General features: G+C 36.4%; 1 protein-coding gene across 1 annotated transcript; it reads right to left on the bottom strand.

Moving 5' to 3' along the window:
* Positions 1–67,755: 67,755 nt before the first annotated feature.
* KCNH8 (potassium voltage-gated channel subfamily H member 8) lies at positions 67,756–244,389 on the bottom strand. The gene is made up of 16 exons (XM_066318197.1): positions 243,864–244,389; positions 186,792–187,025; positions 171,994–172,125; positions 156,484–156,611; positions 153,886–154,126; positions 139,500–139,657; positions 134,115–134,322; positions 112,712–112,909; positions 107,884–108,083; positions 105,894–106,143; positions 101,376–101,590; positions 87,151–87,189; positions 85,058–85,413; positions 81,311–81,417; positions 80,184–80,260; positions 67,756–69,449 (listed from the first exon to the last, which is right to left on the bottom strand). Exons 1-16 carry the CDS (start codon positions 244,387–244,389, stop codon positions 68,739–68,741), a joined length of 3,780 nt encoding a protein of 1,259 aa, XP_066174294.1. The 3' UTR covers positions 67,756–68,738.
* Positions 244,390–250,622: the final 6,233 nt, after the last annotated feature.

Here is a 250,622-nt window from a genome sequence, read left to right as displayed (position 1 = left end):
GCCTTTCTTGAAATAGAGCAAGGGGTTTGAGAGAAAAACATATTGTAGCTATCTGTAGAGTGATGTTGTTCTACAGCATTAAAAGATATTTTGAAACATTGAGAGGAATATCATGTATTGGATTGTATAACAGCAGTGTGCCAGTACAGTGTGTGCCTGATTCTTTATTTTGAATGACTGTATAAATATAATAATAAATCACCATTCTTCCCTAAGTTGTTAGTCATGCAATAGAAGTACAGTATTTTATTATTCTCTCTAATTTCTCTGGAAACTGTAGGAATATTGATAATTATCACTTTATTGAGTGACTGCTGTTGGGGTGATGTAGCAAATATACTTGCCTAAATATTTTGTAGTGTTTCATACAAGTGGGAGGATATGTTGTATTGCTTCAAATCCATTTTCCTGTCAGAATTGAGAGCTGCAACCACTGCATTTCTGACAAGCAACCCGTTTGTTTGAATTTCTAGATGTCATTCATGTCTTTAATTCCAGGATTCCAAGTTAGTAATGATATTCTGTAACAGTGAGTCATACAATATGGTTTTACCCAGCATTTAAGAATATATTTAATTTTAAACATAAATATTATGGTAATTGAGATAGGTATTTGTGAGATAGGATCACTGGTAATCTTAAGCATGAGATCCCTCTGTCTTTCTCCTTAACTGCAGACAATCTATTGAAGCACCAACTTTCCTAAAGGTTCCCTCACATTAAACAGAAAGAAAGATGTGCAGTTACATGGCAGTTGATTTTCTCAAATATTTTTCTCACTATTCCGGGACTAAGAGGAAATTTAAAATCTCTCTAAATCAAGCATATGAGCTTGGTGGGTGTTTGGGGCTGTTCAGTGTGGAGAAGAGAAGGCTCCAGTGAGACCTTAGAGCAGCCTCCTAGTATTTAAAGGGAGCCTGCAAGGGCTGGAGAGGGGCTTTTTACAAGCGCAGGGAATGAAAGGACAAGGGGTGATGGCTACAAACTGAAAGACGGCAGGTTTGGATCGGATATTGGGAGGAAATTCTTTACTGTGAGGGTGTTGAGGCACTGGAACAGATTGCCCAGTGAAGCTGTGGATTCCCCATCCCTGGGAGTGTCTGAGGCTTGGCTGGATGAGATTTTGAACAACCTGGTCAAAATCTCAGTGGAAACTGTCCCTGCCCATGGCAGCGGGGCTTGGAACTGGGTAGTCTTTAAGATCTCTTCCAATCCAGACTATGTTTCTTTGATGCCTCTGGACTCAGCACTTGATTTACTCTGTCTCTAGGCTTCATTTGTGCCTTCCATTTCCATGTACATTATATCAGGTGCAAGAAAGTATTTTTCCTTAAAAGCATTTGTGAGTTTGATCAACGACAATATTTAAAACAAAAAAATAAACCCGAAAAAACTTGTCTTTTAGCACGATGCTGCCTCAGCATGTACTCTTAGTGTTTCATGCTGTTTAAATCCATTTACGTGTTCCTGGATGGCAGTGACAAGAGCGAGGGGAGATGCCCGTCCTTGCGGGACGCCGGTTCGCAGTTTAAACCCGGCCGCGGCTGTGGCGGCCGTGCCAGCGGCAGGCGGCGCTCCAGGATTTCCGGAGCCGCGGCCGGGGAGCGCCGCTCCCGCGGGGATCTGCGGCTGCTGAGCGGCGCAAGGAATCGCCTAACGCTGTGTGTTCCAAAGCCAACACCGTCAGACGGTGTTCCCCTCTTCTGTCGTAGCCCAGAGTAAATGTCGTCCCTTCCTCTGCATTGAATTCTAGGGGAGGGACAGTAATTTGGGGATGTTTAATGTTGCGCGTTCGTCCTGGTTTGTGTAACCTTCCCTGGGAGAAATGCAATTCAATTATACTGGAGAATTGTGATGTGTAAATGAATACCTCGTCGTACTTCCTCCCCTGCTATACATCTGCATAAGTTATCATGGTGTTTTTGGTAATATATATATGACTGGGTTTTAACATACACTTTTAAGCAGGTAGAGGATTTTCAGTCAAGTCCAGTAAGTATTAAACTAACATACAAATGTACAAAATATTTTTGTCTGTTAGAGTTAGCATCCCTAGTCTCTGTAGCAGACTCTGTTCACAGCTCAGAGATCTTCAGGAAATATCACATTTTGTCACTGATGCAAGCAACAATGCAAGTTATATAAAAATCTGTAGATACATACTTTACTATCTGTGAAATATATGTTATGTGAAAAGTTATTATTCCTTTAATGGTAAGATTTTGATTTGACATATATATCAGCCACAGTGAATGGCAATTAAAATGAGAAAAAGGAATACTCCAGAAAAGATTCCTCAAAAGCACCTGCAAGGTTTTATGGTAGTATTGCAGTAAAAATTTACAATAACCTAATAAATATGGAAAATATTCATCAGTGAGTGCATATATTACGGAAATACTTATGTCTTCAGTGTCAGTATAAAGGGTTTGTTCAATAAAAAGACAGAAAATTTGTGGTCTCTTCTTTTTTTGGGGGAGGAGAGTTTGTTGGGCTTTTTTTGTTTTGTTGTTATTTGTTAAGCATGGATAATGTAAAATACTCTTGGACTATAATGATGAAAAAAGTGCTTTAAAAGTATTGCTATTTTTATTTTATTAGTGATGTGACTGGTAGTAAACATTTTCAATTAAGCATTTGGCTGTGTAGTGCTAAACATGGTGTTTTCAGTAGTGAATCGTTCACTCTGTTGCTTGAACACACATTGGTAATGTGTTATCTTTTTGATTCTCATATTTTCTCAATATTAAGCTTACTTCATGTTAAAGTATACCCCAATTCACATAGTAATAGGTTCACTCTAAACACCTGGCCCCAGGAACTGTTGCAGAGCATGGGATGAGAACTGGGGAATGTCATATCTCTGGCTTTGAAATTGAACTATATTAAAACCTATCAGTCTTTCTCTGTAGAAAGCAAAATGAAACCAAAACAAATTGAGCTGGAAATCAATGAAATTTTTCCCATATTAAACAAATCTTGAGAGTGTACATTTTTTTTTTTCTCTTAAGTCCTCACCTCACATTCCTTTTTCCAACAAACACTCGGAATCTAAGCCAAAATAGATGTTTCTGCAAGATTGTAGAGAGATGGGGGAAGAAAGTCCATGTGAGGTGGGTTTTTTTGGTTGATTTTTTTGGTTGTTTGTTTGTTTGTTTGTTTTGTTTTCCCCTGGGTCCAATTGAAATACTTTTAAGAGGTCTAGTATTTGAAATAATAGGCTACCAGGGTTTTCTAAAACTAAAGGCCATTAAAATTCCACACAGAGTAACAAGAGATGTGGTAATTCATAGGCAGGAGACATTACAAGCAAAGCAATATGTGTTAATAGTACTTCATCCATAATCTTCCAGTGATTCATACTCTAATTTTGTTAAAGGGATCCTGAATTTAACTTCTGCTTTTAAAGAAGTGAATAGAAAACAATAACAAAATTGATTATGACACTTTTGTCTAATGACAGAGGAATTGAACCAACATCTTAATTATCTAGTTCTGTATTACATTTCCTGATTAATGTAGGGAAAAAAATCAAGTCCTAGTCCTGATGTTGTCAGGTTGCCTGATATTTTAATTTTTTTTCTTAAAGGTTGGTGAAAATTCTAAAATTTCAACTGAAAGGGCAAACACAGCTGTAAGTGTATTTGAACTGAGTTTGAATCTACCCTTAGGGTTGAACGGGAATCATGCTTTGCTTGCAAAAGCATATCCTCTCCAGTGGTGTCCAACAAAGCAAAACATTGCCAGCAAAACATTGTGGCCCTTGCAGAGAAGTCTCTGTGTTAGCAGGAGCTCTTGCCGCCGGCAGTGCTGCAGAAAGTGATGATGGTGACACACAAGCTGCTGACAGGCTGACACTGTGTATTAGTCTGTGGACAAATGGTCCATGGTCAGACCTCTGTACAGGCCACTCGAGCCACGTTTCATCCTTTGTTCAAAGTGTGGGCTTGTACATGGAAGTGAAATTATTAATTAAGGGTTATTTACCTGCCCTATTATTTATCTGTTTTCTTCGGGTTGTTGAAAATTCAGATGCCTTCCTAAGTATAACTGATTAGGTTAAATGGAAACTATTCTCTTGGGACCAGCAAAAGGATGCCTTTCACTAATTTTTGCTGTTACTTATTTGCTTCCGAGGCTGTAATCTTTGACCATAATCTTAGACTCCCAAACTAATGCTAAATTTTAGTTCTTCCCTTTTTCTGTAAACAATTCTAAAACAATTCAGGCTGAAAAACAGCCTGACATCTATCCCAAAGCTCCTGCTAAGGTCCCAGGATGAACACTTGTCTTTACAATTCTTCCCTCTCAAGCTACTCTTATACTTTCACTTTGCTTTCTCTCCTGGAAGCCCAAATGTACCAAGGACTAATGTACCAAATGTACTAAGGACTTTTCTTATTCCTTCCTTGAGCCTGTCTTGCATCAGAGTCCTTTATATGTTCCTCAGAAAGTATTCTAAAGCCTCTTCTCCCTACTTACTGTAACTTTTGGACAGAGCAGGATGGAAGATGAATAAAATATTTTACAATTTTGTGCTTGAACTGGTTACCTATAATGAAGTAATTAATAGTTGAGCTCATGTTTTTGTAGAGATTGCTGGAGTGACCAATGCTTCTCTGTCTTGAGGCTGAACTGTAAGACATATGAGAGCCTCACTGATCTTCCTTTGTGAAAAATGTGTCTGTTTTGTCTAATACTTAAATGTATATTTTGCATGTGTTTTGACAGACAATAGAAAGTGAATAAGTCAGGAATCTGTGCCCAAGAAAATGAGGGAGAAAATTATTATTTTTCAAAATAATTTGTGGTTAGTTTCCCTAAAGAAAAAAATCCAAAAACATAAAGAAACCTCAGAAACTCAGTGAAAGCTGCTGGATTTTTTCCTTTGTTTGTTTCATCTCCATTGAAATGCTTTTAAGCAACGTTTGCTGTTAAGATCTCTGCATGTCACTTCCTTTAGGTTTTAACTACCCAGGCACATCGAGCAGCATCAAGAGATGCAGTGGACTAAGATTAATATTAATTCGCAGGTGTAAATATTGTAAATGTTGAGACTAATAAGATATTTAAATTTTAATTTTTTTAATACTTGTTGTGTTTTACATGTGGCTGCTACAATGCCTTTTTTGTTCTTTTCCAATCAACTCTTTCTAATTTTCTTTTAGAAATCCATAGTAAATAAATGTATGGTCTAGGTGCAATACTTAAAGCTGGTCCAGCCACCTCTTTTTTTTTTTTTTTTTTTTTTTTTGTACTCACCTTATTTACTTTCACTGTTCTTCAGAACAAGATGCTTTAATTCAAATACATCATGTTTTTGTACTTGAATTACTCATTGACTCCCTAGATAAGTTGAAATTGTCAGAAAGTCTGTGTTAGTATGATTTCTGTATTCTTAAAAAAAAAGACAAATGTCATCCTTATATATCTTGGTAATTTTAAATGAGAAACAAAGCTATCTTTCCTGTACTTACGTCATTGCTTTAAAGACTGCAGAAAAATAGGTTTATTGATCTGCATGTCTAGCCCTGATGTGTGTCTGAGATGAAAAAAATCTTTAAAGTAAATAGAGAAGTTTTACTACTTCAAATATACAAAGGTATTGTGGGTTCACATTCTAATTACTCAAATTTCATAAATATGGAATTTTAGAACAAAAATTAACAACATAGAGAAATCAGTAATTTTCAGCCTGGTCAATAGAAATTATAGCACACTTCTTCTTGAGTCTTCACTAAGCCCTCATATTCCCCTGCAATCTGTTTTATTCTTTGTGCCAGGTATGTGGGCTTTAATTGCACTGGGATGGTGTTTTAGTTTGAATAGCCTGCCCTCAGCCTGAAAGGGAATAAGGTAGTGTCTTTCATATGGGAAGAGTCACAGCTGCTTGTATTAAATGTAAATAACAGTGAGGTGAGAAGATGAAAACAAGAAAAAGAAGGTTTTCTCTCCCCACAACCCCATGTTCTCCTTAAGTAGGTGGCTGGGAGCTTATTTGGCTGGTCTTGCTTTTATCTCCTGGTCTTGTTCATGGAGGGAAAAGGGTGGAAAATTGCCCCTCTCTGTGGTATGGTAGAACTAGGCTTCTGTTTTCCTTTGACCTGATGATTGTGCCTTTTTGTGGTAGAACCCCTACTAATGTTTTAATAAAAAACCTTTCAAATTCTTAGAGCCTTAAAGAAAAAATTGGAAGTGTTACTACAATGCTATGTGGATACTGTATTGTAGAGCTATTTTCCTAAGCCTGATTAATGCTGTTTTTATAAAAGTATGCTGTGAAATGTTTCAAATTCACGCACAGGATCACAGAATATTCTGAGTTGGAAGGGTCTCAAAATCAGGCAAAGAACCCTTGAAACTGGGATGCAGAACTGAGGAAAAGGCCTGGAACTTCAGGTTCAAGTATACATGTTTCCTTGTTTCTGCTTTCCCAGTGGGACCCAATAAGTTGCCTTAAAAAATGTCAAAACAGACTACATCAAAATGTATTGCTGTTTATTCTCCTAAGCAGTTTTGTTTGTTTACTGTCAATGCTTCTGAAACTCTCAGCTGCCTGTTCTCTGCAACCTCACACCATAAGTGACACTACAAAATAGAGGGCCCTTATTACTGCTGAGTTCCAAATCCTCTACATTTCAGTGCTGTCCAGGTCCAGAATTTGGTTCTGCCTCCAGCAGTGCTGGTTATAAACAGGTGGTAGAATATGTTAAACTAAACAATTTAAGGAAGTTGTTAAAAATATGAGAGAAGGACTAATCCTTAAATCTAGCTAAAAGCAAGATAAGAGTGGTGCAAATGCTGATTATGTCTTGATTGGTGCAAAACCAGACAGTGCTGCTGTCCTCAGTGGTGTCCTGGATGAGGAGTTCAACTGTACAGAATGATGCGAGTTTATGGTTTTCCGTATGATCCTGGGAGATTGAGCATGCATGACAACTCAGTACCTCTGAGCTCAGTGTCTGGTCCGCATATGTTTTGGAGATTTGAGCACTGGTTATTAATTTAAGAAAAGGGATTATAAGTCTTTAACTGAATGGCTGCCCTGGCATTTTATAAACTGCTGAAAACACTCATATCGGGAAAACAGCGAATCTGTTATGAATAAATGTAAAACGAACAGAAGGTGCTCAGACTTTTTTAGCAAGTAATGATGAGAAATCAGTAAACACATGAATAAGGTGATTGCAGAGCATCCTGTCGATGAGATTGCAGAAATCCAGCTGACATGTTCCTGAAATGTTCCTTAATTATTTTAATTTTGTCCTGTAACACCAGATCTTTCTCATCAAGGGTAAATGCTTGTTCATGTCACTAATGGCCTAAGGTTTTAAATCCACAGTTATGTAATATTTTTTCCTCTTTCTATCTACAAGGAAAAAAAAAAAAAGTATGAGTATTGGTCTTCTCTAGATAAGAAAAGTACAGAGGCGTTATTTTTTTGCCTCCTTCCCCTAAAGGAGGTGGGTAGAAAGAATGAAATTGATTCCAAATACTCTGTCTGGAATGCTGCACCTGTTCGTACAACAAGCTTCCTAAAATGAACTATTGTAGCTATATCTTTTATATATAGTTTTTCTCTCTCAGAAGAAAAAGGAATCCTTTTTAAAAGTTTTGTTTAATTCTGTTCTCAAGGTTTTTTCTATTACTATGTGTTTTTTCCTACTTCAGAGGGAAAATGATGTCACGCTGCTGTGATAGAACGTGTGATTTGACAGTTCTTCTTCTGTGCCCCGTGAGGCAGAAGAGAACAGAATGAAAGTGCTTATTCCCGTTTCATTGCACATAGGTGCACAGCAAAGGCAGGCAGCCATTGCCTCATGCAAAGCAATCTACTGCACCTTGCCCATCAAGGAATAATCTCAGTGTCCTCCTTGCAGGTTCTACAGATCTTACTTATGCACAATGGCTCCTACACCTCTTGACTGTCTTTTTCAATGCCTAGGGGCTGACCCTTATCTCTCAAAAATATTTCCTGCATGAATGATGATGTGAAGAGAACACTCTGGCTACTTTATTTTTTCCCTAGTACTTACATATACTTAAGTCTCTTAGAAAATTAATCCTGAGAAAAATAACCAAAATTTTCTCAATATAAAGATAATAAAAGGCTCTAAAATAGAGGAGAGTGTATGGATGGGAAGCAGTGTTGATTAATTCACTGCTTAAATAGGATTGCAAGTTGTGCTCCATTTTTTACTTTTTTTCCACTACATAGGTTTTGGATATTTCTGAACTGATATTTACTGAACTTTTAGCATTGCTTGAGCATTTAACCTGCCTTTATAACATGGAGTCAGAGGTGCAAGTGTCTGTTGTCTACATTTTTCTAGACCTTTATTCCCTTAGTGACTTGTGCAAGCTCTCGTTAATAATGGGTGATAATTTGGAGAGTTCATTCTCAGATCTCCTGAACTATAGCTCAGAGTCCAACTTGCTGAACTATTCATCCTTCTGTAGTAAAAGAGGAATACTGACAATACAAACTATTGAAACAGTCCTAAAAATAAAGGTCAATGTTTTAAAATTCCTACTCAAAAAAGAAAATCTACCTGATATTTCAAAGGTGGAAATGGTTGGTGTATTGGGTTTGCATGGCTAAGCTCTTGTAGCTGGAGGAGCTACAGGGATGGCTTCTGTGAACAGCTGCCAGAAGCTTCCTTCATGGAAGAATCCTGCAGACAGAGGTCAGTGGAGCAGAAGGGGAAGAAGGTGCTCCAGACACTGGAGCTGAGATTCCTCTGCAGGCTGTGGTGCAGCTGTGCCCCTGCAGCCCATGAAGGTCAGTGGGAGTGCAGAGATCCACCTGCAGCCCATGGAGGAGCTCATGCTAGAGCAGGTGGATGACTGAGAGGAAGCTGTGATCCCAGGGGAAGGAAGCCCGTGCTGGAGCAGGGTCCTGGAAGGGATCTGCAGACCTGTGGAGGGAGCAGCCCACACTGGAGCATGTTTCCTGGAAGGACTTGTGACCCCTTGGGGGCCCCATGCTGGAGCAGGCTGTGCCTAAAGGACTGCACCCCATGGAAAAGTGATCCATGTTGGAGCATTTTGTGGAGAACTGTTGCTGATGAGATGGACTCACATTGGAGAAGTTAATTGAGAACTGCCTCCTGTCGAGGGCACCTCATGCGGAAGCAGGGGAAAGACTGTTCTTCCTGAGCAATGGGAAAAACAACATGGAATGGATTGACCATAACCCCCATTCCACCTCCTTGCACTGCTGGAGGGGAGGAGGTAGAACTGGGAAGGGGTGGAGGAAGAGGTGTTTTTAAGGGTGTATTTTACTTCTCATTACCCTGCTCTGATGTTGTCAGTAACAAGTTCAGTTAATATCCCAAATCAGAGTCTGTTTTGCCCATGATGGTATTTGGTGGGTGGTCTTTCCTGGTCCTTAAGTCATGAATCTTTTGTTTTATTTTGTCTCTCATCCTGCTATGGAGGAGAGTGATAGAGTAGGTCTGGCCCTTTGGTGGGTCTGGCATCCAGCCAGGGTCAGCCCACTACTGGAAAAGACCTTTAAGATCATCAAATCCAACTGAAAGACTGACTGCTTATCCAAGAGACTACAGGTACTAAAATCACAAAGTATTTGTATGAGACTGGGATTGTCTGTCTCTTGTTTATAATTTTTCTCTTTCTTTCATGTATTGTTATCTATCGCTGAGAAATAACTTGTACAAACAGAAACAAATGTAATTTTTTGCCAGGGTTTTCAGCAGCCTGCCACAAATTTTCTACAGAAGAAAAAAAAAAAGCAGCTGTAACTAAAGCATGTGCAAGCAATTTGCATTTGCTTAGGAATGCTCTTTTTTAAGGGAGAGGACAGGAGTTTGGGTTTTTGAATACACAATCCACCTCTAGTATTAATGAAATTATTTAGATTCCTTTAAGAGTTTGGCATTTTAACTTGCCTGTTTTAATTCCTCAGGCCAATATTGAATATAGAAAAAAAATCAAAATTCTCAGACTCTTTTGTAATAATACTTCAATGCTCTATTAAAGTCAAAACACAGACTTTAAATTTTGTAATAGGAAAAAAAGTGTTTTACTGACAACATTTGCAATAAGACAAACTTAACAAAATATCCAAACCTAAACAGCTAACAACTTATAAAGCAACTTCCAGAGAGCAAAAGGGGACCAAAAAGCAATTTGGCCACATGTAGCAGCTAGTGGTTTCAAAACACGATTTCTCTATTAGGTCTCTTGCAAATCAAAGGTCTCACAAAGTAGCCATCTGTAGTAGTTGTATTCCTCCAGCAATTCCCATGCCCTCTCCAGTGTAAGTGGAGAAACTTGTGTAGTTGTGACTCGACTGTTGCACTTCAGTGTAAATGGATATTGACTGCAGACAATATGGTGTGAACTGTGACAGCTGGGAGCTGGATGTTGCTTCTGGTTTTTTTTGAGTTTTTGAAACTCCTGCTATGAAGACTGCAACTGAAAGGAGTAAAATACAGAATGAAGAGGTAGAGATAGTAACAAAACAACTACTACAATCATGTTTACCAGTTTGTTGTATATGTAATATTCATATTTAAGCTATTCGGGGGTAAGGGTAGATGCCTGTCAATGTATATCAAACTAACATCTTCACAGTGCTGTGAGGACTTTTAATTTACTATTATTAAAAGTTTTCTGAATGTTCACAGAGAAATTCTACGAAGAACTGGTACAAAAATTAATATTGGTTGCGATTTTCTTTTATATACAAGTCTTGCAAGCCTGGAGAAGTTCCAGGAAATGGGAAGATCTCATCAGCACTTAAACAAAATAGACAAAATAACCTCAGTAACTGGGCTGGTTGCCTGGACACCACCACTAGACAAGATGATTGAGACTGATTTGGGATGCAATCAGACAGCAGTGTTAGCACATCTAATGCCAGTCAGCATGGTGCTATGGAAAGCAGGTTGCCTGTTGTATTTTCTGTTGAGTTAGATTGGAAGTGCTAAGTGAGACAGCCTTTGCTTACATTCACATGTGACATGGAGCTTGTATGCAATGTGAATTGATTGAAGCAACATATGTGCTGACAGCAGATATGAAACAAATTAGAATTATGTGGATGTATATAAAAGTAAGATGTGGAAGCATCCAGTAACTATTCTCAAATTAGGGAATTCAAGTAGGACTTGTTCCTTTTTGGAACAAGTATTGGTATTTTGTTGTGGAAGCATAAAGTCATTGCTGGCTTAAAGGGGGCAGGGAGAAAATGAAAAATGCTGGCCCTGTGTGCTTCTGAAATGGATAGTGAAATGGGCTTGAAAGCAGTGAGGTTTTGGGATGCAATGTATTAGCAATAATAATTACTTAAGAGAGTATTTTTGGAGACTAAATACATGTGCTACACTGAAATAGAAGTCTCCAGGTACACCTATAAATGCATTTATAAAAGCACCAGTGGCAAATATCTGATCAAAGTTTCTCCTTATAAAAACATTAATATGTTATTACTGTATGCATTGTGAATTTCTTTTTCCCACTGGTATGGTCATGCAAGTCACAGAACACTAACATTATTAAGAATGCCTTTGTTCATTAGACAATAATTAGTAGGTAACTGTTAACTCACTCACACCTTTTCTGTATTGTGGGCTAACCCAAGCTGGATGCCCAGAGTCTGCCAGATTCCAGAGACCTTGTTTCCAGCAGGCACATAAATATTCCTGTGGCTTTATCTCCACCTGGTCTGGTTTGCACAGCTCCTTTCTGATGCTGGTGTGTGCTAGTGGCCTTGTACAGGTTGAGCTGAGCCTGGTGGCTGATTTCTTCAGTCCTTGGGGATTCAATGGGACCACCAGTCTCTGGAACCTATAATTCTTTGGGAGATACACACTACTTTCCTGCAGAAGCCATGGAAACATGAGTTATTTGTTTTTCAGAGCCTTCAGCTGCACCATGTGTTTTATCTCTTTCTGAAAAAATAAAGCTACTTTTCAAAACAACTTTTATTGTGTTTAGAAAGACTAGAAAACAAACACCTCTGCTGCCCAAAGCTTAACTGATGCTTTCGGTAGTAAACCCCCCAATTTTCTTGTGATTTTTGCCAAACACCAACAAAAATTCATGTATGTTGTTGACAAACTGGAGATCTAATTTATATAGTTACATTTGTGCAAGGAGATGCAAAAGCTTTCAGATATATTGAAGCTGTACAGACAACATTTTCCATTTCAGAGAATGAGCAAAAATAACTTGGAGAAAGAAAAGCTATGTGCTTACTGAAACTATTGACTCATTCTTTAAGGGAAAGCATCTCAGTTATAAGTTACCTGTCAGTCTTTCTACTCTGTGGTTTGTTGGTCTGGGGTTTTTTTAACGTTTAAATTTTGTTTCAGATTCTCAGTCTCATCTCAGAACTGGGTTTTGAGCGGTTACTAGTTGTAGACTGCCAAATCACGATAATCCATCAAAAGCCACGTGGAAAAGGTTGGTAATATCGTAAGTGGGACTGCCTGAAACAAACCTCTTCAAGTTTTACAGCAGCTGTTTCAAGTAGAAGCAGCTTCCTCAGTTCTCTGTGAACTGCGTAAAACTTCCCCAAAGGTGGTTTCATGACTGTTCATGAAGAGGTTAAATCCTTTTTTGGCAGTTTGAGTTACTTTGTTCTATATATATTGTAAAACCTAGGGCATTGAAACCTCGATCAGAAAGAGACATGTAAGGATTTTTTATTATTATTATTACTTTTAAAATAGAGTGGATGTAGGAAATTATTGCATAAATATCTTTTGGAGAGTGCTGTGAGGGAGGTAGGAATTATTTTCTAAAAACAGTAGAAATAAACTTCTGTGCTTCTACTACTGTGCTACTTAAATAGATCAGATATGCCTGAGCTTTTTCAAAAATTGTGGAGAAAGAGTGAACGAGACTGTGTAACATGTCATAATATTTTCATTATGTATCATCCATAAATATCTTCAACTGATGTTGCATTGATGTTTTAAGCTTTCATAGGGATCAGTGAAGTTTGTTTATATACATCAGAGATATGGAGCCATGCTATAAAAGTGAACCACAAGAGTCATCCTAGTATATAGACAGCTTGCAAAAAAACAGTGAACACCACAGGGCATGATTTAACCTAGCTTGAAAATCCTTGCTTTGTTATAGCTTTAAGTAGATGGCAAACTTTAAAGGTTAAAAACTGGATTTAACAGAAAACAATCTTTTCCCAGAAAAGCTGATGTGGAAAATGCTGGTATTAGTTGTTGTTGTCTTGATGCATCTTTGATTATTTATGATTACTGTTATTATTAGCATTGTAGTCTCCAGAAATATTTGCACATGATACGGTTCATAACAATAAATTGTGGACACCAGTCCTTCAGAGCAGTGTGAAACCACTTGAACTCTTGTAAAAGTTACTACAGCCTGGAGAAGTTGTGCCTGAAGAAAATGATCCAAGGGCCTTTCACTGCCTTGAGAAAGGCTGTTCTTTGTTTGCTGAGTCTGTCGCCTATAAAGGAACTGTGGCATGCAGATGGTAGCAAGAGCAGCTGCAGCATCAGATACTGCTTGTCTTTCCATACCCCTTCTGTCCTCATTCTGCAGTAAGAGAGAGCACAACCCAGCCCTGTGCCAGCTACTGCTATCGCAAAATGACAGGTAATGGTCACAACTAGTGGGACAAATGGGAGCTGATACTTGTGAGCAGTGGTTCTGTGAGGCAGGGGAGAAAATTGGCAGGCACGGTGCACTAGAAGACAGGGCTACCCTAATATGAAGCTTCCTAGAGGATGGACTTATGTCACTTTTCCAAAGTCAATCTCTAAAACAAAAAAAAACCCAAAACAAACCAAACAACAAACCCTAACTTAAAGGCAAATTTCTGACTTTTTCAACTGTTATAACAAGATTAATTATATTTTCTTCTACTATTCCTTGTAGAAAGTGCCCGACTTCAAGCTTTTGTTCTCCTTTTTCCTGAACTTAACTCTAAAAATACATGATGCTTTATCACAGAAATGTGGTCCTAATCTGAATAGGATCTTTCATAGAAATTGGTGAACAGGACCATGTATCTTCCTGTAGACAACCAAGTATTGGATGTTTAATGGAGAAAAATCCCCAGAACATCAACTGCATTTCCAAAAGTCTAAAACCCCTCAAGATTTACTATGAAGGTTTTGTTTCCTTTTGTGGTTTTATTCTGCTTTCTTTTTTTAAAACAAAACTTTTAAAAGATGGCATAAAGAGTGGGAGATTTTGAGGAAATAATTCATATGTACATGGCACTGAGGCAGATTAAATAACTACAGGAGTTCTTGCAGCTCAGGTTTTACACAAATAGCAGAGGCCAATCTTGTTAGAAGGATAAATGTGAGAGCTCCACGGCAATCACTTGGTTATCACATAGTTATCACTTCTAGTGTCCAGGATGGATTTAACTGTTAAGTGTATGAAGCTAAGGCTCTGTTAGCCCTGTTATGCCTCACTGGGGGACATTAGATTCTGGGAAAAGTGTTTTTTTTATTTTTGATTAAATGAGACAAATGAGTGGACAGCTGTGGTTTGACGGCGGCACGGAAACATGCGTGCACAGCATCAAGCAGGACCAATGAGTAGGGGTGAGGGAAAGGGCCAGATCTATATTCCTCAGTAAATCCATGTCTGCATAAAAGAAATTCTCTGAAATCCTGTAGACTGGAACTGCTGCCAACAGGCAAGAGCTGGTGATTAAAGAAAATAATCCTTGCCTTTTGATGGCTTGTTCAGAATTTGTGCAGAGGATGAAGCAGAGCATCAAGTGCACCTAAAAGGCAAAATAGATATTTTTTGTTGGCTGACATTTATTCTTATTTTCTTTCATTAGAATGGCTTTAAACATCCATTTGCTCAGGATTTTGTGTGACATTATGTGTGTGCTTCACATGTCTGTAAAAAGAGAGGTAACCTTTACATCCATCACTTTTGCACAATATTAAGTCAGTAATGCCCTCACAGGGGTAAAGGTTCTGGAACTTATAAATGAAAGGATTGTTGTTGAAACTCCATATGCTCAACCTTAATTCCTTCTGCACTGGAATTACATATATTCCTAGCTTAAACCATGCTTTTCCAGTGGCTTAGAATGGTCTAGCTGATTTTGATAACTCGTTGAAGTGGGATGTGGATGAATTGCTATAAAATTAGCAGTATAATTGACTTTTCCATTTTTTCTTTCCTTTGAAAATGTGGCTGTTTTCTACCATACTAGATGTTGCTTCTGAGACATTCTGTTTAAAAAATGGTAGTTAGGTATTGCAAGAATCATTAATAATTTGTAATTACTCTTATGATACTTATAACCAGGGTGATTTTTATCTGCCTTTTGCTCTCTGTAATTTGAAGGTAGTAGTGTGGGATGGGAGAGGTTGAGGTTCTCAGGATGCTGCTTCCTATAGATGTTAAGAAATCACTACTGCGGATACTCAATTCTACTAAAGAACACTGCTTCTCTTGCATTTTGCTGTAGTTCAGATCACTGAACCTCTCCTGAGATCCAGGCCAGGCAGAAAACCTGTAGTTTCCATGATATTATGCTAGAAGGTTTGGAGGGACATGAGAGCGATCTTCATTAGCTGTCACACTGGCTTGGTAGGGAATCCACTTAAATTAGCAGATTGATTTTATGCAGAGGGAGATGGAAAGAAACCTGGCTCTCTGTTCAGACATCCTATACCACTCAGGTGGGCTGAATTTGCCCTACTGCATGTTTGGTGGTTTTTTTTCTGTTGTTTTTTAGCATTTCCAGACAACAGTTTTGAATAGGATTTGGCTGTCCCAGCCTACACTGCATGAGGACAGTGTGAAGGACACCCTACTTGCCATTTGAAAGATTTTTACTCTGTTCAGACAATTTTGAAAGCTAAAATGTTGCTTTGCAATGACGATGAGTGAAACTGAAGAAAGAGGTGGGCACAAACTGTACAGGACTGTTCCTGCATCTTGTTACTGGTCTGAATCTGAATCCTGCTGCATATCTCAGTACAAACTGCATTTCAGTCTGTTTTGAGGCACTGCAACATAAGCCTCAGCTGTCTAAGTAGGAGCTGAGCCCTGAAAAGACTCTGCATCCGAAGGTCAGGGTCCTGGGGAGCCTATTTGTAGTGAAAGGCTTGCTGTAACTAAGGGAGCTGATCTTTGCAAACGTGCACTAGGATTTCTCTCCCCCTCCCTTCCTTTTGAGAATGATGGTTCCCTAGGATTAAAGATGTTGCTTTCTGGTGTGCTTCAGAGAGCCAATGTTGATTGGTTTGGTTTGGTGTTAGTGGTTTTTGGTTTGTTTGTTTGTTTCTTTTTAATTCCACCTTCCCCACCCCCAGCTGTTTCCTCAGTTTGGAAAATAAAGGAGTGGATGAATCATCATTTCAGCTTTCTCATCCTTATTTTACCTGCAATTTTTACAGCTCCTAATAAGCTGTAGGACTAAACTGTTGAGATCCCTAATAGGGAGACAAGACAGTTCTATGACAAAGCGAATCAGTGATGCTGTCTCTCATGGGGTAAGTTTCACTGACTCTAACTCCCAGAATAAGCATCAGTAATTTTATTGATACTGGGCATCAATAACTTAATTGGATTTGACTGCATACTAGTTAAATCCATTGCTATGTGCTTGCTGTTTTTCACAGTATCTCTTGTTCAAGATGGCATCGTTAGCTGTACAAATTTAAATTTATGTTAAATGACATTTCAGCCTTGTGGATAGCTGCCTACAGGAAATATCTGAGCAATTCCTTCCTCCTTTCTCTGAGAATAGAGTGGTGGTGTGGGTGGTAATGAATATTTAGAGTGTTTTTATTAAAAAAAAAAAAGAACAAAAGAAAGAGCACCCACAACCAAACACACTTTCTAACAGCATTCATTAGAATTTAGTTTAAAATTCATCAAGATGAACGTGGTTAAGCATTACATTGCACTAAAGGCAAGGGGGAGCTTCCAGTGGAGTGTGGAACTACACCAAGAATGGATTTGGCATGTTTTCTACATATTTACTTGAGGCTGTTTGAGGTGAGGATACTCAAGAGTTAAAGGCGTGAGTTTAGATAGCATAATGGGGAGAAAAGTACATCTGTGGTCCTTGTGGTACTTTACAGAATTCTTTGGTTCCATTTTACATTTGTTTTCTGAATACACATGTAAATAAGTGAGGTTTTTTTCTGGAAGAATTTTATAGGCAAGGAAAACTTTACCGCAGCTGTGAAGGGACTGCACATAACCCTGGAGCAGTTATTCTGTACCAAGAAGTGCACTGTAGAGGAAGTGGTCTCCTAAGACTGTGAATCCGTGGCAAAACTCCTTTGTGCTTAACTTTTGAAACAACTAATGGCTCCCTACATAGCAATAGTATGCTCAGCAAAATTTTGATTTACATTCACAACTTTTGTTCTAATCTGTAAAGCCCTGGGAGCCTTGTGAGGGATGCAAGTGACCTAATGAAAGGCTGGAACTGTTTAAACAAAGCAGATCCTGTTCTTGTCAAGCAGTATGGTTTCAAAGTAGGGCACTTGGCTGCAATGCAGAGAAGTTTGGTTTCTTGCCATACAGCCATTTTGTGATGTTTGGGAAACCTCTCCTTCCTGTATGCTTTGTTTATATTTCTGAAAATTTATAATGATCTCTCTTGTATCACCAGGAGCTTCACAGCTTAAAATCTAGTTAAAACAGGCTATAATCTTCAGAAAACCTGCTTACAGGATATCATGGAACAAGGGACTTTATGTATGGCAGCCTGTTGCTTTGGAGACAGATGTGTTCTGTATTCTGCTCAGTTTCTTTATTTAGAAGAGTCAAATATTCTGATGGTTAAGATACAATATTTTACATGTTGGAGCAAAACATTCTGATCTGCAGGCTGAATGGTTTGTCTAAAAATTTATTTTGAATTTCTTTAGACAGTTTTTTTCCTTTCACTTTTCTGGAACTCTTCTTCCAAGAAATGCATTTTCTGACATCTCAAATTTGATTCCCGATAAGAAATTAATCTTTTCTTTCAGAGCATCACGAATCCTAATGCTTAGCAAGGCCACCTTCCCTCCTGTCTGCCTAACCTTTAAAAGCCCTTGTTCTGCAAGTCCTTTTAAGGTTGCCTTTTAACATCCACTTATTTGAGGAGGTCCCAGGAACATCTTTTGTTCCCCTTCTCCAGCTTAGCCACCTGCTATTACCTTTTGAGGCTATCTTTTCTTACCTCATTATCTAGAGCCTTCCTGAGCAAATGTTTATCTAATGAGGCTCTGGCACAGCACAACAAAAAGAGGATACTTAAGTCCTTTAAAACAAATGTTCAGATTTTAGTAATCCACAGAACAGCTAGTTTTCAGTGAAAGCAAACTCATACTTTGAGGAGGAGAGAATTAAAATTTGACACTAAAACAAGTAAAAGTCCTTTATCTCATTGCTGATGGATTGCAGCATCAGAATCCTAGAAAAATCTACTGCATGATTATTGATAACTTATTTTTGTGCCTGATGCTACATGGGCCAGTAAACTATAAGCTTTTCAATCACATAAAAATTGCCTGAATTGAATCTGGAAGAAAGGTAGCAGGAGGTTGATTCTCAGAGCTTACTGTATTTCCTTAAACGTAACAACTCATATAGAAAAACTCTTGCAAAATTCAGATTGTTCTCAGCTACCCTTTAACAGAATAGTCTCTGAGTCATGATTGTTCTTGGGATTGCACTCAGCAGCTGTGTACATACGTAATAAGTTGAGGAATTCCTCCTTCTTGAAAAGTCAAATGGTTCAATTTTCTCATGAAACAAAATTAATTCTGTGAGTTTTAAATAAAATGCAAGGAATACACTCGTACTGCAGTGGCAGGAGTGGTATTGTACCCTCCCTTGTAGCCAGCATTGAAGGACACTCAGACTAAGAACAGATCAGCTTGGTTCACACATTTTTGTTGTATAAGTCAGAACACAGACCAAAATGATAATTTACTCAGAGAAATGGAGATTAAAACCCCATGTTCTCTTCCTGGATTTGACAAATATTTGATTAGAAATGAACTAGAGGGGCTCAGCACAGGAATGCCACGTGTTTTATGGCAGGAATACATGCCAGGGAAGAGAGGGCAGAGTCAGTTTCTCAGTTTAATTCTGTGAGTTTTGTAAATGTTACATGAAAGGATATCTCCACAGCACTGCATTTCTATTCAACCAAACTATTCCTGAACTGGATTTGACAGTTATTCTTGCAAAAACTCTGAATCAGCTGTTTGTAGTTTTTGATGGATAAACTATTTCAAAAAATAGGATTCCTAGGCATTCTAATTTACAGTCTAAACAGTTCTGTGCTAAATACTAGTGATTGTATAATGTTTTTTCACAGTTGAACATGATTTTTTGTACTGAGACCACCATGACATTGTGATTGGTCAAGTTGGTGATATTATAATTTTTTGAATTTTGTGCTCTTTTTTCAAACTGATCAACTTTTATCTCTTTTTTTTGAGCTGTCAAAAAGACTTGCAGGCACAATTGGATCCCTTTTATGATATTAGTTTTGTATTGCAGAAAACTGCTTCTCTTTAATAAGGTCTAAGATTTTCTGAAATAAAAACCTACTGTAGTAACAGACAGAGTCAGATATTAATACTTCCTTGTTACATATTACTTCCAAAAATATGCCACTGGGGAAAAGAGAATGTCCTACTCTCCGAAAATGAACAACTTTGTGTTAGTTAACACAGGCCAGAAATTAAATTCCAAATAAGCCACTTCTCTTTACCCTGCTCCTTCTGGTAAGAGAGGGACAAAGGTAGAGACTAGGGGTTGAGATAACAATTTGCTGAAAGAAAAAACAGCAATTGAGAAAGAAACATATACTCTGCCCCCTCTCTGCAACCACAACAAGCTTGTAATACAGTTTCAGTCTTAGATAGTGGCACAAAATCCCTTGAGCATAAGCCAACATCCCTTTATGTGGTCAGAGACAACTAAGCAAGGTTACTGTTATCTCTGTTTTATATATTCTCTTGTCTCCCCTGGTTTAATCATGATTAAAACTGTATCTTATAAAGCTCTTCACACATCATGTTATACGTGGATAGACTCCTGTGAGGCAAAGCTGCTTGGCACATAAGATTAAAAAAAAAAAAAAAAAAGAGAGAGAAGAAAAAATAGGAAATACCAAGTCCAGGCTCTGGGAAATGCACGTTCAGTAGTGATATCAAGATAACTGTAAAGGGAGACTACCAGAATAAAGTCTATTTATAGAAAGTATGTGTCAGGAGCACAATGCACTGAATAGAAGAAATCTTTGAGCTAGCAATGTGCACAGTGGCAGATATATATATAGCAGTCTTCTGTGCTCTGCAGAGGTTTTGTGGCTTTTTTAAAGTGAATTTATTTTTTGAGAAAGTTGGTATAATTATACCATTAGAAATAAAAATCCCTTGGCTGCCTGCAAACAGGGGAAGTATGAAGAAATGTCATGTTCAGACTTTCTCTCTTAGTACTTCTTAACTCTTTTTTAAAAGTACTATGAGACAGATGAAACCTTGTGAGTTTTACACAATCATTTTACAATTTTAGCATTTCAGGGTGCTCATGGAGAATATCTTTGTCCAATACCCTTCTATGTTCTTGGCTAATGCCCATGGCTTTGAAGAAGGAACATCTTAGAGAATTTATACTGGTGACTGAAGAGAGCTTTAAATTGGAAGCTTGTAATGATGGCAGGGCTGTGAAGCAAGGATCTAAACAAGCAAAAAGGTTTCAGAGCAATTGTGATGTCTCTGGTTTACCAGGTGTATTCTTGCTTTTGGAGGTATAGGAAGGCTTAAAAAAAGCTAAATTTTTAAGTGTCTCTCTTCTTCCTTCAAAGACCCTAATAAAGGAAAAAGACAGAAGGGCAAAGTCACTATGACCTGTCTCTAAAATAACTTGGAGCTATCCCATCATGAAATGTTGTTGCAAAAGACTAGGTCTCAACATATTTTGTTCCCTTGAAAGAATGACTAGGAGTGATCAAATTGAGCACTTGGGGTAATGTATGGCCTGAACATTTCTGCTAGTTTGCCATACTACTTCAGTCCTAACCTGATGATTGTCACTTACTAGGAACTGGATTATTTCTGAGACATTGTATTATGAGAAGAATTCAGTTTGGCTTCAATGAAAAAAACCAAAACTTTTGCATTTAAAAGAAGCTGCTGAGCATTTTTCTTTCACAGTTCTCTCCTCTTTCGCAGAGTACACCTTTGCATATTGGTTTGGTTACAAAATACAATCCATATTTTTTCCTCTCTCTCTTTCAGCCAGGTTAATGCTCATGTTTATCTTCTTGTTGCATTTACTTTTCATTACTGTAGTTGCACAAATTAATCTTAACATTTTATTTTTATTATGCCTATTGTGATAAACTAGTACAGAGCACTGTAGGTCAGTGTTCTGCACTGCAATTAATTCTGCAGTGACTGGGTCTTAGCATCAGTAGTATATCTGTGCTCTAGAAGATGGTAGAGTTGTTTTACAACCATAATTGCCAATGAAATATGAGAATTGCCTGTGAAGACATCAGATAACACCTGGATCCAGATGTTCCTTTTCTACTTTATACATCCTTCCCTTCAAAGATGACGTTTCAGTATCTGTAGTGCATGAACTGATACACTATGGGGGAAGTTCCTGATCCAAAGAGCCACCTTTGTTCAAATTACTAATGAAACTGGTCTTGACCCTATGAGTGTGCCAAAGTAGGGGATCTTTTCTCTGTCTCTTAATTAGTTCAAATGTAGTATTAACCCAATATGCTCATTTGGAATTTGGAATGTTTACATTTCCATTGAGGAAAGTTGTTCCTGCACAAGCATTTTCAGATGATCAAGATTAGTAAGTAGTAGCATTAAGACAGCGGTTGAACAAAGTACAGCCTCTAAAAGCCAGAGGAATAATTAAGAGTAGCTGAGCAAAGCACAGTTTCAAGTATATTTGTGCCCAAGACCTTTGAGTAACCATTTGAAAGGAAGAAAATGTAGCTGAAAAGCTTTAAGTCAAGAGCTCGGGGCTGTTAAGAGTCTAGGTGGCTTGGGGTGCTGGCAGTGGAGCCCAGAATGAGCCACCTAAACCGACTTTCCACAAATGCAAGGAAGGCTTTGTCTCCTTGGTTCCTTTTCTATAAACCACAAATATCTAGAATTTGAGAGGATGGTAGAGACGGGTACCTTAAAGTTGGATAATGTACTATGTATATTCTATGAATGTTGTAGTTACAAAATATGTAACATAAATGAGGAATCTGGTAGAAATGGAGATATAAGTCTGGCCTGGGTCTGACGTTGAATATATGAAGTAAAGAAAATCTAGGGCTTCACATTAACCAAACAAAAAGAGAACAAAATATTGCAATGAACATATGTCCATCTGTTACACAGAATAATGTGTGAAGACTGTAGGGAGAAAAGAGAACAATGTGTTTTTGCTAAACACTGGAACTCAGGATTTCTTTCATTCTGGTGTTTCACCAGTTCCCTTTCAGCTTCAGACTGCTTCTGAACATAAGCGATTCAATTATTTTTCTTGAATTGACATTAAGTCTTCCTTCTGCTTCCAGAGGGAAGTCATTAAATGAGAATAAAGGCTACAGTTCAGTTGTCATAAGGAATACATAAGTTCTCAGGATTTCTTGGTTTTGCACAGTTGAGTGAATTGTGCAGGTGTTGTGGAAACACATTATGAAGGGAATTTGCAGCTCATCATCACTTGAGTCAACCAGGTAGTAAAACCTGATAAATGGAGCCTGAACAGGAAAAGAAGTAATTTTCTAAGAATGAGACTAAAACCCAAACTGCCTGGAAATAGGAGAGAAATGACCATCTAAAGGAGTTCTTGAGAAGCTGATAAAGAGGAACCAAAGAAGAGAAGTATAGGAGAAGCAAGCTTTCGTTTAAGTTTATTAGATAGCCAGGGAGTACAGGTAAAAGGATGACTACTAAGTAAGTAAGCACAAACCTTGTCTGACATGATCAGAGATAACACAAAAGCAACTCAGAAAAAGGTATGAAGGACAAAATAGGTCAATTTCATCAAGTACTTTTTTACCACTGACCAAATGGCAGAGAGATATCACAGCAGAATCCTTCAAAAAGACAAAATATGGTATACCTTACAGCAATACAAATTTATATTATTTGAGTACCATTGGTCATATTTGAATGGTGAAGTCAAAAACTGTAAAAATTGTTAAGCATCAGTACTGCTATAGTGTTTATGTAGTCCCCTGCCCTGTGCAGTTTTGTGTTCTACTCTGAGCCGTGTGTACCCAGGGCAGTGCACTTCTGCAATACAGAAATCAACTGCTCTGGCCATAGGTGGAAGAAGAGGGAAGAGAGTTGGAGGTGAACTGTGTTCACTTTCTTCTTGCTCTTTTTTTCCTACTCTATCTTCTCCCTGCTCTGTGTCCAGCCAGAATCCCTCTCCCTGCCACCCCAGCAAGGTGACAAAGCAGAGAAATACTCAGCTCAAGGAGAACAAATTCCATCCTCTTTCCTCTCTTGTCCTTCCATCCACAATGTCAGGTCACACATGAAGCAGGGCATTTAAAGTCACAAAAGGAAAAGCTTACATTTTCACCTTCTTTCAACCCTCAGTTGTCCTAGAAGTTAAATCATATTACAAAAGGGTTATTCTGATATCCACATGGCAGAAGATTTAAACATTGGGCTTGGGCAAGTCTCTCAATGAACTGAGACTCTTGGAATAAATCATCTCTTGCTCATGTTAAGTTTCCTTGTGTATCATTTGTATGAGCAATGCATCTACCTCATAAGCTGGCCGCTTTCTGACTGGTGAATTTAGAAGAAATTTGGGATTGGCAGAATAGGGGGCAAGTGAGACAGAGTGGTGGGTAGGAGCCTTGTGCCCTGCTGGTAACAAATGATTTCTGCTGTGTATTTTTGGCTGTTGTCTGTCCTAGCCTTTGTTCTTCCTTTCAGGCCAATGAAGCAGAAGCAGAAGTGAGAGAAAGAAATACATGTGCAGCTCAGAAAGCTACATTAAAAATAAAGAGGTTGAAATGAAATAATGTTGAAGTTATTCCCTTTTTTATTTGCTGAACTAATAACTTTTCTTGAGCAAACTTACTTGAATAACCAATATAAAAGATAGACATGAACACTAAATCTAACCTCCCATAAAAACCTGAAGGGTTTAGTGACTGAAAAATATCTTTTGATTTACCTAGGGTATTTTACTTCTATAAAATTCCTTGCCTTCTCTAGTTTCCATGGGTGCAGAATTGTTTCTGTCTTTTGTTTTTGTAGCAAACCTGAATTTTAAACTTCCAAAAGAGGAAATCGAAATTAATTCAGGCTTCCAGGCCTGATACTGTCCACTTGTTCTCATACAAGCAGTATAATTCATACATATAAAAGCAGTTCAGCTCATAGGTGAAAAAAATCAGATTACAGTTGCAGAGTGTTTTATCACAATATGGAGAACTCATTTTATTGCCATCCCTTTTGGGTTTTTTCTTAACATTTTTTAAATTTAACTTCTAGTACTCTTTATTTTCTTTTTCTTGAAGAGAATGTAATAATTATTTGTCAACTTTTGATGCTGGCATTAGAAAAGCACAGACAATTGTATGTCCATCTCAGACCTTCATCTTCATCTGAATAAGACATATTGATTACACTAAAATATTTATCTGCCTCATGTAAAGCATGATAAACTCCCTGGGAATCTGAACTGTAGGATATGGTATGAGACATGAGGAGCTATCAGCTCCTTTGCTCTTAAACAGCTTTTCTCTTCAAGTACATTGCTCCTTCCATATGAGAAATCTGCTTCAGGCATTGGATGATGAAATCTCAGGTGCTCAGGTCAATGTGGATTCATTTGTTTGGCCAGTTCACAAGGAAACATGGACATATACATATAGATGAGTCAAATTAGTCTCCCAAACAACGATTGATGTAAGATGTGTACAATCAAACCAGTGTGCATTTGCTGATCCAGGTTAATGGGTTTCACATTTCTTTTTAATTTATAACGACTTTGAAATGAGCAGGCAGACAGAAAACATGATCATTTTAACTGGCAAAATCAGATGGGATTTTTCCTAACTGTGAGTTAGAAAAATTTCTAGTTGCGAATTTCAGTAGATTTTCTGTTTGGATGATATTAAGTAGCATGTAGTGATAGCAAGGTAAAAGAATGTCTTAAATGGTTTGTTAATTTGGGGATTAATGTTGATTATTTAAAAGTCTGCTTCAGTCACCCTATTCCCTTTCCTGGTACCTAGAAACACCTACTGTGGGCTTCAAACTCTGATGTGGACAGTGACAAAAAACAGATGAAGTTTGTTGGTATTTTTTTGGTTTTATGTTTTTTGTTTTTTTAAAAAATGACCAGCTAAAAGGTACTGAATTCTGAATAAAGTTGAGATCACAGCTTTGCCTGTGGTGAGCCACACATATATTGTCTTTAAGGGATGGTTGCTGTCAGACAGAGATGGGATGTTTCCAGAGCAAGGGCTGGATTCCAGCAGAGAATTGTAGAGGTTCCTCTGGAGGAAAGCATAGAGACAGTGATGGTGACCTGTGGGTGTTAAACCAGCCCACCAGACAGCCAGCACCACATCTCCCTTTCTGTGACTCTTACAGACACTGCAGTGAGTGGGAAAAATGAGATGGATGGGATAGGCACAGGCAGGAAATCTGTCTCCAGTGTTATCACACAGCATGCCTGCGTCTGTTGCTGACACACCAGACCTTTGATCTCCAGAGTAAGGCTGCTTTGCTTTTTCTTCATATTAGAGCCATACTTGAGCCTGAATATGGCTCAAATGCTTCTAATCTTGGACAGAAAGGGATTAAATGGCATCCAGGCAAATGGTTTGGTTTTAGAGCCACATGTCTGTGTACTTCAGTATTTAAGTAGGTATTAGCTAAGTATTCTCCAAAGCCCTGAGATGGTGATGTACAATTTCCAAAATGTGTGCAGTTTTGAATGTCACAATGTTCCATGTGGTCTGTTCAACTCTATATGTGCTATATGGGAATGGTACAGATGGAGCTAGAAAAACGTCTTGCCTTCTATTTTATGGGCTGATCCATCTGAAACACACAAATTAATTTTTTTTCATCCTGTTTGTGTGATTATTAAACTACTCTTGGAAAAGTTTTTTGATTTTTGACTTATGACATGATTGATGTCTGTGTGAGTGTGTATGAGTATTTTTGTTTCTTTTGTCCTTTCCTGAAATAAAAACCTGCTTTCAGAATTTTATATTCAGAAAAGTAATTTTATATTTCTGAATAACATAAACCTTTAGCCTCTTGTTTTGTGAATTGTTATGCTGAATGGATCAAATGCTTTTAGGGGTAAATAATGTATTTCAATGAGTATGTCAGACTTCAACACAGAGTAAATAATCTGTTTTGATCTGTACTTTATGAGGCTTTTGCCACTAAAAATCCAGTTTTGTATATTTTTTGGAGAGAGATAATATATTTGTGTTTTGTGAAAAAGTACAATGTCTTTAAAGTCTTTGCAGTTTTGTTGCTAAAGTTTTTGCATACAACAAATGCAAATGACTCAGCAGGATTTATATTTTGAAGCTCCTTCTAAGAGTAGATATTGTATCCTTATTATTAATATTTCAGCCTTGATTTTGAAAAGTTTTCTTTGCATTTTTTCCCTAAGAAGCATAAAATATTATTCTCATACTCTTAAAATATAAAAACCAAACAAACAAAAAAACCAACCAAAAAACCCACAAAAAACCCACTGCAAACCCTTTCAATCTTCAGGGGGTTTATTTTATTTTTAATGTATTTTTTTAAATGCTTCAGAGGATAAAGAATTAAGAATAGAAGTTTTCATTGCAAGGATTGTGAAGCTATCCAGCATTTTAACAAAGCTATTGTTAGTGCTTTGGAAAAGCTTTTCTCTAATCAGATATTTAATACTGCAGCAATCAGAACAGGATAATGATGATTCTTAGCAGCTTGGAAAATAGGGACAATGGCTATTGTAGTGTGTACCAGTGGTCCTTAACTGTCTCTCTAACACAGCTAAACACCTATTGAGAGCAAAGGAAGATGTGCTTTTCCCCCATTTTGAAGAGTTTCCATCATCCTCTATTACTTTTTTATGTAATACATGACAAGAATTTACTTGTTATTGCAATGATGATTATCTTATCTTGCTGTGATGGCTGAAAATCTTTCCTATTTAATGGGGTAAAACCTAAAAGAGTTGTGAAGATCACCAAATCCTTTTCTGACTGGGACCATATGCCCTTTTTCTTTTAAAAACTACATATTAAATGTCGTCTTCAAACTGCTTAGCTTTTTGAATTATGGCTTTCAGTCTGACCCTGGAATTTTGTCAGAGAAAATTTTATTAAAGTGATTTCTACATTCTCAGATTTATGCAATATCTTCTTTATTTGTAACTTAAAAAATAACAGAGTACCACCAAACTTTTTTTTGCCTTCAGCAAGCATATTAGAGAAGATCTTCACTGAAATCATATACTTTAAACAAAAATTCTAACTTTCTATGGTTCTATGAATAGCCACAGAAATAAGATGCCTATGGCCAAGAGGGACATAGTGAATACATGTCTCTAAGTATTTAATAATTGCATAAAAGAGAACTAATTCAAAACATGTTGTTGAAGGAGATATACCGCAGAATATCTTACAGCCAAATCAGGACAAAGAATTTCTTCTGAGAGCAGAAAATAAATTTTCAAATGCTTACTCGAAATAAAACACGAACTTTGGGGACCTAATTTAGATTTTTAACTAGTAGTAATTAATGGAAATGTTACATCTAATGGAAAGACTACATTTAGTTGATTTTTGTTTTCAAATTTCCTTCAGCTATTTTAATTGTCTCATTTAAAAATACTGCAAGTAAAAGTGGTGTTAGATTCACTTTTCATTTAGGCTAGAAAAAATAGCTGATGAAAAATCACAAATCTTTTTGGAACTGAAAGTGAATGGAGGAACACATTGCTTACAGACAAGACATTCCACTCCCTGCTACTGGGTTAATCATCAACATAGACAAATCTTCCAGCAGTGAAAGTCACTTATGGATCTCCTGCAGAAATTCCAAATTACATGGCACTAGCTTGTTAAATGAAAAAAAAAATCTAACTAATGCAGTTGAATGGCAAAAGAGAATTAAGTTTAATCTTTGCTACACTTTAAAGACCTGGTCATGATCTATGCGTATTGTAACATGTCTCCCTTTTCAACATTGGAACAAGGAAAAATAATGGAGGAGTTCTGGCCAGTAAATAAGGAGTGATTTTTTTGGTAAGTTTTTGATTTTCTTTATAACTTTTTTAGCACTAGGATAAGTAAAAAAAGTCAGGTGCTTTTTAAATGGGAGACAAATATTATCCCAACCGTGATCCTCCCCTATGGGAAAAATTGAGCTTCCTCTGTATGAGGCTGTCAGTGTTCATGTGGGATATCGGTCAGTCAGATCAACAGTCTGGTAAAACTAACTGGATCCTGTCGGAAAAAAAGAGGCAAAGATTACAACAGCAGAATTTTCATATGCTGAATTGATGAGTTGCTCTGGCTCAGAGTGGAAACTTGATTCAGTATTTAAAAAGAGATCCATGCTTTAAGTCAAATAGGCCTGGTTGATGATAAACTGTTTCAGTTTTGGATAAAAGTTCTCCTTTTTCAAGCAGAACATCGTCTTTTCCTCAAATGAGAAATTTGAGAAATATTTGTGTGTTCAATAGAGGATTTAGGCAGGTAGGGAAGTATCTACCAAATCACTAATAATGTTATAGATAAAGTCAAACCAAATGATTTACATGTTGAACATAAAAGAAGGCATCGAGGTAGTAGGAAATCTGTCTATTAATGCTGTCCGTATGAACTTTTCAGTAATAGAAACAGTAACTTTATCCTCAAACTGTTCTGTCAGAGTGAACAGCTCCCTGGCCATAGAGTATGCACTAGATTAGTTGGCTCTGTTAAAAAGAGGCATGGAAAATGTCTTTATTATCTCTGGGATGGATTAGTGACAGTTATACGCGAGAACAAATATTTATATGCAGGGTGCATATTATTAGTACATATGTGCTGTAAACCACACAGACAATGGTGCAAAGGATCCTGTGAGGCAACAAAATGACTGTCTAAAGTGAACTTATAAGGTGCCCCTTCCCTCAGGAAAGTAATGAGATACATTCACACCCAGAACATACTGTCAAATCTCTGTAACTCCCTTTCCTGAACCAGTTGCATGGTGTCTTGAGCAAGTTTATATGATGCTACTCAAAGCACTGCTATCCTAAATGTGCACAGGAGGATATTTAGACTAATGTTTTTTAAGGAATGTCAAGTAAAGAAAATAGTTGCTTCAGCCTGGATAGGCTAAAGAAGAGATTACTGCTCTTTAATGTAAGATCTCTGAAAGTCAGGCTAGCAAACACATCGTAAGATAACACCAGGACAGCTGGACAGCTGGGATAAAGCATGAATAAAATAGACTTAACCTCTAGTTTAAGAGAGTTTGTGCTTAGCTGAATCTAAAGAAAGCCTAAAAAAGAAAAAAAGTCTTGCATTACTGTGCACATCAATTCTGTCCCTTTGTGCAGGTTTTGATGGGCTGTAATTGTGTTCCTGGCATTCACAGTGAATCACATTAATTTTGCTTTTAACTCTTTTGAAATTCAATAGTAAAATATGCAAATTGTTCAGAAGGAAGTATGTGGTTCAAAAGAGGTGTTATATGCTGGTTTTCTTTTTTTCCTAACTGAAAGAACAGAAGCTTCATTGTCTTTTCAGGACTACTTTATTCATCTTGATAAATCAGGAGTCTGTTTCCTCCACAAAATTTGAAATTAATTTTTCCAGCCCCTGGTTCTATTCTAGTGTATTCTAGTGTGTGTGGAAGGAACAAGGGGTTCTTGTTGCTGTTATTATGTAATTGCATACATTCCTCTATGACAAAACGGGTTGTTCTCTTATGGTTTTTCTTAAAAATGAAACCATCACAGTGATACTAACTAATTTAGTCGGCATTGTAGAGATGAGATTAATTCTGCTTTTAGAGTCTCTTTGTGAATAAACTTGCTACTGTAACTTTGAGATGTCAGGGGTCCAGTGTGTGATCAAGTGCATCTTATGAAAGTAGGGTTTATGAAGAGTTACAGGCATAACAGAAAGTGTATAACCCCTGAGCATGGCTTAACAACTCTCCCATAACTAACACTTGTGCCATCAGATAATTTCTGACAAATTCTCTCACATTTCGTCTCCAGCAGTCCAGTACCCCCTGTTCAAATATTGATTTCAAACCCAAATGTGGACTTTCCCCCACCTTTTGAGCAGAATGGAATATGGAAGAGATAAGGAACAGAAAACTCCCCTGCCAAACAAACCAACTCACAAAACCTTGCCCTGTGCGTGAATATTATCTTTGGAGAGGAGATATATACAGCTATTCAAACTCTTGTGTTTAGCTTGATGGCAATGCAAATATATACTGAAATCTATTGCTTGCTGTTGACCTGCTGGGAACAGGAGATCAGGCCATACAGAAAGGCATTGGCCTCTCATCCTGTGTGAAGTTTTGGAAGTTACTCAGTGCTATATGGACACATTTGCTTTGATTTTCTATCTTAATTCCAACAGCTGCCTTTGCCAGAATATTTTGTGAGCTGGAAAGAGAGAACAGTCTTACTGCTCCCCACTTCCTGCCAGAGAGGTTCCCTCTGGAACACTTGTGTGTTTTTCTCTTATGAAATGAAGCAAGGAAGGATGGTAAAGACACAGAAGCACTGTAAATGGCTTTTGATAGTCATTTTAATATCTCTCAGCTTTGACCTAGGAGCAAGCTATTACCCATCAGCTGTACTGCACTGAGGACAAAATAGAAACAAGAAGTTACTGTGCAGAAAACACCTTGTGCCAACTCTCCATCCTGTGGGAACTTCTGTTCCTAAAGCTTTGAGAAGAATGAAGCAATTAATGTCTGAGAGGCTAAAGTGGATATTGCTCATTAAGGTGTACTTCGTGTGTATTTCTCCTGTTGTATTTGTGACTAACATTGGCCCCTGGGGGCTCTCTGAGGGATAAGGGGCTGCTGCTTTGAGCAGGCTGCAGGGTAATGGCTGCTGTGGATGCCACAGGAAGCTGGTAATGAGGGGGAAGGTGGGCACTGAGTGGGGGGAAGGTGGGCACTGAGTGGGGGGAAAAGGGAGGAGCTTTGGGACAAATTGGCGGTGTGCCTGCAAAACAGGGAGGGAAGTAATAGACATTTCTTGCTCAGCAAGTGTGTCTGGTGTACCAAATCCCCCAGACTGCATCACCTAGAACCTTTTGTTTTAGCCCCATTCCCACATTTTGAGTTGCTTTTACTTACGAGAAAGGTGTGTCTGGTGTATTTGGGCACTCGGGGATAGGTGTGCGTTTCCGAGAAAGCCTGCAAGTGAGGTGTGTGTGGGAAATACTGAAAAATTACTGATGCTTCTAAAAGGTTTTTAGTCTTAATGTTCTTGCGGCCTTTTTCTGCTCACACCTGAGGTTCTGAAAATGGTGGGTTTGGTTGTAGAAAAGGTCTAGGTGTTGTCTTTCTCACCCTTTCTCTGAAGCTACACAAAAATAACAGGATGGGTGCAGGGGAGAATATGTAAACAGAACTGACTCAAAATTAGAAGCTATTTAAAGGTATTATTTTCATGCTGTGAAGGGAAGAGTGGCAATATATTACTCCACTGACAAAACTGTTCCTCTTTTATTTGGGGAGTGGACAGTGAGCAGCAATACAAGGTTGACATCTCTCCAAGTTAGCATTCAAACATTCCTGGAACCATAGCTAACATTTGTTCTTAATTTGTGTGAGAAGTCTTTGCTGTTTGTGCTGGAATTTTTAATTAATAGTGTATCACTACCTTCAGCCTTTTATGCTAACTAAAAATATGTTCCTTTAAGCTTACTGTTGTGTCTCCATCTGTTTGTATAAATACTTAGAAAAAAATAGATTCATTGGCTTGCATCATATGGTGGCCTGTTGGTTCCTGCCTGTTGCAACTATGCACAGGTGTATTTTCCAGAACATTAGTCTGAAAACTCAGATCCTTCAATTTTTCCATAGCTAAGATTGAAATTTAATATTTGATACTTCAAGGGATTTTGGTGGGTTTTTTTACTTCATGTTTTAAAAAACACTGATAAAACCCAGGTGTATATAATAGCCAGAGTGCATAACACTCTTTGTAAGGTGCAGTTCTGTTGGTATTTTAAGATGGAAAGGTTTCTGAGAATACATTTCCAAGCATGAACAAGAAGGACAACAGCTTCAACTTTGTTGTTGTAATTCAATGCATGTAAGAGTGCCAGGACAGCAAAGCCAAATCTCTGGCATCCTCGTGGTCATTTTCACATACATTTTTCTATCAGAACTATTAAAATGGAACAGTAACACTTAGGTTGAATAAAAGTCGCAAAATTTTATTAAATATATCAATATGTCAATTGACTTCTGCATTTGGCAACCTGGCTTGTTGCTGTCTGTGGAAGAGGAAGGTTTTTACACACCTGAACGCTTTGAGAGGCTGTACCACGATTTACCTTTTTATGTAAGCAGTAAATGCAGAATAAGGTCACAGTTATTGTTTTCATGAAAGCAAGGAAACCTTGAAGCAGAGAAAAATGGTAGCTTTTACAGGGAAGTGAGGAGATGGGAAAGGATAGGAAAACTTCACAAACTGGGCTATTGTTTTCCAGAAAAGCAAACACACTTGTGAAAGAGATTTAAAAGCAGGGAGTTCACACCTGATTTAAGTGAAAAAGCAGAGCCTCAAACATTTGGCTTCATCCTTTTTTTGATGCACCCTTTTTCCACTGGCTTTCCCTCTTATTCTCATATATTCCTGTTTTCACTAGCCCATCTCGGGAAGGGATTTCCTTTGGCATTCTCCTTTAATAAAAGAAAAACCTAAGTTTCTGAGTTTACATAAACTTATTGTCAGCCTCCAGGCTTATCTTGTTTCACCTGTAGTTCAAAATATTTTGCCATACACAAGTAGCAGATTGCATTTGATTATTTCTCTTATTATCTGCTGCAAGATAATCTGATAAAGAAACTTTATCTTTTCCATGCATAGTCATGGAAGTAAAAGAGGATTTATTCTTTTGCCTGACATGGAGGAAAGTCAGAGAGAGAAGAATGAAAGTGGAAAAACTGCTTTGGCTCCCTGCAGAAACTGAAATTTTATGTCATTCATAATTACATTCAGCCCCCTGGAAAAGATGCAATTGCTGAAGCTTTGGCATTCTGCAATATAGCATCCACAGCATCCAATGCAGATTTCTCTTCACTTTTGCTTCTTCCAAGTGTATCACTCATATTTAGTCTCCCCTTTGTAAGCAGTGTGAGTCAAGGCCACGGTCTATCTGTTAGAATTCTTGGAGTTTTACTGAAAATCTCTTTACCTGATGGTGCCTTCCCTGGGAGGAGCGTGAGCTAGAAATAGCAAGAAAAAAATATTCTATACCTAAAACAATAAATAGGATTTATGTCTTGAAACAGAAACACAAAAATGCAAATTCCTCACAAGAACTAGAAGAAAAAAACCTCTCTGTGGTGTCAGTCTTGTTTTTGCTCTACTTCATTTGTGGTTGCTGTGTTGGTGTTGGTTACCAGGAGGACTTGTAAAGGTCCTTTTCATTTTTCCTTCAAAGATTCAAACTTCCAAGTCTTTACATATACAAAATCGACAGGTTGGTATAATTTAGGCATAATTTTGCCACCTCCCTAGTTTTATTTGTGTGACAGGGAAAGGTCTCTGGCCATCCATAAAATGTACCTACCAATACCAGAAGATACCTGTGCCCTTGTTGTCTAGGTAATTCAGAGAAACCTATTTGCCAGTAATCTCCAGGTGAATTTCCCAGTTAACTGTTACAGGAGGTTGCTTTTTCCAAATTATAGGATTGTTTATCAAACAAATTGGACATTTCACTGTTATTGATTTTGCTATTTCAGTCATTCATGCACTAAGTACAGAATTTTGGAGACCAGAGATCATGAACTTAATTCCCCAATGGGTTTTGTTGTGTTCTTTTTCTATTATTTTCCTCATTATATTACTGGAGGTGGAATTGTAACCTGTTGGCTGTCCACCATCCCTATTGATTCTTAGTGAGTTTTAATATATTCCGAGTGAAATTCTCCTCTGCAGGTGTTGAATACTGAATAGGTTGTTTCTGTATAAATTAATATGAAATTTACCTTTTCATTCCCCACCAGTAATGTAACCAGGGGATCAGCTGAGGAATATTCCCCATGACCCCTTCAGGGTGGTTTTTCATCTTCATTTAAGGTCATGGGTTTTTCATTGTTTGAGGAGCCCGGTTTAGGTTCCCTGTCTGATTTTCCCCCAGCCTGGGGACACTCCCTTTTCCAATGTTTTCTTTGTTTGGCTGGATGCACAAAGGACATCTCTGAAATATCATGCCTGCTAAGTACAGAAAAAGCTCCTGTTTGTATACTATATTTTACATGCATATTCATAGGTTTTTCCAAACGCATTAACATATGTTCCCCTGTCCTCTGTGCATGCTTCTGTCCTGGGGGTCTCTTTGGTGGTCCCTGGTGGTTGGTGACCCCAAAGTCTTCCCTGATTGCCTGGTGAAGTGATAAAAGCTGGCATAACTGGGCTGGTTGCTTTCCAGTTCTTACAGAATGAGGACTGTGGCTCCATAAGCCAGTGGTCTATTAAGAATAAGCATTGTATTAACCCACCAGGTGCAAATAATTTTTCAGCTGGAAATGAAGTAGTTGGGAAGTGGAAAAAATATGCTCATAGAGGGAAACTTAAAAAGATGGGTTGGATGTCCCTTATGTATTTACAGTCTGAAAGCAGATTGTTCCCCCTCAACCCTGTAATATCACAAGTGTGTTTCCTAAACCAGTCTAGTGAATTTGGGTGAATTAATCTCAGTTCTTGAGCAGTTGGATTTATAATGTGATCTTGTAGAGGAATAAATGGTCTAGTTTAATAATACAGAGCTGTCTAAATAGATTGCATGGTTTTTACACAATTCTGCTTTTCAGTGCAAGTAAAAGAGAGTCAGATATATTCAGGAGCACAGCATTGGTATAACAGATCTGTGCACCTACACAGATCTACTCCACAGGTGTGACAGCCTTCTCCTAAAATGGCCGTAAGTAATTTTATTGTTCATCCAGCTCTAAATGCTCTTTTGTCTCTGAAGAGGAAAGAGAGTTGTTTGTACTGTGAGATTTGATGTCTCTAACTGAGCCTTGGCTTTTGATTTGCACACCTACATAATCCCTGCAGAGAAGGAGGTGCTCTGAATTGCTCTCCTTGGATGCTTATATTCCTCTATTGACTGAGAGATGAGATCTGGAGGAAAAGGCAATCTTCCTTTGTATTTAGTTGCAAAGACATGGATATATCCCCTTCTCTCCCACTACCCGTGCTGATGAATGTTTTATTCAAGCAAACTAATTTCCAGACCTGGAAAAACTATATGAGAAATCATGTCGTGATTTAAAAACAAAGAAAAAGCTGTCATGGAGAGCAGGCAAAATGCCATATGTGTTGGTTGCAGCATTAAAGCCCATGGAGAGAGCAGTAGGGGCTAGAATTAAACAGCTTTGAAAGCCATTTCACTACTGGTGTATAAGCTGCAAGGTGGAGTGAAAGCCAATTCTCTTATCTCAACAGCATGAGCCTTACAATCAAAGCTGTCTGGGTTTTTGGTTGTCACATGGACTGTCAGGCAGTTCAGTGTTCTCACACAGAAAAGTGTTTGGATTTACCTCTATGGTTGCATCTGGAGATGAAGGTACTTATGCACAGTAGGCATGTATGTGCATGATGGCAGGCTCCTCTGCAATGCTAGGGATATGATTCCAGAGGGATCATCAGGAATGCTTTGCACCCAAGAAATTTTTGTTTAGATCTTGTTTGAATTTTTATTGCTTAATTTTTGTTTGGATCCCCACCTCTTGCTTTTTAGCCTCTACTGAGGCCACTGCTGATCTTTGAAACAAGAGGGATTTATTAGCAGGACATTTTGCTGGTATGGTTGGAAAAAAGTCTATTTGGGTCTGGAAATGGTTATCCAGGCCCTGTAAATTTTCCTGAAAATTTAAATATTTAAGTTACATTAGAAGAATTAAGTACTTAATTGCTTTATTTTAATTGCTTTAGGAGAGCCCATAGTATTTACCTCAACCTGCCCAGTGTGACTCTGGAACTCTGTGAAAAACAAAGAAAGAACAGAATATCTCAGAAAAATTATAATTACCTTATCTCACTCTTTAATATTCATATCAGTTAACAATGGCTTCATTAACAACTTCTGAAACAGTTAATATAAAAAATCAATGCTAAGTAATCCAGAGGACAATCAAATCCATTATAAAACCAAGTTACAAATCCCCTTAAGACCACTGATATCAATGGAACCCATTGTTAGTTTAAAATTTGGATAAGTTTAATGACTTTGAGTAGAGGAGGTGATGTTTCTCAGAATGAAAGCTGGGGTTCACTTTGGTGAAGTGGTAGCATTGAGATTTCAATGAAAAAATCATTTCATTTTGGTAGCTTGAGAGGAACATGTCCTTTTTCCCTTTGCCCTAGAAAGAATTGCATGCCCATAAATCTGAACATTTTTGTTAAGATCATAGTTGTTTATGGGTACTCTTTAAAATTTTAAAAATACTTGATCTTAGTTCTATTAATCTCTGTCTTCCTACAGACTTTTTTCTTTCATGTGGTTGTTTGGGAGACCATTTGAAGAACTACTTAAAATGCAATGTGAGTAAGGTTCTACCTCTATAATACCAAGGAAATGTCTTTAATTACCTTTCAGATAAAAGCTAAAGGTCTTGATGTCATTTTTTCACAGGGATCTTATTAGCCAGTATGACCTGTGTGGGAACTTCTGGCTTGTAACAGTCAATTTGTATTTGTTGAAAACAGTCATGTCAAACCAATCTAATTTCTTCCAGTGATGAAGTAACTGGCTTTTGCATGAAAAAAAAAGAAATATATGTGGGATATCTTTATTAAAGCTTTCTTGCTGATATACACTGTATTTCCACAAGCAAACTAGATTAATACATCTAATTGTAACTAGTAAAAAAAATAATTCAGTAGTCATTAGACAAAAAGATGGACTGGATGAGTAAACAAAGTAGGATGCTTCAGGGATCCATCCTGTCTGAAATATGATTAAATGTTTTTATCAGTTCTTATGATGACAAAATTGGGGATTCTTCCTCTATTTTAATTGCTCAGGTAGCAATTCACTAAAAAATCTAGGAGGAGATGTGAATCAGAACCTGAACAGAAGCTGACAGTGTAACACAAAGAAGGAAAAAGGTAAATGAAATGGAAGAGTTGGAAAAAATGTGACATTCTGAACATTAGTAAAAACATAGTTGGAATGTGGTGGTAAGTTTTGGTTTAGAACACAATCACATGCCCAGCATGTGGCAATCACGTGGCACTCGTGCTTGGTTTATCATGATAACAAGAACTACTACACTGAGTTTCACTCAGCACAATGTAATATAGGGATAGTCCAGAGCAGGAGTCCTAGGAATGCACTGATTTCTTATCCTTGTTTTTACAAAACTGAGTTCACTGGTGGCTAGAACTGCCATTTTCCACTCACTTTTCACAGCTGTAAAGTAAGAAAATTACTTGAAATCACAGTAGCCTACAAAATAATGTGGTTAGCCTAAATAACACAGTGATTCAAAATAAATAGAACAATAATTCAAAATAGTACGAACAATCAAGAGTGTTTACTATCTAATACCCACTTAGGCTTCAGCAGCTCGAGAATTCTGGATTCTGCTCTTTTGCTGAACTGAATGTTTAGGATAGAGGGTGTAAGTGACCCCACAACATTTGTCTCTGCTCACTACAGGCAGGTTTTAGAGTATCCTAATGATTTTAACACCAGTACCTGTTAAGTAATAGGCACTGAAAGGCTTAGTTTCCCATTTACCTGCTGTTCCTCCTTCCCTTAGGGCTATTGCTTGCCATGAAAACACCTACATTTTTAACTGTGTCACCAAAAAAAGAGTGACTTGCCTTAAAAACTCTGACTTTAAACATCAGTCATTTAGCATGCAGGGGAACTTGGGAAATGGCAAAATAACCCAAACAAGTGAAAAATAATAAAGGTTATTTATGGCAACAGCCACTGGGGAATTCACTGTTTGGATCATCAGAAGCCCAGCAGATGGATCTGTCTGTGTCATGAAGAAGGAAGTAAACGAAGTTAAACTTCTCAGTGCTCTGTGCTTATGCCTCATCATTCCAATAGCCTGGCTAACACTCAGAGCCACTTCTGATGTGGAATTGGAGATTGGACAGTCTACCAGCTGGATCAAGAAACTACTTTCACCAGGAACTATGACTTTCATTTGTTGCCAAAGTTCCTCTTTCTTAATGAGTGCCAGCAGCACTTGAACCTGCAACAGGTAGCAAGTCCACAGGAGAGGATGTGCCAGGATTTTGCTGCTGCTCAGAAAGATGTGAATGATTAATTTTTTTTTTTTTTTTTTATTTCAGTGAGCAGCTTGCTTTCTTTTTAATAAACACCAAGCTAGCCAGGCTGTGCAGTACCACAGTTTACAGTTAAATTGCAGAGAAAACACTGTGGGTGTGCTGTACCTGCACTAAGGGAAAGCAGCAACTAGCAAAGAAGAACAGTTGAGGCAGAGAAAAAAAATTGCTGGCAAAACAAAATAATGAAAAAAGAGAGTAAGGGACTGGATGAAATTAAAGGAATAAGCAAGATGTACTCAGTGCTTTTCACCAGAGATTCTCTGCCCAAGCTTTTGGCTCTTATATCAAGTCTTGGTAGCACTGCATGAGATTCTTGCTTGATGTAGATAAATTAAAGCTGCTTTGCAATTTGGAATATGTGAAATCTCTCAGCACCTTTTGATACTTCTGACAGTGGAGATGATGAAAAGTGAAGAATGGTCTTGAGTTCTCATCCCACCCCCTGAGGAAGGGAGCTCGGGCAGCCTTGCTCATGCTGATCTTACCGGAATGCCCATCAATGCTCTCAGCTGCTAGACATACAGAGCAGCATAACCTGTCTCCCTCCCTGCCAGTGATCCAGTAAGCTGCACTCAGCTGTCCAGGCACCAGGCACAGGCAATCTTATGGTGACAGCGCCATATGAGCTAAAATCTTTCTTTCCTTTGAGGCAGCAGCAACAACTGGAGAGAGACACCTGTTTCCATACCACCTGAAAACACATTGTGAGGATGACTTTGCAAGTTCTCTCAGCTCTCATTGCCGGAAGGGCATTATGAAGGAGGAGCATTATCTCATTCAGGTTAATGCCATCCATGCTCTCATTGCATTTGCATTCTGTCAGGGCTCGAAGTCCGAATTGTAAGCTGGGTTTTTCAAGGTGTTGGATGTATCTGCATCAAAAATTAGTGCCTTGCCTCTGTGTCTTCCTCTTCCTTAGCAAATTAAGAGAGAAAGTAAACAGGTAAAGACAAAATATTTTACTTGTAGAAACTTTATGAAGTATGAATATGAGTGGTTATGGTTACTGGGCACAACTTCACGTGTTTCCACCACACATTCTCCTCCTTCATTTGAGTCTTTGAAGAATTGTGTGTCCATATGTTTAAACCAGTTTTCAGTACCTGGGATCCCATTTGGTTAAATTATGTGCTGTGTTGCTGTTAAAGCTGTCACAGTGTTTTGTGGATCCAGTATAAATTCAGTCTGTAACTTTTGCAGTGATGTCTGCCTTCTAGGATTTGTGAATTATAATAATACTTGTTAAATTTTTCCTTTTCTCTTGGTGACGAGGAAAGTTTTAGGAAGACAATTATTCTTCCATCTGTGGTTATATCATTCAACTTTATTTTCTGTGTCCTGTGTTATTCCACCTACTACACTCAGCATCCCTGCCCCTGCTGGTACAAGCTGTCGTCCCAGTCTGCTCCAAACTTTTAATCCATGAATCTTGGTGTTTGTTCTAAGTCCTCCTTTGCTGCAATGTCCTTGTGAGTGAGCTGCTATTGGCCTTCCTGTCCTGTCGATCTTCCAAATTAATTCCTTTCACTTCCAAATTTCTATCTTGCCACTGCTGCAAAGTAGATTTTGTTCCTGATACTATGATTCTTGTGAATAACTTTATGCTGTTTATCAGTGAACCCCAGCGTGGTTCCTGCTGCTTGACTGGATGCCTGTGCTGACCTAGCATGCAGCAGCAATTTCTTTCTCCCTCCTGCAATGCTATTTTTGTTTATTTGCCCTCTTGATCATTACTAAGTTTTGGGGGTGGTTTTGAATCAGCTCATTCATATAATTTTCTTTACCTCATCCCTGTCCAATAAACCTGACACCTTTGGTTTGCTCTGCCATTTATTTAACTCCTTTGGCTTTGAGTGTACATATACATCTGTTTTATGTGGACTTGTTTTCACGTTTTTCAAATGGCTTTTGCAAATATGGTCCAATTCAGCCATACTTTAGAGAAAAAAAGCTATCCAGGAAAATTAAGCTTCTACCCTTTCTGTGAAAACTAGAGCACTGGAATGGGCTCACCAGGGAAGTGGTCACAGCACCAGCCTGACAGAGTTGACAAAGCATTTGAACAACACTCTCTGGCACATGGCGTGATTCTTGGGAATGGTCCTGTGCAGGGGGAGGAGTTGGATTCAGTGATCCTCATCGGTCCCTTCCAACTTAGCAACTTCTGTGATTCTTTGTGATTCTATGATTCTATTACTGTATCAGAAGGCATATTTTAAAGATGTTTTGTTAATGTATGTCTTTCTCAGTTGCCAGTATATATGGAATTTGTGTACAGTTGCTGTGAAAAATGAGTCAAGTTTAGTTATACATAGCTGTTTAAAAAAAATTGTATTTTACATTCTTTACCATAGTAAACAAATTACTTTTTTTCCCTCCGAAGGCGTGCTTAATTGATAGACTGGTGTTTCCATCTTTTTTTGCATGTACCTGAAAGCTGCTTTTGACACTCTTCTTGCTTTTTCCTTTATGGGCTTCACAGGCTGCTCTTGAACAATTTTCTGCTATCCTGCTCTAAATAAATCACTCCCACACTTAAGTATTCTGTATGACCTTTTTTTCTTTCTTCTAACAGCATTTATCATATGAGTTTATTTTTAGCCCTTTAATTTTTTTCTCTGTAAAAAATTGCTGGTTGAACAGAATCTTTCTTCTTTGGCTCTATCATGCTAGAGATTATTCTACTGAGACTTTCAATGGAAATGCATGAAATGGAGAAGTATGGAACAGCAAAGAGTAGCTCTAATCCTTTAGTGTCATTCTAGAAGCAATGAGGTCATTCAGGGGAAAAATAAGATCATAGTTCAGGCTATTGTTATATTAGGTCTCATCCCTGGGATACATTAAAAAATTACTTCTGTTTCAGTACAGATTTCCTGGCATGGAGAACAGTGTTGGCATGGGTGACAGCATCTGTTTGGATGACTGTATTTCCTATTTCCAGAGCTCCTCAGAAAAGCTCTGTTACTCTTGAGAATTTCTGCTACAGCAATTCTTATTTTGCTTTCCCCATCCAAAGTAATTTTCTTTATCATCCATTAATTTCAGTAGTGATTTTATACAAAGTAATGGTAAGATCTGAAGTGGGGTTGTTTTAATTGAATGTAGTTGAATGAAATAAAACAAGAGGCATCAGGGTCAGGCTGTGCAAGGAAAGGACTGCACAATACAGGGCTCTTGCACATGGAGGTGAGGATGGTTGGCACAGGCTGTAATTCTTATGAAGGGTAAACATTATCTTTACTGCTAGATTTTTCCATTTTCAAATGTTCTGTCACATACATCTTGCTTCTCCTTGTCTGGGCTAACCTCAAATGTAGATAGCTTTCACCCAAAATTTCTCACCTGATGTTTCAGGCAAGAGTGAACAGTTCCAAATATTACCTGTGGGGACATGTTTAATTGTCATTCCCTGCCTAAGTTCTGTCAGGTGCTTTCCTCAGCACTGCCTTTTTGGTGAAGGATTATCTTTCATTGCTGAAGATGGGACTGTGCCAGATATCATGAAACAGCAGTTAGGTATTTCCTCTTTTCTCTATTGTTGTTAGAATCATGAGGACTCTTTTCATCTGACGTTAGGATGCTTTCTGAATCCGGAGATTCAGTAAATATGTTGTTCAAAATTATCATGCTCAAGAGAAAGATATAAATTTCACTGAGTGACACTTGTATGATTTATCTTTGCTATCTTTTGCCAGTGAGGGAGCTACTCATCCCCCTGCCCAGGCTTGAACCCAAATATAACTAAAGCTCTCTTTAGAAGAATGAGTAAATAAAATAATGGAAATTTATGGTGTCTGGAAGTGTGACTTCAGAATCTTTGAGAAGGATGTTCAAACACTTCCTTGCATGATAATAATAATTTCTATAACAGTTGACTACTATGTTTCTTAAAATCCTTCTAAATAAATCTACAGCAGTGCAAAACTATGCACATTTTTGCAGAGCATTTCGTACACAATCCAAAGGAGAACGGGGGAAAAGATCTAGGTCTGGGTTATCTAAGGAAGGAGGAGGAAGATTTGTTAGTGCAATACCCAAGAAAAGCAGAATAAAATTTGGTGTGAGAAAATTTTAAAGATTTACATTGAACTCAGCTGCAATTTTAAGATCCTGTTTTAGCCAGATGAGCAAAGTCATATTGGCAGAGTGCTATAGAGAGAAAGGATGTGGAAAAAAAGGACTTAGTAGCATGGGTGAGGCTCATGCTTATGACAGCTTCTGAAAGCTCTGTTCCTGTACTCAGTCAAAATGAAATTCCCATACTAAGTTGCCAGAGATACATTCACGTACAATATAAATTTGAGATGAAGAGTGCCATAAATATGGTACAGGTTTGGCTTCTGTAGGAGAGAAGTTCTTTAATCTGTAATGCAAATCTGAAAAGCTGTATAATGAACATAAAGAGCAATATAAGAAAATCATGTAACTTAAAATTGCTGTGGAGGACATTATTTTTAGAATGATGCAAGTAGAAACAATTTAAAATTACTGCATAGTGGAAAAGGTTCTTTTCCATAAGAGAGGAAATTGTGGAATGCTTACATCTCACTTTCTGAGAGAAGACTAGAAAGAAAATCCATGTAGTGAATCTCTGGAACAGGGATCTTGCCTTTCAGCAACCCTCTTGACCTCCATGGCAGAGGTCGGAAGGAACTGATTATTTCAGGGATGGCCTACAACACCTAACTCAGTCTCAAACAACTAACAAGAAACACACAATTTTTAATTAACAGAGTGTAGAATTAATCAGTCTGTTTCATAGCCTGCCCTCTTGTAGTTAGTCTGTGAAAGCTTTCCTAAGATAGTACAAGTAAAAGTAACTTATTTTTACAGTGATCAGCTATAGTGTGCTTTGTTTTCCGTGCAAAATACAAAATTTTATTTACAGCAGCATATATGATGATGATGATGATGATTATTATTATTATTATTATTAATAATAATAATTCTTCAGTAGTCCACATTCCTTCACCTAGTTATAGGAATAGGAAATTTAGGAATTTTACCCTAAAATCATCATCTAGATGCATCTAAGTTTTTGCTTTACAACAGGGCTTCCAGTGCTGATGCATTGTCATCCCCAGCAGCTGATTTGGACATGAAGCTCCACTGGCAGAAGTGCTGGGAAGGGCAGGATCTCTGAGCCAGGCCAGCACCACAGTGTTCCACCAGAGCTTCTGCCTAGCTGTACCATAAGGATGAGCTCTTTGATGTTGGGAATCACAGAGGGAAGAGTGCTTGGAGTATTAAGCAGCAATAAAGACAGGAGGAACTACTGTAGGAGACCAACTGTGTGCCACAACTACCCTGAACAAATGCCTGGTTCTGAGGGAATGATTTTTGTCCTATGCTGTAATAAGTAAGCTTTTGGTTTAGGCCCTGATGAAAGTTATGCTGAGAGTAAAATCAGCAGCATTGACCCAGCTGCAGATAGATTTTTTTCTGGCTCTGTGGAAGAAAGCCAGGGTGCTGAGGAGGATGTTGAGATATGGCAAATTTTTCCGTGCCCTCCCATCGAGTGAACCAGAAGCGCTGTGAAGTGCTCAGGTGTTGCCACTAGGTGTTGCTCTCTCAGAAAGGAGCAGACTGACTATGCCTTTGGGAAAAACAGAAGAACATGTGGGAACCTCAGTCGACAAATTATTGCTGGAAACTTCCAGATTTTTAAAAAATTTATATTTTTAGCTTAATATGTATAATTTGAAAATGAGTAATTTTCAGGATTTTTCCCTCCACTGTGATTTGGGAGACATCCAGACTGATAATTGAGGGATAGATGTTATATAGTTGGGAGGATGAAGATAGGAAGTAGATTTGACTGAAGTGAGACAGCTCATGGGGAATGGAAGAACCCCTGCAGAATGCAGCTCTCAACCCTTTTGACCTATGATGGACATTTTTTGTGGCTGATGCAAAAGGAAATTAAATTATCTACAGGAGTTTTTAAGTGGTAAATAAAACTCAAGTGAAATCTAAAGACTGTGATACCTTAACAAAATATGTATTGATAGTTAGTCCCCCCAAAAAATATGCATGTGAGACAACTCTTTTGGAAAATGCTAGATTGTCTAAAGTCACTTTTTTTCTCATTGTTCTGATGAATAAGTGGGGAAGAACAGGATCCTGTATAATTGCTTTGATGTGGCTGATATTCTGCAGCTAATTTTATTGTAGTGTCTAAGCCCTATTAGTCTAGTTCTAATATTTCTCTTACATGTATGACCTAAAAGAATTTAAAGCAAGTGTGTTAAATTATTTTAGGGGGGTTATATTAGTAGTTTGTAATGTCTTTTGAACAGTTTTAGTTTAGGCAAATTAATATTTTGTAACACTTTGCCTTCATCTGTACCCAGAATAAAAAGAACCCAGACCTAAAATATTTTGTCAAAAAGATCATGAGCAGACCAACCTGATGCCGTTTGTGTTCGGGAACAGATATGTACAAACAAACATCGATTCCATGTCACTGATCTGTTTGAAAGCTGGCTCAACATCTGTTACTATTTGGCAGAGGGACACAGAATGTACAGATTTTTAAAGCCTTGTAAAATGTTCTCATATTTATTTAATGATTGATATTTCATTGCAATTAATAACCCGATAAACTTCTTCACCAGAGGAGGGAGGATGAGAGAAGTTAACAGACAAGCACATCTGCTAGTCTTCTGGAGATCCAACAAACTTTTAAATGAGATTCAGGCTTGGAACTCCTTTCGAGTTTATTTTCATCCTGAAATCCGGAGAGGATAGTAATGGGCTGAAAGGAAGCACACTGTATTGCCGTGAAATGTGTCCCAGAGGAGCCTTTACAACTGGTCTATCACCAGTTTCATTAGTCAAATGTTTTCACTGGAGAAATAATGAGAGGCTAGCTGTTTTCCTAGCAAATGAATACCACCATCTATGACACTTCTATTCTTTAAAATATTCCATCTCACAAATGATAGTAATCATGTAGTCAGAATCAGAGCGGAGAAAAACTTCTGAAAATACTGTTTAGAAATTCTGTGAGCAAGAAAGACATTTTAGAAAACATATATAATTCATTAAATGGCAGAAAAGTGAAATTTTGAAATGAAGAAAAAAAATAGTTGCCATCCTAAATGTTCAAGTGTTCTATTTAAGACATTTTTGTTTACATTTGAGGTACATTGCCTTTAAATCAGATATTCAAACTTTAATGCAATTAGATGTTATTCTGAATAAGTTTCATAGTGTTAAAATGTTCTGTAAGACAATAAGTAGACATGCCCAAGCTGATGCTAAGAGAACTGGAACCAGAGTGGTGCAGTCACTCCACTAGTCTCATCCAGTTTGTTGCTTAGCCTGGCAGCAGCTGCTGCAGCTGAGATTGGAACTGGAATCATTAGCAGCATTTTGCAGTGTTCCATGGATGCCTGCTTTGCCTGGGGGCAGGCTGAGATCCCCTGCAAGAAACACAAAGTCCAGAGCTCCTACACCTCCCTGTGGAGCCTGCAGCAAAATTGCTTTGCCTTTTCCAAGGCTGACTGGCTAAACACGGATGTTGGCTAAACATTAGCTTCATATCTTTGAATGGGGCACTTCACTGGGGCACACAGCTGTGTTTTCAGGAAACTGAATTTGCAAAACTAAGGATTTAAACTTAGTTCCTCATATAACTTAGCTAGAACAGCAGCTAGTGCTGCCAAAAAAAAAAAAAAAAAAAAGATGAAAGGATAGACAGCTGGCAAATCCTGAAAAGTACATGTATAGGTAAAAAAGAAGCTGTTTTTATGATCAAATTTTAGAAAAAAACCCCTTAACTTCATAATAATATAATGGTGTGCAATTTAAGTGGATAAATTAAGCAGAGAAAATTGGCAAAGGCCAAGATTTTGGTTGCATGTGTGCTCTCATGAGTATGAATCATGGCACAATATTTGCTTTCTGTAAGTTCTCTCAGTCTCTATTACTCCCAATGTGTTCTGCAGAGGTTTTGAGCTTGTGTCATTGAGAAAGCAACAGAGAGCAAGTTCTTCTGGGTTTAATTTCTTTCACAGAACAAGTGCAGGGGAAACTGTAGAAGTCTGCACTAGAACAAGTCCAGTATAAAGAGAACTTACTGAGAACACAAACACAGAACAGCCTCTGTTGATCATATGGGAAATTATTTTTCTGGAATATTTATAGTTGTGCACGCTTGAATCTGTTTCAGTATCATGTGCGTTGCCTCTGCTTTATATAATAAAAGTTTTATTCAGTTATGACACAAAGCTTTGCAATCTGAGAAAGCCATAGGAGCATGGCTTCCCAATCTTGTTCTGGAAAAGGGCAGAGCTTGTCTCATGGTATTATCTTAAGCTAACAAATACATTTTGTTTGAAACACAAACAAGGCTTTGACAATTTTGGCATCACTGACAAATTTTTATGAGATCAGTGAAGGAAAGTGGGGCTGGATGCTATTGCCAAATGATTGAATGGAACTTTTTAGTAATGATATTCCCACTATTTCAACCCTAGAGTAAATGTCCTACTAGAAAAGCTATTTAATCTGTCATTCCCTTCCACAATAAAATTCTTTAATAGAAGAAAAATGAATGTTTACTAGATACTTGCAGTCTATAATGAAAGAAAAAAAAATTTAATTGGAATATTTTGATTTCAAAAGCACAAACAGTTGATGCTAAAAAGTAAAAATCATCTTCCCCAAACATGGCACACATCAATTTAAGTTTAATTAAAAGTAACAGCATCAATGCCATCTTGATGCTTGTCAGAATATTGAAGAGTTGTTGGCAGATGCTGGCAATAGAGCAGTAAATATGAATCTTTCCCTGTTGTATCACTTAATTTTTTAATGAAATCACACTGCTTATAGAGTATTCAGGTATGTTCAGGCCCACAGGGTATTGTGTACATACAGCACAGCATAAGCCAACCTGTTTTCTTAGGTGAAATCTATGCAAGTCTAAAAATAACTCTATGAACATATGTGCTACAGTATTTTGAGGTAACCTTTGTTTTCTCACAACTTAATGTAATAAATCAAAAGTGTAGAGGCAAGCACATGCTGTTTCAGCTCTTCTTGCACAGCCATACATCACTTCTCAGTGCAAGAAGGGGACTTCTGATTCGTGTATAATATAAAATCTGTAAAAAGTACTTATGGTAGGGTTTTAAAAAAAACCAATAGCATTTGTGAAAAAGATACCTCTTTAAAAAACCCCACATTTTGCTAACTAAAGGGATGACTGATAGGAGAGTAACTTTTTATTGAACTTTTTTACCACTTTCAAGGCTTTATACTTATAGATCACCTGCTAGGTGGTTACTGGCTGTTCATTGTCTCAGGGTTTGTGTTAGATGAGACCAAGGTCTGTTCACCACAAGTCTGTCTCAGAGCAACTTGAATAATACGTGAGCCTTTCACATTCTTGTGAGTTTTCTTCATGGTCCAGTACTTAGCAACTGGAGCTGGTTTCATCATCTGAGGAGTAAAGCAAATTAGTATTGAAGTTGAAGAAACACTGCTCTATTTTGGCAAGTCTAACATATGTACTCTCTTCAGTGGGGAGATGTTTGTCAGGTTATCACTCACCATTATTAAAGTGGCTCAAGCGTTTAAAATGTGAAAGCAAATTGCTTGTGGAAAACAAACTAGGCTTGTGACTCTGATAAAACAAACAGCTGTTGTGTTGACAATGAGGGGCTGTGGATGCCAAAGAGAAGCTGCTGCTGTTCAGCCTGACGGAAGGACAGAAGGGAAGGAGGAAGACACAAGGAAGCTGATACTAATGTCAGCGGTGAAGGGAAACATTAAGGAGTCCAAAGGAAGGATTGCGTAGGGAAACATAACACATGTCCAAAGTTGATAAAGGCACCACCCATGCCTTCAAAGACCTGCATCTACCTAATTAATGAGTATTAATAGCTCTTAGAACAATAGCAACTAATACTGCATAAAGGGTGCTATCAATTTTCTGGTTTATATGTGTTGGATCTTGACATGGTCGACCTGAGCAGCAAGGTGGAGTTCAGGTGTTTGGTTGTTTCAGCAGGGCTTTGCCTTTTTGTTTGGAACTGCTGTAGGCTCATGCAATGTCCTTTCTTATGACACCATGCCTTTGTCAACTAAAAAATATAAATATGCAATCTAATATTTGTCTGCAGGTGAGTGAAAGAGCACTCATGTAATTTAGAGTTATACCTTTTAGCTGCTTTTCCTCAAACCTGAAAGCTGAATGAGATACTACAAATCCTCTTAAATTTCTTGAAGACAGTTCTCAGTGTATTTTTTTAAAGATATTATTATTATTATATATTACTGTTACAAATATGAACTGGTGTTAGAAGTATGGTTTATACAGATAAAATAAGTATAGCTAAAAATGTATCAAGTTAAATTTTGGATGAAAATAACTGCTAATAGTCTATAATAAATTTAAATAAAGGCATGACTTACATTCTTTGTTAAATGATCTGCTTGTAAATTAAAAGCTTGGATCATGCTGCATAGATCAAAACAATGATATGGAGTCATTGGTAGAAGACTGATTCAGCAGTTCATTGTGTGGGATTGATATTGTGCAGGTATTTTTGGCTTGTCATCTAATTAAGTTCTTAATTCTTTTCAGTTTTTCTCCACATTTGGCCTTCAAATATTCCTAGTGTCTGTGGAATGTGGTCTTTCATATGGTAGCAGCCTCACACAGCCCCTGTGTGTTGGTTTTCTCTTCCTTAGGGTGGATTTTGAGTTTAATGTGTTCTCTGCAGTTGGAGTTCACTGCCAGTCTGAGTGATGAGGACAGGGCCATGAGGCCAGGCCAGAACAAAACATACCCGTTTAATTCTGGTTTAATGGGTGCACATAAAGAAGAAATAATATTGTGTGAGGCTGGCTTTTCATGTGTCTTTAACAGCAACTGAAGAGTGTCAGGAGATCAATCTTTTGCCTCATCAAGAACTCTGACTGAAGGCTTCAGCTTCTTCAACCAAAGTAAAACACTCTATCTGGTCCTGGGATATTTTTTTAGTAAGTTCTGGTCAGTGAGTACATCTTGAAGTTCATGGTATAATAAGGAAGAGGGGAATAGGGAGGTTCTTAGCTTTACTGCTCACCTGTTGGAAAAGAAGAGTTACTTGAAGGGAGACGAGAGCAAGGAACCCTTGTGCAGCCTCTTGGACAGCACTGGTGCAGGTCGCAGATGAGGAAGACAGGCCATCACCATAGGGAGTTCCAAATTTGGCAGTTTTTTTGTCTCCTATCAGAAGGTCACAACGTAGTGGGGTGATGTATTACATGCAAAGGCCATATGGCACCTCTTGACAATAATGCTGTAGTTAAAAATAACACCTGAACACCATAAGACTATTGTGGATTTTAAGAATGTGGTAGTTTTTTCATTCTATCCTATTAGCAAATTTTCCATTGCATTTAATCTGATTACATTCATTGAAAGGAGACCAGCTATGCTTTTTAAAACATATTTTCTACAGTAAGTCACTAGAAATACTTGAATACAGAAGGTAAATAAACAAACACGTCTGTTTTAAGGCAGTAATCACTTTATTGTAAATGATGTCAAGCGTAGAAAGAGACAAGGTATTCCACTCAGAGTATTTAATCCCTTTCAAGATAACTTTCTTAGGTTAAGCTTAAATGCAGTGTGAAAAATGTTAATTCAAGTAATTCTGCTTTTGTTGCCCTTGAATTATTCAGATCTGAGTATCTGCTATGTGTAATCTGCAAGTTCATAGAAGAATCTTACCCAACTACTCTGACAGTCAGTCGTCAGAAATTTAAGAAAGTATAATGTGCTCAATAAATGTGTAGCAAATGCACAATAATGTGCAGCTATAAAACAACTCATCAATAAACAGCCCTTTAACAATTATATAAAAAATATCTAGAAGCAGCATAAATTGATTAAAAAAGTGTAATGATCCAAGACTTGACTTGGCACACAAAGAAATAGTTGAGTGGAAACAGCACTGAGGTGGTAGGGACTGAACCTCTACTACTCTCAATGCTTTTCACCTTTCCTGTCTTGTCCTTTTGTCTGCTTGCCATTTTCGTCATGATAGTGATGACCTACAGCTGCATGCATGCTGTGGTATATAACATTGCACACTGGGGCATGGGACAGGGGAGGTGGTAAATCATGTCCCTGCAATATGAAAGTATAGAATATGACAGAGGTAATAAGGGTGCTAGGAGGAGATGGGCGTCATTGCGGTTTTCTGGCTTTTTTTCTCTTATCTCTTGCAACAGTCATTTGTGTAATGCGATGGCAGAAATAATTTGGCATGTGGAGTGTGCATGGGTGGATGGGTTTCTTGGAGAAAGATGTAAAGGGGGAAGAAAACATATGGAGGAAAAAGTAGGAATTTATAAAAAAGAGAATGAGTACAAAGTCTGTATTTCCCATGGAAGGAAAAATGACCCTGAAGTTTTTAAGGATGTTGACTTCAAAACTTTTTCATACTCTTTTTTAGTACTCTTTATTAAAGATGGGAGAGTTTCCAGGGAAAGCAAGTTTAGCACAGAATTCAAAAGGCAACAAATGTTTGATTCACTTCCATTACTAGCATCCTAAACTTTATTTTGATTGTAGCATTGTACATGGCTCATTTATGAATGAGTATGGTCATAATGCCTTTTCTCAGAATGGGGAAGAAGATTTTTTGGCATTTTCCAGACATTTAGAAGTCTTATGTTCAAGGTGGCCCAGAAGCCTGGTGTGGTGTTCCTTTGATCCCACTCTGCATTCCAGCCTGCCACAGTAAGCTCCACTAGAGCTGAGTGAAGGCCAAATTACTTTTCAGAACAAATGAAAGCCTCAGTCTTTTCAGAAAGTATCAAACTATGCAAACAGCTCCATGGCTTGCAACCAAGCCTGCTCCTGGTTCTTGGAAGCATTTTCTTGTTTGCTATATCTAAATACTGGGTTCAGCCAACTGATTTCTATGTCTCGGGTGTTACTACAAAAAAATCTCCTTATGCATGCAGGCCCAGGTTGTTTACCTGGTTCTGGTTTCTCTGTATCTGCATTTCTCTGAATAATTTCATAAAGAGGCAAAAGGGTAAGAAGACATCACAACTCAATTTCTAGGCTTTTTTTTTTTTTTTTTTAATCCACATGCTAGCCTGGATATATTTTATGGATTCCTTCTTATCACAGAATCAACTAGGTTGGAAAAGACCTTTGAGATCATTAAGTCCAAATGACCAAACACCACCCTGTCAACTAAAACATGGCACTAAGTGCTACATCCAGTCTTTTCCTAAACACTTCCAAGCACAGTGACTCCACCGCCTCTCTGGGCAGCCCATTCCAAAGCCCAGTTGCTCTTTCTGTGAAGAAAAAACCTTGGTACTCCTTCTACTGTTCCTTTATGGTTCATGCAGTGAGTTTATGTGGTGTTTCTCTTGATAATTGGAATAGATTTTTGCGAGCCGATTAAAGATAAGTAAAATTGTCAGAGGCAATATGCAGTAATTGCTTTGTTCTTCAGAGAGCTTAAGAGAAGTGCCTGACACTCAAATGAGAATTTTCTTATCCAGGATTTTCTATGAAAGTGAGAGATGATAAATAGATGTGTTCCTTTTGAAAACCACTCAAAAATGCCTCAGTACACAGTATTATTACAAACCACTATTGCAAATCATTTGCTAGTGATGCATGAGTGAGTTAAAAGTGACTTTGGACATGAATTATTCCTCTTGGAAACATTTACTATTCTAATAAATATTAGACAGTATTTTGGCTTAAAAATGTGAGGGATGAAAAAAGGAAACATGAAAGAAATATAGCAATAGAACTATATAATAAAATTGTAGTAAGGGTGTGACAAGAGAGAGGGTACTAAGGAGAGGAAAAGTCATAGAGAAGATGGTTATTATTTTTGTTCATTTGTTGATGTTTATGTGCCTCTCAAGGGACATGACAGAAAGGTGCAACTTCTTTGAACCTCAGCATTATCTCTCTAGTACAAAAGAACCAAGGGTTTCTTGTCAAAATGAAAGTTCATTTATATGAATAAAATCCATGTGGATGTGGTTCAGATGGCAAATGACTCCAGTAATGCAGTGCATGATGGCCTTCAGGAACTGGAAGTCTGGAGGCTGTGAAGAGGGCACAGTGCTCACAACATCAGCCAGGAGAGAAGCACAGGCTGCAAACTTGTTAGGAAGAAAATTAACTCTTATCCTAGGCTATAATATGCGTACAGGTTGACTTCTACAGTGTTAAAGAGAGGCTATAAAGTGCTACCTGAATTTAACACTGCATTCATGTCAGGCTGAAAAACAATTGTCAGTGATGGTTTTGCAACTTTAATTAACTTGGTCCTCATTTACAAACCCCCAAAGAATTTGAAGTTACCCTACAAATGTGCTATCACCTGCGCTGCATGTACTCATGCAAGTTAATGCATATACTTTTGATCTATGTGTACCAAACCATATACCTTGTGAAACAGGGTGCTGTCCTGTTATGAATTATGTGATATTAAAAAAATTCGAATATCTCTATATATTTGACCCTCTTAAATATCCTTATTTTATTTCAGGTTTTCTTATCACTCTGTAGGTTTCTAACATTTCTTCCTGTTGTCCATATATTGACAGAGACACTCAGAAGATTTTTGTCCTTCTAGGCACAAACTTTTGTACTTTGACTCGTTTTGCCTTTTTTACTTTTACCTGCTGCTTTCTGTGTGGCAGGAATTGGGTGTTACTGACATTCCAAATTACATTCAGGAAATGTGCAAATTGCCTGGAGAGCAGTAGAAACATGCTGCATCCATTTCTTACTGTAACTGAATAAGATAACCAGGACACAGTTTTCACCTTGAGTGTCACCAGGAACCCAGGAATGGGGCTGGTACAATTTTCGTATGGATCATGTAATTCTTGAACATTTGAATGGCTTGTGCAAGCTGTCAGGAGACTGGGCTGTTGCTCTTGGTGGCCAGCCTGTTGCTAAACAAATGCAGGATGTGCACTGGTACCCAGGTGGGTTGAGTGTAAGGTGGCATGTGAAGTGCTTAGGAATGTCTGAGAGATGGTATGGGCTGTTCGGAGGGGATCTCCCCTGTGAATCCAGAGAGCTCATGCTTACTTCTGCTTTCCTTGCCAGACTGCTGGGTATCTCTCACTGGCAGGTTGCTTTTCCTGTCTGTGCTGTTGCTGCTTTGGCAGTTTATGTATCTTCTTTATTAAAAAGGAAGCTTTTTGTGGTGTGGATTGTCACAGACTATGCATTGTCACAGAGTATGCACTATGTATTTGTGCCTTGCTGTCACAAGGCACTGCTGCGAGCTGTCAAAAATTCCAGGGAATTTTCAGCTGTCAAAACCTTTTGTAATTTCCTCAGCAGAATATTTTGCTGTGGCCATTATGTCCATTTCTGTTTGGGTTTTTTCGCCTGCTTCTTGCCATTCCCTGCAATTACCAAGTCCACTGCCATTATTTTTTAACACACACATACAGATACACACACCCCCACACTCACACCCTCCTCCCAATTTTTTACCTAGTGCTTCTCGTTGTGGTTTTCTTTGTTCCTCTGCTCTTTGCAGTAGAAGTGCCTCCCTCTCTGGAGGTTTATTGCTAATGTTTCTTACCTACTGCTGTGACTGTTGCTTTGAAGGATTATCACAATTCACTAAATATCTTTTGGGTAGGAAGCAAATTAAAATGGCAGCCAGAGAATGCTCACGTCCTTTACAGCCTGGACAGTCCTTGGACACTGGAGTACTCAGATCTCAATGACAAGACTTGTTTTGTGGGCATAGGAGCCATTGAGTCTGAGTTAACTTGATAGAGGCTGATCCAGTTGTTAATGGGCTTCCTTAAGGAAGCTTAATTTGGGGGCTGTTTGTTTCCTTCTTGTGAAATGGCGTGTGAAGTGAAATGAAGCTGAAGGAAGGCAGGTAGGAAGAATAAGAAAGTAGGAAGAAATTTCAGCTCCAGATGGGCTGCCTGTTTTGATTTTGCTTTGAATTTTGTTCTTGTTTTTTCTAGGTTGGCTTGACTTTCCAGATAAAGATTTCAGAGATTTTAGTCTAATCTTGAATTATTCGTAATTTAGTATTTTAGTTATAATTTGCTGCAGAAGTACATAGAAAATAAAACCAAACCAAACCAAAACCAAACCAACCAACCAACCAAATAAAACCCCCCCAAAAATCCCAGCCACATGCTTTTAATTCACTGATAATGGAAACACTGGGTTGGGGACTATCTCACTTTCAACAAGAACAAATTAGTTTTGAAATTTTTGCTGAACTGGAAGTTTGAAAATAGTTGGCTTTTAAGTAGACGTGCAATGTTCTGCTTTCAGGCTTTCTACACTTGGTTTTAAAATGAGTGGAAAGAAACAATTGAAAGAGTAAGAAACTTACCTTAACAGCACAGCTATATCTTTGATATTGCACTGGAGTATTAGAAGTCCTGTTTCTCTTGCTGGAAACTAACTCAGTGATTTTACCTGACATGGACTGTACCTCAGAAAATTTTAGTTTTCAGTTGTAATGACATTTATTAGCTATTGAAATTTTCTCCATGTGATGCTTAGTGCTTCCTTACAGAGTTCAGTGACAGAGGTGAGAGAGGTGAAGTTTTTTTTATTGTAGTTGTATGGGTCTGGCCAGGGTGGGATCTGATTCTTTTCTTAGCTGATCAAATATTCTGCTGTGACAGTTCAGGCCTCTCAGGGAATTGCAGCTGATGACAAAAGTATTGTATAAACAAACAGAAAACTACCTGCAGGTTAGAAATTTATGTTCCCATCCCTACAGCAAAACACTTTAAAAGTGAAAGGCAAGGAATTATCAAATGAAAGGAAATTGTTAATAACACATAAAGTATTAGAAATTGATCTAAAAAGAGAAAATTGTGTGAAAAAGCATTTTCTGGCAGCATGCTGACTGTATATATAGAGGAGAGAGAGAGGGATTATGTATTATAAAGCCTTAATTGGCAGCCACCCGAGTAAAGCATTCTCTTTGGATCTAAGGGCTATAAAATTGTCCCTCCCTAGGCAATGGGTTAATGTAACCTTTCAGGTGTCTTCAAAAAGTTGTTGCTTAGAGAGTGAGCTGCTTCTGACTCCTTTAATAGATGAGAAATGCATACTCCTGCTTGGACCAGAAGATAATAGGAAAGTGATATTTGTGGTTTGCAGACTGGCTCTGCTTGCAGAGAGAACGTATCTGTCCTTGACCTTCACACACCCAGCCAGCTGAAAGCACTGGCAGGAAGAAAATGGTCTCTTCACAATAGATCAAGCAAGGGTGGTAGGGGCTTTTTGCTATTCTATAGTAGTTACTAATGGAAAAATAACAGCTCAAAATAGTTCTCTGAAATGTTCGGGTAGAATGAGCATAACAAAGAAGGATACATATTTATTGAGGCAGTGTCAATAAAATACACCTTAGCAAGATACCTGAGATGTGGTGGTCCAAAGCTGGAATTACTACTCGGTGAGAAATATCAGCAGCTGGTGTTTCAGCTGTATCTCAAGCAAACAGGAGATTTTTTTTTTAAAGCTTTTAAAAATCTTTTCTTATGTAGTTATTTGAAACTGAATTATTTACTAGTGTACATATAGCATAGTTTCTGAAACTTCAAAGCTGAATTCTCAAAGTCCTTGAGATTAGAAATTAGGGTTTAGGGTTCCTTGGTATACATGATCTAGATTTCCAGTGCATCCACAGCTTGGTATCATACAGGTGAAAACCTCTGGTGTTGTGTATAGCAGAGGCTACCCTGGAAAAGCAGACTTAGAAAGCCCAAAGACTATCACGGTAATTGTCTGGTACCTGTCTTGGTTTTGTTAAACATCAATGGCCACTTAGATATTTTTAGAAAGCATTTCAGGCTTCATGATTCTAAATTTTACAGTTAAATTTGTTTCACCTGAAAATCCCCAGTATAGCAAATGTGTTTGACAGATATTTGTCCTTTATGGGTACGTAAAATACATTGCTGTATGTGTATTTAAATTACTAGTCTACAGCTTTTGGATCACTAGTTTGAGTGGACATCTAATTCTGGTGGTTTTGAGAGTTGCATATGATTGCTGTTGAGTCACATCAATGCCAGTGCTAGATCAGCCTCACACCCTAAAGGGTAACAAGTAGAAAGTGGAATGAAGATACCAATTTTTCTCATTATCTGAAGCACAGACTATGTTAGCTTTGATATGGAAGCCATAAAGCCTGCTGATGGATAGGGATGTTCCATCTTTGATTAGCTGGAGAATATACAATCAAAAAATTTTTCTTTCTTATGGGCAACAACCAGCATGTAAGGGAAATATGCCCTGAAGGTGCAAAAACAGAATAACCAAGCATACAGAGAAAAAAATAGAAAACCCACAGAAATGCTTTTATGAAAACATAAGCTAACAAACTGGAATGTAAATTAAGAATCTGTGTGGAAAAATAAAACTAGGACCCAAGATTAAGAAAACAGTGTCTAGTGGGAAAAAGTCTTTCTGAGTAGTTGCAGTCTGATGCACCCTAAACAATCAGACAACTTAAGGCATGTCCTGGGTTTCTGTTTTTGCCTTCCTGTGGGTCATTAGCTGAAAACAAAGGCATCAGAATTTTTGTCTGATTGTTGTTATTGATGCTAACAAGAGAAGACTTCAGCACTAAAAATTTAATTACTGAGGTTCTTCATTTATTTCAGACGGCTCCTGTATCCATCCCAGCTTTAAGGTAATGCCACAGATTGCTGGGGAACCTCACATTTAGAGGCTTTTGCAATCCCCTTCATTGTGTTGGTGATTCTTTCCCCTCCCTTGCAGTTAGTCTGCTCTTGGTTGTTGTTTTACCGGTTTTCCTTGTTAAATGTTTTCCAGCTGACAGTGAATCATTATGTGCTACTTTATCTGTTTTCCACTGTTCTGAGGGTTTCTCTCTTTATTAATAAGAACAATAGCAAACTGAAATACATGTCCTTTTCATAGTCATTATTTGCAAAATACGTTGTTGCAGACCACCTTGCACCTCTGTCATAATTAAAGCCTGTAACAGCCACTTAACATACATACAATGAATATTAAAACCAGCATTCATTTGGCACTGATTTAAAAATAATAGATTTACACTCTGTGTCGATCAGCATTTTTAATATTTGGCTGAATCTGAATAAGACAATGAATTCCTTTTATCTTGCAATTAAGCCATTTATTTTATACAATGTTGCTCACATGACAGAGTTTACACAAGTTAAGACAAAACAAGCTCAGGACCACTCCCTGTGGAGAGGGAAAAGGTTATTTCTAAGTCACCACATTCTGGTTTAAACCAAACAGTGGGAAAGTAAAAAGTGAGAATGGATTCACATCAATATTAAGAATTAAGAGTTCACTCAGGAAAGCTCAGGCTCTATGAAAGTCATAGCCTGGCTGAAGAAATACAATAAAGCTGTAGTTAAGGAAAAAAAACCCAACTTCTGCTACTAGCATTTATAACTGAAAAAAAACCTCTTAAATGTTCTTCCACCCTGCAGAACTGAGCTTAGAGCTGACAAGGGACCCTAGAAATATTAGGAACTTGTCATAAACTCTCTAGGCTAGAGTTGGATGTGTCTGGAAAGTTCAGTGCTGTTATTTGTGAGAGAGAAAGAGAACTGGGAACTGTTTCACTGTTGGAAACTTTCACTTCTCAAATATAGTTTGGAGAACAAATGCCACTAACAGTGGTAGGCAAAAAACATGTTGGAGAGACGACAGCTTGCAGATTTAATCACCAAATGGTCACTGAAAAAAAACTAGAGGAAGGTCCTGTACTTAGATCTATTTTGGACCTCTAACCGGGACATTGCAGAAGGTAACCTTGGACTGACTGACCACATGTAGAGAGTTTAAATTAAATGGAAAGTAAAAGTCTGAATTGATATGCATATGACAATCTGAAGTTAGTTGAACCTAATTGCTGAAGAATGTGAATGGTGAGGAGGCTTTACTTTTCTTCAAAGATACAACAAAATATCTAAACTTTCTATTCCTAGAAAAAGAACAGTGTTTTTATATGCAGGTTCCAGTTTTAACATCTTCATTCACAAAAGAATTTGTGTTTACATCAGCCTATTCAACATCACCTGGCAAATTAGTTAAACATTGAATTCTCCAACTCTGTTAACAATATGGAATTCGTTCAAATTTTAAACTTGAAGTTTGGCTGTAAATAACTCTAAAGGACCTAATTGTTGCTGATGTGGGGAGAGCCTGTTCCCATTCCCAAAGCTGCCAGCTTTTTCCTTACCTTGTTGAGTGTCTCAGTGGATATTAAGTCATACAAAGGCTATGCTGAGAGACAACATCAAACATAATTTTTCCTTTTCCTCCCCCAGTTTGTTTAATTTTTATCACAGTGTTTCCCAAGTTATAGTTTATTTCTGGTATCAGGTAGGGCCTATGGTTGGAAAAATGCTTGCACAATGATTGGGGGAAAAGGTGTTGGAGAAGGGAAAGCATAGGATGTAAGATGCCTCTCAAGGACTTGACTGCCTGTGGTTGCAAGGTTGACTGTAGCAGCAGTGTGCCTTGCACAGCTGTGCATGCAGAGTCTGCAGATGTGCTGCATATTGCTGGAACACACTGTCTGCCTTCTTGCCCCTGAAAATACTTGACTGAGGCAAACTTCATCCTCATGGGTAGGTATTTTTCAGATGTGATTTTTATGTCTGATGGCAGGCTAAGGAAAAGGGCTGCTGTGCTGCTCTTGCTAACCTGGTGTTGCAGGTGCGAGATAAACCTTATGCAAGGCCTTCAGAGACCTTCCTTTTATTCTACTTTGCGCACACAAAGAGACTAATTAATTATCAAACCTGCTGGCATAATTCAAGCACCTGTTTTCAGAGACTTAATAAGTTCAGTTACAGAAACTGCTGTGCTATACATCCCTCACCACTGAAAACTCTCCCATATATCTTGTTTGCAGGTACTCTATTTCTTACAGAACATAGTCCTGGGAATCCTTTAGCATTTATGCTTGGAAATATTCTTCTCTCCTAGGGCTCTGTTTCTTGGTGCAGTTTGCACTGCTCTTCCACTGCTGGGCAGTGGGGCAGGCAGAGAGTTCACCCCTGCCTGCTGCCTCCAGGCTGAGCAGAGGCACCCATGCTCAGGCAGCTGTTCTGCTCCTGCCTTCCTGCAAGCCATTGTGGGATCTTGGATAAATTTTTCATGCTCCTTTTTCCTTTTGTGCAACTCCTTTTTTTTTGTTAGGTTGAAAGCTCTCTGAACTTTGTATTATCTCCATATGCTGTGGTGTATACAACAGACCCCTGAACTCTTTTAGGTGCTCCAGTTTCTACTGCAATGTGAATAATTGCTCCATATGGTGCCATTTATTTTCAAATACAATTTTCTTATTGAAGCAAAGGGCGACCAATACTTCAAAAAGCTGTGCTGTACTATGGCTCTGGTAAGGATATTGTCAAATGTCCCTGAGGGTTTTTATGATTTTTCTATTTCATTTTTCTGCTAGTAAGTAGATCTATAGACACCAGCTTTTAACAGCTGCTTGCTCAAAAACTCTGTTCCTACCAACATTTGAAAGAGTACTACATTTACATGTTGGTTGCATCAGGAATAGGCAGCTTTTCACCTTGGATGCCCTATACTTGCTACTGCTGAGAATTTGGTCCTCGAGGAGAGTATTAAGGATTGCTTTGGATCTGGCTGAGGCAAAATTAATTTTGCTGCTCTCAATTGCCATCCTTTTCTCAAAACCCTTATGTTCCTGGGCTTCAGCCCCAAAAGGTCTAGTGGGGTGACCCTCTATGCCAAACATCCTCCAAAGCTTCTCTATCTCTCCCTTCTGCATCTGGAGAGGGGAGAGAAAATATGAAGGGCTCATGGACTGAGATAAGGTCTGAGATCACTCAGCAAATACTGACACAGGCAAAAGAGACTCAGTTTTGGGATATTACATGAATTTCTTGCTATCAAAATCAGAGTAAGATAATGAGAAGTAAAAAAAGACCTTAAAACATCTTCCTGACTTCCCTCCCTCCTTCCCAGCTCTACCTCCTCCCCCTTAGCAGTGCAGGGAAGCAGGGTTATGGTCAGTTCACTGCCTGTTGCTCCTGCTGCTGCTCCAGCATGCTTTCCCTATGGGAGACAGTTCTCCATGAGCTTCTCCAATGTGAGTCCATCTCACAAACAACAATTCTCCATGAACTGCTATAATGTGGGTCATTTTTCCACAGAGTGCAGTCCCTCAGGCACAGCTGGGTTGAGCCTGGTGCCCCACAGGGTCACAAGTCCTACCAGGAAACCTGATCCCGTGTGGGCTCCTCTGGCCTTGGGTCTGCAGGTCCCTACCAGCAGCCTATTCCAGCGTGGGTCTCCCCCAGAGCTGCAAGTGGATCTTTGCATCCCTGTTGACCTTCATGGGCAGCAGAAGTACAGCTGCATCACCATGGCCTTCACTACAGGCTTCAGGGGAGCTTCAGCTACAGTGCCTGGAGCACCTCCACTGACCTTGGTGCCTGCAGAGTTGTTCCTCTCACATATCCTTACCCTGCTTTTCTTTTGCCACAATTACATTTCTGAAACTTTTTTTTTAGTCCTTCTTTTTAAATAGTTTGTAACAGAGGTATTCCCACCATTTCTGGTTGGCCCAGCCTTGGCCATTGGCAGGTCCATCCTGGAGCTGGCTGGCATAGGCTCAGTTGGACATGGAGGAAGCTTTTGGCAGCTTCTCACAAAAGCACCCCTGTAGCCCTTGTTACCAAAACCTGGCCATGCAAACCCAATACAAATATAACGTTTTACAAAAGACCAAGAAGCAATTTTCTTCTTTTAAAAAAGCTTTTCATGTTTTTGGAGAATTGGGGAATAGGGAATTTTTGCTTTCTCTGTGACTGTGGTACAAGTGGCAGTAACTATTTTTGCACTCTATATATATTTATCAGAGATTCTATGGCACAATCTGTAACACAAATAGGCAATTCTGTATGGGAAAAAATAAGCAGGTGATTGCATATTTTCGAACACATTTAAGGTGCTTGACAATCTTGACTCAGTAAGACAAATCATGACTCATGATCATAAATTGGTTACATTTAAAAATGATGTTATGAGCTAGTGTGGCACTCAAAGAACGTGTGTGTCAGTGGCGTTGTTCCTGTCCGTCCTGTGTCATCTCCTTGCCTCCACAATTTCACTGCAAGCAAAGGCACAGAAGAGACTTTTGCTATTTACTTTTGGAAAATAATTTCAGACTACGGCGAGTGAGATGAAAAATATTTCCTTTTATGAGGTGATCCTTTTCCTTTCCTATAAACAAGTATAATGCAAGAAACCTTGCATGCTACAGGCTTTGAAATTCTGCTTACAAGCTATTTGCATGGTTACTGAAATAGTGTTGGCATTTTTCTAGTAAGAATATGAGCTGTATTTCTGTGGATCAGTGCTGTGTAGGGGTGGGGAAAATGAAATCCCTAGCAGCACTAGATATATGTGTTAAGTTAAAAAATCATGTAAGGAAACTCAGGAAGCAAATGATTGACAATGTTGGCCTTTAAAAAGGCATAATTAGTCTGTAACGTTACTGCCTATTGAGGCTTGTGCTTCCAATTTGTCTCAGGATGATGCTGTTTTTGTCCTGTGTCTGACTGCAGAGTCAAAAAGGAGCTGGCGTGTGGGATTTGATTGTTTGCACATAGGAAGGTTAATACTGAGTGGGTTTTTAAAAATCTCTTCTTGAAAGAAGCTTTGATTTTTTGAACAGGAAGCAAAATCTTTAAAGTGCCTCATGAAGGTAAAACCCTTCCAAATATGTGGATTTTTAGTCACTACTACATTAGTTATTTTGTATTGTATAAGGTGAGCAGAAGAAGAACACAATCTATTTAATTCCACAAAGAAGTCAGAGGTAGACTATGCTAAAAATAAAGAATCAGAATAGTTACAATGTAGGCCAGGACAGGGTGAATACATACATATAACATGATCCACTACATATGAAATATGAATTTTAAGTGCAGATAAACAGCTCTTAGACACCTGAGAATTTGCATTGACTGTCCTAAAAATCCTGATACGTGGATGTTAGATGTGAAGGCCTATGAGCTTTTAATTTAAAAAAGAAATCTTCCTTATATTTGAACATTTGCCCTGAGAAATCTTCTATTGCTCTTTGATTTACTTAAAACTTTCACCATTGTTTTCTAAGACCCTAAGATTCTTCTTCTTAGAATTCTCTGTGACCCGAGGCATCACAAGAGTTACAAAAAAAAATGTTTTTCAACAGGCAAAACTGCAAGTCTATGCAGCTGTTCCTACAGCTGTCATTTATGACAGTGTTAACACTTCCACCACCTTATATTTTGAGAGAAATCAATGTAATAGAACAAAGGCACTTAAAAAAGAGAATGAATTATAATAGTTGCCTAAAATTGTAGCTTTTTTAAGGCCCCTATCAAAGAACTTTGAGTATGTGAAGTTGATAAATTAACATCTAGGATAATAAAATTAGAAAACTGAGGAAATATTTCTTAGAAGCATGTTGGTGGAGGCATTTATTGTATGTCATATTAATTCTGTTGATATTTTATTCTATGGTTAAATACATACTAGACATTTACAATTGTAATGCATAATTTGTAAAATACAGTGTAATTGAAGATAAAGATCGTCACTATTTTTTTTTCCTATCTTTCCATTTCTTGGTCATGTATAAGACCTTTGGATTTACCATAGTAAAAAAATTAGTGGGTTCCAGATCTGTGAAGAGAGAATAAATTCAAATGTTAATCTCTTGGAAATAAATGCATAGACTTAAAGCATACCATCAAGGCACAAATGTAAGGATCCATACTAAATCCTAAAATTTAAAATAATTTGAAAGAGGAAGGTACTGCTTTTCCTCTTGCACAACTTTTGTGGTTCCAGGTTCTGATTGACATGAGTGTTTCAACTCTTAAACATAATTAACTTGCTTCTTTGAGAGATTTCCAAAGACTGGGCCATTCCAGTATCAAGGTACATAGATAAAATTTTCTTTTCATCAACCAATTTCTCTAAATGAAAGAATCAAATCTGTGGCATTTCTTTGTGATCTTGAAGACAGAAATTACTGTTTCTTGTTATTGTTGTTGCCACTGACAATGCATGATAGGAGAAATGAAATGACCCTGGGAAAAGAATTTTATGAAGTACACAGGAGATCAGTGATTGGTCTGGGAATGATGATGTGAATTTTATGCTCATCTTGGAAGGACTAAAACTGATTTTGCATGTGGCATTGTCTAACAAATTTGTAGCTATGAATTATTTTTTATTAGTATCTATTTTGACAATTTGTAGATAATGAATGAGATGATCTTCAATTTCTTGTGATAAGCTACTTGGTTTTCTGAGTGAAGCAAAGATTCAGTACCATGTAATCTGCTGGAATTGATGACAGCTGGGCAAGTTCCTGTTACTGAGATAGGGGAGTGATCCAGAAAATCAAGCACCAGCCCCTTTCTTATTTCTTACTCCACTGCTGTCTAAATTACCAGCTACAGCCTCATTTTTTAAGGCTGAGGTAAATTGTTAGAAGTGTTTTTATAGAACATGGGAATGTGACTATGCACTTTTTGTGGTAGTCCCAGCAGCAGAAAATTTCTGAAGTGCATCCCACTGAGAGGCATGTCAGGACTGTGTGCTTTTACGTTAAGGAAAGAAGATGCAGAAAATGTTGAGAACAGTTTGTTTCATCCCAAGACTTCATTTTGAAACACAGGATTTTTTACAAGCTACCAGGTAGGTTGTTGACACTGTGTTACAAAATTGCCTCACAGAGGGAAATGTATTGAAGTTAGCAGATGGACCAATTAGAGTAAGGTATTTGTGGTAGATAACTAGCCAATGGTCAAAGCAAAGTTATCACAACATCAGGATATGATTTGTGAAAAAATGATAAGTATCTGCAGAACTTGTGATAAGCTGTGTTTCTTAAATTGAATCTAGTAGGTACCATGGGCACAAGACAAATATCTTTGATGATGTATCTAAAGCAGATGACAAATTTCCTACTTTTGGTATTTTTGTTGGTTTGTTTTCAGTGTATCTTTTTCATATTTTCCATTCTTTTTCCCATCTTCAGTGCAAGCAACTGCAGCGTTGTGAGAATATAACAGTGCAGGAGATTTTGGTTAGAGTCCAGTGGTTTACTGCCTGAGTCTTGACAGAGACAAAATATGGTGTCCTATTGCATGACTGAGTTCAGTAACCATTTAGTTTGTTAGCAGCAGACTTAGGATGATTCTTAATAGGAAAAGTATCAGGAAATGAAAGACATGGTTGAATTTTATGAAGTTAGAGAGAGGATATAAATCTGAATAAGTGAGAAAAAAAGATGGGGAAATAAATAGAGAGGAAAAAACTAAAATTAATGTACAGAAGAAGAAAGCAACAGTGATGGAAAATGCGAGAAAGGAAGAAAATGTATCTAATTTAGGAAGTAAACTGATACAGAATTAGATGAGAGGAACAATCCTTATTAAAAAAAAAAAAAAGATTATTTAGATTTGTAAAGCTTAGTGTAAAAAAAGAATAAATTCATTTGTCTGAACCTGGTGGTTGGATGTTAGGGTGTGGGGTGTTTGTATTCATTTTCATACTGAGAGTCTTTTGAAGGTAACATGTAAATATTACATGGTTGTTGCTTTAATCTCAGGTATCCTCAATGACCAGTCTGTGTGTAGAATTATTATGTCAGTGGTAATCCTACTTGGATACTGTTCCATTCCAAAAGTATGTGCCTTCACATTTGTCCCTGTGAATTGTCATTTCACCTTCAAAACTGAAATTTTTTGCACTGGTTGCGGATATTTTCCAATAAAAGCTGCTTAGGGAATGCTTTTCCTGGGACTTTCATGCTATGATGGTGTCAGGGAGTTTAAGATAGTACAACCCTTCAAGACTGTTCTCTTTCCTTGCTTGATTTTGGTCAGGTGTGCTGGTCTTGGCTGGGATTTTTAATTTGCTTCACACAGCTCTTCATACCAGCTCTTCACAGCAGCTGGTATGGGGCTATGGTTTGAATTTCTGCTGAAGCAGGGTGGTGAAAGAGTTTTTATTACTGCTGAGCAGGGCTTACAGAGCCAGGGCCTTTTCTATTCCTCCCCCTACCCACCAGCAAGGGTAAGAAGTTGGAGGGGACACAGCCAGGACAGCTGACCCCAACTTACCCAAGGGACATTCCAAACCATATGGTGCCATCCTGAGCATATTAAAGCTGGAGGAAGGAGAATACAGGGAGGGACATTTGGAGTGATGGCGTTTGTCTTCCCAAGTCACAGTTATGCATGACTGAGTCCTGCTCTCCTGGAGGTGGCTGAACACCTGCTGCCCACGGGAAGCAGTGATTTCATCCCTTGCTTTGCTTGCATATACAGCTTTTGCTTTCCCTCTTAAACTGCCTTTATCCCAACCCACGAGTTTTCTGGCTTTGACTTTTCCAGTTTTGTTGCTTATTCTGACAGGAAGGAAATGAGTGAATGGCTGCAGGGGGCTGGGTGCTGGCTGGGGTTAAACCACAATGCCTGGAATGAACTCTTGCCTTCTCTGAAGTTCCTTGAGCTTTTCCCTGGAAGGCAGTACACTCACCTGTGTCAGGCCCATCTTACAGAATCTCTGCAATTCGGGTGTGTTCCTTAAAACTATGGCCAACACAAATGGTATAGTGTTTGCCAACTTTGTTTGGGATGTGTTTGACAATTGCAGAAACATAGAACCACTTAGGACAGATATCCTGGTGCTATTTCTTCATAATTACTGCACATGCGGGTTTTTTTTTTTTTTGAGAATTAAATGTACAACAGTAAAGTTAAGGTTGTATATGCAAAGAGATATTTTTTGTTTCCACTGACCTTTTTAAACTTCCATACAAAACTGACACAAAAACTCCAGGACAAAACACCTGGTTTTAATCTCATGACACCACTGTTCATACTGGAAAATAAAAAAATAATAATAAAAAAAACAAGCCAAAATCTTAAGGTATCCACATAATAGTTTATTTGTCATAAAATGAGAAAGCAAATGCTTCTCTCAATTTGTATATGTAATGGAAATTGCTAAATGATGTTGGGAACCAGGCATATGGTGTGTTGGTGCATTCCCAGTCAATAGCTGGAATACAGTAGGCTGAAGAATCAGGATTTGTGGGCAGCTGTGCCCTGTGGTGAGGACAGGAGAGGACTGTGGCTGTAGGGTGCTGAGGTGAAGTGGGGCTCCTGCCCTGGGAGTGGGGAGCAGGCAACCTCCCCTCAGCCTCCTGCCCAGTGTTGAAGAGGTCGACAGCAATGGCTGAAGGTGAACCAGGATTGTTTGCAGAAATACCATAGACCTGTACTTGCTACTGTATTTGCTACTATCATTATTTTTTTTTTTAATTTCTGGGATTATTCTTTATTTAATCAGCACTTCTCTATTTAACCTTAAACTAAGGAAAAACTGGAATAGAGGGTAAGAAAGAAACCCTGTATATAAACACACTGAGGTGTAGACATACTGGCAAAATTCAGGCAGCCCAAAATGAGAGATGACATTTTATCCTTAATTTGTACCAGTAGGAAAATGTCTGGAAAGGATGCAAGTTGGGCACAGAGTATCAGCTGGGGGTAGTGTCCCACACAGAGCCAAATGTTAAAATATATTCCGTCTTTGAAGTTTTCATTAAAAAATCACAAAAATAACCTCTTAAGGAAGTTAAATCTAAATATGTGCTCTGTAAAAATTTAATTCGATAACTACCAGTTTGCATTAATTATTAAATGTAGCTTAGTTTACTTATCCATTTTAGGACATTTATTTTGGCTTGTAAGCTTTTTTAGTAAAGCTTGCTAAAGGATCTGTAAATATGATGCATACTGTGCATCCTTATATATAAAAAGCAAAATGCTAATGCAAACCTGAAGCTTTGGTGTTTCACTGTAGGAATATGTTTCTGGTACATTATATACCAGGAAATAAAAAAGAGGGAGGGCGTTAAGTCAGATTCCAAATTAAATAATTTGCCAAACCTATAGTATCTCTTTTTAAAAATTTCTGACTAAAAATCAAAGCTAGCTTTTAGAGATGAAAAAAAAAATCAATTAATAAAAAATATTTTAATCTTATTTCTTTGCTTCGGACTTACTAAAATTGTAATTTTCTCATTTAATATTCCTCAGTTTGCTCATTGGTTTTCATACCTTTTAATTTTCTTAACCAGATATAAAGCCCCTAAACAGGAATGTATTTTAAAATGTTGACCTGGTCTTACAAATGACAGTGCAATATTAAGACACAAACCAAGAGTACTTCATGTTATCAGTATAGCAACTCACTTTTTAAGTAGTGATGCCTTGTTATAGGATACAACATTCCAGCTCTTTTATTTTTTTAATTAAAATAATACCTTAATTTATTTGTATTCCACCAGAATGAGTACATTCATTGCAAATTGCATGCATGTAAAAGGGAAGCCATTTGTAGACTACATGAGATCTTAACAATAAATAGTATTTGATCTAATACATGATGGTAGTGCATTTCTTGTTAAAATGGCAAGCTTTTACCAAAATGAAACCAAACTCTTATTCTCTTATAAATATTTCAAATAATTTTTAGGTACATGTTTCATACCAAGTATATAAAAATAGTATTTTTAGATAAATTAAGAGGTTTCATTTACATGACAAATAACGTGCAACAACTAAGCACTCTCTAGCAGCTCTATTTGGTTGATTGTCTAGATGACATGCAGCGAATATTGTCCTTTTGCCTTCACAGAACTGACAAAAAGACCAGCAGGACCCACGATCACCTGAAGCAAACAGTGCCATAGATATTGTTGGAGAACAACAGTAAGACACTCAGGGAAAACCTTTGCTTCGATGAACAAAAGCCACCCATGACAGTTCTTTGTGCTAGACTTCCAGCTGCTCTGACCCTCAGGGTCTTTGGACTATCACAAAAGTCTGCCAAACAGACAAGTTATATCTGTATTCAAAATGTTTTTGCAACATGCTTCTAGAATCTAGAAATTTATTGTTTTTCCTATAGTATGAACCAACATAACCTTTTCTACTTTCTATAAGTCTGAATTTTCATGTTTGTAGTAAGTCTCCATGATCGCCAAAACAGAGATCAAATGAAGCAGTCATGCAGTAGTCCCTAAATTTAAAACTGGCAGCTGTGGAACATGCTTTGAGTACCACTTCGCTGTTTCTCATACATCTATGGCTTGGCAATCTTTATCTTTAACATCCCTTGTGCTTGTCACAATATCTATTGGGAAATCTGGAGTCTGTGCAGAAGTTACTCCGGCTGTTCCTTCCAGGTCCCATGATCCCGGCAGGTTCTCAAGGCTTAGTGAGCTGATTGCTCCTTGGCTAAAGCTCCCTTCCTCTGACCTGCTGGGCAGCACTAGGTGTAGTGATGTCTCTGATGAAGAACATACTGAAGGAGAAAGGGTTGCTGAAATAGACTGAAGAGGAGTCAGGGTAGTGTCTGAACGGGGAGAGGTGCATCTTAAGAATTGCAGATTGTCTTTCTGAATTACCTGATACTGGGAGGGGGAATTTTGAAGGCCTGTTGTATAATAAAGTTCACCATCCATAGAATTTTGCAGGTTGGGTTCAGTCCTTTGGGGACTGCTGCCTACAGAAGACAGATCTGTATTCCAAATGTCACATAATGTGTTTCCACGACAAACTTGTGCTTTGGTGCAAGTGAAATTCCCAGCTTGCATGTGCGAGCAAGGCTGATGTGTAGTCCAAGCCACCCGAGACTGCAGACTATCCAGTGTGGGACTTCGAGATATGCTGTGCACAGCACAGAATCCTGGAGGCTTCTGGGACGTGAGCAGGTTTTCCAGAAGGTGCACCACACTTTTCATATCCTTACGTAATTGTGAGACTTCTTGACTTAAAGTTGTCATCTGTTACGAAAGGGCACAAATATTCCCAGTATTAATTCATGCATCATGCCAAAAAATATGCACATACATCCCTCTTTTCTTTCTAGCAATAGCAACTTTGATCTTTGTCATAAAGTCTCTACACTAAAAAAACACTCTCTGCTACTGTATGTGTGGGAAATAGTCCTTCCAGCAACTTTAATCCATCTGATTTCAAATGATTCTCTGTATATAAAAAATGGTCATAGAGTCAGAACTGTGATGATTTCCAGATGCACTATGACATCAATATTTTCTTGATCAATCATTAAATATTTTAAACCGTAAAACTTTCTTGTTAAACAATTTTATACTGCTGAATTACATAAAAATGAGGTCTTGTGAAATCTTGTTTAGAAATATGTGTGAAGTATACTGCTGTCTTCATAGTAAAATAAAAGAAATCCATACTCTAAGTTGTTGGATGCAAATAGTAGTCATATGATAATCTTGTGGACTACAACTAAAACCCAAAAAAATAAAAGGGGAAAAACTTGAAAACTCTAAACCCCACTTTCAACCTTTAGTTATTTAAAAAATATAGAAGATTGTGAAACAGTTTGTTTCCATGCACTTTTGTGTTATGCTTGAAAGGTGCTACATATAACAGACAGTAATCCATTTCATAGATTTCTCTGGTGTGTGTGCAGAAGGAAGAATCAAATTTTTTATTAGACCATTTCTCTTAAATGCTGAAATTACTGGTAGCATTCATTTGGTTTCATAAAGTACATGAAGTCTTTCCTCCACATTGCTGTTTTGGGTGGAGATCAGATTGGCAAGTTCTGAATTTGTGTTTTAAAGTTGACTGACATCTGAACATTAATGGGGATATTTTTTAGGCCTGTATAAGGATGATCTGGGTAATGAAAAGTCTAGTAACCCACTCATCATTTCAAATGGTAGAAATTAAATTTGTCTCCATGATATCTATCAATCTATTTTAGGTCAAAGCACTATCATTATCATTATAAATAGAGTTTCTCATACTGATGCTACTCTGTTGAAAAAAAGATATTACTGCACATTCATCTTCAAGCCACATGTCAAAAAGTCAGAAAAGCGAATTCATGGAGCATTTCTTTGACCTCACATAAAGACACCACTGATTAGATGACCTACACAGACTAATTTTCATTGTTCTGGCAGGATAGTTCTGAAGACCTCTGCTGGAAATACATTTCAGGCTGAGTTTGATTCAGGCACAATAATTATAAAGTATTTCGGAGAAGAAAGTGGGAAGCTCCAATACAGCTCCTATAGATCTATTTATTTTTCTCTGAGCTTAGAGGTCAAACCCAAAGTATTGTTTAATGGTTTTGCAATGATCACACTGCCTCGGGAGAGAAAATCCTTAAAGGGAGGAGACTCTTGAGTGGCAAGTGACAGGATCTCTGTGTCTCTGCGCTTCTCTTTCTTTTTGCCTTGTTGTCTCCTTGAGTCACGAGAGATAGAAAATGCCATGAGATCCCCTTCTGCTGGCAGAGATTAAGTTTTAAATGAGTGGCAACTTCAGTTAACGTGAGAAATGAAAATATTTTGCCAAAGTGTTTTGTGAACAGGCTTCCTGTGGGGTCAGAGCAGCCAATGAAGGTTCTTGGTACCATCAGACTGCAAGAAATCAGTGAGATTTCTGGACCAGTCAACTTCACAAGAACTCCTATGTTCTGTTGGACCCTAGGAGATGATATTGCAAAACCTCCAAAAGCTTTTTTGGGAAGAAGGGGGGAAGACAGACAATCAAACTCATAGCTGTCTGGATTCAGTGGTCATCAGTTCTTTTCAGGATCATCAATGGCCCCTACACCTCGTGGGTTCAGCAATGATTTTCTGTGTATAATTTCCAACTTGCATAATTTTTTCAGGGCTTCTGCAGGTGTGCAAATAGAAGTATCCACACTACCTTATAAATATGTACTCATCTAAACTACGAATGCTGTGTGAAAATATCGGCAATTTTAAAATGTCTTTTTTGGTTTGATCCATGTTTTTGTTTTCCATTTCTCATCACTTATGAGCTTTTTAGAAGTTTAATCATCATTTAGCATGTTTCTTTTGCCAATTCATCGAGAAAACACAGCAAAAAATCAATCCCAACACCAGCACTTGTTACAGCCCTGAATTACTGTTAATTACAGCTTGCTCTAGTGCCCAGATACTCTATTTTTGATATCTAAGCTAGCTTATAGAGTGCTGTCTTCTCATAAACTTGCTCTTGCACCAACACAGGAATTTACCTGATAAGCTCCTATAAAGTAGTCTTTAACAGTTTCCAGTAGTGTGATAGCCAGAGTAGTTATCCCAAACTTAATTCACCACTTCCTGTTAGTATGATCTGTTTGGATCTGTTCTGGATGTCACATACACAAAAAAGTATATAGCTTTCAGGATTTTACAATTACAAGATTACGAGATCAAAGCTCCAGTGTCTATATCATTATTAATTATCATCTGTCTCTTTATTATTATAGCTCTATACATGCATAGCATCATACTATTAGTGTTCCTACCAATCTTACACAATTTTTGCTATTATTTTTATACTCTGCAGAGATCACTGAGCAGATGCAAATAAAAAGGTGCAATGGGGGGGAAAATTTTGTCAGTACTATTAAGAATTTCTCAGTGTTTGAGAAAGTGCAAAAGAACTGGGATTAAAAATTGAAGGAATTTTAAGTCTATGAATTAAGTTTAGAAATTGAAAGAAGTACAGCTTCCTCCTGAGGAAAAAGGACTGATTCCTGGCATGCTAGTAAGGCTGCACTCTTTTCAGGAGCACACTGATTATTGCTAGGCAAAACAGCTACTGGTACAAATGGTTTGTGCTGCGCTAGGCAAACAGCTTTAAAATTATCTCTGAGATCCCAAATATACTTGAAAGTCCGCCTTAACACTTCCTAGGACTTGAAAAAGATATTGCAATGTTTCTGGAAGTAGAAACTGGGTTTTATACAGATATAGCTTCAAGTAGCAAGAGATGCTTCTCAAACTGGTTGAAAGCAATGTGCTGGTGCCTTTTGGGAAGACTATGTTAACAGGAAAGAATAAATTCAAAATAGAGGATAAAATAAAATTTTTAGTTGATGTATTTTGTATTTTCAGATTACTTTGACAGTTTCAGAAGGAAGACTATTTTTCTTTACTACTATTATTAAACTACTGAGCAGTTCTATTTTGTTCCGTGTAGTTAGGTAGAAATGGTGTGATGCAAGATGATGATGATGCTTATTGCTTTGTTTAAATGGCTAAACAGATTTCTTTGTTTTTCCATTATACCTTCCAATATATCCTTTTTTTTAGGACAAATTTTCAGCTGGAATGCCTAGCTTTCATTACTGTTCCTGGATAAATCTGGAATAAGACTTTTTTTCTGATTAGAAGCTGATTCTGATTTGTACACATTTTTCTATAGGTTTATTCCCTTTTGAAATTTGAACTTCAGACCCAGATATTTTCCTGCTATGACTCTGAACACCCAAAGAAATGAAGATGAATATTGGCTTCTTGAGAAATGGAAGCTGCATTTTGGCATAGTGGAGGAGCTTCCTGGCTTGCACTGTATATGGCAGCTTCTTTATTCCGTTGCTTGGTCTTTCATTGCTTCTTATATTCTGGTTTTTCATTAAGTCAGGGAGATTTTCAGCCAGAATGAGTTGCCTTTCAAGGCTTACATTGACTAACTGCTGGTATTTGGTTTCTTATTGACTGTGTTGTTGAATGAATGAAATGAGAATTGAGCAGAGAGACTTTTCACTGATCATCTATCAGCAACTCTGTGGCCATTGGTATTATGGTGACAGACGGTTCTGATTTAATGGCTTTAGAAACAAAGCTAGTTGCAGAAGGGAAAAAAAAAGTCCACTGCAGCTAATCTGAGTTCAGATTAAATCTATAGGATTTGTGCAATGATATGATGATTCAGTTTCAGTGAAATAAATCCAGGAATCTGAAAGGTTGTGTAATTGGCTTTACTGTGTAGGAGTAGGAAATTTGGTAATTTGTGTGCTGACTCTCTAGCCAGCTCTTTGGTAGTTCCAGTGACCAATTTGTCTGGGTAAATTAGGAACCAAGATTATTGCTATTAAACAGATCAGGCTAGATAAGAAGAGTATAAAGGACTAGATTAGTTAAACACATTCAAGTTAATAGGGATCCCATGAAATTCAGTCTAGAAAAGGGGTTCCCAAAATGCAGTTTTATAAATAAATTGTGGCTCTTCATTGAGAGTGAGTCTTCCCCGAGAGAGAAGGAGAGGGGAGGCAGAGGGGTAGGAGAGGAAAGTTGACTAGAAGTATGGAGCACCTATCCTGCAAGGAAAGGCTAAAGGAACTGGGAATTTCCAGCTTGGAAAAAAGAAGGCTTTGAAATAACCTAACTGAAGCCTTCCAGTACCTGAAGGGGGGCTACAAGAAAGATGGAGAGGGATCATTAACAAGAGCATGTAATGACAGGACAAGAGGTAATGGCTTCAAACTGAAAGACAGTAGGTTTGGTTTAAATATTAGAAAGAAATTCTTTAGACTGAGTGTGGTGAGGCACTGGAACAGTTTCATAGGGAAGCTGTGGGTGCCCCATCCCTCGAGGCCAGGTTAGATGGGGCTCTGAGCAACCTGGTCTAGTGGCAGGTGTCCCTGCCCATGGCAGGGGGCGTGGAACTAGATGATCTTTAAGGACTCTTCCAAGACAAGCTGTTTCATGATTTTATGATTGTTGGACGTGGATTCCGCCTTCAGGTTGGCAAAGGATCAGGATGGTGTCAGCATAATGGTGGCAATAAGAAAATCAGGTTTGGAAATTACTGCTTCAAGGAATTTGAAAACTACCAGGGACAAACTGACTGATTGAGAGAAAATGGAGGATTGTGGAAATCCCAGGTGGCTGGGAGAGGAGAACTGCCAATATGTACTCATGAAAGAAAGCCTGAGGTAGAATATATGATATAGGGAAAAAACATTGAACAGAAAATTTCTATCAGCATTTAAAGGAACAGTTAAAAGAGAAGACTCAACATTACATTTCTTAAGAATAAACCATGGCAAAACTGTAATATTATTCTTTAAAGGAAAAGCTGTTTTAAATTATAAGAAGAAACTTTAGATGTAATATACATCTTGTCAGAAGACTTCTCAGATGTTGCTGTCTGCCTGATGTTCTTCTAGAACTACTAGAAAGTGCGAAGTAGACATAATCACCATAAACTGGATTCTTACATGACTGGAATCATTTATGAACAATAGTTTGCTGTCATTCATGGACATTTTAAGATATTCTTTTTAGCACCTTATCCTGATCTGTTTTTATTTAATGTTTACTTTTAATGTCTAAATGGAATCTATGTTCACTTTTAAATATCAGTGATATGAAGTTCAAGAAAGATAAATGTTAAGCATTACATCTGAAAAGAAAATGTCAGAGGCATGAATATAATATTCTGCCTATGCAGAGTATTATAGAAAAATGTCTATGGAGTTCTACTGAATGACACTTTGTATATCCTGGGAGTATAATCAGTGCCCACAAAGAGTGTGTTTTCTTTAATTGAACTCTAGAAGGGGGTTCTCCTCACAAGGAACTACTAAGGCTGCTTGAGATTGTGTACTTTGTCAGTGACTTCAAATATGTCACCAAAGACAATTCAAAAGAAAATTATGCCAATGAAGAGCTTCTTAGCAAATGTAATGGGCAAAGAAACTCAAACGGAATTTGCTTTGCTGAGATCTGCTGGAATAGCATGTTTCCAGAATAAATTGACTTTAGAAGGAGAACACAAATCAACTTTTTCTTATGATCTTCTAGGCAAAAAAGAAAAAGCAGTGAACTTATGAACTTGCATACCCACAGGCATTGAATTTAGATGTTGGAAAAATAGATCTTATGAGTACAGGATCATTTTGAAATGCCTGTTAGAGATTAATGGGATAATCTTCATCATCTGTCATGGTAATGATGCTTTTTATTCCAATTTGGGGTCAGGTTTTGGTGTCCAGTTGATTTGTATACTACATGGCTGCTTCTTGGTTGATTCCTTTGTCTCAGGTGCCTTTCCACCAAGGATATATGCAAGGGAGACATCACAGCATATAGGACTTACGCCATATATGTGTAACATGTTCTGCTTAAAAATAATATAATCTAAGCTTTAGAGCATCAACTATTTTTGTTACCTTCATCAGCCAATACCGATTAAACTAACATTAAAAGAGGACAAAAGTCATCTGTAAAGGCTTCTCTACAACTACCAAAGTGTTAGAGAGACAAAAAACAAGGCAGAAGTTCTTTAGAAATATGAATATCAGTGCTAAAGGAGAAGATATATTTTTAAAAACCTCAGTAGGCAAACTATGTTTACTCTGCATGCATTGTTTAGAAAGCTTTTATTTTTTCATACAAATGATACTTGGTATTATGTCTTGGTTCTAATGTGAAATTTACATGGCTAAAATCCAAAATGGATAGATTTGTTTAATTGTTTGTATCATCTATAAATGTCATTTAGTTCACTTTTTGCCACATTTTTCTTGATTGAAAGAAGTTTTACAAACCAAATCACTGGGAAAGCCTTGCTGCAAAAGTAATTTCTCTCGTGTGATACTATAGTTACGAACTTGTTAAGAAGAACATGTATTTAATTACTCTAAGTCAAGTGAGTTCATTATATGAACTCTCAAGTCGCAAATTGAACTTTAACAGTATATCCCCTATGTAAAACTGAAAGCCTGATTAGCTTCACCAGATTTTCTTTAGTGGCCTTGATTATCATTTGCATATATTTTTAATATTAAAACTGCTTTTTTTTTCTGTACTGAGAGGCGAATGTGACTGGTTTTTGACAACTGGATTTGAAATACATTTTAAAATAATGTATGTATAAAATTTATGATTTGGAAAATAAACATATTTGTTTAGGATTGTTCCTTTTGTTAGATGAAAGTTAAATATCCCTGTGAATATATTTTCTCTGTTCTGCATAAGTGCCAGATGCTTAGAGTATTTTATGTACTTGCATTTAAAAAATCTAAAACTAAAAATAGCTGAATTTCCACTAAGTGTTCCAATGTGGAGCTAAATAGAAGGCAATTATCTAGCTCAAAACCTGACCATATTCATATTTCCTCATGTTTGTTTGTTTTTCGGTTGAATGGGAGAAATGTGAGTACTCTGTTCATTATACTGTTTTAGTACTGGAATTGTGGAATCTACTAATGCGGAAAAGCTCCCAGATTTCTGAAGCTGAGGGAAGCTGCACTGAAGCTGGGTTGCATAGGAGGAAACCAGAGGGCATGACAAAGCAATCTGAGTTTGTCTTTGTGCACTGCATGAAATGGCCTTTTGATCTGAACTCAAAATCATGTACCCGTGTTTTTGAATGGAGAATGTGTGCATGTAATTGGGGGGGGAAAATATGACTAAATATTGGGTATTTTTTAAATAACTGGGTCTGTTTTAAATAATTCAAGTTTGGGTTTTTCAAACCAAATCAACGTAAAAGTGTTTCTCTGCTCTTTTCACACAGAGGCATTCAAATGATAGAGAGTTCAAGGCCTAATTAACATACAGACAATTGACAGTGATAGGCAGGTCCTTTAATCTAAATGTCTTGGCCATCTGTATACCTCAGAAAATCTACTTCGTGGTTTAATAGTTTTACTTTGTGAGCTCCTACGTAGTTATCTATGGTTGCATCAGGTGAATGATGTCTCTGAAAATATGCTCAGCGTTCAGACACACTCATTTGATCAGCCTTTGCAGACAAATGCATTGGAAAGACCAGGTCAGGTGTACAGATCTCTGGAAAGTAAGGACACAGACTTGTAAGGCAGAATATTCTTCCTGAATTCTTGCACTGCCTAGTTTGGAGCAGGACTTTGAATCAAACTTTCCCCAGTTCAGCAAATGGACAATGCTGATAGGTATCCAGTAACCTAATCTTGAAACTATTGCTTAAATAACTGTGTTTTTACCAGAACCTGAACCTTAGCTCTCACCGCCATACTGAAGTTCAGCCATATGAAGTTGCTGAACTACAAAGAATGTCATGCCTGCTTTATTCAGTAATTATTTTTTCTAAGTGGAAGAGACAAACTTGGTAGGAGATAAAGTACTCCTATTCCACTCTACCTTGCAATAGTGACCTGAAACAAAATTCCTATATCAGCTTGAATCTTATGCAGGCTCAATGAGCAATGAAGTTAGGTGAGGAAGTGAAAATGTGGTTAACTGGCTGAGCTGCCAAACCATGGAGCTGTACAGCAGCTATGAGGGCTGTGTTCAAGATTGTCTCATATCGACTGTGCTGACTCTGGAGACTCACCTTAGAGGTGTTACTACTAAAGTTAACAAATCTGAGAAGTGAGACCAAGGCACTGAGTTCTGTTACTCTCTTAGGTAAATGAAATGACATTTGGATTATGTAGTGAATGCCATATACATAAAATACTGCCAAGAACTCAGCTCTATTTCTAAACTAGATATAGCTAATTTTGTAGATTTTTCTCTGGGGTAACTTTTTGCTTTGCTAACAAGAGACTGTATTGAAAGTCTGAATGGAAAGACACGTCTTTTTCCCCCCTACAAACAGATGAAATGTTTCTAAGCTAACTAGTGAACTGTTGTAATGCAATTGCCTTTAATGAAAGCAGTTATTTTTGCATTCGTTGATTGATTTCTGATCTCCACTGGAAAATGTATTAATGACAGTGTTTACTGCTGCTGGCTACTTGTGACCTGTTTTCTCGTATTTGCTTTACCAGGAGGAGACTGCGCGTCTTTAAAAGACGACTGTTTCTGACTCTGCTGGTATTTTAACCACTGCTAGTAGTCTGCTGCAGCATCAGTGATAAGTTCCTATTACTGGTCATCATCAAATGATGGAATGACGAAAGCACTGGGTCTACAAATATTCTGTGCTTAATACAACAACAGAAAACTCCAAGCAGCAGCTCCCGTGGATCAGCAAGGCTACCCAGAGGCTCATTTGGGTAAGCACCAACTCAGTACTATCACTTCAGAAACTCCAGCTGGGCCATGTTTGACTACATGCAGAATATGCAATTAAGGTGCCTTTCAGTCATGCGGTTTTCCAGTGTAAATTTTGATCCATGGGAGGACTTGGAGGATACCCATCCGTCTCAGGGATGTGAGCCCAGAATATTACCTATGAAATCTAAATCTAGTCCTACTGTCGGTGTTATGTTAATGTGAACAAACAAGTGGCACAACATTTTGTTCAAATAGCATTATTAGAGGAAAATTAAAATTGTATTTGGATAGAAATGACCCCGAATATGTGGAGGTTATTTTCTTTTTTGATTTACATTTTACCCTGCTCCAAGATTTATTTATTTATTTATCTATCACTTTTCATCAGAAAAGCCTGAGAGTCCCAGAACTGTTCCAGTTGAAATGTTTATTTAATCCACAAGATGCCTGCCTTGGAACATCTGTCACCATGATATATTTTCCAATTGCCTCTTGCAGATAGCCACATAATACTTCTTCCTATTTTTAAAAATTACTGTCCTCAAAAGGGATGAATCAATATGACTTGTGTGTTTCAAAGTCATTACTTTGAAGTGTAAGTAAGAAACATAATTTTCTATCATGATGGTGGTGTCAGTGAACATCTTGAAGTTTTTCTTGAGTTCTTTGACCAAGTCCTATAAAAACCCATAGTTTTTCATGACCGATAGTCAATGGGCCATGAGATTTTTGTGTGAACTCTACAGTTTGACATACAAATGAAATGATGCAGTTGTAGTAACTAACTAACCATGCATGCAGTCTTAGCTTAGGATATTTAAGTTATCTAAGCAAGTGAAGTGAAGGATGAAAGAGGTTTACAAACTTTACAATACTTTGTAGGTGGGAAATAATAACTAGATTAAATGTACACAATAAAGAAGGAAAAATAAAATTTGACATTTCTGGTAACCAAAGGTCTCAGGGAAGAAGTGAAACTGTGTAGTGGGACTTTTAAAAATGTTTCCTCATGTGTAAGTGTAAGGAATTGTATTTAATGTTTCCACACTGAAAAACAGAGTAGGGTGGGAACAGATTTTAGTCTTGCATTATAACTGTGAAGTTAGTCTGATTCCTTTATCTTGTTAGCTAAAATAATGCCAGGACTGCGTAAATGAAACAGTTTAGCCACTGAACATCTTCTTAGTGTTGGATTGATAGTCGATTACAGGTTTGAAGTTATTAAAAGGGAGGAATAGAAAGCACCACTGAACACTATTGGCCCTGCATTTCTCAGGTCATACTGCGTGAGCAGAAAGGGGTGAAGTTCTCTTTCATCCTAAGCAGAACACAGGTGAAGTGATTTGAATCATTTTATGTAAATTTGGCCATGAACGGATTTGCATTTCTTTCAAGGAAATACTCTAAAAGCACAACATGCATCAAGACAAGAAAATCTGGGAGAAGGAACTTGGGGAAATAAATGGAAGGAATGAGACAAATACAGGCATACCCAGAAGAGACTAAATCCTAAACCCTCACTTTGATTTTAGCCCTAGCATGTGACACAAAATTTTATGTAGTTTTTGTGTAGAAAATTAATCTGAAAATGAGTAAAAAGCCCCAAGCTGCCCTGCATGTAGAAACCTCAGCCAGTTTTGTAAACTCATTTGTAACACAACTGTCATATTCCTGAGTTTTCTCCAGCATTCCTTGAACCATTGTTAATATCCTTCAACCCCCCAAAAATCTTGTTACCTCGTTATTAAGCCTGCTGATCTGCTGTTTGGTCTCTTCTGCTTTGATAACGAGCACAGCAGCACCAATTTCAGCCTCTGAAAATAATTCAAATCCATGTAAATGAGTTTAATCACTTGGAAACGATAACACTATTCTTGCACCTAACCAATGCTTTAAATTTAAACCTCTTTTGAAGTTGGCTAGAATGAAAATTAAATCGTGTTTAGTGTTCATTGTATAATGTTTGAGAGAAGTCCAATTAATAAGTCCATACTGCTCTCCTCACTCTGGACCTGAAAAGAATGAAAATGACAACCCTGGTGCTATCCACATGACAGCACAATACTTTTTAATAGTCATAAATATGACTAAACTTTAATTATTATTTTCTTGCTTGGCTTTAAGAGGAGCAATATATGTCCTAGTTGCCCCCAAGATAAAGGTACTTAGCTACATGGGGACTGTTCACTTCTAAATGAGGGGATGTTGGAAACAGTCCCTCTGTCTCTTTAATCTTTTTTTTTACCTCTCTCTTGACAAGTCCCATTGCTTCATCATGATTTTCAGGTTGTAGACTATTTAAATCTTCTTAAACACCCTTGTTATTCAAGGTTTTAACTCTTTTTAAAAAATCTTCATACTCCTATACCCCTTCATTTCTTTAAAAATTTTGAGAACCAGATTTACATATGGCTCTTAATAAATTGTTTGTTGTTTTTTTGGAGAGGAAGGTTTGTTTGCTTGTTTGTTTGTTTGTTTTTCTTTTTATGGCTTGTATTTTTTTCAGTTTGGTATTTGGAATGTTTTTATGTTCAGTTTTGTCCTTTTGTTTAGTGTCTTCCATGACCAAGGGTTTGGGAGCATGAGGCAGATTCTACAATTCTTCTGGTAAAACATAATTAATGAAAAATCAATTCCCTCCACAAACTGTTTTATCATGACTGTCTGTTAACAGGAAAACAACAAATGATCTTTGGGACCTTGTTGCATTTTTTTTACCATTGTGGCACTGAAATGGTACTGAGAGTCCAAATTTATGTTTAATCTATTTATGCCACTAGTGACAATAAAAGAAATAAAGGGGAACAAAAAGCAGGTATGAAAACTATTTCCTTTACAAAGTGATTTTCCCAGGCAACACTCACCTCCAGTTGTAGGAGATAACCTGGATTCCTGCCTGAGCTGATCAGAGTTAAAGTCAAAGGTTTGGCTTTCTTCATTATGGTTTCCATCCTCAATTCCATCAACAATTCTGTTGAGAAAAATTGGAGTAATGAAGCACTTTCATAAACATCATGTTAATAATTATGTTGCAAAAAATTACTACTAAATGGAACATTTCTAAACAATGGTAAATTTTTCAAAACATTAAGTTTAAAGAAAAGCAGAACCTATTATATTGGCATAACTTCTTGTGTGTCACTAAAAACTAAAATTACTGATAATGGAAGGAATGTGAGGCCAAATATAATTAACTGAAGTTTCAAAGTTTTCATGACTTTTGCAGCATATTCTGAGTTCAATCCAAAACTACATGGACTATAATTTGCTTTTCATATCTACAGTTATCTGTTGCTATTCTTTCTTCTGCACAACCTAGAGAGGCTTCACTATGCTCTTGTGAAGCTAAAATCTCCCTGCACATGATCAGGCTCTTATATTAGGTTTACTCAGGCACAGCCTAAGCCCGAACATAATATATTTATGAAAATATCTCTGTAAACTTCAGTCAAAAGTGTCATTTCCATGCAAATAGTTATTCTAATTTTTTTTAAAATGAACTAGCTCAGGCAGGGAAATCTTGTTTGCAAATTTCATATAGGAAGATGTGCAGACCAGATCTGCAGTATCACAGTTACATTAATAACAGAACTGGATTTGACTACTAGAAAAGGTATTTTTTCCAGTTATTTCTAACCACGTATAGTAGTTAACTCTAATTTGCAGTGTCAAGAAAGCCAAAGGAAAAAAAAATAAAAGGAAGTAGTATTTTATATAATAATCAAGTTCTGCATGCAAAGAACAGAAAACCAATACTGGAGGGATCAATACACAGCATTAAAATATATAAAATTACAAATATTTTCTGTTCTTAGTTAAAATAAATTGTGCTACAGAAAGAACTTTTTTGGAGTCAATGAAAGAAAATATGAAACAGCCAGTTGACTGATATGAAATATCAATTTCTTGTTTTGTCCAGGAATAAGCTTCATATTGTCTTACAGTAGACAGATGAGTTAAATACTAATCTGAAAGGGCTCTCTGTCATTGCAGATAAATTTGTGATCATGGAAATTAGACTTTTCATCTAATAATGATATTTTTGGGAAAACTTCTTGACTGGAAATGCCTGGAGAAAGAAAGAACAGACAACACAGATGTATTTGGCTTGAAAGACCTGTGTAACTCAGACCTTGGCCATTTGGCCTCACTGCTTCAAAAGACAAATTTTAAACACCAATATCACTTTTGCAGAGGTTTCTAATTATATAAAATGCTAGCATTTTAACTGCCTTTAAAGCAGATAGGAGAAAGCTTTCTCAGATGTGACTTGGAATTTATAGATGCTACATTCTTTAGAGTGCTTAAAGATTCAGACTAAAATGAAATTATATTAGCAAAAAATACCTTGTTGTGGAGTGTCAGGCTTCTATGTGGGAATATGTAATGTGCAATATGCTTATTCATATACAAGGAACTGGCTGGGGAACTACATAACCTAGTAAATTGAAAATGTGAGGGGACAAAGGCAATTGGCAAGCCTCATCCCTCTCTGAATCAGCTATTGTACAGCCCTGAATTTTCTCCTGAAAATGGAAAACTCCACTCCTAGAAGCCAAAAAGTCAGAAAAAATTAAAACATGATGTCTTTCATCTAGTTGCTTAGCACTAGAGTGTACTCCTTCATGTGGGTATGAGGAAATTCAATTAAATAAATGCCTCCTCCTAGGGCTGCCTTTATTATCACTTACATTTCCTTCCTTTTAGTGTTCTTCCACTTCATAGGCAGTACCCAAAAAAGCAATTAGGAAGACCGGGTCTCTATTCTAGAAATTACAATTCTAGCTTCTTGTTCCTTGCACCAAGAGCTCTTTAAAATTTTGACCCAGTCTCTGAGCTTTCTTGCTTTCACTGTGAGGCACAAAGAAAGAACCTAAAGTACCTGTAAAAAATTCTAGTTAGTTTCCTCTAGAAAACATCCACAGCAGAATTTTCTTAAGAGACTGTGGTTATACACCTCAGAACAGCACTGACTGGATATTTCAGCCAGCCTTGGCTTTTCCTTACCTTCCTTTGCCAACACCAAATATAAAGGAGGATTTTAATTAAGGTCTTATTTTCTCCTTAATGCTTACAATGAAATACTTAAGGCTATTTTTTAAAGTGGTATTAACTTGTCAGTTTAAATATTCTAGTAATACAAGCCCATTCTAGGGGATAATATGAAAATGTTTTGTCTGGGGAAAAAAAAGGCTGAAAAACACACATCTTAGGCCAATTTTCCAGCCTATTAACAGGATTAGTCTGCAGTTATAAAATTATGAATGGAAACAGTAAATAATATATTTTAACATACTTTTTTCATACTTCCTTTTGCAGCCTTGGGTGGCAAAATCTGGCTGCATAAGTTCACAGCAATAATGAGCAAGACTACATTTCAGCAGAAAATATAAAAAGTAGTTTTTCCCTGAATTACCACTTATTATATGAACGATAATAACCTTTACTCATAGCTGACTGAACCAAATTCATATGAGATCTAGGAAACAAATGAGAAAATATCAGTGCTATGGTTGGCATAGTGATGTTTCGTCAAAGGCTGGACTCGATCTTGGAGGCATTTTCCAACCTAAATGATTCTGTGAATTCTATGATTTTGTGACAAGACTAAAACCGTTTTGTATCCTGCTACTATGTGAAATTTGTCTGTACCAATAAAATATGTTATGAGGGGGAAAGAGTTCTAGATAATCTTCCATGTCCTTTTTATGATTGTATCTCAGGGACTGGTGCTTTGACAGAGTTAAACAAATATTGCTCAAGCTGTGGCTATTTCACATTTACAAGGGCAAGTTCCTGAAACTTCCACTCTGTCTCTAATGAATAAAACAAGTGCTTGGACATGTAAACCACTTCAATTTATAGGAGACAAAACTTGAACTGGAAGATGAACTACTGCATCTCCTTGTATTTATGTATGTGGTTTCTCTATAGAGCTGGTCCTAAAAACAGCACTGCACTACAGCAATCTAGAAACAAGTTACATAAATCATTTGTAAGTAGTGTACAAATAAAAATTGAAGTATATTAAATTGCACACTAGTAATACCTCAATAATTTTTATATGATTTTTTATGCCAAAAGACATAGCAAAATGGATTTGCTAAGCTCTGTATAATTTTCAATATCAGATTTCCTGTCTCTAATGAAAAAAAACCCTTTAAATATCTCCCACAATTTTCCAGCAATTGTTTTCCATTAAAGTTCTTTATTCCAGTGGTTTTTTTGTATGTTTATGACTATGCTATAATTTCATCTACTTGCTTCCTAAATTTTTCTATCTCTGATGGACTCAGAATGTTTCATAGTGCTATTGTGAGAATTAATATTATAGACAAAATTATTCCATAAGGCCAGACTATTTAAATAGACATTTTTGCAGTTGCTCTTTTTTTTTTTTTTCTTACTGCCCTTTTTATGGGTGAAAATACTTTAGTTTGCAATAAAGTTCTGAAGTCATAACATTCTGCATAGTGTGCAATGGTTCCTACAATAATGTGGGATGAAAAGAAGTATAAACTATTAAAGAATAACCCTCATAGTTTGAAAATCATAATATTTTTAATAAGAAATACATGATAGAGAAGAAAATTACCATTCATAACTATTACCTTGGGCTCAGATCTGGTGGGCCACTGGTGGTTAGTGCTGACAGGTACAATTTAAGGTTTTTCTCCTTCCTTCTGGAGTAGTAATGGAGTTCTGTTTCATGTTTGGCTCTTGAGGGGTTTGAGCTGCAAGCACGGATGGGGGAATGAAAGGGCACAGTTCCTGAGGCCAACTGCTTCAAGTTTCTCCCTAGGTGGCTTTTACTGCTTGTAGTCTTCTTCTGCTGAGAGCTATTTGTGCTTCGTGTGTCAATTGTTGAAAGGGTGCTGCTTTCTTCTTCTCCCTCCTCTTCCTCATCTTCATCCTCCACAATTGAAGAGAGTCTCTTCTTTATATTTCCATTTCCCTTGAGCTCTGTCTAAAATTACAAATAATACATACTAGTGTAAAATTCAGAGCCTGATGTTGCAGGAACACATTTTTTCTGGTGTTCATTCTGGAACAAATCCAGACTTAACACAGCTTTCATTTCTTGTTAGAGAGAGCTCTTTTGGAGCTCATCCATAGTCTCAGCTATGGCTATATGCAGACACAAGAAAAAATACAAACAAATTGCAGAAGGTCACTTGTGACACGGTCAGCAAACTCACTGCAATGTGTTTTGTTACCAAGAAAGACAACATGGCTAGTTCTTAACAAGCCATTTGCCATATGTACACTTGAGAAGGTGGGTTTAGTCTTGAGAAAGTTAATTTTGTTAAGCTGAGGCATTATTTCTTGAATGTTATGCTATGAGAATCTTGGTGGTCCACAGAAAAGATCTGCTGCTGATAAAGTGGTATTATTTGAATTATCATATGGAATTTTTATAATGTATAGATGGCATTTACACCAGTGCAGCTCAAACCCAATGGTCTCCATGTCCTTAAGTTTTGTAACTGAAGTAATTGCTGGGATGGTAGACAGACTTTTCAGTTCACTCAAAGTCCCATTAATGCACCAATAGTGTGACAGTTCCAGCTTCAGAACTGAATAATCAGAAAGTAGAGATACATCTGGTTTTGAAAAAAATGCAATTTAGAAGCTTGATGTTGGAACAATGAAAATTTAGAGGCAACATAGATCTGGGTTCTGTAGTTTATGTACTAATCAAAGCACAATGTAGGAGATCAATGTTTTTTTTTTTCCTGGAAACAAAATATCCTGATCATGAGTGCCGACACATGCCAATATAGACAGGATCAGACCTTAATTCAGAAATAGTTCCATTTATTCCCATGGTACAACTTACTATTTTGGTAGTAGATGAATGGCCTAAGGCAGACTCAGGTTCCAGGTCAAATTAACAAATCAAATGCAACTTCATATTTTCAAAGAGAGGGTTTTTTTTTGTTTTGTTTTGGTTTTTTTTTTTTTTTTTACAGGCTACTCCTCTTAAACTTGATTAAGGCATTGTTAGCTTTAGATAGAGAACCTCAGATAACCCTACATAGTCAGATTTCCCACATTCAGGCCAAGTCAGATTGGCTGGGTGAAAATACAGATTTGGGGAATTTATCCAAATATTCTAAGCCCCTATTAGCCTCTGTCTAAATCTTTTGCAGCATAGGTTTAATTTTGCTCTGTGTTACAGCATACTTGAATGTATGCTTTTCTCTTGGTATATGTTGACAGATTTAGTGAACTGGGAACTTTTCCTCTGAGGTATATATGAAGAGGTAAGAATTTTAAATTGTGTTAGAAGGCATGTCTTCATAAAATAGAAAAGCCTTGTTGTCAACTGTAGCAGTCATTCAAAGGCTGTCATGATGATCAAATTGTACAGGACCTGGCACTGATACTGCTTATACTCTATAGAGAATGAGTGTTACCCATACTCAAAAATTGGCTTGGGTAGCCATGTATTTATGTAGCCAAAAATGTAGTTGCTATAAGAGGATATTCGAATTTAACACCTGGGAAAAAAAGATCAGAAGCTGTTACTCATAAAATGGCAGTGGCAGAACTATCTGCAGGATGCTATTCAAATTCTCATTCTGAAAGAACTGAAATTGTTTTTAAGAAGGAAAGGAAGGAGTTTTCAAGCTTTGTTCTGATTATAATTATGTGAATGTTCAAAGTGAAGCTTTGCATAGTTAAAATGTGATCAACATACCTGGGATAGTGTAGGCTTGTTGGATAATTTTGATATTACCTGAAAAAACAAACCAAAAAGGTAGGAAATATATACATCTGCACGGTTTGGCTTCCAACAGGATACTAATATCTTAACCAAAACATTTATGTCAATACAAGAAAAGACACTCATGATAAAACGGCTGTATTGAATTAAATGGTGACATAACACTGAACTAAGGATAATCCTTGCAAATAGGTTTGCAAGGATTTTCGTTTCTTGAATTACACAGAAAGTATAACAAAAGAAAAAGAAGAAGAAAACATTATGCCCCTTTCAAGTGTAACTAATTCTAATAAAATCCACTGGAATTGCTGAGTAATACCTGTTGGGAAAATTCTGCTGTTTATTTGAATGTCCACATCTGGACCATGGGCAGGTCTCTGACAGCCTATATACTGGTTTTATACAAATATTTCAGTCTGCCAGGTAAATTTTTGAGAAATTATTTTCAGCTCTCCTAAACCCAAATATCAAGGCAAAAGGTGCTTAACCCATCAGTCGATTTATTTTTCTCCAAATGTAGGTACAAGTTAGGCATTTTTGAAAGTAATTTGAATTTCTCAGTTTGTTTAACAAAAGTCTCCAGAACTCCCAGATATTCAAATTTTAGGCACAGATTTGAAAAAAATAATTGTGCGTAGTTTTTAAAATTCTCTTTTTTTTTCTTCCAAGTCTTTCAGGTTAACCTGAAAATTGTTTTGTAGTGAGGGTACTGGTAGTGGTATAATATACAAATACAGAATATTTAAGTTTTCATAAGCAAAAATCCTACTGCACAACAGCCAAGCCAGTAGCAGGTGTATCGTTAAATGTAGCAATAACACTCTCGTAACTGCCAAACAGAGCAACTGCAATAATTAGACTATGTAAACAAAATAACTGCTGTGTTCTTACTGAGTTAGCTAAAGTACTAGATGATATTAGCAGAGGATGAGGTGTCAGATACTGAAATCTCACAAGTTGCATTGTAATCTATGTCAGCTGAAGAATCAGTATCTTCTTCAAGATTCAGGATGAGGAAACTAGAAATGTGCTAAAATATTAAAGTCAGAATTAGGAACTACTACTGGGCTGCTTCGCACAGATTTTTAAAATATTAGTTTAAAATTGTGCCCAGAATTTTGAGGCATCAGTTTGCTTGGCTTCTAGGCACAGGCACAGTAAGAATCTTAAATAGCAGACTTAATTAAAATTGCAGGCAAATCCCAAATATCACCAGCTTCACAAAGAACATCTCAGAAAGGATGTGTTTTCCTGCTGAAGGCTTTAGCAGTGACTTATTTGTAATTCCTAACATGGGTGAAGATTTCCCTCACTTTTTGTTTTGTTGTTGGCTTTTTTCTCTCTTGAATACATGTTAATTCTGACTGTGCATCTTGAAAACATAGACTAAGAGATTGTTAAATCACTTTTTAGCTGCATGACCCGTTGCTAACACTGTGCTCTTGTTTCTGGACTTCCCTGCTGGTCCTCAGCTCAGGAGCCACAGCCACTCATGGATCCCTCTCTGCCCTGTGTTACCCTGGCTTGGTCACTGCAGCAGGGGGAAACTGGCTGAGCAGCAAATGGGGTCAGTGGCGGCCCTTTGCTGCCTTGTGACCTTCCTAAGAGAAGGGTAATGGAATTTTTGAAGGCAGGCTGCTTTTTTGCAAGGAGGGGAGGGGGTGTTCTCAGGAGGCTGTGTAACAGAGAAGAAGGGTAAGTAAGAACACAGAGCACATGATGTGAGAAGCTGCTTATCAGCTTCTGTTTCCCCAGACTAGCTTCTTTAACCCACTGGGGACATTTTCAGTCTAAAAATATTGATATTTTAAAATATGGACCTATTTTTAGCTATGGACCTATAAACTGTGATTTCCATAGCACAAAATCCAGAGTGAAGAGTGCTGTAATTGCTTTGGTATAAATGTGCTGCAAACATACTTATACTGCTTGTAACTTTGCACAGCCTGTGCTGCACATAGAACAGGGGCCTGGGCTTTATGGCTTAGTAGCTGAAAGTTGGCAAAACAAACTAATCTGTGCCCAGTGAGAATTCTCAAGGATTTTGCTTCTAAACTTGTTCCAGCACCTCCTTTCTTTCTTTTCCCCCTAGTCTCAAAGAGAAAAGAGGAACAAGAACTTGGACAAAGCAAAGTGCAGAAAATTAAAAGTCCTCATTACTCAGATAGCTTTATCTTTGTAAAAATGTAGTAGCAGAGTAAATAATTAGGAGGTGTTGTCCTAGTTTCTAGGACACTAAAACCTTTTATTTAGGGCAACAAGCTAATGTAGTCTTCTATAAAATGCTCTGTTTTTTCCTCATGCAAAGAGTGTGCTGAATACCTCATATGCCTGCCTTTTAAAAGTAGTACAGCTCTTAAAGAATAAGGACTGCTGAAAGAAAAAGCACAGATATTTAACTTACTATGCATTGAGAAAAAAACCAGAAAGACTGATGTTAGCATGAGTTATGTGAAATACTGTCAAAGAATCTAAATAAATTTTTGATTTCAGCCCTGGTGTCTCTTTATGTCTTGTGAAACCAGCTATTAAATTCAATTTTACACAAGAAAACAATAATAGATCGTGTACGAAAAGCAGACTCTTATAAAATTCTTCCATGTATAGAATCACAAATCTATAATCTTCCAAATTTTTAATATCTTAATGCACAGTTTTTTAATTTTTAATAATCCTTAACATTGTTTATTAGAAGAAAGACTGTTTTTCTCCATCTGAAAACACTAGTGGTTTGCTGTTGAAAGCCAGTGATCTGAAATTTTTTTCAGTATCAAGAGGCAGTAGTCATTTATAAAGAATCTCTGCCAAGAGCTGTGACCAACCCAGGTAATCAGCTGTACAAAAATTCAAGATGAATTCCAATGATAAAACACTGAAAAGAAAAAAATAGAGACACAGCTAAATTGGAGGGTAATACATTATATGTCCAATCAGTAAGTTTGCATGCTGGGGCTAAATAGAATATTACCTGGTCTGGTTACCTAAATAGAATGTTTGCTGGTCTGATTCTTGTTACCTTTACAAAAAATAGGAACAAAAAATAGAAACAAAATTTCACTTATTTTCTTGTAATCTTTAAAACTAAAATAAATGAATAATTCTTTATGTCGAGGAGTCAAAAGGATAAAATTTATTTGCAGGAAAGGATTTGAAATCAAACTGAAGTATTAACGTTCTTAGTCAGCATTTGGAAATGAGAAAAACCCTAATGGAGCACTGGCAATGTGTGAAAAAAACCCAAGAATGCACTCCAGATGTCCTATTCTTTGCCATTTTACTGTATGGTAATGGAAAAGATACAAGTACATAACGAGAGATTATTGTACTGCTGCAAAACTTAATGTCTCCCATGCTCAGGCCTCTGTTTTCTGTAATCAGGAAATTTTTAATGAAATATCACAAGTCCTCTAAATCACAAAAGACTCAATCACTCACAAAGAGCTTGTTAGATATAATTGTTTTATGCTGAGCAATTTGCCATCCACACACCCTTTGTTTTTTTCTTGTTTAGTTTTTCCTTTTAAGACTTTCTATTGTTCATTGGCTTGTTCCTCTCTTTTCTCAGGGTTATTCTTATCTCTTGTCCTTGCTAATCGGCAGATAAAGAGTATTTTGTGGAAGCAGTTGTTTTCAGCATTCTCTGATCCTTCTTACAATATAGAGTGCATTGAGTTAGCAGCAAAAGTTGAACAGCAGATTTGTCACTGGTATTTTGTCCTAGGGACACAGTAATTGTGAATTGCCATGAGCTCTGCAATCTCCTGTTAAGTTGCTGTCCTGAATGTTTTGTTTCTTTGTAATTAACTTGTGAAATTGGTACAAATGTTCTGTAACTGGCTGCTTGAGGTTAGGTTTGGATAGTTAATTTTTTTTGCAAAGGACTACTTTCTTGGATGCAAAATTTTCACATGAGCTTTTATATTTGGTGTTAAAAGTTTACTTTGCATATATTCCTTTAAAACCTTAATGTTAACATCACTGTATGCATTAATGCTTAAAAAAACGCTTTAATTGGTTCATTAGCAATACAGGATGTACTGCATTTCTTATTAAAAAGATACTACAGAAACAAAAAACTAACATCTCTGTCACTTGTGCCACGTTAAGAAAAAATAAATGGGAAATGTGAATGGTATAATTAGTAGTTTTTACTTTGAATATGCTTACATACCTCTACCCTACCCCAAAACAGGAGAAGAAATTAGGGTCTCAACTGCTCTGGAAATGCATCTTTCATAGTAAGTCTGTACCTACCAGTAAGAATTAAAAAAACCCCAAAAACTAAAATTTAAAGAATAGTGTATCAATAAGGTGAAAAGAAGACAAAAATAGGAATTGTTAAATAGACAATAGACCTGGCATTGACTGTACTGTCTGGCAGGTTGTATTTCTGGAAAAACTTTCAGATTACTGCAGAAAAAAGATACAGTGGAAAAAGCTTTTTAATAATCCTGCAGTTTGATTACAATCAAATAAAGACTTATATAATAGTAACTACAATAGAGGCTAACACCTTTGAAACCAATAAAACTTATATGCTTAACTTCAAGCAGCTCTAAGGTTTTGAACAGGCTGATAAATATTTGCAAGATTGGCCCTGGATCAATATTCAGTTGGACTCCACAGCTGGAAGCTGTAGATACTCTGAAGGGTTGTGTTTAGGTTGTTAGCTTTATCTTTAAATGAAACTCCATACTAGTACTTATGTAAATATGTATCTAACTTCAGAGAAGCTCTTGAAAAGAAAAGAGGGGGACAATGAAGTGAATATTGAAGAATGACTTTAATTAATTAATTTTTTAAAAATTAATTAAATTAATTTTATTACTGCCAATTGCCTATTTCTACATATTGCCAATGTTGGCCAGGTGTCTTGTTAGCACTCACAGGACAAATGAGTGGGATAAGTCCCAGTAAGTGTCTCCCTGAGACACAATATATTCGTGGAGAATTTTTAAGAAAATTGCTTGAATTGTTTGAAGTAGCATGACATAAACCAAACACAGTCATAGAAATCCAATATCCATTTTGGACAATGATGGAATGAGAGCTGACCATTGTGTGATTAGCAGTGGAATCTGTCTCTGAACACTTCCTATCTATGTAGTACTGCACTGTATATACAGTATATATGTATAAAATGTATGTGTATATTTATTATTACAATCATGGTATTATTTACCACACCATTGAAAATTTTCACTGGAGTGTAAATAATACCATGATTATAATCATATAATGTAATATATGTCTTGGGTATCAAATCTATTTTCAGCATAACTATGTGTTTGCACTTATGTAGCCAAGTTCTGTAGCTCTGGTTTTGCTGGGTGAAAGCATAGATGATTAAAAAGAAAAATATGCAGACATATTATTTTTGATATCAATAAAAACTTTAACTGCATTTGTACAGAAATATTTTTTGTTTTTACATGCTTTCATATCTTTGAGCAGAGTCATAGGTGTAGATGACATTCAGAGGTCCTTTCCAAGCTCTGCTATTCTACTGCTCTATGATGTTTAAAGAAAGGTTGCACTAAAAACATTACCACACCAATAAAACTGAGAACACACACTTGTATCAGTGTAAAATGCCAGTTTGATGCACAGCTTGTACAGATTATAGACAGTTTTCTCAAAGACTAGACTACATTTAGTTTCACACATTTCAGCGTGTGTCCTGAGGTTACAATGACTCTGCAAGTCGTGTAGAAACTTCACCACATAAGTCACTCTGACATTAACATTATATATCAAGGTAGTCTATACCCTCAGAACTAATGTTTTTATAGATTGTGGTACTATCATTTCCTTCATTAATTAGTCCTATATTACCAAGAATAACAAAAGGACAAGCAATTGTAAAAGCGCTTCTAAATTTAAGGTCCCCAATGGATCAGTGCTATATCAACACAAAATAAAAGAAATAATGAAAAAAAATCAATCCACTCTCCAAATTGATATAATTTTGAAGTTTAGCTATATTAGGATTAATTATATTTTCCATTTTTACAGTGCAGAGACAAAGATAGTATTAATATTGTAAAAGTTATATTATCATATTTCCTAAGGCACATTGAGGCATATTGGAAAAAAGTTATCCTCTAGCATGCCTGTCTAATTAAAATAGAGATATGGTTAGATTCTAAGACAATACTCTGAAATCCAGGAGCTTTTGCTGTCTAAAATTCTGTTTGACACAGGGTTTTATACCCTCCTCATACAACAGTCTAAAAACATCAATAAGCTGCTTTGCTAGCCTGGATTTTTTTCAATGTGTTGCCCTAGGGTTAAGCTTTATAATCTGATGCAGAATGTAATAATCTCAGGAAGTGAAATGAATGGGAATGGAGACCGTATAAAAAGACTCAAAAGCTAAAATTAGAAGTAAAATTTTATCACTTATTCAAACATGTTAATTCCAGTTACCATGATCTTTTTTTATATTTGTCAAGAAAGCGCTAAGGTCTACATGTGAAAATCTTTTAATAAGTAATGTAAAGCTTTTAATAAATAATGTAAAGCTCATAATTCCTGTCTATTAATCCATTCACAAAAGTAAGAGTTGGAATTTGGGGATGGATCACATGCATAGTCCCAGACTGATGTAAATAGATTAATTTTCTCCCCTCCTCTTTGTCCTTTTCCATCTTTTGTGATTCGCCCTTACACTGAATTGTCCACTTGTTTTAGCTGTAAGATGGGAAAGATTTATACAAATACAAAAACAAATAAAAAAAACCACCCCAGAAAATATTACATAATAAGTTGTGGTGGGATGAATCTTCTAACTGGAAAATGACCACAAATCAGAAGAATAAATTAGAGACAAAACCAGACAGTGTAGGTGTCTGTGTTATTATTTTCAAAAATATTAGAATAACTGAAGGCTACAGAAATGAAACAGGAGATTCTTAGTGAAAAAAGATTCTTTAGGCAAAGGTACTAGGAAAGAAAATAAAAAGGGCAACCAGTCTATCTTTTTTTAATTACATTATTTGCTTGTTGCATTATTTCTCAGCAGCCTACCATATTGGAGAACATATTAGAAACACAACTGTGAGGTGATTATCTTGAGTGGTGCTGGGGGGAAGAGATGGATCAGAGGCACCACACACCAGCCTCACCAGTACTGCTAGTAAATATGATTTGTGAGCTACCAGACTACAAAAAAAGGCATCAGACCTGGCCTACACTATAGCTCCAGGTGAGCCTTGCTCCTGTATTAAGTGAAGCAGTTAATTGTCAGCTGAGGGTCTGCAGAAAGGACTGGCTGTAACATTGCACAGGGAGGAGGCTATTGCAGCAGATTTCCTTGTTTGAAACTAACATCCAACTTAATAGCCAAAGATCCACCAAAACGTGCTTACTGTCACAAGTACGGGTGGGAGACCTGTGAAATATCTGGCAGAGAGCTGTTGGAGACAGAGCTCATTCCCAAATCTCTATTACTTAAAAGTAATATCAAAAATAAAGTGTAAAACAAATGAATTAACTGCTCTGATTTTGTTTTGCCAGTGCATGAACTTGTTCCATAGAATAAAGTTGATCTGTGTAAATGACATTGTGCCAGTGTGTCTTGTTCAGCAATAGAGTAACTTTTTTTTTTTAAAGAGGAAGAGAGAGAGTGAAGAAGGGAGAAATATTCCAGATCGCCCCAGAAGTATAAATGAAAACTCTGAGTAGCTTGTAAAATGTGAGAGCCCTGAGTTATATTTGACAGCAACCCTAATTGGAGAGTAGTCGATGCACAGAGGCTGGTAAGAGACCTACTTCAATGAAGATATCAAGAATCAAAGTTAATTATATGTTAGCAGTTTTAAAATTAGTTCAGTTTTTGACAATATGTGGAGCACCTTCATTCCTGCACTATAATCACTGAGAAGTTTATAGACTCCACTTAATATCAAGAAGTAAAAGGGAAAAATTAATATATGGTGTCTTTGGGGCAGAAGTAGTGGCTGTTCAGCCATCAGTCACTTAGGGCTTCTACCAGAAGTAGAGCAAACCATGTGTATGAGGAGTAAAAAGAAAGACCATAAACAGACCATTCACAGTTTAAAAATTATTTGGGTTTTGGTGGTTGTTTTTTTTTTTGTTTTTTTTTTTTTTTTGTTTTTAAATAATCATAGAGATAAAGTGCTGGACTTCCATTGCTTTAGGTGATTTACTCAATTCTATATTCTACCTGTTGTAATAAATTTTGTATAGAAACACAAAAACCTCCTTTGATTGTTCTCTTATTCTGCAAGCTTTATAATTACAGACAATAAACCCCAGTGAGTTACACCTGCAATACTAATACATTATCCTCTGCCAGACTGACAAAGATGGGTGCTTAATATGCTCTAAGAATTTAAATTTACAAGTTATCCTCAAAGTTATCCAGCTCTATGTTAAAGTAGGACTGGTTGACTTTTTTAAGGTAAACCACTCCATTTTACACAGCTGCTGGGTGGTGTGACAAAACCATCTCCTCTATTAAAAAGTTGGTTGCAATTATTTGAGAAATGTTCAATGAAATTTACTTATTTTTAAAAACATTTTGCAACCTGTGATTGTCCTACAGTGTGCAGGATGAACTTTGATCTAGGCTGGAGTAGAGGAACAGCAATTAAGTATGGCAGTGCAGTAGGAGCTGATTTGGAAATTCATATTTTCATTGCATGACTTTTATTATAAACACATAGGTAATACCCGAGGTAAGTTTGGTGTGGGTTTTTTTTTTTTTTTGTTTGTTTGTTTTTTTTTCCCTGTGGGTTTTGTTGTTTTGTTTTCCCCCTTTGGAAGTTAAACTCCTCAATAAGTAATTATGTAACTGAAGTTTCTATCAAGTTTTCTTCAACTTGCCAAGATTAAAAGCAGCTTGAAAACAAAAATCCATGCTGATTTTTTTCCTTAATATTTATAAAGTAGCAAATAGGATAAGTTATTTGTTTCTTTAAAGTGAAACACTATTTACCATGCAGACAACCAATGCATTAAAAATCAGAAATTTCACTCTATTTTCATTGCTGATTCATAATAGTTAATCAAGTATGTAAAAAAAAGTGTTATTGCTATATTGCAAAGCGACATTCATAAATTCAGATGGCCTATAGCAGAAATCTAGATCTAGAGAAAGCATGGCTAAAGAGGTAAGAATGAATGCATGTCAAATATGTAACCTACCAGCTGAAAACCTAACAGTGGCAAGACAGGATTTAATCTGAATTTTGAGCTTGCATTCAAAATATTTTTTTGCTATTCATTTTTTGACTACAAGGGCAATGCCAACAGTTAGAACAAATAGAGATAAAAGTCATCAAATAAGCAGTTAAAATGGCATGAAGAGGTATTACTGAGATGCTTTTAAAATACTTACTTCAGGCTTAGCTAGAACAAACCTGAAAGCTAAGTATATTTTAGATTAGAATTTGTAGACTTTTTTAATTCCCAAGCTGTGCCCTCTATTGTACACTCCAGAGCTTAGAGCTACTTTCACCTTTACAAAAAATTGATTTGGTCTGTTGTTAGATTTTCCAATAGAAAATGAGGAGCATCCCTTGTAATTTCTTAGATATTGCTAATAACAGCCTGAGTTTTGTTATATTAAAAATTTCTCACAACTCAGTCATTAAAATTTAATCAAGCCTAAACATCAGCCTCTCCAAAGGACAAGAATTAATCCCTATTTTGTCAGACAATATTTTTCAGAGGGAAGATGAGGGGAGATCCTTTGGTTTTATTGCTTCTTAGTTGCTAAATTGCCTTTTAAAGTGTACTTGTCTATTTATTTATTTTATTAGCAAAGACCATGCCTAAGGTGCAGTAAGATTCTGTGTTCCCCACTGGAGAAGGAATCTACCACATTTTCATGAAACCTTGGCATTTTGTTTTGTTTTGTTTACACTGTGATGCACTGATGGAATCAATCCTTCCTTGTGTCTCACAAACTGAGCGATTTCATTTTAGAGAATATCTTCTTTTGGGAGAGGGGAAGGCAAGCTTTTTTAGGAGCCAGAACACTACTTTTAAGCCCACAAAAGGAGAAGTAGATTCTTTTTAATTGCAAGGCCTATGTACAAACAAAGATTTTTGACTCTTCAGGAGTATAACCTCTTCTTTTTGAAAATGACTTACATCAATAGAGCTTTAGTGGACAGAGATTGTGCCTGCATGTGCCTTGTCTTCCTTTGGGACTTAATTATAACTTGACAGTATAGGTGTCAAGGAGGCTTCTTGTTCTTTTTAGCAGTGTGATTTTAACCAGCCTGCAGTTTGATTTTTGGATGGTTTTTGTGGTCCTTTGTTGTTGTTGTTGTTTGTGGTGGGTGGTTCTTTTGTGTGTGGTTTTTTGTTTTGTTTTTTTTTCTTTGTTTGTTTTTTTAAATCTAAATATCATCATCTACACTGTAAATTTTTCTGTGTGGACATAAGAAATAATCAGAAGCAATAAAAATCTCACAAAGCCTACAAAGATATTGTCCAAACATTTACTTGTTCTGAGTTCTTCATAGGATAATTCAGAGTTAGGAACAGCTGCTAGTGCATTTACTCTCTGAATGCGCCAAGTAACACATTTTCCAGGGATGATGGATAACAGAATAATTTCCAGTTCCTTTCATATTAATATATGTATATAGTAGTATCCACATATATTTTAAGAACCTTCTTCAGACTGCTTAGTTTTATCAGATCAGACATGGAACACTCTCACTGCCTAATACATATGCAATCTCTAATTTATAGTGAAAAATTATACAGATAGGGTGAGGCAAATGTCAAAAATCTGTGTCACTCAGCAAACTATTTCCTTACTATGACTACATAGTCAGAGACCTAGAAATATTGGTTGAAATGGCTGAATTGTTTTAATGTCACAACTCCAGGTACCAGAAAAAAATAGTATTTTCTAACTTTCCTCAAATATTTCAATACATTTGCAAATTGGTTCATTGATCAAAAAGGAACAAAGAAAGAGGCAGACTATGCAAAATCAACAAAGTCTTCTCCTAATTCATATCTTGCTGTGATGAAAATGTACAAAAATATGGCCAAGTAGCACTGCCAGTGTGGCTGAACACACATTAATGGTTTTAATAATAAATCACTTAGCAATCCCTGGCTTAGAGTTATCATGAGGAACCATTCAAATGCTATCTCTCTGATTTTGCGTTTCTCTTCCTTTTACTCATTAGATCCTGAAACAGTTGTCTGCTTCTATGCTTAAAATCTGGCCTTTTCTTCCAGTATTGTTTAACAATGCTTTCAATCAGTCTGTAACCAGACAGCTACAGTATCTACTTGCTACTGAGAAACCTGGTTACATCTCATCCTTTTACTGAAAAGAGACACAACCATGTAAGTCCTTGAGCCTTTCTCGCAGTTATCCCTTACTTGGAGTATAGTGCAGATGAAGCACATCATTATATATCCTTGCAAATGAACCAAGAAAACAAATTTTAAATGTTTTCTTTTTGTGTGTGTAGGTAGGGAAGAAATGTGATCTAGTGCCAAGTATCCTATTTTGACACTTCAGGAGGACACTACAAATGACTTCTGATCCCTTTTTTGTCCACATGCTTCTAATTCAGTTCAAATCTCTGATTCAGTTTTAATCAGCACAACGAAGGTGGAAACGGGATAATGAACCACCAGGACTAAATTTTTATTCATTCTCAGGTTTTCATGCTGGTTTAAAGTTTTAATAAACCTTCAGCCTACAGTAGATTTTATGGACTTTGACTGAAAATGCAGTAACATTTTAGATCAAGACTGAAAAACAGTTCACAAGTCATAGTGGGGAAACTCATGTTATTTCACCCTGCAGTTCATCTGACCCTAAATGCTGCTGGTGATTAATTGTAAGTAGTATTAAATTCACATTCAGCTACAGATTTACAGTCATTTAAGACATCCAAGACAAAGAGAGTGAGAAAGAGACTTATCAAATGAATAGGCCTACTGTTTAACTATGAAGTTCTCCAAATCCAAAAAGCAGCGGAAGTCACAGATACACTTGAAAGTAAAATCTCCCTATATAAGGGAGAGGGAATCCAGATAGAGTGGCCTAGGTGACAAATTCTCCCATAACACCACTCCCAAGGGCTGTATTAAAAAAAACCAAACCAAACAAAACAAAACAAAAACAAAAAAACAAACAAACAAAAAAACCCAAAAAAAAAAAAAAACAAAAAAAAAAAACCCAAAAACAAAAAAACACCCAAACAAAAAAACAAACACAAACAACAACAACAAAAAACAAACAAAAAAACTACAAAAGAAGGAAGAAGTCATATTAACATATTCATAAACTGTATATCTGAAAGCTTTCTTCTTATGTTTCTCTGAGAGTAACCAGAGATAACTCCAGTTATTTCTGTTTGAAAGTGTTTTCTAGCTGAAGCAAAGATGATGTTTTTCTGCTGAAGTGAGTGGTTGACCAGGCACACTTGCTACTGACATAGATATCTGTCCTCATTTGTTGAACTCTGTTTTTGTGGTGGTAAAATTTTGGCTGCCTTATTTGTGCTGTTTATCCTTATTGATAAGTAAAATGGTTTGAAAAGAAATGAGATGCTCTACTGCAAGAGAAATAGTCCTGGAGGGCATAGTTGGGCAGAGGATGTAGACAAACCCACTCATAATCTGTCTTGTATTCTGTTTATTCTATGTGATACTGGATGCTACTCCATGTCAGGATATTTTTTTCTTTAATTTTAAGGTAAGAGAATATATATTTAAAAAATGCACTAAATATATTCTACTTTAAAGCAGAAACGTCACTTGGATGTGTCTCAAATTACTTTAAACCCCATCCTCCTCAGAGAGCCTGAGAAACACTTACCTTCAAGGTTGCTGTAGGCTTGCTCTCAGCAGAGAGTCTGTACATCACTCAGCTGACTTTAATTGGGAAGAGTTGTCCCTGAATTTATAAAAACTGAATGCAGCTGAGAGGGTAATCCTCAGATTTGTCACCATTCAGAAAACCATGAAGCAACGCATTGTGGGGACCCATCAAGTTCCATGAGAGAACTGTAGTGGGGAATGCAATCATCTTCAAACCGTATCTTTACGTGGAGTTTTCCTCCTTTTCAGATCAAACATTCTTCCCCAAGGGAAATGTGTTACACAAACTAATCACCAGGCTCACAGAACAGCTGTGTACTCTCAGCTGCTGTTTTCAGCAGCAGGAAGTTTGGAGACATTTCAAGAGACAAACAAATGAGATATCCTGGTTATTTTCCTCTCCTGAAGCACACGCTTATATATGGACTCCTTTCTGCTGCAATGGTTTAATAGAGTGTTGCTGTGGAAACACTGGCACCAAAGTGCACCTAACAGGAAGCTATGTAGAAAAATCAGCCCATATATCAAACTCATTCGAGTTTTGCACTGAAAAGGATTTTGGTGCACTCTTCCTTGGCAATATATTTGTCCCCTGTCTTGAGAGTATCCTAGTGAAAATTCATGTTTTTCCAATGTTACTTCTCTCTGTGTTAGGGGAAGCACAAAACATAGACAAACACCTGAACTGTAATAAACCACCTTGAAAGTTTGGCAATGAAATCCAAATATACATATTTTCCATATAATATCAGTGAAAAAGTACTGTGTGAGTCTGTCTTGAAGCCTTTCAGGAGTGCTTTATCTGGAATTTCTTCTTCTTTTCTTTTGTTTGGAGTTTTTGTTTTGCCTTTTTTTTTTTTTCTCCAAAATAAAGTACGCATTTAAGTGGAAAAACACATCTTAATTGCTGTGTATGAGAAACAACTGTTTTTCATTTTCAGTGTGTGTGATGACATTCTTAACTAAAAGAGATAACCAATGATGTATGAAATTAATGCTCATTAGGCTGGCACATGAGCTTCTAGAAAAGGTATGGCTAAACCCCTTTATTTGGACACATAGTTTATATAATGATGAATTATTTTTAGACAAACAAAAATATTTAAAAAATAAAGAATTTTCTCTCATGGATGATGTTTGTTATGGAAAATGAGAAGCAGAGAGGCTGTTCAATGTTTATGAACTGATCAACTGATAAAAAACATTTATGTAGGTAATATCTGAATTATCAAACACATGGAACCAGCAGTTCCTTTAACATAACTTGTGAATTAGTCCTTTATTGTTAAAAAATGATAAGAAATAACTAAGGTATGAGAAATACCTGAAAGATCACTATGACTTCAGAGACCTTTAAAGATACTTACATCACTTTCATGGCCTTCTCTTAGATTGTAAGTGAGATCATGCTGGATGTCTTCAACAAATTTGTGAGCATACTCTGGGTAAAGGTCGAGCACTTCAAAGAGACCTTTGAGTATAATACATTGGAGGTCACAGTATGTTAGAGCTTTAACATCTGCATTTGTTTTAATAACTTGATCCCTTATTGATAGGTTTGCTCCAATTAAATCTCCTTTACCTAAAAGAAAACACAAAAAAAATTATCTTCAAAGTGTAAATTATTTACTTTTTTTTTTAATCATAAAGCTGTTTAATATAATTGCTACCCCCGAACCTGAAATTCCATTGTTACAAATGCCTTGGTTAATTAATAATATGCTAAAGGATCATAGACTAATTTTTTTTTTCCTTTTTTTTGCAAGTACAAACTTATACACAATTAATTGGAGATACAAAACCTATTTTCCAGACAGGTTAAAGGGATCAATTAAGCAAATATGTATAAAATGAATATTTACACTTGGAACTAATAGCAGGTGCAATTATTTTTCATAAAGCTGTTGTCAGGTGTTTTTGTGGGTGTCTTAAAACATGCGGGTGTTAAGGCAGCATTTTAGCATTCTGTTGAGAAGAAAAATGTGTTAAGAAGGAATTATTTTGCTGAGGGTTTTTTTTTTTTTTCATTTATGGGCAAGACTTAGAATGTTGGTTGTATTAAAAACTTCAATTGACCATATCTTGAGGACCACAAAAATTTTACAATTAAAAGCTTCCATAAACGTCTGATCCGAGGTATAAAGTCCAAAGTGGAGTCATTGAACCAGAGGTTTTCCCCAAAAGTAACAAATCAGATGTTTTTCGTTAAAGACGCGGACGGTGTGATGGTGTACATTCTCTCCACCAATGAAAGATAAAATGGCTGTCAGGAATATCATGAAGTGTAACAAAATCAAATGCCAAAACCTACTTGGGATGAAAAGCCTCCTTTCAGCAGTATGGACTGGGAACTGACCAGCTGGACAGCAGCTCTGTAGGAAAGGCCCTGGGGGTCCTTGTGGACAAGCAGAACATGAGCCAGCAATGTGTCCTTGCAGCACAGAAGTTCAAGGACCTCCTGTGCAGCATTAACAAGAGTGGAGCCAGCAAGTCTCAGGAAATGGCTCTTTCCCTCTATATTTGTCATACCTCATGTGGAACACTGTGTCCAGTTTGAGCTTCTCAGTACAAGACAGAACACTGACATATTAGAGTGGGTCCAAAAAATGCTTCCAAGAATCAGTGACTAAAGAATATAATTTATGAGAAAAGGCTGAAAAAAACGGGGTATTGCTCCACCTTATGAAGAGAAGGCAATGTAAGGATATTTTTACTGTCTTTCAACAGCCCAGCAGAAAAACTGTAGAGAAAACAGAGTTAAACCTCTCTTCAGAGTGCACAGGGCAACATGATGTACTGGGCACAGGGTGTAACGAATAAAATTCTCATTATAAATCAGGAAATGAAAGTCCTTGGAGATGTTCAGAACATGTCTGGACACAGCCCTGAGGAATCCGAGAAAAAACTGCCCTGTTTTAAGCAGGTTTAAGTTAGGTAGCTTCTGAAGGTCTGAAGGTCCCTTCAATCTCACATTATTATCTGATTACTAAATAAGTTAAGACTGTCACACTGGAAAATCTGCCCAGCATGTGATTCCAACAGTATATTACACAAGAAATGGTCAGCTTTTAGAGTAAGTTAAACAAATCATTTAACCATCCCTGGACTTTCTTAAATTGAATAGTTTTATCCTTTAAAATATCATCTTTAGTACCTTAAAATATTTTTTCCTTATTTATGTGAGGCTTAAACAACTTTCTTAAAAGTACTTATAAACTCAGGGTAGGGAGAAATTTTCTCTTATGCTAGGAGTATACATATATCAATGCTTATTTGAGGTCTTAAAAATCTCAGTATAAATCAGAACTGTTGTGAGCTTAGGTCAATCTGGGAAAGAGGAATTTGATAGGTAACAATAACATGTCATCACTCATCACAACATGCCTTGCTACATAATAAAATATAGCATAAAGCTAAGTACATTTTACTATAAATATCAACATTTTACATTTTACTATAAATATCAACGATTCATTAGATTTCTTCCATTGTATTAAGCAAAGGGCTGGAAGTGCTAATTTATTGCTGGCAATAACGTGGACAAGGGACAGAGTATTTAAAATATACCAAAACTGATCCTTGAACAACTTAATTAGAAACTTTTAGATATATGAACAGTATTAGTATCAATACTGCATAAACATTTTGAAAAAAAATATTTATTTGAGTGTAGTTAAAATTTTGAAGTAATTTCAGGCTTAAAGATACTACAATTGATCTGGTAGTGTTAATATACATTTCTTTTTTAATTGAAAATCATGCAGCAAAGGCTGTTGGTAGTAACCTGAAGTTTCATATAGAATTCATGAAGTGGTTAAATGATTCTACCTTGAATGTCAACATTCATTACATAACAGAATCATTTAAGCTATTCTTAGTAGCTCTTTTCTTTTCTCTTTAATTGGATAACAAGCTTATATATATATATATATATATATATATATGTTTCTCGCAGACACATCTGTTTTTCAATAAATCAGGGACATGCAGTCAAAGTTATAAATATTCTCCTTATGGATATTTTTAAAATAACTTACAGCTAATATTTTTAATAAAGCAAAGATATATGCTCAAACAGTACATAACTCATATTAAAGCATATTTTCCCATAAAATATATCCTAACTGTCATTATTAGAGGTAAAGTAATAGTCTCTAGAGGAAGCAAAGATGTATTTAATGAGAGCATTTCACTGAGTTGTTGCTGCACTGCTTGTTAGTGAGAATGGTTCAGTAAACAAAAACTAATCCACTAGAATTAGAATCAGGACAGAATTATAAAATATTCTGGGAACTGCAAGTAACTCAGCACTGTCAGGGAAAAAACTGCTGTATTGGATTTACATGACATCAGCAACACAATTCAGTAACACAATTTCTCATAGGGACCTACATGTTTGATGCATTCACATTCTGCTGGTATTAATTATGTTTAACTGATGAAGCCCCCATTCATGTAACAAAACATTATTTCACTGTGTTATGTTTATGTTTTTTGCATTATGACTTAATTAACTTCTTTCAGAAATACAGTAATCTTTCTTATTGTTTTGATTGTCAACATTACACAATGATGTTTAATTAACATTTTCAGAAGTGCCCAAAGATGGAATCATTAATGAAATCATAGTTCCAATGGAAGTACATCTCGAACTTTTGCTGGCTTTAGCTTATGCTTTATTATGTCATATTTTATATCTTTGATCTATGTGATCGAATGAAATCAAGAGCTTCTTAAACTTCCTAGAAACAGACAAGTGATGGAGCGATGTGGACTGTCAATCTAATAGAATTAAAGAGTTCTGAAACAAATAGGACCTGTATCACATTTATAGTCTAAAAAAAGGCCAATCAAATGCATTCTAGAAAAAGAAAGGAAATTCAATTACAGACGATCAGAAGCTTCCATTATCAACAGTCCAGTGCAATCCCACAAAACAGGAAGCAAAGCAAAAAAGGAAATATTCTTCTTAACTGTTTTATAAGAATAATAAAAGTTATTAGAAAGAAAAATACATTTAAGTCTAAAGAGATATTAAAATCGTAATAAAATAACTCTCTACTTTTAGAGTAAAATTTTATATTTTATTTGGCAAAAAAACTTTATAAACTTTAGCTGAGACAGGTCTAATGATCCTTTAGCTGAAGATAAAGAGAATTTCTTTCATAGGCCAATTTCTTTAGATTGAGTCAAATCACAGAAATTTATAGGTCATGACACTTAAACCTCAATGAGTAAAACAACCAACTTGCAAACAAACTCTAAAAATTTATTAGAACAGAATTTCTGACCTTTCTCAGTTCCAATATACTCAGATGACTGCAGGCAGCACTAGTTAGCATGGAGTAGCTTGGGGGAGGAGAGCCAGCAATTTTTGCTCTTCACCTCATGGCTTTTCTGCACTTGTAGGCAAGTGCCAAAGAATGAAAGTAGACTCATACTGGGTTTTTTTTCACTTGAGAGCGTTAGTGGGAGCATTGCTTGGCCACTAATTTTCATGGAAGATTTAGGAACTGATGATCAATGTTCTTTGAGCTGTCAATACCATCACCAAATATAGCAGAAAGTAGCAATTTGTGTCAAAAGCTTGCAAATACCTCTTTACATGAAAAGAAGCGGGAATAAATATAACGAAACCAGAAATGAAATATTGCGCAGCTAAAAATCTGGCAATTGAAAGTTTCTTAGGTCAAAATATAAGGAAGTTTAAACATAAAAAAGAAAAGAAAAGAAAATAGGAGTGTACATAGAATAGGTATTGCAGATTGAAATTAAACAAATCCTTTCTCCTCAAACAACTAGGGCACACTAAGCCACCTTAGTAGTGAAGGTTGAAGGTTCTCCTACAGTGGGGGACCATTCTGAGTCTGTGACTGTGAACATACCAAGGATTGCCAGCACAGTGCTGTCCTTCAGGACTTCCATGGAACCTGAGCACACAAAGTAGATCGCTTGCAGGGCATCTCCCTGCCGGAGGAGGTATTCCCCAGGAGCACAGAAGGAGGTTTTGATGTGCAGAGACAGAGACCTGAGGCAACCACGACTGGCACACTCAAAAAGGGAGAGCTGCAAAATCTCCTTGTTCAAGTGCATGGTGATGTCTGAACGCAGCTCATCTGGGAAGTCTTTTAAAAGCTGTCCAAAAGAAGGAAAAAAAGGATGAAAAAGAGAAAAATTGTAAAATTATATGCTTTCACTTTTGCAAAGTGGAAGTGCCTGATTTAGTGGTGCTGCACATATCATACTGCTGCAAATACTTCCCTTTGATTTTCCTTGTCCACTTGATGAGACATGCTGGTTTAAGAAATTTTAACACCTATAAATTCCAGGAAAAAGGTGAATAAATATATGCCTTTTGACCATTAAAAAAACCAAAAAATCCTATAAAGCCTCACCAAAAAAAACCCAACCCAAAACAAACAAAAAACAAAAAGACCCCCAAAACACCTACAACAAAAAACCCTAAAAAACCCAGGAAAAAAGGTCAACAACTCTGTACAAATGCCTTGTAATGCACAATTTAAGTTTTTCCAAGTTCTTCTTTGTGATAGAACGCAGTAGGCTGCTCAGGTTTACCACTGTATACAGTGACATATAAAATGAAAGCAGAGAATTCTATATAATTCATCAATATGCAATGTTACTTTTTCTACAGTTAAACTACCGAAAGAGGAATAACTAAAAAACTCCAGCCTTGAATGTGTTTTCATTCTTGCTGTTTTCATTTTTTAATCATGTAACTGGATGCTGAAGGAAGGCTAGGAAAGAAACAAGGTGCATGTTTATGGAAACTAAAAACCATGAGGTCTCACTTTTTCCTTTCAAGCTGCAAGCCCACAAATATAATTTTATTTGTAGTTTGAGGGGATGTGGCATCTGAACAATGCAATCAGCCAATGCTTGACCAGGTGGGCTCAGACAAGGTATTTTATCCATAGGAGAGAAATAATGAAAGACTGATGGTCTCTCCAGGAGCTACAGTTGTAGTAGAGCCGTCACTCACTTGCAGTGTGACTAAAGGTACAGAAGGTACAAAAGCTGAAGGTGAGCATTAATCACATCTAGGAAAGTTTTGACATCTAAGTAATTTTTGTTCCTTTGTAAATCTTACTAAGCTTCTTCTGTTGCTAAGATGCTGTTGAAAATCCCATTCTTTGTGCTCTGCTCAACACAAAAAGAATTTATCAGGAAAAGAATGTTCCAAACCCCAGATCTTTCTGCTTATTTCCCCATTATCTTTAGAGACCACTGAATTTTATAACACAGATAACAAGAAACCTGAAGGGAGTGTTCCATTCAAATAACACTCCAGCAGAGAGAAGCCATTATTTCTTCTGCAGTACAGTAACACATAACCTGGATAAGTAATTTAAAACAAGCAAGCACAGACAGCACCAGAAATCTGTCTTTTGATTTCACTCTCAAGTTACACTCTGCAATATTTAAAAATGTAGTGATATAAATAACATAAAAATTCAGGCAAAATCACTTGTATACACTACTGCAATAAATAAGATGAAGGAGAAAGGAAAGAGCATCATAGTCCCTCCTTTAAAAAGGACCTAAAATCCCCATGTAGATATTTTGTTTAGTGAAAGACAGAACTACTCATTATAAAATTTCTGCTGGCATCATCTAAAAGGTTTCTGATGAATGCATCTTCAGCATTTGAGAATCACAGAGGACTGAACTCTACTCTTTCAACTGTGTACCCTGTTCTTGGGATAATCCAGGTTTAATTTTAGGCATGGTTTTCTTTGGTGTGTAACTTCACACAAAACACAGCATCACAAAAGAAAAATTACCCCCCTCCTTGACTCACAGTCATAGCTCATAGTCAAAACAATCAAACATAGCTCACTGTCATTTAGTTACCTCATTGGAATCAATTCCATTATTGACAGACCACGTGGTTTGGAAATATTCAAGCATCCTTTGCTTTAGCTGCTGTGGCAGGTGATGGACCCGTATAAAGTCCTTCAAATCCTTGGTTCTTGTGTGATAAAGGGACCATCTGGAGTACATCCTCTGAATTATGGCAGTCACATTGCCAAACACCAAGGCATGCATCAGAGCTAGGAAGTATAGAAATTACATGCAATGTGGAGTGATTTATTGATCAATAAATCTGAACACAGAAAACGAAAAGCATCTTCAAAGAGCAAAAATTTCCTGATTGAGAGATATAAGAAAGCTTTTAAATATAAGACTCCTTCAGTAATGTTATATTAATACTGTGGTATTAATATGATCATTCATTTCTGGTGTTTGAGATGAGTCACTGTCGTGAGAAGGGTAGAACAACAACTTAATCTATCTACTCAGGGTACCTAAGGAAAGAATTACGTCAAATTAAGTCCATAGTCTAAGAGAAAAGGAAAACAAAACATAAAATCATTGAATGATTTGGGTTGGAAGGAACCTTAAAGATCATCTAGTTGCAACCGCCCTGCCATGGGCAGAGTCACCTTTCACTAGACCAGGTTCCTCAAAGCCTCAACCAGCCTGGCCTTGAACACTTCCAGGGATGTGACATCTACAATTTCCCTGAACAACATCTTCCTGTGCCTCACCACCCTCATAGTAAAGAATTTCTCCCAATATCTAATCTAAACCTACTCTCTTTCAGTTTGAACCATTCCCACTTGTCCTGTCACTAGAGACCTTTGTAAAAAGTACAGGAAGGAACACACATAGGCAAGTATGCTCAGAAAATAATGAGGTACTACTAATCAGTATGAAAACTAGGCTCTAATGGTTAGTTGGAAACTACACAGAATGTAATAGATTTCAGAGAACTCACATAAATAAAAACAATTACTAACAGGACCATGTGTGGCAGAATAAGGTTGTAAATAACATTTTAAAATGTATCATATTCTAAGGGAGATATTTTTAAAAAGTCAGAAAAAAAGGCCCCATTGTAAAGCAAGAATTCAGGTTAAAAGAAACATTGAAAGAGACAATCTGATTTCTTATGTTGCTTGACAGGGTCAAATATGGTTATAACTGTTCTGACATCCTGGAGTTTGTCTGCAATTAGATATTGGTTTGGGAATAAAAAGACCAGAAGCAAAACTGGAGAAATATTTACAGATATAGGTCATCTGGGTTTGTCTGTGCAGAAATGTGTTTGCTTAGTTGAACTGGAAAAATCACAGCTAAATTGTCTGTCATGTGATATTGATCTGATGCATAGAATATACACATCTATGTATTGTTTATTTTAAAAAAATACTAAAATCTTTATTATTTCTCTAAAGGGACATCTGTCTTTATATTGCTTGAAAGAAAGCAGATGGATTTCTCAGGATGAAAAAGGAATTGGTTTATAAACAAGACAAACAAGTTGTTGGCCTTGTATGTCACTTTATAGAAGTCAAATGTGAGTGAGAAGAGACAAGGAGGAATAAGAGGAGGAAAGGATGCACTTTTAAATGGTAGAAAGAGAGAGAAAATTCTGTAGTTTGGAGAGAGAAAACTTTTACAGGCTGAGAAAAATCCAAAGGAGCTAGTAACAATATCTATGTCCTTATTGTGAAGGGAGTGCAGAAAAACAGATAAAAAACTCCAGTGTAGAAATAGCAGAAAGAAAAGGATTATGGAGTAGTAAGAATGGTAAGCCTAGCTGGAAATTTACTTTGAAAAATAATCAGTTATTCCAATTAGGTGTTGTTCATGATGGTGCAGTGAATTTCTAAGTCATTCATGTCAGAAGCTAGAGCAATAAAGTGTGAGGAACTGGTGTAATACTAGATACAGGATATTATATTAGAAATATGACAGCTAGGTCTGAAACAATTCACCCAGATACAGGTAAATAGGTTAAAGAAACAGTGTGACCTCTTTAAGGATGCAATAATCAGTTTAAACGGGGGCAGGGATAAAGCATTAGGTGGTCTATGAATGCAAATGTAAGACTCCCACGTGATGTAAGTCCCCCATCAGACTCCAAGGTTAGGAGCTGGACAGTGTAGAGGCCTCGGTGATGTTATTATAGGCACAAATATCATCTAGAATTTTATTATTATGATAGAATCTGTCATTGCCTATATGCATTGGAAGGCAACTGCTTCTCATAATGACAAGCTATTCTTGGCTGTGTCAGGCGTTAGAATTCTTTATAAAATAATCATACACTTACCCTACTTTCTGCAGGAACCCTATTACGCCTCTGTCTAAACTCAAGTAGGACAAGCTCAAAACTTCTAGGAACTGTATTTCATAAAGTGGCCTTTATTTTAATAGATATTTTAAATCACATTTTAGTTGCTTAGGGAACAGAGGAACACCTCTGATCCCAAATAGGACTGGAGCTACTAGAGTGGGCCTCCAGTCTCTCAAATACAAAAAATACACATTTTTTGCTGAAAGAATATGGAGAGTACAAGACAGAGCATGATATGATCACCTGCTGGAGGGCAGATCTGATTAATATTTTACAGATGCTAGGTATCATAGGTATTCTGGTTACATTTTAATAAGCAAATTTTCTTTCCAACTTTAAGAGGACATCTTTTATCTTCAGAACATGACCTGTTAAAAATTTAAATTTTAAATTTATGTAAAATAAAAATTAATGCTAAGAGGCCACTAAATATTAAAAATGTATTCTATATGCTATTTATTTGTTACATTAACACTTTTTTTTTTTCTGTCTTCAACTTTTTCAAGGTTTAGGTAAATTAATTCATTTTTTTCAGTTTGTAGTGTCATACATTAAAGAGATACAGAAAAACTGCTGATAAACTAGCTCACCCTATCCATTACACCTGAAATTTCATTAACAAATGGCTTGGTCAAAAGTCTAAAGAACTTACACAAATTTTTCTCAGAACATCACTTTCCATTGGGGAATCTTAAAATTAAATATCAACCAAGAAGATACACTAAAACAGTTTTTAAGAAATGAATCGATATAATGTCCCTAAGTACACAGATTAGCACTTAATTCCTAAGAGAGTTTTCTAAGGCATGCTCACCAATCTTTGCAGTATCATTCTAACTCCTTCAAGTTTCCTCACTAATATGTAAAATATAATTCTTCAAGAAAATACCTGAAAATCAGCCTGCTCTGCTTTTTTTACCTGCACATATCTTGTTTACAGGACCATTGTAGATATAAATCCATTCTCCTATCTGCTTGTCTATAAGCACCTTCACCTTTCATTTGTCAGTTCCCTCTTACTCCACTCAGCTGACTAGTCCTTCACAATTTATCCAATGCACAAGCATATTACAAGAAATAAAAGTGAAATTGTAATAGCTGAACTAAATAAATGTATAGGATACTTCTATATCTACTCTATTATATTTATGAAAGCTCTGCCATATTAAAGTGAATTAAATATTCATCACTGCCTTACAGAGGACATGTCTTGATTTCTTGATAGAAATGAAAACTCCTTTCTTTATTCCAACAGATTTTATGAAGTGAAAGCCCCAAAGAATGGACATCACCGTAATTTTATGCAACCACTGAAAGTAATTAATGAACTGCTTGTGGTTTTGTAACATTGTCCAAAAAAATTATATCATTCTTGGATTATTCATTATATAATTGCCTTTCATTTTCAGGACTGAGGAAAATTAAAATTATTCACTGAACAAATCTTTTACCACTTAATGCTGCAAATATATAGTTTACAGGTAATTCATCATGTTCCCTGGCTTTCAAGTGTCAAATTTCCAATTTATTGTTGCCCAGGAGAGTTTATCTAGCAAAGCTGACACCCAGGGCTCTACTGACTAGCCCTGGAGAAGTACCCACTTGTATTTCCAGAACAACTAAGCCAGCAGAAAGAAAAAGGGAGGACAGAGTACTCTAGAAGTGACTTGCTTTTATTTTTTGTGGCCAGAGTGACATCTTTGAGATGTACTATGCACATATGAAAAAGAGCAGCTGATTTTTTGTGTGAGGAAGATGAACGTAAATACAGAGCTTCCAGTACTTTCTCTAAAGGTCTTGGCTTACAAATCTCTGCTTGTTGTACTCAAGTGCCTCAGCAGAAGGAAGGGGACCACAAATGAGCACGTGACTTACTCTGACAGTAAAACTAGGTAATCAGCATAAATGTTACTAAGAGCTCCAAATATGACCAAAAAAATTGCATTGTGATTCAAATCTGAATCGAATTTTTATCAGTGATAATTGAAGTGCTTTTTTTTTTTTTTTTTTTCCCCTATGCTAAGGCTCACCAAATAGTCTCCTGGTTCTGTCCTGTCTCTTTCTCTCTGGTCTGGTCCTTCAAACAAGGATACACACCAGCTCACAGATACTTTGTCCTGTGGGCTGCCCGACTCCCCTCATCACCATTCCCAGGGCTGCTGTGGGGATGGAACTGCAACTGATGTGCACATCATACCTGGCTGTCTGGAAAAGTGTCTGCCACAAGTGACTGAAATCCCCAACACATGGCTGGGCCACTTCCACTGTTAATAATGTGAACTTGCATTTCAGTGGACGACACTGTCTTTCATCACTATTAGTGAACAAAGGTTAGAAATAAGTCTGTCTAAAAGAGTTCATTGAATGTAAGCCAGACAAAGTTGCTTCCTTCTTTTGCCATTTTAAATTAAATTTATTAAGCTCTCCGCTGTGTTTGCTTGGGGTTCCTTTTAAGGAACTTAGCAAAATTTCAGCTTTTATCTGACTTTTCCCTACTCTTTGAAAATGTTTTAAATGACACTTGATTGTACCTACCCCCAATCAGCATTGTGCAAATGGAGAAGATCTTTTCAGCATCGGTATTGGCTGAAACATTTCCAAAGCCAACACTGGTGAGGCTGCTGAGAGTGAAATACAGGGCAGCTATATAGGCACTTCTGATTGATGGGCCTCCTAGTGTATTATTCTCATAATAAGGAGATTCAATTCGTTTTCCTAGCTCATGAAGCCAACCTGCAAAACAAAGCATCAAATGAGTTACTTTTAAGTAATACCATGCAAACTATACATTACACTAAAAAAACAGTTCTAGAAAGCCCCATAAATCTACTTAAGAGACATTATATTCTTCACACAATTCCAAGAATAAAAAGAGCATTAAACTGTGGGAATTTATGCAGCACACTAAGTATTGTGTCTCTGGGATATTTATTTTTATGTACGATTTTTTGTTATAAAAATTGCATTTCTGCATTGAAATCAAGTGGTTCTGAATTGCGTATTACAGGTCTAATTAGATAATTTATAAAATCCATTAAGTCACTAAAAAGAAAAAATCTTCACCTAATAGCACTGCAGCAACAATGCAACATCATTTGATTCTTTCAATTAATTAATGCTTGGAAAGCTTTTTGACATTTTAAGACTAAATCATTATAATAGTAATTACATATTCAGAGCTTTTCACATGTTTCTTTTTACAGTAGAAAAGATTCAAAGAACTAAACATAACTTACAAACTAGAATTAATTTTTGAAACATGCTTCAGTAAGTATTTTCTAAATTGCTCATTTAATCTTTTCTTTCATTTTGATAAATGAGTCTATGTGTGCCAGAGAAAGCAGAATTAGCTACTGCCTCAGATATTTGAAAAAAACCAACAAAAACGCCCCAAACCAACAATGCAGAAAAAAATACACACAGCTGGAAAACACAACCTGAATGAATTACATAAACACAATGTTTCACAAGAATCAAGATTGGGAAAAAAAAAAGTATAAAAATCTATTTGTGTTCCCAGTTTTGCCTGTTAAACAGCCTGCTTGGGAGATTGGGAATCTTTCTTGGGTATACAGGGAGAGCTGCCAAAAGAAAATAATCCTGACAGACAGAGGAGATTTTTTTGAAAAATTGTTTGGGGGTCCCTCCTTTTGTAAGGTGGGACCTGAGAGACTGAATCACCTCCTGAAGATTATTCTCTCCCCACTTCAGTCAACATCCATTTAGATTAATCAAAAAATGAACTGGGAGAAATCTTATTGCAGAGAATGTCTGCAAAAGCAGGGGGTAGATTTAAAGTATCTATCCCAGCACTTCCAATTAAGTTGGGAAAAAAACTCTGTAGGAATTTATCACCTGCTCCCATGCTCAGGTCCATGCTTTCTGGCATGCTGTCCTGCAGAGAAAGCTCAGCCAGAAGGGCTGGGTAACGGCAGGGCAAGGTCTGGCCATGACCCTGATGATCCACTCTATGCAGAACAGGGAATTTTATCAAAAGCATAAATGAAAGCAATCTGCATTGTCAAATGATGGCAGTACTGAGTAGGATGTTTCATCTTGCCAACTGACAAGAAAGCATATCAAAATAGGTTTGATTTTCCCTGAATAGTAATCAGGTGGGGCTATTTTATATTTATGGCTCCCAATTATTTAAAAAGAAAGTAAAACAAAATGGGGAAAAAAAAAAAAAAAAAAAAAAGCCTAGCTGAGCCAATGTCCTCTGTGCATTTCTGTTTTTCTGAGATTACATTACATTTTCCCAACAGTAGCATGGTTGTTTGTATACCATTCCATAGTAGGGAATGTAATCATTAAAGAATGTAGAATACATTAAAAGAACATAGAATAAAAACCCAAGAAAATCTCTGGCATACAGGAGACAAAGTTAAAAGAAGGTCTATATAAACCTAATGTAAAGTGATACAATCATAAAGTTCAAGATCTACTCAAGATTGCTTCAGTCGCAAAACTGAAACAAGTAAGTTATTTTAAAGAACTGTAATTGATATGCCTTTTAGGAGAACTTCTCCTGCCTCAGAGTATTCTAAAAGCCACTGATTCTTAGCCTGTGTATTTCCATTTTTCTCACTATTCATACATTTCCAGTGCTATCCAGGAAAGGTGGATGACTGCATTCTTTAAATGAGAGATATATGTGAATTGGTTTCTCCTTTACAACTTTACGTTCAAGGTTTTCATCCAGCCCTTCCGAACCATCATTGTTCCTAGAAGATTCACACAGCTAGTAAAAGTAAACTACAAAAATAAGAGTCTACATTGTGTCGATCAGTAGAAGTCTGTATAATATTTCTACAAAACTTTGACTACCAAAATACCAATATAATAATTTTACAATTTCTAGCAAACGATTCTGGCCAAGATACCAGTATTTGACATGAATTCAATATTCAGTGTCTAGTTCTGTGGTATAACTGAAGGTCAAACAAATCATCCCCTCAGTAGGATCTATGGCTTATCACTGAGCTAAAACAGTAGCAGTCAGCAATGATTAGCAATCCTTAATGATTGCTAAAATAACGCCCACAATAAAGAAAAGCTATGAAGTAAATTTGTTTAGAGATTTAGACTCAGAAGAGAAAATGTTTGTCTGAAAGGGAAAACCCCAAAAATAAATTCCTCTGACTTGTAGATAAGACCATGTTTGCAGCTTCTTATTTCTATTTTGGCTGGCAGAGATTATCCTAATCAGGAACTTTTTAAAAAATTATATAAAGCGGTGTTTCAGCCAGAGTATATAAAATGATGCAGTATCTTCCAGATCAACTGTACTTCTCATATTTGTTGATAGCACTACATTTTTTTTTTTTTTCCAGTTTCAGGGTAGAGGCAAGATACAATGGGGTGTAAACACTCATCAGACAACGGAAACAGTCATGAGGTAGCATCACTGACTAATGCCTTTTCCTTTTCAGTTTCTGCAGGTAACAGCTCTCAGCAGATTCTCTGGCAAGCTTGAGTAATTAATTTCTGCCCTCAGGGAAGAAGAGAAAAATAAATATACCTTGCAGTCAGAAGGAGCTTCCTAGAATTTAGCATTATGAATCTTGTCCAGTTCAGAATTAGCATTGTCTTGGTACAACTCTCTGACTTTGAAAACATTTGTAGTGCCAATTAGCATAATTAAGAGGAAGGCCTTTCAAAGGGAAAAAGAGCACTTAAGTAATCAAGTCCCATTGGAAAAGTCAATAGGAATTGGATATCTAGCTCCATTAGCTACTTTGAAAATTGCTGTAAGAATCTGTATTGAGTTTCATTTACTTATGTCTGGGAAGTGCTCAAGTATCAGCAGAAGCCTAAAAAAGCATTTGAACCTCCATAAATGACATACTTTTTAACTGGATGTAAACCACATTATTTCATTTACTAGACATCCAGAAAATCAGTCCTTCCCCTGCACTGAGTATATACAATATTCCCTATACATTACAGCTTCATTCTATACTACTGCTTAGATTTTCCTATTATGCCAGACACTTAACATGCCAAAACCCTGCCTGGTACCTCAAAAACTTAGAAATTAGTTGCATTTTCTAATGAATTAATTAACTATAGCACTTATTTTAAAACTAAGAGAAACATTTTCTTTTCCAGTTAAAAAAAAAAAGTCTCTGGTTTATTCTGCACTACAGTGTCAGGAAGAATAAAGAGGTGTGGAGAAGGAGTACCTCTTAGAGCACCCCTGAATGTCTGATAGCAATAGCAGTGATGATGCTAAAAGAGAAAAGCATGAGACAAAGGCCGAGCTTCTCTCAGCTATGAATCCACATCAAATTTAGGGACTTCAAGTATTCCTAGGGGAAATGTGAAGGTAGAAAAGGCTATCTTCTATCACATACTCACTTTTTTTTAACTGTTTAAACAGTATTTAAGCCTCATTCAGGGCCAGACCATACTTGGCCCTTTCATGCTAGTGAGGAGAGAGAGCAAGCAAGTAGATAGTAGTAGTATCTACTATGCTAATAGTAGAGAAATAGAGTATGTAGTGAGAAATGTTGGAGTCAACTAAAGGACACTGTGGATTGTCTTTAGTGAGGGTTATTGTTGAGGAGTATGTCTGAGGCTGAGTGTTGCTTTTCTGACTCCACTGAAGAGAAATAATAATAGAAAAATGTCCTGAACTGGAGCTTATGCAGCCTTCTGCTATAAATAGATTAGAAGTTTCAGCACAGAAGTCACTATCTTATGACTACTAATGTGTGTTGCAGTTTAGGGTCATTAAGGAGAAGATAAAAACTATCTAAGAGAAATTAGATCCTTCATCACTGGAATGCATTTTTAGATTAAAATCACCATGTAGCCTGAGAGCTGTGTTGGTTCCCACTTCAGTAGTCTCTGATCACTGCTGATAGGTCTTAATTTCAGATCTAGAGCCAGGCAGCCAGGAGGTTTGCACAGCAAAGCAACACCACCCTTTCATCACATAGCAGCACACTCTGATCTGCAAATAAACATCTCATATTTCCATTTTAAATGGGGGAAAAATGTTCCAAGTTTCTATTGATCTTAATGAACCAAGATTTTCAGTTTTATCCATGCTTATGTTTCCTTGTATTAACCTCCACAAAATAAACCTTAAGCAGAACAGTTGCTAAGAGAGAGAAAGTAGGTGAATTTCCTTCTTTTTAGGTAAAAACACCTGTGATTACAGTTTCTGTGATTTTAGATGTCCAAATAATTTCCCTCAACTGTCTGTGTGGCTTCTTCAGAATGTATCATATTTAAAGTTCATTTGAGGAGGGAAGGTCAGAGCCAGTATTGTATTTGAGATTTTTTTATAACAGCATAATGAATATATTTTACTCTATCAAACCCTAATTGCCATTCATTAGACATTAAAGCATTAGCTTTGCTTATAAGATTGCTTCCAAATAATTTTGCATAGTTACTCTCTAGATGTTGCTGACTGATATAATACATTCAGAAGAATCTAAAGGTGTATAAGAAGATGAAATAATTTTACTTCTTCTTGTATATGTGACTGCATTATTGAATAATCATTGCCTCTGTTCTCATGGGGATTACTCAGGTTCCTCACAAGAATTTCAAAGCCTCTTTTAGGCCTAGCCAAAATGTTTTTGGCATGTGCAATTTTTCCCTGCTAAAACATTTGTAGTTTTTCCCCAGACTTTTAATGGACCAAATGGCACCATTCCTACTATTTCACCCTGTGGAATATTGCTGTTCCTCTTTCATTGTCACAAAACCTGATCATTCCTTTACAGGTTTGATTTATGGTGGAGCTTTGCCTGCCATGTTAGGGGAGGCTCCCAGGTACCAGAGCAGATAGTTTTAGGATTAAAGTACCCCAGAGATGAGAGGAGCAATCATACCTTTAACCACTGCTTCTGGAGGACAATAATTGGACCAGACCTTATTGCACTGGGTCAATAAGTAAGACAGGAATCAGGTTTTCTTTCACACAAATTAGGAAAAACACCAAAACTTACTGACCCATCCCCTAAAAATCCTCCCCAAAACCCCAACCAAACAAAAAGAAAACTACCAAAAAAACCCCGACAAAACCCAACCCAACCCAACCAAACCAAACAAAACCAAAACCAAACAAAACAAAAAACACAAACAAACACAAACAAAAACAAACAAACAAACAAAAATCAACAAAAACACAAACCCAACAAGACAGAGTGCTGAACATGTGACACAGTTGCAGGTTCTGAGAGTGTGAAAACACAGCTCTAGAACATGTGCTCAAATGGAAGAATTGCAGACTAGCAAAATACAGGACATGAATTTATACTTTTTTCAGAATGAAGACAATAAATAAGTGTTATCTGAGTATGATGAAATCAGAGATGTGACTATATGATATGTCAAGAAGTACAGGGGACAAAGGAACAGCTCTGGCCAAGAAACTTATATTTGATGAAAAATAGCTGGTACTCAAGATAAGTAAAAGTTAATTAGCATGAAGTTTAAACTTGAATGATTTCAAGATTAGTACAACAGACATAACTATAATGGCTGCAGTACAATCAGGAATAATTAGCATTAATCTAGTTCCCTTGATCTTTGTTCTGCTAACACACTTTCCTGCAAAGAGTGGACACCTAAAATGAGATAGCAAGCAAATATGGTAAAAACAACAACATATTTCTCAAGTACTGAGACTGCTTAAAAATGTTAAAATAAGTATCAAAGTACCTCTTATTTTTGTCTTTGTAAAATATGGTCCTTATCAGAGTATATTCTTTATTATGATTATTCTAATGGGTTTTTTTTTTCCCCTAAACTAGAAAAATATAATATGGGTATGAATGAGACTGGTAGTGTTACAGAAGTAAAGGAACACCTACTGCAGTGTTCAAATTTTGTGGAGGGAAATTTTGAAAATAGGCGTAACTTGGACTATATGAAACATGGCTTTATCTCAAGTGCCTGTGAATGAAGTCCTTGTGGTAGAGGGCTCAAGGCTGCCCTGTGTGACCCTGGAGCAGGGCCCAGACACAGCTGTGCTGACTTGGAACTGCCATGTGTGCAGCAAGGATGGGGATTACTGCTTCGGTTCAGTGCAAGGCTCCACAGATCATAGCATTGCCTTTCTCTTATCCTTGAAACCCATTATCTCTACACTTTTAAATCTAATTTAAAGTCCATTTTAGTATTTCTCCTTATTTTTCTATGTTAAGATCATAATCCCTAGTAACTTTCTAGTGCATTGGTTGCATCAACTAACCCAGCTAATGAAGGTAAATTTGACTTTACCTATGTCAAATTTGTATAAGCAGATTATACTTAAGCTCTGGTTGAGTAGATTTTCAAGCACCAAAATGTGAGACACGTGGATATTACTTTGATGGAAACTACACAAGATTTTCTACAGACATATATAAATGCTTACATACATCTTCTGTATCTTGTGTTTACATACATGATGAATGTGCACATTATAGACAATAAGAACAAAAAGCAAACACCTCAAAACCCCCTTTATTTTACATAATTTCTTGATTCAGAGCAGTTTTTAGATACAAGCTTAATCTCTGTAAGGTCTACCAAAAGTTAATTTGATTTGAAGGGTGAATTCTTTTTAAGGCTGACTAATACTCTTTGTAAATGAATTGACTGTTTTATTTCTAATTGAATGTAAACTCAGAAGGTAGCATAAAAAATTTACATTTTGCAGAGCTTTAACTCATCTAACTTGACAAACTCATAACAAGATATTGACCCATTGTTCTCAGTGAAAATGAAGATTTCATGGTGAAATACTCAATAAACTAAGTAGTTTCAGAAGGAAGAGAAGCTCAATCAAGGAATTAAAAAAGGAAAAAGATCTAACTGCAAGGTTGCTTATAACAAGAAAATCCCAGCTGAGCCCCACGGAAGTGCTGAAAACTTGAAAATTTGTCCTTAATTATCTGATAAAACTCAACTCTAAATTGCAAGTATCACTACTTACAATTAAAAAAATAGTATTTTTCTTTTCTCATGGTAAAATTGATACAACCTTAGAGATATGGAGCAAACTTCCTTGTAGGAAGTTGTTTCTTGTCATCACCAAACTATGGTCTGTTAAATAATTTACGTTTTCATTTTGGGAATCCATAAGTGCAAGGAGAGATACTTTATATGGGAAGCTTGGAATCCACCCCATTGAAGGCACATAAGAACTATAATACAATTTCCAAAGCCTCTGGTTGATCACTCCTGGGCATCTTCATGGCTTAATAATAGTAGAGAAAAAGGCCTGATATTAAATATTTACAGTGATAGCATTTTATTAGAAAAAAAATGTTGGAAAGCTATATTTTAAAATATTTAATTAGCAACAAGTTAGAAGAGTTGGGCATATCTTCCACCTAATAGAAAATGCTACATAAACACTCTACAAAATACAGTGTACATGAATTACCAACATCTTCACACATTTCAAACCCTGCACATTTCTAGCCAGAATCTAACTATCATTAGTAGATGGATTAAATCTTAAAATTTATAGATGATATCCTATCTTCTTTTGTCTGCAAAATAAATTTTTGCACTTTTAGTTTTTCTCCTACTGTGAGAAATCTGTGTAGAATAGCCCAGATAAAGTTTCACAGTCAGAGCCCTAGATGCCTCTTAAAGTTGGTAGATAATTTATGTGAATTAGCTATTTACGTTTCTTCTCCATCATTTGGCAAAATATCGTTTTTCCAGAGAAGCTACTTCGTGCCTACAAGTAGAGTTTATTCTGGTGAAAGAAGAAATAAAGTAGTGGTACTGGGGGAAAATATCTCTTTGGGCAGAGCTCCAAGACAGTCTCCAAAAAAACCAGCTAATGCTCTGCAGGACCACAGAGGTTATCACCTCCATAAGGCTCTGGGTGAGTTGTCCCTCTCACCCTCAGTCTGCCTTGCTCCTCTGCTGCCTCATAAGGCTGCAGGTTGCATCTCTGGGACATGCAACTGGTATTCTGTGGATGGCTAAACAAATCAGAAAGATCTGTCCCTCATATTTATGAGGAAGACTCCAATATACCCCTGTACCAGTCTCACAGTATAATGTAATAAAGATTCCCTTACAGTAGAGATACATTAATTCCAAGGTAGAGACCTGTCTATATTACATATAAGAACTATGTATAAGGATTTTAAGAGCTGACTCAGCAGACCCGCAAGGAAATCATTCCTCTTGGTATTTTATGATAATTCTCTAAATATTTAGACTTACTGCTGCAAAGAAGCTCCAGTGCACATGGTCAGTGCACCTGCATTCCTGCAAAACTAGGTCATAACTTCTTCCAGCCTCATTTATCAAAGAGTCAGTAAATTTAGAAAAGGAATGTTCTTGAAACTCTTCTATGTGATAAGCCAGTACCACTCGTCCCAACAGTAATTTGTCAGATGGCTGTATTTGAATTTGTGAAAGATTTACATCCCTCTTACTTTTGTATGTCAGCAGTTTATTGTCTCTTCCCCACACCACTGAATCACAGCAGCACAGAATCAACTAGATTGGAAAAGACCTTGGAGATCATCAGGTCCAAAGAAAAGACAAGGAGGGAAAATTTTCAATATCAACTTTCTGCGACAGTAGCTGACAGTACATGCAAAGCACTTAATACAGTGTATTACTACTTTTATTAAAATTTTTATTTTTACTAGGAATAGTTTGCAAACAGCTCTAATGCCATTAACACATTTGGAGTGAAGAAAAACACCTTCCCATTTCTAAAAAAATTATCTTGCTTTTTTCTCCACAATATATTTTCCTAGCATTCTTAAACTAAAAAAAAAATTAGTAGTGTAAGTTAATTAACAATTTTTTTGGTAATAAAGTATAAAGTTAATTTAATTTTAGATTACAAGTAAAACACACAAATCTAAATGTATAGGTAATTTGAGAAAAACAATTGTAAGGCCATAATCAGAAGTATAAAAATCACATGAATATCATCTTCTTTAAGGAAATGCTCACAGTGTCACTGCAGGGTTTCAGTATTTAACATTACTGCTCCTTAGGCAAACTGGCTGTTACTGTCTTTTCCAGGCTGTGAAAAGCCTTGCAGCTAAGTTTGGAATTCAACACATTTGTGCTGGTGGTCCATTCAGTGCAAAGAGCATGTCCATCTATGCCCTCTTTGCTTCCCTGAGCTCCATCAGTCTGTACACATCTGTTAGAGCTTTTCTTATCTTATATTTAGACTGCAATATCCTCTTGGGCAAGAGCAGTCTTTTTATTCTGTGTTAATTCAGCAATGGAGACAAGAGAGCCTTGACCTATAAGTACCATGCCAGGTGTTCCTGCAGTAAAATTTATGGTAATGAGTGGGGTTTTTTTATGGTGTCAGCTAAAGAGTTAGAAACCTGTTTTGCAGCTTTATGTGTTTGGAGGCCAAGCTATGCCAAAAAGGTTTTGAGCTACTACAGACCGGCTATTCATGTCTTTTTAAAGAAATAAGCACTCTCTTCCATAAGCAATAGAGATGACTTTAAAAAGAAACTATTATTATCAAAATAGGCCAAAATCTCCCACAAAATAAAGCCTTGCAGAATGCAAGTTTTAAAGTTGCTCTCAAAACTTTATGTCTAAATGTGCTCAGCATGGCATAGTTGGTAAATTAATCTCACCTCTACCCTGCTGCTCTCACCTGCTCAGGTTTCACCATCAGAGAAATACAGAATAAACTCTTTCAGTTCTTATGACAAGAATCTCAGTCCTAAGAACTAATATATTAAAGTTCTGACTCAGAATCTGCAAATAAATTCTCATGGAGACAATGACAGTGGTAATCAATATCTTAAAAACTTTGTAAAAAAAAGATGTTTATTTTCAAGAGCAAGATATCAAGAGGACTATATTTTTTAGAAAAGCAGTGCAATATGCTACACGTATTTTATATTTTCATTCTGTCTAACAGCCAGCAGTCTGCAAGAGTAGAGCTGTTTACTCCCAGACTCTGCTTTTTAAATGTGAGTAATGCAAGAAGTGGTCCCTGGCAGGTGGTACCTTCCCCTCTCCTGCCATCTTCCCCACTCCAGAAACTGAGCCAACTTTCAGCGCCTACTACCTGTTCAAATGCAGTCCCCCAACTCAGCCAAAGAGGGGCAGAAGCTTCAGCACAGAAACTGTTTCCTTTTGTTGGCCTAACTGCAAACAAAAGTTTAATTGCAGAATTGCAATAAAACCATGCTAATTTCCATCTGGCTGGCCTGCATAATTTCACAGGAGATGGTAAGGACAGTAAGGAGTCCTTAAGGAGTCAGTTTGGGCAGTATACCTAGGCTGCAGCCTATATGACGTCCATTTCTTCTTGTTTTCTGTAATAATAACATCCATGCTGGTTAGATAACAGCTGAGTGTGTTAACCCTTCCACAATCTTCTCCTTGCTTCCTCCATCGATTATACAGCATTGTCTAAATATTCTGCTCTGTGTTCTTGTCTAAGGAGCCACTGTGTTGTACAAGGACCTGCCTCTGACAGGCAGCTGGATGATAAATGGCATTAACACTTTATTTGCTCTTGCTTTGTCTTAGTTTTTTTTATTCCATGATTCTACAAAATAAGTTAATTTTTTAAAATTCTTTTTTTAATTATGTGCCACTTGAATCAAGGAAGTTTAGATCCAAACATATTTGGCTTTTATGAGGGGGAGATCAACAACAGGGGGTATTTTACTCTAGATTATATCTAAAGATAATATAAAAAATCCAAGAATTTGCAGTGTAATAAGAGCTTGATTGATAAAAAGTAAAAACGTAAAGAAGAAAGGTGGTGTCTTAATGGAAAAGCACACTACATTTTTAAATTTGATGAAGTTCTGAAACAATACATCTATGCCTGCAGACATGACAGGTCTTTTTGAAGTGTGTGACATAAGGGAATCCTAAGCATTAGCATTTTTATCTCCAGCTCTCTTAAACCTGACAATGAAAAACAATTTAAAACAATTAGGCATAATCACTTTTACAGAATGTGGCTTGTGTAAAACTTTACATGCTGCAGAATTCATTGACACACTCTCACAGCTTCACATTGGCTTCTCTGGTTGAAGGTACTTAGTAGGTAACTTTAAGCACTGTCACCCGAAGGTATAAAAGTAACAGAAATATTTTCCAGGGTATAGGAAAATCAAAGAGAGACTGGAAAGAAAAGGCTCTTGAATAATTTCTTCATTTCTGTACAGAAAGGATTTTTTATTCTGCCTGCAGAAAACCCTTCTTTTATCAAGCACCTGCTCTGGTAAAGGGCAGAAGAAAAAGGATAAATAAATAGAAAATAGCAAAGAACATCTCTAGATTAAAAAATTAGGGCATGCTTGTGCTACAAAAGAAAAGAAAAGCTATTTTAGTTGTTATGGGTTGTCTTTAGAAGGCAACATGACATTCTAGCATCCTAAGATCTCTACCTATGTGATGGGGCTGAGAGGTAGTCCAATCACCTATTGAAGCAACTGCTGGAAAGATTTCAAAATACATAGCAAAGACTTCATGGGTTTAAACTGGATTGAAAATTTATAGTTTTTTAAAGCCATGAGCTTTAAAACAGAAGTAGAAACTTATAAGGAGTCCTAATAGAACTTCCCATTGCACCAATGTGTATAGAAGACACTAATGTTTTAACCAACTGTACAAAGCTCTCAGAGGAGAGTAACATAACCCTAGAACAAGCTACCCAACCAAGGTATTCAGGACCTGGATGGAGCAAAACCGTGTTTTAGCCAGTTTGCTGCATGTTATAGTCCTGGTTTAAACTATCTGACTGGTTTAAATAAACTCCAGAGGCTCTCTGCAGCTGAGAGTCCTACAGTTCCAAGTACAGCAGTTAAGGGTTAAAGACCCTCATGTAACTTGGACAGAGCTTCTATGCATAATATTTTCAACTCGCAATAAATTATACTCTCTGCTGGTCCCATTACAGAAGCCATATGGAAAGATCCTGGCATTCTTTTACCTCTTGGGACTATCCTTTCTTCTGGGGTGTTTGCTAGGCAGATTTCCCCCCTATGTGCAGCACTGAGAATTTCTATTATGGTTGCAAAAATTGGTTCAGATACAGCTTTTCCACTGAGATAAAAACTGCTTTGTGGAATTAATAAATGACACCTAGGTAATCTGTGGTTCAGCTCAGCAGGACACTTTGCCACATCTCAGGAGCTTCGTCCTTGAGCCAGATTTTTACCTTTGACTTAAAAAAACTGTCCAAATCTTTTTACTACCTGCAAACTCTTGGAAATTTACTAATAAGGGTGTAAAAATGTCACACTCCATTTAATAAGCTACTTTCATTCCTTTTTTTTTTTTTTTTTTTTTTCCTGAGCTTCAAGTCCAATAGGGTATCTCGGTCCTGGGGTATTTGGTGATTGCTTAGAACAGTTCAATCAGAAAGCAAAGTATAAACTGTATTTTGCTTTACACATTAATCAAGGAACTGAACCTGTAGGAAAGAACAGCAGGGAAGACTTACTAAGGTCCAGAGCAGCTAAAATACAAATTGATGTTAATCTAAATGCAAAGGAATGCTTCAGTTCAGCTCAATAAATGATATTTTAGTTTCACACACCTGCACCTCAAGAGCACTGGTTTGGGTTTACAAATAGGAAATTGAATAATTTCCAAAAACTTAATTTTTATGAATATTTTAAATATAAATTTATAATCCTGACAAGGTCTAGTATACACTGTTCAGAAATGAGGAATTTTAATAATGAAAACCTGTTGTAGAAAGTATATTGATACATGGTTAGTATTTATGTATATAATATGTATTGAACATATAAAACAGGCAACACAGCAGGGCCAGGGTTTCAGATAAGCCTTTCCAAGACCTTAGTTTGTAAGTGTAGGTCTTTTCCATGTGCAAACAGGTTTCCATATATACTTCCCACATGTGTTCTGGTGATTATAGTTTTGCACATAAAACTCCCTTGCAGCAGTTAAATTTCTCTGTATCAAGTTTAACAGACTGACAGACACAGAAAATACTATGTGTCTTTGCTTTTATTGTACTAAAACAAATTAATAGCTATGTTTATCTGCAAATAGGATTTCTTCAAAACCAGATGAACTTACTCTCATTTCTACCTTATTCAAAAGTCTAACCCAACTAGAATAAAAAAAAAGTTTTCTTTCATTAATATTTCACATTGCAAGCTTCTCCAAGTTTTGCCTCATATATAGTATTTTATGTCAGAATTATTTTCACCACTCAGGTAAGATAACCAACAGACTTTATTTAAAGATTTTTTTGGTTGCTTTGAAATACGTAGCACATTCATTCTAATTACTTCATTATTTTAATGATTTTATATATTCACTTGTTCTAACAAGGCTAGATATTGTGAACTTCAAACCATTCATGGAAAATTTACACATTGTGTGTACAATAAAAGCATTACTTTCACAGAGGAGTAAAACTTTTAAGGATCAAAAAAGGCAGTAAAATTATTTAAAAGCATTCCAATGTTAGATATTCTCCTGAGTTTAAAATTTTCTGTTTGAACTGCTTTAGAGTGTTTCATCACTCTGTAATGCTGCAGAATTTTGGTATATCCTTGTCTTTTTCAAAGTACGTGCAATGTATTTAGTACTTTTTGTAGTAATTCATAAGTTGAGTACTTTGAAAAGTTTCAAAGCTTCAAAGTGATCATCTTGTTTTGGTTGTCTAGTTTATTCCTATTTATTATTTCTGTATGACACTCCAGGGGCTAATTATTTTGTATAGTGCTGCAAGAAATCACTCAAACTAGTTGGCTGAATCTTTCAGATATTGAGACCCTAAAATACTTCACAAGACTGGTAACCATTAACCATTTCCTTCAAGTATTAATTAGAAGTGAATTTTCAGCTGAATGGTAACCATCAACTGTTTCCTTCAAATATTAATCAGAAGTGAATTTTCAGCCCTGCTCTCCACAAAAAAACCCAAAACTAGACAGGTGAGTATACTGATGTTTCTTTTCCCAACAGCAATGGACCTTCAATGCTGGTACCCCAGGTCAACAATTTGTTTTACTAAATTGAAGATACCAGCACTCATGCATGACATATTATGTCAAGTATATTTTTTAAATCCTTTTTCTTAAAGATGCTTCTTCAAAACCAGAAAGGACCACAGTTCCAGAGGAACTGGTCCTGTTATTAATAATAACAAAAATTGAGGAAAATCAATAATTGAGAACATCATGAAGCAGACTGGAAGAGAAATTAAAAGCAAACATTCAGGTATTGAGGTGACAGACTGAAGTGAACAACTGATCACTGCTAGGGAATGATGTGTTGTGCAGTGTAGTCAGCATGATGTTCTTTCTTGTTCTGCACAAGGATTCATAAATCTACACGTGTCAGTTCTAACCTGATGGATGTGTGTTTGGAGTAGTGAAACCAGACCAATATTTTACAGCAGAACACAATTCGCTTGGCTGAGATCCTTGGAAATTTACCAATACCCCTTCTGCCAGTGAGGGGTATCCACTCAGCTCTTACAGCGCCACAAAACAAACTGAACTGCTGTTCCCACTAAAGCAGAGCGGGGCGTGCGGGGCACCTGTGCCGAACCTCGCCATCTGCCAGGCAGCACGAGAGCAGGTGCCAGCTGCAGCCTTTCCCAAGACTCCAGTTGTAGTTCATTAGTACTAGCTCTTCATAAGCTGAACATTTGTTGAAATTACTGGAAGCTGTTTTGATGTAGGTCCAGGCTCATACTCCAGAAGGCAGGCCTTGAATACAGAAGTAGGCACACGTACCTGGATGCACTAGCATTTCCATCATCTGGGTCCAAAACCTGATCATTCCTTAGCACTACAGTTTTACCATGTGTCTTCTGTTAGCTGGTTTTCCTGACAGCCCCACTACCTGGAGATTTGTGATCACACAAAATCTCAGTTTTCATATAAGTTTTTGAAACTAAGTTCCTGGTTGTCAATGTTGCTAAGAATATGTTGCGAGCATGAGTCTCAGAGGGTTCAAAAGCAGACTGATAATCACACATTTTAAAAATAAATTTATTAATCACATTTTTAAAATGTATTTTGTATGCTTAGATTAAGTAAAAAGTGCTCATGTCACATTCAAACCCAAGTTTTTAATTCGTTAGCAGAAGGAGATTTTGTACAGGGACAAAACTAGAATGATCTAACATCATTAGTAATGAAGGCAATTTATATATTAAAAAAAAAGAAAAATAAACACCAAGCCTCTATCTCAACTTTCATACCAAGTCTTCTGTCATATCTATCATTTAAAGTAATTTTGCTTTGCAAAAATACATTCATATTTATCTGCTTCTACAGTACATTCTGAGAGTGGGTATAATATGAAAACCTAAGAGTCAGAAGTTTATTATTGTTTTGGAAAATTATGTATTGTATTGATCAAGAATAGAAGTAATGGCACGTACTTTTCTGATATGATTTCTACTGTTATTTACCCAGTGGTTTTGCTGGGTGTAAGAGCACCAGAAACTTGTTAGTTCACTAACACAGAATATTTGTGGAAGAACTAGCAGATGCATACATACCTAGAAAGAGTCTTACTTCTGAAAAGAGGATAGCCCGAGCTTTAACCTGAATAAATATATTAATGCCAAAAGTATCTATTGTCAAGGATATTCTTAAATCTGTACCTTCAGAATTCCTGGCAAAATTGCTCAGGACATTGCGAAAACTAAAACTAGCTGCCTCTGTTTTTTTAGCATAAATTAGGAAAAAGCTTCCTGGCACTAAAACTTCCCAGGCTGTTGAAACTCAAGAGAATTACAGGTAAATGTCTCTCTTAATGGATATTCCAGCTGGATGCTGACTTACAAAATTCTGACAAGAATGAAGCTACCTGAGAACCACAAAGGACTTGGGCAGAATTTCGGAACCTGAGCTCAAGATTTTAACCTGAAGTTTGCATATAAGACGTAGGATGCCTGCAGTTTGGAAAACCCATTTCAGCCAACCTCTGCATTGGACCAGAAGCACTACAATCTTTACATTATTAAGACACTTGGGGATCTTCCAGTCAACTTGTCCCTGCATCTGAATTTACTGAAGGACCCAGTGGGGAAGGTAGTTTTGTGAATTCAGGCTGGTTTTCAGTCCAACATGGTACATATAATACCTTACTGAAAGGCCCTGAAGGCAAAGTCTCATTTTCAGCATTTCCTACTGGCACCACTCAGGTGTGCTGAGCACCTTCTCCTGTACCAAACTCTGCCAGTGACAGCTAATTGTGTGTATTCACTGGGAGTCAGCATCCAAGTCCTTTTAAAGGCTCTGACTGCAAGAGTGTGATAAACGAAGTGGTGTGGGAAGTTTTATATTGGAGAGTATGTGGTTCAGTCACAACTGAGTTCTTGTTCTCAAAGGTGCTGTACATCAAAAACTTAGTAGAAAATTAGTAAAAAACCTGAGATGAAACTTGAGGTATTCAACTGAATAGATTAAAATAGCTGAAGAACAATTTTTACAGGACTGATTTTAAAGCTTATCCCAAAGAAATACTTTATTAACTATAAAAACATAGATTTTTTATTTTTTTTTTACTGTATTTTGCATTGATAACCACCCCTCCATAGCCAGAATGTTGTGTTACTGTGGGACTTACAAAAAGTTGTCCCATTTCTGGGATTTCTAAATTTCTGGTGGACAGGAAGGAATGGGGTTTTTTTTGAGACAGTGGCATAAATTGTACCTGACAGTTTTGATTATCTAAGGGAACCAGCATCCTGACTCTTGGCCCTCTCCTGATCTCCTCGCTACACTCAAGACAGCTGGGTTTCAACAGCTCACACAGTTCTCTCAGAATGAATGCCTTCAGCAACAGGAAATATTTTCAATATTATCTGTTTCCCATAGAGACAAGTAGAAAAATAATTTTCTCATATTTAATAAGATGTGTAAGGGCATTGGCTCAGTATATATTAATACAAACCAGCAATCAGCAAATAAAGACCCCATGCCTAAATCTGATGCCAGCTAAACTATAGAAATGGGAGCTAATGGAATTTGAGTGCTAGAATCAGCCAGAAACCTAAACAGCCACTACTCCATTGTCAGCTAACAGAAAATTAACCTTATTTTTACAGGTTGGTGGAGACCATGCCATGTCTCAGGGAGACATCCATTCCACCAAAGAAAACAAATGAGGGGAACAAGGTGAAATGGAGCAGAGAGGGACCTGAAATGCTAGAAGGGAAAAGCAGGACTAGAAATGTACCACTGTCTCCAGTGTGTAGGAATGATTGGTCCAGGAGTCATGGTTTTATCAGACGTTAGAGTCAAAATGCTGCGCATGGAACAACTCTCTCCTAAGACGTGAGAACTTGCTGAGATAACGGTTTCCAGCATCTAAAAGCAGTGCCCATGCTGTGTATCTTCCAAATCATGTAATCAGTTAAATCTAGCATAACTAGAGCTAAGGAAGAGATCCAGTTTTTAACATTATGCCCCAATACCGCCATGTAATGACAGTTTATCATTAATAGACCCAGATTCTTCACCTGTCTCACTGTGCAACCACGTGGCTAAATTTGTAAATATAATCACGTTTTTAAATTATTTGCAATGGGAATGTTGCCCGAATAAGGACAAAAAGCGAAAGAAAGGCTTACAATTAGGTCCAGTAAGAACAAAGCAAATGCCATTTCCAGTTCTGGAGATTTTCATAGGAACAATGTTATCACTCCCATTGCCCCAATTCAAATGTAAATTAAGTACCACATTTGTTTAAATTAGCTAGAGAAATAGATACACAGAAGCAAATGCTGCTAGATCTGGGCTGTGGTGCATATCTGATGGCACAGCAAGGTTCAGAGTACTATGTTAACAGGACTGCAGCTTTAAAATGTCTGCTTTAAGTGTTAGCAAACCTCAGTCTTGAAATCTGTGCTACAGGCTTTCTGAGGAAGCACTAAATGGAGCAGGCAAAAGCTAATAGCTTTTTTCTTCATCTGCCTCTCCCCCCAAAAATAGCAGCAAACATAAAAAGCAAATTAATATTCTTTTCATTCCAGACATAATTTTCCTTTCTTAGAACAAACCCATTCCTATATTTCAGCTACATTGCAGATTTCTTACTCATGATGCCATACTCAGTTTTCAAGTAGACATCAACTGAGACATTCCAGTGAACGACAAAAAGTGGAATTTTCAAGGAAGAGACACATTTCTTTTAATTAAAAAAGTATAATAATTATAATTTTGCGTGGTTTTTAAAAATGTTTTTCATTAGAAAGCCGCCTAATGGCTGGAATAAACTTTGTGTATAATGCATTGATGGAAAATTGAGTCTCCAGTTCTGGTTCAAAATTAGTAAGAATCATACTCTACTGCTTTGCCTGCAGTAAGAAATCTCTTTTACATGCTCTCCAAAACAGCACAAATTTTTCAGTTGAGGTCTTCCTTCCAGAGAAAAGAACATCTTAAGTCACTTAGAGTAACACTACCTTAATTATACTCCAAGCAAGATTTCTCCTGTGTGCATTATTTGCTTATGATTTATTATGATTTCCAGACCTCATTTTACTTTGCTTAATCACTCATACTCTAAATTACACCTACCATTCTTCCCTCAAAATATCCCCAGTGAGGATGCTTTGAGGTGTAGTGAACTTGTCATTTGAAGTTTTCTTAAATGACAAAGAAAGGCTGGCTACACATAATCACCAGAATAGCAAAAGATAAACAGAGGACAAAGACTTAATTTCATTGTGTTTCATCAGCAAGTAGTTTGCATTGGGAGAGCAATAGAATTTGTACTGATTGAAAAAGTTACATAATCTAAATTTTTGTGCTCATATCTGTGACACATAAGTTTAACCAGAAATTTTGTCAGTGCTGGAGTGGTCCTTGCAAAGCAACAGCTTCATGACAGATATCTGTAATTTTCTGAGCTCTTTTCTTTGAACCAGTATCTAACTCTTCACTATTTTAAAACCATTTCACTTAAAAAACCCCAAACAAACAAAAAAATCCAAACAAATCCCCAAAGCTATAAATTATTTAACTTAGCTCCAGAACTAATATCTGTAAGAGCATTACAGGAGTCATTGTAGTATAATTTTTATTATAAATTTATATCATCTAAATATTTTAGAGACCACCCACAAAGGGGGTGGAACAGCCTTTCAGGCAAAAATGCAAACTCACGCCTTTAGAAAAGAAAAACACTTAAAAAATGCCTGTCTGTAAGCCCAATAGGAAAGCCCTTTTTACATGTAGAAAGTGAAAGTCTGAGTGCATACACCACTAAGTGCTTTGGCCCATCCAGTGTGGAAGTGCACTACCTACTACTTTCCCAGGAACGTCCCTGATTGTCCCAGGTTGAGGTAAGTTAGTGGTGTGGAGCTGTTAAGGAACAGTTCTGGCCTGGGAAGCCCCCTGGAAAATGATCAGTGTCTGATAACCCAGATAAAACCCTTTTCACTGAGACACAAATGGGAGTTCTGGGAAATGTCTCTGTTCCAGTTAAACTGGGATTGGTTCTAACAAGGTTGCTGGGACATTTGCTGTTGCCCAAGAAAGGACAAAACTGATGGGTGAAGGTTAATGTTTTCATAGCAATAAATGCCAAGAGCCCCCGGGTATATGAGGAGAATTTTCTGAATGTGGCCTTACCTCAGGGAAAGGGAGCATGGGGAGCATGGCCAACAGCCCTACCCAGGGAGCAAGGATGCAGCCCATCATCACCATTTGGACTGCAATGAATGCTTTGAAAGCAGCTATTGTTTGTGGCCTACATAAGCTGACAAAGTGCCTTCAGAGCTACTTGCCACCAGAGAGACATTATTATCATTATTATTATCTGGATTTGTTTCTCTGTTAGTGGTATTCGACCAATTTTTGCACAGTGGGCTTTCTTTGTATACTCTCTCCTAGACCTGCAGTCTTTTCTGTCAGAAGTTTGCTCTCTATAAAGAGTTCAGCAGCAGGTCACAGACCTAGTTTACAGATGAAAAGACAAATCAACAATCAACTTAGAGGAATAAGAAAACTCCACAAATCTTTAAGTAACCTATTGGAAAACTAAGAAACATGTATTTCTTTCTTTCTTTTTCTCTTCCTGACCCAGCATCCTCACTTCTCTGAGGTCATGCACCTTTATATGATTGTCATTTTTCCCTCAGATTTATCATAAATAAGTGATATTTAGACAAATAATAACAGGGATAAGAGAAAACAAACAAACAAAAAAATAATTAAAGGAGGTAAGAACAGGGCAATCTGCAGTTGGAATGCATACCACTGAGCCTTTGGCCACAGGTGTTTGCATTATTTCCCCCACACTAAATATTTTTCTCTTGGGAAACTGTCTCACCTTTAGATAAACTACGTTTATGGGAGATGTTTCATTACAAAAAATGAAAAGTTTAAAATCTGAAGAGTTAACGTGGAGCACTCAGATCAGAATGAAGGCTGGGTTAGAAACTAAAGATTGGACCAAAACTGAGCATTCCATTGATTACCATCTCATCTGCAAAAATCAAAGCCTAAAGATCCTCTAAACAATAATTCCAAAGGGAGTTTTTAACATGAAGGCATTTCAGGGCCTATCTGTTTCAATCTATAGGAAGAAATAATCAGTACACTTGAGGGAATGTTTTTGTTGATGAATTTTCCTAATTTGCAAAACCAGGATGAGTTGTCTAATCTGTTCTATGGGGTCTGTCAAGCCATTTCCTATACAGATCCTGAAACTTCCAAACTTCGAATCACTCTCAAAAATCTAAAATTATTTCCTATTTTTCCAACTGATTTTTATTCTAACCCTCTTCTTCAGATTGATCTGAAATTCAGAGAGACTAACCCTCTTTTACAGATTGACCTGAAATTCAGAGTCTCTTCCTTTTCTCTACAAACAGCACTAAATAATGGTGTGAGATTGAATATAACCTGAAATATTGAGTGACTTACACATGCGCTGTCATATGTTAACATTCATTTACGGATATATACACGTGTCTATGTACGTGTGGGAAGGAAGGACTTACCTATGTCCCAAGTGAGGGGGTTATTCTGTTCCATCTCCCTTTTCCCTATGACATACCAGATGCAGGCCATCCAGTGAGCGAGCAAGGCAAACATGGACATGAGAAGGGTGAGAACAATGGTGCTGTGCTGGGAGTAGCGGTCCAGCTTCTGAAGGAGCCGCAGGAGGCGCAGAAGCCGCACTGTTTTCAGGAGGTGGACAAGGGAAACCTGGGAGAACAGGGAGAGAAAAGCCCTTGTCAGCACTTACAAAGAGCTTGTCAGCAGCTTACTTCTGTCACACAGTTCTCTTGTTTCAAGAAAGGAAATTCTAAAGCTCTATGAAATGTTGCCCACACTTCCTTCAGCTGCACAGCTGACTAGACTAAATCTTAAGACAGCAGAGAACGGCAAAGAAGATGCTTAAAAAAAGTGTGAAATTTGGATGTGTAAATACGTAATTGCTATTTCTGATATAAACGAAACAGAATTGAAATACTAGATCTTTTATGTTGTCTTTTTTTAATGCAGTCTCCTTTCAGATTTAGCTTAAAATTTTGTGTTTGTGAAAAATGGATTCTTCCCAGCTCTAGAAGAGAAACACAATTGTCAAACTGACCAAAGATCATTTGATTGCAATATGAAACCACAAAATAAGTATCTCCAAGCACACAATGATTTTCATCTTCAGCTAACAGCAGACCTAATTTAACCATGTATGAGATGAAACCAGCCTATACTTTAGCATGGAAGAGGCAATAACAAATAGCAGATATTTTGCAGAACAATAAAGCCGAGAAGTTAGAAAAGGCTAAGATTTGTTCTTGAGATTTAATCCTGTGTTCAGGAACCTGGGCATATTTTTCTGCTCTGCACGAAGTAGTAGTCAAAAAAAGCCTTCATTGAAATTCTAATACTGCTCCTTAAATTCTAAACCTAAAATACTATTGCTTTCCAAGTTTATGTGGCAAAAGCAGCACCTAATCTGCTCAGTAGCCTAAGTATATGAAGTATATGTTTATGAAGTATATGGCTCTGGCCTTAGAGAAATTCCAGCATAAAGCAGGTAGTCTCTGGATGACCCCAACCTTTCCACAGCATCCTGCAACCTACATCCATACCATATTGTGCACAGCCCACAGTTTTGCAAGGAATGTATTTGGTTTGTGTTTCAGCTGTTGGGCAGACAATATACAGATTAGGATCAAAATAGTTTTAATGCATTTGTCTAAGATTAAATAGCCATAATTTTCATTAACAGTAAGTTTTTGCTTCTTCCTTCATTATTGAGACAGTAGGATTAAGGCCTGGTTGATACAGGATACCCACATCGGCTGAAAGAGTAACATCAGACTTGTGTCTTGCTACAGCACTCCCAGAGCACAGTAAAGAGCTCTCTCAAAAGCAGCTCTAAAAACACAGCTCAATCAGTATCCTTTTGCTAATCCAGAATACCTTGAAGATCAACCTTTCTGTTACCAAAGCTAATTAATCTGATTAAATTAAATTTTATAGATGTACATTCAACAACAGCTAGATCTGAGGTGACTGATACATTCTGTAACATCAGGTGTTTTTGATGTGTTCAAAAACTTAACTCACTGATTATATTCCACTCTCAGAAATTAAGTATGTGGGAAATCAGTAAAGAAGAAAATAAGAAATCTACAAGCATTATTTTTTTTTGTCACTACAGCTTTGGTAGTGCTTAAGTAATTCCCCCATGAGCCTCTTCAAAGGGCAGTATTTGCAACCCATTATTTGATGCTCTGTTTTTTCTCAAGAACTTTTATATTTTTTTGTCATGTACATAGTAAGAAAAAAAGAAAATCAACAAAAAAATGACATTTTTTCAAAATACATTGTTAAAATAAGATCTGACATTTGAGCACACAAACATTTACAAGGTCATTTCTTGCATTTCATTTCCTCATCTTATGCCATTCTCCATCTACAGTGCCAGAGAATTAGTTAGGTCTGTGGCCTTAAGCCCAAGAATATCTGCAAATCTAGGGCAGGAGGCTGCAAATATTTGAAGTAATTGCCATTTATGTATTACTACAATCATACAACTTTAATTTATAGTTATTCTTTAACTATCATGAAACTGTACCAACAGAGCCTCTATTTCAATGGTAATTCATTTCCCAAAGTCTCCTTTTCTTCTCTCTCATGAGCTTGTTTGAACCAAATGTGTTTCTGTTGCACTTCTAACATAAATGGGTCCCTATTCATGACTGACTCTTCAAGGTGTAGCGGTAACATACAAACATTTGGATAATCATTTTGTATATAATGATTGTATATGTGCTATGGCCTACACATTGGAGCCTTCCTCTTCCCATGGGAGCTGATGTTCTATGACATCACAATTAAATAATGACAGCTTTGGTGAAATTATTATTATTTTTTTTAGATTCTTTAGAAATTGCCAAAGGACTGTTAGAATTGTATGTGTGCCCTGCCAGTTATCTGTCTTGCCTAAATCCTGACCATTTTAGTTAAGCTACAGATATAAAGACAGTGAATATTCTTTTCACATCATAATATTCTTTTTAATGTGGAAGTAGGTTTCATTTTAAGGCCTAAGGACTGCCCTATTTCAAAACAATTTCTTCATAAAATTGAATATTATTGCACTGAATTTTCTCATTAGTCATGCCACATGCTCTTCTGGTATTGTGCCCAATATGTCATTGGAAGACCTAAAATGCTATCAGGCAGCTTCTTTTTCTATGTCACAAATTTAGGAAGACAAAATAAGGAGTCAGCACTCATACTTGTGCTTGCATAGATTTTTCTTTGCCCACAGATACAAAATCATCAAAATTTTCCATTTTGTTAATCATTTTAGACTAGCTGGGTTAACCTTTTTCTGTCAAAAGGACAGGGACAGAATTTTATCTGAGACTAACGCAAACTCAATCAGCATAGTCCTGAGAAAAAACAAACTTGTTACAAACCAGTGATGAAATTCCTGCTTGGAAGAATAATCTCCTACCAAAAAAAAAAAAAAAAAAAAAAAAAAAAAAAAAAAGAGCAGGATACATTTTAAGAAATGACAAGTGGGAGAGATTTTTAATAATTTTTCATCCAACTGGTTAGTTGCTTTTCGTCAAAAAATTTTACTCTTGCACTATTGATAGCTATTCAAAAAAGAGCAATTCAATCATTATAGCTAATGCTTAATGGCCTGGCTTTTATGGCAACATCTGACACTGTATTTCCTCAAATTAAGGGATCCTTTCTGTCAGATGAACACAAAGATGGAAGGAGCTGGGATCACAGCATGCGCTGAGGATAGGCAGGAATGTGCCTGTGGTCTCAGATCTCTGAGGAGTCCCTGATTTTAACGGTAGGGCAGAATCCATGTAAAGGTGTAAAAGCAGTAGAGCCAACTCATACAGTTTAACTTTTGTTTCTTTCAAAATATATACAAAGATAGCAAAAGACTCCACAGCATTTACATGCACTCTGGCTTCACCAATCTCCAACTGGGGTATGACATATATGTGCCATACATACGTAGGTATGTATGGCACTATACCTATGACTTGCAGAATTTAGAGCATCCCTAAAGGTTTGGCCTTTGTGCTGGGGCCTGAGCAGCAAAGGAGTGAGAGGCTCCCTGGTGCCCCTTCTCACCGTTCTGTTGAGGCAACATCTGAAAGTCGATGAAGTGAAAATCTGAGAACAGACATGAGGAAATGGCTTATTAAATCATGAAGTCTGAAAACAGTGTAATGTGATTAACACCTCCCCCCGTTCTTGAAACTGTTGATAAGTCATTGTCATCTTGAGGTTTACATTAACAGTTGCCAAGTCTTGTCACAACAGGAGATATGATAGAGTAAGGTACTGTGTTCCCATCAAGGAATCATGCAGAGGTTTTATTAAAGGAAAAAGTTCAAAAATACAACAGGAGATGTGTATTAATCATATTATGGCAATATTTTTAATATTGTGACATTTTAGCTGTAAAAGTAATAATTGGATTGTACTTTATTTTCCAGAATTAAGTATCGAAAGCTTATCAATCCTTCCAGTGGGGCAAAAAAAAAGCCAACCTGTTTTCAGGTTTTTAAATTTTGTCTTTGACAGAAAAAGTAAACACAGTTAATGTAATGAAAATAATTGATAGAATTTGAACCAATACCATCATGCTGGCTGTTTGGTTTGAGTGTAAGGGATAAACTGAGATAGTAACTTTAACAGAAATACCTTTTAACAGAAACAGTGAACAATGTGAAACCATTAACTATCAGGTTTTAAAAAGCATCTACACCAGCATTAGATTGATGGTTCTTTATGTAATAAATGACATGAAAAGGGAGTTTACTGAAGGAAATGGAAATAAATGACAAAATCTAACAAGATACCCTACATGGCACCCTTCCTGACTAGTGTTTTTCTATTTTGGAGTTTTGGTGGTGTTTTTTTTTTTTTTTTTTTTTTTTTTTTTTTTTTTTTTTTTTTTTTTTCTGATATATGTTTATCCTATCATCTCTGTACTTGTTTGTAATTCACTTTTAAAGAAAGTAAGATTGAATGCATCTGTTTACGAAAGATCAAAACTGGGATTTGGAAAGTGGACCACTGAAAACCTTAGTCTTTGATGGCAAAAATCCACAAAATTAAGAAATCTCTGCCAACATTTTTTTCAAAACCTAATACTGATTCAAGGGAGGAGGAGGTGTTTGCGTTTTTGGGGGGGTGGGGATCGTTTGCTTGCTTGTTTATTGCAATTTTGCTTATTAGATCCTTACTATACAAAATCCAACAGGACTAGCAGAATAAAAACTTTTGTCTTATCATAAGCAAGCCAATGCAAATGTAACCCATCATGATTTTGACATCACCTAATTTTAGAACACACATTTTCAAAGCAGATTAAGCTTTATGTCATTACATTCCTAAAAAAAAAAAAGAGTTGAAACAAAAGTAAAAGTAAATGACAATTGTAAGAAATACATGTTAGAACACAAAAAAATAGTAGTCATGCTGTAATTTTTTTCACTAAAATTCCCAGAAGTAAAGAGAAAGAGGATTCCTGGCTAAATAAACATGCTGACCATAACAATGATTTACTTTGCCACAGTAAAAATTTATGAATCTTGAAAAATTAAGGACTGAATTTATGCACCATAAGAGAGCAAAAGCCATAGCAAACTGTATTTGAGTACAGTAATTAAATATGGAGCTAACATAGATGCTACTGTTTACAAAGCAAAGATAATTGAATTAAAAAATTGATACACCCAGGGTGAAAACACACCACAAAGTTGTAAAAGACATCTAGGTATTCTAGTTAATTCAGTTTTTGTCTCCAGATCTGGAGAAAAAAGCCTCATATCAACAAACCCCCTCTCGAAAAAAGAAAACAATTAAGAAGACAGGTCAGTACTTACCACAGTGACGTTGAAAGCATAGAGAAGATCAAAAGGAAGTGCAGCAATTAAGTCAATGATAAACCATGTAGTCACATAGTGGATACAAATAGATCTTGCTTCAAATATCACTTGGCCAGACTTGCTGACATATGTTGTTCGGAAATTTAAAATAATATCTGCTTGACAAAGAATGAACAGAATCAGAGACAGAGATTTCTTAATTCCTGGGCACAACACCAGTAATCCAGCATAATGCTGATTGTTTTTCTTTTGCATCATAAATATCAGATGGATAATCTAATACAGAAACAAAAACCCTGCAGTGGTAAGAGATGCACATACATGGAGTTAAAGCAATGAATGCAATATTCTTTTCAACGAGTAAACAGAATGTCAAAAACATTTATCCCTCACTGATTTTAAAAGGGGTTTAAATAAAAAAGAACATCCACACACATTGATCTAAAAACTGTACAAATACTGGTATTTTTCTAAATGAAAAAAAAGAAGTGTATTATTTTTTCCATAAAATTTAATTACATTTCTTTTGACATAATGAATCATTAATTATTGTATTAAAAATATGTGATTTAAGCTCTTTTAGTGAAAACTGCTTAGCACAGATGACAAATGTCATCCTCAAGGATAACTATTTTTTTATCAACTGAAAAATGCCAAACACGCTTGAAGATTAGGTCTATGGTGGAGATCACAGAAGTGATATGAATTGCTTGGTGACTTGTGTATTTTGTATGTTCCCGTCTAACATTCCAGGATGCATGTCTTTCAGTATGAGATATACTTTTGATGTGTCTTGCCAAAACACATTAGCACTCGAAGAAAAGCTCAGGTCTTGACAACAGATCTCAATTATTTTCATGTCCTACAAGACAAAGACTATAATCTGTCCTCAAGCAATGCACCCTGATTCTACTAACATTAGTGAGAACTACTCATGTAACTTTTATAGTGTCAGAAAAAAGTGTAGCCAACCATTAAGTCTGGTGTTTTACAGCAAGATAGCTTTAGGGAGAAAAAAGAGATTGATTTGCATTTCTCCCTAGAAGTTCTTTAGGTAGACTACACTAAAACTGCATAAAGTATAACCTTTTTTCCTGCTAACCGTAACATGCAAGAAGACACGAAACAATCTTTTCCCCCCACAATGCAGGCAAAGAAAAGAGAGAGAGGTTCAGCACACAGAGAAAATCATGTTGGATCATTCCTTTGGGGTATCAAAAAAGATTCCTTTAGGATAAATTTTGATCAAATCCCCAGCTGTAATGTTCTGAGTCTGAAAAATAATAATTTGCCAGGTTTTACCAGCAGAAAATGTTTATGCTGTCTCCTGCAGCTTGAAGCTGGACAGCCTGCTATGATTATTTGTCATACTGCTTAACCCATACTCTGCTAGTAATAAACTGATGGTATTTCCAACAGTCTGACCTTGGCCACTCCCCGCCTTTGACCCAGTAGAGTTAAGTCGCCTAAAGTAATGAAACCTTTGGGGAATTTTTCAGTTTTTTTGCGCAGTGTTGATGCTGCAATTTTTTTAGAATTTAGTGCAAAACCATAGCACAAAGTGACCCAGACACGTATTGGAGAGTATCTGGTTCCACAGACTGAGGTCTTGCAGGTTATAATTGGTTCATTGTTTAGGAACTAATATTTTCATTCAACCAGGTCTTTAGTCTGAATAGAACGTATAAATAAAATTAGATATATAATAATTTTAGATTACCTCATGAAGTACTCTCAGCTGTCCCTGCATTCTTAAAGCTACAAAAATGTTATGAAATTTTCATTAATTAAGATAGGAATATAACATAATTTCACATGGTTCATAATGAGCAACAGAGTGAGTTTAAGTCCACAGGTGCATTGTAGAGACATTTGGTTACTAGCCACATTTCCAGATTCAGTATGGCAGCACCAGCCACATACAGAACACCTCCTTGAAAATTTGTTTCATAGAGATAAGAAGGATAAAGATATTTACATCACCAGTATTTTGAAACTTCTCATTTTCATGTCTCACAAAATCCAAAGTGTAGTTATCAAGGTCAGAAAAAGTATTTGCTTATTTATTGCCCATTAGGATCTGTGAAACAACTAAAGCTTTAACAGAAAAGGAGATAAATCCTTGTTTTAAATGCAAGTACATCCAATACACCAAAGGCTTATCAATGTGCATATGCAATTCACTGTTCAAGATTGAAGAGATTAGAAGTTTTTCTGCACTGCACCCTTTTCTGTCTTCATATCAAAGCAAGTTAAGGCAACAGTACCAGATAATAGCTTTATAAAAAAAAAAAAAAAAAAAAAAAAAAAAAAAAAAAAAAAAAAAAAAAAAAAAAAGTAAATGCTAAGGGCTTCTTTCTGCATCCAGCTTATTAGATAAAAGTCTAGAGGGTGGGAAGTAAGTGTGATCCATCTTGTATTTCTTGACAACTTTCTGAGCTATACTTGAGTGTATACAGTTAGTGTATACAGTTTCCTCATCTGGGCAATCTTATTTACAGCTTAACTGCTGTGCTAAAGTGCTTACTGAGAAATCTGTAAGGGAAAAACAAAAAAACAACTCCTGAGGCAAAAAACTTCTAAGAGCACAACAAAATCTTAAACGCAAGTTTAGAAATCACCATTTCTTCTGAGAGATTGTATTATTTCTAGGAATTATATATTCCACAGTATTTTTGCAATTTCTGTTTAAAAACTGGAAGATTTACATTTTCTTTTTTTAAATAAATGTTTTATCACTATCAAGATCTTCTAAAAATACTAATGCATTATTTAATATTTTAGAAATTGTTTGTTAATCTTATTGTGCAGTAGCTTCTACAGACTGATGGCAATTTAAAGAACAATCTGAAATTTAACACAAGCATCAGTAATGTAAAACTTCAGAGATTCCAGATTACTCAAGTGCTTCAAAACTAATGATTTTCTCTAGTGCTGAGTTTGGTCCAAACACTCTGAGATGAAGGGAGTTTTAATAATTTCCTTCAACATGAAAGGCAACAATTAAAAGTTTCCACCTGTAAGCCATGCAAGAGGGATGTTGAATCTCTGAGCTGATTCTTAAATTTTATATGAAGTGACTTCAATATATTTGGATAATTAGTTGGTTAAAATTTTTCCACAAGAAATACATTTGAATATACTATCTATAGGTATGCTCCAACAAAAACTTCATATTTAAAAAAGCCTGTGCAAACTTCATATTTAAAGCTGTGTTTGATATGTTTCTTTCAGGCTGGGACAAATACTACAATCCCTCTTTTGCTTTAGCGTCTCTCATAACACAAAACCCAAACATTACTAACAAAGGTTACTAAGGAGAAGTCTCAATATACTTTATTGCAATTTTTTTTTAATGTGAGATAGGAAAGTATCATTTTAACTGGCCTTGTGAGCCACACATATCGTGTGCTCAGGAAAGCAGAATAGAGCATTTAAATAATGTCTCTGCCTTGAGAAATGTCATTACAAAGTTACCTAAAACTAAAGCAGGAGGAACAGCAGAAAATATCAAATGGCTCAACTCATCACACCTGTCTCGAAGCATAGCACACACATATCTAAAATACCATGTTTTTCTCGATGTAGAGAGGGAAAAAAGAGTGAAATGTCTTTGTTCTTGTCTTCATTCGGAAAATTTTTGGTTCTTATTTTGTCAAATAATTCAATTTCAGTTCAAATTAGACAGAAAAAAAGTCAGGATTCAAGCAAATTAAAGCTCATTATAAAGTCTAGACTATCCTACTGACTTTCAGAAAAGTCCTTAAATAATGTTTAACTACATGGCCTTTTCCACAAGACTTATACTGTGTTTAATACAGGTACATGTTGCGTTAACAAACACCAATGTGTCTTAAGCCAGGCATGATCTCCTCCTTCCCCATTCATTTCTGTACACACACTGTGTGTGAACCTTGAGCAAAGTGTGTCGGTCTTCCAAGCAGTGATTTTTATTTTTTTTTTCTGTTGAACACAAAGGTAAACTTGTCCTGAAAGCACCTGGTGGGGCGAACCCAAGATCTCCAATTTCAAGAGGTTGAAACTAGGAATCCCATCACCTTTGCACACTGTGTAGGAAAATGAGCTGCTTCTCCACACACTCTCTGAGCACAGTTCCCTGCTGATGCAATGACTTTCTGCTTTTTGAATCCTGTTCCTCTGAGTCCCCCTTCTCTCTGCCCTGGAGACTGATCACCTTTCCCTACCAACCCAACACAACATAGACCAGAAGCCCCTTTGGGCACTGAGTCTTTAAGGTGTGTGCAGAGATAATAAACAGTGAATTTGTGAAACCGTGACTGTGATTTTTCTCATGGTTAGATCCTGTGGCAAATAAGCTCCATCTGCATGGATTCTCTGTCTGTTATTTCCACTACTGGTAAGGTACAGCCACACATCCCTTAAAAAAATCTTCTAAGAAATGTGATATCTCTAATACTCATGCAAAGATGCACTGAAAGATTATAGAAAATGCAGTTTTATGAAACAAAACCCAGTTTTTTCAGCCATAAAATTAATTTAAAACTGTTATCTAAATACAGTGGCAGTTCCTAATTTATCTATATATTTTGCTACCATTAAGCTCTCACACAGTATTCACAGCAGTAAACACTAGAACCCTGCGACCATTATTAACTGAAAGTCTTCCAAGTTTGTAATTATCATGGCTACATGGGTCTGTAATATTTTCATTCCAAATACCTCTAGCCAATAACATGATATAACTGGAAAGCTCTAAACAATTACTTTCCTTATTTGAGTGTTCTAATGCCTTTTACTCACCTATTGGTGACTATTTTCTTTTTCGCAAACTTCCAGTGTGAAATCCATGCCCTAGATATGCTTGATTCCTAAGAAAAGGCAACTTATTTGATATCTGGGCATAAAAGAGCTGGGAAATCTAAGCAGGCTCATAAGGTCTCGAAACTGGTGATCTCTCTTGGATTAAAGCTCTGTATGACATGCTACATCCTTAAGCAAGTTGCCTCTTTCTAGATTTCTATTACGTGACACATTCACAGACACATTCACACAGTGAATAGTATGAAAAGAATAATTCAAACTGGTGTTCAACAAAGTGGAACAAAATTATGTTGAAAAGATTGATGTTCTACTTAGTGCATAATGCAGATTGGTCTCCTAAATGATATGAAAGGAACAAAAGCCACAAACTGATAGTAATCGAGCTAACCTATTAATCATCAAGATGTTTTCCAATATAACACTCCTTGTAAAATTTAAAAGCACAATATATGTTTTGTATAATCTCAATTTTTAATCCCTGTTAAAAGAAATAGATATCTGGAGACCAGCTGAGCCACTTTCCCCATAAACAGGATTATTTTACCTGAAGGAGGTGATTTCCCTGTGATGACATTTTTTCTCTCCCTTTAGGCTTGTTTGTTTAAAAAATAAATCCTGCTGGGATTAAACATATGATGAAGTTTTAGAAGAATAACAATTCAGAGTTAGGCAGGTGATTCAATAGCTGCCTAGGTCATAGTCTTAAATTTCAGGAAATGCAATGGAATACACCTCAGTGTAACTGTCTTTCACTGGGAACTAAATGAAATTGAAAAATCCTGTGCCTTTAGGGCAAGCGACATATGCATAAGCAGTGATGTTTTATTAGACTGCAGTCACTCAAACCTGTGCTTGAGAACTAGATGATTTAGCTATGTTAACCCTATTGATTTTCAGAGAAGACAGTTTTCTACATAATCTCCGTCTGCTAGATGGTATGACTGACTAGTCTCTGATTTCTTGTCATTTCTTTCACTTTCCTTTATGTGATTTTACATTAGTTGTCCTTAGCTAGTAATACTTTTCCCAAAGTCCAGGCTCTTTCATCTATCTGATTGTTTGAGCAAATTTTATTTAATCATACAAGGATAATGATATTAGAATCTATCCAGAGAGCTTTTAGGAAAGTTTTCAGGAAATATTAGTGCCATAATGTTTGAAGAACAATTTATCTGTCCCTATATAAACTCTTACATTTTCTATTCTACTGCTGATATAAACATAGATGTTCCTAGCAAATTGCCTAGGAACAATTTATTCAAGTGGAAGTGTGATTTTTCAGTTCAGCATCTTTCTTCCAGACATCTATAACCACAATTAGCTTGATGATTTTCTTTCAGAGGCTGACATGATCAGGTGAGGGAGGTGGAATTAGATTCATGTAGGAAAAGAAAGTAATGCTCATCCTATACCATTGTGGAAGAACTTGAGCCATTATTAAATCAAATAAAGTTTACAAGAGAAAAAGCACAGCAGAAGTAGCAATAAACTAAGTACTAAAATGTAGGAATTTTATGTAATAAATATATAAAATATAATAAAATACATACTATATAAATAATATAATCAAAATTATGCCTTAATAAAAGCCTATTGCAGCTGCCGGAGGAACAGTATTTTTTCTTCTTTTTTAGAAGATTATATCAAACACTGAACAGATATTAAGTAACAGCTGATATAAAGCATACAAAAATTGTAATGGAAACCTAGACATGTTTGAGAAAGAAATCACTGGTGTCCATGATGAAGGAAAATTACAGTTTTAGGGAAGAAACATTAGTAGGAAACTAGCTCCTTTGTAGTAAATAGTGTCATGTCATTACGAGAGAAGCTAATAATAATCTTGTAGAAAATCCAGATGTATTCAATACATAATTCTTATCTAATTTTGGAATGAAGCAACAAAGCAAGGTTGTGTCATATCAGACGTTAAATTGCAATCCAGCCTGAAACAAGAGTCAGGAGATAGCAATATTTTAACAACCAAACATCTAACGAGATGTCACTTCTGCAGGTTGATGAAAAAACCCCTCCTAAATAGAAATATGCAGTTTGCAAGCCATAAGTAAATAGAGTTGTGGAATCTTCATGGTCTTTGAAGAAGAGTTGACATCCTTTAGGAAAACATGCTTTATCCAAATATAATTTCTTTAAAACGCATGTTAAATATGACATTTTCTATTTAAAACTCAAATAGATGGTAAATATTTCTAGTTCTTGTCAGAATCTTTGAGAGCTGAAAGATCATACAAAACTACATATGACTGAAATTTCAGGTGTATTGTGTTGATGTAACTATCCCAAGATATGATGTCTAGATCTTAATGAACTTAATGAATATCAAGACCCATCTTTGTACTACCAGGATGGTGTTTCATTTAGAAGGAAAATTTGTTGTCTTCCACTGCTAAACCAGAGAAAACAGAAAGAATCTCATTGAGGAGCATTATCATTAAAGAAAATTATGGAAAAGGACTAGAATTAGCCCTTAAGCAACTGTACATTTAAAAATGTAAATTATACCTATCAAGTATACCTCTCCCTCCTTTGGGTGTAATCGTAAATATCCTTTTGTCCTGGTCACTAACACTTCAGAATATTGTGCAAAAAAACCCATTTAGTTTGTGTGGGCAGTCACAGAGTGTGGAAAACACATTTTAGAGCCACATTGCACCTCCAGTGAAAGCTCTTTTTTAGAAGTGGTGGCTTTATCTGGATGACTAGAATTCAGGTAAACAACAGGAACAGTGTTAAAAGCTACAAATTCTTGAAATATTTACCACAATTCACATGATGTTATGTAACCTGATGGACTTCTGAACAAGATTTTTACTAGCATGGAGTAACTTGAATTCAGAGTCCTTTTACTGTTAAAGTCATGACTGAATACACTGAGCTGTTTTACCAGTCAAACTTCTCCAGTGAGAAGGATTTATTTACCATTTGACACCAAGTTGCTTAGCACTACACAGTACAATGAGGAGTGGCACAGTCCTTGTCCTAAGGCAGTGCTGTGATGTATGTTCTCAGCATTGATTCATTCAAGTTTGTCAAATAAACAATATTTTCAGGGATTTTAATGGAAGAAAATCCATTTTTGGGTGTAATGGATCATAGTAGAACTGAATCCCCAAATCCATCTATAACTGACAGTGATTTGCTCTTCCTTACTATTTGTTCTTGCAGTGTAAAGTAACATTATATTGAAGTTGCATCCAAGTGGAAATGCTGTTTTACTTGGATAAATTATCCATTAATACATTAAAAAAAAAAGAAATCTGAAGGCATCTTTTGAATGGGTGTTTTTATAACAAAAGTCACTGCCTCCAGAAGGGCATGGTCAGGGTTAATGGACTAACATGATATGTTCTATCCAGCACCATACCTTGGCTGCTGTATATGTGAATTGCCAGCACCCCAATGTCAAGACAGTGGGTTATTTCTTTTACTTGCTTCTTTGATTTTTAGCTTGTGAAGTTTGCCTTTTTTAGTCGCTTTCTTTGACTATGAGGGTGTTAAATTGTGATTAGCTTATCTCAGTCCCGTAGTAGCTGACACACTGGAAAAACATCACATATCATGACCATTATAATAACATACTAAACTGGAAAGAGTTTTTTTCTTATAAACTATACTGTACCTTTTGAAAACAGACTCAATCACTGAACATATTGAATAGCTAAAATATGTTTTATTGACTTTTCTAGAAAGGAAGATACAGACTTTGGAGTCTTGAGAGAAAAGCAAAGAACTTGAGATAGTTCTGAAAAATGAACTGTTAGCTCTGCTTTGAAATGAAGCTAGTATGTGTGACTGCAGAAGTGTGAAAGTTTCTACATGGGCAATTTTCTTAATAGAACCTGCAGAAATATGGCAGAAAGAAGCAATTCTGAGGAGTGGAGGAACATCAGTCAAATTATGTAACTTTTCACTAAATTCAAGCTGTGTGAAGCAGACATAGTTGTTGGGTATTTCATGAGTAGACTTTACTTCACACAAATGTTTCAGAAAAAAAAAAAAAAAAAGATAAAATCAGTAAAATATTCAGTGGGCGGGGCTGAATTAATTCTGCTTCATTCACCCCCAGTTTTAGACCAGTTCCAAGGGAAAACCTGAAATATTTTTTCTCAGAACTTATCCCCTGTAGTTTGATAGCAATTCACATAGAAAATACCCATGAATCATAGAAAAATAAGGAGAAAAAACACCATATGCTAATTCACAAAAAGTGTGGTAAACTATTAAGTATCAGATAATTTCCTTGTTAATTACCTAGATTGCTAATTAGAAGAGTTTAATCTTATTGAAAAATACAACATTGTATTACCACTGTATTATAGGATAGTAAATGAAAAATACAACTTTTGTCTGATTTTAGCTCTAATGAAGGGGAGTTAGTAAAGGTAATACAAGCAAAATTTTCAGGGTGCTCCATTACCATAACACTTACCTGCAACTACCTGGAGATACAGAAATACTTTTATGAAACTATCACTTGTAGCTTACACTCTTCTACTTTAGGTCGAGGTTGATGTTTTTGTGCTTGGAAACAGCATCTTTTGTGCAGACAAGCATCTCTTCTCCTCACAAGTATGCAAGGAAGGTTATTGTAAAAAAATTTAACATTAGTAGTGGTCTTGCTCACCTGAGTTTGATGTTTTGAGGGAGAATCTTTAGGAAACTTACTAGGCTTTTCAGCATAAATATTTTGCACTGTTTTTTCATGTTACTAGGTAATCCACAGACCATGAACATGTTTTTTATTACCTTCTCTTTCAAATATTAGGTGTATCAACAATGTGACTTTTATCTGTTTACATGTGTTGCTGTTCATATGCATTCACAGATGACATCATTTGTTGCTTAGAAATAAATTCCCAGAGATAATTTCAAACCAGTCCCTTGGTCCTTCCCTGAATTTTGGAATATTACAGCCTGAAACCACACTTTCAAAAATTCAAATCACTGCCATTTCCTTTCAAAATGCAGAAGATTTCTTAGATGCAAGGTCCTCCAGACACAGAAATTACTTTAAATGACCTTCTGTGAACTTGCAAAGATAGGAAATGATAATCATGATAATAATGAATAAGAAGAGGAAAGGAAAAAGAAAAGGAGCCTTCCATTTAAAGCAATCTAATGAAATTTATAGCATTTAATACTTCCTCATCTTATTCCAAAAAATTTTGTTCAATATATATTATCTTCAGTACAATAATATGTATCCTTGAATTACTGTGTAAGTCATGAATGATTATATTAATTTCTACAAGGTTTATACCATAGTTTAAGTCTCTACACATTAAATGTGTGAGACTCAAGGACTTCATATGATTCAAAAGTTTTTGAAATATTTTGAGTCATTTACATTTGTGATCAATACTAATGGCCACACAAGTCCCTTTAGTCTACAATGTCATGCCACACAAATCAGAGTTTTAGCACTTTTAAACATACTGATTTAGAAACAGAAATTGCTGATAAAACACTTTATTAAATAATATTTAATGGGAGAGAGAGAAGTATACCTACAAAGAGAGAAAATCTTAGTGTGAATCATGATCAATTTTCTTTCTTGAAAGGGTAAGGCACAGATCAAGGCTTCAGATGCCAGTGTGTGTGTGGAGAGTGGAGGAAGGGATGGATATGGGGTTTTTCCCCCACAGGTGGCAAAGTAGTATGCTGCAGGAAATCACTTTAAATAATTCTCAGCCTGTTTATAAAAAGTATAACTTCACAGCCATAATTAGTATCCAGTGTTTGCCTTCCACTGAAAACTAGATGATCCACAAATAGAAAATTGAGCTTTTCTCTCTATAGTTGTTCCTATAGATACAAAATATAGTTCCTATAGTTGTTCCACCTTAGATACAAAATACTCAGACCCTTTTGATCTTATCCAGCAAAGAATGCATTGCCATTTCCCAGAAAGCCTGCACATATTTTCACTGAACCATTGCATTGATCTCAACTCCTGTTGAAGGCCTCATATTCAAATAGTCTTCAGAGTAGATATTATTGCTTTCTTTAATAAAGGTGCTCAATATTTTTTAAAAAAAACAAAAACAGATAAAGAAAAGCAGTATCTGAAAACTGGAGTGAAACTGCTGCAGAAATAAATACACTGCACTGGATAGTTATGGAAGAGTAAAAGTTAAAAATTAGAAGGTTATTACTAATTAAATTGAATGAACTCGGTGAGAGGTTCTCCTGCCTTTTTTTCTCCAGAAGACAGAAAACTTAAAAAGATTATTGAAAAGTAACTAAGATCCATTATGCTTCTTAGAAATATCAATATTCAGGCTCCCAGACATACCTATTTAGAAATGAAGGACCCAGCTACTGCCTATGCAAATACAGGGGCATAAACTTCGAAGCAAATAGTGCAATAAAGCAGGTAATAGTCCTCACCAAATAAAATACCTCTTAGGATATATTAGGATACCTTTAATGAGTTTCTAAAACACATTAAGTCTAACAAGTTTTTTTCTTCACCTCTTTATGGTTCTTTAATACATAAGACAATCAAACAAATCTAAACTTAAACTAATTCTACTCTATCTTTCATTAGAGGAAGCAAAAGATTTATTTATAGGGAGATGTCAGAGAAGGTTTGCACACATAACAAAGGGAAAGATCATGGAATTACATTCAAATACAACATCACACAAGTTATCACAAGAAACATCAAGTGAATAATTTAGTTTCATATGAGAAGACCTAGTTATGTTCTCCCTTCACCCCCTTCCCTGAAGATGTCACAAAATGGGCTGTTATTATTGTTTATCTCCTGTCTATGTTTTAGAGAACTTTCAAGGCTAAAGCAGTTAAACCTCTAGCTAGATGCTTTTCTCATAAATAATTTAATGCATATCAATGCTCTTACTTGTAAACACTCCAAGTCAGAAGAACACTTCTATATGTATTTTTATCATGCTTAAGCATAGGTTGACACATGTCACAGAATCACAAAATAAGCTTAGTTGGAAAGGACTTGCATGGATCATCAGGTCTGGTTCCTGGCCATCCACAGAGCCATCCCCAAGAGTCACACCATATGCTCAAGAACATGCTCAGCCCTGGATAACAAGGCTAAAAACAAAGACCTTGCCAAGTCTAAATGAATGTTTATGCAAACTATGCTCATGAAAGGAATATTACTCTATGCTCTCAGAAATATTAATAAAATCAAAGTACATATACTCTATTTCTCCAGTCCATGACTACTTTTGTGGTACCTCAATCTGTGACTACAAAGCTGTAATAGAACTGAGCATCTTGTATCAGACAGATCTCCCCACTGCCTTTCTGAGGCAGCAGCATCATAAGAAGAATTTTTCTCAACAACATTCCTCATTGACTTTTCTCAGAGCACACAGATCATCCATCAAAGATGTACTTGTCAGAGCCATAGTGCAACAAATGCCAGGAAACTTATGCTTAAATTTAAGTATGCTGTCAATCTTACTACTTTCAATATAGTTATATATGTTCTGAGACATATTAATTCAACATTTCAACAGGAAGGCACCCTGGAGAGATGATCATAAACACACTATTTTCTTTAAATTCACTGCAGGGATTTAAATTCAGTATGACAATGTTCTGAAAATACTCCATAAACCTTTCCTCAGAGCTGGAGATTTAAATCAGATATTAACTCTAGAAAAAATTATTCTGGGGAAAATTGCACCATTATTCAAATTCTGGGGGAGGAATTTTGGTATTCTACAGCACAGTGTTTGTCATTATCAGTAACATGATTAGTCAATGTCTCTTCTAGTGCTCCATGCACATTTTTGTGAACACATTTAGTTACAGCCGTAGTTTGATTTTCTGAACTACAGACCGAAAAATCTAACTGGAAAATTGAAGTAAATTTACAGAAAGTCTTCTTTGCTTTATTTTTCTTACTCAGCTATTCTGTTGATCATAGAGATGTTTTGCTTTTGACTTACTGATACAAAGAATCCATATTTCCAGCAAAATATATAACCAGAAAAGTATCACTGAGCAGTTCACCATCTGTCTTGTTTCAAATGAATACTACAGCACATAAATCAGAGACAGACTATACTGTCTTGTATACACATTTTAACACAAACCAGTTATTTACACTAGTATCAAAATATTGTAACTCTGAGTCTACTCCTTTTATAAAGTCACCCGGGTACCTCAAGTGGGATTATTTGATTTATTTTTAATTATTTATTATTTGAATTATTTCATTTTTGACTGACTAGAGTCAAACCCCCACTCTTTTTACTCAAGACACAGAATGATCCTTGATGATCTGCGTTGCAGAATCTAAGCTTCTTACTGCAGTGCTTGAGAATCTTTGAATGTGAATTGTTTGTATTAATGTGAAAGAGTCCAGTAAGATCTACAAGTGAGCGTAAAATAGAAATTTATGCCTTAAGTCTAATGACAAAACAATGACAAAGGATGAAACAAATCCTTATTCATCATAAAGCCTGATTCTTCCATCATCCATATCAACTACCAGTCTTGCTGTCTACAATAAAGCTGACAGAGAAATGGAATAAACTCTTCAAAACTTTTATAAGAATATCTTCTGAGTTATTGCTTAGTGTTTATGGTGTTACAATTTTTAGTTCTGCTAGAGAAGATTGTAGTGCTGCTTTTAGCGTTCAAGCTAAGCTATATTTTTACACAAAAAATAGGGAAGATTGAAGTGGAAAAGAAGTTTCAAACTTGAAAATTATTTTATTGGGTTTTTTGTTCTCTTTCTCTCTCAGAACACATCCAAATCCTTTTCATGTTCAAGAAAGACATACCCAGCTTGGCTTATCTCTTAAGAATAATAGCTTAATTCACCTGCAAGTAGCAACAGATCTGAGTTCTGGTTTATCAGTGTGACAACACTGAGTGGTATTGTAACAGTAACAATCTGTTTGACTCTATTCAGGGATTCTTTTCAATATTCAGAAATAAACCAAAGAAAAGATACAACAAAAAATATAGAAATTTCTTTGATACAAAGCCATTTTTAGATCTGACTGGATGTAAGAATTAAATGGATTGTGGAAATAAAAATTTTAGAGAATGGATCAGATGACAAACTCAAATCTCTCAAATTCTATCTCAGCTGTCAATACAGCACATTGATATTGTACCATGTTATTTCTGTGTAAGTTTTAATCTTACATTGATATTTTAAAAAATCTGTTCAGCTTGCGGTCCATAACTCTGCTCAGTGTGAAATAAATAAATAATTAAAAAAAAAATAAAACCCATAGATTGTGAATAAAACTGTAGCAATTCCAGGGTGCATCCCTATACTGGTAAGATTTTAGACATCCTTAGGGTAAAACAATGGATTTCAATCTTCCTTGAAAATGAAAGCCCCTTTAGAGTAACAGCAGAACTACCCAAATCAATTTAAAGGGAAAAAAAAAATTATCTTAAGTTCAGATAAAATATCAAGCCATTGATCTGAAATTGATTTTTTTAAAAGTCATGAAAGGGATGATTGTTTTCTATTCTAAAATAGTATTCATTTTGTGAAAATCCTCAGTGTCAGAAAAGAGATCCCAAACAACCCCCAAACATATCTTACCGATGATAAAGAGAATTTCCACTGCAATGTCACTGACAGTTGTGCTTCGAGTTGTAGACAGCTCATCATGGCCAATAAAGGAAACATTGTAAGGTACAGTCACAGCAACATAAAACGTTGCCAGTAAAATAAGCCAGTCCCAGCCAGCTTTAAAAGTGCTAAAATGCAGCAATATGAATTTGGATTTTTTTGCATCTGAAACTTTGTATTCTGGAAATGCTGGTTTATCTACGAAAACATTCTGAAAAAGAGAGAAAAAAATTAAATGAGACAAAACAATAATTTGATTATGCAGAAGAGTTTCTTGCAATGCAGCCCTTACATGGTTGATTTTTTTTGTAAAAAAATCATAATAACATGTGACATACTCATATGCAGGCAAGAGCAAATGCTACCTTTTTTCCTAACCTAGATCTCACATTTATTTGTACCGATAATCCTTTTCATGGAATGAATTTTCTGAATGTTGAGGCAGGAAGAAGACTAATAAATTACAGATTAAATGGTGTAAGAGGAGACTACATTTGGCAAATTATTTCTTTCTCTGTTGAACTAATTCTCACTGCAGAGCAATATTTTTCTGCTGGACACATAGGTGAGAGCTTTGTATACACAAAGATATAGTACTGTAAATAGGAAAGACATAGTACTGTAAACAGAAATGAAAACGAAGAAGTAGCTGGTGTTGAAGAAAAACATCCTATACACAGAGCTGTGAGGATGTTCTTTCAGACTATCTCTAGCCTGGTCCTATGGACTGAACAGCTCCAGTACTTGGAGCACCTCTCCTGGTTTGGTTTCATATGCAGGAATCCAGTTCATGGGAATGAAAACACAATTAGTAGGACTAACTTTTTGATTTTCTTTAAAATTCCACTCCTCATGTAAATCAAACTATTAATCTGCCATAATATGGTTTCAGAACTGACTACCTTTGTCACTAGACTAAGCTTTTTCTTGAGTCTGTGTCTAACTACTCTTTTATGCAGCCAAGATTTTGTTGTTAAGCTGTAGAAATTCTTAGCTTTCACCTTTCAGAACTTTAATGGAAAACAGCTACCCTCCCTCCATGTGAGGCATGACCTGTCTTGCATTATTTGCTAACAAAATTCTTGGTCACTCTTGCTGTGCTCTTGGTTAATGCTGTTCCAGTAACAAAGAGTCTCCCAAACCAGTACTGTGCATTCAGCAAGCTAAAATTTCTTCTGATTTTGAAGTTATTCACTATAAAATTAAAAAGACAAAACCTGCATAACCGTAGACTTAACTACATTTGCCTTGTCAGTCACAGCATTTTTCTTTGTGTTTCCTTCAAAATACTGATATCATTATCTTCTTGGTTCTTATTAATGAATTTAAGCACCTGAATTCTCACTGTTCTTAGAGTCAGCCCATTTCTTAATCATGGAAAAATGTTCCTCATATTATTTCCAATCCATAGCTCCAAAAATGGATGTACTAAAGCTAGTAAATTAGTCTCAGAATAAATGTTTTAACTTGGTAAAATAACATCTGCACTAGCATTTTAATAGTACAGGTCAGTTATCAAAACTATTTAAGAGTCATGTTCCTAAAAAAATTTATCATATAACTATGCAATGAAAATATCCCTGGGAGACCTGGTCATAATTTGCAGGGGTTTTATTTAATATTATGCTTCTTCAACATGAAACATATGTAACTTAAAAAAAATTAATCATTTTTCAACATTTAATCTTTTTCAACATTTAATATTTAAATTCAATGGAAGTGGCTGCATGCCCTATGACATGTTGTGTATTTTCATGTCCTATATCAGTTGTGTATTTTCATGTCCTTAATCTATACCAATCTATACCAAGTTTTTATGACTTTTAATTTGTACTGCACAAAACAGGACAGTTATTTTTTCTCATTAACATTTCTTTAGAAGTCATTCTGTTGTTATATTGTTGGTTTGTCTATCGTTTGATTTAGTGTTAGCAATATTTACAGCATGATTTGTGAACTTACACATTACTTATAGTTACTGGGGAATAGAAAATCAATTTGAGGACAGAAACATTAAAACTTCAATTAGGAAATTAAAAGATAAATATCATAGCATAGAGTTTGAGAAATCTACATGAAAACTTGCTAGAGTAAGACTTTGAGTCTCTTAATTTTCTGGTGGCTTTTTTTTGTTTTAAATTTGTTTGTTTGGGTGGGTTTTTGTTTGTTTGTTTGTTTGTTTGGTGGGAAAACCTAATAAATGAGATAAAATAATTGAGATGACAAGGTAAATTGGAACCTAAAATTCTGAGAACCCATGGAATCCAAATTCTGAGAAAGTTTATAATGTGGCTTTCATGACATTAAATGTTTATTTACCGTACAATTAAATGCACTATCTGGCTCTCTGGTAGCAAGCAACATAGTAAGCAGAAATATACTTCAGTGAGAAGCATTCTAATCCTTGTTACTGTAAAATTATGACCAGGATATTTCTCAACTACTCACTGACCTTTTATGTTATTTTCAAATTTTTTTTTTTGTTTAAGATAGTGCAAAGAGTACTTTTTTGGGGGGAGAGGGAAGGAGCGGGGGAGTGGTGAAGGGGAAGAAAAGAATTTCACCTACATTATTTATTTTCAATTTGTTCTTCTCTCTTCTTTGTAGATGTCCAGAGATATGATAAAGGACAGCTCTACTCCTTCTGCGTGCCGACTCAAAATGTGACCCTGCTCTTCCTCTTCCCTTCCATTTTTCTGCAGAACAGAAGTGAGAGTCCATTAAAGATCAGGAAATAACACTTTAACGTTTGGGACTTCAACTACTGACTTTTCAGACATTAGTAGAAATGCAATTATTATGCAAACTTTTTCTTTTGCCTGATCTTTTGCAGCAAAGAAACACCCCTCCCCCCTGCCCCTGAAGGATAAATAAAAAACACTCTAAAATTTTCGTTGTCAAATTACACAACTCAGAAGCAAGTAATTGCAACAAGTGATTTCATAGATAAGAAAAATGCACTCTCTAGTGTTTCAGAAAGTAGGCATTACTGACCAGAGGGAAGGATGTCTAGAAGTAACCACTGAAAATATCTTTGAGGTGATCCTACTCTCTCTCTCACTTTACAGAAAGAAAGAAAAAAATCCCTTGTGGTGCACTTTTTAAAAACAGAGTCTGACTTGTACTAGGCTTCCATTATGTCAGAATATGCTAATTTGTAAGCTTGCTCATTAGTAATAATCAATTCTTACAGTCATGCATTTAGATTTCTTTTCCCACCACATGGTCACTGGCAAAATCACTTGACATATTCCTCGCTGACATGAAACCCATTAAGAATAAAGACTGAACATTATTTTGGAAAGATTTGTGGTTTTTACCTCCATTCAGATGTCTGTAATTGTCAATCATGGGAACAAATTTTGTTCTTGCTTATAGAGCAGTAAATTCAAAGTAATTCCAGTGACTCTGATGGAATTACAGTGAATTGATGCCAGAGTAAATGAAAGCCAACTTTTTGTGATGTGTCAGGATTAAGAAAAAAGAAATTATGGGACTAAAGGAAGAAGCCGTCTGTCAAGGAGGTTTAATTAAAGTCAATTGAATGCATACAAATTAAGGGAAAAAAATTAAAAAATACAAAACTAATTAGCAGAGCCAGAATTTAGAAGCAAGTAAAATAACTACACCTTGAAACTTGCCTAGAAAAGTGAGAAAGATTTGTATTATAGGACTGATGTATTTTTGGCTTAACAGCACAAAACCATACATAAAAAATGTGTAGGAGGAAAAATTTTCCAAACTTTCAGTAAAGAAGTTTAGTGTAATTCATGCAAGAGCACTTTCAAGTTGAGGATTTTTTAAATGTGTCAGTAAAGAGAAGGGGGAAAAAGAAAGTTAAAAATAAAAAAGGAAAACCTTTGTACTGCAAAGCCCAATAGCTACTCAAAAGTTGAAGGAGGCAGATGCAGAAGCCTCATACTTTCCCATTTCCATCACACATTGGTGTCAGCTACAATGAAGAAAAATAGAATAAAAAAGCATTATTACAGAGAAGACCCAACTAAATTTATGTTGTTTTAAAAAAAGAATAATATTTCAATCATCAAAGCAAATAAACCTCAAACTAAATTTTAAGTCTTCTTAAATTCTGGGTAAGGACAAAGTGCTTATCTCTTTCTCTGAGGAAAAATGAATTTAAGTCAATTGAATTGGGTCTCCACTGTAGATTTTTTCAGCTATAGCATCCTGGTTTTGTCATATGACTTTGAAATTCTCTTTAAAATTATTTACAGGCCTCTCATTTTTCCTTTCCCAACCTAAGCTGCCATGCTGTATGAAGCCACTCAGTTCACTCTACTGAAGTGAACTGTCCAAAAGCAGTCAATAAAATAGGATTCAGATCTGCTCTGAGGCACACTGGGAAAATGCTTTTCTTGAGCTTCTGGCCAGCAATGCTTTTGAGATGCTTTAGCTTAAGGCTTCATCCTCACACTGTACCATATCTAATACCTGTCCTCGTCCTCAGCCTATAGAGTGCACGGCTGTCCATCCTGGCAGATAAAACAGCGTTGGTGATGTGGTGTGAGACCCACACTGAACTGCGTGCAGAAGGCAGGACTGGTACCTTCAGGAGGAGCTTCCTTGAGCAATTTCAACACCCCAGCAATACGAGGCCCTTCCATCATGGAAGTGGAATTCTCTACCTCTGGTCAGCCTTGGAAGTCTTCTCTTTACCTCAGCTAGATCATCCATGCCACTTCAAATATATTCTTTGAATATTTCCTTTCAGTAGCTACTTGCAGATTAACATGCAGCTTTCAAGCTATGGATACAGATTGCCTGATACAATAGTGTAATACTGCCTTCAGGCTTTTTCTTTGTAGCTCCTAAGCTCAGATGTGCCTTTCTCTCATATGCTGAGCACTGAACTGAAAGCTGTTCACAGTTCCATCTCTTTCCAGAATGACATGATGTGGAGGCTCCTAAGGATTATGCGGAGGGAGCAACGCTCCAGGCACTCCCATGGAGGGAGCCTAACCCTTGAGTCTCTCTATCCAAGTTGTATGACCCTGTACGGTTTGAAGTTTACTTCCTGATATGTCGGTTACCTTACCCCTGATTGGTTGTTGTGTTCTCTTCTCAACTCTGTACCCTGATTGGTCCGTTTTGGATCCTTTCTCCTATTGGTTGACTTTTCGATCCGCACCCTTATTGGATAACTTTTCAATCCGCATCCTTATTGGTCGGTTTGGCAAACCCCACCCCCTAAGTTATGAATAAAAGCCGGGCTCTACGGACCTTTGGGTCCTTCTTCGGAGAGTCGTCGAGGAATAAAGAAGGCTCCTGGAGAAGACCCCCGGCTCCTGTGATTTCTCCCGCGCCACCTGGGTCACCCCTGCCTAGAAGAACAGCTGCATCATCAGCTGTAGCCTGGATAGAGCTGACAGGCTTGATCGCTGCGGCGATCTCACAAAAGAAGCTGATCACTCTACAGGAGTGCCTGTGCCGCCTGAGTTGAGGCCGCCTCCCCGTGAGCGACTCACTTGGGAAGGTCGCGGCACCCAGACCATTCCGGCCAGGGAACTGGGCGGTCGGCGGCAACATGAGACTATGGAAACAGTCGATGTACACATATTCAGTTATTGTTTCTTTTTTTCTCATATATTTACTAACACAGAGTTTCACTTTCTATCCACTCTTTAAATGAGGATAGGTTTCTAGTAAGATTTTAAATTTTATGTGTTAGCAGCCTGATAATTTTTGGCTTTACACAGATAACCATCTGTCCTACCTAGGTTCAGTGTTTCAGTCACTAAGGATGTTGTACTCACTAACCTGCTCAGGTTGTGGGACTTGATATGGCACTTACAATCACACCAATTGTATATTTTCACAGAAAGTGAAAACTTCCATTACATGCTGATAACACTATTTGAATACTTTTGTGTAAATATTGCGAGTCACTCAACTCCTAGAGACAGAAAAGCATGCATCAATAAGGAAAGCATTACATTAATGGTGAAGTGATAATTTTCTTAATAACCAGAAGTGGCAAAAAAGTTTTTATAAATGTGAAATAAAATAAGTTTATTTTGAAGGTAAGATGCCATCAGAGCACATGTCACTAGCTTATAACATAAATAAATGAATGACATTTGTGAATTCTGCTTTCTGGTCTCCCAGTGCCTTCAGGAAAGGAAGCAACCCTGGGCCTTAGCAAGCTGCATTGTTCACCAGGTGTGCTTCTACATGTGTGTGATTATTTTCTGTAACCTTCCCTCTTTTCTTGTCATACTCAGTTCACAGCTCACTATTCTGGAAGAGACAGCTCATTTTTTATAAACTCCCATCTGTTTCTCTCTGCTTCTTCAAAAATTTAGGCACCTGACAGACTTGATTTTTTATTTTTTTCCATGGCTGATCTTAGAAAAAAAAAGACCCAGGAACAAAATCAAGCATAAACAGAAAGTCACTTTAATACAACTGGCTTATTTTTGCCCTGCATTTAAAATCAAATTTCATCTCCCCACATGCAGTGAGAAATCTTGTTCTAGAAAGATCTCAGATTTCGGAGTCTATTTCCTTGTGCTTCTACGCACCCCTTCCTGCGTAATGGTAATCCCCTCCCCAAGATAGCTCTTTAAAAGGATGCTTGCAATTTAGTTTTATTTCCCCTTTATCAGAAAAGAGTGGTAATACATTTTTTTAACCCTTACTGTTGTCCTTCTGGTTGTTTTCCTTTCAAATGAAAATAGGTATTGTATCAAAATCATCAGACCTGACAATTACAAAAAGATTTTCTAAGATAAGAAAACAATACAACAGCTTTGCTAAGCTTAACACTAGCCTCCTAAAAGCTTAAGACTTCTTACAGTCTTGTGAGGGAAGACTGCAGTAAAAGAAAGCACAATCAGACACAAAAGTCTTTGTAATTCTTGTCTTTTTTGTTCTCTGAAAGTGAGGCTCCAATCATCCACTTAAGGTTAATAGAAAGTGGAGGCATAACTCTTTTCTTGTTCCTTTGGAAAATAAAAGATCTACTTCTTAAGGTATAAATCAGAAATATAAACCCTGACAACTTCTGACAAACTTTTATAGGTATGTGGTGCCCTAGCAATGCAGAAAAACTGGAAAGTCAGCTTTACTGACTAAATTGACACCAAAGGTATGTCTGCCTTCCTTCAAAGCAGTTCATTGAATCCTAGAATAATTTAGGTTGGAAAAGACCTTAAGATCATCAATTCACAATCACTAATTGTGAACTAAACCACTAAACCATGTGCCCAGGTGCCACTCTGACCCATCTTTCAAATACTTCCAGAGGTGGTGACACAACCACTTCCCTGGGCAGCCAGTTCCAAGCTTGATAACACTTTGGGTGAGGAATTATTTCCTAAATCAGAATAGTCAGAGCACAGCATTAGATAGGGTCCAGAATACTTCATGGCTTATAATTATCTCATTCTCCTTGTAAAGTCTGACACATTTATAGGATCATAGAACCATGAAATGGTTTGGGTTGGAAGAGACCTTAAAGATCATCTAGTTCCAACCTTCCTGCCATAGGCAGGGATACCTTCTACTAGACCTGGTTGCTCAAAGTCCCATCAAACCTGGCCTTGGACACTTCCAAGGATGCAACATTTACCACTTTTCTGTTCCAGTTCTCAGCTGTTCCAGCACCTCCCCACTCTCTTAGTGAAGACTGAATAACCCTGATATGACCCAGAAGCACTATGCTCACTCCATAGCAGAAAACCTGTGGAGAGAGACACCATGAAATGCATTTTTTTTCAAATACCAAAATGGACTAACCTGCTCTGGCCAGAAAGTCTGCATTTTGTTTACAAAAAATGTCTCAGCCTTTGTAGTTTTTCCTCATTCTTCATAGCATTAATTTGTATTCCTTCAAAAGAACTGCTTTCACTTTTCTCATTCATTCATTCATTAAACCACTACCTACAGTTCCCTCTGGAGAGATACATACCCAACATACCCTTGTATGGAAATATCTCCCAGTCTTATCCTGGGTCATTACTATTGAAAATTTTCAAAAGAAGTGTGCATGGACACAAAACAGGAAATTAAGATCTACTGTTTCATATGACACAGCAGAATCCAAGAGATATCCCTGTGTTTACCTAAGACATAGAGAATGAATAAAAGTGACCTGCACATCTCAAATTTAACCCAGAACACAAGAAATTCACATACTGGAAGATATATCCACATACATGGCAGTATGTGAATGAAATAGAGAGGGATGATGTAAAGGCTGAGAGTTTAGTTATGGAAACACATGCACAACTGAGTGACTTTATTCAGAGATGGTAGTTCTACCAACAACCTACATGACAGAGTTATCCTAAAAGCTGTGAGACTGCAGATCTGGATTTCTAAGCAGTATTTCTGCAGTACAGTACCTACAGTACCAGTACAGGAGAGACAGCTTCACCACTAGGGAAAGGACCGTGAGTCTTCGCTGCTTTCTTATATTGTCACAAGAATTTTAGCTCCATGCTCAAAATTATATTTCAGCCCCAACTACTGGATTGCCACCACTGTCCTATTTGCTTGGCAGGTGGGGTTGTTGGGCTTAGGGTAAGACTGATTCAGGCATATTGGCTATCCTCTTCAAAGAGTGTAAATATGGCCATCTCAAGTCATGATGTGCAATAACCCTGAACTGGGCAAAAGTAGAAAAGGTGATACAGCTAGAGATCTCTTTAAACACTTTGCAAGGGAGAGTCCTGAAGAAAATGAGTTACTTCCAGATTTACATGGACTCTATAGTGTGTGTTCTCTGTGCAAATTCTAAATTTTAGGTTTATTTAACAGAGTACTGTATACTTTTATAAATATATTCCATAAAATAATGAGATTACTTCATCTTAGCTATTTTGAGAGCTAAGCCAAGGGCAAGTATGAGGAATAAAAAGATAAATTATTTATTCTACTAGCATTTTTCTCAAAGGACTAGATAAATTGGCAGAGTAGATAAGAACATTTCATTTATTTAATTGTTTACAAAATTAAAGTCAATCATGAGATGAAACAGCGAGTAATGCCAACTCCCATCTAAGAAAATTTATCATAGAAATAACATCATTTTGAATGTGTAAACTAGATTTCCTTTTGAACAACAACAACTACAACAGCAGAATAAAACAGAACAAATAGACTCCATTGCTAGAAGTTATCTGGATATAGACAGACTTGAGTAAATCCACAATGCTGCTCCATGCACAGTGAAAGGAAGACTGTTAAAGTGCACAGTAACCAGCTTAACACTGTGGTTTTTAATTCTGGTGGGACCTTTCCCTGCTCAAAACAGAGTGCTATACTGTCATACCTGTGTGATCTCTCCTGCTGCTCTATTCTGAAATCAGGCAAGGAAACAAACCTTCCCCATTGCTTTTCCTGTGTTTATCTTTATGCTCTCACAACCACACAGCCCAATGACACAGAGAGATGTTTTTACCTGGAATATCTTACAAGTACTGAAAATTGTTCCTTTTTGAACCTGGCTTCAGTGAATGATTTCTTAAAGAATTCGTGCATCATTTATTTGCATTACAACTCTAGTTGTAAAAGGCTTCCTGTAAGAAGTACAGTAAAGGGGTTTTTTTGTCCTTTTAATGCATATCTTAAGAAACCCTTATCACTTTCATCATAAGGTAAGGAATACCACAACAGAAAGTTTGACCTTTGAATAGGCCTCCACAAATAACCCACATGCAATAAAATAAATACAATTATGTCTACAGGAAACACAATGGTTTTAAATCATATCCAGTGTCATTGACACAAAACACATTTCATAGGCAATCCTCAAGAAAAACAAGCTACCAAGGAAATTCTGAAGGAGACAACCGGCGTAAAGCAACTCTGAATGAACAAAAAAAAACCTCCTCTAAAAGCAGATTACATGGAAAGTTGGTATAATTTTTTTCTAGGCTTTTAAACGTCTAGCAAATTTTCAGTTATTATTCAGGGGACAGCACACCAGCAGTTGCCAATAAAGAGAAAACTGATAAAAGTCTTCTTCAGCATTAATGACAGAATAAAAGCACTACCATGGGCAAGAGGCTGCAGGAGTTCTGTTGGTAGTATGACACATTCTTTCTGTCAACAGTAACCAACAATTCACAAAAGTGTTTGCTGTATGGTGGATCCAGGCTAGCCTCTAGCTGCTTTTTTAATTCTGTTAACTGATTAATTGATTCAATAAGAAGATGTACCTAACACACATACCAGCTATATACTGTAAACATTATTACAGAACATTTTTTAAAGGGGCGAATTTTACACAGAATCAATGGTATGATTATCATAATTTTAGTATTATGCCTTCAGAGAAAATCCAGCTTTGAACAGAAAGAGAAAAAGAAGCAATATTATACATCTTAATGTTTTTATGAATTAGAAAGATCTTTAAACAGCTTATGAGATAAAAATCCTTAACCACATTTTGGTCTGTTTATTCTTCCACTATGAAGATAAAAAAGCAGTGAGAAACAGATACACAAAGCCAAAAGACAGACACACAAAGTCGTTCTCCTTTTCCATTTTGGTGGTGGATTAGGAGTACACCCCTAAATGAATAAATAAATTTTCCTTTTTAGTTGCCTGTATCTGGGTGTATCTCATAAAACTCAGAGTTGGGAAAAATAATTCCAGAAGACAGACCTTTCTTCAACTGTTTCCAATAGGCTGAGTTTCAGCAGAAGAACTCTGAAAGTGTTCTCACTGCTACCAAAATTACAGAACTCTTATAATGAAGTAAAATATTCCAATAACTATTTGGTAATTGTGTAAAAATATTTTATTTGCCAGATTCCTTCTGTTACTATTCTAGAATTGTCTCACAAATTGGAAAGTTATCGTTTTCATTATGTAATCAAATTTGAGATATGTCTATCGATTCAACGGAAGTGAGTGGTCATATGTTGTTCCTACAGAATAAAACGTAATGCTGAATTTACAACTGGGTCATCACTCACTTCCAGCTGTTTTTTTGAAGTGACTGTTTTTTCCTGGAATAATTTGCATTTCCCACAGCAAATTCCCACAAGGCTCATGAGACAGTGATATACTCATATATCATTATGAACAAAAACATACCTGTAATAATAAGGAGAATATTTGAAATATTTTTCAAAAACCCCTAGAACTTAAATAATGCCAACCATCTAAGTTACCGAGAAACTTTTCATTCTCTTCAGCAAGTGTAAATTTGTCTTCCTCTGCAAGTGTGTGGTATTCAAGGACATAGTATCTCAGAACCTGAGGGGTTTTTTTTTCCTTTAATTCCATGAATTTAATCATGTATTTTATATACTGGGGTTTTTTCCACCTTTTTATGTTCAGAAAAAGATGACCATAATTTCAAAGTTGTTAATTTAAAAAAAATTTTTTTCAAATATTTGCACAGATGATGATGTTAAAATGCACCTTGCTCACTCAAGTGAAAATAGTAATATATGTACCTGAATAACTGCTATCTTGCAATGAAAGCATGTCTTTTGAAAATGAAGACTTGTTTACTTAATAGATTTATGTACAATACAGAACCAGATAAGTCACCCATAAAAATGTTTTCTGGTCAATGTAACTTGCCCTGAGTTAAAACAGCAGGAGAAAGGGGAACATATTTTTTAAAAAATAGTTTTTAAACTTACGAAATATATGAGTTCAAAATCCTACGATGTCTGTGTGTGTGTTCCATGTGGTCATTGAATGACCCAGAAAATATCTGCTTATCCCTCAAGGAATGAGATTCTCAGACTATAAGGGGGACTGGTCCTAAACTCTAATCTATAACTAATCACTTATACAATTTTAAGTATACAATTTAGGACTGATAGTTGTAAACCCATCTCTTCGACAGCTATGCAAAACTCATTTGCAATAGATCTTAGCTGCTGAATCTTTAGAGCACCTCAGAATTGCTCTGAGGATCTACAGCATAAACTATATGCCCTATAACTGCAATTACAGTTAAATTCTGCAAAGGACTCAAGGCCTCCTAAATGTGTTTCTGAATACAAAGTACACATGAGATATGCATTATAGTCCTCATGGTCTCTTAATAAAATATAAGATACTAGGCTGTGTCTAGGCCAGTAAAAGTTTCTAAAGATATTTCTCCCTTTTCAGATTTTTTCCCATAGAAATAAGAAAGGTTGTAAAGGTTGTACAGGAAGATTGTAAATGTTCTGACTTGTTAAAAAATCACCTACTACACACACACAACTCTGAAAAGTTCTTCACCAACATATGTACTGAACACATTCCCTGTTTCTTCCATGCTTTCTCTTGTCTCTCTTACATGGCTGTTTTCAAACTTTAAAAGGAATATCTGAATATATTTTCCAACAGTCTGCCAGCAAAGTGAAAAACAAAACAAAACAGAAACCCAAACAAACAACTTCTCTCTTCTCCCCTCACCTTGAAAACTTTGTTTTCTAAGGAAAATCTGGAAGTAATGGCATAGATTTATCTAGGAACTTGTGAATATGAACTTTTTTGGTTGCTAGTGTATATATTCTCTGAACCTTCCAGGATATCCCAGAATACAGTCTGCTGCTCTGCATTTGCTTAAGAATCAGACTTTGCTTTTCTCTCTTCTCATTTTCATTCTACATATATCACAAAGGACACTTTCCCCTCAGCTCCAGAAGATGCCCTGTGCCTCTCTGAGAGCTGCTGGAATGGGACTGCCACACACATTTAACATTCGGTGCAAGGCTAAAGCAAGAGCTACAATGATTGATATGTCTCTAAAGACTCAAGGCTCAAACAGAACTTATTTGCTTGGATAAGAAGGTTAAAAGGTGACAGGGAGAGCATCTACGTGCTCACAAATGCAAAAAGGAACAGAGAGAGAAAGGCACCTTTTTTTTGTCCACTAAGTATTTAAACCATTGTCCACAGACAGAGGAGGAAAGGAGTTTCTCCTTAATGATGACAGAAGAGTTTCCGACCCTTCTTACTTTGATGGTCATCCAGGAGCAAAGTCATCCTAGGGAGGATGTAACTGAGTCATTGCAGAATAAAAGCTTCCATTGGGCAGCGAGAATATTGGGGTAAAACTCTGCTTCCATCCCACCTCTTCTGTTGATAAAGTGCATGGTGCCTGTACATCTTGAAATAATTTCAAATGCTTTGGTTGATGTAAGTCTAGGTGGCTGTATGGTTATATTGCCCACCCCACGTACTGCCTCCTGACAGGTATAAGAGGCTTTAAAATGAAAAATTGTTTCCTGAATATTCACTGCAGTAGCTTGAACAATCATGAAGTAGCTGAGACAGTAATTAAGCAGAATAAATCAAAGTGCATATTGCAGAATTTCTTGCAAGAGACCTGTGCTACTCCAAGTAGATATTTTCAACATAAAAAATCTGGAATGTAAAATGTTTGGCACATGATATTTCACTTCTGGCACACTGAAAAGAACAACTCCTCCCTCCAACAAATGATGCATAATCAAAATAAATCTGTCTTCTCAGAAATTCATATGGAACTAAGGATTACTAAGAACCCAGAAAAAGCCAGACAGTTGAACCATAACATGCATCTTAGTTTAATCTGTGGTGGCAGAAATTGTAGTCCAGCTTTTAATTCACATTATTTTGACAGTGAAGACATCTTTGCAAACAGGCAACCTAAAACATGAAATTCTGTTTAAGAAAATCTTTTTTTTTTCTTTGTGAGGAATCAGACACTGGAACAGACTGCCCAAATAAGTTGTGCAGTTTCCATCCTTTATGCTATTGACCACATATCTCCATGTGTTTGTGGGAATTTCACTCAATCTGACCCTGTGTGAGAAGGGGACATTGGACCAAATAATCTCCAGAGATTCCCATCTCAAATATTGTGTGATTCTGTGGTTACTATATATTGCACACATTTTAATAATAATTCTGGAATACAGTTGAGAAAATCTGTCCTAAAATAATTGCTTTCAAACAAAGCGTTCAAAAATTTCACAATAAAATAAACCAAAACAAAAGCAAGTAGATTACCAATAAAGACGAAAGGAAGATTTATGGAATTAGTCAAATTAATCAGGAGAATTTTAGTAGTGACTATAGCAGTGGAACTCTATGTCTATGCAACCTAAGTTATTCCATATCAGCATGCAGATTAGGGGTTGAAAAGTAGTCACCGAATAATTTAATTCATTTTCCTAACTGGATTCTTGAATTTCCACTAGATTCCAGAATTTGTTCTAGTGTCATATGAAGAAATGGAAAAACACTAACCCAGCCAAGCCACACCAGAGGCCAGATTTGGAGAACAGAATTTTCAGTTTAATCACTTTTCCTCCAAAAGGACAATGGAACATTGAACGAGTCTACCAAAAAAGTATCTCATTGTAAGTTAGGATGCTAAAATAAAACTCCCATAAAAATACTTAAGAAACAGTTTATTTAAAAAATAACCAAGCAAACCTTTTCCTTTATATTGAAAAGACCGTCAATTTGCTTAAAGCGCACAGTTTTAGGAAGAAGAGACGGTGAGTTGTTTTTCACAACAGCAAATGATTACAAATATTATTAAGCAGATGGAAAGCAGTGTATTTCTACAATAAACTTACAGGTAGGACAACATGTATTGTTGAAACTAAATTAGCAATACTGAAAAACTGAATCCTTTAATATTGTCATCAAATTGACTTAAAAATCAAACCCAAACCAAACCAAAGAAGTGTGAAAGTTGCTGACTGTCATAACACTTCTTAAAGACTGTCAAACTTCTCAGACATGTGTTTTTTCCATTTTCTCTTATGAAAGAATCAGAAAAAATCTGCTTCTCCCATTGGTTAATAGGACTCTTTTCACTGGAAACTTTTATAGAGAAGAAAAGCAGAAAAAAACCCCTGTTAAATTTGTATTTAGAATGACACATTCAAAAGAAAAGGTCACAGACGACATCTGACATTTGTGCTGGGTAAAGGAAAATAAGGTAAAAAAGTGCACTTTTGCAAGGCACGTTGGCACAAAGGACCAACTGAAGTTATGCGAACAGATGAGATAAAATAGATAAGAAAATGTCTGCAGAAAATCAAAGACAGTATTGGCTCCTGAGATTTGCAAATGTAAATATACAATGCTCAAGAAGAAAGAGGCCATAAAATCAGAAGATAAAGTTCAGGAAGGTGTCATTGTAAAAGTACAAGGAGAATAAGATTTTACAGAAGAAACAGTTAATATCAAAAGTAGGAAAGACCTGAGGAAGTAAGAGTCTGAAGAAAGCTTTTGGAGGCACAACCAGTGACTGTGTGTTACCATGAACTGCTGGTGGAATGTCAAAGGGGTAGACTTAGGAGAAAAGGAACATGAAAGAATTTTGTCAGAAGAGTTTTCTAAGGAGTTTAGAAATTAAAGTGAGATTGAATATAACTATTAATGACTCATAAAATTATAAAAGTCAGTTTTGGGCAGAAAATAGAAGAGAGAGATTGAAACAAAAATATTCATAAAGGGGCCTTGCATGGGCAGAATAATTTCACACTGAGAATGTGTGTATCTAGGTTCTCCTTCCATACACAGTCTAACCTCAAGAGATATGCTAAAAAGGCACTAGAAAACTGTGTATAATGTTCAGCTCAGTTTCAACTACAAGTTTAAAAATTATTTGATTTTTGAGAGGAAAAATTCAGTAATCCTTGAAAAAGTAAATTAATCTCTGAACATTAAAAAAGCTTTCTCATACATCCAAAAAAACCCCACCAACTCAAGTTTTTGTTAATACAAGGTGCATTGTACATTCCTGATAGTAGTTGTGGTCTAAGTAAAGAAGCACCAATTACTTCTAAAAGTTAAACCTTATAAAATTTCAGATAGTGAATGAGTTGCATAGATTGTACTGGGAATTCTTTTTTGAAAATAATGAGATGATATTCACCACTGAAGGATAAGAAAGTCAGTCTGCATAGGAAGAATTTTAATGTTATTAGAACAGAGTTGATATACCCCTAGACTTATTTTTATATAGTCAAGTGGATATATGCAAAATTAAAATACTGAGTTTTAAAAAAATATTTTGAATAAATGGTTAAATCTTGTTTTTTTATCTCACTCTATTTTTTAAAATGCTGAAATTGTCAAAGCCCCATACCAAGTGCTACTTTCTGCTTCCCTGATACTAATAACATAAAATGATTGTCATGGTTTTAAAATTAGTATGAAGGGACAGAACAACCAAGTTTCAGGATGGTGCTCCAAAGAATACATCACGGAAGAAAGCCGTGTCAATATTCATTGCTTGTAGCAATTGAATGGGCATTTGCTGGTGTAGTGTAGCAGAGGTAAAATCTGCTTAGATTTATAACTTGACATGAAACCATGTCAAAAGACCATCTTAATCCATCCTAAAATAACCGTGCAGCTACAAAATGTTTATCAGATAAACAATAGCTGACATTTTGCAAGTGATCAGCAACATACCTATTTCAAGTCACCACTGGCATTCTGAACATGATTTCTCACTGAGTCTATTCTGAAAAATTGCATCACTTGTAAGTAAATCATTAGTCTTTAGAGCACAGATGTCCTGACAATCTCTCTCCTACATGGTTCCGCATATCAGGTTTTAATAAATTACTTTCCTAAAACTTTTATAACAGTAAGGTTTTCTGAGGCTTAAGGAGAAACAAGGTAAAATATTTTTCATACTTTTATTTTTTTACTTCAAGAAGAAGCAATTTGTTGAAATTGAATGTAAGGAAAAGCAGCAAAATGTACTTGTGTACTACTTGAAAACCACTTTTCAGTCTTCCAGCTCAGAAATTTTCAAATATATTCAGTGCAAAAAGTGAAGGATGTAGAATTCCCCACCTCCCCAAAATCTTCTAATATTCAGGATTTGAAAATTAGCTAAAAGGTGAAATTATTTGTCCAAATATACACAAGAGGCAGACATCAAAGCATAAACGTTGACTTACAAATATTGATCAGCACAAGAGAGCATAATATTTTATGGTTTAAAGTACTAAAATTTCATAAAAGAATAATGAATTACACACCCCTGTAACAAATATAATTTTTTTGTTGAAAAACAAGCATTTAAAACCAGAAAAAGTTGAATAATAATTGCTCTCCTACTTTAGAAATCCATGAGGAATAAATGTGTTCTAAGGGCCATAACTATGTAGCCTTTGAGATATGCAGAGATGAATGGCTACCACAGGGTGAAAACTTTAAATAGATCCAAGAGTAGTACCAGGTTGGAAAATTCAACACCAATGAGATTTAAAGCATTCTGAGAGCTACTCTTGGGGTCTACAGACAAATTCTTTCTAAACAGCTCCTGTGAGACTGAAAAATTACAAAACTAAAGTGTTGGTTCACTATACCTTTACAATATGCAAATCTGGAATAAATTCACTGCTTTTGATGCACAAGTTGATGCTCACTGCATAGCCTTCATCCTCCTACACTGATTTTGCTTTGTGTTAGCAAAATTTAGCAAAGCTTGATTATACTATATAGTCAAAATTATTTTATGGCAGTTGTGAGCCATTCCTGTAAGACAATTTTCCAAATTCATGGAAAAGAACTTTTGCAGTGTTTTCTTCCGAAGCAAGTAAAAGTGAGAATGTATTTCTTATACTATTGGATAATTCTGATGACATAATAAGTCTTATGACTTAAAGTGCAATGAAAATGAGATGATACAAGAAAATATATGGTTATCAATTGGCAAAATAATTTTTAAAGCTTTTTAAAATTCTGCTCATTGGAAAGCATGAAAAAATGCATTCATTTACTCTCAGCCATGCATAGATAGAACTTTTAGAAAGGTCTAGCTTTTCCAAAATACTGAACTATACCTCCGTAAATAATGAAAGTAAATAAATTCAATCATGGTACATAAAAACAATTTTAATTTTTAGGACAAAATACTGTCTCCTAATTTCCATGTTTACAGAACCTGCAGCAATATGTAAACAACAGACCCAAACAGATTATCTATCATTCCATGTCATATATTAATTTCTTCTTTGGAAAACTAGGAGGTCTCTATATTGAATAGTGTACATGTGAGAGAACGCTCCTGCAGGTGCAATTATTAAAAACATATAACTGTTGGCTCTTATCAATGTTTTTGCAATTCACACAAACCTTCCTTTTTGTCTTCTGCAGCAATCTTCGCTTTTGTGTCTGTTATGTCTTTGAAAGAGGCCAGAAAGAGCACTACATCTCCCTTTTCATTCTTTATAGGAACAATATCCAGTAAGCACCAGAATGAAGACCCTGCAAGGATAAAGAATGAATTTTATTCAAACAGCTGTCTTTTAGCAGAGAGAGGGGGGAAAAATGTGAACTGCTTATTTAGGAGGTCAGTAGTCAGGGAATCACAGATGTTCAGCTCATGTAAATCACTTTGCATCATTGGTTGAAGCTCTGTAATACTGCTTTCTCCAGACACAAGACATTAATTTAAATGCAAAATTTATCTACAGAGATCATTAATAGAGTTTAATAAAGCTGCTTACTCCTCTGAAACTATGCTTTCCTTTGAAGTCTCAACTGATGTTGCTTATTTCCTGGAATAGCTTTCACTTTGTTAGCTTGGCATATGAAGCATTCGTGTCTGCTATAGAATCGTTCTACCCTAATCATCTGACTTGATACTCATTAAAACCTCTTGACAGAAGACCTGATAGTCAGAGCATCATTCTACTAATTCAAAAATATTTAAACTAATCAGATATTGGACTTAGAATAGAAATAAACTCATTGCACAGACAGTGATATATATAATAACAGACATAATCTCTAAAATGAATATCAGCCATCTTCTTTAATTTCTTTAATGTTCATCTTTTTAAGACTGAAGTCAGACAAAACTGAGTTTGACAATATTTTTAATTCTTTTCAACCTTTCTTTGTCCACACCTGCTACATAAGGATGCAGTTTATAATAAATTTTACTGTTTACATCACATCTTCTGTTTGCAAGATAAGTTCAATTCCAATGGCATAATTTATAAGTTTCCTATCAACACCACTTGGAAGAAGAAAATATTCAATGCCTAGATGCTAACATCATAGATCCCACTCTCATCCATTCTGGGGAAACCCAGCACAGACTTTTGTTTCTTTCAGGTTTTAGGTATCAATGCTAACTACTTCCATCCACAACCAGCCTGCTAACACTATATCTAAGAGATATAAGTACTAGAGAGTTTAAAATTTATTTTTTGTATGTCTTTACACTTTCACAATCTGCTGCTTCACAACATACTATTTTTAGCATTCATTAACAAACAAAAGTCTACTTAAATTCATTACAAGAAACAGGACTAGCTCCCTGGACCACTGTTGCCTCAGCTGACTACTGCCAAATCACCATCTGAGCTTTGGAGGGGCTCCTTAGGAACAGAAGACAGATTAGCCACTTCCTGCTGTGCTGTCTTCTGAAGTTTCCAGTTTTGAAAAAGGACTGGGCACAGGAAGGTCACAGTTAAGATTTATAATTTGGATTTTCAAGTGGAAGTTCCCTGGCTGCCTTTTGAACACGGTAGACGAGCATGATAGGTGAAAGTGCACCTTTTCTTTTGAAGGACCAAGACAGTTAAAGGTACAAAAAATTTGCTTCAAAGGAAATTCATCTGGCCTTCTTTGTCCCAATCAAACTTTCCAAGAGTCACACAGGCAGCTTTGAGACTAACATTACTAGTTCAGCAATCTGGCAGCACTTCCACTTAAGCTATTTGAAGAAGGGACAGGGAGAAATTGGAACAAGAGGAAAGAAAACTGGAGGACAGAAAAACCTGTAGAAAGAAGCAGACTGGCTTTGTATTTGGTTTAAATATTCTTATTTTGAGGTTTGAACACAAAGCAAGAAAAGATGGCTTTTTAAAAGAAGATAAAACTTATTTCAGAATCAGAAGCAAGCCATTTCTATTGTTCTTTCTCCCACTTTGATTCTCCTTGAGTCTCCATTCTTCCATTCTTCTCTCTCTCTCTCTCTTTTTTTTTTTTTTTTAAACAGATTTGTCTGTATTAAAATTCTGGTAAAAACTGTTCAGCAGCATTACTGTCAGAAATGTGTTAGAGAGTCATCACCTTCCCAATCTGAAGTATTTCATTCAAAGAGAAGAAGCATTAAGAAACTTTACTGCTTAAAATTAGGAACATAAGTCTTTAAAAAATACCATCATAACTTCTAAACTGGTCAAACTCTTACTGCCAAAATTACTTTCTATCCCACTGCATTCTAGCAGTAGTTTCAGTGGGCAAGAAGTCTCTCTCAACTCCTTCTTCTAAACACCACCAAGAGGGCCAATGGTCTTTTAAGAAAACGTTTCCATCTTCTCCAGAAGTGGAAGCATATCTTACTCTTTTCAATTGTTATATGTCTTTTCTACACACACACAAGAAAGTCATTAAGGCCTGAAAGCAAGTTGGAGACATCAGTGAATTCAAACAAACTTGACTCAGTTACAGTAATATTGTCTGAAATGATAGATTTGTAGATTTAAGGGAGTTATTACAACATGCTTAATCATTAGAGACAAATTGATTTAATATTTAGTAGTTCAATGCATTGGCTTTTTTGTACAATCAAAGTTAGAATTTTTTACAGGTAAATATTTGTCACTGAACAATGGTCATTGAAATTTTTCCACATCCTGTCATCATTTAGTTTCTCTCAATCATATTTTCTTTTATTTTGTTTTCTCATTCTCCTTCTCTATAAATATATATGAAAATATTTTGGCTAAGCAAAGCAAACACGCATAAAACGTGGTGTGTGCCACTAAAGAAAACACACATCAAATACATGCACAGGTTACTTCTCTCCTGAAGAGTTCCAGGGTAATGCCATGTGTGGTGGGCTGTCAGTTCTGGCTGCACTTATACACTGAATCTTTAGAAGTCCTAAATCTGAGCTGGTTAGATGGTGAAATTTTTGTGGGTTTTTTTCTGGGTTTTGTTTGTTTGTTTGTTTTTCTTCTTTTTTCTGCTTTTTCTCTGAAAGGAGCAAATGAATATGAAGTTGTTTCTGGACTAGGTAAAGATGATCTGTTTTTGGTCAGGACTAGGTCAATACAAGGTTGCATTCTGTCATGAACGGAAGACCTCTCTCACTATTGAGGAGTGTCCTCGGAAAAATAAACTGCAATGCAATCTGTTACATAGCTTTTACTGAAAGCTATCATCACATAATTCTATACACCAAAAGCAGAACTTCCTCCTCATCAAAAAAAGTAGTGCCCTATTTTGTTACAGCTCTTTTGAATGCAGTCATCTGTGAGACAGAAATTCCTTCCCTGCTTCAGATGGTGAATACAAAGGTTTTCTGTATTGTCAAGTGTCGTCTATCAAAGAAATTTCTTTTGGAGGTTTATTTATATACAGACTCTTTCTATTGCTTCAAGCCACCACTCTTGGAGAAAGAGTCTAATCTTTCTCTTGCATTATGAAGTGAAGGGTCAAAATATATTTTAATATCCTCAAGGCTTATATAAGCACATCACAGGGAAGGAGAAAAGAAACCAAACGAAGCATAACCTTATCACAAGGCAATTTGGCTATAGTCCACCTTTTATACATACAAAAAAAAGGAGAGTGCTTTATGGTCTCTCTCCCAACCACCCCTTCTACCTTTCCTCGTTTTGACAGCTAGAAGTCTGTCCTCAGACTGAAATCAAAACAAGGGTCAACAGACCACAGCATTTAAAAGGGAGATTTTATACAAAACCCTGCCATTACAATGCCAGTAGCCTTCAAAACCAAACACTCTTTTCACTAGAAAATAAGGCCTGCTTAAACCATGGGACAGACTGAGACCATTAGCTCTGTTGATGAGCTGTGTGCACTCTCTGTATGCTAATATGTAATCTGTAGTCATGGCCACTCCAGACAGAGCCCGATGAAATACTAAGAATGGAAATATCTTTGGTGGATGTTTGGGTATTGCAGAGATTTCATAATCGAGATAGGATGTGGGGTGATGGTCTGGTAAAAGTTTATGTAATTCTTTAACAAAATAAATAAACTCTGCAGGCATCTTGTCAAAATTTTACCTAATACATTTTTATTAAGAAATCTAAGAAATACTTGGAATGAATGCTACCCATGCCAAGCTATGGCTTCCTTTTGCTCTTGACAGTATGAGAGTAGTTTTGTCCAGGAAGAAAAGCTTAAGGCTTCCTTTTATTTTTTGACTTGTGGGGTTATATCCACTTCCAGACTTTCAATTCCTCTGGACTTTTCTTGCCTCACTGCTCTCCAGAGGGACAATGACCCAGTTTATACTGTCCCTTCCATGATTCAGGGGCCAGAAATAACAAACACAGATATTTCTGTTATCTATCTCCACCTCTCTGGTGCAAGGAAGAGGGATAAAGCTCTTTTGTGAAGCTCTGAATCTGCACATAGCATATCAAATTAACCAAATGTAATGGTTCCTAGACTAAGAGCCCAAGTATCTGAAGAAGGAAAGTTTAAATGGTTTGCATACTAGAGATAAAATCTTGTGGCACAAAGCAATAGGTCTTCAAGCAATAATTACATATATGCATAAGATGGCAGAATTAGGCTTCATAAGTCATCATAAATCTGGAATATTTCTTTTTGTTTAAATAAGTGACTTAGTAAATTAAATGCTCTTGTAGGGAGATGCAAATCAAGCCTTAAAGAAAACTATTAAAACACATCACCCTATTTCCAGAGATTTTTGTGGAAGACAAAGATAAAAATATTTTCATGCAAATAGTTGCAATAACTTGTTAACAAGATTGATGCTAAATCCTCAGCATTTCAGCAATATCTCATTGGTGGTTACTAATAATTAGCAAAATAAACCTGCTACTGGAGGAACCATAACACCAGTGATCATTTGCACTTTTCCATCACAGAAAGTATGCACTTCAAGGCTGACAGACCAGGATGCCAAAGACTTTTTCTGAGGAAACCAAACTCTCTCTTTCATCAGCTTACCCAAAAATTCCCAGCCTCACTGATAACACATGATTTTGAAAGTTACATGGTTTTGACAAGATGTCAACATTTTGTTGAGGAGAGCAAAGTGCAAAAAAAAAAAAAAATTCTTTAAAAATTGCAACTGGACTGAACAAGGAAGGACAGGAGCTGCAAGAAAATGATGGCTATAAATTCAAATACTTTCTCTTTTGCAAATATCGTAACTTTGAAAATTATCAATTAATACCGCTAATGCAAAGTTCTGCTGCTTTAAGCAAATTATTACCTCATTCTTCTCCATAATTTCTGCAAAAATCAAATTTATAGGTTAACAAAATCTATTTTTTTTTCTTGAATTCTGCTATTGCAGGTGCCAGCTTATCTGCTACACCTAGTGACATTCTTTGGTCAGAAAAAATTGCAAAACTAAGAACTCATATGGGCTATGATGAAACTGACTTATATATGAACAGGTGGTTGTGTTAACATTTTCATACGAGTGGTAAAGAAGACTCAAGGACTTGTTTCCCCTACTTCTGTGTGACCACCAGATCATGCTTGTATCCTGGAAGTAAGTCTCCTTACAAGTTTTAATGGTCAATGTAAATTTATTCCAAAATGGATTTTTAATCCATTAATGCATCCAAAATGGATCCATTCCAAAATTTATTTCTGTCTCAAAGCAGAATACAGTTGTGTCCCAAGAATCGGGTAGATGAAAGATGATAGTAAGATTCTTTAATAACAAAGCAAAAATTTCAGTATGAATAAGTAAGGAATTATTAATCCTGAGTAGTTGATTTAAAACTTGTTAAAAATAGCTCTCCGGTCCTTTATATACCCTATGGAGTACCATGTGCAATTATTCAAATCTATTACATCTCATCAGAGATTCATAAATCCATTCCTTCATGTCTTCCCTTTCTTTTCTGTGCCCAGCTTCAACCTCTGCTCCGTTCCTTCTGCTGCCAGGTAATCCAGTGCCTCGTATGTCATATGCTTCATATTGCCCAGCATATCCAACTTTCTCTGCCATTGCTGCCATGACGGAGAGAGGAACAGAGGGAAAGGATGCCCGAAGAGAAGACCCTTTCCAACACAGCCGTCTCCTATCCTTGCCTCTCCTGCAAACTGCCAGTGTCAAGCTTAATTCACAGCCCTGAAGTTGGTGTTTGTCACTTTTTTGACACAGACTGCTGGTCTTATGGCAGCTCCTAGTTTGAGTGCATGTCTTTTCCAGCCTTAGTGGAACAGTGTCTGTATGCAACTGCTAGTACAGTCTGCAGTGAATGTTTTATACAAACTAATTGGTGAGCTCCAGCACATCTACATTTCAGCTTTGTTTACTCAGCCTTCTGGTCTCTCCTTCTATAGCTCCACTATCTTCCTTCCCTAATGAAACCGTTCCAAAATCCTCTGGTTACCCTGATTTTTTTCCCTTGAACAAAAGCAGAGAACTAAGAAATGCCTTTTAATGCCATGTGAGATACATTATCCTTAAGTGTACCACTTTCTTTTTGTCTGCCCTAATTTCCTTTTCCTATCTCCATCCAGATGAGAAAAGAAAAGACATTTAGGGAGATAAGTACTTCCCTGATGTAATACATTTACTGGATTGCAGTTATGACAATTAGCAAAACACAGAGGATTATCTAAAAACTGAGTTAAGTCAGTGAGATGCATTCTGTTTAAATGCAAAAAGCTTCAGGGTAGACTCATAAACATCATCAGACGCAACTTACATTTCTTCCCCCTCCAATGATAATTACTTTGTCACAGTTATATTAGTACAGGGCATTCAGCATTTGTCAACCAACTCCTGGGAAAGTACTAATTGAGACAATCTATTTATATAAACAAATATACAATATCTATCGCTAAAATGAAAAATAACCCAACCAAACAAGAGCAACAGAAAACAAAACAGAATACAGTTTCTTCAGTATCTTTATACAGACTGCTTCAGAAATAGTTAGGCTTGATCCTTCCTGATGAGTTTAGTCTTTGCTTCATTGTTTTCAGTCAAGCAATTTCCAAATAAGTCAAATTTGCTTTCCATTAATTACTGTATTTTTTGAAATCTATTGTTGAAACAGTGTTTACAGCCTATGGTCATTCCTTTTAGACTTTCAAGTTAACATGTAGATGTAATCACAGCAGTAAATATGAATTTTAAGCCCAATGCAGGATGTACTTCTGAAAAGAAGGCAAGATTTTTTTAAAACTGGATGATTTCTCAAATACATCATGCATTTCTGGATATATATTTGCATATATATTTGTATATATACATATATATGAATAAAGGCATATTTATTATTTTGATATATTTATTATATATTTTCACATCTGAAGGAGTTAAAGCACACATACACCTAAACATAACCATGTTTTCAAATTACCTTCTTTCGCTTTTTATCTCATTATTTTATTATCTAAAAAGAAAGACTTTAAAGATGATGTGAAATTTACTGTAAGCAATAATTTACTGTAAAACCCAGCAATATGCAAACAGACCACTACACTAGAAAGAAAAAAAAAATTACGTTTTCAGTTTTAAAAAATCAAGTGATAATTATATAAACTAAAATGTCTGCAAAATATTTTTGTGAACGTCACCTTGGTGTTTCTAGGGGCAGTGGCAGCCCCTAAAAACAGAAGGCCTGGAGTCTGCAGAATGGGAGATCTCCCAGCACTGGAAGAGGTATTGGCTGCAACCTCATGCTTATTCATAAAGTTTTCCAAGGACATGATATGGAGAAAAAGGGGATTCTACTGGTTACTCATCCCCTTACATTGAAAGGCTACATTTTAGAAACTGATCAATTTATTTCACAGTGCTTTTCCCACAGGGATAGGTCCGATAATATTTTGCTCTATATTCCTTGTCTATGATCCTTGTCTTATCTGTTAATATTATTCAGAAGTTTAATATTATTCAGCAAGTTTACAGATTTTCTGTTGAGGCCATGATTCAAGAACTTGAATCGGTACTTCATATCCAGTCCGCGGGCACCTCTCTGGAAGGAGGGGGCTAAAGCTTGGACCTGAGATGGAGGTGAGTCATGGATCTGAACTGGTAATTCCCTCCTGTCAGGTTGGAGGCTTTTTGTACAGAAGGGTTTTGAAACACACACTGAGCAATTATGTAACATGATAGAGAGGATTAATCTTCCCAATTCGCCACTTCAGTCCATGTGAGCACATGCTGCAAACTGTGTCTGAGCCTGTCCAATGAAACAAATGATAGTAACCCCACCAGTTGGAAAGCAGCAGGTTTTAACCTTCTAGTTATTCAACTGCTCTATAAAATCGAGCTGCTTTTGCAATTCCCTACTCAAATCAGTGAGAGGGTTCAGGAGATGATGCTAACTTGAGCCTCCTACCACCTTCCAAAAAATTGTGGAACTAAAGCAAGAACCCATCACAGCATCAGCACAGTGGGTGGCAATTAGTTTGCATCATAATCCAGAAGGTGGATTTAGGGATCAGGGACGAAACAAGGAAATGTCAGCAGAAGAGAGCCATATGGTCAACTGGAGGTTAATACTTTAAACTTTCTTTATCCAAAGAACAGCCTAATTCATGGTGAAGCACAGGCACCCAAGTCAGCTTTTAGCCAAATCTTGATTTAAATCTCATGAAAATAAAAGGCAGCACACCAAGTGTGGCCCTGAAATTGTGAGAAAAATCTGAAGAGAAGGGTGATTAGTCAGATGTCTTATGAACATCCCTCTGAAAAATAAATACCGATATCTCTTACTAAAAATAGGTGTATAAAAAGTAGCACAATGAAAAGTATTTTAAAAACTAAAAAAAAAAAGCATCCAGCAGCCATTAACAGCAGGTGCAGCTGCAAGCCCAGGGTGCTTGTGTGGAAACAAATTGCATCTGTTAGCAGTGAAGGGCATCAAGTTGTAGCAATATAACAAGTAACAGCAGAATTTCACACAGATTTATTTACGTATCAACGTGGTTCTAGAAGAACAAGCCTTTTCTCAGTGAATCATGCTTTTAATACCTCATGTTGTTACTGAAAGAAGCTATTAGCCAATATCACCTTGAATGCCATCAGAACGAAGCATCAGCACTGTCACTAAGCTGCAGTCTTGTTGATGTTGCATTAAATTCTAGAAAAAGGTCTCAGATAGTTTAGATCACATTTCACACAGGGGATTTTTTTGCCTTTTTTTTTTTTTTTCCCCTTTTAAGTGAAATTCATCCCCTTGTTCTGTCTTCTTTCAGGATTTTATTGACCACTTCACCCAGGTCTTTGTAAAGTTTAAGCCAGGGCACTACAGAGGAGCACAAGCCTGCTCTGTTGTCCTCTTCTGCTGCAGTGACTGTCTCTAAAACATCAAAACATTTCAGAAGTACACATCACCTTTTATCAGAAGCCATGGGTCAAGCAAATGAAGGATTTGGAGAGAAAGAAACAGAGGAAAATAAGGACCTATCTTCTGTCTATATTCTCTACTGCTTTTTAAAGAGGAAGACTTCCCAAAAATCAGCAAAATTTTCTAATGATTAATGAGTTATATTAAAGGAGAAGTGAAAAAGAACAAGAAAACAGAAAAATGTATAAAAAACCCCAAAAAGACAAAATAAAAAAAAGAAGAAAGAAATTATTCTTTCATAAAGTTGAAAATTATTTTTTATGGCTCAGGTAATAGCAATTAGATATTACCTTCAGATTAATCTTTCAGCATTGTTTGCTTTTTTTTTAATTTCCCTCCTCCTGTATTTTGTAGTATAATTTTGCAAATGTGAGCAAGCTTACCACAAAAACTTTTTAGCTTTCATATTTTTAGACGATGTTTTTAAGGCAGAGAAGCAGTGAAGCAGCAGTGAGGCCACATTGCTACAAACTGCTCTGTCAAGAAACTGGTCAAGGGGCTTTCTCTACATTAGTAAGTAGAAAATTGTCACTAGAAAGTAGTAGAAAGTAGTTACAAGAAAATGGAGGTCTTTGTACAGAAATTTTTTTCCAGTCAGAAAATTCTAATAAATGCCCCTTTTCTTACTGCTGGGCTTAATTTCCAAAAGACATGGTAGATTTCAGGACATTGTTAAAAAAGGCAGCCAGTTAATGTTAACCTCATACCATACAACTCCCATGTTTCAAAATGCTATAGAATATTTTTGGACAACCACTAAAAGTATGTGTTTAAAATTTTTGTTGGAAAGAACAGATACCATTTCTGCAATAAGAGAAATACTTTCTCTGGAGAAGCTTGATAAAAAATCCAAAATTTTTTTTCCTGTAAAAAGAAATTAATTTCTCCTCAATTTCTTCATAAATAATTATTTTTTCTACAATTTTAAATAACATCAAACTCTTTGTCTAAAAAAAGCTTTTTTGTTTTCTTAGCACAAGGAATGAATTAAATAGAAAAGATTTTGTGTAGACTTTGCTATTCTCTAGCCACGTTTTTCAACCACAAACATGGAAGAAGCAATGGATGATGTCTCATGGCCTGAGCCTTATTTAATTTACCTGTGGCTGTCATTGCTGTTCATGTGAGAACACTGTTACACCCAGAGTTCAAACAGCCTCCTGCCTGATGAATCCAGTAGCTCAGTAAGAGCGTCCGACTTTCACCCTTTCTCAACTCACATTCTGCCCATCTGAATATACCTTAATCCTGACCTTCCAGATATGGATACAGCCTTTTCAAAACACATATTCTCATGCAGTGATGAGAAGATATGAAATGCCTTGATTTAATCTTACTGACTTGTAATAAATGAAGAAATAAATACAGAATTTAAATACATCATATCTTCCTGACTTTACAATTTACTTACCAAACTTCTAGGGACCAAAACCACAAAGCAACATGCCTAAAATATAACCTAGAAAGTGTTTAAATCAGTGTACACATAGAAGCTGACTAAATGTTCCTTGAATCCTGGTTAACTGCCACTCTGCTTGCACCCAAGTCCTAAAGCACCTTTAAAGACAGTCCCAGCGACACCCACTTGCTCCAGGGCTTTTACAGTGGGGATTTTTAACTATGCACAAAGGCTTGTGCAAACAGCCTTTTTTTCTGGGGTGCACAGTGGTTCCCACAGTGAAGTCTCTCCAATGTCCATAAATCACAAGTGGCTGCTGCTGATCACACTGTGCTTCACACAACCTATATATACACAAAAGGAGGCCAATTTCCTTTCAATGAAGAAAGGCTGTGGAACTACTCCATGTTTTAAAATTTTGTGTGTAAGCACAGACCTCTTTGCAAGCACTACAAACCTAATTTTGAGACAAAGGAAATAAATCTGATGTGGTTGTAGGGGACTCAAGGTGTGACCTTCTCAGCAGCTGAAGATGGAGAGCTTAGACTGGACTAAGTCACTGATGACAGGGCTTATTGTAGCATTATCTTAGGCTGTAACAGAAAAGGAACAAAATCCACGCAGCTGCTTGATTGTACTTCAGTTTGAGGGAATGTGAGCACCTCATTTAAGTACCTGTACTTGTTATCAACAAATTTCAGAAAAAGTCTGACAAGGAGAAAAAGAAGGGTTCATTTAAATATAGTTCCTCAGCATGGTGTCCAACTGCTTTTAGATTGTTCTAAACAAGAAATTCGGGAGTGAACATTTTTCTCAAAACTCACTTGGATTTCAAAAGGTTAATTTGCATTTCTATTATCATAATTGACAACTTAATTTGTTGCAGATGTTTTAAAGAAAATGTAGAAATAGTAACAGAAAAAAAAGTTTTAAAATGAGCTCCTAAGCAAGATAATTTTAAAACTTTCTGAAGAAGGCAACAATCATAAAATTCCTTGTCTTTTAATAGTCCCCTTTTCTGATAGTCTTCAAGAAACTAATATAGCTCTGTCAAAGAAAAAGCAAGAAACTGACTGAGGAACCGAAATAAATACTGAAACTATGATGAAAAGTATATTTTGAGTTGAATTTTCAAAAGACATCTCTCTCTGAAGCTGCTGTATCTGCTGCCATGGTTCTAATACTTCTCTGTTTCTAACATGGCAGAAAATGTTCAGGATGAGGACTTACAACCAGTTTGTTTTGTTGTAAGAATTCATTAAAATTTCCAAATGAGAACACATACAGAAAAAAAGTTCTTATCCACTTCTAGTGGTCTCAGAAGAACTGGTCAGAGTACAACTGCTTAAGATCATTCTTGAAATCCAAACCCAAATGACAAAGGCAATGAAATACTGCAGTTCATCCCACACAGACAGATAATCCACTTTACTACTTGGGTGCCTTCCTACTACTTGGGTGCCTTCCTACCCAGCTCCTTGTGCACCACCCTTCCTGCACTATCAGCTCAGAGCAGTCTGGAAATTTCCATGAAATTGCATGTGGACTGCTGGGGTTGCTTTAGTTATAGCAATCATTCCTTTAACTAACAATTATTGAGCAGAGGTGCTATGTGAATTCTTTAATGATGTTTAAATAACAGTAAAAGGTCCATATTCAAGCTTAATAAAAACAGATCAAAGCTACTTGTTAAGAATGAACAGTGTAATTTAATGATAAAACCTAAACCGGCTTTGAAATTAGTTTAAATCAAGTTTAAAATATTGAAAAACGTGGCACTTAAGGAATAGAGGCATGTTCAGTTTTGTAACCTTGGACACCTGCCCCAAAAAACAGGACACATATGATCTACATTTTAGACCAAATCCAGAAGAACAAACCAAGAGTAAGTTATTGTATTCATACACTTATGTGCCTCACAGTAATTTTTATCATAACATTGGACTAATTATTAAGACTTCAAGAAGTATTTTTAGGTACATCTGTCTATTCTGTGAGCTCAGAATTACACCTGAGGCTTGGAAGTAATCGTTTGGTCTTGTAGTTAGGCCCACAAAGCAAAGCTGTGCTAAATAGCAGCCTAAAGCCAGATGAGGATTCCCCTCTGTCACCCAAAAGCCCTAACAGGACGTTGAAAAGCAGCCCTGTGATAACTAGACATTGCTAGCACTGACCTATGTTCCTGGCATTATACCAGCCCAAATAACAATGATTTTCCATATCATACTGGATATGTATCCATGAAATAATTTCAGGGATATCATTCCCAAAGTTCTTATGTCTTAGAATATTTTTACAACCTTTTTCTGCACAAGGTTGAATAAGCTGAACAACTCCTGAAGTTCAATTTTTCCTCTGAAGAAAACCCCAAACACAACCCAAATGCAAAAACATGTAGCAAAAATGGCTCCAGTTTGCCAAATTTAGCACTTGAACCTTGTAGCTCAGTTGAAAAACCAAGACTTTTTTAAGACAATTTTTCTTTTATGTAGAAATTATCATGCTATTTTAAAACCAGTGTTTCCCAGTGGTACAAAAATACATGGAAATGAAAAATGTAACGGGCAGTCGGGGAAATTTATTCCTATTTAGAAAATGTATTGGGGAAGCTTCCAATCAAATTATACAGAAGGATGAGTGTAGGATGGATAGTGGGAATTCTTTTAGCCTCAACAATTTATCTATTTATCGGATTCAGTCACTTCTCTGCTAATTGACCTGCAATCTCTTTCTGCCTGAATTAATAATATCTATTACAGATTTGAAGCACCTCTTTATGATGCAAAGGAATCACAATTTATTATTCAGGACAAAGACAATGAAATTAATGTCTTAGCTTTACTCCTTTAATTTAAATACCTTGAAATATCTTCTTTTCATGCCCAGTTATCACTATAGAATGCTGGAAAAAAACAGCTCTTATCCTTCCAGGTTAAAACAATTTTTCCCCTGTATTCAGCCATGTTTTAGAATTTGGAGCTATTTTATTTGAATAACCTTTCTGAAACAATTTCAAGAAACTGTCTGAGTCTCTTCTATAAGCTAAAAACCAAAACCAAACACCCTCACATGCTCCCAAGCCTCCCCAAAAATCAAGAGGAGGAAGCATTAAGTGGGATCTTCCAGATTAACTTCAAACTTCCATACTGTGAAGAACAGCCATCATGAACATAAGCCAACTAAGGAACCTTCTTCTTTATTTTTGTGAGTGAAACTGAAGCTGCCTTCTTCTAACACTCCAAATCACTTTGTTGTCATTATGCAGTTATCACTTTTAAAAAATAACTTTCTTAAGCATATAATAATAGCATTATTTGAAAGGAAAATGTTTCATTAATAATGACAAAAGAAGAGAAAACCTATGAGAAAAATGTGGTCTAGACATATTCCTATAAATTCTAGCCATGTAATAAAAGATAAAGTGATACTCAACACCCATGGATCCACTGAGTCCATGGATCACTCAGCTCCTGTTACCCTGGTTGAAATCCCGCCATTATTGCAAACTTAGTGTCACCTGTTTGAAGATCACATGAATGTGGCAATAGCAATATATGGAATAAGTACACTGAAGGAGCCTGACATAAATGAAAGAAGCTGGGAACTGTGCATCATGGGCTGCTGTCTTCTGTGCCTCAGGCATCTTGACCATGAATTTGTCCTTATAAATGCCTTGCCATAGCAGTCAAAGCCATATGTGACAATACATAGTTGAACATAAATTTTTCACTTTTTGAAAATTATTATTGTATTTATGTGTAGTAGCTATTGAGAGGAAATCACTTGGCTCATTCCGACATCTAAGCATTTCACTGATGGCATTGAAAAATTTAGGTAGCTTGTCTTGGGGTGAATATGAATATTTTCATTGAAGCTTCAGCAATAAGAGGTAAAAACTTCAGTATAAGAAAAAGAAGAAAAAATAGTGTCATACTGAGTGCAAATAAAGGCCCTTTAGTACCCTGAATTTCTTCTATGCAGCTTTGTAACATATTTATTTAAAACCAATAACACAAATATAAACGTGGTCTCAATGTGTACCCTACTGTAATTATTCAAATCTATTCTAATAGGCTTGATGATAGACACACTAAATTATTATCTAGAAATGAACATTATATATTATATGTATTGTATATTATATGCTGTTTCATTCCTTATGACTAACAGAACAGGAAAGAAAGACTTACCATTCTTCTTATAGAACATGATTTCTCCCTTAAATTCTGTCTTTTCCTCCAATGATTTCTCAATTTGAAGAATCATTTGCTCATTTGTTTCAGCACCAAGTAAAAATTTACAGCTGCAGCTCTTCTGCATGACTTCAGTCCGTGCAAATCCAGCAAGCTCACAGAAGCCATCAGAGCAGTAAACAATGGGGAATCCCTTAGCCACCTGAGCATTTGCAAGGATGAAATTACTATCTGCAGAAGAACAAAAAAGTACAGTGTGAATTAAAGTCTAAATTCTACACCACTTGATATAGTACTTTCTTTAGCATCACAAACAGCCACAATTGGACAGAGATTTTAAAGCGAAGTCCCAAATGCCTGCAAACAAGGATCTAACTTCTAGTTTCAGACTATTACTCTGAAATTCAGTCACAGATCTAGCCCACAGATCATATACAATAGTTCTTCATGGTTTTGTACAGTTTGCCTCATGGTCTCCTCAAGGAATACTTTCTGACAGTTGCCTCTGAGATAGATGCCAACACATTATAACAACCACTTGACCAAAGAGAGGTGACAAATATCAAAATTTTTGGAGAAATTTCAGATGTTACATTATGCTGCCACTCAGACTACTCTGCACTCTGAACAGACATGGCTACATCGTAAAAAACCCCAAATCTCCATGATCTCAATAAGATAATGTTGACCTATATTGGCAAACTAATTTATTCTATATAATTTTGCAAAGGAATCCTTAAAAGCAGTTGAGTGACATGCTGGGCTATGTGGAAGTAGGGACATTCTAGACTACAAGGAATTATTTGTCCTTTATGGAGGTGGAGATGATTTTGTTAGGCTATTTTTGTTATTGTTCATTTGTTTTGTTTTGTTTTGTTTTGTTTTGTTTTGTTTGTTTTTGAGGAAAAAAAGGTTTCATCCATAATCAGTCACCTGTCTTTTGGAGCCCCACCATGTTCTCCCACATGAAACAGGCACATCACAGATTCACCATTCTGTTATACTTAATGCTCTTTACTTTTTCAGTGTGTTTAAGCTGCAGATATCACGTATTATACACGCAATTTGTATAGCATATTGACATGGATATCAATCAACCAAATGTGGTGTCCTAATTTGATTTCAAATCTTGGGCAAATAAGAGTTGACTCTAGTGGCAGCCTAATAGCTTATTCCCAACCCTCTCTGAAATGTTTTAGAAGACTTTGTACCTCAGAACTTCACCTTCAGCCTATTACAATTCTGAACATTTGAACAATCAAATCTGAACAATTCTGGCCCTTTACAGTCCTTTTCAGTTATCAGGGAGACCCTTTCTAGACAACACATGAACTTCTCATAGAGATTTTTTGCCTGTGTTTCCTTATCTTGAAGAGAAAAAAAAAATAAATTTGTGGGCAGTCTCTGTCTACATTTCACATTGAGAAAGACTATTTTTTACCCATTGCTTGTTAAGGAATGTTTACCTTAGAGCTTGCTAGCAGGAGCTTAGGAAGCAATCTAGTCCCAAGATAGATACCTCTCATTTTTCAGGCTTATGTGCAAGTGAATTCATGTGTATATATTAAGGGGAAATACTATTAACTAACCCATAATCCCTTGATAAATATTCATAAATTTAAAGAGAAAGAAATGAATTATTTTAATGGAAAACTCAGGTGGATATACCTAATCCCCATACAGAGATATATTATTTATGATTGGGAAGGGAGGGACAGAATTCATGCACTAAAATAGAGGAAAAATAAATCTGTTTTCAATCTGAACTGTCAGAAGAACTCTACAACTGTGAAATCCCAACAACTTCAGCTATTTTACTCTTTAATTACCTGAGGGATAAAATACTACTCTTATACTTCTTTCAGTATTTTAAAGACAATGGAGGTTTAGTAAATGATCAATTTTCTCTCAAGACTTTCCTTCAGTTACCCACATTTTGTATAAATTTAATTAAATTCTTTCAATAAGAGATTGTTATGTTAAAACAGTCTTTTCTCATTTACCAAATACTGTGTTTTTAAAATGCATTCTGGTTCAGTGCAGTGCTTGACTTAACCTGTCATTTTTATTTGCCTAACTGGGGAATAAGTATCATTACCATTCATGCACTAACATGCTGCTCCCCCTGTCAACACAAAACTGAATCCCCACACTGCCAAAAGAATTCAAATCATATGCTTGCAGTGCATAATGAAAGTGTGACAGTGCAAGACCAGCAAATCATTCATACCAAATACATTTGTAGCTAGCAAATTAATTTACTTCCCTGTTTTTTGTTGTCTAAGATGCAATTATGTGATGCAAAGACTGCTGTGGAGTTTTGTATTTCTTTTTAAGTGTAATTGTTGAGAATTGTATGAAGCAGAATATGGAAGACCGAAAGGACAGAAAAGGTAGAGAGGATGTTCAGTAGTGAATGAATGTCATTTTGAACAGGAATACACTGGAGCTTACCAAGCATACCTGATTTTATGAAAAACTTAAGGTGGCCAAACTCTATTGTCATTTACACCAAAATAAACCCAGAATGATTGTGGTTACTTTAACACTCATGGAGTAAACCAGTTTACTTAAAAATGCCAATCTAGCACAAGCTACAATAGCAACAATTTTTTCTTTTAATATCAGCAGGTGTCTGATAAGGCTTGTAAGCCTAATTTTACTGAACTCTTTGAGTACCACACGAAAGCATCAGAAACTACAATCAGAATTATATTTTCTGTTCTTGTTGAGCTTGAATTTCAAATAAGATAATGAGAGATGCACCTAAATCCCACACTAAGGGGCATATCTAAATAATTCGCTGAAAATATTCTTGTCATACTAAAAAAAGGACCAAGAAACATTATGCCCAGAAATTACATGTATCATCTAATTCTTCAGTAACATTTGTAGCAATTAATATTTACTTATTACATAAAGCAAATTAAAAAAACAAACAACAAAAGCCCAACAAACCCATACCTTGAAATGTTCTGGTTAAAAGTTTGTTTAGTTCTGTAATATATTTTTATAGCTACAAATCTTTAATATCACTCGCTATTACTTGTGTATGTAAAACACCATAAAATATTTCAAAAAACAAGCATTGAGGGTGAAATTTCTATTATTCAGTCTTTGTTGTGACACAAATAAAAAAAAATCCAGCATTTAATTTCATTATCTTCAATAATAACTATCTAGATTTAAAAATCTAGAATAAAATAAATTACATTTTCCTTAGAATAATTTATGGACTGGAAGACAACACATTTGATTATTTTTGAACTTGTAGTGGGAAAATTGCAATGAGAGATACAAACCAGTTAGTCTGTATCTTTTGATATATGTTTGTGTGCAGATTGCAACACTCCCATAAAAATATAGAGGTTAAATTCTGTGTTACTCTTTCAACACATTGGCTGGAATATTAAGTTCTTCTATTGATCAGGTTGGTTGATCGGGAGACAATATTAGACTACTGGTTTCCTTTTAATTTTATTTTTAGATAAGAAAATACATCCAAGTAAAATACTTGATCTATTGAGAAAGATGTAACCCTGAGCCTTTGGAACAACAAAATAGAACTGCTGCAAATCTGTGTAAGAAAGATCTGATTTGGACTATTGAGGACTAAATCTGGTGCAGGTAGCTCGCTTTGCCAACTGCACACTGAGATGCAGATTGAGGTGCTGGGGGGAGCCTGAGACAAGAGACCATGAGCTGCCAACCCTTTGGCTAGCAAAGAGCACAAGGATGGGTGGTGCCAGCTGGATGGATAGACTCTGGGAGACACAGCAGGAGCAGAAGGCTCAGGAGAGAGACACGTGTGAGGAGGTATAGAGAGGGTATAAAATCCTTGGGTTTCCTTTGCCAAGGGTCCTCCCCAGAGGCACCAGCTGGGGCTGTTTCTGTGTTGCTCTGCCATGAATGAATGGCTTTATGGAAGGAGTCATCTGAGGCTCTGCTCTGGGAAAGCTGGGATGGATTGGAGAGGGAAACCTGCTCTGACTGTGTGAGTGTGGGGTGTGCAGGGAGTCCAGTGGGCACCTATGGGGTCACTGGAGCCACCCATAGGGAAGGGGCCTTGATCCCAGCAGTGAAAGTTTCTGAGCTGGGAATGCGAGGGCCAGAGTCGAGAGACTGGGCAGACTGGATGCTTTTTTAACCATTTGACCTGATGTTTCAGCTCAGAGACTGTAAGTCTCTGCAAAATAAATAAAAGAAATTCAATTTGGATATTTGTATATCAGCTTTGGATAAAAATACTCAATTGTTTGTCCAAGCCTTTGAAAGTTGTGTGAAAGATAATTTAAAAGTGCTTCTGCTAAGATGGAAAAAGAAGCCTAAACACAAAATATCCAAAATCCATGAGGTTTTGCTTTAGCAGCAAGTCAGCAAAGATGGATGAATATGAGAGAGGTCCCAGCCTGCCAGCATGATTTAAAAGCAGATTTCTTTCATTTGTGATTCTATTACTTTAAGCTTATTTTCCATGAAGATCAAGTTGCTTTTTCACATGAAACTTTGAAGGAAAACTATTAGGAGGTTGCATGCCTGCCTTCATTTCAAAAGTAGAACATACTGGATAGGACAGGACATTGATCAATGGAAGACTCATGTGGTTTTCAGAAATCTCTGCCAGAAACACAGCATAAAGCCAGAGACAATCAAATAGGACAAACCAGAACCATGATAACTACACCTTCAATCACAGGCTTAGACAGTGTTACCCTGTTTCAATGGTGTGATACCCAAAAAATCATAACTGGAGCAACAGAATTTTAGATCTCATGCCATCTGATACAGAGAATCTTATTCAGCAAACATGCCATGATTGTTTTAGAATTGAGATAATTAAAGAAAAAGGCTCTATGCAATACTCTTCCCCCTAATTAATGCCCAAAATTTATCTGACTGTTTGTAATGACACTGTGTTATATATTCTGCACTCCCTTCATGAATCCTACTGTCATATATAGCAAAAAATGACAAAAGGATTTTTCCTTTAATACTGGGGCTATGTCTGCTATAAATCTCATCATTGTGCTTCCCCAGTTCTTTTCGATCAAAGTCTGGAAGTTTTCATGAAGAGAACACCTGAATTCTCCTGCAACTGAGGAAAGCCAACAACCATTCTAATTTTAAATGTTGTATTATTTAAGAATTAAAGAGGAAGAAAAAACCCTACAAAAGAAAAAAAAAAATTAGCAATCAAAGAAGCTGCATTAAATAAGCCAGTGACTCACACAATTACTCTACAGATTGCAGAACAGTCCACAATTCTTCTGGATGAAAGGATGTACTACACTTAGATTTGATTCCACAGTTTGTACACAGGCAACTTAACAAGGGAAATCTCATTCTGGGTTCATGCAAATTACCACGACGGAGAACATGACCACATTAACGGTTAAGATTGCTGATTAATTGAATGATTAAAGTAGTGTGTGAAAACATTTAGTGTTATGTCAGCACATTTGGATGCAAGTGAATTTAATTAGAGCTCAAAATCATTTGCCAGCTAGTGTCCTTTGAATCTGATCGAGACCAAGATGATTTTTATAATGCACACACTTCTAGACATTAAAATTTCTCTTGAAAAATCTCAGTACAGTTGACTGGGTCACTAATGTGAGGGGAAGATTTATCTAGATCTAAGCAAGTCAGGAAAAAAGCTGATTATAGCTATAATTCCTCCCACTCTTCTCTAAAAATGAATTCATATTGCAATGAATTTGTAGCACAGTGAAAGGTAAAACTATTGCATTATAAAGTACAAGTTTGGATGGATGAACAGAAGACCTATCACTGTAACTCACTGTAACCTTTATAATTGGTTTAATTGGCCTACTCATTTCATTATGTGTATTCATAAAATTGGATAGCAGCTATAGATTTAGAGTTATGAATCAGTATTTGAAGTACCCAGCCCTATGGACTCAGCTGAAGGGGTGAGCTTCCATAGTTCCTACTTGACCTGAACTGACAGGAATAATTTACAGTAAGTAGAAAAGTTCTGAATTCAGCAGCTAAGAAATAAAACTTTCGCTTTGTATTTACAATAATATTTAGTCTGACAGTAAAAATGCTTTACTGTATACAATTTTTTTAGCTACAAGAGGAGTTAATCTACAATGCAGTTCAGCATGGAGATACCTAAGCAAAATTCGGGCATCTGGTTGCTAAACCATTTCCCAGTCTTATTGATAAACACAAGATCCTAAGCCACTTAAGAGACTCGGTGTTTAACGATCTCGAACCCAGCTTTCACTGCTGTTAGTGCATCCAGTCAATAATGGAATAATGACTGCAGCTTTCTGCATGACCATTAAAATTACCTATTCCTATAAGAAAGCAGACCAAAAAGCCCGACTGTATCAAAGAGAAACAAAGCGAAAAACAAAAGCAATAGTGAACCTCATGGTGAAATGGGCTGCTGGCATCTTAGTGAGGAAAAAATCATTTGTTGCTCCATTAGAAATCTTTTCTCATGCTCCTATTGCTTCTCCAAACTCAGTATCTTTTAAATCCACCGAAACTCTAAAAGATAAGACTGAAAGGAACTTTGTTGAAACAGTAGCACTGCTGTGACTGCTCATTTTTCATTACAGAGCACCTTTGAAATAAACAGTGCAATTGTAAAGGGTGAACTATAGTAAAAGGGGAAAAACTTTCAGCAGAGATGACTTTTAAATTCTCCAAAATTAAGCTCCACTAGGAGAAGTAAATAGCTACATCTTTTCCTCAGAAGGAAATAATAATCTGTCTAAAGCACATCTTAGCTTTTACTTTTATATTTACCTGGAATTACAAATTTATGTATGTCAGTTGAATTAAAGTTGCAACAAAATATTTCTTTTCCCACCCTTAAGCTTTGTTGATATTGACAAAATTTTATTTTTCAGTTAAAAAACTATTACATGCTATTTGATGAGCTTTATTTGTTTTATTGATTGTGCAGTGACTGCCAGTGCACAGTCCAGATGTAACTAAAAAAGCTATATTGCAGCTGTCAAATATTTACATGCCAGTTTTATAGGCATTGAAGCACTGCCAGTAAAACAGCACATGGCACTGGGAAAAAAAATCAGGAAAACGAAGACATTAGCAATCAAGAGACACTAACTCATGAGTCATCAGCGTGTTGTGACAATGTACAGTGTCATCCAGAAGTTAGTCTCTGGGTGCCTGCTTTTCTGATAGAATGAATCCTATATCCCTCATGAGGAAGTTCAGCTGCTGTTCAGTGTACTCTGAGTGTCCACTGCACAGCAGGGTGTACAGGTTCACATTTCCAAGAGAAACATGTTTTGCAATTTCTCCAATAAAATACATGGAAATTTTAAGTTCATCCACCAGGCAGAAGGACCATTTGTATAATCCAGCTATCCAGCTATATTTGATTTGCTGTTTGGTTTTATTTTTCCCTATTGGTCTATTGGTTTAAAATTCACCTGGAATTTGGAAATGAAATTGCTACAAATCAAACTAACCCATAGGATTCTCATAAGCTCAAATCATATAGCCCAATGATTTAAGAGCCTTGGGACCATGACTTGCTTTCAAGTGTTCAGCTGAGAAAAAGGTTTGCAGACAACACTCTTTATGAATAAAAACATTTTCAACGGGTCACATCATCAAAAAATCTTTATCAATGTGATCCTGTCCATACCTTCCTTTATCACTCATCTGAAGCAGAAATGAAATAAGGAGTTGAAAGCAGTTTTTTTTTACTGCAGTATTAAGCACTGTGTCACAACTGGTGCTCAGTTTACAAGAATACTAAATTTTCACCACATCATAATATATTGTTTAGTATTCTACACTTGCCTTTACTACATACATGCCTGATGAACCTATTTATAATGCTATTGCAGTGGACAACCCTTTGAATATTTGCACTCAATATATGCTCTGTTACTGATAGTACAATATATGAGCAGCCATATGTTACATGTTTTGCTAAGAGATCTAGTAGAAGAATACAAGGAAAGAGAATTTCCAGACATTATTCTTGCACAACTGAGAGGAAGAACATAAGCTCGACATTTTGAAGCCAGTGTGAAATGGCTTTGAAAGATCATGTTCCTGGTTCTTTGAAATCTAATGCTCCTTTCCTCTTATGAGACTGCATTAATTATGGAGTGGTAGCTCAGGGGCTTGGAAAATATCTTAATACCATCCATTTATACTGGAAACAAGAAACTGAATTTCTTTATGATGTGATAATGTGGAGTTCAAGGACTATTTACTTATCACTTGAAGAAGTGGATATGGTCTGGAAAACTCAAAGTATCTGGAATGTTTTGAAGTAAAGGACAGCATATATGAATACACAGCAAAATTTCTAGGGTTTTGAAATTAGTAGTTTTCATGGAAGTTTGTTTACCCTTTAAAGTGACCATGTTAAAAAAAATAAATCTGTGGATTCTATATATCCTATATAAAACAATGTTATCAGTAAGTACGTAAAGCAAGTATTTTCAACACAGAAATATAAAAAGATATTAGTGCAAAGAGAGTGGAAAATCTTTATGGTCTTTCCACATGCCTCTACCATGCAAGGCCAGAAGGTATTTACTGTTCACATGCTGAGCAAAGGGAACCTTCAGCCACCATTCCCTAGAATGAAGGAGGAGAAATTACACATGCAGCCCCAGAACCGACCATGGAAGAAACAGACCAAGCCCTGTGGAGAAACTACGGTGAGGTGTGAATCATAAATATACTTATTCTCCTCTGGTGACAGTGAGTCATTTCATACCAAGGTTCCCCACCTGAACAAAATCATGCTTCCTCAGAGTAAAACCAAACCCACATCCGTGTTTTAAACTGAAGGCAAAAGGGACAGTGGTTATTCTTAGCCCCATCTGCCTAATGCAGCACTTGGGCTCTGCAGAGGGTGATGCAGCATCCTCAGTTTTGCATATTGTTTTTATTTTCACAGGCCAGATACCTAAATAGCAATGTCAAAACCACTATCTGTTCAGTACCACATATTGCTATTACATTCTATGAATAAGAAACTTTTCCATTTTAAATAAGTGCTACACTACCCTGAAGTTGTTACTCAAAGAGGCTCAAAGCTGTTTTTTATGTATGCTTGCTCATACACATAATTTCTGGCCTTTTCACTGTCACTTTTACAATCTCCTATGACTCCCATGACAATTTCATGACAGATAGTGGTGAGTTTTACTGTATTGATTTTTCCCCTATAATTATTGTACTTCAATATTAAAGTGTCAGAACTTTAAGAGTAACCATTTTGAAAGGTTTATAATTTATACACTCATCTCTCAAACCCTGAAATTAAAGGATAATCTTGAGTTAATTTTAATGGGGAGAAAAAACAGACTCCCTTGTGTCTATTTCAGTGAAATGAGCTCTCTGTAAACAGCAGGAATTTCTGCACACAGGTTTCTCAGAGAAGCAACACTAATCTGAAATAATACGGTGGAAAAGAAAGTCTGCTCCAAGAATGCTCTGCTGAAAAGTTGACACAAATCATATTAAAATGGTTCACAAAATAATGTACAGTGTCCAGGAAATGCCATTTCCAGAGGGGAGAGATGCATACTCCATTATTTGCACTATTGTAAAGAACTACACAGTATATCCCAAACTCTTTCTGAATAAAAATATTCTGAGAATTTCAATATAAGGATCACTGACATTGTCTTGAACAAGATCTATAAAAAACCAATATTTTGAGGGTGGAAAAGGATGAGAGGAAGGTTAAAGGTGAGAATGTAATTAAGTTACCTTATTCAAAGGAAAACGAATCACCTTGCAGTGGATTTCTCAACTGAGAATGACCTCATAAAAATCCAGAGGAAGAATGCTAAAAATATATGGAAGGGTGAGTTTTGTTGTAAAATAAACAAGTAGAATAATCTTAATGGAAAAGCAGATATGTGAAGTAAAAATGAACTATTATTTCTTATAATGAAGTTTCTATGGACCTCCTGAAGGACTACAATAGCTTATAGCAGGAGTACCTCAGCTTGGACATCCTGATTTATTCAAGGTTTACAAATAATTATAGAAGAGGCTGCTTGGGGAACCAGAAAGACTTGATGTGAACATAGCTGTAAGATTGTCTTCTAGAGAAAAATCCAGATTTTGGCTGAAGAAATTAATATGATCTGAAGATATAAAATATCTGGAACTTTGCAGTAAAGAAGTATATATATAAACACAGAGAGTGAAATTCCCAGGACTTTGATTACCTTAGAAGAAGAAAAAATTACTTTGGATTAAGTATTGTCTCAATGAAAGAAATCAGACACAGGAGGAGATTGCTCTAACAGAAATTCTCTGAACTGAATCCCTAAGGACTTAAACAGTGCAGATAAGAAGTACACCAAAATAATGACTGGACTGAAGACAGTTATCCAAATCTAGACTTTCTTGTGTCTGCTTACTTTGTTCTATTTTTAGTCCTTTTTTACAGGAAATAAAGAGACCAAGCATCAGAACCCCCTTTGGCATTTCTAAAGCAAAAGTTTTATTCTGCCATTAAACAAAACCAATACCCCTTCCCACTTCTTTTTCCCAAAGAGCTACTGAAACATAAAAAACCCAAACCTTACTTACAGAAGAGACTCACAGGAGAACAATAGACCAGTGATCAATAATTAATGCAAGCCCCAAACCTCCAAAATCCCAGGTAAATGTTATATATTAACTGTACTGCAGTGACTCAGTATCATAAGGGAACCAGGTAATATTTCTGAGAATTCTATCAGTCAAAACACACAAATTCCACTAGGGTTTTAAACTAAATTCTTCTAAATGGTCCAAAATATTTTAAAGCAAAAAAACCTCCAGTTGCTAACACTGTACTTGCTAGACAAAAGCAACACAACTGTTGTGTTCTACAGGACAAAGGTATAAGAGTGGGGCAATCTAATTCCAGTGTTGCTGCGGGAGGTAGTTTGAAGTCTTAGTTTTTGTGGAGCCCAATCTGAAGAAAGTGATGAAAAATATCTTCACAAATGGCAGCAGGTGTTTGTATCTGATTGCAAAGTTTTCATGCTAGAGAGAATCATCTTTTTCATTCTGAGAGTTTAGAAATAATTTGTAGAAAGCAAGATATTTATATCTTTATCTCATCAAGTAAAAGTGGCACTGAGCAAACAGAGAAAAATACTAAAAATACAGAAATAAGGTTCCATAAATTAGACTTACTGAAAACACCAAAAGTACAAGAAAGCTATAAATTACAACATGATTATCCTGCCACATTTCCTATGCAATCTGATGTTATAAATGTGGAAATTCATTGCTGCTTTAAATACTGTTTTGAAAGTAAAAAAATAATTCAGAATAATTTGGAGAATTTAACCAACAGCATCATATACATAAGCAGAAATGCTATTTGCAAAACAGGCGGCCAAACCACTGAAGCAGTGTAAAACCTTTCTTTTAACCTACTCAACCTCAGTACTGGAGTCAGGAGGTTCAACTCCGCTGGAATGGTAGAAAGTGCCATCTTCAAGGGGTTAGTCAGAAAAAGGACTTATATTTAGCATGTGTGGAGGGTGTGGTGATCAATATCCTTCAAGTCTAGCATCATCTTAAAGCCCAGAAAGTGGGTAACATCATCATCAAGCCAGGATAGAAATCAGAACAGCTCTTTGCTACATTTACACAGCCAGGCTCTAAATGTTGAGTAGATGCACCTGACTGTACCCATGTCTTTCCTTCTTGCAAATAAATGTCAAAAAGCATCTGTAGATGAGATACTGTAGAAACTAATTTCTTAACTTGAAATTACTCTGATGAAAGAGAAAAAAAAAGTACTTTTTTTTGTTGCTGGTTTTGGTGGTTTTCTTTTTATACTAATAGAATAAGCTGCATGAAGTAGGAGTGTGAACTTGTAGATTGCATTGCGATGCAGGAAAATTATTCCATTTCAGACCACTTCATACGTGCAAATATAAGTAAATAGAGTAACTACATAGACTGCAAAACAGCAGAAATTGACTTTCTTAAGTTACAATAGCAATAATGAAAACTCTGGAAAAGCTTCACAAAATCTACAACTCTTGGTCAAAAATAACAAACAAAAGGTATGAAGCATGACCTTTAAAGTCAGATAACCTCACACAAGCATAGACAGTGGATTTGCATCAGAAATAATCACAAATGTTTTGGGGTGTCTTAGGTACCATAGTTGTAGCCTTGGCAATACTATGTCTTTGTAACTCTACCTGCATTATTGAGGCAGTTTTCACTCTCTGTGGTGGTTTTTTTCCCTTTTTTCTCCACATACTCAAGTTCTTATATGACACTTCTCCCAGCTTTTTACCTGCAAGGCTGAATAGCGATGGCCTCTTACAGTAAGCATCTAACACTGGTTTAAGAACGACCCCTCCACTCCCACTGCCTCCTTATGTCACTCCATAAGATAGCAGTTTGTTACACAGAACCAAAATACCATGCACACACAAGTAATTAATACTGATTTATCTACAATAAATGTAAATCTGTAGAAAGTGTATAGACAAACTTAACAAGTCATAAATACACATCACTCATGGCTAATTCATCAATTGGCATTAATGCCTTCATTTAATGATAACAAACAGTCGTGAAGTCAGGGAGGGTTAAATGAGGTTCTGATAAAAGTGAATAAAAATAGAAAAAAAACAGATGAAAAATCAACTGCCCCATTCATCAGCTGCCCAGAGCTCTTCAGTGAATGCTGCCACTGCTTTCCAGGGTGGCTACTGGAGAGAGTTTTCCTTTTCCCACTGCACTCCTTATCCTTTGTCAGTGTTACTAACTACTTGAACTGTGTTAGATGTTTATGTTCTAGGGTGCTTTATGAGCATATTCACACAAAAATTTAAAAAGCCCTCTAAGCTGCTTTAATCATGAACCAAAATTTAGATTAAGAGATACTAAAGAAGGCAACAGAGAGGGAAAAATTAGAAATAGGGAAAAAATGATAAAAAGTAGGGGTGAATTCAGGAAAGTTGTTCTTGACATAATTGCATTGCTGCTTCCAGAGGACACTGTGGGATACAGATGTCTGCAGAGGTCAGACTGTTAACCTCTCACTTCCTCACCCCACTTCATTAAAGACATTCCAAAGAGAAAAGTGCATAAACAGTGAAGTTTAGATATTATTAAGATATTTGTATTATCAAAGCCATCATAAAAGGTAATTTTTTACAATAATACCTCGAAGTTTATTTTTCACTACATAAAAATGTGTGATTGATTAGAATCCTTCAAAATTAATTGGAATACTGTCATAGAATTAAGTTTTGGGCTTGCCCCAGAGCAGTGTTTGCCCATGTTTCTAGCCCACCAACTGGCTGTATTTCAAAGGGTTCTTCAGAGGCAGGAAGTGTATTAACTATTTCTGTGGAAGCACTACTAACTAGCTTTTAATTAACATTTAAATTTGCTTTTAAAAATACCTTGTCCATATAATCTCTAAATTGTAAGAGCATGACTTCAAAAAATTATTCAAATACATGCATGCATTTTAAACTGAGACTAAAATGAAATAAAATTTTAATCAAAGTTTAAAGTAAATTAATTGTCATTATGAAAAACGGCTTTATTAAAAAAAAAAAAAAGATGAAACCAAAGGTAATAAGGATAAGTTATCTTTTTATCATTTCATGCACCATGGTAATGAAAATATAAAACAGCACACAGGGAAAAAATCAATTAAGAAAAGAAATAAAGAAAACCATTTCCCAAAGCTTTTGTTCTTCTCAGGATGTAGCCTCAATAATGCATTAACCAACATTTTTGCAGCATGCAAAAGAAGTAAATATGCTTGGAGCTCTGGAAAGTAATACACTGGTGATATTTCAGTAAAGGATTTTCAGTTTGGCTTTTTGTCCCTATATTTTAATAGATGAGTAAATTTGTAATAAATGAATGGCACTTAAAGGACCAAATTCCAGGCCACAGACACTAAATTTCGTTCTCCAGGGGCATTCTCAGCAGTTTTTTCAGTAGAGGTCATCCAGGCCCTCTGCTTTAAACAATGGTCAAACTAATTTCTCATCTATTTACCCACCTGTTCTTTCCTTCATTGCCACTGCAATTCCCAGAACTATCACTATTTATTTGGGTGGTCTGAATCCCTAGGAAAGGGGCTTTATGGTTATTATGGTGTCTGTCTCTGACTGATTTAGAAGATAGGAAATAATGAGAGTGGAACAGGAATAGCATTTGCCTCAAACTTGAATTAAGCAAGAATCTGAGAATCACACGATCTTGATCTTCCATCTACAGTATTAAAGTTTATAACACAAAGGTTAGTCACATGGACCTTTGCCTTTGCAGCATTTTACAACTAATCTTCCTGAACATCTTTCTCTTCCATTTTGGCTTTCCTAGAGAAGAATGAGTAGCCTCATTCAGAGTTTGAGTCTCTTGATCAAATCCCAGCCCTCCAGAGATACAACTAAAGCAGACTATTCTATCAGCTGTATGCCCACAGTGGAAAAGTGTGTAACCTAACAATCTTTTGTACATATTTCAGCTTCCACAAGAAGTGAAGGAAACTATAAAACTCACATTTAACCACTTCCTCTGTAAAGAGAGGCAATGTTAAGGATTTCTTTCTACAAGTATATTCCTGTATCATGTTACCCCATTTTCAATTAAATACAGTGACATACACATTTTCAATATATTTCTATGCAATTATTTGAATATTTAATTTCTGATTATTACTTTCTCCATTTCTTACTGACACGTCAGGCATTTCCAGGTACTGCTCTCAGTTATGCTGAAGAAGTGGGAGCTGATGGTAATTAACCCAGTCGTATTCAGCTGTTGAAACTAATGAGTAAGTTTTCACTTTCTATAACTCAAACCAAACTAGAAGTGACAAATGGCCTATTTATTTTATTTCACTTCCAAACCCAATATGAGTTACTTCTAAAAAAATCCTTAGAGAAAAATTAAAATCCATATCTAGCCGAACACTTATGTTGCTACATGGACATGTAAGCAAGATTTGTATTGATTGTGACAACCTATTTTTGTAACTGAGGTGTTTCATTTCCAAAAGGATTTTTTGCTCTGCAAAGTCATAAGTAAACAGAGTCCACATTCATAACAAGATTAATATGCAATCTATAAAACTTTTCAGGAAGATGATAATTCACAAGAAGCCTGTTTCTCAGCTGTGAGACAGATGTGCCCCATTGGCTTTCCACTGCATTCAGCACCTCATCTCAGAATACAGAGTTACTGATGGTTGGCTGGCACCATGAGTGATGCTTTTTCACCCAAACTATACCCAGGCCAGCTTTGTTTTCAAAGGAAAATGAGGTGCATGCAAGCTTCCTGCTTTGCACTTGTCTTTCCTGGAGGAAGGAATCCTGAATTGATTTCAAATTTCAGGAATATTTGCAAGAAAAAAAAATTTCTAAGGAGGCTTTTCACAATAGATTCACAGCAAGTGAGTTATAGACATTCCTTAATTATCAGCTGTGAAACAAAAATTTGGGTTTCTTCAATGGGATGTGTAATAATAGATTCATAGAATTGTTTAGATTGGAAAAGACCCTAGGATCATTAGGTATATGGATACACAGCTCCTAGCCACTGACTTTGTAACTGCAGTCCACTATAAAAAGAACATTCTCATAATTCCTTTCCTTATACCATGATACTTAAATCTTCTTTCTCTGTTGCAGTTTTCCTTACATGCTCCCCTCATGATTCCCCCAGTTCCTCCCTTTCTTCCTGAGGTCCCTATCTCAAGGTGAGTATCCCAAGTCGAGCTTCTCAGGTGTTGAGAGCCAAATAAATGGCTTGAAACACTTTCTATGGCTTCAGATTGCTTCTCCTGCAGGCCAGTTGCACAAACTTAATGTTTTTTAATTCATCCAGCAAGTTGCCAAGTTTATTTTCTGGGGAAAGAGGACTGACAGAGAATAACACAACACACATCTTGTTTTCTTGGAATCAAGGCAAAGAGAAGTGTTTGCATTATTATATTAATTTTAATACTCAGAATTTTAAGATGATGCAACAGTATTGCATAATGAAATTTATAAAAGTGAAGATCTCTAAACAACGCAATTTTCTTGATATAGATTTAGATCAATTCAGATTCAACAAAATCATTCATAAAACGTATGTTTACTTTTGTTTGGAAATGTTAAAATACACTGGTTTTGTTCATCCAAAGGTCTTAGCTTTAGAACACCACGTTTTGCATAATATAATGGTCTAGTGGATATACTTTTCTAATTTTATGGGGTAGAAGGGCCCAAATCAGATATGACTCTCCAATTTCAGTCACTGGGCTTTTTAGCCAGTGAGTTTTTAGTCAAAAACCCAGCTGGTTTTTTCTGCTGTTGTTTGGTTTTGGGTGTTTTTTATTTGTTTTGGTTTTGGTTTTTTAATTAAGAAGTTTCAAACCTAATTCTTCCTTTGGGTTGTTAATCTGTTCATAATTAAACACCATTGATCATAGTTCAAAGATGCCATATCCATAACTAAAAAGTAGTAAGAATATAAACTCTCAATCTTCCTATTGGCTGGATATGCAAATTGTAGTTACAATCCTTCATAAGATTATTACAGGAGCTGTGGGAGCACTGGCACTGAAGTCCCCTTTATTTCCCATTATTATTATTTCTCTCTCATTCTTTTCTTTTTCTCTACTTTGATTCCAATTGTACCCAAGAACTGTCTCATATCATCTTGTTTTTCTGTCCCAATATATTAATAATATTAAAAAATATTATTCTTATGTGATATTAGCAAGTTAAATTCTATACTCTTGCCTCCCACAGTTATTCTCCATTTAACAGATTTTGAATCTGTCTGAAAATATTCAGCTGAATTAATCCTGATAAAAGCTTGTTCAAGTCCAACCTCTTTGGTTTTCCATGATCTCTCTTTGGAGTCATGAGTGTGCAGACCAAAATCATGTTATCAAAAAAAGAATAAAGCAAATTTACTGGTGACACCAAGGTGTGCAGTTAGCATACCTGAAGAGTGGGATGCCATCCAGAGAAAGCTGGACTGGCTCAGGAAGTGGGGCCTTGGAAACCACATGAGGTTTGACAGAACCAAGAGCAAGACACTGCACCTGGGTGAGGATGAGGCTTGGTACCAACACAGGCATGAACAGACTGAGACCAGCTCTGTCCAGAAGGACTTGAGGTGCTGCTGGATGAGAGGACATGACCCAGCAAGGTGCACTTACAGCCCAGAAAGCCAACTGCATCCTTTGGCCAACAGGACTAGGCAGATGATTCTTCCACTCTGCTCTGGTGAGACCCCACCTGAAGCACTGCATCAATCCAACTCTGGGGTCCCCAGCACAGCAAGGACATCAATCTGTTGAGGTAGGCTATGAAGATGATTAGAGGGATGGAACACCTCTCCTATAAATAAAGGCTGAAAGAATTGGGATTATTCAACCTGGAAAAAGATCCAAGGTCACCTAATTGTGGCCTTTCAATACCTGTAGGGAGCCCATAGAAAGATGGAGAGGGACTTTTTTCCAAGGGCATGTAGTGACAGGATAAGTGGGACTGGCTCCAAACTGAAAGAATATAGTTTTCTATTAGATATTAGAGAGAATGAGATACTGGAACTGGTTGCCAAGAGAAGTTGTGGATGCCTCATTCCTGGATGTTCTTCAAGACCAGGTTGGATGGGACTCTGAGAACCTGCTCTAATGAAAGGTCACCCTGCCCATGGTAAGTGGGTTAAAACTAAATGAACAATAGGGTCCTCCCTAACCCAAGCCATTCTATGATCCACCTTTACATCCATGGTTCTGTGTACTACTCAAATGTACTTTACCACTTAATGTAAAGATAAGAAGCGAGGTGGGAGGTGAGAACCAAACAAAACCGCTTCCCTGATATGCACCATCATTTCCTCTCCTTGATTCCCTAAAGAAACAGTTCAAAACGAGAAGGAATTAATGTCATTTTAATCAATATATGTTTTTTGCACTTTCAAATTTAGAGATACAGCTCCTCATCTTTATATATATATATATATATATATAAAGAACCTCATTCTCCCTGCTCTCAGTTACTCTGGTGCATCTCGAGGGTAACTCATTTAACAGTAATAAATTTATCTTATTCTAGAAGAGATGGAAATCTGGAAACTTGGATTAAGTTTTAGTACTTTTGAAAAACATTTCATTTGAATCCAGCACTTTTACCCCGGCAGCTGGCAAATTAGATTCTGGTTTCAATAATATTCATTTGCATTTTGTACAAAATATTTTCTCTGCATACTGAAGGAATGACAGTGATTTAGGATCACAATCTAGCAATTAACTGATTTTATGAAATTGTAATATTGTAATAAAAGAGAACCAGTGAAAGAGCAACTAAGTCAATAATCATTTTAGGTTGCTGTTTTAGCATTAAATAGAATTTGTTTCTAAACTTCCACATTCTCTCTTTTATAAACTGTTTTATTCCACTTTACAACAGATGTTACATTATCTATTCTCCTGCTATTTTTAGTTTGTTGTTGTTTCATTCTTAAAAATCTTTCTTCCTGCAAAACAAGAGTGCCAAATAGCATTCGGCTGTCAATCAGAAAATATGTGACAAGCTTGAAACTTCTGTTGATAGGTTTTTTATCTTTATCTGTTTAAGAGAGAAATTACAATAGTATCAAAAAGACTAATTGCTTAGTAAGTTAATACACTTAGAATATTTATAAATTATAAAAGAAAAGCAACGCCAATGGCATCTCTCTAGAAGTGCATTAATAGATGAATCAAAAGATTTTTCATAGAAAAGACATTCCAAAGAGATTAAAAGCATTCTGCAAATTTTGCAATTTAATTTATAATATGATTTTTCCAATCATTAATGCACAGAGCATTATGTAAAGTTTAGAATGGAGTTTTTGTGTCTTCTGAGATCTCCCCTGCAATTGCATATTGAGTATCTACTCCCTTGATTCAATCCCTTAAAAATCCCCATTTTTTCCTCTATAAGAACTGAAACAAAATCAGTGTTTTCCCTGACACCAGATCAGAAGTTAATTCAAGATTCATTCATGTCAAAGCTCTGCAATATTGTATCTATCTGCAAATCACTAACAGCTGAATTATGAAGGGACTTCAGAGAGCAAAACCATACCTTCATTACTACTTTTTAAAGAAAAGAGAACTTTTGATGGATTTTGTTATGTGACTTACCTCTTCATGAAACTGCTGTCTGAGCTGATCCTGATCCAGCATACAGAGCCCGCTGGAGGAAACTGTTCAATATTCATTCCACAAGTCTAATTATTAAAGACTATTTTGCAATTTTAGCACCTGATCTTTCACCAGAAGGGAAGTAAAACAAAACTGAATAAACGTGAAATTCAAAACTAATCAGAACACAGAAACAATTGTAGTAGATTCATGCATGAGAGTCAGTGCCCAGACTGAATTATATAAAAATGGGTCTCAGAATTCCCAAAAAAAACCCTACTGGATTCAATAATTCATATGAATTATTATATTGGGGAAAAGGATAATTCTGGGATTTTGTCACATGGCATACTTCTTTCCCTCTTGTGTTTATCTTACTTCTCTGATTTCTGGTATCTCCTCTTTCTCCTCTCTAATTTTTCTCATTTATGTTTCTCTGACTAATTTGTCTAGCTCAGTACAGGCCATATCTAGTTCCACATTCCCAGTCAGAAGATTACTGAAAAAGGATGCAAAGGTGCAGCCTGCAACTGAGACGAAAGATTGAAGATGGGAGTTAGTTTTTGTATATTATTTTTGAGCTTGGAAATTAATTGTTTGTGATCTATCAAGAGTGGGAAAAGCTGACTGAAGTTTATAACTTGCTTTAAGCTGGGACAATTTGCTCAACCTCAAAGTTAAAAACACAACATGTAGAAAAAATGAAGTTGGCCTAAACTGAAAATGTTTACTTATAATTCTTCAAGCACATAGACAGAGATACGTATTAATTAAGCAGTCATTGTATCACTTGCAACAACTACTTATCTATTATTTTAACAATATTTTCCAGGTCAGACGATAAAAGCTTAGAATCATAGAACTGTTTAGGTTGGAAAAGACCTCCAAAATTGAGTTCTACCATTAACCCATTACTGCCAAATCCATCACAAACCAAGTCCCCGAGTGCTACATCTACGTGTCTTTTAAATAACTCCATTGATAGTAACTCCACTACTTGCCAGTGTACCCCATTGAAATGCTTGTCAATCATTTCGGTGAAGGCATTTTTCCTGATATCCAATCTAAACCTCCTGTGTTGCAACTTGAGTTCCTTTCTGGTTGTTCTGTCACTTGTTACCTGGGAGAAGAGGCCAACCCTCACCTGGCTACAACCACATTTCAGGCAGTTGTAGAGAGGGACAAGGTCCCTCCACAACCTCTTTTTCTCCAGATTAAACAACCTCAAGTCCCTCACTTTGGATCCTTCACTAGCGCTCCAGACCCTTCCCTTTATTAGCCTTCATTGGACACACTCTAGACATATGTAGGAATGCAACAATAATCTGAACTAAAACAAGTGATGTAAGCAGAAATATCAATAAACTGAGTCTGACACGGCAGCATATTTCTAAATGAACAAACTTCCCATTATGGATAAAGAGCTGTAGCAGACAAACAGGACTTCCCTACACTAAAACTGACATTTATTTGTTCTGGATTTCATTCTATGGGTGAATGAAATTAGAGTTTTTCAATCAACTAAGTACACATTTATTACATCTTCTACCTTGCCAGTCCCAATTTAAAAGCAATGTTTATGGAGGGGCTGCATTTATTAAGTGTGCTTTGAAAGTGGTCTCTAGATACAGTGATTCAAGCTAATTACACTGTAGGAGAATAAACCTGAGTGGCAACATGAGGCATATGTAAAAGAGTCACAGCAGTGTTTGTCAATTATAACTTCAGCAAGCTTGTACAAGATTTAGGTTTTAAACTTGCAGCGCCATGGAACTGAGTACCCTGAAAACAGAGAACCAATTTCATCAGAAATGCTGTAGTCTGGAAATACAGGTTTTGTTCCACATGAGGGGCCTCCTCTTCCTAGTAGAAAAGGAGTTTTGCATGCATCTTTGTCCTTGTTGCCTTCCTTCTTTTTTATCTTCTTAATCAGAAATTAAGAAGACTGGACAATTCTTCACTGTAGGATTTGATCCCAAATGGGTTGACTCTGTAAATACTTGGATTACTGAATTATGTATTCAATTTCTGTCTCTCAGTCCTTTTGACTCCACATAAATAATAACATTCACTGAGTCAGAGCATGACTGAGTTGACCACAGTCACCAATATTCCAGGATATTGGATGGAACTTGTCAGGTGCTACATTTTAGGTTTGAGTCATCTGCAACTCTTCTTTCCCCAGAAATTTTGTCTAGATGCTAATAGGCTGAATTTTTTAATAATACATGAGAAAAAGCTGCCTTGTTTATAAGAAGACAGACACCACTATAGTTTCAAACGTACTATTAATTGGAACAAAGGAAAATCTTATATCTCTCTTTTAAGATACGTCCTTCTGTGACAGGGTTGCCACTGTAGATGCCTATTTCTCCTTCACAAGTCTGACACTTAAATGCAAGGGCAGGAAGCACCATAAAATCTATTGCAAGATCTAAGACAGAAACAGCAAATATTTAAAAGTTTAATAGTTTTGGTATGAATTGTTTGCAATTCTCATATTATGAAATAAGTATTATAAACAGAGACTTCAGGATTCCATGCCCTTGCCACCCACATTACAGCATGTTCTGACATATTTGTGTAGCAGAATCTTTGAAGCTATTTTTTCCCCATAAATACCCAGACAACAGATACTAAGCCACATACATGAAAGAAAAGGTAGACTGTATATATTCACAGTACTTTTAAAAATTTCCATTCCTTAAACCTTGGTGAAGTCTCACCTGACTAAATATACTTCAAATCTGAGCTAGACATCTGGTCTCTCTCTATAAATAGAGGGACGATGGGTGGTCACCATTCATCTGTTTTAATGTAGATGTCACAGAGAGGTCAAATGAATCATGGTCTGAAATTGTGTATTTCTATCCACTAATTATAAAAAGAGACAATGGCTTTTACTTAAGGTGGATATTTAGTTAAGAGGAGCAGCATATGTAATATAAGCCAAAAAGTAATGGAAAAGCAGAGGCCAACTGCCATTTATTATTCCACTCCACTACTCTTTTAGAAAGTAAACCATGGTCTATTAAAATCTGGATAACAAATTTTAAAAGGGTGAAATATTTTAAAAACTGTTGACACTGAAAACCAATTAAAAGGTTAAGCTCCATTTTGTATCTGCTTTTGTTTACAGAAGATGCCTGCACAAGCCTTTCAGGATTCCTCTACTCCACTGTAAATGCGAAAGTGGTTCAAACACCCTCTGACCTGGAGTCACTGTTGACTTAGTCCTGGAACAAGCCCTCAATGCAGTCTATAGAGAAGGACCAGCTAATATGCATGGTCAAGCTTGCCTGTTCATAGTAATTTGCTCATATGTTTAGGAAGGAAAATGCCTGCCTGGTCTGGATACCTGATTCCTCTCATCAAGGAGACTCCACACTAGCACGGCACACAGCTTCACATTGCCAAGGAAGCATGTGAATAATCTACAAATTAGGTATTTTCTTAAGCAAGGACCAGCAGCCTAAACTTACCCAGTACAGTCTCATGAGTCATCTTGTATGATTCATGTTGTTTATAAATAGAGGCAGAAATTCTGAATGTACCCTTGTGTAAAACTGTTTGCAGAACAGGTCCTACATAAAATGTTTTCTCACAAGTAAAGTATGAGACCTGACAAGGCAATGGACTCAATTCTTGCTATATATGGCCTTGTTTGCTATGTACTGTGATATGTCTTGACCAAGTTGTCTGAAAATAAGTTAATTTAAAAGACTGACTTTAAAGAGCCTAGAGTTTTGGTATATAAATTAAGGGACTTTGCCTATATGCAAAAAATCCCATACATATAAGGATAAGCACAAGAAGTGATGTTTATGGACCAGCTAGATATGGCAAAAAGAAGACAGCAGAACAAAGAAAATATGCATTAAATTTGTTTAGCATCACATGATCAGGTTTATGCCTTGGCTTCCCACTGTCACCTACAGCATGTAATAAACTTCAGGTTGTGCTCACTGACAAGATCTTGGCTTTCCCAACAGTCTAGAGAGTATATTGGATATTGAGAACACACTTTAAAGACATTTTCTTTTCTGTCCTCAAATACTTCTAACATATAAGGCTATTTATGAGATACACCAGCATCCTGAATTGAGACTTGTCTTCTCTAGCAGAACTGTCTACATTTACAAGCCAAAGAGCAGAGAAAGCTTGCATGAATCATACTCTGGAAACAGTTAGCTCAGGACATTGTGAGGATGTACCATCCTCTGAAACCTCACACTTTTCAGCAATGGCTGAATAGTACACCTTTCAGGAATTTTAGCAGAGAAAATTATATCTTAAAATCCTAATGAACAGTAAAACTTGCACTCTGTCTAAAATATAGGCAGGTTTACTTCATGGTGTTTTTTTGTTTATTTTGGGTTTGGTTTTATTGGGTTTTTTAAATTAAGAATGACAAAAAAAAAATAAATAAACCTAGAATGAAAAAACAGTGATTTAATGATTCATACCCAATTTCTTAGAGATAATACTTTATATCCATGAAATTAATATTGGAAAATCTCAATGCAGTCCTAGTAGCTTATGATATTATTTTGAAAGATTGCAATAAAAAAAAGTCTCAAATCTTACTTATTATAAGTTACTCTTCTTTTAATGTCATCATGAGTCTAGATTTATAGGGAGGAAATTAATTCCACACTTGCTGACAATTTTTTTTCAATGTAGGAGTACAATAGCAATAATGACTTCAGTGACAGACTGTAAAGAATCTTCTAAAATAAAATGAAATTCCAGTGTAAGTTATATTACTGTTCAAAAATGAAAAGGAAATTAAAGCAAATAAAATGCATGTAAAGCTTATTACTAGAATTTACAGGCATATCTGCATATATGTTCTATTCCTTTTTTTCTGGTTATATATCTCAAAGTGTAAGTTTACCATCAGCTTCGGGAATATACATATACAAACTGAACAGAAAGTTTCTACCTCAGCTCTCTGCTTGGGGGCTGCACCCTTTCACAAGTTTGTTATAGCCTGTGTTGTTTAACAATGACATTGGAAAGACTGGATTAGAAAGACTTCAACACTAAAAGAAAATCGCTGACCAGGTATTTTCTGGTTTATGAGTGAGCATAAGTGCAAACAGCTTTCAAAAATTAATTTCTCAACTAAAACATTTATGGAAGATAATCACCTGTTTGTGTTTGAATGAGATTAATATACAGTCTATAACAAGATGCTAGATTTTGGCTGCTGAAGGACAGGCAAATTTTCCTCTCTTGACTCTTAAGCAAATATTAACAGGATCAGTAACGACAGGCTACAGGTTTCAATCTCAGACAGAAAAGGTGTTTGAAGGGAGCATGAAGTGGAAGATCGCAGCTATGTGATGTTAATTTTCAGCTGGTGTTGAAAAGTTTACATAAACATCCTTTAAACTGCTTTAGTTTACATCAAGGGCACAACAACAGCACTTCAGAAACAGAAGGTTGCATATGGCTTTTAAATTGAGATTGCTCCATCTTCAGAATTAAATGACTCCCTGTGAAATAGACAAAAAATGTGGAAATTTATTTTCCTTAATTATCTGCAAAGGTTCTTTAACTGAATGTGTCTGATATCTTCAGCTCCATTTTTGATTTATGTTTACTTTGAATGCATTCTTACATCACTGTAGTAATTTCATATGATTTCTGCTGATATGAAAGGCCAATGCATTACTTTTAGAAAAAAGGCAGATATGTACGACTCATTGCTATCTCTTTTTCCCCACAAGCACATAAAAAATAGAGACATTCTAGGAAAGTCTGAGGCGCTCAATAAAAAGTATTCTACCTTCTACAAGGAGACAAAGACCTAATCCAAGAATCTATAGGGTCTTACCTGCCCCTGATGAACTTGATCAAGAGTAACCCAACAGAAGCTGAAATGGACCACAGCAGCAACAGAAGAAAAGAGAGCAGGTACCTGAGCATCCTGATTTAACATTCTGACTCATTAATGGGTCACACTTGCCTTGAGCTCCTGCCCTCTGTCTGGATGCAATGGAATGACTCTCCCTGGTGCTGTTTTCCTCTGACAGGTCTGTAATAGCTCTGCGTATGCAGACTCGCATAATTTCTTTAGCATGTATTGTTTCAAAATAAGGAAGATCCACTATAAATAACATGCTGAAAATTTATTGTAATAATGTAAATTATCTTAGAAAGTCAGCAGTATCCGAAAAATTCTCCAGTCTATGGCAATTATGATATGCATATGGAGAACGTGTATTTCACATAAAAAGTTAAACATAACTAGAAGAATACAAGAAAGTTTAAGGTCATTTTTTTAATAACACTTGATTTATTTTTTTTTTTTTTTGTTCTTTGCCTGGTAAGTAAACTCAAAGTGTATTCAAGATGATGCTGTGAATGTGTCTAGTGGGAATTGGGCCATATGCTTCAGTGGGACAATAATATATGCTATCCTTTTAAATTAAGACATTTACAATGAGCTTGATTATGAGAGAAGTCTGCATATAGCTTTCCTTAAACAATTTCCTTGGTCCTGAGTTTAGGCAATAGCTACAATACCTAAGCAAAGTTCAGAAAAGCAGCAACACCTATGTAGCAACACAGAGCAACCCCTAAAGCATAGGGACTTGATCTAGAAAAGAAAACGCCAAAAAGTATAATGAAAGAGCAACTAGAAAAAAACTAATATATTCATATGGATATGCTCAGACATTTTACTTCTTTTCCTAATGTTTCAAGAAAATTCAGATTTAAATGAGTGAAAGGTTTTATCCAACATTATATTTTCCTGCAGGACACTACATGATAATCAGGAAAACAGTAAGTGCACAAATCAAAGATATAATAATCCTATTTTCTTCAATTCAGTGTAGTCATGATATAATTAATGAAAAAACTGATGTAGATAAGATTCTGTAAAGAAGTACCTACAGACCTGTGTTCCATTTCCTTGGAAGAAAATGAACCTGAAACAGGAGCAGCAGCATTAAAATCTTATGTCAAAAATTGAACATGGAACTTGTCGGGTGCTAAGAACTCAGAAGCATCCTGCAGAATTTTCCAGTCCATGGTACATGAGGTGCGAAGGAGGGGTGGCAGTGTGCTCATGTAATATAAATACAATGCAGAATTCTTAACAGCAAATGTTATAATACTGAATGAAATCCTGAATGCATAATAACATTGAAGAGGATTTCTATTTATTTTTTAAAGGTCGTTTATACTGTTCCAGAATTATTTTTAGAGACAGTTTTGACGAATGCAGCCAAACTGGCAAACCAAGACAAGAGCATCCACTGTTCCACTCTGATAATTATGACCAAATATTTTTAATGACAATAAACATAGGTGATTTTGCATATTTATAATATTGTTTCTTTTTCCTTCCAATTGCTTAAACTACAAGCTTCACAGGGGTATGCCAGCCCACTTTAATATAAGCTTGGATTGTATTTACTGCAATGGATCTTTCCCATTTTATTGTGCTGCACTTCTGAAATATATGGCTGGTATTTCTGTCATGGAGACTCACTTGAAGATATAGCTGTGTCATAGCTTCCTGAGTCTCCTATTTCAGAATACCAATGTAATTTTATTTCTCTCAAGAGTTGGGAAAAACTCTAACAATAATTATGCTTTTGGAAATGCCTCTCTAGTTGCGAATTATCTCCTAGTAAGTGTAGTTACAAGCAATAAAATAAATACTTCATTGAAATGTAATGTAGTTTCATATTTATGAATTGAATTGCCTGCATAGCTGCCACTTATGTTAGAATAGTTCAATTCTATGTAATGTTCTTCATCTATGACAAATCCTTACATGCTCATGTGTCCTTAGTAGCAAGAAAATTCATTGTTTTTATAATACTTAGGAAAAATGAAACAGTTCGAAGAGGAGTTTGAGTTAGGGATGGAAGATGAAAATTCCGAACTCTCATTCAAAGTATCCTAATGAAATATTTTTTGAAGAAGAAGAAGAAGAAGAATTAGACAAATCTTAACTATCTAGAAAGAGAAAGTAATTTACCAAATGTATAAATCACAGTTTATACCAATAGTCACAGTTAGTAGTGTAACTTAGTGATTCCAACTTAATACTTTTTCAAAACTCTTTGGCTAATTGTAAGACACATTTATATATCATATGTATATCTCATAGACAGAAGAGATTTTGTTATCTACTTAAAGCAATAAAAATTGCTTCTAACATTGTTCTTCATACTTATATTTTCATTTTCACTCTCTTGACAAAAGGAGAGGCCCTTTCCCATACTTGCATAAAACCTCTTCATTCCTCTTTCTTAAAGGGAGTGATTCTCTCTAACTCTGTGGCTCCTAAATTGGTATTATCCAACATGACACAAAGGCTCATCTTCTCACATGCATGTACAGTCACAGTTACACCACAGTCCCTTACATTATTCTTTGTTACATGATCTTTATCATCAAAATCCAAAGAGAAAGAAAAAAAAAGTCCTTTAGCTGTGCAGTTTGTGTGTTTATTTCATTTGCAAGTTATTTTACTTAAAACAATTACAAAAGTTATCTTAAACTTTGTCTATTTAAACTTGCACACTCTATAAAGAAGCTGCTAATAACATAGGAAGAAATGTGGGAGTTTGACAGACACCAGTAGATTAAACTTAATGTTTCCTTAGTGAATTTTTGCTTATGAGAGAGATTCAGAAAAAATCTTATTTTATACCTTCAAGGAAAGAACCTTAAATACATGACTGAGATTTCTGTTGCAAATCTTTTGCCTAAACCCAGACAAAATTCTATTGCATGTGGTCAAAAAATCTATTACTAATAAGTGAAGCACAGTGAAAAGTTTGCCTGGAATGAACAAATTAATGAAAGATCTAATTAGGCAGCAATATCCTGCAGATTTCTTCCCTCTTAAGTTGGAACATTTTTCTAACTGGAATGGGACGGGAACATTCAGTTAGCATGATCCAATCCTGTTCTCTGTTTATTAAACACATGCATCAGGACTGTGCCCACACATTTATCTCCCATATATATTTCCTCAAATACACAGAGGAATAAACACAAAATGCTTATAGCAAGTTCCATATTCAAACAGCTGGGCTGGTGGAGTATTGCCCTTGGTTCACAGCTTAACCCTGTCTGTGATGAGGGATGTTTGCTACAGGCTGAATCATCAGTCACAGGAGTTTTCAGAAGTAGTGTAATCTTGGACAGTCAAACTATTCACTTTTCTTTTAGAAAGTCAGCAAGTTGGTCTGCTACCCTAACAGAAAGACATTAGGGAAAGGATTGACACTTAACATTTGATGTAGATCTGTTACTGTAGGGCTTTGTGTCTTTCTACTCTAACCTCTCCAAGAACATTTGCATTTGCCTAATCACAGTTACCCATAGCAGTTCACAGTTTTCATGCCTTTATGTAAAATGCATCTTTTTGCGATCAACAACTAAAACTGATCAGTCTGTCAACACATAAACTGTCTTAAAAAGTCATTGGAGCAAAGGCCCCACTTATAAAAATTTCATTGGGCAGTACTTTACTACATGTGGCATTAAATTACATGTAGGTAAGAGACAGAAACTGTTGTTTTCTAGACCTTTCTTCTCCTTACAGTGGGGAAAATCTTCCATCATCTGTAATCCACATAATATTTTCTTTCTTCTGTGTGATGTAATCTGTGAAAGTCACACACTTCTTTTTTTCAAAGACAAGCATACTCTCAAAGTCAAATCCAAGACATTTTTATATAATGTGAAAATATTTCAAGGGATTTTTCCTTCTTTTCAATATACTAAATCTTTCAAGACACTAGTTAATAAGAGAAGTTATAATTATGGATTTCTCAAAGGGTTCACTAGAATTCAAAGATATTTTTAAAAATGGATATATGAAGAAGGAACAGTAAGGATAGCATGTAACAAATACACGTTTTAAAGACTAGTAGCAAAACTGAATGTCTGCCTGCAAGACTTCATTCTTTGTATAATTATTTTTTTGTCTCTTCCTTGCATAGCACATTATGTTAAATTAATTAGTCAATGCCCAAAAGAAGCAAAAATTACCTGGCAGAAGAAGTCCTTTAAGAGGTCTTGTAATGGAGTGATTATTAAAGGCAATGCTTGGGTCTACAGAACTTCTGAAAGGACCTCGATGTTTAGTGTACCCCTGATTTCCCCTTCCTTTTTCCTCACAGTTGGTCTTGCCCATAATGTTCCCGCCATCCCTCCTGTCCATCCAGTCGACCCTGCGCTTTGTTCCTGACCCTTCTATGCCAATCCTCAGTTGTGCCAACCCCCTGCCTTTCCATCAAAGATCACCCCTTCCCCTTTAAGTAGAATGTTCTGTGTTCCATGACACCTGATTGGTGCCTGAGCTTTGTATCCTCCCCTTTATGTACCCCATTGGTTGTTGTTATTTGTACCTTCCCTTGATTTCCCCACCCACTGGATACCCATTGGTTGTTGCTTTGTTCCACCCACTGTACCACCCCCTGTTTAAAAGCTGCTGCACAGCAGTACCTGCTGCTCTTCTCTCCCTGACCTCCCTTCAGTAGTAAATCTGCTGGAACCTCATAGAAAGAGCCTCCCTCGCAAACCTTTGCTCAGGTTCTTGTCAGTGTCTCCCTGTCTGGCTTGGGGTTGGATGCCCCAAAGGTTCAGCGTCAGCGCTGCTAGTGCCTGCTGTTCCCCACACTTCCCAGTTTGCTCCTGGAGCCAGCCGGAGCCTTGGAAAACCCAAAGGAGCAAAGTGACACCTCTATAAACAAAATCCAGCTTAGCCTTGCCTGTTTCTCTGTTTGGGATACAAGGTCTCCCAGTAATAGACACTGGTGCAAATACATATTATCTGATACTATGATGCAGGTTTCATCAAAAGTAATGTTTAGCATGCATATTCACTGTCTCTCATACCACATCTGCCAGGAAAGACTATCCCCAAGCGCAAAGAGTAATCAGTTTTACTTCTTTCTCTCCACGTGGTTTTAATAGCCTGTAGGAGAAGAAGTTGTAACTCAAATCTATCTCTTCACTTGTTTCTTGCCCCAGCACAACATATTTTTCAAATTAAACTAAGTCGTGTTCTTTTGCCTCAGAAGCAGCTCTGCAAGAATTGGCTGATGATGTTGTTGGTTGAAGGAAGAGGTGTACACATTTATATATATAAAGATATTATATATATAATATTATTATATTATATATATTATATTTTTATATATATATATATATATTTTTTTTAAAGACAGATGTCTTTAATCTCAGGTGCTTTAAGAGGATGACAAATATGTGAATTTAGCAATTTCTGCTAAATAAAACCCACCAAAGTCCTTTACACACAATTCAGTTATCTATTAAAACTTCCTAAAATTCAGCTAAAATGTAAACCTTGTAGTTTTTAAAAAATCTCAAAATAACACCCTGGAAAATCTTTAAACTGCCTCAAAATCTCAAGGGACCACACTGCAGGCACCTCATGATGCTGTTTTGTGCTTTTACCAAGGCAGTTTCTAGTATCTGTTTCCTCTCCATGCCAGCAGGTCCATGACCATTTCAGTTGCTGCTCATTTCCTCTACTTATGCCAGGAGGACATAGCTGAACATTTGAAGAAAAGCAGAGACCGATGCCACTGACAACAAGAAATTAAATGGAATCTGAACAGGCTAAATCCTGATGATAACAGCAGACAGATTTCCCATTTTCTTCAATGGAATTGTGAATATCTCTGCTTTGCCTAGTACTTGCATTCATTGTACTTGTAACCATAGCTGCATATGCTGTAAACCTAAGAATATGTGCAGAGATGTTTACTCAGAGACACAAAACCTTGTTTGCATGAACATCTTACATGCCAGTTTGCAGATTTAAGCATTTTACTCAGTACTCACAGAGAAATTTAAAAATAAATTTTATTCTAAGTGTGTAAACAAGTTACACTGAAAAATAATTAAGTTGCACTAAGATAAAACTGACATGAAAGATTCATCAAAAGCCAATAATTCCTAATGTATTTTTTCCATTGTTCCTCCTTCATCTTTTGCATCTACCTCATTACTGACAGTCTGCTGTTCAACATAATAGATAAGTCAGTCCTTATTCCTACCTTTTTTAAGTCAGTAATTTTAGGACAGGTATAGAAGAATCCGTGCCTTAAATTTAGATTGTGTACTTCTCAGAAAAAATACATTTAGGATGAAATGGAGAAGGAGCTAAAGAAGGTAATAAAGGCAACAAAAAATTGTAGTTAGTTTCTGCATCACAATGTCTACATTATGTAAAAAAATTCTTTTCGCTTTTTAAATAGCATTTTAGTCAGCTGAAAATGACATAACTATCTTTGTTTTGCCCAATAGAATAATTTTCAGCACTACTATTTTAATGTTGAGCATGTCTACAAAAACAAGCAAAAAAAAAAAGCGCTAAGGTTTTTAAATACCATGTGGAACCTAAATAGGAAGAGTTCAGATGACTATATCATTCTACAGCCAGATTCTTCTCTGCGATGATACATCCAAACACTTGAAGGGAAAGTGAGTAATTCCCTTATTTATGCTTTTAAAATGTGTGTGTAACCAATATGTCTTTCATTTCACATTTTTCAGCTATCTTTAAAGAAAACCCTTACAAGTTTAGCTCAGTATGCTGGAACTACTTTCCTCAGAAACAGTTTCTTAACTACAGTCTTCAGTTATTAGTGATCACAATGACAGGTCAGAGATTCACAACCTTTCTGCTCAAAACTAAAAAAGACAGAATGAAATATTTTATGTACTTTCCTGTGACTTACAAGCGTGATATGGAAAAGTAATATCAAGCTCATAGATTAGTATTTACCCATACATCACTCCTGGGACCACAACATTTCAGTTTTAGGCAACACATTATAATAAGAAAATTAATACTGTATTCCATCTATTTTATGATCACTTTACATAGATCTTGTCAGATAATCAGGATGATTATTTTAATTTACACTGAATATGCAAAAAGATCTGGCTACAATTACATTTGAAGTGTTTGTTGTTGTGATTAAAGCAGGATGAAAACCACAACAAAATTAATTTACGTATTTCCTCAAACTTAAAAATCAGTGGGCCATATTCTGCATTTTTCCTTCTACACCAAATAGGTCAGAGAACTTAGTAAGCACTCCTTCCAATGTATAAAACCTGGTTTCCATTCCCTCTTGTCTTTGGCATTTAGGGAAGGAAATAGAGGATAGGAATGAAAGATGAGTCAATCCCTTTCTTTTTTTCCCCCCTCAGCTACAGTGGTGATGTATGATAGAGAATGGAGTCCTTAAGGCTGCAGCTGCTTCTTACTCCTTTTCTCTAACTACCTGCCTGCCTCTGCTGAAGGGGAGCAACACCAAAGAAAGAGCTGCTTTTCTTCCTCCAGGATTCTACTGGGAATAATGGAAGAGATCATAATGGGAGAAACCAAGCACCACATAGATAATTTACTACCACTGCCCATCCTCATAATTTCTGTTTTAGGGTATATTTGCCTTGAAAATGGCTCCAATGAAATTAAAGGAGTTCTTAGTGGCATAAGGTAGTAAACAGTGTCATTCTAAGATGATCAGTACTGAATTTCTACCTTCCTCTTTGAATCTGTCTTCACCTGCTGAAACCACGACCTCTTGTTGCAGTTGCCCTATATTCCTCCTGAATACACCTCACCACTACTCTACAAAGAAGGCAGAAATTAGATTAATCTGTGTTGGCTGATTTTGCACAAAAACATATCAAGAACACTAATAATATCCATTCTACTGGCTGCACTGTGAAGATACTAATCACCCTCGAGAGAATACAAACACTGTAAATCAACATGGCTGTTTGTGAAATAATCATTAGACCATGGCTGAAGGGAACGATTGCAGACTCTTGCCCTGTTGTTATTATTAGTGAAACTAGAATTAATTTTAAACCATTCTCTAGCAGAGTTAGCTTGCTTGGACTGTACAGGAAATGCAGACTTGACCTAGAGAGAAGGTTTTGTACTTTTCTGTAGAAATGCCATGCAGGCTTCAAGCTGAAGTTGAACTTGCAACCAGCAGTTGACTGAGATAGCCCCTTTCACCACATATTGAAAGGGAAAGTTCTGTTAAGAACCTTTAAAGAGCTAGCTTGAGTGCTCAGGTAAATTACTATTGCAGTGGCTAGTGTTTGACTCAAAAATCACAACTGTATGGAAAGGGAATGAGAGAAAAAAAACAAACTAAAACCATTTAAAGTGAATTTTTTTCCAAAGACAGGAAATATATGTAATATATTTAGACAAAGCAGAAAAACACAGTAAAATATAGACAGACTAGAAAAGAAAATAATATTAATCCTTATCAGCATTTAGAACCTACCCAAAGATACAAATTTATGACCACTATTAATAATTCTATTTTTTAAAGTTTGTTTTCACAGACTTTTTCTTCTAAAGTTTACATACCAAATCAGAATATTTGTGACAGATTGTGACAAATATGGGTTTTAAAGTAGATTTAAAAAAATATCATCTAATCCAAGTTATATATTCATAGGTACACGTTTATTTTTTTAAACAAATCTTATTATCTACATGTAAATGAAACAAATAGTCCTACTTCATGTACTAAAACCAAACACAATATTGTTTCCTGTTTGAGGAGTTGTTTGTTATTTAAGATTCTTTAGTTTTGTATCTGTTTAACAAATCTGAGGCAGAAAACGACCATTGTGTTATTGATTTATCTCTACTTTGACAGAGTTTCTTAAACTTTATATAATTACTTGCATTTATTACGATCTGTCTACCATCTATGTAGCTCTCTCAGGGGAATGCTAAAACATCATTCTGGGCTGCTGTGTTGACGGCAGGTTGCCTCCAATTTCCACCTGTTAAACTGTATTAAAATAGATAAGAGAGTATTAAATACAGTGGCAACACTACTTAGTGTAATTGCTGTGGGGATGTTATTCCATCATTAACTGAGATGCACTGCAGTGCAGAAGATAACCCTAGGATGCAACATATGCCAGGAAACTTGTTCTGACATGTTCTGTAATTGAAACTAAGCCTAAAAAGCACTAAACTACAAACACGAACTTAAGCTACAAATCCCTTTGTGGTGGTGCATGTTTTGGATTTTACTTTGCTTGTTCTCTTATATGAGTTGTTTCCAGAAAGTTTAATATAAAATGACTGGTTCTTTGTACCCCCCCCTCCTGTTCCTTTCCCTTGGTTCATTCGCAAGTTGTTTGTCAGATACTCGTTAAGTGTCAGTCATTAGTTACATAACCCTCTGGTCCTGTCAGTCACTCTGGGGCCTCTCCCTGGGTCCAGAAAATTCAAAGAGAGGCGTCAAGTGATTGGGCAGAACCAAGGGGGTCCCCTCCCAATTGGTTATGATTTGATGTTGCACCTGTGTGTCATGCTAAGAGTCACTCCTTACTTTTCTGTTATTGGTTTGTCGCTGTACCCATCCCTGAGACCCACTCCCCTTTATAAGTGGCTCTCCGCACATTCTTGGGGTCTCTTCTGACGCAGAGCCCTGGGGTGAGGATCCCCCTGATCCAATAAACTCTGTAGCCCTGTCTCCAAAGAGTCCTGCCTTTTCTCTCCTCCTTCACCACGTCCTTGCTCTTGGTCAGCCAAGAACCACCAGTGTCGTTGTGGTGCCAGGGCTGGTACCTGGGCCACACAGGCACTGAGACACCCCTTGAAACATGTTTTTATAAATTGGAGCTAACACCTCTTCCTGGTTGAATTTTGTGGTTGGTTTCAGCCCAGAGACTGTGACTGAAAGGGAAAAATTATTCAAAATATTATGAAAGCATTTAAGATACCTACAGTTCTTGAAGCTTTTACACAAGAGCCCCCGAATTTTTTTTGTTTTTGTTTTTGTTTTGTTTTGGTTATGGTTTTGGTTTTGTTCAGTTTTTAAACTCTATTAGGCTCCCTAAAATAAAAAACTATTATTTACACAGGCTCATTTCTAGTGTTTCATATAAATACCTTTATAAAAAATGAAGGTATGAAATGTACATAAATACTTATGCATACATGCACAATAAATATCTAAACATCAAATTGTGATCATGGTTAAAGCAATACAAACCCTGACTAACTGAGAAACACCCAAGGTTATTGAGTTAAATAATATGGAAAAGATGAAAAAAGAAAAATGTGGAAACTATATTCAAAGGACCATCTATTTGTGGGGAAAAAAATAGACACTTCATGGCCACAAAAGTAGTATCTATCATTTTCTTGATTAAATAAAGGGATGTATTACCTATATTATGAAGGTCCACATTTCAAAATACAAATGTAAAAAAAGCTAAGTAGACATAATCTAGTAAACCGAAAGCTTGAGTCATGACCAGAAGAAAAAAAGCCCATCACTTAACGTAATGTCCTTCCTTTTCCACTCAAGCAGAAATGAAAGAAAAAGAAAAAAAAGGATAAAAGAAAAAATTATGACACTAGATTTGGACATACATTTCCTCTCGAGTTTTTGCTTCATTCCTTTCTTAAATCAGGGTTTTGGTAAGCAATTTAAGCAAAAGAATGTGATTTATCATCCCAAAGATGTCCTCTTTCCCTTGGGATCTGATATATATCCAGAAACCTATTCTTAATTTCCCTACAGACAGAAGGCTAGAAGACACTTGGTGTGATGATAAAGCATAAAGAACCAAAAGGAAAACAACTTTGTGAGAGAAGTCAGTGTGATAAGCCCACTTATCAAAGGAACCAAATCGCTGAGCAGAATTTAAAACCAGCCAGTGGGACACAGAACATGGGCAAAGGATTTGTCCTCTGAAAAAAATAATCAGAGGGCCTCACTTCTTTTTTTACTTTTTTTTTTTTTTTAAATGCAGGATTTCACTGTGCGTCTCAGTGCAATCAATCCCAGATGAGTGTTCCCCCCCAATGCCTATTCTGCACGCAGAGCGCTGTCTGGTAGAGAAATACTGTTATATTTAAGAGTCACATGTACATCAGGATTTTTTTCCCCTGCAGCTTTTAGAAACACTTAGAAGGGTAATTTCACTTTTTGCTGGTTCTTGTTACTCCTTTCAGCATTTAAAAACTATTAATAAACAGAATCTCTTTGTAGTGTTTTTTTCACACCATAATTAATCTAAATGGATAATCTGACTGTACAGGAAAATAGGTGCCGAGTGCTGCTTCACTTTTCAAAAGCACATCTGACCTACCACTCAAATCACACATGAAAAAGGAAGAAGAATGATGCTGTAGTGATAAACAATTGGAGCATTTGGAGCCCTGCATGTCATTAAAGTACGGCATGTTCATAATTTTCCTCAATATTATACTAGAAGTTAGACAAGACATATTTTGCTGGTAACTGCAATTGATTAAATAAAAGTCTATTACATGCCTACTTAATGACATGCATAATGCAAGATATTTTAAGCATTTTTTATTCTCTACTAAAATAAGTTATCTCCATATCATTTAGCAGAGTTGACATAAGACATAATCATATGTGATATTTAGGAAAACTTAACTTACAACTCTGTTTATAATAAATTGCCCACATATCTTTGCCACTGCCTCTAGTTTTAAACTATTTTTTCAAAGCAATAGATGTGCAAACATGGAGATAAACTATTAAAATTATCAAAGCGTTTTCAGGGAGAAAGGTCTACTCTCTACAAAATTTCAGAAGTGAATGGAACATATCACTAGAAGAGACAAGAGGGAAAGGAATGGTTTTCATAGAGAAGTTGTGCATATAAAATATGCTTAAGAAATCAAAGTAGTTAATTACAAAGAAGTACTCCGAATTCAAATTCACACACACAGAAAAGAAAATTATGTTCTGTGATAAATCAATAACAGTAAGAAAAATTGAAGTTGCACTTTTAACCAATAGTTGAGCAGAATTTTTAGATGAATTTTTTGCATTTTGATATGTTTATCCTCTGACAATAATACACCCAAAAAAAGTTTCATAGACTATTGCACAAAGCACCATTACTTAACCGCATGATTTTCAGAAGTGGGGTATATATCAGCATTTTTCCTTAGTTGTTTTACTAACACTGTGGTAATATTCTTATCTAGCACTACAACAGATTAAAATAAAATTATAGTCTGTATTTACAACTAACTGTGTCTGAAAATACTCTTTTTTTTCTGTGTATTAACCATTCACTTTGTCCCTTTACTACATCAGTGTGTAGCTATTACAATTTGGAAATACCTTTTACAAATTTTTGTTGCATATATTTATCAATGTTTCAAGAGGCTGCCTTAGAAGTTATGCTTGCTCACTCTTTTCACAGCCATACATTATTTATGAAACGTCTGTATAATGATAGATTATTTATACTCTGATATTTATGGCACATCCTGATCTGAAAATCTGTATGAAATTGCTCAAGAAACAGCACAAACTGCAGCACATAACATGGAAATCCATTATTAAATATGGATGGCAAACAAGACTTATAATATTGTTTTTCAAAAAAAGGTGTTTTCTCCTATTGTCTTGCCTGCTTCAAGGTTCATCAGTCATCAGCTATTATACATACTTTTTGGTTGCAAATACATGTAGGAACTTTATAAATATTTCAGTCTGAACAGTAAGATATTGTTGAGCTATAGTGTCTTGTAGATTCTTTTCCTTCCTCTGAGGGTTGAAAGGTTAAGAATAAAATAAATGCAAACTTCTGGAATTTATACCCATGAAATAATTATTTACTTACAATTCAGAAGACTTTTTTTTCCTAAGATTACATATGACCTTGTTTTTATGTTTCAAGATGTTGTTTCAAAGACTATTTTTGGTGAAAATTTTAAAGAATATGTTATGATAAAGTGCCACCACTCCAGTGACTTAAACACAAACTGTTAAAGAGTGGGCCTGGAAAAACTCATATAGCACAAAAAAGGAGAAGAAACTTCACCCTGGCCCATGACAAGTTGGGAGTCAGCAGGGTTGAGTACACTTCTTTATCATCCAGTAAAAAATTAAGTTCTTCCTAAAGAACAGTAGCAGATATGATAACTGAACAATAGCTGGAGTGACAGCCAGCTGTCAGCTTTCCTGACAGCTGGAAAGGATGAGGCCCATAGAGGAGGGCTTTTGTGATCGTGCTCTTCACTGCCCAGGTACACCCAGCCTCTATGGGAAAGCAAAGAAGGCATTATAAAAGTGTAAAAATATGCTGAATAGTATGAAATAGATGTAAAACAAAACAAAACAACCCCAAACAAACCAAAACAAGAGAATTTCAGAAGTGAAGGAAAAGAAGAAAATGGAGATTCCAAGAACAGGCATTCTAACAGGTTCATGATAGTAGGATGTCTCTACAACAACACTCTGAAAGAGTAACATATATGTGGTTTTGGCTTAAGACTCAGCAGTCTTTAGCAAATAGAGGCTCTGGTCTTCCAGCTATTAATTATTAATTAATTAATTAAGATCTGTCCCATCTATGTGTTACTCTGACTACTAGAAAGTGGGTGTGGAGCACTCACACACAGAGTGGAAGAAAATGTAAGTACCAGAACTTTAAAACGATATTGGAGTACCTAGTAGAAGAAAAGGAAAAAAGAAAAAAAGAAAATAAGTTCCTTTATAATTTGTTTTCTTATAGTGATGTTTTTCAAAAAAATTACATTGCAATAGGAAAAAATGGATAATTCCAGTTAAAAATATATACAAGGAAACAAAAGAAGAGCATTTGAGGCACAAAATGCTAAGAAGTAATAGCAACATATATCTTAACTTTGAAAAAGAATGTGGAAATAAACCCTTTTCTGCAACACGTTTCTGTTTCAATTATTTTGGCAGTGTTATCTGGAGAACGCGAAACTACACAGACATCATAAATCTTTTCAAAACAAAGCTGGCATCATAACTGAGAAACCCAAAGTTTCAGTTATGCTTGAGTGAAATTAACAATATTATATCATCAGTATTTTTCTCTGGGTGACATATCACAGCAGCAGCTGGAACTTAGCACAACCTTACTGCTCTTCCAAACAGGGGTGGGACATTGATGGCATTAGCCACTAGTCCCAAAAGAGGTTTAGGTTGGACTAGAGTAAAAATAATTTTCTTAAGTTTAATTGATACTGCTTTTTTTAAAAAACGTTCATTCAGAGCAGTAATCAAAAGATAAAATAAGTGTTAATGGATTTGGAAATGAATAATTTCTTAGTAATCAAGGAATGATAGCCAATATTTGCAGATCATTGCACATCTTCAAGATGTTTTAAAAGCATTAAATATTCTTCAGAGCTCCCTCACGAGTTACGTGTACATGATGTCTCATTTCAAGGATGGAAGAAAATTGATTTAGGGAATTCTGTTATTTACTCAGCCTCGTAACTGCCTCAAGAGCCAGAATGAAGGTATAATTTAAATCATCCAAAATGCTACCTTTCTACTCAACCCTAGAACTATCAGATATCTTAGTTTGATTTGCCCTCATACTACACTTTTTCTTCCTACCGGAAAGAATTTAATTTCCCATATTTTTGTGAGATACATACCCACAGACTTACTTATGAAGGAGCAAGGACAGAAAGCATGACTGTGGGACATCCCGAAATAATGGACAACCCTTTACTGAGGGACAGACCACCAGTGCAACATGTGGATTATCACCTTCAGAAAGCTGCAGAAATGCAGCCTACTGTGCATATTACTGTGGTCTCACTGGATCTGGCATGTTGCTACAGGACATCATGCACAGTATCAGTGATGCTTCCTGCCATTCCAGACCAGGAATGAACCAGGTCTCCATGCCACCACCTGTCTCACAGATTGCATGGAATTGTCCTTTGGTTGGTACAGTGCATCCAGCACAGTGTGAAACACTCCACAGTACCATACAGAGACACACATACAGTTTTTATCTAAATTAACGGACATATAGGAGACCTATTGGAATCATAGGATGATTAGGGTTTCAAAAGAACCTTAAAGTTCAACCCTACTGTTATGAACTAGTCGACCACACTCGATTTTAATGCAAACTCATTAACAAGAGGCAATGATGTATGTTAGTTTGAATTAAAGTAATAATAACATTTAGAAAACACAGGACATCAATACTTCCTATGAACCTGCGGCCGTGTCTTTTCCATTAGCAACAAAACAGCTGCACAGCTTCAAGCAGTACAAGAGAGATAAGGATACATTCCACCGGAAAATGTTCCATCTGAGAAAGATCTGATCTGTGGAGTGACATTTTCAGCCCTCTTTTCCTTTTTGAAGTCGGTGCTTGAAAGTTATGAGGGGCAGTGAAGGAGAGCACACAGTGGCAAGCAGTGGCAAGTCAGTATTTCCAGCCTGAGAGGGCTTACTCTGAAAAGGCTTATGGCTTGGTGGGCGCACAGAGCTCCTTCTGTTACTGGGAAAGAGGGGGTTTTCCTGATTATTACTATGTGAAACAATTGTACAGGACTGCTCTGTTCCACAGTAATCTCCCAAAGGCCTACAGGATTATGAACATACATGAGGCATCAGACAACAGCCCAGTCACTCCTGGGCCCCACCTGTGTTTCTTTGTAACCTGGAGTAGGCAGGTTACATGTTCGTCTGTTTCTACATCTACTCTATTTACCTCTGCACTGAAAGCCAAGAGTAATACTGTGGTTTTAATTTGCAATTTAGCTTCATTAGAAACAGAATTAAGTTCAGATCTAGAGTAAATCAGAGCAACCTGTGAAATAGCATTCCAGTTTTAATTTGGCACACAGCTTTTCAATACATTGCTCTGCAGATGTAACCTACTATTGATAATAAACACAACCAGTAGACTTAAGTTCAAATATCAACCCTAACTTGGTCTGTCTGAAAGAAATTTTATCTCTGAACTGGTTTTGAATTCAATCACTGCAGCAATTAGAACTTGCAGTAGTATATATATACAAATACATTTTAAATTAATTTATTTAAAATAATCAATATTCTTCAATGATTTGACTTCATAACTGTGCCCTGTATGGCCATTTAAACACAGGGGAAAAAGACTACTAGTGGTTCCTTTTGTCTTGTCAAATTTCAGGCATTTGTTCTTTACTTCTGTACTCTAATCAATGGAGAGAAGGACACTTTTCAGATGGTGAAAACACCATCTGGACCCTCCTGTCCCTTTCCTATGTCTGGCAATCCATTTAGTTAGTGTGTTCCTAATAAAGACACTGAAACATTTGGTGCTCCAGAAGTTTCGAATTTTAGTTTAAAATTGACTTCATTCCTTAGACTTATCTGAAAATTGTATTTCCAAGAATGAAGTCACTTATAAAAAATAATGCACTGCAAGTTATATATAACATGCTGACTCACCAGAGATGGATGATTATGTATAAAATAATTTTGTATCTGTATTTTGAGATCAGTCAGGGGGACTTGTTCCTTATTACCCCATTTCTACACGTGGAAAGCCAAGGTAACCAAACACTCCTGTTTTTCATTGTTAAGGATAAAGCTCTGTCATTTTATGTTCATTAATTCTGAAGGAATATTTAAAAGTTTTTCTGTTCTGCTGATTTTTGTGTTATAAATGCATAACTTCATAACTCTTCCTAACAGTGGATATTTTTTGAAATACTTAATGGTGTAAAATCTTATAAATCAATGGTTCACTTTATGTGGAAACTACTTTAAAATAATTTTTACCATTGCATAGAATGACAGAGAACACAGTAAGTACATGATGTTCAGATCACGCCAGACAATACTGTTCTTTTAGGAAGAAATTGTTTTCATGAGGAAAACCACAAAAGACTGCATGAAAGATCATGAATATCTTGCAATGTGTGTCATTAGTCATTGCATTAGTGATTATTTTAGTATTTTAAAAACCCAAACAAACAGCAGCCAGACTTTAATTCTAATAACAAAGCCAGCAAAGTTCATACTCCTCGAGTACATTTTCAGGCAAAACCAAAACTGTATTCAGCAATATTGAAGATTTTAAATAATGGAATATATACTCAAATAATGGTTTAATTATCAGAAAATAAATTATGTGTATATTTAAACGGCTACTGACATCACACATATCTAAAATAATATTCTTCATACCCAGATGGGTTAAATTTATGGTTACAAATTTGGATCTTTTCTCAAGTGTCAGAACTATCTCCAGCTGCTTCATTTTGTGTGCTAATATATGATTCAGCTGAAACAGTGTAAAAAATGAATGTTGTTAGAAAACTCATTTAAGTGTCATTTATTTCTAAATTGTTTCAAGGAAATAAATTATTCCATTTAGCCAGCAATTTCTACTGATGAAATTAGCTCAAGTCTGTCTGCAGGGAAAAAAATACAAGAAAAAAACCCTAGGTGGCTCTGCTTTTGACCACTCTTTCAGTTTCTGCATCAGTTCTCTTAGAGGTGTTTTCAGGTGTTATGCAAGATCCTTCCATAAAAGCAGAAAAAGGCAACTCGCAAATATAATTGGTTTCACTATTTCCATATGTGAGAGATTTGAGAGGAGCTATTATGAGAGTCTTATAAGTTTTATGCAGTTATGAAGGGGAGTTATACAGACTATTTTAGACCTCTAATTAGAGTGCATCCAAAAAGCACTAAAGATTAGGAATGCAAGATTCCCTCTGCAGACAAAAGAAAGAAAAGCACTTTCCGTACTCCATTCTGCAAATAACTTGAATGAGTTAAGGAAAGAAAATAGTGCCACATTCACCATACCTTTCAGAGTGTTAAAAAAACCTCATGTCTAAAATAGGAAGAAGGACAAATAGCATATATCACTATCTTTTGAGCATTTTAACTGATTTATTTTTTTCCTTAGAGCAATAGATTCAGAACTAATGTATTACATTTATTTTAGGTTACTAAAGCCAAAATGCCTTAAATTGGAAAGCTTCAATACAGAATCAGTTAGGTGTCAATTTCAGAGTGTTATAAAGGGTGATATTTGAACTGCTATGGATTGCCCATACTTGCTGAATCTCTCAAGAAAGTTTTAATGTTCTGCTGCTTTTGTAATAAAGCAAACAGGAGGTGACTCTGTTTCCTATACACCTGAGATTCCTCTGCCCATCTCCTCTCTTCTCAACATTAAATCCCTTGCCTATTTTCAGCAATATTTATCAGGGAAGAAGTGATACAATAAGCTGTATAAAACAGCCAGGAGAGAAATTATTTGTGCCCCATTTCTACAAAATTTCAGTGTCAGTTTGACTGTATCAGATTACAGAATATTCAAACAGCAGCCAAACTACAAGGGTAAACAAGGATTCTTTGGGCACACAGAATCAATTTTATACCCCTTTCATATATTGCAAGACCTGAAGAGATTTTATCTGATACTTTAGCAAGTATTAAATATTAGAATTTCAGCCGTTTGTGAAATTAAGAAACAAAAATTATTGATTAAAAGACAAAGAGAAAAGGATCATCCAAATAAATTTGCTAGATGCCCATTTTGAATTGGTACCACGTTCACTGCATATTAAAGGTGACCAGTCCAGGGCTAGGGTCTAAAGGTTTTCAGTATAGAGCAGATTTATGTGCGTTAGAGACCTACGTGTGGAACCTATGTATTTATGGAAATAAAAACTCCCAGTACTATTACAGTTAGTCTGGTGAACTGAGGAAGCAAGTGAATGTCCCCACACTTCGAGGATAACTCTCTCATACTTGGCAAAGGAAATTTTCCAACTGATCTGAGCTGGGTCAAGAACTGTCTTGGGAGAAAGTCAGGTTGGGTCACTGGTATCCAGTTGAAATGGAAGAATACATTGAAGAAACAGACAAGTTCATTTGGTTGAAGTGCCAGGAGGTTCTGGTCTTGATGGTTTAGAAAGCAGGAAAACACACCATGACACCTTAGAGTATTCATAGTAGTTCTATTTTTACTTCCAGTAGATTGAAAGCAAAATCAGCTGTCCCTCAGGAAATGGAGTTAATACCAGTAAAAGCCACTCTGTTTTTGATGCTTCCTAATATTGCAATCCTGAAGTTGTGACATAAAATATGTCAATGTGATAAAATACATAAATTTATTATTGCCACATTTTCACAGATGCAAGTTTGTTTGGGCTCCTCTTTTAGTTTTAGACTTTTTCTTTTTAAAACATTTATGCAATTTGCTTTATGATTTTGGTGTGAAAGCTATGTGAAAGCTGTGTCATTAGAACAATTTTTGGAGAGTACATTTTTAGAGGAAAATTTTTTCTACTTGGACATTTAAAACCACATTTATATGAAAAGTGTTTGTCTTGCTGACTGAGCATTAATGTTCTGAAAGATATGCATTGCAAGTAAAGATAGAATTGCTCTTTATAGACATGCTGTTTCCATAGTGTAGGTTGTCACAAATCCTGTGTAGTGAAAAATCCATTTCTTCCAAGTCTGTGATTGGGAACATTACAAGATTAGGAAAAGTGAGATATTTCCTGTTTCTAATTCAAGATGATTTTCTGGGGCCTAGACTGTCTAGTTCTATTCTTTGTTCCTTCCTGTTTGTCATCAGTATAGTTTAAGACAAGTTTAACATTTCCAGCTAGTCTGGTGTCAGAACCATTTTATAAGAGTAATTTTGGAAACACAGGGTAAGGATGGAAATATGCTTCTCACGTGCAAAAATCCATTCATACAAAGTAACTATGCTGGAAGGATTAAGGGTGTGAAACCTGCCCCTTTCATAGCAAGAATGGGATAAATAAGGTGCAAGGGTGCTTTTAGTTTTAAAGTCTTGTATCTGTAACTCTCATAGTATTTTGTGCTTCTGAAAATAAGATAAAACATTCACTTTTCTTACTTCTATATTTCTTTTCTGCTCTAGCTATTACGTTCTCTAGCACTATATTTAACAACAGAACTACCTAGATGCTACAAGAGATTTTGAAATTATTTTGGTCATCATGACATGTCTTGAGTAACAAAATGTAAAATGCTATTGAAAATTGCTCCTAAAAAATTGCTCCTATTTCAGGATTGATCCAAAATTTCAGATAATTAAAAACTGAAGATTTTTTTTTACTTCAGAAATGTTTTGGTTTGTTTTCTGTAATAACATCATGTGTTTGATTTTAAGTGCAAGTATAAATTCATGTAGGAACTATGGAGGATTTAACAAGTGTACAAACCCTTAGTGTGGAGCAGCAGTGCTATCAGAAAGAAATTAAATTTTTGTGGAAATTTTGATTTATTATGGGACTTTTTAAACTTTCTTGTTAATACAGAAAACAGCTCTTGACTCTTGCCTCAAATCCCGTCACACAGGCCTGTGACAGTCAGACACTTAGACCCTTTCCTGTCAGGTGTCCACACTGTTTATGTAGATGCCAGCTCTGGTACTTGATTTGTTATTCAAGGACTTATCTGGAAAAGAGGTTCCCAGAACAAGAGAAGTATTGGTGCTTCCCTGCAGTTGGCCTGCACCTGGCTGGAAGACATATCCAAATTTTCATCACTAGCCCCAGAGATATTCTCTATCGTCTGGCCCAAGATGGCATTGGATTATGTGCCAAAGAAAACACTGGTCTGTCAAAAAGTAAGGATTCAGGTTTTTTGCACAGCCAAACTGTTAGAACACTGATTGCCTTATTTTACTGCCACAAACTTCCCTTGCCAAGCCTGACAAACCTACCAGGAGGCAACAGCAAACTGTTCTGTTATTACGTTTAGTTTATTGTACTATTCACACACTCTCCCTGGAAGCCATGAATTAGCCATGAAAAATGAACATCAAAATATTCAAGTGCTGTGCAAATTGAGACAATACTCTAAGCATTAAAGCAGATTAAATAAAATCACTGTATTGAGGTCAAGAATATGTCAAAATTTAATAGCTAGAAAACCAGCTACTATCAAACTAAGAAACACCATTACAAGGATTTTTTTCTCATTAACTTCACTTAAGAAAAATAATCATTGAATAAATATTTATGTGCATCTTAATTAAATACAATCAATTTTATAGACTTCTGAGCATCAAAAAGGTTAAAAACCAATGCCTTCATGCTATAAATGTAAAAAAACTCCTCCTTCACTCTTGCTTCTCTTAGAAAGTCGTACCAGCACAAAACAGAATATGTAAAGGTGGTAGAAGATGTCTCATAACATTTAATAGAGCTCCTGGAAGCATTATTTTCAGTGACAGTTCATATAAACTGACATATCAACCACATCAGGCTGGGGGAAAGCTTAAATATTCTTCCAATTAATTCTAACCTCTTAGCTTTACTTGTAATTATTTCACTCAGCTACTAAAACTTTCTGTTAATTAAGATCCATCCATCATGGTGTGGGTCACACAGTATTTCTACTATTGGCTTCTTGGCCTTTGTCTTCCTTTCAGTGAGAGGACCTTGCCTATACTGAATGCGTAAAAGGGAAACTTGCTTTAAAATGAAGAATAAAGCTAAACTGCAAAATAGTTACTATTTTGGATTATTTGTTTTATTTATTTATTTACATTACTTTTATTTCCCTGAAGTTAGTCTGCTGCATCCCTGGAAGAGACACTCCTCATGCTCGTCACTTGTGAGAATGCCAGTTGAACTATTTACTTGATTTCACACTCTGACTCTTGTTGCATAGAGTGTCTGGTTTTATTTCCATCTTTTTCTTTGAGTGATCATACCTTATAAAGTTATTCTTTCAGGTGAGATTGATACAATATTGGGTTATGATTTTTATGTTTAAAAAGCATATTCACAAATAAAAAGCATATTCACAGCATATTCTGCTGGGTTCAGCAGAAACTAGCAACATTACAATTATTCACTGCAAAAGACACAAACAGAAGGCCTGGAGCTCCCCTGACAGTTCAAGCAGTCATTCCCAGGAGACACAATCAACAGAAAAATTAATAAATGAACTATTTATCCTATTTGAAGCATGATTTCTTCTGTAATTAAAGAAGATTATCACCTGCATATATGTGTCTCTGTTTATAATAATTTTTGAAATACAAAGTGTTGAATGTCCAGATAGTTAATTGCTTTCTGAAGATATGTTGGTGACAAAAAGAAGCACATTTTTTGATACATAATTGTCTTATTTAATCAGGACAAAAGCAGGAGGCAAAACAGCAATTCAGATAGTTCCAACTGGATGGAGGCAGAAAAGTGTCTGCATTTCTCCAAGAGTTACTGCTCGCACTATCTAATTTGATGATTAACACTGATTGTAATTGGAACCAAAGTCCCAAATCCCCATCTGGATCCTGCTGACAGTAGTATGAACACAGTTCAACACCTGCCTGTTTTATTTATGTAAGAATTATGACTGATGTGTTTAAATGCCTGCAGTAATTTCCACTGTCCATCCTGAGGGTTGTTGACCACTGCCTCTGCTGCAGGGATCGATCACCAGCATGGGGAAGCATTCAGTTCATTCCAAAGCAATCCCTGCTGCTCACTCAGCAATCCCATCAGTCAATCCATCTCTGCTTCCTCACAGCTGCTCTCTCCTTTTTTTCTTTCTTGGCCAAAGATCACTTGTACACTTTACAACCCAGGACTAGCCCTTACCTCTAAAAATCAATCACTACTCCAGCTCATTCTGTAAGTAAACTTAAAAAGAAAAATCAATTTCGTGTTTAAGGTTGCTTATAATCTGGGTTTTTTAAAGGTTCTTGATACATCTTAAAGGATAAGCAACTGCTTTTTCAAAATTCAGACATCACTTATGGCTACTCTCTACAGGTACAAAAATAAGTTAATTAATAATTAACTGAAATTGCTAATGAATTTGAAGGGAAAAAAAATCACTGATTCAGAGAGGAAAATGTCAAGTTTTTACAGGGAATTGAAAATAGTTGCAGCCAAACCTCCACCCCATCAGAAGAAAATTTGGAAGTATGCTTTAGCCATCCCAAGCTTTAGCATACCTGTAGGAGTGTAAAGGATGAATCCTGTCTGTGGACTCACACTGCACTGCAGTGAGTTCACACAACTGATGTGGGTATCCAAGCCTTCCACCCCTTTCCTTAGGGAAAGTACTCGCGTAGTACAATGGAAGAGATCACCTGCCTAATTCCAGGCAGGAAGTTGTCAACAGATCAATGGACAGTATCTTGTTCTAGCCACTCTCAGGTATGTGGTCTGCAAGGCAGTGTCAGAAGAGTCACTCTCCTGGTAAACTCTAAAATCTCATTTACGTCAACTTAAAAAAACAAAACAAAAAACCAGATTTGGCTAAATATTTCTGAAAAATACAAAGAGGTAGTAAAGACAATCAGGATTTCTAATGCATCCTGGTTTCTGTTTCCAGTGCAGAAGCAACTCTGAGCATGACTAGAGGAGATAACTTAGTCACAGTTCTGCCTCAAAGAGCCATTAAACCCATGTTTTAAAAATTCCAAATGCTAATACAGTAAGACCTCGAAAGGCCCCCAAAATATAGTTCATAACCACACTGTTCTCTCACCTTTTTCCTCCCATGCTGTCACCCAACAATTACAGCACTGAAGCAGACACAACTTATAGCTATATATTCCTCTGTAAATCAGTGATCCTGTTAGTTTTCCTTAATCATGGCAAATGTGTAGCTCAAGACCTTTCATTAAGATTTATTAACTATTCTTTTCTACATTGAACATTTAATTATTTAAATCCCTAACATATAATTCTATAACTACAGGTTTTATAAGGTGCATTTTTCTTTCCCACTGTTCTGTGAAAAAAAGAAAATGTTAAGTCCAAATTCCAAATCTCAAGATCTTTCAATGCAATAAAGAAAAACCCAGTTTAATAAATGTAGTGAATATCTATCATCTAAAAAATGTAACTCATATATTAAAGAGAATTATGTGGATTAAAATATTGTGTATTTTGATTTAAATCATTAAAAAACACAAAAAAAGAAGAAAAACAGGTTGTAACTGATACACTGTGATTATTATTGACTTTAAAAAGTTTTTTAGTCTCCAAAGAGTCCTTTGGATCTTCCACAAAGAACCTATTTTTTTCTGCAAAAATATTTTTCTCTAAAACAGTATAGTCTCCCCAGTTTTTAATATAATTATAAATTCCTAAACTAAATTGCAAGAAATTCCTAACTGAAATGTAAGAAAAGGGAGAACTTACACAAAAACACACTCATCACTTGTCCAGGAGTTATCTGACATTCAGGGAAAAAAAATTAAGCTATTTGTCCAAGGACAATTTTCTCATTCTAAACATCAAATAAATGATGAAAGGACCAGCTCAGAGTTCTTTTTCATACCTCTCAAATAAGTTGCCTAGTCACATATCATAACATAACTAGCTATTGAGTGAGATGGAAGGCAAAAAGAAAAGGCCACCAAAAAAGCTGTAACAATGAATTTCAGGTCTATTCTGCTCAGATGAATCCTTCTGTATTTCTATAGGTTTAAAAAAGAGAAGAGCAAAATAATCCTAGAATCCTAGTCATCAGAAGTAAGGCCTGAGAAAAGTGAATTGAGTGCTGGCACACTGGAAGCTGTTTTCTCTTCAAAAGATCAACAGGGAACACAACATATTTCTCCATAGCACAATTGTCTTCAGCTGTACTAGAAATGAAATGATTGACAGCCAGCGTTAAGCTGTAGGGATGCTCAGACAATATTTAATGTCAAGTTCAATGTTGAATGCGCTAGTATTTTAAGAACAACACCTGTTCCAAAGTCTTTGAATACTACTATCAGCCCCAGAAAACAGAAGGAGCCAGAAGCTCTTGGCAAGATAAAGTCCAAAGGAAGAATTTTTTTATACTGTTAAGGAAGTCGCTCTCCTCTCCGAGATTTGAGAATGTTTTGTTTGTTTCTTCATCTTGCTGTGCCTCCCCTTCCCTCCACCACTTCCATTGCCACCCTTTCTTTTTTCCTTATTCCTTATTTATTTATTTTTAGAGTGGGAAAAAACAACATTACTCTGTGAGCTTGTAATAGGTTGTTCCTACCTGCTTTTTTCTTTTAGTCACTTTAACACAAGGTAAGATGACCTTGGTTGTGATAATGTGAAACTGCTGTAGCAACTGCCTTTGTTAACCTTTTCCAGGCTACAGCATCATAATACATGTACCTTGTTTTTCTTTCAAAAATTCATTTCTCAGAATAGTACTAGGAGCAGTGAATGTTCTGTAAACCCATATCTTGCCTGATTTTTTTTTTTATATTCATATACATCTATTTGTTTACACTTTTACATGGACTTGAGGCATGTTTTTGTTGTATTTGTATTCTTTATTGCCCTGAAAAATACTCTGACAATCTTTCCTTTATTTAAAAAGACTGGGAATGTGTATGAAATTGCTACCTACACAAATAAAATAAAAAATATAAAATAGAAATTGAATGTACAAATGCAATAATAACAATAGGAGAAATCTGTTTTCAGTATAAACCTATTTACTCACTGAAATGTGTAATAGAAAAAAAAAGGAGTATATGTTTGGGGAAGGAGAAAAGGAGACTTTTACAGAAACTCTCTAGTGGCAATCCAAATAATCATCTAAGGTTTAGAAACACTAAAAAATTTCTTCCACTCACACAAAGTACACATTCATTCATGTATATGTAATCTCAAATATACAGATTTGTTTTGATCACTGAACAGTGTATCAGTTTCTACCCAAAAACAATACAGAAGATAATATTCTTTTGTTACTCAGGAAAAAAAATCCCTTATTAATGACTGTTTTAACTCTTAAATCTCAAATGCTTGCCTTGAATTCAAAGACAGGTTTATTTGTGAAGCAATGATGTGTCCTATTAGTCCAACTTAATAATACTAGTCCAAGATTAGTGTGATTACTGAATTATATAGGCTCTAAATGGAAGAACTGCAGAATTAGCATCCTTCTTACTTCTGTCTAGCAAAAAATAAGAGAACATCACCCAAGAATTCAAATACATCAGTATTTTCACTAACAATAACATGGATTCTGAATAAAACATACAATAATGACCATTTGTCATAATTTTAAAGTGGTTGCACACTAAAAAATGCCTGAGTTTAGAACCAGAACTCAAAAATTAAGAAACATGGTCTTAAGATGCCTTGAATCCCTTCTAATCCCACTTTTCAGGTCCAATTTCAGCTCAAGTTAGAATCAGAAGTAACCATAACTACTGAAAGCTAAGATAATCAGATAAACTCACCTTAAATTATGATGTTCTTCACCCTCAAACTTGTGCTAAAAGAAGAGGAAAAGGTTTCCTAATGTAGTCACTTGGTTACTTCCAGCAAAGAGCAACAACACAACACAGGTTCTAACATCCGATCCTCAGTTTATATTAAAATCATATTTTCCTTTTTAGCAACAGAGCTACAGCAAGGTGCGTGCTGGTCACGTCTTTCAGAGAAAAGTAGAGAAAGGCATGGTCTGCTTTTTTGGGGGTCTGAGCTGAGAGCAGAATATTCTTTTAGTGACAAATTATTAATTCACAACATCACGTTACTTACTTGTTCAAGGATATGAGTAAAAGCACTAAACCATTCTGCATTAAGATAGGAGCAACAATGTATCTTTGGAACTTTCCCTCTGGCCAGCTCCATCTCTATAAAAAGAACTAGACCAGCTTCTCTGCTCTTATTTCTTCAGAGGAACATTTTGACAGACCACCAGATTTTCCACTGTCACTGCTTTGAAATCTCTTTGACTTTGATCAGTGCATATCATAGCTTGAATTACCCTTCCTTGGTCACAGGAGTTTACAGAATCACAGAATCAACTCAGTTGGAAAAGACCTCTGAGATCGTCGAGTCCAACCTATGACTGAACACCACCCCACTTACACCAAGTGCCGTGTCCAGTCTTTCCTTGCACACCTCCAGGGACAGTGAAGAATTTCTTCCTAATGTACCTCCCCTAGGACAGCTTGGGACTGTGTCCTCTCATCCTGTCACTGGTTGCCTGGGAGAAGAGATCTATCTCCACCCAGCTACAACCTCCTTTCAGGCAGTGGTAGAGTGTGATAAGGTATCCCCTGAGCCTCCTTTTCTCCAGGCTGAACAACCCCAGCTCCATCAGCTGCTCCTTATAGGACATTCTCTCCAGACCCTTCACCAGTCCTTCCTGGATTGAGGGGCCCAGAACTGGACACTGTACTCAAGGTGCAGCCTCACCAGTGCCATGTATGGGACTATGATCACTGCCCTGGTCCTACTGGCCCCACGATTCCTGATCCAGCCCAGGATGCCAGTGGCCTTCTTGGCCACCTGGGCACACACTGGCTCGTGTTCAGCCAGCTGTCACCCAGAAGTCATAGGTACTTTTCTGCTGGGCAGCTTTCCAGCCACTCTGCTCACAGTTTGTAACTGGAGCATATTTGTCTTTGTGAGGTGGACCATTCTGATCCTGGAGTAAGATCAAAAGCTTCCTTCCCCTGGAAGCTCAGCTGTTTCTTCCCTCCATCTGACACTACTGCAATTCCTTGAGCCTGTTTAAAGGAGAACTCAGGCAGCTAAGAAGCACTTTTCTGCTTTTGAAATTTCTGTGATACTACTAAGCAGCACATTGACTAGTGTAGAGAGGGTAGGATCCCTACTGAATGAGACAGAATTTGACAACAAAGTTGCAGAAAGTGTTAGTTTAGGTTCAACTTTGCAGATATCACCAGTTTGTTTATGAGACAGAAAAGCGAGTGCTGGGGGTAGCTGGGAAGAATGGGGGAGGAATCTGACCCTGCAATCTGGAAAGATCACTGTATACAAAGGCTTTCAGCTCTGTGCCAACTGACAATGATGCAAAAGAGACAACCTGGTTCTGCCCACAGTGCCAGAAGTATGCTGACATCACATTTGGTATGCTTAAATCTGTATGTTCTCATCAGGTACCTTTCAATCACACCTTAGGGGTAATTTAAACAATCAAAGTTGATTCCATTTTATCAAGAAGGAAAAAAACAACAAAACAAAACAAAAAAAACCCAACAAACCAAACATTTATAAAAATTGCTGCTTAGGTGCAAAGGTCCTTTTGTTAGTACTTGAGCATGATTTTAATTGGAAAATGTATTTGAATTTAGAAGTTGATCAGCAAACAGAGAATTAACAAATTATCACCATTGACACTGAGAAAGAAGGATTTTTTCAGCTTGATCTTCAGGTTAGATGGAATGCAAAATTGTCAATAAGAATGTGAAATACACACTTAATTTGGAATCTGATCACATATGACAGAGAGGAGATAATTATAGAAATTCAGCTGTCATTTCATAGTATAACCATACACAAAATTGTTGTCCTTTTTTAAATACAAATTAATGGGGCTATTTGCTGAATCTCTGTTAACTTTGCTCCCTGAGAAAGTATCACAAATTTTCAGAAACAATAACCTTGATGTTAATTTAATCTATTTAAATAAATAAAAATTTAATGCAGAATATTTATGTATGTGTCTAATATACATATATGAAAACAATAGAGCATCATTTCCTACCATGCAACTATATCTGAATGATTTGCCTAATCTAAATAGGATTAAGAAGCAACAACATGCAAAATTTCCATTCAAAAGTTTGAAGTGAAATAACTCACTTCAATTCAGACATTATTTTTGGTGGTGGGCTTAGCAATAGATTTACATTTGAAATATTTTCATATTTTCACACTTGAAAATGCTATTTTGTCTGAAAAAAATCTAAAAAGTAAAGCAAAAAAAAAAAAAAAAATCCAACCAAATCCCCCAAACCACTCATTTGAAAATGCTTGTGTCTGATTTCCATATAGGCAACAAACACATTGTTAACAGAGGGGGCAAAAAGCCTTTGGATGGCTTGGTGTTTATATTTTGGGTGAGGAGGGGGAATACATTGCGAGAAACCATTCACTTAAGATGTCAGGAACACAAAGATATTTTTGAGTTGGAAGAAGGTGTTGGTATAACAGCACATAGGCAGAGCCAAGAGCTCTGCCATGGAAATCCAGAGAAGCAAACCTTTAATGTTACTCTTCCACATGTGCAACACAGGTGGTGGGAAATTGCAGGAGACCTCTGTAATCTCCTGCACAGCTAATAGTAACCCCATAATTAATATAACTGCTTTCTTTACCACATATTATTTGTTTTATAGGTAACAAATACTTATGTGTAACATACTGCAAAAAATAAAGTATCTATTGGGAGAATTCTGAGCAGCTGAAAAAGCTGCCAAGAACTCGTTTTATACATTTTTTGAGATATGCAGTATTTCATAGTGTAGTTTATAACTGCTAATTAGAGCTAAATCACTGCAATAGTATAGTTTAAAAAGTTTGTCAATGAAATTTTGAAAATTCCGTGCAAAGCAAAGCATATTTCTAATATTATCTGGAATCCCTTCTTGCACTTTTGCCCAGAATTAGAATTATCCCTCTTCTGGATTAAAGATGCATTGGTGGATTAGTCTATCACTGATGACAACATAATATATCCTTCCAGAGGCTTAAACTAAAAAGAGGTCTGTTAACTACAGACTATATTAAAACAACAGCAAAAAAAAAAGGACATTGGACATGACACAGTATTTTAACATTTAAATATCATCATGTGGGAGGTCAAAGTTTGTAAAACATAACCTCAGGATCAGTGCCATGTATCAGTCCTACTCTTTTCACAGATTGTATCACCTGTAAAACTAGTAAAACATGGGACTGATTACTGCAAGGATTAGCCATGAGTACTACTTCTATCTTTATCCACCTGAGCAAGCTCAGGAATACCAGCCACATAGGCAATTTAAATGAACAATAAATTGGTTTTAATTTTTCTACTTGATGGTCAGATATGCATACACATTTTGGAAAATTGTGCCTTCTTATTTGATTTTTTTTTTTTGCCTGTTAAAGAAGTATTAGTTTTATATTTAAATTTAGCACTTCCAAAGAACATGAGCTGTTTCTGAACTGAAATACTTTCTATTTCTGAAACTTTGCTTCAGATGACATGAAGTTGATTCATCACTTTACTCTAAAAGTCTAAAGGAGATATATATTCTGTATATTAAGAGACATGCCAGCAGTTTTCCATAGAATAGTGTCATCCTGCAAAGTTTTTCTATATGTAAGACCACGTAGTTCATAAAACATCTTTCTGTGAACATCCTGGAATATTTCACATGCTAATAATCATACAATGGCAACTTCTAGAATACACCTGTTTAATATTTAAGCAAAATTTTGGAAAACTAACTAACAAAAGATTTCATTGATTATAATAAATAGATAATGTGCAGTACTTTCTGGTGAACTTAAACATGTAATTACATTCCTTTTCAATTATATCCCAGGAGAAAGCAGATGAGTTGTTAGCATTAAATTTCAATGTAAGACGCTGGAGTCTGTTTTTTTGTTAAGAAAAGGTCAGTCCTTCACTTCATGAAGGTCAGTAAATCTTTGGCTTAAAAGGTAGCTCAATTTGGGTATAGAATCCAGCTAAGAAATAAGCTTTCTACCACACTTGCCTGTTGGTGTCACTGAGAAGGTAGGGATTAGATATTTTGGTGTTTTATTTAATAAGAGACTTGGATGTCATCACTTTTATGTTGCTTGCTAAATTGAATCATTGAAGAACAGCGTAGAATATGTGAAGTGTTTGTGTCTACAGGTCACAGTGTACAGTCTGTGTGCTCCATACTTTGAAAGGAAACCATCGTGAAGGGGGAGGGTCCTGAGCACAAAGAAGGCAAGAACTGCTTTTCTGGCAAATGGCCGTATCAGCAACAAAAGTCTAAGAAGAGCCACATGCTTCAATACACAGTAAATAATACCCACACACTTGTAGAATAAAAGCTTGGAGGACTTCGAGTTCTGTAGTCAAAGGAATTTAAAGGTACATCTAAGTAGTCTTGAGAGATTGCTTTATAGTGGAGTATCAGTTACACACAACCCTGGATCATAATTATCTGCGTATCCTCAGACTAGCAGAGCAGTTCTGTGCTTCTCTGCAATTGATCTCTGTGACTGCATCATTTTCTTGACATTTTACAACTTACTGATTCAGTAATCACAGTTCAGGTGTCTTAATCACACAATAATTGAACCGTAGAGGAAATGCCAATATTCAATCAAGAAGATATCAATCCAATTAGATAGCAATGTTTTTAGTCAAGAAACAGCTAACAGCAACTCAAATCTGAGTTTGTTTATTCTCCACTATCGATGTCTAGATTTCTTAAAAGGGAATTTAAGGCGGGGGGGGGGGGGGGGGGGGGGGGGGGGGGGTGGGGGGGGGTGGGGGGGGGGGGGGGGGGGTGGGGGGGGGGGGCAGCCCATTTTGCCCAAATCCCCGCTATCTGCCCGCTCCATTTATTTGCTTTAGTACGCGCAAGCCCCGTTAAGAGAGACAAAAGTCAAGGTACAGGCGGTCCTCGCCCACGGCCGGAGGGAGCGCGCCGCCGGCCGGGGGAGCAGCGCCCGGCGGGGCCGAGCGGGGAACCGGGAGCGGCGGGAGCGGGGCCGGAGCCGGGACCTGTCCGTGGTGCTGCCGCCGGGCAGCCAGCACTGCCAGCGCCACCGCCGAGGGGCCCTGGTCCCTCCCTGCCTGCCTCACCAACGCCCTGCGACAGCTGCTGCCGCTGATGAGCCCGACTTACAGAAATTCAGCTTTTAGGGAGATGTCGTACCCTTTCAAGGCTGGGGGTACCTTAAGAAAAAAAAAAAAAAAAAATCCCCAAACCTCCTACCAAAGCCCTGCCCAGGCTCCGAGCGTGCCGTTCCCTGGCGGTCTCTCGGCTGCCCGGGGCGCGGGGAAAGCCCCAGTCCAGCGCGCAACTTTCCTGCAGGGAGCCGGGATTCAGCCCCCTCGGAGCCTCCGCGCAGAGGATCGAGGACGGAGGGGACCTGGCGCCCTCCTCGCCCGCAAAGCTGTGGAGAAGCCAGGCAGGAGAGCGGGAGAGGTTGGGAGCTCCCTCGCCTCCCCCCTCATTGCCGGCTTCTGGTACCAGGGAAACCCCCGGGGGGCGGAGGGGAGGGAAAAGGAAGCTCCCACCGTACGCGCAATGCCCCCGTGCATCCCCTTCTCCGAGAGACCGGAGCCCCAGCCCGGACTCACGTGTGCCGTCAAACCGAGTGGCGATGGTGTCGAGGAAGGTGTTCTGGGGTGCCAAAATCCCTTCATAACCGGCATTTTTCCAGCGCGGTGCGAGGTTCCCCATCAAAGTTTGTCTACGAGGGTGGTTCGAGAAGAAAGTGCAGAGGGCGCCCGGGGAAGGCAGAGAGGGAGGAGGCGGAGGGATAGGGAGAGAAGGAGGATGGGGATGCCGCCGCGCCGCCTCCGGCGCCGGGAGCCCCCCGCTCGTCAGCCCCGGCCCCGCAGAGCGCTCCAGCCCCGGGAGCCGCGCACAGGTGCGGAGCCGCGCCCGCGGCCGGCAGCGCCCGCTCCCCCTCCCCGCAGCCCTCCAAAGGCAAGGGGAGGGGGCGCCTGTGGAGAGCCGCCGTGAGGGAGGACGGGCTGGAGGAAAGCAGGGAGCTGGGGAAGAGCCACCTTTATCCACCTGTAGCGGAGCCGGGTGGGGCGGGGCAGCGCACGGGACCGGCGGCTGCGGAGCCTTCTCCGCCCCCGGCCGACTCAGACACATTTCGGCTATAGCACCTGAGAAGGGTCCCAGGCTCACAGACCCTCTTTTATGAGAAACAATACAGGGTAAAGCACGGGCTCTTACTTTCCTGAAGGAATACACCCTGATGGATAGCAAATGCCTCTGGAGGTGCTCATTGGAGAGTGAGACTGGGACATAGATAATGCTCCACCAGTTGTGTGGCCTCAGGCATTATTTGCATGTTGAGGCTATCTCATTTATTTAAGGAATAGGCATTTTTCTGTGCTTGTTGATGCATCATGTAATATTCTTTCAACAGTCTTCCCTGAATAATTCTGAAATATTTTTTTCTGCCAGCCAAAGAGAGAATTAATACATATCCTAACCCAGAAAGTCTAAGGGTAAGTTCAATAAATAAATACGTAACAATAGCAATAAAGAAGTGGCATTCCACATTCAGATGAGAAATCTGTTCAGACTGGTACCATGGCTCTTTAAATGCTGCCAGATAACTCTCCATAGTACAGTCATTTCACCTACTGTAGCAGCAATGGCAAAACTTCTCCATGTTCTTTGAAGACTAAGAGACCCTAGAGAAAAGAAGTGGGAGTACACTCCCTAATCTACAAAATCATTGTGCAGAGGAAGCTGTTGTGTTCCTATGCTATTTTACAGTACTGCTATTTGTATTTTTTGCTATTCCTGTTTACTAGGATTCTCTCTTTCTCCAGATGGTTAGAAGCCTTTGATTCCCACTTTTTAGCATAAGCAGCACTGAGAGAGGTTACAAAAGAGAAAAAAGGGTATTTCTTTACAACAGATAATGAAATGTAAAAAACCCCCAGAACCTCAGAAAATGCTGATACACAGGGTTTCTAGCACAATATAAAGCCCACTCATGGTAACCTCACCTTGGCTCTGAAGAACGCAGCAGTATTTTGCTGAGATCATGAATCTGTTTAGATCTGTCCAGTTGCCCTTGAATTAGAAGGCTTTTAGAAACTAGTTGATATAGAGCTGACAGATCAGTTTTCAGAAGTAGCACATGAACTGAGAGACTGCCTGTACAGTACTTTGGAAGTCTCCAAGATTACAAAGTACTATCAGCTTCTTGCTACATGACAATCTTCAAATTCGTGTCAGCCTTGTCCTTAAAGTACATATAAGCACCAGCCTTGCCCTTAAAATATACAAATTTTAATACTGAATGCCAGCAATTTTTAATTTTCAATAATATTTTCATATCCTCCAGTTTGATACAGGTAGAGTCACAAAATTAATTTCTATTGATAGGTTTCCAGTTAGTCGCTCTGTCTAGTTAGGTTTGATAGTACATGTACTCACTCGTGAAATTAAGAAAATCCTGTACCTATATCTGGAAAATCCTCAAAGCATGATCAGGTTTTCACTCTGAAAAAGTGCTCAGCAACAGATGTTGTTAAGGTAAATCCAAAACTTTGAAAGACTTGCCTATGTTATAACCTGTCTGCTGCAATTGTGTTTCAGTTTGCATTTATTTCTATGGTCTGCCCAAACACCATTTAAGTAGGGATACAGTGAAGGAGAAAGGAATGCATTCTTAGTCCTATATAGGCAGTCAGGAGAGGTAAACCCATATATACATTTAAACACATAAAAGTATTTCTCAGTTTTGATCATTACAAAAGGGAAAAGTGACAATTTTTCAGGGGAGTCAAGCTGTAATCTAATAAGTCTGCAAGCCTATAAATGGGCACACCAAGTCTGAGCTGTAATCATAGTGTTTTGAGGGCTGTATGACTAAACAGCTTCAGTAAGTTTAGAGCTTTATTAAGAGCTCATGGAAATTTCTTAATCAGGAGACAAAAATTTTTAAATACAACATTAGGACTTGGAGACAAAGAATGCCAAACAGTTATGCAAACACCTCAGAAAAGATGGATAAGTGCCAGAGGAGCTCCATGGATATTCCATGTTCATAGGGGTAACACAAATACTTATTGAAATCACCACTAGCCAAGGGTTACGATAGCAATGGTAGTGCTATCCTTCTACCAACAAGGAAATTCTGCTGATGGACAAGAGGGAGGGATACCAAATTCTTTATAAGGAGAACATACTGAAAGCCTCTTCATCTCTGAGAACTTCAGGAAAGAGGAAGGAAGTTTGCTGTCCTTTACAAGTTTTTACAATCATGGCATAGCTTATAAATTGCTTATGGAAATGGTTATGTACTATGAAAAATCGGTAACAATATGCTTCTAACATTATGTTTGTGTTCTATGTATCACAAAGCAACCACCTAAATACCTCTGAAGCAGAACTAATGAAATGTATTACAAAAATAATGTATGTAAAAAACTACAGAAGATGAGAAATTGAAGAGCAGTATCCTGTTTTCACTTGTATTTAGCATATTCTAGAGACTTTTACTCATAAGAATAATCCTCCTTAATAGAAACTTCAGAGTATAGGTATTTAATAGGTACTTCAGAGAGTTAACTGCAAAACACAGAAGCTTAAATTTGCTCAAAACAGCAAATTTAACAGACTGAAATTTTAGTGAGCGAAGAGGAAATTGATAAGAAAAGCAGACAAAAGCTGAGCATATGTAACGGGGAGGTAAAAGGAGCAACTGAAAGTTTGCAGTCAAGTCCTGGAAAATATTTTTAAGCTTTAAATGAAAATCCAGCTAGGGACTCTGAATAGCCACTGATTGATTGATTAATGTTTAAGGAAATTAAAATACAAACCCAGGCGATTTTTATCTTGTTTCAAGAAACCAGCTTTAAATTTTGCTGTATTAATTCCTAATCTATGAGATATCTGGATAGTAGCCTAATATAATCTTTTATTTTGTTGGCTAGTACTGGAAAGCAAGACTTGGAATCTAACTTTGATTTTACAATTTCAGTAAATAGCTCACTCCCTGTATTCCTGTCTTTTCACTGTGGTGTATTTTTGCTGAATTCAAAAGCATAAATATGTAGAAGTATAGAGATAAGAGTTACAGATAAAGAGTACTAAATCTGAGAAATTAAGGACTAATAGCACTGCAGCTACCTTCAGGATGCCATGAGCATCCTGAAGGATTGCAAATGAAGTTTAATCAGGGGTTTACAGTCTAGACCAGAAGGACTGTCTAAGAAAATAAGGTCTGCCACTTCAAATTACTCAATAGTATATAAATAAAATCTCAGCCATACATTTCCCCACACTTATCCACAGCTACTTGAGCGCCCAACATAGCACATTACATTGTGAGGCATGGCATAGTCTATATTATTACTTGTTACCCAGAAATGTGGGCATGGGCAGAGTTTCACACAGAATATATGCAAGAAGCAATGTAGCATTTTGCTTATAACTTTTCTTCATTTATGGTTTCACCAACAGAACTTTTCCCAAATTTTGTTATTAACATTCTAATATCATGAATTACCTCATAGAGCAAGAGGTGAGGAGTTGCTTCCCTGACATAACCATTTGACCTCAACTTACCTGCTACAATTATGCAAATGAAAGCAGCTAGTGAAAATCAATTAACAAGGACTGCCTGCAGCGTACTTTTGTGCTTGAAATTGCCACCCACTTATTTGTTTGTTAACCTTGGCATCCAGTGGAAAAAAGGAATTATGAAAAAGCCTGAAAATACTAGGAAATAGCAAATAATGGCAACCTGCTGTTCATCTGCCATGAGCAGGCTAATTTAGTCTGAAGTAGTGCGTGTTAAGAATGTTATCCTGATAAATGATTGTTGTGCTTCAAGAAATGCTGGCCCCTGGCTTTTGTGTGCATAAGCCAACAGAACAGAACTTTTCAAGCACAGAGCTGCATAATTAAAACTCTGAGAAACAAGGGACAGTTTGGGCTGAAGTTTAAATGCAAAGCCAGAACCTCTGGCTCAGGAGGAGACAAAATTCCTGCAAACTGGAAGAAGTTGCACGCAAACAGAAAAATACATACATGATGGTACTTTGAATGAAGTTAAGGATTCCAAGCTCACTTTCACTCTGCTCCTGTCAGACCCGAATGAAAAGTTTTGGCAGAAGCCTGATTTCTTTTTAGTACTGGTGTAAAAGGATGCAAACCCAACGTTCAGAGACATGCCATTCGCTAATGTATTGAAAAAACACGCAGTAGATGTACAAGGTTTAATTATACTGATATCACCATGGTATTAGGCTGCAAATGATGCTTTTGTTTCCTTCTGATATATAGGTAATCATGGATAAGGTTTAATTTCATTATACATATTGTTCAAATAAGTAGACTAATGATTTATATGATGTTCATTTTGTTTTTATAGTTAGAAAGCTCTTCAAACATTCACAGACCCAGGTTTCATGTGTTCATTGGATTTATAAAGAAAGAAGATGCTGTCTCTTGTTTTCTACAAAGTAGAAAATGAATTAAGACAAAGGTAGCTCTGCTGTCAAACCAAAAAAATGGTTCAATGGTGAATAGACTATCAGATCTCATAATTAATAAGATAATAAAATTTCTGAATCATAATTCACCAAGGATTGTGTGGATATGGTTTGTTCACATAACAACAAAATTTCACAAAAACCACTGATAAACCTAGAAAAAATAGCAGTTGTTATTTAAGAGTTGGGTAACATTCAGAAAGTTACTGAACCACATTTCAAACAAGGAATTAAGAAGACACTCAGTTGCTCTAACATTAATTGAGCACCATCATGTGGGGAAAAAATAATCATTGTTCATTGGAAAAAAGTATTGCATAAAGGAGAAATGTACCTCTATGCACAGAATTAACATTCTGAATAAAGCTGAATAAACTATCTATTTTGAGTGGAGTTTGGCTTTCATCAGAAAACAAAACCAAAATCTCCAGAAAACTGAAGCCAAACCCAATAAAAATAGTACTTCTAATGTTAAATAAAAGTAAAATAAATAGCTACCCTAAAATTCTGGTGACCAACCTTGCAGTAAAATAAATAGGAAAATTTTCTTCTTAAAATTGTTGCAGTAAAATAAGGCTTATTTTGTATTTCATGGGTATGAAAGACATCATAAGCCTTTTACCTTCACTGTGGCATTAGAGGCAATGCTGATGTTAAAGGATGTGGTAGATTATTCTACATCTCAAAAAAGAGGCCAATTCAGCTCACCTGTTAATGAGGAGTGTTAATTTTGTTCTAAATTCTTTCTTTTGGAAAGGAATGTATTCATTAAGTGAATATCAAAATAGCTGTTGAGAATATTCTTTATAGTAATATCAGACCTTCACTTGAGAATATTCTTTATAGTAATATCAGACCTTCACTTAATCATGTCCTAAAGTTTAAAATATTTTTATTATAAATGTAATCCATTATCATTTATCTGCTTGAATTCAAAAAGTTCAATACCACAATTATTTGCAAGTCAAGAGTGTGCTCAGAGAAAATAAAGGAGAACTCAGTCCAAAAGTTTAGGGGGTGATACTGATTGCATAAGAGACATACAAGGATGCTCTGAATACACACAATAATCACAAGCACAGCTCTAGGTATGAGATTTTCTCTTAAGCCTTAACCATCATCTTCCTACATCTAGATGTAAAAAGTGATTCCTCCCACAGACCCCTCCAAGTTAATTGGAAATTGTGCTACCATGCTTCCACACAGATATTCCCTGAACACTGGGAAATACCTATCTAAATTTCATTATCACATTCTAAATACCATTATTAAAAAAGCAACTCCAAAGACGAAACAAATTCCTTCATAAGTACCCTTATTTTAAAATCCTCGAACAAGATCAGTCTAACATAATTTTTTTCTGTTCCTTACCCGATACTATGGAGCACAATTTATATTGTGCTTAAGCTTCTTCCACCTTACCAAAATAACTCGCATGACTCAGCCATATTTTTCCTGACTTGCACCAGTGCAATAAAGAGCAGGATGAGACATGCCAGCTGGTTTTACTTTATTGATATTTCTGACTTGCAGCACCACAGATAATGCTGAAAGAATTCAGCAGTGCAGCTATGCTGGTCCCTAGCAGTGTTGTGGCGCTGATGTGAATAAAGATGTTAGTGACCATCCATGAAGTGACAAGAGAGCAGGAAGTGACTGTAACTTTGTTATAAATCACTGCAAGTCACGAAAGACTACCAAGACAGAGAAAACTCAAAAGGAAACAGTACAGTACTTCACTAGATGTCATCTTTAGTTTTTTCAGTGCAATTGCCTTGACAGAGGATTCATTAATAAAAAGCCTGGGTGGCATTACTGGGTCTTCTTCTTCTTTTCTCTTAGATTTTGCTGCATTTTAAAAAC

The sequence above is a fragment of the Sylvia atricapilla genome, chromosome 1 (genome assembly GCF_009819655.1).
Source record: "Sylvia atricapilla isolate bSylAtr1 chromosome 1, bSylAtr1.pri, whole genome shotgun sequence".
Lineage (NCBI taxonomy): Eukaryota > Metazoa > Chordata > Aves > Passeriformes > Sylviidae > Sylvia > Sylvia atricapilla.
Note: the sequence above shows the minus strand (reverse complement) of the source record. Positions and strands in the feature narration are given on the sequence as shown.

What these genes read in the sequence shown, in the direction of transcription:
- KCNH8 (XM_066318197.1), bottom strand. Translation starts at nt 244,389, where the DNA reads ATGTGTCTGAGTCGGCCGGGGGCGGAGAAGGCTCCGCAGCCGCCGGTC. An exon ending in CCCCCTCACTTGGGACATAG is followed by an intron (nt 112,910 to 134,114) that starts GTAAGTCCTTCC and finishes TTTGTTTTGCAG; the next exon opens with GTTGGCTTCATGAGCTAGGA. An exon ending in TCAGCAGGCTTAATAACGAG is followed by an intron (nt 69,450 to 80,183) that starts GTAACAAGATTT and finishes CTTTCGTAACAG; the next exon opens with ATGACAACTTTAAGTCAAGA.